Source organism: Cervus canadensis, chromosome 11, assembly GCF_019320065.1.
Source record: "Cervus canadensis isolate Bull #8, Minnesota chromosome 11, ASM1932006v1, whole genome shotgun sequence".
NCBI lineage: Eukaryota > Metazoa > Chordata > Mammalia > Artiodactyla > Cervidae > Cervus > Cervus canadensis.
The window spans coordinates 67,512,471-67,800,828 of NC_057396.1; the positions used below are offsets into that span (position 1 = coordinate 67,512,471).

The 288,358-nt window shown below is 42.5% G+C and overlaps 2 protein-coding genes, 3 long non-coding RNA genes and 1 other non-coding gene across 8 annotated transcripts; 3 read left to right on the forward strand and 3 right to left on the reverse strand.

Moving 5' to 3' along the window:
• Window positions 1-2,182: 2,182 nt before the first annotated feature.
• LOC122450103 lies at window positions 2,183-45,976 on the reverse strand. The gene is made up of 3 exons (XR_006272062.1): window positions 45,903-45,976; window positions 44,858-44,907; window positions 2,183-2,379 (listed from the first exon to the last, which is right to left on the reverse strand). It is a non-coding gene; the product is annotated as an uncharacterized LOC122450103 (long non-coding RNA).
• TRNAG-CCC lies at window positions 23,672-23,744 on the forward strand. The gene has a single exon. It is a non-coding gene; the product is annotated as a tRNA-Gly (tRNA).
• An 18,145-nt stretch (window positions 45,977-64,121) lies between the features above and the next one.
• On the forward strand, window positions 64,122-91,382 carry API5 (apoptosis inhibitor 5). 2 transcript variants are annotated; one of them, XM_043482711.1, is made up of 14 exons: window positions 64,122-64,346; window positions 73,249-73,410; window positions 74,438-74,531; window positions 74,985-75,050; window positions 75,579-75,730; window positions 77,169-77,375; window positions 78,081-78,185; window positions 79,427-79,516; window positions 80,698-80,879; window positions 81,844-81,937; window positions 82,781-82,837; window positions 84,759-84,835; window positions 85,354-85,490; window positions 89,263-91,382. In XM_043482711.1, the coding sequence occupies exons 1-14, from the start codon at window positions 64,278-64,280 to the stop codon at window positions 89,343-89,345; spliced, it is 1,575 nt and encodes a 524-aa protein (XP_043338646.1). In that variant the 5' UTR covers window positions 64,122-64,277; the 3' UTR covers window positions 89,346-91,382. The 2 variants fall into 2 exon arrangements, with proteins under 2 accessions (XP_043338646.1, XP_043338647.1); XM_043482712.1 differs by having other exon boundaries at window positions 89,268-91,382.
• Window positions 85,487-99,359, reverse strand: LOC122450391. The gene is made up of 4 exons (XR_006272110.1): window positions 99,244-99,359; window positions 97,212-97,272; window positions 88,466-88,558; window positions 85,487-86,098 (listed from the first exon to the last, which is right to left on the reverse strand). It is a non-coding gene; the product is annotated as an uncharacterized LOC122450391 (long non-coding RNA).
• A 33-nt stretch (window positions 99,360-99,392) lies between these two features.
• Window positions 99,393-211,510, forward strand: TTC17 (tetratricopeptide repeat domain 17). 2 transcript variants are annotated; one of them, XM_043482709.1, is made up of 25 exons: window positions 99,393-99,589; window positions 119,520-119,609; window positions 124,807-124,976; window positions 125,647-125,758; window positions 125,990-126,121; window positions 131,529-131,638; window positions 132,202-132,346; window positions 132,784-132,923; window positions 134,384-134,544; window positions 136,099-136,211; window positions 138,029-138,175; window positions 139,680-139,795; window positions 139,952-140,117; window positions 141,290-141,367; window positions 141,499-141,723; window positions 148,317-148,503; window positions 169,385-169,555; window positions 178,217-178,476; window positions 178,995-179,148; window positions 183,198-183,318; window positions 185,404-185,563; window positions 186,481-186,564; window positions 207,061-207,180; window positions 208,639-208,782; window positions 210,356-211,510. In XM_043482709.1, exons 1-25 carry the CDS (start codon window positions 99,431-99,433, stop codon window positions 210,485-210,487), a joined length of 3,597 nt encoding a protein of 1,198 aa, XP_043338644.1. In that variant the 5' UTR covers window positions 99,393-99,430; the 3' UTR covers window positions 210,488-211,510. The 2 variants fall into 2 exon arrangements, with proteins under 2 accessions (XP_043338644.1, XP_043338645.1); XM_043482710.1 differs by lacking the exon at window positions 169,385-169,555.
• A 37,487-nt stretch (window positions 211,511-248,997) lies between these two features.
• On the reverse strand, window positions 248,998-255,368 carry LOC122449200. The gene is made up of 3 exons (XR_006271924.1): window positions 254,916-255,368; window positions 249,701-249,788; window positions 248,998-249,104 (listed from the first exon to the last, which is right to left on the reverse strand). It is a non-coding gene; the product is annotated as an uncharacterized LOC122449200 (long non-coding RNA).
• Window positions 255,369-288,358: the final 32,990 nt, after the last annotated feature.

Here is a 288,358-nt window from a genome sequence, read left to right on the forward strand (position 1 = left end):
ATATAGATATATATTGCACTCCACAGATACTGTGTTTTGTACAAATTAAAGGTTTGTGGCAACCCTGCATTGAGCAAGTCTAGTGGTGCCATTTTTTCCAACAGTATTATTTTTAAGTATGTGTATTGCTTTCTTAGACATAATGCTATTGCACATTTAGTGGACCACAGTGTGGTATAAACATAACTTTTACATGCACTGGAAAACCAAAAAAAAAAATTTCTTGTGGCTTTCTTTATTGCGATTACTTTATTGCAGTGGTCTGGAATTGAACCTGCAATGTCTTCAGTCAGTTCAGTCACTCAGTCTTGTCCAACACTTTGCGACCCCAAGAACTGCAGCATGCTGGGCTTCCCTGTCCATCACCAACTCCCGAAGCCTGCTCAAACTCATGTCCATCGAGTTGGTGATGCCATCCAACCATCTCATCCTCTGTTGTCCCTTTCTCCTCCTGCCTTCGATCTTTCCCAGCATCAGGGTCTTTTCCAGTGAGTCAGTTCTTCACATCAGGTGGCCAAAGGATTGGAGTTTCAGCTTCAGCATCAGTCCTTCCAATGAACATTCAGGACTGATTTCCTTTAGGATTGACTGGTTTGATCTCCTTGCAGTCCAAGGGACTCTCAAGAGTCTTCTCCAACACCACAGTTCAAAATCATCAGTTATTCAGTGCTCAGGCTTGTTTATGTTCTAACTCTCACATTCATACATGACCACTAGAAAAACCATAACTTTGACTAGGTGGACCTTTGTTGGCAAAGTAACTTCTCTGCTTTTTTTTTTTTTTGTCTCTGCTTTTTAATATGCTGTCTAGGTTGGTCACAGCTTTTCCTCCAAGGAGCAAACGTCTTTTAATTTCATGGTTATAGTCGCCAACTGCAGTGATTTTGGAGCCCAAGAAAATAAAATCAGTCACTGTTTCCACTGTTTCACCATCTATTTGCCATGAGGTGATGGGACTGGATGCCATGATCAATGTCTTCAAGGTATGCCTGTATATATATACCTTATATATGTGTGTGCATGTGTATCTTATATATATATATATACACATATATATACTCTTTTGTATATAAATATAAATGCAGTATGTGTGTATGTATATATATATATATATCTTCCTGCTATTTTTCTGAGGAAAGGGACTGCTTATGAAGCAAGCTGGCCTGAAATCAGAGCCCGCAGAATTGAAATAGCTGAGCACTTGCTTAAGAAGAGCTTGTTCTTGTTCTAGATCTACTATTGTTGCCTTCTGTATGCCCCTGAATGAAGTGCTTCACCCCTGGGAACCTCAACTGTCTCGTCTAGGACATGAGAACAATAATAATCCATGTCCTACATACCACACATGTGTGCATATGTATGTATAGTTGGCTGTTGCGCAGATAAAAGGGGTGTTGTGTGGAGAAGCTTAGTGGATTATAAAATGCTATGCAATTTGAGTTATTCATTCGATTACTCTTAGAATCTTTCTTTATGTGAGTCACACCATAAAAGAATCTGAAGCAAAAGTTCGTTATGTATGCATAGTTTATTTGGAAACATTATCCCTGGGAACTGGAAGAAGTAAGGGACGGGGGAGTGAAATAGGAAAAAAGGAATGACCAATACAAGGATGTATTTTTTTTTCACAGTTTTCTGTGATTTAAGGCCACATTTGACAGTTTTTCATAGAATATAGCACAAGTGACTAATCTCTCTCATGCTTCCTGCATCTTCAACTTAAATTCCACCTCAATCTAGTTCTAATGGGTTTTTTTCCAGTAAGCTAGGAGATACCCAGAAAGATTACCCTCCCAGAAAAAAACAGGCACACAAAAAGACCTCTTTGCTCTTCTCTTTCTTCTGGCTGTAGACAGTTTTGTGGGTACATAGCTAGATGCTCTATGTGAAATTGTTGAATGAATGAATGACTTTTTTTTTTTCTGAGACACCACATTGATCAGTGGGTTGTAGGTAGTCAAGAGAAGATTCAGTCCCAAAACAATCCTTTGGTATTCTCACAAGGACGTGTTTTGAGTTGGCCACCACAATGGGCTACCGGTTACTGGCTTCCCCAGAACCTTCCTGGACACATACCGAAGTGCATATCAGAGCCATCCTCCAGGAAAGTAAAAGAGGAGTGTTTTATGTATCAGTTTCTGTCTCATCATGAGGAGCACCACGGAGTCACTGACTTCTTTGCATTTGAGGGGTGCCTCTATTCCCATAGGTGGCTGGTATCATTAAGTCAGAGGGGTCCTTGGTGAGAAGTAGGAGAGAAGAGCACTTGGGTAGGCCCTACATGAAGCTGGTCTCAGTCTGCAGAACCAGTTGCAACACAATAGCTGGGGTAAATGGCTTGAGATGATCTGAAGCAGACAAGGAATGTCCTGCAGAGCCCTGTTGAAAGATTATCAACTTTATTATCCCTCATCGGGTTAACAAAGAAATGCAAGCACAAAGTCATTACAATTTAGAGAAGGACAGGGTTCTAAATTACCTTTTTCTTATCTTGCAGGCAAACAGATGGTCACGTGATCCCATTTTCCCAACCCTCTGCCATTCGCCCCCAGCCCTTCCTCTCTCCTTGACCCATCCTTCAGTTACAAGATGTAGCTTAATGTAAAATCCACAGTTCAAAGATTCTTCAAGAGAGCTCAAGGTTGGCTGGATTTTTTTCTCTTTTTTCTTGTGGAATGAAATGAAAAAATATAATTGGAAACCTTGATGGTTGCATGAGCACAATTTCCTGTCTTCCCAACTGTAGCAGGGAGGTAATTCAGGCATTTTGAACTGCCATTCTGAGGCAGTCGTTCCTGATCCGTAATCAGTCAAGTGATGTACAAATTAGCATTTGGATGGCTTTGTTAGCCACATTTGAGCAAAAAGTCTCAATGGACACTGTTGTCCAGAGAAAAAGTGTGTCAAATACCTTGGTGTCAGACGTATAAGGATTCCTTTTCTTGCTTTGACACATGCTGCTAAGTGACATTAGCCACCATCACCCACCAAAAAAGACGCCTATATTTCCCCATCTGTAAAAAGGAACGTATATCACAGAGTGGACTTCCCTGTTGCTCTCACGGTAAAGAAATTGTCTGCAATGCAGGAGACTCAGGTTCAATCCCTGGGTCGGGAAGACGCCCTGGAGAAGGGAATGGCAACCCACTCCAGTACTCTTGTCTGGAGAATCGCAGGGGCAGAGGAGCCTGGTGGGCTACAGTCCGTGGAGGTGCAAAGAGTCAGACACGAATGAACGGCTAACACTACTACTACTATATCACAGAGTCATAGGAAAGATGAGAAATTAGAGATGATATGTGTTCTCACCTAAAACGATGCCTAGGAAATAGGAAGCATTCAATAAATCACATTATCATCATCACCACCACTGTTATTTTGGTTAACCTTTAAACTTCTGATGCTTCTTACAGAAAATCTAAGCTGATGTTCCCAGCTCCAAAGTTGAGATCAGTGACAAGCGAGAGAGGAAAGTCAGATCTACTAAACAAAGCATAGGAGCTCAGTCCATTCAAGCAACATTTATTGAGCACCTATTGTATGCCAGGCCCTGTGCTAGGTACTGCGGCGATTACAGACATGGTGAAGGCTCACCATTTGATGGACAGACACTTACTCTCCACTATTGTCCAATGTTTTTTTTCTTTAAATTTACCCTCTTTTAGTTATCTATTTCTGCTAACTTCCAAGAAATGATGATTGTGAAATTCTAAATTTGACGTGATAATTTCACATTTTTCTAACCCAGTTAATATCCTGTAAATAAACAATATTCAGCTTGTGCTATGATTTAAAAAAAAAAGTCATACAAGCCACATATTTGGAAACATTAACCCAGTACAATGCCAAGGACAGAAACATGTCAAACAGAAAAACAGGTAAATAAATGAATGAGTATATATTGATCCACCAGCCCTGAGCCCGACCCTAATAAGAACCTAGGTGGGAGACTGAGGCTCTCAGACTGACTTCTGAAATCCCTTCCTGGGCTAATAAGTTATTGTCCATTAAATGAACTCATTAATCAATCAATCCTATACCTACAGCTAGAAAGTGGAAGAAAAGGAGGGAACAGGATTCTGATAGCCCTGACTTGGTCACACAAAGTGTGTTTTTACAAAAAGACATTTCAGGAATTCCCTGACCGTCCAGTGGTCATGACTCCCCACTTCCACTGCAGGTAGAACAGGTTTGGTCTATTTTGAAGAATGAAGCTCCCACATGCTGTGTGATGTGAACGAAAATAAAATAAAATAATAGTAAAAGGCAGACATTTGTAATCGTCAGGCAGCAGTTACGAGCTCCTTCCTTGGCTGCATCTGGAGTTGTGTGAACATCCTTCTTCTCGTGGTCCATTAGCTCCCAGGAAACAAGTGAAGGGTCTGGCCACTGTCCTTTACTGGATCTTTGTGTCCCTCAAGGGAAAGTGCTTTCAGGCTGAGTGCCAATGGAATTGGAAGCCATCTTTTCTTTGGTCGTTTTCATCAACACCCCTTAACCCTCCCACGTCCAGCTGCTGCCTGGGCTCTGGGTGAGCATTCACACAGGAGGAGGGGGCTTCAGTGAGGAACAAAGAGAGCATTCAGATTTCTTTTTTCCTTCACAGCACACTCTGTGTCTGTATCAAGCAAGTCTCAGTGTTAAGTTTAAACGACTTTTTTTTTTTCTTCTTTTGCTCACAATGTGTACTTATTAGTTAGTGTCAGACCTAAAAGCTATATTCAGTTCAGTCGCTCAGTCCTGTCCGACTCTGTGCGACCCCATGAATCACAGTACGCCAGGCTTCCCTGTCCATCACCAACTCCCGGAGTTCACCCAAACCCTGTCCATCAAGTCAGTGATGCCATCCAACCATCTCATCCTCTGTCATCCCCTTCTCCTATGGCCCTCAATATTTCCCAGCATTAGGGTCTTTTCAAATGAGTCAGCCCTTCACATCAGGTGACCAAAGTATTGGAGTTTCAGCTTCAACATCAGTCCTTCCAGTGAACACCCAGGACTGATCTCCTTTAGGGTAAAAGGAGTATAAAGGCTATATACTCTGGTACAATGGAAATACCATGACTGTTAGAAAAGTCCCAATTTTTAACCCACATTTTGCTATATACTCCCTGTGGGATCTCAGGTAAACAAGGAACCAGTGAACTTCAATTTTAGTTCCATAAAAGGAATATAGCAGGAGATGATCACCCAACCTGTCTCACTATGAAAATCCAACCATGGGGACGTGCCCTCCTTTATTTTTGTTTCATTGATAGTGGTACAACCTACTCATGAGAAAAGAACCATCCACTCTGTCCCTAACTGCTCCCTATCTATTCCCTCCAGAAGGAAATAAATATTTTTCTTCTAGGGGAGAAGAGAGTAGTCTTAAGTTTGTTTTGCCTTTGTTTTGTTTTTAAGATTGAGGGTTTTTCCCCCAGGTGCTAATGGTTTGGGATGTTGACAATTGTGCATGAAATTGCAAGATAGAGGAAGTGTGTATGTTTTTCCTGTTGGGGGCATGGTGAGGACTTGAAGGGGGTGAGAGATGGAACACACTGAGTCTGGAGTGGCTTGCTGTGGCTTGATCTGACACTGGAGAGTTTTCCAGAAAGCCTCTCTGCCATTCCCACCATCCGTCTCAATATACACCCATGGGATATGGTCTGAGAGCCCAGTAGCCACATTGACTGAAGTTTTGCTGGGTGACTGGCCCACTGGTACTCAAGAGAGAACTCATAGTAGGCACCTGAGTCCTGCCATCAAAGCCAGTCTCTAAGAAAGAGGGAACTGTTCCACCTGCAGCAGCCTTGCCTGGTGGCCTCCCAGCAGAAATGATGGATGACCACGTCCACAAGGATTCACCCTGTTGTCCACATCACCTGTGCAGGTAGGTGGCTCCCTACAAAGTTCTAATGCAGTCGACTCTATTAGAAGGAAACGTGCCTGAGCATGAGATGGTTAATAAATGCTACAGTTAGATGAGAATTATGTCCCTTCACCTTTTGGGGATTTTAGGGGATTTGTTTGGGTTTTGCTTTCTGGTTTTTTTGGCCACACAGTGTGGCCTGCAGGATCCTAGCTCCCCAACCAGGGATTGAACCCCAGCCCCCAGCCGTGGAAGCACAGAGTCCCAACCACTAGGACCGCCAGGAGATTCCTACCACCTTAAAAGTATCTTTTTAGGGACTTCTCTAATGATCCAGTGGTTAAGACTCTGTGATTCCAGTGTCTTCCACTGAAGGGGGCTTGGGTTCATTCCCTGGTTAGGAAACTAAATACCACGTTCTGTGCCGTCCAGACCAAAAAAAAAAAAAAGGTGGGGGGGGGGGATTCTTTTAAGATTTGAATAAGCCAACAGAAAAAGAGAAAAAACCTGTTTGATTATTTACATCTTCTTCCTTTATCTGCACATTACCCACTCTGAGTTTTGCCATGGCCAAGGAAATGACTAAATTCAACAGCTCTGCCCCCGATATTGTGATGTCATCTCTGATTATACCAATACCTTTTTCTTTTTGAGTTGAAGAAAAGGCAACCCTGGTGATCCCAGAAGCGAAACTCAGGATAGCCTGTTCACAAACTTGAAAATATAGACTGTCCGAAGAAATGTTATTCCATTTTGGATTCCTTTTATTAGGACATACCAGCATTAACACATTAGAAACACTGTTGATGTTGGTACTAAGAACATCCTTAAGAAGGGAAAAAAGGAACTATGTACCAATACTCCCTGAAACCTTCTGACCCTACCCTTGACTCTCTTCTTTGTGAAGGGGAGAGGGGAAGTGTAGGCATTTGGGAGATGGCCCAAAGGAGGAAAATGGCACATTATATTCTGGACGTTTCTGGATTTAATATTTGCAGGTAATACAGAAGGTTCAGAATATGGAATAACTCTTAAGGCCATTCAGTCAGAATTTGAACCCTGGGTCACAAAACTGGTGTTCTGGACCAAATCATTTAATGGGTGAGTCTAATGGATCATCTGACCTCAGCCTCCCAAGGCCACTGCTTCTCCTCTGGATTCAGTAACTTTCATGGAGTTATAAAAGAAAAATACTGCTTAGTATCAAGAAAGCCAACTACTGGTGCTGCCACTGGAAATAAAGAGATCTAAGAAAGCAATGACTTCATCAGAAAACAGAACTTGTGGATAAATTAAAGAATAGGGAAAACTGGGATCAATTGCAAACCAGAAACTCGGGTATGCTAGAAATGTGATTTTAAGTTTAATTTCTATTTCAATCTCCAATTCCAGTTAGTGAAGGGCAGGGAAGTCTGGCGTGTTGCAAAGAGTCAGACATAACTTAGTGACTGAACAAGAGAGCGCCCTCAAAGTGGCTGTGCATACAGAACTGAAAAGATGGTCCCTCTTTCACAACAGGCTGATGTGGGGGCTCTCTAATTCAAAAAGAGTCCCCCTTCCCCAGGAAAAATAGGAGAGTAGACAGAGCTTAATTTGAGATGTACTAGAGGTTCTCATCACTTCAGAGATATCTTTATTTCTTGCCTATATTTGGAACCTGAAATTTCATGATTTATGCTTTAATCTTTTTGTACCTTTACTATTATATTTTTTCTTCTTCAAGAGTCTTGGGGTGATGATAATGTCTCAAGCCTTTAGCAGAGATTAATTCCCACTTGAGTACTGGAGACAGTGTCATCTGAGATCAAGAGACCCAAACCTGAGGCTGCAACTGACCTGCTGGGCAATGAAGTCAGTTTCAAATTTCCTATCTATAAAATGAAGAGTCTGGACTGCTGCTCCACGTGACTCTGAAACAGCACTGAGTCCGAGGACACTGTGACTTATAAGACAATTGACAGACAAATGCCATTGAGAGAGGAAAATGGGATAGATGGGAAAGAGGACGAGGATGGAGTGTGGAAACAAGAGAAGGCCTGATTCAAGTTCGGTTCAGCGGCTCAGTTGTGTCCGATTCTGTGACCCCATGGATTGCAGCATGCCAGGCCTCCCTGTCCATCACCAATTCCCAGAGTTTACTCAAATTCATGTCCATTAAGTCAGTGATGCCATTCAAGCATCTCATCCTCTGTCATCCCCTTCTCCTCCCGCCTTCAATCTTTCCCAGCATCAGGGTCTTTTCAAATGAGTCAGTTCTTCGCATTAGGTGACCAAAGTATTGGAATTTCAGCTTCAGCATCAGTCCTTCCAATGAATATTCAGGACTGATCTCCTTTAGGATGGACTGGTTGGAGCTCCTTGCAGTCCAAGGGACTCTCAAGCTCTTCTCCAACACCACAGTTCAAAAGTATTAATTTTTTGGCACTCAGCTTTCATTATAGTCCAACTCTCCCATCCACACACAACTACCGGAAAAACCATAGCTTTGACTAGACGGAGTTTTGTAGGCAGAGTAATGTCTCTGCTTTTTAATATGCTGTCCAGGTTGGTCATAACTTTTCTTCTAAGAAGCAAGCATCTTTTAATTTCATGGCTGCAGTCACCATCTGCAGTGATTTTGGAGCCCCCAAAAATAAAGTCTGTCACTGTTTCCATTGTTTCCCCATCTATTTGCCACGAAGTGATGGGACCAGATGCCATGATCTTAGTTTTCTGAAGGCTTTGTAAAAAGGCAGGCCAGAGGGCCTCCATATTCAAGCTTTGTCTGTTTCCCAATTGAGTCCCTAGCTGCTTCACCTCTCCCCTGCCCATCCCCTTGTCTCCATCTGCAAAGACAGGTGTGCAACCATGAAACCCAGATGGATAGGTTTACACGTGCCACCTATCCTGACAGCAGCTCCAACTTCGCCGCCCCTGCCTTTTCACCACACCCTGGCCACTCTCCATCCTCTGTGGCCTGTATATCATCTTTATAGGCTCAGGTACTAAAAACCAGGAAGTTATTAAAGCCCAGGTCTGGCAATTTCACTGAACTTGACAGATCATTAAGAAGATTCATTCTAAATACATTCAGACCAGCTCTGGCACTTTCCCCAGGCCTGAAAGATAGACTCTCATCACACAGGGCAGAGGAAAGCTAGCTTTGTTATATCAGCCGCTCCTTGCTTCTGACTGCCACAGACTCCGTTGGCACACAATTCCCAGAGCAAGAACTGGAATTGTAGATCCTGGTAGCCAGTTTTCTCATCATGGAGCAGCTCTTTCTGTAACAGGTGGCTTTGAACTACCTGTATTTGCATATGGTTTGCTTATATAGGAGACATAATTGACATTTGTTTCTTGTCAGTTTTTTGTCACTTCTCAAGCTGATGTTTTTGGGGCTATTTTTGTTTTGTGATTATGTGGCTTGATTTTATTTCTTGGTCTACATATACATGAATTGAAAGTGTTAGTCAGTCAGTCATGTCTGACTTTTTGCGACCCCATGGACTGCAGCCTGCCAAGCTCCTCTGTCCATGGAATTCTCCAGGGAAGAATACTAGAGCAGGTAGCCATTCCCTTCTCCAGGGGATCTTCCCAACCCAGGATTGAATTCACGTTTCCTACATAGCAGGCAGACCCTTTATCATCTGAGCCACCAGGAAAGCCCCTACCTATATACATAAGTGACCATAAGCCCCTTTATATCAAATGTAAAGAGCAGAAGTCAAGAAGATAAGCAAAGCCAATAGATTTTGAAAACCACCTATTCCAGTGGTGTTCTATCTGGTATGTATAGGGCACTCAATATATTTTTTAATTAATGAAGGAACAAATGAATGAATAAATCCTTACTCCAAATGAGCTCTTAATTAGATGTGTGTATCGATCAGTTGCTACTGCATTATAAACAACCACAAACATATCAGTGTCACACAATAAGTTTATTATTAACATGTGTCTGGCTATGCCTTATGTATCGCACTCTGGGGATCAGGCTAGAAGAACTGCAACTTCCTCGGGCATATTCTTCTTGTAGCTGAATCTGAAAGCTGTCAGGACGGGTGAGTAGAAAGAGCAATGCCTCTCTAAGGTCAGGTTCAGAAAAGGTAACTTGTCACATCTATTCACATTTCGTTGGCCAAAGCATATCATAAAGCCAAGTCCAACATCAATGAATATCTGCCCCCTACCAAAAAATCTAATCTATCAAATACAGAATAGGAGCTACAGCTGCCCTGGTTGATGGTTAGGACCAACCAGCCCAGAATCTTCTCTAGATATCTAGTTTCTCTCTCCTGCCTCTTACGGTGGTTCCTGAGATGCTTCATCAGAAACCAGGACCCAAGAGGACACAATTTAAAAAGAAAATCAGTGATTATATTTGCTCTGGATAGGATAACAAAGCACTTCTCAGGTGGCATTAGTGGTAAAGAACCATCCTGCCAATGCAGGAGACGTAAGTGATGCAGATTCGATCCCTGGGTTGGGAAGATCCCCCGGAGGAGGGCACGGCAACCCACTCCAGTATTCTTGTCTGGAGAATTCCAGTGACAGAGGAGCCTGGCAGGCTACTGTATATAGGGTCACACAGAGTCAGACACAACTTAAGTAACAGCACAGCATAACAGCTTGGTACCAAAGTAACAGGCTCAGGAGAGGAGAGGGAATTCTAGGCTGAGAGAACAGGATAAACAAAAGACAGTTGTTGTTGGGTTTATACATATGAAATGAAAGTGAAAGTCGCTCAGTTGTGTCCAACTCCTTGTGACCCCTTGGACTATAGAATCCATGGAATTCTCCAGGCCAGAATACTGGAGTGAGTAGTCTTTCCCTTTTTCCAGGGGCTCTTCCCAACCCAGGGATTGAACCCTGGTCTCCCACATTGCAGGTAGATGGTTTACCAGCTGAGCCATATATATATATATATATATAAAATCCCTATCACCAAGTACCATCCTTGGTACATTGTAGGTACTCCTTAATCAATGTTTCACAAAAGCAAACAAAAATCATAGTGAAAACAGGCTCCCTCACTGAACAAAACAGGGTGTAAAATTTTCAGCTAGGTTTACAATTTAAATTTAGTATCAAATACCCTTGATGTTTCATCCAAAAGGCTGTCAATGGAGCCAGTGTAATTAGGACTCTCAAGATGCAGACAATATTGTGTAAGAACCTCACACCTGGTTTGTTGGGAAGAGCAGAGCTAGTTTCCATGATCCTAAAATACCCCGAGAAATTACTAAAAAGATGTTGAGGCACAAGTGAACCAAGTAAACATACCCATTATGCAAATAATCCTTATGGAGCAAACGGAGCCAGATCCACAACCTTTGTCCAACTTTTCGGCCATTCCAGATCTTGCCTTTTGACCGCAAGATCCCTGGGTTGGATGACCCACTTTCCAAACTATTGATATTTAGCCACTGCTTGGGCAAGTGTTCATGCAGTCCAACCAAAGGGCCATAAACTTCATGACCAGCCCACTCATCCTAGGTATAATAACCAGCAGCAATGAGGCTGGCTGTATTTATTACATTGAGATGATTTCCAGGTAAGAGAATTCATTGCTGGAGAACTTCCCTCCCAGTTGCCCCAATGCAGCTTTTAAAATCTGGACTATTTCCCCTCATCCTAATGGGGCCACTTAGAGTTTATCATCCGCTGATAGGAAAAGTTATCTGCACAGCTGTGGATCCACATTAGTTATGCTCTGAGCAGGACAACACTGTAAATTATTTGCAATATGCTGGAACTCAACATGGCCTGAGTTTATAAATATGATATTAAACTCTTAAGAGGGAGTTGCAAACCTTTTATACAGCCATTAATTTTTAAAATGGTTTAGAAGTCCAAATTAGCAGCTGGAGGTGAGTGTCATCTTCCAAAAACAGATGGCATGGGCTTTTCTAAGAACAACAAGATCCCGAGATCAAATAGGAAGATTAGGACTTGGATGCCTTTTGGAAATCTACTTCAAAGCGCAGAATAATGAGTAAGATTCAAAGTGTTATTCCTAGAGGCTGCCCTGACCACCCCAGTACATGGTCTGAGATTCGCACTGAACTCCTATCACCTCGCTGCATGCTGTGCACCCTCAGTTGCTAAGTTGTGTTTGGCCCTTGCGACCCCATGGACTGTAGCCTGCCAGGCTCCCCTGTCCACGGAATTTTCCAGGCAAGAATACTGGAGTGGGTTGCCATTTCCTCCTTCAGGGGACCTTCCCGAGTCTCCTGTGTCTTCTGTACCGGCAGGCAGATTCTTTACTATGGCACACCTGGGAAGCCTTTGCTGCAAGCTGTACTCATTTGAAAACTAGCCACACACAGTTTTGCAATATATACAAAATTTCAGTTCTCTTATTTACATCCTATTGTTTTTCCTGACTAAACACTGAAACACTAAATGACTAAAATACTTTTGCTTTGTATAACACCTTCTAGAAATATATTACAGAGAAAAAGTTCCCCATAATCTGACTTCACAAGGTAACCACTATTGACCATTTAGTGCAGAGTTTTTCAGATATTATTTTTGGTCCATGGACTGATATATATGTAGTTTTAAACAACAATTATACCATTTATACTATTTTACAATTTTCTTTTTTCCTGTTTCCTCAGTGTACACAGTAAGCTCTTTAAAGGCAAGGATTTTAGCTCAATAAATTATTTACTCCACTCTTATTAAATATCTACTATTTATTGTTGCTGTTGTTTTTAATCATTAAGTCACGGCTGACTTTGTGACCCCATGGACTGTAGCCCACCAGTCTCCTCTGTCCATGGGATTTCCCAGGCAAGAAAACTGGAGTGGTTTGCTATTGCCTTCTCCAGGGGATCTTCCGAATCCAGGGATCAAACCCATGTCTCTTATGTCTCCTGCATTGCCAGGCAGGTTGTTTACCACTAGCCCAAGTTGGGAAGCCACGTTTGGTCTATCTCACAACCTATTTTGGTAACTGAGGACGATCTATCTCATTACTTCTACCAAAACTTCCAGTTTAATCCTTCTGTATTGGTAGTACATCCTTAATCTTCCTTTTGAACCAATCCCAGAGACTACAGAAAGATAGTGAGAAAACAGCTAAAGTTGGATCAGTTGTCTGTTGCTGAGATAACAAACCACCTGAATCCAGTGGCTTAAGACAATAAGACTTTATTATGGTTAAAGGGTCTATGGGTCAGCAAGTAGCTCTTTTGGTCTCAGTTGGACACACCGATACATCCATGGGCAGCTCTGTGTAGTTTGGCATGGCTTTCTCGCAGACGTGGGAGTCAGCCAACTCTCAGGACTTGTCCAGGATGGCCATAGTGATGGAGACAAAGTCCAGGAGAGCACACAGGCTCTCCTGAGGTTCAGACCTGACCGGCACACTATCACTTCTACCCTGTTCTAGTGACTAAAGCAGAGGACAATACCAGCTCAAATTCAAGGGACTGGAAAAAAAGATTCCATCATCTCTTGGTGGGAGAAGCTTCAATGTCACATTGCAAAGAGCACTAATATAGGGAGATGTGAATAATTGGGGCCACTGTGCAGTCAGTCTGCACACTGGGTGTGGTGGAGAATCTTACTGTCCATGAAAATTCACTCTCCCTTCTTCCGCAGCAATAGAACTTCAACCAGCCATGTAGATTATAATTCAGTGTCCTTGGCAGTTAGGTGTGACCACAGATGGCTATGTTCTCCTTATGAGCTAAATATTCACCAGTGGAATCTGAGTAGAAGTGATTGTACCACTTAAAGATACCTGGACATGACTTCTGGGAGGTTCTACCCACTTCCTCACCAACTAGCATCTCCATGTAGCAATAACCCAGTATCGTTTATGCTGCTGCTGACAATGTGCTGGTGGATAGAGGAGTAATGTCTTGTGAGGAACTTGGAATCCAAATGACCAAGATAAGACCTGACCTGGCCTGCTCATATCAGGAATGTTATGTAAAGAGAAATTGACTTTTTGGCTCTCTAAACTGCTCTGTGTTGGGGCCTCTTTGTTACAGCAGCTGACCATCTCCTAATCAACACATTGGTTTAAGGAGAAGTACAATCTCCAGTCATCAGAAAACTGGGTCAACAGATCCTTTACTCTGAAGTTTTGTAGAGAGAACTCGAAGTCAGTCCTAAGACACCCATGGCCCAAAGCTTAAAAGAGAGAAAAAAAGAGCAATGATCTGAGTACTCCTTAGAATATTTGGGTTAGGAAGGCAGCAGTTGCGGGAGGTGGGGGTGCAGTTGGTGGGTATCATTCTCTGTCAAGTCTTGGTAAACATATTTATTCATCTAGAAGCTGGTACTCTTCTTATCTGATGACTCCACATCATGAATCTTTAACCTTTGCCTGAAGTACTTTTGATTATGATTGCTAGGGCTGCAAAGCGCCAGAACATTGAAATTCTGACATCACAAGTAACTGATGGAGAGTCTGTCACTAACTATACTTTCTTCCCAGCTGGAATCTCTGAAAATGCTGAGGGATGGTGGAAACTGACTTGAAGAGTGATCAAAGAGATCTTCCAAATTAAGAGGGACATTATTACTGAAGTTTAAAGGAGCCTGGTGACTAATAAAGGAGAATCAGATTGCTCCTCTATTTTTAAAATCTTCAAAGAACTCCTAATTTTAAACCTTAAACAAGGGCTACAAGGCCCTGAAGGGTCTAGCCCTTTACTACTGCACAGCCTCACTTCACCTCTCTTGCTTCCTCCTTCCTTTTATCCTCCCTGAGTGGCATCCTCAACGTCTCTTTATTGCACTCAATTTCCTTTTGGCCTTCTCTCTACCTGGATGACTTTCTCTAGATTCTCTGCCCAAATTCTGTTCCTATTTCAGATCAAAGCTCTCAGTTCCTCAGGGAAATCCTTCTTGAACACTCAGCCTGCGACAGAGACCTCTTTTACATTCTCACAGAACCCTTCATAGCACTACAATAATGATAAGTAACAAATAGTTCTTTACTGTTGAATACTAGACTGGATTTCCCAGGTGGCTCACCAGTAAACAATCTACTTGAAATGCAGGAGATGCAGAAGACCTGGGTTCAATCCCTGGGTAGGGACAATCCCCTGGAGGAGGGCATGACAACCCACTCCAGTATTTCTGCCTGGAGAATACCATGGACAGAGGAGCCTGGTGGACTACAGTCCATGGGGTTGCAAAGAGTTGGACGCAGCTGAAGCAACTGAGCAAGCACACTCTAGCCTAACAGTCCCTTGAGGACAGAAACTATGTCTGCTTTCTCAACTGCTATGTCTCAGTACCTAACAGAATAGACCCTAAATAAATACATATTTTTAAAATAATTGTTCCTTCTTCATTTTTTCAGCTGCACCATGTAGCTAGTGGGATCTTAGTTCTCCAACCAGGAATCAAACCTGGGCCATCAGCAGTGGAAGCACAGGGTCCTAACCACTGGACCACCAGAGAATTTCCTAGACCCTCAATTAATATTGAATGAAGGAATACATGGGCTTCCCAGTTGGCGCTAGTGGTAAAGAACCCGCCAGTTCAGGAGACGCAAGAGACACAGGTTTGATTCCTGAGTCGGGAAGATCCCCTGGAGGAGGAAATGGCAATCCACTGCAGTATTCTTGCCTGGAGAATCCCATGGACAGAGGAGCCTGGTGGGTCGCAAAGGACCCCATGGGGTCTCAAAGAGTCTGACACGTCTGAAGCAACTTAGCTTGCTTGCTTGCTTGCTTGAAGGAATACATAAGTAGATGAATGGAGGAACAGTGTGTCAGAGACAGAAAGAAAGGGGACAGACAGACAGACATAGCAAAAGGACAGGCAGAGAGCATCAGCTTGCCTCCTGATAGAGAGATTTGCATGTCGATGAGTTCCTTGGGGCACAACCCGCCCCCCAACTCCTGATTCCCAGAAGAGACAAACAACACCTCCTCTCCATGCCCAACTAGTAATTTCAGCTGTCAGGCAACTCACTCGTTCTCCCTGGAGAGACACAGCCCTGAGGAACTGGAATACACCCCCTGCGCATTCCGTTGTAAGAGCAGACACAGTGAATTAAATCAGCAGCCTGGGCTTAGGGACAAATTGCATTTGGAAATTGTATTTATGTATCAAAAAACTAATTACTGCCAAGTTCCACCTCAGTAGTACTTGATGATTTCATTATTAGATCTAATTGCACTTCTATTCAGGATAAGAGTTTACTGTCTTTAATTGATAATGGAAATTGAAGACACAAAAATGTGAATGGTTGTAAGGCCTCTTTCCTTCACTGATTTCTGGCTCATGGAAAACAAAGTAGACTTGACCACTTTTGGGCCAAACATGTAAAGATTTCTGTTATGTTTCCCCCCATTTTGTGGCTTTTGGGGTTCTGCTGTCCTCCAAAGACAAGACGACCTAACATTTTGTACCCACTTTTAGGAATACACCAAACATCACGAGATTTCACATCTTAAGTGTTCACTTTCACAAAACCACAAACATCTTGTTCCTACACCCATCCATCCTTCCTCTGACAGAAGACGCAGAGCAGTGGAAAATGCATTTCTTCATAAGCATTTGGAGAGTGGGCTGGTGCCTTTGTCCCCAGATTCAGAGCAGCTCCATTTCCAACTGGAATGGAAGGAGCTTCCAGCTAGGGTCAAGGAGTCACCAGCAGGAGAGGTGAGGCAGGATGTCACATCCATTCACCAAACCTTGGAGCATCAGGGTCTCCCGTCCCTCCGGATCCTGCCATATTTTAATGAAGTAAAGCACTGGATTTGTTCTGTTAACATTGTTTCTGATTTGTGGTTTTGTTGCATGGTGGAAAGGGCAGCCAGTTAGTATCTGTTTTTATTTATTTATTTGGCTGGGCCAGATCTTAGCTGTGGCATGCGAGATCTAGTTCCCTGATCAGGGATAGAACCCTAGCCGCCTGCATTGTGAGCTCCAGTGTTACCCACTGGATCACCAGGGAAGTTCCCAAAGATTGATTGATCAACTGATTTTTCGCTGTGCTGGGTCTTCGTTGCTTTGCCTGGGCTCTTGGGCTCTAGGCTTGAACTTCAGTGTTAATAGTCACGGCGCAGGGGCTTAGTTGCTCCGAGGCATGTGGGATCTTCCCAGATTAGGGATCAAATACCTGTCCTCTGCATTGGTGGGTGGATTCTTTACCACCAGACCACCAGGAAGACTTCACTGGTGACTCAGATAGTAAAGAAGCTGCCTGCAATGCAAGAGACCTGGGTTCAATCCCAGGGTCAGGAAGATCCCTTGGAGAAGGAAATGGCAACACACTCCAGTATTCTTGCCTGGAGAATTCCATAAACAGAGGAACCTGGCGGGCTACAGTCCATGGGGTCACAAAGAGTCACACATGACTGAGCGACTAACATGAACAGACCTCCAGGGAAGCCCAAGAGCAGCCAGATAGTAGCTGAAGTACAAGAATTTGAACTCCCAAAAATCTAACAGGAAGAACCCAATCCCAACCTATACTCAGAAAGAAGGAACCTCTCTGCTTTGATAATGAATTTTAATTTTTTTTTAAATGGAAGAAAAAGATCAGGGCAACATCACATAGGGCTCTGAAGGCAGAAAATAAAAACAGCTGTGGAAAAATCCTGTGGCCTTTCTGCCACCTCCATGAAGGAGCAAATGCTGGCTGACTGGATGGATGGATGGATGGATGAATGGATGGATGGATGGTTGGTTGGCATCTGTGTTTCCTTGTTATGACCAAGGCCCCTGTTTCCTGGCTTCCCACACCTTGACCTCTTTTGTTTGTTTGTTTTTAATTGGAGGAAAATTGCTTTACAAGGTTGTATTGATTTCTGCCATACAACAACCCTTTACCTCTTTGAGTGCTTCTGTTGGCTTGTGGCTCTTTAACCCAAGTCTGTGCAGTCAGTCAGTTGGAGGATGACAGCAGACATCCAAGGCCAATGGGCAGCTAGAGGACAAGGACACATCCTCTGTACAGGATGACTTTGGCGGGGCTCCCACTGTTTAATCACTTCCTTAATCGGCTTCACCTCCTGGTTCCATGGCATCCTGCTCTCATCAGAACAACTGATGCTCTCTCTGAGGATCCCCATGTCTCTTTGTCTCGGTCCTTGCTGGTTTTTATTTCTTTCCGTTTAGTTTGTCCTCATCCTCTCTGTATCTCTTCCTTCCCCCCTTTCTCACTCTCCCCACTCCTCCTGTCTCTCTCTTTCTCTCTCTCATGGTCTGTGTATCTCTCTTCTTTGTGTCTCTGTCTCTCTCTATGTCTCTAATTTCTTCTGTGCCTGCTTCTCTCTGTCTCATCAGAAAGGCAAAATGCAATATAACCAGAGAAAAGCATGGTCCGAAAGGACACATGCACCCCACTGTTTGTGGGGGGGCTGTGTGTGTATGTGTATAATGGAATATTACTCAGCCATTAAAAAGAATGAAGTAATGCCATTTGCAGTGACATGGATGGAACTAGAGCTCGTCATCCTGAGTGAAGTTAAATTAAGTCAGAGAGAAATATTGTATGATATCCCTTATATGCAGAATCTAAAAAGAAATGACATAAACGAACTTGTTTACAAAACAGAAACATAATCACAGACTTAGAGAATGAACTTACGGTTACGAGGGGGGAAGGATGGGGGAAAGGAATAGTTAGGGAGTTTGGGATGGACATGTACACACTGCTATATTTAAAAAGGATAACCAAAAAAAAAAGATAACCAACAAGGTCCAACCTGTGTAGAGCACAGGGAACCCTGCTCAATGTCATGTGGCAGCCTGGATGGGAGGGGAGTTTAGGGGAGAATGGATACATGTACGTGTATGGCTGAGTCCCTTTGCCGTTCACCTGAAACTATCAAAACATTGTTAATCAGCTACACTCCAATATAAAATAAAGAGTTGTTTTTTAGAAAAAGAAAAGCCCAGACCTTGCTACCTGTTGGGGTTGGGTTGCCTTTCCATCACCCCCCTAACACCCCACAAGCTCCTGATTTCTGGCCCCCTCCGTCCTGTCCCTAGAAATGCAGAACCAGCTCCTCTCCTCCCTGGGTCCACAGCAAACTGCTCCCCAACTTTGTTCCTCTTGTTAAGCGCCACAGCTTTCCAGTGCTTGCTCCCTGCAGCCTGGATCATCTCCTCCCGACAACCCTTCTCTAGGGTCTTCTCCTTCCCCCCACCTTCCTACCCTACAGTTGCTCCAATATTTCCTTCACCTGTCTTGGAACAACCCACTGGGGCACCCAATGCTTCTCCAAGAATCCCAATTAAACCATAGAGCAACATTAAATCATCCTAGTGCAAAGCCAATATGGGCATGTCTAAAGTCCATTTTTAATAAGATTGCTTCATTGTTCCTGGCCAATTCAACTAAGGAAATACCCAAAACATGTCCATTTTGAAGATGAGAGATGTTGCTATACAATCCCTACAATGCCTATTTAAAAAATTTTCTTCCTGCAGTTTTGTAAAGAGAATGCTTCTACTCATTCTACAAATTTATACTGAAGGCCTGCTACATGCTACCACAAAGGGCCACTGATTAAAAACAGGAAGTCTTGTTTCCTGACATGCTCAACAGGCCATGATCCAACACTCATCCCTATGTAATGACTCTCATTTACTCCTGAAAATCCTGCCTCTATGGGAAAAGCCACTAAATAAAACAGTATTTTTATTAAATTTAACGGTGGCTCAGTGGGTAAAGAATCCACCTGCAGTGCAGGAGACGCAGGAGACATGAGTTTGGTCCCTGGGTCAGGAAGATCCCTTGGAGGAGGGCATGGCAACCCACTCCTGTATTCTTGCCTGGAGAATCCCATGAACAGAGGAGCCTGGTGGGCTACAGGCCATAGGGTCTCAAAGAGTCGGACACAACTGAAGCAATTGAGCATGAGCATGCATGGGAAAAGCCATTAAATAAAACAATATTTTCATTAATTTTAATGGTAAAAATTAGAACATACATCATCTTAGCCAATGATAGTCAATTTGTACAGGTAGAATAATTTATCGCTTGAAGAGTGAAGGCAAGTTTCTATATGTAATAAACAATAGTTTGAAAGTAAATGCAGTTGGCACATGAAATACAGTGAAACTGAAGTTTATTACATGTCACATGGGATGAAGAGGAGGAGGCAGATGATGGGTGAAGGGAGGTGAGTGGGAACCCAGTTGGGGAAAGGTACATTCTTCTTTCTGCACCACTGGCTCCATCAAAATGCACTTGAAATGAACTTATAGCACAGAAAAAAACATTTAGGGAAAAATGAAATCCAAACAGAAGAAGGCTTCTAAACATGGGGAAAGGATGCTCATACCTAACACACTGCAAAATCTAGTGGATGTGACCTCCTCCGCTTTCTCTTCCTAAAATGGACTGGTACAAAAAAGTGTGCAGAGTAGCATTGCTTGCAATGACACTATTTTTTTAATGATTTTTTAAAAAAAAATAACCCTGACCACCACTCAAATGACCATTGATAAGGAATGGAAGTAAATCATGATACATCCATGCACAGGTATAATTTGTAGTAATTTTTTTAATCAACAAGGTAACTCTATAGTTAATGATATAGAACAATGTCCAAGATACAAAAAACAAGCTGTGGAAATACACAAGCATGATTTATACACTCATAAATATATGTTTTTTTTAAAATGATCTTCAATGCATAACACAAGAAACTATAGGTATTCATCCTAAAGAGTGGAAAGGAAGAAGAGTCATTTATTTAAAATCCCCAATAACTGTTTGAATTTTATCATAAGCACTGATGACTTTTAGAATAAAAGGTAGGGACTTCCTTGGCAGAAGTGGTTAAGACTTAACCACTTAAGTAGTTAAGAAGTGGTTAAGACTTTGAGCTTCCACTGCAGGGGTTGCAGGTTCAACCCCTGGTTGGGGAACTAAGATCCTGCACGCCCCGTGGTGTGACCAGAAAAAAGAAAAAGGACAAAAGTAAATAAGAATTTTTTAAAATTAAGATCAAAACATAGAGGAAATTTTGCTACCTCTGAAAATTTCATGTTGTTATCTAGATATCCGATTACTCCAGGATACACAGGAGTGCTAGGAGCATCCCCATGGGAGTCACTTTTCTGCTTCGACTTTTCCTGAAATGTTCCCTCTTCCAGCCTCCAGCTCAGCCGTCCTCCTAACCTCTCCTGGTGGAAGGGTAGCACCCAACAGCTTCTTCATTTATCTGATTCGCCCACTCCGTGAAATCACTTGAGGGCTTTTCCAAAGGAACAACTCCCTCTTCTAGACATTAATTAAAAAGTCAAATTTCTGTTTTACTTACTATCCTAAGGTCCAAACAGAAAAGTCAAACTTCCCTGACTCCACAGAGGCCCACAAAAGCCTCTCTGAGGAGACTTCATATAAGCAAAGAAAATTCATTTGAAAAGGTGAAGCCCGTCATTCAGCAGGAAGCTCCCAGCCCCGCAGCAGGTACATGCCAGGCGCTGACCTCCACCGTAATAATACCTGTTTCTGTGGAGAGAGGACTAAATTCCATCAGACTGGGCTCTCAGAGCCCCGGTTCATGATGTGGTGGCCTATGCTGACGCCTCCTGAGGTGAATCTGCTTTTTAATCATCTCCTCCATTCCAGTCTCCTCATCCCTTAAACATGGGTGCTTATGCTTACCTCTGCTGCTTCGAGGGGAGAAGAAATCAATCAGGGATGACCAAAGCACTACATGCCTACAAAATACAATAAAATAATCACAGCTATTTCAGCTTAAAAACCCACCAGGGCCTCCAGATCACTTGGGAAAAGCATTTTAGTGAATAGAAATCACACCATCTGCTGTCCTTCCCTAGTTTTTAAATCAGATCAGTGCCAAATCACACATCAAAGAAAGAAGAAAATAAGACCTTTTTGAACTTCATCATAACTTCATGATGATCTGCGTCCCATAGAAGCTCAGTTTTTCCTTCTAAGACCTGGATCTTCCCCAAGGATAGTCACTCAGGTCAATTTCACAATTGACTGACTTTAAAAAAAAAAAAAAGTCTACATCATACACACATACCCCCCACTGGAAGGCACTCTCCAAATACTGAAAAGAATTGGTATCAGATCATCATGTAGGAAGGAAAGAATGGAGTTTTTTGTTTGCTTATTTGTTTATAATTCTCTCTAAGAAATGTTTAACAACCTCGGGGCTTTTTGTCTTTTTCTTAGAGCTCATTTTATCATATTTATTTTTGGCTAGGCCATGCTGCTTGCAGGATTTTATTTCCTTGACCAGGAAATAAACCTGTGCCACCTGCAGTGGAAGCTTGGAGTGTTAACCACTGGACCACAAGGGAAGTCCCGAGGAAAGAGTTCTTTTTTAGAAATCAACCAAATTAGGGATCTAAATATGAAGAAGCTGGTGAAACAGACCAGAAAGTAAAGCATCATTTTCACAGGCAAACACATATAATCTCTTCCATCTTCATTCAATAAATATTTATTAGTCACCTACTAGGAAGGAGTGGGAAGGCCTGGAAAGAGCACAGACTTTGGGAAAAGAATGAACATGGGCTCTACAACTTGCTACTTCTAAGATTTGGGGCAAGTTGCCTTACCTCTCTGATCCTAATTTTTTATTAAGGGAGGATTTTAATATCTCCTTTATAGAGCTGTTTTGAGAATTAATAACATAACATATTTAAAATACTTAGCATAGTCCTGGCATTAGGGACACCATCAAGGTTTATTATCTATTCTCATTCTCTGTCCCAAGCAACAGTGAGAAGACAGACAGAGTTCTGGCCCTCAAAGGGCCAGAGAAACCTACCAGAGAAACGTTCCTCCCAAATCCTTTCTCATTTAGGAAAACACTAAAGTCACACCTAGACTGGGGATGTTAAGATCTCATTGGCTTCCAGGTCACAAACACAGCTGAATTACACACACAAGGGAATATCAGAAGGCAAGAAACCCTTTCCTGAGGAAAACTGGGGCTAACCCTGCAATGCAAAACTGCCTCGCACCAATTACTCCGATCCAGGCGGAGGTGTCTGGGTGTAGTGGATAATTAGTGGCTGCCCCAGTCTTGGCACTGACATGACTGGTACTATTTAATGTAATTACATTACAGCAAAATGATGAGTTTTCCCATAATTGGTAGTTACAGCATAATTGAGACTACACAGAATATTAACACCCTAATTGCCAGAGCCTTCCAAAAACTGTTAGTTAAGTAAATGTTTCCCTTCTCTCTGGGCAGCAAAATGAGGGAACTGGAACTTTCTAGGACAGCCGCTCACTTTTGCCCTTCTTGTACTTCATGCACCAATCTCCTCAGATTTTTCAAGGGATGGGTCTCTGAGCTCTGCAGGACTCCATGTCATGGGCTTACTGCCTTCCTTCCTTATTAAACCTGCAGTGACAACCAGCAAAGATCCGACAGACTCATTCACAAGTACGACAGCAAGCACCAGGCTCAGAGTGAGGCAAGTTGGTTCAAACCCTGGCTTGCCCACTTTATTTCCCTGTGACTTTAGCAATCACATTAAGGAGCTTCCCTGGTGGGTCAGACGGGAGAGAATCTGCCTGCAATGAGGGAGACCTGGGTTCAATCCCTGGGTTGGGAAGATCCCATAGAGAAGAGAATGGCTACCCACTCCAGTATTCTTGCCTGGAGAATTCCATGGACAGAGGAGCCTGGCGGGCTACCGTCCATGGAGTTGCAAAGAGTTGGACATGAATGAGTAACTATCACTTTCAAGCTAACTAAGCCTTCTTTTCCTCACTAAAATGAAGATTATACCACTCACCTTATGGTACTAATTTAGCAGGTAAAACAGTTACAGTACACAGTCGGTGCTTAAGAAATATTAGTTAAATTTGAGGGTAACTTACTTAGCAAAATGAATAGGCTGGGGACTTCCCTGGTGGTCCAGTGGCTAAGACTCCACACTCCCAATGTAGGTGACCCAGGTTCAATCCCTGGTCAGGGAACTAGTTCCCACATGTCATAACTAGAGTACCCATGCCAGAACTAAAAAAATCTCTCATCCTGTAACAAAGGTCCAAGACCAGGGCAGCCAAATAAATAAATACATAAATACTTTTTAATAAAATCAACAGGATGTTGTTCCCAGGATTATTCCCATTTTTAATGGTAAAACAAACATTCTGAATTAAATCAAAGTCATAATTCAACAGGTAGTTAAAGTATTTGAGGAAGTAGAACAAGTTTTCCCAAACTCCTTAAGTGTCATAATAGTGTCTAGCCACTTAAGAGGTAGAATCGTGTGAAGGTTTAATACACATACCACAAATCCAGATGGCTCAGGTTCAAATCCCAACTCTGACACTGTCTAATTGTGGGGCCCTGGGAAAGTGGCTTAACCAATCCACATTACTACCTCCATCTACAAGGGAGGGTTATTAATTGTACCTAACTCCTGGGGTTGTTATGAGGACCAAGTAAGTTAAAACACATAAAGTTAAGAGTAACTGGCACATTGTGCACTCAATGTGTTGATGTTATCAAGATTCTTATTCTATTGACTGCTGATCTAATTGTACTTTCACTGATAAAAGGGATAAAATAATCACGAGAACCAGAAGGATGTCCATTTGCATCAGGAAAGCTACAAACTTGGAGAAGGAATGAAAGGTTTATAGTCTCATAGCAGCAATAACTTATGTTCACTTTATCATAAATGCTATAATCTAAGAGTCATTATGAAAAGTAAAATATGAACTTTCTTAGATTCCACCAGTAATACAAAGGTATTAATGTCATTTTGAGACCCCAGGGTACTCTAGGATAGACCAATGGAAGGGCTCATAACCAGAACCTGGCTCAATAAAGGCACAAATAATGAAAAACTGACCAATAAAAATATTTTGTTACTTCTAAATTCAAGGATTAGATTAATTAAACTGTAGCAGGGTATAAGTTTATGCTTCTCCTTTCCAAGTTTGACCAGTCCAATGAGATGCTTTCAACAAGCATTTTGCTTGCCTTATATTTTGCCAACTTCTATTACCTCATATTTGGAAAGGTGGTTGACAATACTAAAGAAATAGAAGTCTGTGTCTTAAACTGTGTCATCTCAGAATCTCCATAGAGATGAACATCAAGGTGAAACAGAATTCATTAAATTAAAGGAGACAGATTTATGCCCTTCGGTGAAATTGCTACCATTTTGTCTACCCAAGATCTGATCTCTGGTGGAAATGTCATTCCCTGCCCACGCTCCTCACATACAAACTCTAATCGTGAGGTCTACATAGAAGTAGTCACATTCTTAAAGATCACAACCCCAAGACCACTAATGATTTATCCTGCATTGGGCCACAGACTCAAACAGAGAAGATAATATTCTATCCAGTTGGCTGCAATTGGTCAGCTCAGGGGAAGCCATCTGACTCCTCCCATCACCCTCAGCCAATCAGATGCTTTCCAAGGACTGACTCACAGATTGTCTGATTAAGTTGTTTCCAATGGTAAGAGCTATAAGACAGAAAACTTAGAACCACTGGTAACAATGGTTCCCCTTGCTTTGTACAAAAAGGAAAAGAAAAGAAAGAAGCAGTCTCTGGTGAGAAAAAGTGTAGGGGACACAGTAACAAATGGGAGAGGACTCGTCATGCCCCAGCCCTTCTTTTAGTCTCTTCTCTTCCTGTATTTCTGGGATTTGATTAGCCAGCCTCCCTTAGATTCCATAGGCTAATCAATTCTCCTTTCTGACAAGTTATATTTCTGTCTCTTGCAACCAAAACCGCTTTCCTTAGATGTGTCCCTAAATTCTGGGAAGAAGCAAAATGTCATCTTTAAAAAAGCATAAGTAGGTGAGTTTTGATATCATCTCCCCAAACTTTCTCAGATGTTTTCACAGAAGGAAGAAAAGACAGGCTGTGTGGTTCAGTGAATAAAGAAGGAAACTTTCAGGCCTTGGACTGAAGAACTCCCCCTACCATTCTCTAGTTAGTCACTTGGGCAGGCCCTTTAGCCTATTTAGTCGTTTATAAAGGGATTATATTACAAGACTTCTTTCTAAGACTCCTTCAAGCACCCAAATCCTAATTTTCAGTTATATTTCTCTAAGTCAATTGCTTCCAGGATATTAAGATTCCCCAGTGCCTGTCTAGCAGAAGTTTTTTTTTTTTTTTTTAAACTTCTCCCCATTCTCCTTTGGATAGTCTGGAAGCCTGTGTTAGCATTTGAGTCACTAATCTTCTCACTCATCCTTTCTTCAATTAAATCCAGCACTTCTCAGAAAATGGCTGGAAGGCGACAGCTTGGATGGCAGAGAAAGAGGATTAACAGGAGCGGCTTGTGGGCAAGATAAGACTAATGAAGAAACAGTGTGCAGTGATCGCCTCTCTGGAGAGGAGTTTAACCTTGGGGAGGAACCAGTGGTGGCTGGAGACACCCGTTCCTTTGAGAGAAGGTTGCAGAAATTAGCCTACAGGGTTACACTCAGCAAGACAGAGGGCCTTAAGGAAAGGCACTTGGAATTGGTTCAGGCCCATCTGTGGGCAGCAGATGTCACCAGGAGCTCGGGGCTGGGATGTGAGCCAAGGTCGAGGAAGAAGTCAGGAAAGCCCTCGTGACAGAGCTGCGGAGCCGGCGGCCATGTCTGCCGCAGAAATGAACCGCTTGCTTCCAACGCTTGCAGCCGGCTTTGCTGTATCCGAGAAGCACCTGAAGATGGAAAATGCGCCTCCCAAGCAGGTCGCAGCCTTGCCTGGGACGTCTGAAACGGAATGTTTAATCACGGTAGCGCACTTTCTCCAGCCTCCTCAGGACAGAAGGGAATCCCTAATGAAATGATTGCTCTGCTGACTGAATTAAAGATTTCCAGTTAGGATGCTTGTAAACACACCGTGTTAACGTGTTCAAATGTTAATGGCCGCAGCTTTGTGGAGACCCTGACCCCACGGTGAACTCATTTCAGGCAACAAAGTGTTGGGAGAAAATGGAGCTTGCCAAGGGGAACCAGCTGTGGTTGCCAGAACATTCTCAGCCTGGAAAAGTGTTTCTGATTAGGAAAAGGGGAAAAAGGAGAGAAGAGGACAAGAACTGTACCTAAAGACAGAAGGGGGACTTCCCTGGTGGTCCGGTGGCTAAGACTCCCCACTCCCAATGCAGAGGGCACAGGTTTGAGCCCTGGTTGGGGAGCTCCGATCCTGCATACCACACTGCATGGCCTAAAACATGTATTTTTTAAAATTAAAGATGGGAAGGAAGGGGTCAGAGGACAGATAAAGCTGCTCCTGTCCTGATGGACAACCTCTGCCATCTTCCCCCACCCAACTTTATACCAATTCTTTTTTTTTTTACAAATTTATTTATTATTTTATTTTATTTTTGCTTGTGCTGCATCTTCATTCCGGCACACAGGCTTTCTCTAGTTGGGAGGAGGGGGTGGGGACCACTCTTCATTTCCGTACATGGGCCTCTCATTGTAGTGGCTTCTCTTGTTATGGAGCACAGAATCTAGAGCGCTGGGGCTTCAGTAGTTGTCTCACAGGAGCTTAGTTGCCCTGAGGCCTGTGGGATCTTCCCAGACCAGGGATTGAGCCTGTGTCCTCTGCATTGATGGGCTGATTCTTAACCACTAGGTAACCAGGGGAGCCCCACACCCCCTCAAACCTTCTCTTTATTATCCCAGTTTTTTAAATCACATATTCCACAGTTTGAAGCCGCACCAAGTATATCTGCCCAAGTTCCGTATAGTCAAAGCTATGGTTTTTCCAGTAGTCGTGTATGGATGTGGGAGTTGGACTATAATGAAAGCTGAGCATTGAATAATTGGTGCTTTTGAACTGTGGTGTTGGAGAAGACTCTTGAGAGAGTCCCTTAGACTGCAAGGAGATCCAACCAGTCCATCGTAAAGGAGATCAGTCCTGGGTGTTCATTGGAAGGACTGATGCTGAAGGTGAAACTCCAATATTTTGGCCATCAGATGCGAAGAACTGACTCATTTGAAAAGCCCCTGATGCTGGCAAAGACTGAAGGCAGGAGGAGAAGGGGACGACAGAGGATGAGATGGCTGGATGGCATCACTGACTCAGTGGACATGAGTTTGAGTAAACTCTGGGAGTTGGCGATGGACAAGGAGGCCTGGCATGCTGCAGTCCGTGGGGTCACAAAGAGTTGGACATGACTGAGCAACTGAACTAACAGCCTCACACACTGATCCAACACGTTGGAGAGAGAGAAATAATTTTTCCCCCAATGTATTTTTTAAAGCCACCAGAAGGGTGTGCATCTGTAGAGGTGGCCAGCTCTCCTGTGACCTCACAGGGTCTGCAGCGAGGGTGACACACACAAGCCAGCCTTAGAGGTGACAGGCGGCAGCCCACTTCCTGCGATGGCCCCGCTGCCATCTGCATCTGAGTCAGCGGGGGGACCGAGGCACAGCGGGCCACGAGGCGGCTGCCAAATTACAGAGCAGCCGCACCGAGGGCGGTGGGGGGAGGGGAGGAGGAAGCCCACTAATAGCTTGCGAGCATGTCTTCTAAAAAGCGTGTTAGCCAAACAAGCTGCCATCCCTTAATCCCTCCCACTCCTGCCTGAATGTACGCTAATTGAAAATTAAGTTTTCAATTTGAAGCCATTTTCTAATTCTGTCTCATTCAGGAGCAGTTAGAGCCCCGGTGTTTTGCTGAATTCCCAACTCGCTTTTCACAAGCTGCCTCAGGAAGCCTACAAAAGAGCCTTGTCAACACGTCCCTGACAGCAGCAGGGACGGGGCAGGGACCAGGCTAAAGATGCTACAGATCTTGAATGGAGGTGGAAGACGGTTCCTCCTTCCTTTTCACAACCCCTGGGTCAAATTTGGCAAGAGAGACCCTCTCATTCATCACTGCCCCATCCCCAGAGTGTTAGGGAAGCCTGGCCAATGAGACCATAAGCTCCCTGCGGGCAGGTACTCTGGTATCTAGATGACCCTTGATCTTCTAGGGTTTCAGACTCCAGGGCACAGACCTGCTTAAAAGAAGAGCAGAATGTCATACTAAATAATGAAAAGCAGGTTTACTGGGGGCTCTGTATGGTGGCTTCCCTTGGTGGCTCAGATGGTAAAGAATCCACCTGCAATGCATGAGACCAGGATTCAGTCCCTGGGTTGGGAAGATCCCCTGCAGAAGGGCCTGGCAACCCACTCCAGTATTCTTGCCTGGAGAATTCCATGGGCAGAGACGCATAGTGGGCTACAGTCCATGGGGTCGCAAGGACTCAGACACGACTGAGCAACTGAGCGCCTGTACTGAAACCTAAAATGAAAATTACAGAAATTGATTTATTTTTGCTTATATTTGATAAAATGTAGGTCATCATTATTCCAGAACCAAGAATAAATCGTGTATTGATTCCTTTGGCGTAATTTTTCCACACAATTGTATGACTGCACAGTCAGGCATTCTTGATTTTGTATTTAACTTTCACAGCAAGAGCAAATAAGAGAATCTTTTTTGAAAAATACTTAAAATCTTTCTCAGTTTTCCCAAGGCACTCTCTTAAGCATTGGGTATTCTAATCATTCTCTCTTGAAGAAGCTCAGACATCCTCATCCTTGTCTATGGCTTTAATTTTGAAGCCTTCTTCACAATCCAGTTTTGCCAAACAGCATACGTGCAATTCAGATGATCTTTCAACCTCAATTCCATTGACTTCATGAAATCCCATCCCTTTTGTAGTATCTCCAGTTTCACTTTGCAGTTGACTTACATTGAATTTGCTTTGCAATTATCAAATGTTCACCCTTCATAAGTCATCAAGAGCCTGACACCCACCCACAAAGACACTGGGTAACACAAGAGGATGGAAATCAGGGCAGATCAGGGAAGGATGTCTGATGGGAATTGTTGTAAGTGGTGGGTTCATTAGAGACTATTTTCATTTGCAAAACCTTTCCTGAGCAATTTCATAGGATTCCCATGATTTGCTAAGTAACTCAGAAATCTGCCACAGGTTGTTACTAGGGGGTGACTTCAAAATAATCTAATTCTAATGAATGGCTAGGCTACTAGGGAGGAGAAAGAAGGAGGCTTTGGGGGGGAATTTAATTCATGAAGTCTTCCCAAGACATCATTATAAATAAAGTATGATAAATGACATGACCACTACACCCCCCTCTTCTCAGCGTCTGTGACAAGCAAGAATCTCATGTGCTTTGACTGAAATGCAGGTCTGAAAATGCAGATTTCATGATTAATGGAGCTTGAGTGACATAAGTGTAAACTGAAATCTTGGGAACAGAAGGAAATGGGTAAATAATACGTGTGAATTTGCCTGGGGCTTGAGGAATGGGAGAGGGGAGCAGGGATGATGATGCAGAAGCTTAAAGAAGCTTCCAGGGGCAGGTAGAAGTAAAAAGACTGGAGGAAACTCAAAGCTCAAGGGGGACAGGAAAGGAAAAGAAAGATCCAGTATAAGATACACACCCACCTTGCTGGAACTGGACTAAGACACCAGCTATTAAAAGTGCAGATTCACAGAAAGAAAAGCAGTGGTTTGAGTGCTGGTCGAGAACGTAGTTCAACAAGAACTTGAGAGTTGCACTTGGTTCTCCCACATGATTGTGCTTCAAATCTGCATCAACCGTGGTATGACCACAGGTAAGTGACCTAACTTCTCTGCCCTTTTGTTCCTCATTAATAAAACAAGATGTCACTTTCCATTTCAAAGAGCCTTTGAGGATTAGAGCTAGTATCCATGTTACTGTGATATATACTGTATCCTGCCTGGTACATGTTAGTCTCTCCCTAAGTGGTAGCTATGATGATAATAATGATGATGATATGGGTGGGGCCAACACGTACCTGAGTTTCCCAGGTGGCTCAGTGGTAAAGAATCTGGCTGCCAATGCAGGAGACACAAGAGACACAGGTTTGATCCCTGGGTCGGGAAGATCCCCTGGCATAGAAAACGGCAATCCACCCCAGTATTCTTGCCTGGAAGATCCCATGGACAGAGAAGCCTGGAGGGCTTCAGTTCACGGGGCTGCAAAGAGTCTGACACAACTGAACACCCAACATGTACCCAGCCACAGTAAAACTGGATAAGCCTGAGCCAACGAGTTACTAGTCCTGACCTCACTGCAAAGCAGACCTTGTTCACTATACACGTGATGAAGGTGTGAGCACTAAAGAATAGGCCATCAGAGCCAAGTAAGAAAGAGCCTGTAGCCATCCAGCGTTGAGACAAAGTGAAGAGAAGCCTCCAGAGTCAGCACATGCTCTCAGAGGTGACCAGGAGCAGCTTCCCCTGCGTGTGGCTAGGACAGTCCCAGCCCAGAAATCAGCCAACGTGTGTGTGAAAAGTTTTGCCATCCTTGACACTGCAAGATTAACGGCAGGAAAAAGAAGACACCACTGAAGTACCAAATCATGGAAAAGGCAGGATGATTGGGAGGTTAATTCCTGGCTCCTTGAAAATGATAATAAGGACACCAATCTAAGGCTTTCATGCTGGGTACTTGGGTCAAGTTGGGTTGCCTGGCAGCAGAGCCTAAAGCCGTCACTTGGATGCATGTGACTTATTGAGGTCGTGCACTCAGGAAGGACCTGAATGGGAGTGAAGCAGCAGGAAAAAGCTGGGCAAGGATGCGGTCTCAGGTAAAGTCTAGACTTGGTCAGTAAACAGGGAGGGGAGGTCAGCCTCCCAGGCATCTCCAAAAAGGTGGCTCATGTCAGCCAAGGACAGGGCTCCATAGAAGGTCACCAGTATGGATCGGGATGGGTGCCCGACCTCGTAAAGGATCTGGGAGGGGCACCAATGGTTTCAACACTGTTCTAGGCAGGTGCTTTGGGGGCATTCATTCACGATGATCCCCCGAGATCCTCCTGATCTACAGAAGAGAAAAGTGAAGCTCAGATAGTCTAAGTAAGTTGCTCTCAGTCACCCAGCTCATGTAACAGAGCCAGGATATGAACCCTGGCACTCTGGTTCTGGAACCCATACACCTGGCCACTGTTCCACCTTATGAGACACTGTTATAGGCTGAGTTGTGTCCCCTCCAAAAAAGATGTTTGAAGTCCTAACCCTCAAAATATGACCTTACTTGGGTCTATGGTCGCTGGGGATGGAATGAGTTAAAATGAGGTGGTTGTAGAGTAGGACATACAGTAGGAAGTGTCCTCAAAAATGTCCTTAAAAGAAGACATGTGAGGAAAGAACATCATGTGAAGACAGAGGCGGGGATTAAGGGCATGCAGCAGCAAGCCAAGGACCTCGGAGGACTACTGGCAAAACACCAGAAGCTAGGAAGAAGCGAGGAAAGATTCTCCTCTACAGGTTCCAGAGGGGGCATGGCCATGCTGATGGGTTAATTGCATACTCCTAGCCTCCAGAATCGGAGAAGGCAATGGCACCCCACTCCAGTACTCTTGCCTGGAAAATCCCATGGACAGAGGAGCCTGGTAGGCTGTAGTCCACGTGTTTGCAAAGTCAGACATGACTGAGCAACTTCACTTTCACTTTTCACTTTCATGCATTGGAGAAGGAAATGGCAACCCACTCCAGTGTTCTTGCCTGGAGAATCCCAGGGACAGCGGAGCCTAGTGGGCTATGGGGTTGCACAGAGTCGGACACAACTGAAGCGACTTAGCAGCAGCAGCCTCCAGAATGGGGAGAGAATACTCTTCTGTTGTTGGTTTTTGTGTGTTTTTTTCTGGCTGCAGCGGGTCTAAGTTGCCTCACACAGGATCTTCATTGCATCATGCAGAATCTTGCCTTGCAGTTCACAGACTCTCTTGTTATGATCCAAGGGCTCAGTAGTGCAATGAGGGCTTAGTTTCTCCTCGGCATATGGGATCCCCTGACCAGGGATCGAACCTGCATCCCTTGCATTGCAAGGTGGATTCTTAACCCCTGGACCACCAGGGAAGTCCTTTTTACTGTTGTTTTAAGCCACCAGTTCATGACACTTTGTTACAGGTGCCCTCGGACCCCAATACAGGTACTAAGAGAAGGTCCTAAGTATTGGGGAAGAAGCTGTTCTAGTATAGATATTAAGTTTACGCTCAAAATAATGGTTTACTCAACTGTACATTATAATCACAGGCAAGTGTTCAAACTGATGTTTATACAAGAAATTCATACAAGCCTCAGGGAGACCTTAAGCTGCCTGTTTAAGCTCTGGGGCTTGGAGTCATACTGGCTGGTGATACAATTCCACATCAGCCCTTTGTGTAGCAGCTGTGTAGCCTTGGGTCAGTGTATTGGCCTCTCAACTCTTCCTGTTTTTTATTAATGAAACGGTGACAATAGTGGTACCCTCTTCTTAGAATTCCAAGGAGGATTAACGAAATAATACACTTAGCGTACAGCATACAGTCTGGTACAGAGTGAGTACTGAAGGTGGGATGTTATTTTATCCCTGCTTTGAAATCCAGCCACTGTGGACTTGGGAAAAGCCGAGTTCACTTCTCGGTTCTACTCTTGGATATGCCTGCACCTCTGAGCCTCCTTTCCTCGGCTATAAGTGGGGTTGAGCTAACATATGGCTGGAGAAGTAAAGCAATCAAATACATCCTCTAAGAGTACTAATGCTCTTTGTAAATGTGACACGTGATAATGATGCAAGCTTATCGTTCTCCACTAATTAAAGAGAATGAATCATGGGGCTGGCAGGAGGAATCGCTTCCTTCTGGGATCCTGTAGGTCAGAACCTCTCGACTTTAATGAGTATGTGTTTCACCTGGGTTGCTGCTTAAACTGCAGATTCTGATTCAGCGGGTCTGGGATGAAGCCTGACGTTCTGCTTCTCTAAGAAGCTCTCAGAAGCCCACATGGTGGGTCCAACATTCACTGAGCCATGTGGATGCCTGGCAAAATACCATGAGATTTACCCATCAGATGGGGTCTACATCTTGACCCTTAGGACTGCATCCCCTCTGAATTTAGCAAAATAATATAGAAGCTCTTGTGTTATAATTTTATATCTGTGCTTGAAGTATTGGGGATAAACACCGTCAGAAGAACTAAGACCCCTGGGGGTAGAGAGGACCGCCTATTTGTGCCCTGGGGGGTGCTTAAGCCTTCCCAAGGGAGCCCCCTCAATCTCAATCATTTTCACTACTCCCCCCGGCCCAAACCACAAAACAGCGAAGAGCGAATGCTGGATGAAGGAAAATGATGGGGAGTTATCACCACCTACTGGATTAGGAAAGAAAGGTAAGGGTACGCACAGTAAACTATTTCACGGATCCTAGCTCTTTAGTCTAAAAAGGGCCAACGTGTATGGCTGATTCACTTCGTGGTACAGCAGAAACTAACACAACATTTAAGTCAACTATATTCCAATTTAAAAATTAATGAAAACAAAGTTGGAAGCAGTGGTCAAGAGCAAAAAATATTCTAAAAAATCTGAGAAGGGCCAGGAAAACGAGAGGTATGAGGAATTATAAAACTGGAAAAGACCTTGGGAGACCGTTGGTTCAGCCCTCTGATCATTGAGTTCACCCCAGAATATACACCATCCAGCTGATGCCATCTCTTTCCTTAGTCTTTTTGCCCGTTCCAGAAAGAATAGCAGGCTTACTATGTGTACCCAGGGACTTGATTTGTACTATCTTATTTAATCCTCACAGCAACTCTCATGTTAAAGAGAATTGACATCACCTTTGCAGCGGAGGAAACAGAAGCTTGGAGAAGTTGAGGAGTTTGCTTAAGGTCACCAGGCAGGAGGTGCTTGCTTCAAAGACTGAACCGAACAGGTAACTACGGGCAGGCACAGGCCAACCTGCTCTCTGCTCCTCCTGGCTGTGTGGGCAAGGTGCAGTCACTAAAGTGGGGAGTCAGGATCCCCCTTTCATTCTCTGATCTGCTCCCACATCAATACCACGCTTATCCTTTAGTTTTTGGACAGATTCCAAAATTGAGGCTTCTTTGGTCAGCAAGTGACAGAATTGTATCAGGTTGGCAAAAAAGTTCGTTCTGATTTTTCCACAAGATGTTTTGGAAAAACCTGGATAAATTTTTTGTCCAACCCAATACATTCTACATCTTGGGATGTATCCACTGCACTAGCTTTCTAGGGCTGCAGTAACAAAGTGCCACAAACTGAGTGTTAAAACAGAACTTAAAAAAAATAATAAAAACAGAACTTTGTTCTCTTGTAGTTCCGGAGGCTGGAATTATGAAACCAAGGCATCAGCAAGGCCATGCCCCTTCTAAAGGCTCTAGGGGAGGATTCTCCCTTGCCTCGTCCTGGCTCCCAGCACTTGCCAGGAATCCTGGTTTGTAGACACGTCACTCCAGTGTCTGCCTCCATCATCACATGACCGTCTCCCTGTGTGTCTCTGTCTCTTGTCTTCTTATAAGATTACCAGTTACACTGGATTAAACCCCTGCTGCCCTCCTGCAGTATAACCTCAGCTTAACCAACGACATCTGCGACAACTCTTATTTCCAAAGAAGATTATATTCTGGGAAGGACTCGAATGGGGTAGAGGAGAAGCAGCATTCAACTCAGTGTACATCCAACCTAGTGGCTTTCAGAGTGACCACTGATGTTGGGTTCAAATCCTGGCACTACCCTGAGCAGCTGCATAATTTGGGACAAGCTAGCTAACTTTGTTAAGCATGTTTCCTCATCTATAAAATGGGTATGATAATAATTATCTCCATCTCATAGGTTTAAGGTGAAGATTAAATAGTTAATGTATCAACAGTAACGCTCAGAACCCAGAAGTAGGATGTAACTTATAGAGCCCCAATTACTTGAGGTTTGAATCCTGCTTTGCTGTTTATTAGCTGTATAGCCCTGGGTAGGTTACTCCACCATCTACGTCACAGGATCCTAATTTGTAAATTGAGGGATGATGACGATGGTGATTATACCTACCCATGGGGAGTAGGGTGGTTGTGAACATTTAAAGAGTTAGTACAGAGCCTGGCACATAATAAATGCTCAATAAATGGGCTTCCCTAGTGATTCATGCAGTAAAGAATCTGCCTGCAATGCAGGAGATGCAGGTTCAATCTCTGGGTCAGGAAGATCCCCTGGAGAAGGGAATGGCAACCCATTCCAGTATTCTTGCCTGGAGAATTCCAGGGACAGAGGAGCCTAGCAGGCTACAGTGCATGGTCAGACACGACTGAGCGACTAAACAACAACAAATTTTACCTAAGATCATCCATCTCAGAGCTCTGTTGAAGGATTAAATGATGAATCCATCAAGGCCATGGGTCTCAGTCCTGCTCACTAAACATGGATGATGATGAATTTACACTAGACTGATAAGAGAAAGAGAGAAACAGCTGGAGCCTTGGGCCAGAGCAACTCCATAGGCGGGAAAATTTAAAAAGTCAATATTCTGGGTTCTTCAATTTTAACTTCAGTCAGGATTATGAAGGTAGCTAAATTGAATGAGCCTCCAGATTGTTAACTCCCCAGGGCGATATCTCTGTTCCCTTCCCTCCCACACAGGCCCGAAGGCCCTGCCATCCCCCTGGCTCAGGGTCCAGCTCTGGGAGTTCCCTCAGGGCTGCTGTGATGAGTGATACAGCTCCTCCAGCTCCTTCCTTCCTTGGGGTCCTTGCCATCAAGCCCGCAGTTTCCTTCCCACATTAAAGGTTTGATTCCTAATCTCTGAAGGAGGAATAAAATACAGCAAACTGGGGGGTGGGGGGTGGGGGGAATATTACCTTAACATACTACCTTAAGGTGCTACCTTATCCCAGACATAGATCATGGTCTATGGCAGTGGTCCCCAGCCTTTATGGCATCGGGGACCAGTTTCGTGGAAGACAATTCTTCCACAGACCGGGGGGTGGAGAGGGATGGTTCAGGCCATAATGTGAGCAATGGGGAGTGAAGGACTTAGGTTCCTAGTCTGCTGCTCACCTTCCACTGTTCAGCCCAGTTCCTAAGAGGCCACAGACAGGTAATGGTCCAGTCAGCCTCCCAGGGGTTGGAGACCCCTGTCCTAGATGATGCTGCAAATCTGGTGGTCTCCTCCTCTTTCTTTCCTGAAGATGGTGGTCACCAGTCCTCTGACTATCACAGATGCCAAGCCTTCCTACCTGCACAGGAATGACTTCCTACTGGTGGAGTTTAGGAAGACTCAAAGTGAATCATCTGCATTCATTCATTTGAAAGATATTTATCCAACATTTTCCAAGGGCACATGCTATGTCAGGCTCTGTGGGTGCAGCCGTGAACCCTACACCTTCTAGAGCTTTACTGTCCATCAGGGAGCCACTAGTGACGGGGGGATATTTCTACTTAAAGTAACTGAAACCAAATAAAAGTTAAAGTAGATTTCCTCACTTTCACTAGCCACGTTTCAAATACTCAAAAGCCACTTGTGGGACTTCCCTGATGGTCCAGTGGCTAAGATTCCATGTTCCCAATGCAGGGGGCCTGGGTTCAATTCCTGGTTAGGGAACTAGATCCCACGTGCTGCAGTTAAGACCCTGTGAGCCAAATAAATAAACAAATAAAAGCCACTGTGACTCTCGCCCACCACGTTGGGCAGAGAAGGTATAGAACATGGCCATCGTGGCAGAAGGAGCTATTGGAGGCTGCTGGTGTAGAAAGGGAAAGAGGCACTGAGCAAATCCACACACAAAAAAATAAAAAACAAGAAAAGGATTAAATAATTGCTTCTCTCAGCATCTCCAGAAAGGGTGGCATCAATCTTAAAGGGCCCCTGACCCACATAGGAAAAGCTGTGCCCACGTCTCCTCCTGGGTCTCCTTACACCATGGGGGTCTGAGAGGGAGGGGAAGGGGGCACCGTTTCCTGGAAGCCCCTTCCCCACCTGGACTCTGGGCTCTGAGCACACCCCAGATACCTGTGATACCTGCACTGATACAGCTGAGGGAACAGAAGCCGAGAGAGGTTACACCGAAGGGAAGCTGAGCTGAAGTCGCGCAGAGCCAGGAGTTGAACGTGGATTTGACTCCAAGCCTGGGCAGCCTCCTGGCAGCGTTAAGAGCTCTTCCAGGAAGCAAAAGGTGCTGACAGAGAGAATCTGCAGATGGCTCCTGAATCCTATGGCCCCACTGCATTTGGGTGGACCCATATTCTCATCGTCATCCCTCAAACAGTAAGCTTTCTTGGGATTCACAGCCTAAGTTCAGTTCAGTTCAGTCGCTCAGTCGTGTCCGACTCTTTGCAGCCCCATGGACTGCAGCACGCCAGGCCTCCCTGTCCATCACCAACTCCCAGAGCTTACTCAAACTCATGTCCACTGAGTCAGTGATGCCATCCAGCCATCTCACCCTCTGTCATCCCCTTCTCCTCCTGCCTTCAGTCTTTCCCAGCATCAGGTGAGAACATCAATGAGTCAGTTCTTTGCATCAGGTGGCCAAAATATTGGAGTTTCAGCTTCAGTATCAGTCCTTCCAATGAATATTCAGAACTGATTTCCTTTAGGATGGACTGGTTGGATCTTGCAGTCCAAGGGACTCTCAAAAATTCACAGCTTAGGTGACTGCACTCCAGCCTGGGAACCACTACTGTAACTTGGCAATGATTTAGCCTTTCTGTCCCTCAACCTTCTCACTTTTAAAATGAAAGAGAACAATAGTTCTTACCTCACGGGTCTTAAGAGGTTTTATTTTTATAAGTATAATTGACAAATAAAATTATTAGATATTTAAAGTATAAAAGGTGATCATTTGTATACATATATAGTGTGAAAGTAAAGCCACACAACTCACCTCTGGGATTTGAACCCACATGGCAGGACTTGAACACAGCCCAAACCCAGACTTGGACTTCAACCACAATCTTTTAACTGGGATCATACCTCTGGTCTCAGGACTTTATGAAGCTCACGTTCTTGATGTCTCATCACAGAAAGTATTCAGTGAGAGACAAAGTGATAGGCAAGGAGTGGATTTATTTACAGAGATATACACTCCAAAGACAGACCGTGGGCCATCTAATAGGGTGAAGTGAAGTGAAGTGAAAGTCACTCAGTCGTGTCCTACTCTTTTCGACCCCATGGACTATACAGTCCATGGAATTCACCAGGCCAGAATACTAGAGTGGGTAGCCTTTCCCTTCTCCAGGGGATCTTCCCAAGCCAGGGATCAAACCCAGGTTTCCCACATTGCAGGTGGATTCTTTACCAGCTGAGCCACAAGGGAAGCCCTCTTAAAGGGTGAGAGGCCCCAAAACACAATGGGGATAGTTTTTTACTTTTAAAACGAATCATTTATTTACTGAACCTGGGGCAGATCAGATACACATTCAATTTTACATTTACATCTTCTAGCTCAATTTTGAAGTGTTTACACACACATGCAAATTGGCATGTTACAGTTGTCCTAAGGTAAAACACGGTCACCTTAAACTGTTGCAAGTATATTTCACCCAAAGTTGAAGAACTGTTCATCCTGAACATGAAAACTTGTAACAGGTTTAAATTAACTGTAGAAAACTCATTACTTGTAGTTTTTCCCTTGCAAAGTTTCAAAAAGAAAGTACAACCTGAAAAAGAATTTAGAATAATGATAATAAAAATGATCCAAAATCTTGAAAACAAAATGGAGTTACAGATAAATAGCCTGGAGACAAAGATTGAAAAGATACAAGAATTGTTTAATAAAGACCTAGAAGAAATAAAAAAGAGTCAATTAAAAATGAACAATGCAATGAATGAGATAAAAAACACTTTGGAGGGAACCAAGAGTAGAATAACGGAGGCAGAAGATAGGATAAGTGAGGTAGAAGATAAAATGGTGGAAATAAATGAAGCAGAGAGGAAAAAAGAAAAAAGGATCAAAAGAAATGAGGACAACCTCAGGGACCTCTGGGACAATGTGAAACGCCCCAACATTCGAATCATAGGAGTCCCAGAAGAAGAAGACAAAAAGAAAGGCCATGAGAAAATACTCGAGGAGATAATAGCTGAAAACTTCCCTAAAATGGGGAAGGAAATAGCCACCCAAGTCCAAGAAACCCAGAGAGTCCCAAACAGGATAAACCCAAGGCGAAACACCCCAAGACACATATTAATCAAACTAACAAAGATCAAACACAAAGAACAAATATTAAAAGCAGCAAGGGAAAAACAACAAATAACACACAAAGGGATTCCCATAAGGATAACAGCTGATCTATCAATAGAAACCCTCCAGGCCAGAAGGGAATGCAGGACGTCCTGAAAGTAATGAAAGAGAATAACCTACAACCTAGATTACTGTACCAGCAAGGATCTCATTCAGATATGAAGGAGAACTCAAAAGCTTTAGCAGACAAGCAAAAAGCTGAGAGAATTCAGCTACCACCAAAACCAGCTCTTCAACAAATGCTAAAGATCGTCTCTAGACAGGAAATGCAGAGGAAAGTTGTATAAACCGTGAACCCAAAACAACAAGAAATGCAACGGGACCACACCTATCAATAATTACCTTAAATGTAAATGGGTTGAATGCCCCAAACAAAAGACAAAGATTGGCTTAATGGATACAAAAACAAGACCCCTATATATGCTGTCTACAAGAGACCCACCTCAAAACAAGAGACACATACAGACTAAAAGTGAAGGGCTGGAAAAAAATATTTCATGCAAACGGAGACCAAAAGAAAGCAGGAGTCGCAATACCCATATCAGATAAAATAGACTTTCAAATAAAGGATGTGAAAAGAGACAAAGAAGGACACTACATAATGATCAAAGGATCAATCCAAGAAGAAGATATAACAATTATAAATATATATGCACCCAACATAGGAGCACCGCAATATGTACGGCAAACGCTAACGAGTATGAAAGAGGAAATTAATAGTAACACAATAATAGTGGGAGACTTTAATACCCCACTCACAACTATGGATAGATCAACTAAACAGAAAATTAACAAGGAAACACAAACTTTAAATGACACAATGGACCAGCTAGACCTAATTGATATCTATAGGACATTTCACCCCAAAACAATCAACTTCACCTTTTTCTCAAGTGCACACGGAACCTTCTCCAGAATAGATCACATCCTGGGCCATAAATCTAGTCTTGGTAAATTCAAAAAAATTGAAATCATTCCAGTCATCTTTTCTGACCACAGTGCAGTAAGATTAGATCTCAATTACAGGAAAAAAATTGTTAAAAATTCAAACACCTGGAGGCTAAAGAACATGCTTCTGAATAACCAACAAATCATAGAAGAAATCAAAAAAGAAATCAAAATATGTATAGAAATGAATGAAAATGAAAACACAACAACCCAAAACCTATGGGACACTGTAAAAGCAGTGCTAAGGGGAAGGTTCATAGCATTACAGGCTTACATCAAGAAACAAGAAAAAAGCCAAATAAATAACCTAACTCTACACCTAAAGCAATTAGAGAAGGAAGAAATGAAGAACCCCAGGGTTAGCAGAAGGAAAGAAATCTTAAAAATTAAGGCAGAAATAAATGCAATAGAAACTAAAGAGACCATAGCAAAAATCAACAAAGCTAAAAGCTGGTTTTTTGAAAAAATAAACAAAATTGACAAACCATTAGCAAGACTCATTAAGAAACAAAGAGAGAAGAACCAAATTAACAAAATTAGAAATGAAAATGGAGAGATCACAACAGACAACACTGAAATACAAAGGATCATAAGAGACTACTACCAGCAGCTCTATGCCAATAAAATGGACAACTTGGATGAAATGGACAACTTCTTAGAAAAGTATAACTTTCCAAAACTGAACCAGGAAGAAATAGAAGATCTTAACAGACCCATCACAAGCAAGGAAATCGAAACTATAATCAAAAATCTTCCAGCAAACAAAAGCCCAGGACCAGATGGCTTCACAGCTGAATTCTACCAAAAATTTAGAGAAGAGCTAACACCTACCTTACTCAAACTCTTCCAGAAAATTGCAGAAGAAGGTAAACTTCCAAACTCATTCTATGAGGCCACCATCACCCTAATTCCAAAACCAGACAAAGATGCCACAAAAAAAGAAAACTACAGGCCAATATCACTGATGAACAAAAATGCAAAAATCCTTAACAAAATTCTAGCAAACAGAATCCAACAACATATTAAAAAAATCATACACCACGACCAAGTGGGCTTTATCCCAGGAATGCAAGGATTCTTCAATATCCGCAAATCAATCAATGTAATACACCACATTAACAAATTGAAAGATAAAAACCATATGATTATCTCAATAGATGCAGAGAAAGCCTTTGACAAAATTCAACACTCATTTATGATTAAAACTCTCCAAAAGCAGGAATAGAAGGAACATACCTCAACATAATAAAAGCTATATATGACAAACCCACAGCAAGCATCACCCTCAATGGTGAAAAATTGAAAGCATTTCCCCTGAAATCAGGAACAAGACAAGGGTGCACACTCTCACCACTACTATTCAACATAGTGTTGGAAGTTTTGGCCACAGCAATCAGAGCAGAAAAAGAAGTAAAAGGAATCCAGATAGGAAAAGAAGAAGTAAAACTCTCACTGTTTGCGATGACATGATCCTCTATATAGAAAACCCTAAAGACTCTACCAGAAAATTACTAGAAACTAATCAATGAATATAGTAAAGTTGCATGAAGGATATAAAATTAACACACAGAAATCCCTTGCAATTCCTATATACTACAATGAAAAAACGAAAGAGAAATTAAGGAAACAATACCATTCACCATTGCAACAAAAAGAATAAAATACTTGGAGTATATCTACTAAAGAAACAAAAGACTAATACTAGGAAACTATAAAACACTGATGAAAGAAATCAAAGAGGAACAAAACAGATGGGAGAAACATACGGTGTTTCATGGATTGAAGAATCAATATTGTCAAAATGGCTATTCTACCCAAAGCAATCTATAGATTCAATGCAATCCCTATCAAGCTACCAACGGTATTTTTCACAGAAGTAGACCAAAGAATTTCACAATTTGTATGGAAATACAAAAAACCTCGAATAGCCAAAGTAATCTTGAGAAAGAAGAATTGAACTGGAGGAATCAACCTGCCTGACTTCAGACTCTACTACAAAGCCACAGTCATCAAGACAGTATGGTACTGGCACAAAGACAGAAATATAGATCAATGGAACAGAATAGAAAGCCCAGAGATAAATCCACGGACCTATGGACACCTTATCGTCGACAAAGGAGGCAAGGATATACAATGGAAAAAAGACAACCTCTTTAACAAGTGGTGCTGGGAAAACTGGTCAAACACTTGTAAAAGAATGAAACTAGAACACTTTCTAACACCATACACAAAAATAAACTCAAAATGGATTAAAGATCTAAATGTAAGGCCAGAAACTATAAAACTTCTAGAGGAGAACATAGGCAAAACACTCTCCGACATAAATCACAGCAAGATCCTCTATGACCCACCTCCCAGAATATTGGAAATAAAAGCAAAACTAAACAAATGGGACCTAATGAAACTTAAAAGCTTTTGCACAACAAAGGAAACTATAAACAAGGTGAAAAGACAGCCGTCAGACTGGGAGAAAATAATAGCAAATGAAGAAACAGACAAAGGATTAATCTCAAAAATATCAAGCAACTTCCTGCAGCTCAATTCCAGAAAAATAAATGACCAATCAAAAAATGGGCCAAAGATTTAAGCAAACATTTCTCCAAAGAAGACATACAGATGGCTAACAAACACATGAAAAGATGCTCAACATCACTCATTATCAGAGAAATGCAAATCAAAACCACAATGAGGTACCATTACACGCCAGTCAGGATGGCTGCTATCCAAAAGTCTACAAGCAATAAATGCTGGAGAGGGTGTGGAGAAAAGGGAACCTCTTACACTGTTGGTGGGAATGCAAACTAGTACAGCCGCTATGGAAAACAGTGTGGAGATTTCTTAAAAAACTGGAAATAGAACTGCCATATGACCCAGCAATCCCACTTCTGGGCATACAACACTGAGGAAACCAGATCTGAAAGAGACACGTGCACCCCAATGTTCATCGCAGCACTGTTTATAATAGCCAGGACATGGAAGCAACCTAGATGCCCATCAGCAGATGAATGGATAGGAAGCTGTGGTACATATACACCATGGAATATTACTCAGCCGTCAAAAAGAATTCATTTGAACCAGTCCTAATGAGATGGGTGAAACTGGAGCCCCTTATACAGAGTGAAGTAAGCCAGAAAGATAAAGAACATTACAGCATACTAACACATATATATGGAATTTAGAAAGATGGTAACGATACCCTATATGCAAAACAGAAAAAGAGACACAGAAATACAGAACAGACTTTTGAACTCTGTGGGAGAATGTGAGGGTGGGATATTTCAAAAGAACAGCATGTATACTATCTATGGTGAAACAGATCACCAGCCCAGGTGGGATGCATGAGACAAGTGCTCGGGCCTGGTGCACTGGGAAGACCCAGAGGAATCGGGTGGAGAGGGAGGTGGGAGGGGGGATCGGGATGGGGAATAAGTGTAAATCTATGGCTGATTCATATCAATGTATGACAAAACCCACTGAAATGTTGTGAAGTAATTAGCCTCCAACTAATAAAAAAATTAAAAAAAAAAAAAAGAAAGTACAAATAACCAATATATCCATCAGTCACAACATAATCCCAGGTCTTCCCCACACCAAAACCAGATGCTCCTTGAATTTTAAACCCATCATCAGAGACCCAGAGAAAGTCATTTTGTGAATAGTGTGAATAGTTTTTATGAGCTGGGTAATTTCATAGGCTAACAATTGGGAGGATTATTCTGACTATTTGGGGGAAGGGGTGGAGATCTGCAGGGGCTGGACCACCGCCCACATTTTTAGCTTTTCTGGTTAGCCTCAGATCAGTCGTGGTGCTGTAGGTGTGTCATTTAGCTCCTGCTAATTTATTACAATGAGCATATAATGCGGCTCAGTGGCCTACTGGAAGCCGAATCTTCCACCATCTTGGACCAAGTTGGTTCAAACTAGCTTTTGTCATGGCCTACGGCTCTATCATTCTTTCAAAGGTTGTGCCCTGCCCCCTTCCCTCCTGTTTCAAAAGGATTCCCACAACTGAGGTGTGGATTCATCCCCATTCATCATCTCATGTGTTTATCTGTGTGTGTGTGTGTGTGTGTGTGTGTGTGTGTGTGTACATTATGAGTTTCAAATGAAGCAAACTCTATGAGCCACTTACCACATTGTCTGGCACGAGGCTGGCACTCACTTGTCGTCATTATGGGATGACTGGGGAGACAGGAGAATGGGTAGAGGTTATAAGGGAACAAAACTTGCCACCCCAAAATGTGTCTCTTCGTGTTGAGAATTAATTTAGACTGAAGCAAAGGCTCAGGATGAACTTTTACCTTCTCCCCGTAGCTGTTCAAAAGACTTTAGATAAAGGGCCTGTTTCAGGAAAACCTATTCCCATAGATACAGTGTAATACAACCCAGGTGTGGTAGTCTGGGGTAGGTTAGCAAGGCTGCTGGATCAAAGTCCTCTCTGCCTCGTGGTTTCTTTATGGCCCAGCAAACATTTCTTTACCAAATGTTTGCTCTTGTTCATTTTCCTATAAATGGCCCTCCTTCCCTTGGCAGTCCTAACGTCTGCCCCCTTCTCCTCCTCTTGGATGACACATGAGCTTTAATTGGCTCACTTGTTCTTAGGACCCATATTCTTATGGAACTCCTGCATGTATGTAATTAAATTTTATTTTCCCCTGTTAACCTGTCTCATGTCAATAGACCAGCCAGAAGAACCTAGAAGGGGAAGTTTTATTCCCTCCCTGACAAGCTCAAAAGTGTAAATTGGATGACCTGCTTTAAATCCTGCTTTGACCCAGCCAGCACCAGCTTTGTTTCCTGGGCAAGTTATGTATCCTCGTTGGTAAATTAAGGATAACAAAGCCTGCCTTAAAAGAGTCCTGGTAAGGATTCAATGAGACGATTTCCATAAAGCACGAGGCATAGTAACTTACTAGGCACACAGTACCTTCTCATTAAAACCGGAGCAGGACCCTGTGGGGAAACTCCAGGGCATAAAAGTTTTTCCAGGTCTCCTGTTTTATGTTTGTAGGGAAAAAAGCCTTCAAGCACCTAGACCTTCACTGAGTTCTAAAGGACAGATTCAAACAGTTACTAATTAGGAGAGTGAGGGAAAACAGAAAGAAACAATATGCAGGATGGAGCGGGAGCAGGGCTGGTTCCTCCTCAAGGGTTGAACCTAATAATTTGATACTTACCTCTGAGTTCCTCAACAGGATGGTAACTTCAGGCTGAACAGACAGACCTCAGAATGGTTGGTGATAGAAATTCCTGGAGCACCGCCAACCCATCAGAGGAGGTTTACCAGTGCTGCAGCCTGCCCCACAAGTTTTGCCTATAAAATCTCCCTGAAACCTATTGGAGAGTTCTGTCTTTTGAGCCTGAGCCACCCGCTCTCCTTGTATGTTCTTAAGCATGCTAAGTCGCCTCTGTCATGTCCGACCCTTGCTATCCCATGGACTATAGCCTGCCAGGCTCCTCTGTCCAAGGGTTTCTCCAGGCAAGAACACTGGAGTGGGCTGACATGCCCTCTTCCAGGGGATCTTTCCTACCCAGGGATCAAACCCATGTCTCTTTACATCTCCTGCTTTGGCAGGCAAGTTCTTTATCACTAGCACCACCTGGGACGCCCTGTCCGCCTTGTAGTAATCCTTGCAATAAACCTTCCACTACTTCAAACTCCGACATTTCAGTTTGGCCACGATCTGCATTGGGCACACGAATGTCACTGTTAGCCATTGCGGTTACAGTGCGATTAGGAAGATGGTCACGGCCCTGGCAAACAGGTTTCGGGAATAGAGGGTGAGCGCCATCTAGTGGTCTATAACTGAAGGTCAAATACAACAAACAACACAGCCAAAAGCACCAGAAATGTAATTCAATATTCCCAAGAAAGAAGATCTAGCCTCCTCCTGCCCACTTCTTAATGTCAAGGCTCTAGAAGCTGATATAGAAGTGGAAGAGGAGGAAAAAAGCAAATCAGACAGGGAGTTTTCTAAAGCCTTCTTGGCTAGCCCTATTAAAATGCTCAAAACCCATGAGCTATACTATCAGGAAATGTCTCGAAAGCCCTTGAAACGTTACGAATGAAGTTAATGGAGTTCAGAGAAGTTAAGTTTCATCTGAGCTGCCTTTTCCCCCACCAGGTCATAGTCTTTCTCCTCTCTTCCAGTGTACAACTTGATGCCTGGGAAAGATCATCTCACATCTGAATTCAAGCCCCAATTCTGCCCACCACTAGCTCTGATCTTCAGGAAAGTCCTTTAATCTCATTAAGCCCCAACATCCCCATCTGTAAAATGGGTCTGTACTTCCCAGTTGGAGGAGCACCAGCTCGATGCAAGAGAGCTGGACTCACGTCTGAGAGTCAATTTGGCTTTTCTAAGCTACTTTTCTCTCTCACCAGGTGCAGCCAGTAATTCCAGCCTTGATGGATTGTTAAGAAAATAACAAGAATGAAAATTTTTAAACCACCTGGCACTTAGAAGTCATTAAACATACGATAGCTTTCTTCCTTAGTTATTCTGCAGGTTTGCTGTGAGGTTTGAATGGCACGGTGTACGTGAAAGCTCGTTGCATTTCGCCTGGTCCATAAGTAGAAGCTGTGTGTTATGGATGCTGTGGGTTGCCACCCAGATCCCCTCAAAACCATCAGCGCAGCGTGGTGATAACTGAGAGCTCACAGCTGAGTCCAGCCTTGACCAAGGTCATATTCCTCACCAGGGTGGTTCACACCCAAGGAATGCTCAGTTTGTGGATTAAAGTGGCCTTTAAAAGGCCCAACCCAATTGCCTCATGTGAGTCAACTCTGCAGGTTTATTCCAACTTCAGAGCTCCCGTGGGATGCCTGAGGCTTTGTTGCAGCTGAGTCACACCCCTCCTTCCCCCTCTGCCCGCTTCTGCTTCCTTCACTTCCCCATAGCTGTCACTCAGAGAGCACTTCCCAATGAACTTGCTTCATGCAAACCTCAGAGTCAGCTTCCTGGGGAATCGCCCTGCAACACTTCAGTGTGGGTTCTTTCTAACAGCCCCAAATCCCTGCCTCCTTCTTCCTCACCTGTAAACTGAAACAAACACGTTTGTCTCTTACCGGTTTCACTGGACAAGGATAAAGATAACTGGGGCAAAAACGAGAAAACCTAATACCTCAATCTCACTTTCCTCCCCTTTAAATTGAGACTATTACTGTGCTATACCTTTCCAGAATTTTTTAGGCAAATCAACGAGATGTGGAAGTGAGAACACTTTGGGTAAAAAGATAAGTAATCTATAAAAACTGAAGGAATTAGGAAATCCTGCAGAATTGACTGACAGGTAATAATTATAATAGCGACAATTTACTGAATATTAAGTGCCAGGCACTGTGACACTTGACATGGTCTGTGTCATTCATTTGTCACAAAAATCGTAAAGGTGAATGCTAATATTACCATCATTTTATAACTGAGGAAACTTGGGCATAGAGGATTACTCGACTTGCCCAAGGTCATGGAGGGACTGAGTAGTTGGGAGGCAGGCTTGATTCCAGAACCAACACCCTTCTCCACAGGTACACAGTCAACTAGAACTGAAATAATAACAGGGCAAGACTCTATTTCCTTGATGAGTATGCAGTCATTCTGAGTTTTGAAAGCCATTATTTAGAATTTTAGCAATTCCAGGAGAAATTCCAGGAAATCTGAAACTTCTGGGCAAAATGTGGATGGGTGGGTCAGAAGCCGCCGTTTTATGGGGACGGCTGAGCCTCTCTGACGAGGCTCAGAGCTAAGAGCCTTCCATTACATCAACTTCACTGCCCACTTAGGCAGCGGGCAGTCATCCTGCTCAGACTGCGTGGAGCCTCGGGGCCCCTGAGCAGAAGGAGAGGGTGCCCCCCTCCATTCATCAGGAACTTAGGGGTCAACAGCTTCCACTCCCACTGAAAGGAACACTTCCACGACTGTTTCTTTCTGGCCTTTCTGGAACCTTTTGATGGGAAGCTAAAAGCACGCGCCGCTGACTTCCCACTTTTCCGAGGGCCAGGTCTGAAAGGAGGGCATTCCACCCTAGGGAGCCATCTGGAATGAAGTCACATGGTGGAACGGTCTCAGGAATGGGGACACCTGGAACGAGTTGTTTCCGTTATTTACTGCAACAAAGCAAACTCTCCCAAAACTTACTGGCCTAAAACAGGACCAGGAAACCACAGCGCGTGGACCAATTCCGCTCGCCGCCTGTTTTTGAAAACAAAGTTTGTTTGGAAGACAGCCACACCTATTTTGTTTCTGTGTCATCCTCTGGCGGCTTTCACACTATAATGGCAGAGCTGAGTCCCTGTGACAGAAATTGCATGATCCCCCCAAAAACTAAAATATTTACTATGTGGCCCTTTCCAGAAGAAAAGGTTGATGACCCTGGCTTGACGATAATTTTTCATGTCTCACATGTTGTGGTTTGACTATGCTGGTTTCTCCCAAGCTCCCTCGGGCAACCACATTCAGCTGAGGGGTGAACTGGGTGAGGGGTTCAGCTAAGATTGCTGGGATCACTGAGCCTCTGCCTCCGGGGGTCTCCTTCCTCAAGGAGATTAGATCTCATCTCCCCACATGGTGTTGGCAGGAGCCCCAGCCCTCAAGTGCTTATCAGGCCTCCGCCTGCATCATACTTGATGTTCCATCAGACAAAGCAAGTCACATGAGCCAGCCCAGGCTTCAAGTGAAAGGGTATGAATACTGGGAGGGCTGGTTCACTGGGGGCCACCATGGCAACCATGTATCACATTGGCTTTCAGTATTTCTTTGGTTGAATAAATAAGTGCAAAAGATCTGGCTAGAAATAGTGTTCATTCATTCAATCATTCAGCAGAGATTTAATGAGCCCCTACCATACACTGGGCCTAATCTGAATGATTGCCTTTGTCCAAGGATTTATCTGAAAGTGAGTCAGTGATGTATATTTCACAAACGCTACATGTGCACTGATTCTCTCGCAGTGAAGACGTATTGTGCTTTGAGGTTTTACCTAGTACATAAGCATTTTAATGTAGTCTAAGAGTATTCCATTCAATGCAGATGACACACCTCCCCAAAAGGAACCCAGAGTAGTTGTATCTTTACTGTGTCCAGTTTATGAAATGAAACCACACTGTGGGAATGAAGCGGGGACCTCTCCATTTGCTGCCATGTTGTGTAGTCTGGGTGGCACTGATTTTAGTTTTGCTTCAGACATCAAGCTCTTAACAGGTATTTATTTTTCCTTATCATAGTGCTACCTCCAGAGGGAAAGATCCAACAGTGAAGAGCCAGAGTTCTAGATCCCCATCCTGGGTCTGCCAGTACCTCATTTCGTGTCAACAATGAAGCCAAGATCAATTTTTAACCAGAGATGAACATATTTTGTCAGCATCCTATTTCTCTCTCCTTTAGGGCACAAGGAAAGTTTGCACTTCTCTGCCACTTGCAGTTAAGTGTAGCCATGTAAGCTCTGGCCAATGATACATAAGCAGAAGAGACCCGGTGGATGTATGAAATCTCCAGGGCTCAGCTCTCCTCCTCACTCTTCACTTTTGACAGCACACATAGATAAAAAATGCAACACTGAATCTTACGTGCAGGATGGCTGTCGCAAAAAGTCACCCAAACCTGTAAGAAACACGGTACGCGCAAGAAATCAACCTTTTTTGTTTTAAGCCGCTGAGATTTCCGAGGTGTTTGTCATGCAGCATAACAAAACTCAACCTAACAAAAGCAGATTTCTTGGAAACAGCACCACATTTGTTTGGTAAAGATACTCTGATGTGTTCTCAGTGCAGAGAAGGAGCATTTCTGACACAGTCAAGGAGCAAAAGAAGAACTAAACGTCTATGTGTGAGATGGGAAAAGGAAGTTCAGACAGGGAGATGCAGAAACGAGAGGGAAGGGGAAACCCACGGGACGCCGGATGTATGCCTGCTAATGGGACTCCTCCGTGTGCCTGATCCAAGTCTTCCATAAACTGGACTTTAAACACATGTGAATGCTGAGTAAGAGTGGAATTGTCTTAATCATTTATCAATACACTTCTGTTTATTGTTTTGTTTGCTGTGGATTTGTGGGTTGTTTTCTTTTTTTTTTACATTTTGTTTGTTTTGGTGGAAGCTGGAAAAAGGCTGAATTTTGTTTAAGTATTTTTATTTATTTATTTAGGCCACACCACTCGGCCTGCAGGATTTTAGTTCCCTAATGAGGGGTGGAATCCATGCCCCCTGTGTTGGAAGTGTGGTGTCTTAACCACTGGACCGCCAGGGAAGTCCCAAGAGGCTGAATGTCAAGACACCAGTTAACACAGGAAGGAGCATCGACAGCCTGCGCCACCACCCAGGAGAACGGGAGGCAGAAAATGCCAGAAAGTAGAACTGCAAGTCCCTGGGGGTTCACAGAACTCACCAGCACCAACATATGACGATATCTGACACATCCAAAGTCACTACCCTGTGCCAGGCAATGATCTAAGCATTTCATACTACATGCACTTTATATAACTACTTTATAGGAGTTCTTTAAATCCTCATAACATTGCCACAACGTTCAGTCCTCTTGTTATCCTCATCTTACAGATGAAGACTCAGGCCTTGAGAAGTTAAATGTTGGCCATGCAAACAGCGCCCCCTGGTGGACCCCTCTCCAAGTGCCCGGCTCCCTCTCATCCTTCAGGTCTTAAAGCAGATGTTTCCCTGGTGGCTCAGACGGTAAAGCCTCTGCCTGCAATGCAGGACACCCGGGTTCGATCCCTGGGTCAGGAAGATCGCCTGCAGAAGGAAATGGTAACCCACTGCAGTACTCTTGCCTGGAAAATTCCATGGATGCAGGAGCCTGATGCGGTCGCAAAGAGTCAGACGCGACTTCACTTTCACTTCGTCCTCGTAGAGACTTTACCCAGGCGCTATATCCACCTGTCATCCTCTATCACACCTATCACCATACATGGCGAGATTTTATTTAATATGTTTTATCTTTGTACTGTTTTCCTCAGTTAATTTGACAGCTCCATGACCACAAAGAGCAGCGCCTGCCGTGGGTACCGTTTTATACCACCAGCACCTCACGCAGCCCGAATTGAATCAACGTGAGGACCCAGAACTGATCCGTCAGGAAGGAAATCAGAACGCTTTCAGCCGCCAGTCACAAATACCTGATTAAATGGCTTTTTAAAAATGCAACGTTTTTTTTTCTTTTCATGTAACTAAAAATACCCTGTATCTTACATAAACTAGAATTTGTATTTTTACCTATAAATAGGGGGGAAATTTTTTCAGCAAGCATACCAAAATGTTAACAGAGTATGAAACTTATTTCCTTCTTTATGCTTTGTTGTTCCGACTTTCTTCAGTGAATATCTATTATGTTTGCAATAAAAAATAAACAGGGACTTCCCTGGTGGTCCAGCGGTTAAGACTCGGAGCCGCCAATGAAGGGGGCACAGGTTCTACTCCTGGTCGGGGAAATAAGATTCTGCATTAAGTATGGCGCAGCCAAAAGAAAAAAAAAAAGAAAGAAAAGAAAAATAAACATAAAAACTGTTGGTACTTCTTTTGAATATCTCTGCCTTTGAGTTTGTGAACGAATTTTGGGGTCAATCTCTTCCACGGCTTCTCTTTCTCTGGACAAAATTAAGCCAATGCCAACCGCATCGCTTTGCACACAGTAGGCATTTCTTCCTGTTCTGATGAATGAATGGAGAACATAGAGGGAATAAAAAAAAAAAAAAAAAGAACAGAATCTGCTCATTCTCCATGAAGAGAAAGCAAACGGAGGGAAGACTTCTCAACCGGCTTCATTTGGTGGCTGCCATGGAGGATGGTGGACGTAAAGTTTCGGACCCCAAGAGTTCAGGATTTGAAGTCAGCTGGATCTGGGTTCAAATCTCACCTCTGTCTCCAAGCAAGCTGAGCAACCCCCTGGGAAGTGTAGCAACCCCCTGACATCTCGGATGTGGCACAGAATTAAGCCTTTTCTTCACAAACCAGAGGGAGAGAGGGAGAGCCCACGAGGAAAAGCAGAGAGAAAGCGATCAGTATGTGAGCTCTCACTTGTTTTTAATTGATTCGTATTGGAATAGAGTTGCTTCACAGTGCAGTGGTAGTTTCTGCTGCACAGAAAAAGGAATTGGCCGTACATATCCCTCTATCCCCTCCCTGCTTCCTTCCCGGTCAGGTAACCGCATGCATTAAGTACAGTCCCCTGGGCTATACAGTCTATGCCCATTAGTTACCTATTGTTATGTGTCAATCCAGTCTCCCAACTGCTCCCGCCCTCCTTTCCCCTTTGGTATCCATATGTTCATTCTCTACTTTTCTGCTTTCTGCTTTGCCAATAAGATCGTCTATACCATTTCTCTAGATTCCACATATATATATGTTAATATACCATATTTGTCTTTCTCTTTCTTCCTTCACTCTGGGTGACACTCTCTAGGCCCTTCCATTTCTCTACAAATGACTCAATTCCATTCCTTTTGATGGCTGAGTAATAGTCCACTGTACATCCCACCAGTGTGGGGGGATCTTCTTTATCGATTCCTCTGTCTTTGGATATGTAGGTGGCTTTCATGTCCTGGCTGGGCTTCCCAGGTGGTTCTAGTGGTAAAGAATCCATCTCCCAATGCAGGAGACTCAAGAGATGCAGGTTCAATCCCTGGGTTGGGAAGATCCCCTGGAGTAGGAAATGGCAACCTGCTCCAGTATTCTTGCCTGAAAAATCCCATGGACAGAGGAGCCCGGCAGGCTACAGTCCATGGGGTCGCAGAGAGTCAGACATGACAGCATACACGCATGTCCCGGCTATTGTAAGCAGGGCTGCTGTGAGCATTGGGGCGCATGTGTCGTTTTGAATTGTGGTTTGCTCTGGGTATATGCCCAGTAGTGGGATTGCTGGGTCATATGGTAACTCTATTTTTAGTTTTTTAAGGAACCTCTATACCGTTCTCCATAGTGGCTGTACCAATTTACACTCCCACCCACAGTGCATGAGGGCTCCTTAGCAATCACTTTTGTGACTGTCATGACCCTTATCATCAGGGGCAAATGCTGCATCGTCTCAGCTGTTCTCCCTCCCTTCCTGCCTCCCTCCTGCACTCTCCACCCACCAAAACCCTAAAAGTTATCAATCAGTGCAAGCTGGGAGGGCGCTCCAAAATCACTGCAGATGGTGACTGCAGCCATGAAATTAAAAGACGCTTACTCCTTGGGAGGAAAGTTATGACCAACCTAGACAGCATATTAAAAAGCAGAGACATTACTTTGTCAACAAAGTCTGTCTAGTCAAGGCTGTGGTTTTTCCAGTAGTCAGGTATGGATGTGGGAGTTGGACTATAAAGAAAGTTGAGCACTGAAGAATTGATGCTTTTGAACTGTGGTGTTGGAGAAGACTCTTGAGAGTCCCTTGGACAGCAAGGAGATCCAACCAGTCCATCCTGAAGGAGATCAGTCCTGGGTATTCATTGGAAGGACTGATGTTGAAGCTGAAACTCCAATACTTAGGCCACCTGATGCGAAGAGCTGACTCACTGGAAAAGACCCTGATGCTGGGAAAGCTTGAAGGAGGGAGGAAAGGGGGACAGCAGAGGATGAGATGGTTGGATGGCATCACCGACTCAATGGACATGGATTTGGGTGGACTCCGGGAGTTGGTGACGGACAGGGAGGCCTGGCATGCTGCAGTCCATGGGGTCGCAAAGAGTCAGACAGAACTGAGAGATTGAACTGGACTGAACTGGGAGGGTGGGAGCAGGTCCAGCCTCCATTGCACTTTTCTCTCTGTTATTTACAAACTCTCAAATGTCCTGATGATCATGAGCGGACTATATTTATGAAATGTTTTGCACTATATAGAGCACATGCAAAGCTTTTTGAAGAAGATGCCACCCTTCAGAAAAAATAGGCTTTCTTTAGAGAGTCATTCTCAATGATTCCTTTCAGTTTTACGAACTCTCTAGTTAGTCAAGAAATCTAGAGCAAATTTCCAGAGCTTTAAGCACTTTACAAAATGAAGTGGCTCTACACTTGTAACGCTTTTTCAAGTGGATGAAATAAGTGGTGCCGGCTGTTAATAACTTGTAAGTAAAGTCGCTCAGTTGTGTCCGACCCTTTTCTACCCCATGGACTGTAGCCCACCAGGCTCCTCCACCCATGGGATTTTCCAGGAAAGAATACTGGAGTGGGTTGCCATTTCCTTCTCCAGGAGATCTTCCTGACCTAGGGATTGAACCCAGGTCTCCCGCATTGTAGGCAGACGCTCTTACCGTCTGAGCCACAAAGCTTACACGGGCCCAAACTCCTTCTGATAAAACATGGTGATCACCCTCAGTGTGCCTTTCACTTACATCCTTTCTGTCTTCATAACACATTAATGTGTAAATTACTCTTTTCTGCAAATAGAAAAGGTGATTGTGGGGGCGTAAAATTTTGAGTGACTAGCAAAGAAGCCTGAACAATAATTGCTGCTATTAACCTCTCTTGGTCTTACTTAACCCAAGCCTCAGTTGTTTCACCTTAAACGTGGGGACCCCCAGGGGCATGTCACAGAGAAGCACTCAGATCTTGGTAGCTATTATTATTATCATCACTATTGGCTAGTCACTTCGTGATAGGCTCTGGGCAATGTGCTCTCTTTTGAACCCCACAGCAGGCCTTTGATGGGGCACTCTTGTTATTCCCATTTTGAGGAGGGATTACTGAGGTTTCGAGCAGTTCAGTAACTTGCTCAGAGTCACAAAAATTTAGCTGGTCCCTTCTGTCAGGTTTCCAATCGAGAGCTCTCCTGTAGCCGGGACAGTATTGGTCAACATCCGGGGCTACTGCGTTCCCCTGGGCAGCAGCCAATGGAAGTGTTTCCCTTAAACAGGTGGTCCACCTGGAGCTTGTTTCCAGAAAACAATTCAGCTTTCCGATGGCTCCTAGCCCACCCTTAATTAATGCTTAGGAGCCCAGTCTGGGTTATTGGGCTTTGTGATACACCCTCAACCAGAGTTTGCAGGATCAAATGGTCATACTTTAAAAAATTTCTTTCTGGCCATGCCATGTGGCTGTGGGATCTAGTTCCCTGACCAAGGATCAAACCTACATCCCCTGCACTGGAAGCTTGAAGTCCTAACCACAGGGCTTCCAGGGAAGTCGCAGGTTAAACTTTATTCTAGGCATTTCTGCAAGGATGTTTTTGAATTAGATTTACATTGTAATGGGTAGAATAAGGCAGCTTGCCCTCCATAATGTGGATGGGCCTCATCCAATCAGTTGAAGTCTTGAATAGAACAACAACAGAAAAATAATCCTAAAATATTCTCCAGGGGACTGCCTTCAACTGAAACTGCACAGTCTACTGTCTTGAGTCCCCACCTGTCAGCTCACATTTCAGATTTGGACTTGGCAGCCTCCAGATATATTTATTTTCTGTTGATACTGCTTCTCTGGAGAACCCCGGCTAATACAAGCCCATTGCAGTCTGAGGGGAAGGGGGTCAGCATCAGGCCACAGAGGAGAGGAACCACTATCCTTTGATAAACAGGAGGAAGAAGCACTTTTACAGGCCATGATCTTGACGATCTGTTACACCCTGGTTCACAGCCAGAATCAGAGCTGACTGGCTCCAAGCGTCTGTTCTTAACCCCTCATAGTGGGTCGAATGGCAATCCCCAAAATGTTACATTCACTTCCTAATCCCTAGGACCCATGAATATAACCTTATTAGAGAAAAGGATCTTTGAAGATGTAATTAAGTCAAGGACCTCTGATGAGATCATCCTGGATTTTCTTGTGCTGTGCTTAGTCACTCGGTCATGTCTGACTCTTTGCGACCCCGTGGACTGCAGCCCGTGAGCTTCCTCTGTCCCTGGGGATTCTCCAGGCAAAAATATTGGCATGGGCTGTCATGCCCTCCTCTAGGGAATCTTCCCAACCCAGGCAGGGATCAGACCCAGGTCTCCCGCACTGCAGGTGGATTCTATTACCATCTGAGCCACCAGGGAAGCCCTTGGTGGCCCCTAAATCCCATGATACGTGTCCTTACAAGAGACACATGGGAGAGATTTGATGACAAGAGAAAGTGATATAAAGACAGAGGCAGAGATTAGAATGAGGCAACCACAAGCCCAAGAATGCCAACAGCCACAAGAAACTGGAAGAGACAAGGAATAAAATCCCTGCTAGAGTCTCTGGAGGGACCACGGTTCTGCAAACACCTTGATTTTAGATTTCTGACTTCCGACCTCCAGAACAGGAGAGCAAAAATCTCTATTTTAGCCAGAAAGTTTCTGATAATTTGTTATGACAGCACCAGGGAACTAATATACCCCTATTTCCAATAACTGGGATACAACAGAGGAAGCAAACTGACATCCAGTGAGCATCTTACAGTAACCAAGACCATCCATTCTTGAAATATAAATGAGTAAGCTCTTCAAATAGTACAAGGGAAGGAAACCAATGTTGACTGAGCACTTACTGTGGTCCAGGCACCGTCCTAGGCACTTGGCTCTATTATTTCATTTAATTCTCATAACAACCTTATAAAGCAGGTACCATTAATGAGAATGTGAAGCTCCCCTGGCAAGATCTAAGTTGGGTTAGGAGGTTAAATATTCCTTGATAAAGAACTACGAGACTCCAGACATGACTTAACCCATCTAAGAAATCAATGCATAAACCAAGAGGTAATCAGGTATATCCATCAGAGCAGATTACCAGAGCAGGGTAGGAATCCCAAAACCCCCACTCACCATCTGTGTGACCCTGGGCAGGTCATTAACATCTCTGCGCCTTGGCTTCTCCATCTCTTTATATTGGAATCTGCCTTACATAAGGCCTTTGTGAGTTAAAGCATAAAAGGCATGCAGGACCAGTCCTGGCAGATAGCAGCCACTCCATAAAGGTTAGCCATCACTGTAACACCCATGCTGTCAAGCACACGGTAAACAGTCAGTGGAGAGTGACTATTACTATCATCATTAGTTCAATTCAGACCCAGGTGGACCTTCATCTTTCCCTGTTTCTTCTAGAGAGTCATGATCTTTATTCTGTTAGACTTTTAAAAAGCCCTCCTTAGAAGACAGAAATTGGATTAAAATAAAAGTTCTCAGAATGTAAGCACTCAGACTGATCCAAAGTACACAGCATATACAGTAATGGCAGGAGGGGGGCGTTTCTTTAAGCCTTTCAACACATATTTAGTAGAGAATCAAGCTTAATTTCAAAATTATAACAAAAGTAGATCCAAAGATAGTCACAGTACCTGAAATGCCACAATTTACTAGGGCAAAAGCCACTGGCTCTTGGGTGGGTGGAGAGAGGAGAGGCAAGGGAAAAACACAGAATGGTTTTCCCAAAATTAAGTTGTAAAAGTAAAAACAAAGTGAAAAATTCCTGCCAAGAAATCCTCAAGATCTTTGACCATGCTATAATAAACTGGAGACAGAAAAGTTGGACTGTTTGCTTATTCATTAGTTCATTCTTTTATTTATTTAACATTTACTGCATATTAATAAGTAGTTCCAAGTTTTATTACCTAGGGCAGTGTCTTCAAACAACTGCAGCTCAGGCTAGAAAGAACTGAGCGTTACAGACGGACAATCAGCTCAGTGCAGTCGCTCAGCCGTGTCCGACCCTGTGACCCCATGAACCGCAGCACGCCAGGCCTCCCTGTCCATCACCAACTCCTGGAATCCACCCAAACCCATGTCCACTGAGTCGGTGATGCCATCCAGCCATCTCATCCTCTGTCGTCCCCTTCTCCTCCTGCCCTCAATCTTTCCCAGCATCAGGGTCTTTTCAAATGAGTCAACCCTTCGCATGAGGTGGCCAAAGTACTGGAGTTTCAGCTTCAGCATCAGTCCTTCCAATGAACACCGAGGACTGATCTCCTTTAGGATGGACTGGTTGGATCTCCTTGCAGTCCAAGGGACTCTCAAGGGTCTTCCCCAACACCACAGTTCAAAAGCATCAATTCTTCGGTGCTCAGCTTTCTTTATAGTCCAACTCTCACATCCATACATGACCACTGGAAAAACCATAGCCTTGACTAGACGGACCTTTGTTGACAAAGTAATGTCTCTGCTATTTAATATGCTGTCTAGGTTGGTCATAACTTTCCTCCCAAGGAGTAAGCGTCTTTTAATTTCATGGCTGCAATCACCATCTGCAGTGATTTTGGAGCCCAGAAAAATAAAGTCAGCCACTGTTTCCACTGTTTGCCCATTTATTTGCCAGGAAGTGATGGGACCAGATGCCATGATCTTAGTTTTCTGAATGTTGAGCTTTAAGCCAACTTTTTCACTCTCCTCTTTCACTTTCATCAAGAGGCTCTTTAGTTCTTCTTCACTTTCTGCCAGAGGAACAATAGGAACAATAGAAGGGAAGAAATGTTCACTGCAGATTTCTGGGGAAAGTACTAAACCAGACGACTGCCCAAGTCGCTTCCTGGCCCTGTAAAGCTAACTCCAGACCACATCATCAGTCACATATCACAGTATCAGTACATACAATCTGTCTATTGGCTGAGTACACTATGTTGATGTCATCAATGTACTTTTGTAAATCAAATATATTTTACTTCTGCATTTTGCTTATTGTTTCTCTGTACCAGCATGTATGTTTCAAGCCTGGCTGTTTGCATTCTTAAACAGTGTCTGGGGACTTGCCTGGTGGTTCAGTGGCTTAAGATTCTGTGTTTCCAAAGCAGGGGGCCCGGGTTCAATCCCTGGTCAGGGAACTAGATCCCACATGCTTCAATTAAGAACTCACATGCTGCAACTAAAAACTCACATGCCGCAACTAAAAAGAGAGAGAGAGAAATCCTGCATGCCTCAACTAAGACCTGGCACAACCAAATAAATAAATAATTTTTAATAAAATAAAACAATGCCTGGCTTATAGAAGGTGTTCAATAAATACTTGCTGAGTGATGAGGCAAAACACAACCTCTATTCAAGCTCTGAGATTGACAAAACGGAATCCAGATGGCCTTTAAGCATCCCCATTGATAGAGGTGTGTGTCCTAAGTCACTTCAGTCGTGTCCAACTCTGTGCGACCCTGTGGACTGTAGCCTGCCAGGCTCTTCTATCCAAGGGGATTCTCCAGGCAAGAATACTGGAGTGGGTTGCCATGCCCTCCTCCAGGGGATCTTCCCAACCCAGGGATCAAACCCATGTCTCTTATGTCTCCTGCATTGGCAGGCGGGTTCTTTACCACTAGTCCCACCTGGGAGGCCCTGTTGATAGAGGGTGCTATAGCAACACGCTCTCACCTCTCCTTTCTCCGGGAACAGTCCCTCCTTCCTCTGAACACGTGGGCCCCTGGCAGCCATGTTTGTGCCCTGTGATATCACTTTCTTGTTCTTAACTGGCCAGACCAAACCAGGACACGTGACCTAACCTGAGCCAAACCAATTTTCTCTTTTCTGGGACTTAATTCCGCCTTTGTAAGTATGGAGGGATTTTGATAAAATGACCTGTGAACTCATACACAGATCCAGTGGCTGGGAGAGACAAAACTACAAAAATCGAAGAAAAACTAGACGATACAGAAAAGCACAGAGAAGAAAATTTAAAAAATCACCCATTTATCAGACTTTGTAGTAATAAAAACTGGGAAACAACATACCCATACAAGAGGAAATGGATAAATGAACTATGGTACATCGATACTAGTCAGCCCTGTCATGGAAAGATTTATAAAACATATTGCTGAGTAACCAAAGCAAGGCACAGAACAAAATGTGCTGTGTTACTACATATATTGGGCTGGCCAAAACATTTGTTCCGATCTTTCATACCATCTTACCGAAAAACCCGAATGAACTCTTTGACCAACACAACAGGTCCGTGTTTTCTTAAACTACATATTGCGTATAAAGGTCTATAAGACTATAAACTATACTGATAGCCAGTATAGTTACCTCTGGGGAAGACAGATGTGAAGAAGAACTTTTAGCTTTTAAGCAAAATAATTTTATAGTATTTGACTATATTAATATGATAGTATATTCCTATGCTAACTTGCTTAAAGGAAAAAAATCAAAATGATGAAAAGATCTGGGCTTTCCTGGTGGCTCAGACAGTAAAGAATCTGCCTGCAATGTAGGAGACCCAGGTCCGATCCTTGGATCAGGAAGATCCCTTGGAGAAGGGAATGTCAATCCACTCCAGTATTCTGGTCTGGAGAATTCTGTGGACAGAGGGGCCTGGCAGGCTACAGTCCTTGGGGTCGAAAAGAGTCGGACACGACTGACTAACACACACTCACTAAGAAGCAGAGTCCACTGAGATCAGAGACAAAGAAACCATTTAGGAAGCTGCGGGCCTTGCTCAAACGTGAGGATGTCGGGCCTGAATCACTGCAGAGGGGATGACCAGAAAGAGATAAACGTGTGATAGGTTTAGGGTGTAGAGTTGAGACTCGTGATTGATTGGATGGAGCAGTGAGGAGGGGGGGTGTTTGGAGGTGTTTGGGGGTGTTTACACTTTCAGAGTAAAGAGCATTGGCTTTGGAATTCATCTGCCTAGACTCAAAGCTCAACCCAGCTCTTACCTGCTAAGGGATATTAGGCAAGTTAGTTCACATCCCATCTCTGTCTGCTCATTTGTCAGTGAAGATGAAAATACCACTTCCTAGCTCACAGAGCTTTTAGGAATCAATTTGTGTAAAATGCTTAGAACTTTGTCATTGCTCTGGATATATGTTGGTTATTATTAGGACTCCTCTTATTATTACCATCACAATCACTGTCATCAAAATTATCATCATTAGGGTCAAATTTAGTCCCTGAGCCTAGATGACCAGTTGGAAATACAGGGAAAAAATATAATTTGAACTGAAGCAGGAGTAAGGGTCAGAGAAGAGTAAGGAAACCAAGAAGAGTCCACAAGACTGATTACTGTGGTTAACTAAAGGGCAGCAATGGAGAAAGAAGGGTGAGTGTTGAGGGGAACTGCCTAGCAAGTTAGTTAAGGATTAGGTTTGAAGGAAATTGTATGAGTACATATATTTTAAAACAGAAAAACACTGGTTGAGCCTTTTATCTTTTTTGAAGTTCATGCTTAAAAAATCAGGTATATAAAATTATAGAGAGCTTATGTATTATATATTATACGTGAGCTTCCCAAGGGGACTTCCTGGTAGCTCAGAGGGTAAAGCGTCTGCCTGCAATGCAGGAGACCCGGGTTCGATCCCTGGGTCAGGAAGATCCCCTGGAGAAGGAAATGGCAACCCACTCCAGGACTTTTGCCTGGAAAATCCCATGGATGTAGGAGCCTGGTAGGCTACAGTCCATGGGGTCGCAAAGAGCTGGAAACGACTGAGCGACTTCTCTTCACTTCCCAATGGGCGCTAGTGGTAAAAAACAAAAACAAAAACAAAAACCTGCCTGCCAATGCAGGAGACGTAAAAGATGAGGGTTCGATCCCTGGGTCCATAAGATCCTCTGGAGGAGAGCATGGCAAGCCACTCTGGTATTCTTGCCTAGAGAATCCCATGGACAGAGGAGCCTGGCAGGCAACAGTTCACAGGGTCAAAGAGTTAGACAGGACTGAGTGACTTAGCATGCATGCACATTATATTATATGTATATAACAATTTATTCTTACTGTAGTGAATTAAAATATTAAGCCAAAGCAACAGTCCCTTTGAAAACACAGCCTCACTTCCTGCCCCAGATCACTTCCCTATTTTTACACATACATTTAACACTATATTGAATACCTAATGTAGTGGATGTGATCAACATACATGTTTGTTATTGCCTTCCGCTATCTCTTTAAAATTTATTAAGGTAGAGGAATCTTGTTTGGACACTAGAGAAAAATTCTGGCAGAGCCATAACTTTTTTACTTGCTCTTAGTTAAAAGATAGTCCTCAATTCAGAAAATAAAATGTCCATTCCCACATGTGAACACAAACACTAAACTCGATTTTCAACCTGATCTCTGCTCCAGGTGGAACCTGCTTCCTGTCCTGCCTTTCTGCTCTTTATTCCCCACCCCATTTGGTTGTTCAGTGGCTAAGTCATGTCCAACTGTTTGCAACCCCATCGACTGGAGCCCGCCAGGCTCATCGGTCTATGGAATTTCCCAGGCGAGAACACTGGAGTGGGTTGCTGTTTCCTCCTCCAGGGGATCTTCCCGACCCAGGGATCATACCTGAGTCTATTGTGCCTCCTGCACTGGCAGCTGGATTCTTTACCACTGAGCCCCCCTGGGAAGTCCAAGATTTCTCTTTCAAAAAACCCTTACCAACTCCTCCCCTCTTACTTCCTAATCTTTTAAAATATCCTTAATCTAAACGAGCGATACGAGGTCCAAGGAGCTGTTTTGTAACCATTGCCTGTGTATGTGCTGTGCAAGTGAATCTGGGTTTGAAATTTATCATTTATTACATAACTTGATGTCTCGATCTTGACAGTTCAATATGAATACATGTAAGTTTGTCTTGTGTGCTTTTTGTAATAAAAATGTGATCATTTTATAGCTGTTTTGCAGCTTCCTTTTTTTTTTTTTTTAGTTTAAACTTGTATTTTACAGATTCTTATCAGTAAGTATATATGGTTTCAGTTATTTATTACCCTCTTGGATATTAAACACAACTAAGTGGTCCTAACTCTACTCTGGCAGCAAGCAAAGATAAATAAACCTCCCCAGCAAGCCAAATTTCACTCTAGACTTGTTTAGCTTGATGGACAATTTTTTTGTTTTGTTTTTTGGGTTTTTCTGTTTTGTTTTGTTTGAACCTAGAGTCCTTTTGTTTGTTTGTTTAAAGGACACCTGAGTGATTTTTGCTCAAACAAACAAACAAACCCAAATTAAAAAAGAATAAAAACAACACTGAATCCATTGACACAGATTTGCGTTATCTTCCTTGAGTCCGTTGTAAATAGTTCATGACTTTACATAGAAGAGCTTGCACTCTCATTCATCATTTTATTTTTCTCCTTGTAAAATCACTTTTCTGGCCAACTTGAGAGCTTTTAAGGGCAGAAACGCAGTCATCTTTTGTATTTCCCTCCAAGCCACAACCAAGAGCTCCTAGCCAGGCACAGTTCAGCTCAGTTCAGTTCAGTCGCTCAGTCTTTGCGACCCCACAGACTTCCTTTAGCATGTCAGGCTTCCCTGCCCCATCACCAACTCCCGGAGTTTACTCAAACTCATGTCCTTCGAGTCGGTGATGCCATCCAACCATCTCATCCTCTGTCGTCCCCTTCTCCTCCCGCCTTCAATCTTTCCCATCATCAGGGTCTTTTTCCAGGCACAAGCCTTCCATAAATAAAAGAAAAAATAAAAGGACGAGCTACTTTAATCGTCCTTGGGCTTTTTGCACCTCCCAGAGGTAGAGGGCGATCAAACCCCAGGCGGCTCGCTGGCCGGTAGCTAAGGCCGCTCCCGACGCGCACGGCCTTACGTAGACGTTGGGGGAGGAGCCGCCCTGTGCGCGGTGACTGGCGGCGGCACTGGCGGCAGCTGGAGGCGGAGTAGTGCGGGTCGCAGGCTTGGAGAACTTCAGAGGCGGCGGGGGCGCCGGCGACGACGACGGCGACGACGAGGACAGCAGGAGCGGGCCCCGGGCTTGTCGTTCACCATGCCGACCGTGGAGGAGCTTTACCGCAACTACGGCATCTTAGCCGATGCCACGGAGCAAGTGGGCCAAGTGAGTTAGCCCAGCGGCCTGCGGGCCCGGCGTTCCGCGGCCTCGAAAGCGCTCCCCGGGCCCGGCGGGGGCTGCTGCTTCGCCCGCCCGCGAGCTCCTGGCCGCCCGGGCTGTTTTCGTCAGAGTGGGCCCCTCCCGGGAGGGCAGACTCAGGCTTCACCAGCCAGAGTGCGGTCCCCGCGTCCCAGGCTTGTCTGCCTCCCATGGTCAGCCTTTTCTCCCCGTTTCCTAATTCAGCTTTTTCAGCACTCCTCCACCCCCCACCCCAGTTCAGTCTCTTCCCTGATCCTTGTCCTCCAGGGTCCTTTGAAGTCTTTCCCCTCCTTTTCGGTGGCGCTCAATCCCTTGGAAGATTAAATTGAGAGGTCAGAAATGCCTTTCTCTAGGCAAAAATCTGCAGTTAATTTAGGAAGAGCACTTGCGAGACAGAAGTTTGTGAAATACCGAAGGGGCCGTTACGTCTAGACTTTAATGAGGGCTTATGATTTCGTTATTTAGTCCATTAGATGAGCGCCTGCCAGGAACCAGGTTCTGCGCCGGACCCTGGAGGTACAAGAAAGACAGACCCGAGCTCTCCCAGAACGCATCTTTAGTGAGGGAGACCAGTGATAAATAAGAAAGTTAGATGCTTCGCTCCCGCCCCACCCACACACACACACACACACACACCCCGTGGAAAGTGTGAAGAAAATATAATAGGGCCGTGCGCAGGGGGGAAGGAGGGGTGCAGCTTTAAATAGAGTTGTCTGGCAAGAGTTCCCTAAAGTGTTTGCCCAGACACAACTTCAGCAGTGCTGAATCTGCCCTCCGAGCCGCTGCTGCTTTGTGAGCCTTCAAGTGCTAGAGTCCATTGAACTTGAGGAATTGATAAAGTGGTGGTGTGTTTTCTTGGTAAAAGAACCAGTCTCTCCTCGACATAATCTCCATTATTGTTAGAAATACTGTATCTTTTCAGTGCTTAAAACGTCATTTGATTCTCCTACTTACCCATCCCAAGGAGTAGGAAGTGGGAGATCCTAGAGACTGATAACATTAGCAAAGCTGTGGCTGTTCCTCTCCCATCCTTTTTTTCTGAACATGTGTAATTCAGTTCAGTTCAGTTCAGTCGCTCAGTCTTGTCTGACTTTTTGCAACCCATGGACTGCAGCAGGCCATGCTTCCTTGTCCATCATCAACTCTCAGGCCATGCTTCCTTGTCCATCATCAACTCTCAGAGCTTACTCAAACTCATGTCCATCCAGTCGGTGGTGCCATCCAACCTTCTCATCCTCTGTCATCCCCTTCTCCCGCCTTCAGTCTTTCCCAGCATCAGGGTCTTTTCCAGTGAGTCAGTTCTTCACATCAGGTGGCCAGAGTACTGGAGCTTCAACTTCAGCATCAGTCCTTCCAATGACTATTCAGGACTGATTTCCTTTAGGATTGACTGCTTGGATCTCCTTGCAGACCAAGGGACTCTCAAGGGTCTTCTCCAATACCACAGTTCAAAAGCATCAGTTCTTCTGCACTTAGCTTTCTTTATGGTCCAGCTCTCACATCCATAAATGACTACTGGAAATACCATAGCTTTGACTAGATGGACCTTTGTTGGCAAAGTAATGTCTCTGCTTTTTAAATATGCTATCTAGGTTGGTCATAGCTTTTCTTCCAGGGAGCAAGTGTCTTTTAATTTAATGGCTGCAGTGATTTTGGAGCCCAAGAAAATAAAGTCTGTCATTGTTTCCCCATCCAATTGCCATGAAGTGATGGGACCAGATGCCATGATCTTAGTTTTTTGAATGTTGAGTTTTAAACCAGCTTTTTCACTCTCCTCTTTCACTTTCATCAAGGGGTTCTTTAGTTCCTCTTCGCTTTCTGCCATAAGGGTGGTGTCCTCTGCATATTTGAGGTTTCTGATATTTCTCCTGGCAATCTTGATTTCAGCTTGTGCTTCATCCAACCCAGCATTTCACATGATATACTCTGCATATAGGTTAAATAATCAGGGTGACAGTATACAGCCTTGACATACTCCTTTCCCAATTTGGAACCAGTCCATTGTTCCATGTCCAGTTCTAACTGTTGCTTCCTGACCTGTCTCTCAGGAGGCAGGTAAGGTGGTCTGGTATTCCCATCTCTTTAAGAGAAAGAATGAAGAGATGTATGATTCAGGTTGAACTGTTTCAAGCTGAACAAAACACTTTTTTATTTTGGGACCATATTTAGCTTAATCTAGAATTGTGACTATACCAGTTTGAAGTATCAGATGATTTTTCTTTGCTACACATTTCCACTTCAGTAGAGAATTTTGATGTCATCAATGAGAAATATTTACTGATAGTCTGCTGTGGATGTCTATACGGTATGTGTGTTAAGTCAGCTATGAAAGAAACATTTTCTGCCCATTGAGGCAGGGTGGGGAAAACTTACATGGTCACTCAGTTTGAACTTTTGTTGTCCTTGTTCCTGAAGAGAACTAGTAAGTGAAGATGCTCTCATTTGTTATGACTGAGTTAGGGAAGAGTGTAGCAAATTGTTCTGCCTAAAATTGACTTCATTGCAGAGAGGTTGGGGGACAAAACAGTGATTCTCAAGTCAGTTGTATACGTTGCTCTCCCAGAGAGGCGATCCAGGAGTCTTCTGGGGAACCTCTGAAACTGTACACAGTGCTGTCCCATACCCCCAGCCTCATTTTTTGCTGGACAGTCACCTGCTTAGAGTATGTTAGAGAAAACAGAAGCCAAACTGGAGTTTTCCTATTCTATGAATTTGAGAGTTGTTCAGATTTTCCTTTTATGTCATTGTTAGTTATAAATCTCCCAGCTTAGGTTGAGAGTTCTTCCTCAAGAGGTCAGTAATGTTTCTCAGAAGAAATCTGCTTTTAATTTAGGAAGAGTGCCCAGGAGACAGAAGTTTGTGAAAAACAGGAGGGCCACCCCTCACGCAGATTTGAATGAGGACCCATGATTTCATTTATTCAGTATCTTTTTTGACTGCCTGTCATGTACCAGACACCGTTGTTGATTTAGTCACTAAGTCACATCTGACTCTTTGTGACCCTGTGGACTATAGCCCACCAGGCTCCTCTGTCTGTAGGATTTCTCAGGCAAGAATCCTGGAGTCAGTTGCCATTTCCTTCTGCAGAGGAGCCTCCTGACCCAGGGATGGAACCCACGTCTCCTGCTTGGCAGGTGATTCTTTACTGCTGAGCCCCCTGGGAAGCCCCCCAGACACTCTGCTGGACAGTAATATTTCAGTTAAGTGATGGGACATCAGTACCTTCATGACACTGTAATGCCAAGTGTCAAACAACTAAATAAGATAAAAAGACGTCTGTGTAATAAAGCGTCACGATTTGCTGGGCCCCAGACAGTGAATTCTGGTGGAACTGAAGCTGGGCCAAACTGTAATGCCAGCTAATTCTGCTCTATTGTGTAATAATTCTTGCCTTTTAGAGAAAAGTCCTAAAACTGCTCACTAAAGAAAAGTGTATTGGGCTTCAAGATACTGCTTATAAATTTTAATTGAAAGGAACAGCCAACTTAACAGAAGGGACACCTTTCATATTTTTTTAAGGAGAGGAAAAAATATTTACATTCTTAATGTACCTAAGCCAGATTTTCATGTTACCTTACACGATTTACAGTAGAGATTTTGAATTTCCTGGCAGGCACCTCTCTGGACTTCCCTGGTGGCTCAGACGGTAGAGAATCCGTCTGCAATGCAGGAGACCTGGGTTCAATCCTTGGGTCTGGAAGATCCTCTGGAGAAGGGAATGGCAACCCACTCCAGTGTTCGCCTGGAAAATTCCATGGACAGAGTATGCGGTCGCAAAAAGTCGGACACGACTGAGTAACTAACACAGACTTCTCTGGACAGTTTTGAAACCATGATTGAGTTTCTTGGTCTAGAACTTCTAAGTTTATTTTGATTTTCACCCTTTTTTAAAGAGGTGAGTTCCACAGTTGCTCATGGAGCTGCCACTAAGGGGACTGCCCAGGGTTAAATTATTTTATTTTTTTGTTTCTCTCCTTACCTTGTCCCATGCCCTTCAGGAGAACATTTGAAGAAATATATTCAAGGAAGGAACAGATACATATATACCACATCACCCTTGTTTTCAAGGAGTCTCTTTTGAATGAAGAAGGGACCTTTATACACACATACTCAGACATATTTAAACCAAGAACGTGTATGTTCTAAGGAGCAAACTGCAGGTCATAAATTCTAAGTGAAGCATTATTTAATACCTCAAAACTTCCAGTCCTTCTGTCATCTTTCCTCTTGTGACTCGTGTTACCCACCTGCTTACTCAGCCCCCCTTCCTCCCACTCTGCCCCTGCTGCTCCTTAGGCCGGCCTCCTCTGCCGTGCTCCTAGACCTCTCTCAGCCCTTGTCCTGTTCCCAGCAGGCCAGAAAAGAACACACTGTGGCCCGTCGTTAAATTTTGTCTCAACTTTTTATGAATGTACTTAATTTTAAAATGTAAATATTTAATTTTATGTTATGTAGTCAAGAAAAACTTAAGTTAAAGATAAACCGAACACCTATTAAGGGATTTTGGCAGTTAGACTGAGGTAAGATCTGCTCAATATAATACCTAAACTCTGATTCTTCTCATGTTCTCTTGCCCAAGAGTGCATTGGCTCTTAAGGGTAGAAGAGTATAAACTTTACTGACTTAGGTTTCAGGAAATAGCATTCTTTTGGTACTTTTTTCTGGTCTGCTTAAGCTAAAATCAAAGACCAACCAAGTTCATAATCCCTCAGAAATATGTAGAAGTGTTAACAGTTTAACACACAAACTAAGTTTAATGGAGTCTAAGGAAGGAAGGAAGATAGCTTAGTTTATCCATCTTCTTTTTATGTCATACTTGAGAAATTTGTTGAAACTGCCTCCTTTCTTCTCTAAAATAATGGCTTTACTTTTATTAGTTGTGATTTCACAGTCATAATTACAAGGTTTTTCTTTTAGAATGTGTCTACCGAATGTGAATGAAACTGTTAACTTTTTTACTTGAAAATATCTTAGTGATTTCTTTTGAGTTTGCCGTTTTTATTAGATATTAAAATCACAGATAACTATAGTTTTAGAAATGTATTAAAAATGTTTACAATTAAAGCCTCTAATTAGGATCATAAATCATTTATCTAGCTAAAATATACAACTGTTGGAAAAGGAAAATGTACAGTGCTGTGTAGTATTTGAAACATTTTGTTGTGTTTACGCACTTACCTGTTACTGAATCACTGTGATCACTGAAAATATTACTTATATCTAGTTTCTTCTTTGAAAACCAGAAGTAGTAACTACTTGAGGGAGATTTCTGTTCAAAAGTCTTGTCCGTATATTGCAGTTGAAAAATAAGTAATTTAAAAAGCTGGCAAAGAAGAATATAATTTTATTTTGCATTTCATGAAGGATAATTAGTTAAAGTCTGTTAATAATGTCTGTGAAATTATTTGATAAAACTGATGACTGTTAACGGTACTTTAACGATGTTAAAATGTCTTAATTTTCCAAAGGTCTTGCTGTTTAGGATAACATTCCGATTTACATGCTTGTGTGAAGCCTGTATTTAGGACTCAAATTACCTTTGACAACCCTGGATCTGGCAAGCTTTTCTTTCTCTCCTCTTTTGTTAATTAAGATCTCAGGATACTAATTTGAAAGATTCCAATTAAAGAAGCTTGGTATTAGACACAGATCGTGACTTAAAAACCCATCAGAACTATGTTTGGGTCCTGGATCTGCTCCTTAACTAACTGTGTGGCTCTGGACAAATTATGTCACTTTTCTGAGCCTTGGTGGTTTTCTCATCTGAAAAATAGGGATAGTAGTAACACCTAACTCACAGGATTATTGTGAGGCATTCCACACAATACACAAGGCATTCCACAACACCGTGTAGGCTTTCAGCAAATGTTGCTGGTGATCCCTTTTTGTTCTATTCCAGATTTTTTTTCCTTGGTAGGAAGATGGGTTGTTTCAAGCAGAAATTCTTCATTTACTTTTAGACAGTGAGTTTTAGACAACTCAAAGGTCTTTCTAAGTAAAGCTTGAAATTCAAGTTAAAGGAAATTGGACTGATAACTCTGCAAAAAGTAAGGATGTCAGATGGCTCCAGACTTTGATTTTATGACATCTTCTGAGGGCTTCCCTGGTGGGAAGCCTTTACTTTCAAACAGTAAAGAATCCGACTGCAATGCAGGAGACCTGGGTTGGATCCCTGGGTCAGGAAGATCCCCCTGGAGAAGGGAGTAGCAATCCACTCCAGTATTCTTGCTTGGGAAAGCCCATAGACAGAGGAGCCTGGCAGTCTATGCGGTGTCAAAGAGTTGGACATGACTGAGCACCTAACACTTTCACTTTCACACTGAGTGACTAACATTTTCAAGCTATGGAGCAAGCTAGAGGAGTGTAAAGTGGTACAGAAATCAGCCATGTTTTTGAACCTTTGCACTAAAAAGTGGGTAATATACTTTTGAAGTAGTAATTCCTGAAGACTGATTTCGTGTCTGCATTTCATGAGGAAGCTATCCTTATTCACAGAAATGTCTTATTTAGGGGTTGGTATTAATGTCTAAGATAGAAGTTGGCATTAATCTAGTAAATATTCAGATATTAAAATCTGTAACATTCGAAGATCTAACTGTGACCGTAGCCTTTTGATACATAGAACACTTTGTTTCTGATTATTTTTTTTTAAAAAAATAGTGTCCGTAATTGAGACTCCAGTGAACCTAAATAACTTTGCATCCTGCCTTTTTTTTTCTTTAAATCTGTAACTACTGGATGCTCTTTCATCACTCACTTACTTATCTAAAGCATTTGGAGGATTGCCTTTTACAGAGTAAATACGATGCTGTGTACATACTTGGTTTAGTAGTGTGTTTAAGGTTTTCCCGTAATTACAAGTTCTCTGTGGTGCTGATATGTATTGCTTTGTTTCCCAGTTTGATCCATCAATAAAAGGGCTAGTTTAGAGGCAGGTGTGTAGTGGGGACTGGGAATTTGCTGACTCTTCACATTATGAGTATCCGAGGGCAAGCACTTCTGAATTTTTTTTTTTTAAGGAAACAAGCTTTGTGTTATTTTAATGAAAAGTTAAATATGTGACATTGGGCATGTAAAACAAATTACCATTTTTATATCCTAAAACGTGAGGCAAAATAAAGCTTCCTAACCTTCCTCTTAATTGCTTAATTCCAGGAATATATTCTACCTTCTGCACTGTGATCATTGAAAAATAGATGTAACAAAATTATTTGTATATCTAACAAAATTATTTGAGAATTGTGTTTATTCAGTCTGTTCAGTTGCTCAGTCATGTCCGACTCTTTGCAACCCATGGACTGCAGCACGCCAGGCTTCCCTGGCCATCATGAACTCCCAGAGCTTACTCAAACTCATGTCCATCCAGTCGGTGATGCCATCCAACCATCTCATCCTGTGTTGTCCCCTTCTTCCGCCTTCAGTCTTTCCCAGCATCAGGGTCTTTTCCAGTGAGTCAGTTCTTCATATCAGGTGGCCAGAGTACTGGAGCTTCCAACTTCAGCATCAGTCCTTCCAGTGAATATTCAGGACTGATTTCCTTTAGGATGGACTGGTTAGATCTCCTTGCAGACCAAGGGACTCTCAAGGGTCTTCTCCAACACCACAGTTCAAAAGCATCAGTTCTTCTGCACTTAGCTTTCTTTATAGTCCAGCTCTAACATCCATAAATGACTACTGGAAAAACCATAGCTTTGACTAGATGGACCTTTGTTGGCAAAGTAAATGTCTCTCTTTTTTAAATATGCCATCTAGGTTGGTCATAGCTTTTCTTCCAAGGAGCAAGCCTCTTTTAATTTCATGGCTGCAGTCACCATCTGCAGTGATTTTGGAGCCCAAAAAAATAAAGTCTCTCACTGTGTGCACTGTTTCCCCATCTATTTGCCCTGAAGTGATGGGACCAGATGCCATGATCTTAGTTTTTTGAATGTTGATGGTTAAAGCCAGCTTTTTCACTCTCCTCTTCCACTTTCATCAAGGGGCCCTTTAGTTCCTCTTTGCTTTCTGCCATAAGGGTGGTGTCATCTGCCTATCTGAGGTTATTGATCTTTCTCCCGGCAGTCTTGATTCCAGCTTGTGCTTCATCCAGCCCGGCATTTCGCATGATGTCCTCTGCATATAAGTTAAATAAACAGGGTGACAGTATACAGCTTTGACATACTTCTTTCCCAGTTTGGAGCCAGTCTGTTGTTCCATGTCCAGTTCTAACTGTTGCTTCCTGACCTACATACAGATTTCTCAGGAGGCAGGTAGGGTGGTCTGGTATTCCCATCTCTTAAGGAATTTTCCACAGTTTGTTGCGATACACACAGTCAAAGGCTTTAGTGTAGTCAATGAAGCAGAGGTAGATGTTTTTCTGGAATTCTCTTGCATTTTCTATAATCGAACAGATGTCGGCAATTTGATCTCTGGTTCTTCTGCCTTTTCTAAATCCAGCTTGAACATTTGGAATTTCTCGGTTCACGTACTGTTGAAGCCTAGCTTGGAGAATTTTGAGCATTACTTTGCTAGCGTGTGAGATGAGTACAGTTGTGTTTATTCTGTTTATTACAAAATTTTAAAGCACGATACAGTTAGAAGACTAGGAACAGTTAATCACTAAATGAAGAAGTGTTAGTATATAACAAACCTGTTTTTTCCACATAAAATTAGAATCATTCTTCTCTCTTTCCAAGTCACAAAGAATAATGTGAAGGGCAGAGAGCAGATAGTAGGAAGCTAGGTGTTAAATTTAAGCAGTAAAACTCCAAAAATAAGCCCTATTTCTTAGCCTGCGTGAAATTTTACTAACTTAAAGCAAACTCAAAGAAGTTTGTTTAGCTTCCAATTCTTGAAAATTGTATTTCTTTTCTGTTTTATTCTTTTGTTTCAGCATAAAGATGCTTATCAAGTGATACTGGATGGTGTCAAAGGTGGTACCAAGGAAAAAAGATTAGCAGCTCAGTTTATTCCGAAATTCTTTAAGCATTTTCCAGAATTGGCTGATTCTGCTATCAACGCACAGCTAGACCTCTGTGAAGATGAAGATGTATCGGTACGTATATGGTTGATATTTTGAACAAGTTTTCAGATGTTGCTTTTGCCATTCGCAGACATTTTCTGTGTGTAGCTAATGTAACTGAAGTACCAGTCATTAGTGCACGATCAAATGCTGACGTTAGGTCTGGTCTGATGGGACAACATCCCAGGGCTTCAGTCTACACATGAGAAAATGTAACCACCTCTCAGTTGTGAAAAATGCATACAAAATACTTTGTTTTTCTTATTTATTATCCACTGTTGAAAACAGTTATGGCTCACATCCTTTTCATAGGTTGTCAGGCAGAGTGCATATGAAATCAGACTAGCTTTAGCTTGTCAATTTATGCTTCCTTGGATATTTAAACTAATAATAGCATTGCAGCATAAAATGGAGTTTCAACACCCCTAAATATTTTTCATAGCAGAAAAATAATTGAACTGTGAAATAATTATATGTGATTACTGGAATAAAAAGGAGTAGTTTTTCCTTGGAACAGAATTAACCATTAGCATTTCTGGCTGCTGATGATACAAGTTCCTAAGAATTTTCAACTATTAGCCCCTGGCTTTTCAAATGAAATTAGTGAATCATCAACATTTCATGCATAATTTGAATTTTTATATTAAACTAGGTAAGCCAAGATCCTGTATTTGGAATTAAGTACACAAAATATATCCACAAAGTTGAATACTGAAAATCCTAAAGTAAGTCGTTACTAGCTATGACACTGGCCACTGGAGCCATTCTTGAGGGATACTGTACGGTGTGCCCCCAGTAGGTAGTAAAAACCCAGCAGTTGTGTGTAGTCAGTATATAGTGTCCCTTTCCATCACATTTTGTTCTAGTACTTTGTGAAGCTTGAATATTAAATTGGAGTAAATTATTTCTAAAACTGCTAAAAAGTCTCGTTTTATGTTTTTGTGACTCATGTGCCCGTAATTATGATTTCTCTTGTGCTTTTTGTCCTCTCTAAAGGTTGAGGTGGTGGTTTTTATTCATGATAGTATTTGGTTAATTTTTTATTTGAAATTATGTTCAGATTCGACGGCAAGCAATTAAAGAGCTGCCTCAGTTTGCCACTGGAGAAAATCTCCCCCGAGTGGCAGATATACTAACCCAACTTTTGCAAACAGGTAAGGAATTTTATTACTACCTATTATCTAAATGTAACTTCTCTGAAATAATGATTCTTTTTTTTTTCTGAAGATTTACCTCTGATAGAAATTTAAATTCTTTTTTTCATTCAGTTAGTTTGAAGCTTAATGACTATCTTATTTCTAGTTTTGTTTTGAATTCTGTTTGTAAAGGTATGATGACTGGATTCTTTGGGGGATTTTGATGCATCATGATTCGTCACCCCGCAGTTTCCTGAGTTTCTTAACTGTACCATCTTACCATCTTAACATAAGAGCTTTCCAGGTACACTAGAGCAGGGTCTCTACCCTTACAGGAAAGATGCATTTTCTTGGTACCTGAGATAAATGCTTAGTTTATTTCTCCTCTCAGTGTAATCTGTGACAAACTGTGTTGAGTCTTAAGTTTGAAATGAAGCAGATTATACACTGTACCTCTTTCTCTCTATCCAGATGACTCTGCAGAATTTAACTTAGTGAACAACGCCCTCTTAAGTATATTTAAGATGGATGCAAAAGGTAAGGCCATTTCTTGTTCTGAATTGTTTGATGGCCTAAAAAATTGGGGAGTTTGGCATTTCTTGTTAAGGGTGAAGTCTGGGATTGACCCAGACATCTGTTTCATAAAAATTCTAAGTGTTCTCAGGAAAAAAAAAAAGGCAGCTTAGCTCAAGATGTTGAGTCAAGATGACACAAAAAACCAGCAGAAATAATTCTAAAAACAGACCAAACTTTTCCCTTAGAAATATGTTGGAAAAACTCTGTTTCCCACTTCAAAGAATTCATCCAAAAATACCTGGGCTTATTTACTGTTAATAATGATAGAAAAGGAATGTCATGCTCAAGCTGATTCTGAATCCATGAACAAAGTGTATGATCACTCTTATGGTTGGGACTGTAGAAATTTTAGACTGGTTTAACCAGTATCAGTGATATTCATGATGTATATTAATTCACTTGAAAAGAAATGCTGTAATTCAAATTAACTTGAAGGATGTCATTCCTATATAGAATTGACTTCCTGCATGCAATTATTTTGTTTTACAGGGACTTTAGGTGGCTTGTTCAGCCAAATACTTCAAGGAGAGGACATTGTTAGAGAACGAGCAATTAAATTCCTTTCTACAAAACTTAAGACTTTACCAGATGAAGTCTTAACAAAGGAAGTAGAGGAACTTATACTAACTGAATCCAAAAAGGTAAGCTTTTAGTGAACTTCTCTAATGCACAGGAACATGGTTGATGTTAGCAGTGTTCATCAGTGCTATACGTAGCTTGTTTATAAGCTCATATATCCCATAAGAAGCATTGTAAAACTTCAAGATTTTCTTATGTTGTATTTTACACTTTGGTCACTTATAGTGGCAAATGGAGAAGACAAAAGGAGAAGGGGGCGGTAGAGGATGAGATGGTTGGATAGCATCACCGATTCAATGGACATGAACTTGGGCGAACTCCGGGAGATGGTGAGGGACACAGAGGCCTGGCATGCTGCAGTCCACGGGGCTGCAAAGAGTCAGACATGACTTAGTGACTGAACAACAACAGCAACATTTGTAATGATGAATCATTGTGTTAATTTAAAGGGTTTGATCACATATAAATCCTTTGTCTGTGCTCCCAGCACTAGCAGAGTTACAGTTGCTAAGATTTGAAAGGTGTGCCACAATTAGCGTTACATTCATACAGCACCAAAGTTTGGGAATAGTTTATGTGTTCAGGAAAATTCAGCGTTTTCTCTAATGGCACCACTCGCTTGCTAATTGGTAAGATTTCTTCAGTGAGAAAGAGAGGAGCTGCATATTTCATTTTTGTATCTGGTGGGATATGTCATGATTGCTTGCTCCTTTGGTCAATGAACAGAAAGGTTTAGACCCACTGATACGGAGGACTGAAAATTTGCATGGTCTCCTGTTTTGTTTGGGCTTCCCTTGTGGCTCAGCTGGTAAAGAATCCACCTGCAATGTGGGAGACCTGGGTTCCATCCCTGGGTTGGGAAGATCCCCTAGAGAAGGGAAAGGCCTCCCACTCCAGTATTCTGGCCTGGAGAATTCCACAGACGGTAAAGTCCATGGGGTGGCAAAGAGTCGGACATGACTAAGTGACTTTCACTTTCACTTTTCCTGTTTTGTATGTAATTACCATGTTAATGTGATCAAGGCTGCTTATAAATATAAGGAACTGAATCTGATTTAACAGTTTATTGCCAGATTTTCTCACCTTTTTTTTTTTTTTTTTTTTGTCTATCAGCTCCTGAAGAGCCTTTTTAGATATTTTAGATTTAGAGAGTATCCTTAGCTACTTTCCCATGAAATTTTTAACACCGCAGATATAGTATGTATCATATGTTTACGTACTGTATGTACACCTGTGCTTTAGACGTAAAAAAGAGTAAAATTTCCCAAGAACCAAATGTTGTTCCCTTGGAAACAATATAGTGCACCACTGAGAGTGCATGGCTTACTCTGCAGCTAAGTCAACTGAAGCTTCAAGTTGTTCTCTCTTAAGTAGTTCAGAAATGTGAGCAGCAGATACGACTTCTGCGAAACCAGTTTGCTATGCAGTTTCAATATTGCTCTTTCTTTTCCATTCAAGTGATAAAGATACTACTGACTATTCTGAATGGTCTCTTTCCAGGTGCTAGAAGATGTGACCGGTGAAGAATTTGTCCTGTTCATGAAGATCCTGTCTGGGTTGAGAAGCTTGCAGACAGTGAGTGGAAGGCAGCAGCTGGTGGAGCTGGTGGCCGAGCAGGCCGACCTGGAGCAGACCTTCAACCCCTCGGACGCCGACTGTGTGGACAGGCTGCTGCAGTGCACGCGGCAGGCCGTGCCGCTCTTCTCTGTGAGCTGTGTTCTGCGCGGCTTGGGTTCTGGTCGCTCTGTCGGCTTGTAACTGTGTGGTTACACTTGACCATTCTCCTCAGAGCTCTGCGTGAAAGCATTAACACAGCGGAGCCGTCGTTTGTTTTACTCAGGCCTAGGTGAAGAGCCCAGAGGAGCAAGAAATTTCTTTAAAGTATTGCCTAGAGACTTTTGAAAAGTCTTGAGAATTTTATGTCCTACTTTGTAGTGTTCACTGAGTTTTTAAAACAGTTTAGTAACCTAACTTCTTTTTCTTAAATTTTCTAGATTGTTGTTATAGGTAAGTTTGCTGTTTTCTCTCTGGCATTGTGCCTCCTCTGGCACTGAATCTTCTGAGAGATACATAGCAAAGTTTAAAAAACACAATTTAAAGGAGCTATCCTTTTGGGGAAATGTATAGTCTAAAATTCAACAGTGAAGTTTCCCATACAATTTGACCTTAGAATCGAAGAAGAGCTCGAAGACGTATAAAAGTCCCATGCTCCAGATTACTTTGCAACTAAGTATATGCTGTCTCTTGAAGTTATTTTTGAGATGCTCTGGGATATGCTCTCCCATTGTATTTTAGCTGTAGTACTTGGTGCTTTGATACTGAGCATTTGTTGATTGACTAAATTAGACTATTATATTTGAGAGAAGAAGTATTTATTTTTCTGACAATTCAGTATTCTTTGGATTTTTACAGAAAAATGTTCATTCCACAAGGTTTGTGACTTATTTCTGTGAGCAAGTTCTCCCTAACCTCAGTTCCTTGACTACCCCAGTGGAAGGTCTTGATATACAGTTGGAGGTAAGAGAAAGTTTCTGGCCTTAGAACTGAAAAGGCATTGCCATATTTCAGCCTAAATGTAAACCACTAACTTGATCTGATTGCTAAGAGATTTAAGGCTTGGTGGTGGCTAGCTAATAACCTGTCCCAGGATTAGTTACATGGGAATGCTTTATGGATTAATTGAGAGTTTGCTGCAGTGGGAAAGCAGTGCCTGTAGTTTTCATTATAGTCATTCTCTACCTTTGTAGCCCTAGTGCTTTTAAATACATTGGTCAGTCATGACAGTTCTTATCTCTGTAACTGATAGTAGTAGTGAAAGTCACTCAGTCGTGTCTGACTCTTGCGACCCCATGGACTGTAGCCCACAAGATTCCTCTGTCCATGGGATTCTCCAGGCAAGAATACTGGAGTGGGTTGCCATTTCCTTCTCCAGGGGATCTTCCTGATTCAGGAATCAGCCAGGTTTAAATAGATTAACACAAAATATTGTTTATCCCTTCTCCAATAGAATTGACTACCCTCTCTCCCTTTTATATCTCAACTGTAATGTACATACACATTTTTTCCAAGCATATAAAAATACTTTACTTCTTTCTCCCCAATTTAACCTTATTCCTCTCTGAATCTCCCAAATCTAATGTAGAGCCTGATTCTGAAAAATCACCTGATAATGTTTGTTTAGTTGAACTGAAATATGGAAATGTGCCATTTCCCTCATAGGTCTTTAGGAGAGAGAAGAGTCTCACTGTGCACTTAAACTGTGGTTTGCTTCACATGTCCTGGGTTTGACTGATGAGAAGCAGAGATGAACCTTAAGAACAGTGGCAGTTACTGATACTCTGAGTTAGTATCCAGAGACTGAATTTGATAGCAGAGGAGGCCCAGCCTAAACGTTAAAAGGGAAGAGTTCTTGCTCATCGCCTCTCCCTTGTGCATTATCGTCCTGTAGCAGAAAGGGCCATGTGTGTCCCTTTCCTTGCTTACTCTCACAGGTATCCTGAAAGTCAGGGGACCAGGGCTTCAGGGTCCGCACCGCCTCAGACATACTGTGACTTTGCTGAGTTACTCTCTCTCCGCCCTTCAGTTTCCTCAAAGCAAAATAGAGCTGCATCTCTCATTTTTTTTTCCCAGTTCAAACATTATGATTCTGTAAAAGCCTAATTGAAAAATAAGCAATCTTAAATAGTTATGTAGAATATTATTTTACAACCCTTGCTCATTCAAAGAAAATGCTAATAACAGTAAATTGTGTGTTGTAGGTATTAAAACTCTTGGCCGAAATGAGTTCATTTTGTGGTGACATGGAAAAGCTAGAAACAAATTTAAGGAAACTATTTGATAAGTTATTGGTAAGAATTTTTTTCTTTCCTTATGGCCTAGTCAGTATAGCATCCCAAAGTTTAGTAGTATAGTATTTACAGATTATGGAGAGCCAGATTTTTAAGTGACAGGTAATAATCCTAACGAGTGTTCTTAGCTGCTCAGGCCACATGTTGTCTACTTTTTAAAAACAAATCTGTTTTAATCTTTGGCATTTCTTCTGTTGTTGATGCTTTAGACAAAATATAATACAAGATTTATATAGTAAGTTTTTCTGCTATTTATTCATCAAAATATTGTAAATGTTTGTTCCAGAGCACCATCGTGGTTACTGCCCAGGGCCAAATAGCTCTAATAACCTAGAAGTAAAGTCATTAAGTCATAATTTTTTTTTATTTTGTGGCTTACAATTTAGGTGTCATATCCAAAAAATCATTATTTCCATGACCCACGTCAAGGAGCTTTATTCCTATTCTTCTAGGAATTTCATAAGAGACATGTATCTTACATTTTTCCTTGTTTTTCTCTATCTGACAGACTTTGCTTAGTATAATAACCTCTATAATAATCATCCCTGTTGCTGCAAATGGCACTGTCTCACTGTTTTTTATGGCTGAGTAGCACTGCTGTGTGTATGTACACGTAGACGCACATCCTATCTGTTTCCCTGTTTGGGCATGAGGTTGCTTCCATATCTTGGCCATTGTAAATAGTGCTATGAACATTGGGGTGCATGTATCTTTCTGAATTAGTTTTCTCTGGATATTTGCCCAGGAGTAGAATTGCTGGATCACATGGTAACTCTTTTTTCAGTTTTTTAAGAAATTGTTTTTAGGAATACTGTTTTTTTTTTTAAGAATACTGTTTTAGGAGCATCAGCTTTTGTTGCCAAACCTACATTGAACCCTGACTCTTTAGCTTGTTTTTTACCTAAGTTCCCAGAACTTCATTTCCTTCATCTGCCTAGTGCTGGGTTGGCTACTTTTGTTGTCAGTAGTAGCAGCAGCAGCTATACTGCAGGTTAATATGGAATGTTGACAGGTTGGATCATTGATCCACAATGTAAAAGGGATATCTTACATAAATTTCTGATCTTGGTAGTTTTTAATGTTTCATATCTTAAAAGTGTGTCTTATAATTACTTGAGTATATGTTTTATAATTAGTGTCTAGAGCAGATCTCATATATCTCTTGTATTTTCATCTCTTAGGAATACATGCCTCTCCCTCCAGAAGAAGCAGAAAACGGGGAGAATGCTGGTAATGAAGAACCCAAGCTACAGTTCAGTTATGTGGAATGTTTGTTGTATAGCTTTCACCAGTTGGGCCGAAAACTTCCAGATTTCTTAACAGCCAAGCTGAATGCAGAAAAGCTCAAAGATTTCAAAATCAGGTGATATATAATTGAAGTGCCCCAGTCCTTGATAAAGGTGAAAGCTATCTTGAAGCTGCCTTGATTTTGTTTTCATTTTGCAAGAGCTTTCCCCCCACCCTTTCTTACTATAATGCAGAAGAACGCAAGACCCACAAAACAGGAATGTATACAAAGATACAACTGTGGCGGCGTGACAAATGCTTGGCAGAAGATGGCTTTTTACAAAAACGGACTCTGGCTCTCCTCACTTGCTTCAGGATATTGGGTGGATTCTCTGACCCGACACCTCAAATTGTCCTCAGCTGTTCAATTTATAGATACTAGCACCCACCTTATGGAGTTGAGAGAATTAAATGACAGTAATGAAAAGCCTTAAGCACAATGCCCGGCATAAAACAATGATGCCACATTGTTAAGCAGAATTCCTAGAAGGCGGCAAGCTGGAGTTACGGTAGCACTTTTCCACACATACTACCTGGAAACAAATTTGAAAAAAAGATTACTCAACATCCTTTGCAAAATTTACAATTTTGTCTTATTTTTAAACTGGACCCTAAGGTGCAAATGTGTCAGACACGGTCCCTTGTTAGCAGATAAATACAGAGAGATTAAGTGACTTGTGTCTGTCACTTGAGCTTCATTTGACTAGTGGAAGAGAAGAGTCCAGGCCACCTGATTCTAACCCATGGTTCCGGGTTGTTTCTAACTTAGGTTAGCCTTGCAGTTTAATGTAACAGGCTTCCTTAACCCAGTTCTAGAAGTGTTTCCATTGCCAGGTTGAGTGTGGATGTCTTCCAATTTTTGACAAAGAAAAACTGCTTTTATTTTACTTACTTGTGTATCTCTTATGATCATACATTGATAATTAAAAGAAAGTCCCCCTCAAAATTTACTCTTTATTGGTAAAGCCTGTAGTTTTCTATGAATTTAAAAACAGAGTTGAAGTGATGATTTGTTAATTAATAAATACTTCTTCATTTAGGCTGCAGTACTTTGCACGGGGCCTGCAGGTTTATATCAGACAACTTCGCTTGGCTCTCCAAGGTAAAACAGGAGAGGCATTAAAGACAGATGAGGTAAGAATACTGGGTTATATCTCGTTAGGAAATTTTTATAATAGCCACCATTCATTACAAATTCAGACTGAATTCATATATTGAAATGTACCATTCGACTTTATTTGAACTGATGATTTAAGTCTAAAAGTTGAAGATAAGTGTTAGAAGACTGCATATTTAGCTATATGCTAAGTTATATAGGAAACTTCTACCATTGTTGAAATGTCTTAAATGTTTCCAATGTTTGTGAACAGTGTTACCAAACTTTGATACATAATGATCTTTCACTGGGGTCTCATTTGCAGCACATTTTGTTTAAATATTTGATTAGCAATTGTGACTTTTTAAAATTTTACCTTTTTGAAACCCAAACATATAATTTACATTAAAACTAAAAGTATTAAACTACTAGTTCTGTACCAAACTATACCTTGTGTTTATGTTGGGATCTTTGTTTTCCCTGATCTCATCTATTTTGATCAGTCTTCATCCTACTTCATCCTAGTCCTAATGAAATATTTTAAGTTTCATTGTGTCTTTCTGTAACATAAACTGATTTCTTTTAAAACAACTGATACGTGCCAATGACCTGTCCCTTACTTGTTTTTCAAGTGAATTGTAGTTAACAGTTTAATGTTCTAGCCTGTTGAGGGAAGATAAAGATTATTTGCTGTCTTTGCCATTTCTACATTTGTTAATAATCGAGAAATAGGAATAAGCATTATCTGTAGATATAAGCCAATGAATTTCCTAACTGTAGAAATGATTCTGAAAAAGAAGTGGAATTCAAGTTTTATATGGGAAAGTAATATATCATAAGAGTTACTGGCATTTTAATTTAATGTTGTTTTCCTTTTACAGAACAAGATTAAAGTCGTTGCATTGAAAATAACAAATAATATTAATGTTTTAATCAAGGCAAGTCTTCCTTTCTTACTCAGCCGTCCCAGCTAGCTAGAAAGTTAGTGCAAAGGATATATGTCTGTAATAGTCTAGTGCAGGAGAAATGCCATTACGTTCCATACACTTGGCCTTTTAAAGCTTTATGCCTTTTATAATACCAAGTAACATTTTTGTAGCTGTTACAATTCATTGTTTTATTTATTTAAACGTTACTGCAGAAGATACACCAAACAAAGAGAGGCATGCACAGCTCTGACCAACAGCATTGGAGCAGATACATTAGACTCAGAAATTTCACTGTCTTAAGTTCTTGTAGTTTTAACGCTATTGGTTCCTTTTGAATGACCAATAAAACCCTGCTTCACTACAGTCTTATGTGATGCATGACATGTTGCCCTGTGCTCTTTTCTGTTAATTTGTCTGTGTAATAAATTGAGTTTTCTATACTGTAGGCTAAGGTGTACCTTACCATTAAGCCATAAACACGCTTCAGTTCTGTTTACCCTCCTCAAGTATCTGTTAGCCTAAACAAAAACTAATAACCTGAAAGAACAAAAGAGGAATCACAACAACCCATCATTTGAATATCGTAAGTTAACGGTATTGTCACAAGTTAATAGTATTGTAGCCAGGGGGGAGAAAGAAATATTTGTCACAAAGCCTGACAGTAACAAAATCAGGGCGAGTGGCATGTCTTAAAAGTAGTCTGGTAAAAATCCCATTTAATACTTAACTTTTTATCAGAAGAGAAAGGGAAGCTTTTCAGAGAAAACAGTGAGACATTAAAGGATGAATTATCAGTGCCAAAAGGAAAAGGGAAAGGGCATTAAAAGGGAAGAAAACTGACTCACACCTCGAAGAAAATTTTTATAATAGGCACCATTTATTTCAAATCTTAAATATAAATCATAGTTTGAAATGGTGAATTAGTACATTAAAATGTGAGATTTTACTTTATTTGAACTGATACCATAAATCAAAGTTGAAGATACACTATGTTTAGAATACTTTAAGCAAATACTCGGAGAAGGCAATGGCACCCCATTCCAGTACTCTTGCCTGGAAAATCCCATGGACGGAGGAGCCTGGTAGGCTGCAGTCCATGGGGTCTCGAAGAGTCAGACGTGACTGAGCGACTTCACTTTCACTTTTCACTTTTATGCATTGGAGAAGGAAGTGGCAACCCACTCCAGTGTTCTAGCCTGGAGAATCCCAGAAGATGGAGTCGCACAGAGTCGGACACAACTGAAGTGACTTAGCAGAAGCAGTAGCAAGCAAATACTAACTGTGAAAGAAACTCAGTTTACTTTTATCAGATTTTACCTAAATAGAAAAATTAGGGTAAAATGATAGATATAAATTCATCATAGTTGTGAGGGTATAATGAGGGTTACATTATTTCACTTCTGAATTATTTCAGTATTTAAATTTAATGTGGATTTTTTCATTATTGGTAATATATAGATATTTGAGGGAAGAAAAACATGATTACCCAGACTGTTAGTTTTGTTCTAGTATTGAACCACTTAAAAATCTGCAATAGCAAATACAGATTGCACCATTATATTTTCCTTAAAGCACATTAATGACTGCATCTGTACAAAAGAAATCACTTGGAGATTTGACTGAAGTTGATTGATATTTTGTCCTGTAACCTGAAATGACATTTGAAAAAAATTAGCTGCAGTTTCTTAAATGATGTGCATAAAATAACATTAATTAGGTAATATATGTCATTTGTAAACATAATTGTCCTTGTTTACTTTTCTCTTGCAGTTTTTTCCCTAGGTTATTATTTTAGTCACTAGCACAAAAGCAAATGGGATAAGTTACTTTCCTTTTCTAAGATTAAAGATGTGGTCTTCCTGTTTCCTATCTTTACTACCACTTCCCATACCACCAAATACATTAGAGATCTCTAATTTTGTTTCTTCAGGATCTCTTCCATATTCCTCCTTCTTATAAGAGCACAGTAACATTATCCTGGAAGCCTGTACAGAAGGTTGAACTTGGGTAAGGAATATATTTAAAAGGGATTAACGTGTTCTAATATTTGATTTATAAATATGAAAAGTCTGAATTCAGATTATTATATTTCCTGTACAAAATGGTACATTATTAAATGATTCTTGATAAGATGTTAAAATATAGCTATTAGAAGTGTGACTTAAGTAGAAAATCTAATCTAGTATTTATAAAATAAACTGGTGGAATACAACTCTGGAATTTTCAAACCATTGTTTGTATTGCAGTGGCATAAGAAGACTTTCTGATATGTTCTATGAAATGAGTCACTTGAGTATAATCTGTGAAGCTACATATTTCAGATTGTTTTAAAACCCTGTAAATGCCCTTCTGACAATGTCTGCGTAACTGAAGCAGAGTTCATTTGATGACGTCAGATGTTATTTCCTTTTTTCTGATGTGACTATCATCTTTAGGATGTCTTTTGTAACTAATATAATAAATATATTGCTAGCCTCTGATATAAAAGAGTTTTTTTTGCATTGCTGTTCTTCCTACCATTATAGGCAAAAGAGAACCAGTGAAGATACAACTTCAGGTTCACCTCCCAAGAAATCTTCAGCAGGACCAAAAAGGGATGCCAGGCAGATTTATAATCCTCCTAGTGGGAAATACAGCAGCAATTTGAGCAACTTTAATTATGGTGAGCGTTTCCGTTTGGGTACAAGAAATATGAGAGATTAGGCAGAAACTGTGTTGTACTTGATTTTAATTAGTAACTGAAGAGTATTGGAAGAGTAACTCTTTGAGGTTGCTTTTTTTGAGTTAGCTTGGCGAACTTGAACTGCTGGGAAAACAGTTTATCCTGCTCTTTTCTAACTCACCCTTGTGGGTTCACTGAGCTGAGCATGTAACACCAGAACCTGAAAAATATGCCTGTTGTATTCAGAGACGCCAACAGAAAAAAAGGAAGGAAGGAAGATGACATGAACCATCCATTCCTGATTTTCCCTGTTTTTAGCTTCAAAGCAAGACCTTTTGTCCATTCTGCCTCAGGAACAGATATAACCTCTGGCAGGTGTGGTATTAATGATCCTTTCTTGGACCTCGTCATTGCTTGTCCTCCCATTTTCTGTTATGACTTCAGAAGGAGAAGTCCTGGAAGGTAGAGTCGATGTTAAAGCATCGTCTAGCGAAGATGTGTCCTCTGGCAGTCTCCTCCACTGCCCAGAGTGCAGTCCTCCTGTCAACTTCCCACTAGTCCAGTCTCTCCCAGGGCTGTTGAATCAGAAGTGAAGTTTGTCTCATTGGCTTATAAAGAAGAATGGACATAAATATCACTGACTCAGATCCTTAATCTTGCTTAAGAAGACAAAGTTTAATATCCAGAACCAAACATACTTGTGATTGGTCTTGATTACCAATCAGAATTAATTCTGCAAAAAAAATTCTGGAGAATTAATCCCCCAAAAAAGTACATTCTGAAGCATATACTCCCTATAATTGTTTCCAGGATGAGATGATTTGACATTAAGTAAATGCCTTCTATGATAGCAAAATTCCTCCAATATCTGAGCCAAAAGATTATGAAAAGGCAATTTCAGATTGTGAAATGAAACCTTAAACTCCAATCAGACTCTTTGAGGCAACTTTAGAAAAGATCACTGAACTCTTTTACTTTATAATAATAGGTAAACATGCCTCTCTCGGCTTCTTGTCTTATCTGAAAAATAGGGATAGCAGAGAGCTTAAAAACGTCAAAAAATATTTATGATAGCATTTTGTAAATGGAAAAGATTCATTACTCCATTGCACTAAATATTGTCTGTCCTCTGTCACTTGTATGATTTAATGTGGTATTTATCAAAACCTTTCTTAACATCAGCTGTTCTCTCAGATACCATCGATTTAGATGAATATGATCAACTATGGCAATACATAGAGAATTGTATTTGTTTTCACTTAGGCAAGTCAATTACTCTGAATTTCCATGAGTGTTCTGCCCTGTGACATTCATTGCCTGCCTTAGAATCAGATGATGTAATGCATGTGGAAAAGAGATGTGAAAAATGCAAAGCCTTAGGTTGTATGTGATTTTTTTAATTATCAAAGGGTGGGGGGTGGGGTGGGAAGCAGTTTTACCGAAGACAAAAATCGGGGAATTTCCTGGTCATCCTGTGGGTCATCCTGTGCAGGGAACTAAGATCCCATAAGCCATACGGCAAGGCCAAGGAAAAAATACAGGAGTCACTTACAACTTTAGTTGTTCCTTAGTCAGCAAAGTAACAAGAACGACAAACATGCCCGTTAACTGTCTTTTGTGTCTGGTATTCCTGTACTTTAATATTCCTATAGGAGCAACCTTGTAATTGGAGTGCTTGTCATAAATTGAACTACAAAGCAAACTAAACTCTGATTGTTCTTATTGGAAAGTAGGAACAAAATTTCTGCTAGTATTTTTATTTGGGGGAGTTGAGATGTGTCAGGTTGTAAGTATTCTCATAGAAACAATTTGAAGAGTTTTCTTGGATTTCTTTCACCCATTCAGCTGAAAACAGTTCTCAGTATTACAGATGAAAATTAGTTGACCTATCTATCTCAAATTTTTCTACCTTTTTAATGTCCTTTCCTTAGGGCACTGACAGTGGGTTAGGAGGAAAGAGAAACAGTGTTGGATTTTTTTTCCTGGGATGTCAGTATTGCCTCAGGACAGAGGGAGAAGAATATTTTTTTAAGTCTTTAATACTTAGACTTTATTACCCATATTTAATCATTGAAATTCTACTTTTCTATGTCAGCCAAACTCAATTTTATTATATCACTGTCTTACTACAGTGAACAAGTCTACCGCAAAGAAAATAGATTGTGCCAGTGTCATGGGCCTGAACTAGTTCTATGCAGAGAAGGAGCCAGAATTTGTAATTCATCTTTGAGTCCATATAGGCATAGTTAGACTTTTTCCTTATCAAAGTTTTTCACTTTACTAACCAATGTCTCTTATTATTTGCTTTATCTAAAGGTGTGTGTTCCCATAACTTAGTTCAGCTTCCTGGTGCATTTTCAATCAAAGTATTTGCACATACCCATGTTCAGTTTTCCTTCCTGTAGAACAGAGTTGCCCGGAAACCCACAAGTACTAATTCTATATTTTGTGACTTGTGTCCTTCAACTTTTACGTTTTTTGAATATTAAAATAATTTTTTAAAGTATAATTTTAACTAGTAGCAGTATTAGATTAAGCTTGAAACCATTAAAAAGATCATTCTAGTGATTTTTTGAATGTGATAGCTCATGATGGTTTTATTTAAATAGTTGGCATACCAATCATTTTAGAAAAATGTATCATGACATGAGAGGTGACTTTGAATCAGATTCCATTCTGTTGACAGGTAAATGTTGGTTAAACTAGGGAAAGGTCTAGTTAAGTTTTCTAACTCAGTTTCTGGAGGGATAAAAATAAAGCATCACCCCAAAACAGTAATATAATTCTAGCAATAATGGCAAAAAATGGATTGCAGTACTAACTGGATAGGAATTTTTCAAGCCTCCAACATTATGGAACAAAAATGGCAACACCAGGTTCTTTTTATTGCTCCTAACAAGATTCCTGCAATGAGGAAGTTTGAAGGTTCCAATGAGGAGATTGGATCTCTGGAATTAGAAGTTTGAGACTCTTACTCATTTGTGTATGATGAAAGGTCCAGCCTTGCTGATAACGTCAGTCAGTTTTTCTTCACTGGAAAGACTCCTTTGAGGAATATTTCTCTGGACCTGTAAAACAGACTGACAAGTAAATCAAGGACTCATTCTACCATATGATCCAAGTGACTGATTTTTCAGCAAGAGATATGCTTAATTTACATCAGTAACCCAAACACTGTAATATATACAAACAGCCTTTTTGGCAGCACTCTGAGCAGCTCATATGTAGCTGACAAAGCAGTGAGAAAAGCTGTCAGAATTTGTAACATGATTTTTCAATGTGGTGACCCAAACAGATTACCTTTTCATTGCATTTGAAAGGTACATTTTTCATTCTAGCCTAACTTTTCAGAATTGATCACTGGTAGTTTAAGATATTTTACATATATGACACTAACTTTTGAAGGCCTATAGCTTTAATCCATATTAAATATAGAAACGTTTATAGTTTCATTAGTCATCTTTGTGATAGGCACCAAAATAAAGAACTAAATGTAGTTATCGTTAACATTGTCACCTTGAAATATCTTTAATGGGATACATTTAATTGAGTACATACTATGAATATATTTGGTACCTTGAGATAATGTGCTTTGGCATAAATGATGCCCTGGTTTTATGTAGAGATTTGAACTTGCAGATGTACTCGCAGAATACCATGCTGTTTTTATAGAGCTTACTGCTACATTCAGAGCTTCCAGCTACATTTCTTCTGTGTGTGCTGTCCCACGACGTCCTGAACAAGACCTAAACCCTTGTTCGCTTTTTCGTAGAGCAGAGAGGAGCCTTCAGGGGAAGTAGAGGTGGCCGAGGTTGGGGAGCACGAGGAAATCGCAGTCGGGGACGACTCTACTGAAGGAGAAGTCACCTTCTTCAGCGTCGCCATGAGCTTAATATACTTAATTCTACTACTCATTGGATTACCGGGGGTGTCCCTTTAAAAAGACTGCTGCCTTCAGCTAAAAACTTACTGTTCTTTATACCTTTGTATGTATGATCTACTTTTGTAACAAACCATGGTTGTGTCCAAGGTAAAAACCACAGCGATATTTTTGGATGCTTTGTCTGCAATCTTGACTTGTTTTTGCAATATCGTCATTATTCAGACTTCACATTGTGAATCTTTTAAACATCTTGATAATTTGTTATTGAGAGCTATTCAGATCTAAAGTGTAATAAAATTCAGTCCATTTCTGATAACTGGTAAAGATCATCAGTGCTGAAAGGTTCCTGATTTTCCTGTCCCCCCGTCTCCCCCGCGCCAACATATGGAGAAGAGTAATGGTCAGACTTAACATTTGTTTAATAAAGCTGCTACGCAATGGTACAGTATTCCTGCGTGTCAGAAAAACAAAAATACTTCATCAGCTTTCTTAAAATGTAGAAATGACATGACATTTTTAGGAAGAAGTAAGTTGCTTTGCACTGCTTACTTAACTCTTCTCCATATGTTGTGATATAAACTTTTGAATATGGGATCTTACTATTTGCATAGAAATGTGTATGTATAATATACATACATACATGAGCATATATCTGTGTGTGTGTGTGTATATATATATATGCATGCTGTGAAACTTGACTATACAACATAAGTCATTTTTTTTTTAATTCCAGGAACGGGTAGTCTTTGACACGGTGATTATCCTCTTGAGGCTGAATCCATTACTAACTTGTTATTTAGGTTTTCCTCCCAGTAGTGAGGTCTTTTGAGTCAGTTGCACTTACGTGATGATTGTTATTTAAAACTAAAAATAAACAAAGGCTGCATTTTCAAAGGTAAATTTGAGACCCCTGTTGGAGAAATACAGCCAGAATACTGAATCTGATGTACATACAGGTTTCTGCAGGATCAAACAGAGTAATTTAGAATTCGGGGATTTGATAACCAGGGCAGCCCAGGAAAAGTGACTTGATAATATGATACACCAGTAAGTAAGGGATGCTCTCAGTTTGCTTTTGCCACTTTCAAGATTTTAACTTCTCAGGTTATTAATCAAAATTATTGTATAAGTTAGTCAATAGAATCTTTAGGTTAAAACAACAGATGGGGGGTTTGTGGAGTGTTTAATTGTCATGGGCATTTTTAGTAGCATAGGCCCTTTGCTCTGCATTTGAATGTTTCATATATTTTTGTTCCACAATTAATCTTCCCTCCCCAGGTTTGTTATTCAAATCTAATGCCTGAGTGACATTTTCTGGTAGTTTGACCTATTTTTTGAGGAGTAGTTTGTGATTACAATGCAGGTGTCTTCATTACTGTTACCTCTATATCGGGGGAATAGACAAAAAAAAACCCTTTGTTAGAATTACTGCACATGTTTCTGGAGAAAATGTTTTTTGAAGACTAGAATGATACAAGTGAGCAAAAGAAGTTGGTCAGCTTGACTATGGAGTGGTGGCAATAATCTCTAAACATTCCAAAAGACTATGAGCTGAACTTAAGCTCCCTTGGAATCTGAACAGATATAGGAACATGGAATTGCCATTTGACAACTGTGACCAGGTAGCCTGGACCTCAGAGTCAGATCAGCCAGTGGCCTAAAGCCATTTCAAGTACAGAAGCTGTTTTGGGACTACATTTATATAAATTTGAACATTAAGTATAATTTTTCCTCTTTTTCTTTTTAATATTTGTAAACTCAGAGCTAAAAAGTGACTTTACTTTCTAAAGTTTGATATTAAGTTGACTGTGTTCCTTCCCTTACCGCCTCATTGTTCCCCTTCCCTTTCCTAAAGCAATAGTGCACAACTTAGGTTATTTTTGCTTAAAAATTTTGAATGAAAAACTTCATGCCATGGATTTTTTTCTTTTGCAAGACACCTGTTTATCACTTTGTTCAAATGTAAATGTTCCCTTATGCTTTTGAAATAAATTTCCTTTTGTAATTTTGTTTTGTGTCTTGTGTTATCATTACGGCATCTTCAGTTTCTTGGATGTTCATTAACATTTCTTGCTTCTCATGTGCCAAACAGTCTGTCAGACCATGAAAATACAAAGATGGACAAAATACTGCTCTTCATTCAAAGAATTCCGTATTGCCAGTTATCTTTAATCTTCAGCCTTTTGGATTTATTTTTAGAAGCTAATAACCTTCTGAAAAAAGAGTTGGGTTGTTTCTATCAAAGCAAAACATCAGGTACTTGACAGATCATAATGGAATAAGTTCTTCCCTCAGTATGTAAAGCAACTTCTTGATTTGACTACCAGCCTTTACTAAAGATTTCCTTTATTAAAAAGATTTTCCAGCCTTTATTAAAAAGCACCAAGGAGGGATCAGTACAAGCTACCTAAATTCACTTAGTGATCACATCCATTCCTGTGGCTTTAATACCATCTACGTGCTGAGGGCTGCCAAATGTCTATGTCCATCCTTTCTTGCCTGGAGTTCCATGATAGCGTCCTGATTGATTTCCAAGCTATTACACTTGACTCTATAGCTTGTTCTAAACACAGCAGCAAAGAAACATCCACTCCTCTACTTGAAGATGTTCCCTGACTCCTTCCTCATTTTAGAATAAAAATCAAAAATTTCTGACCTCAGCTGCTACTCTTATCCTCCACCACTCTGTCCAGTCAGCTTCATGCAGGCTAGGCAAAGACACACGCCTACCTTACAGTCTGCACTAGCTGTTCCTCCTAGGCACATATCTGCAACTCACCGCTTCAACTCCTCAAAGGTCGTCTTCTCAAGGAATCCTGTTTAATACCACAATGCCCCCTTTCTTCCCTGCCAAGACTCCAGAATCCATTTACCTACTCTACGTGCTTTGGAGCATTTGCCAACTTCTAACATAATTTAAAATATACTATAAAATATACTGTATTTTTAGTGTTTCCCCCTGGTAAAATATAATGTAGCTAGAATGCCACAAAGGTTAGGGTTTTTGCGTTCTGTTAACTGATAATCAAAAGCATTGAAAACAATGTTTGGTACATAGTAAGCGTTCAGTAAGTAGTACCTCGAAGGCGGTGTTTTCTGCTGAGGATATAGTGGTGAACAAGATAATCAAGCTCATGGAGTCTACATCCTGTTACACAGAGCCCGATAAGCTGATTTCAGAGAGAAGCGTCATGAGGACACTGAAGCATTGACGGTGAATGTCTCTTAAGAGCATAGAAATGGTTAGAAAAAGTTGGTGGAATTCATTTAAACTGAGTCCTAGATGATGATTTGGAGCCAGCCTAATGGAGATTTCAAGGAAAGGCATTTGAAATAGAGGCAATAAAACCTTAAATATACCAGTGCTTAGCTTCATAATCCAAGAATTCCTAAACTCCATCTGGGGTGAACTACTTTCATTAACTCAAGGAGCTCTTTCTGATACTGGGCAGGCACCTCTGTCTGGAAAATCTTTGTTCCCTGATTCTCCCTCCTACACTCACCAGGCTAACATTCCTTTTTCAGGTCAGACTAGATTTCACTCCCCACAGGAAGCCTTTCTGCCCACCTGTGTGCTCCCTCAGCTCACTATCCTTCCTCCCCATTTTCTGTTCTGATGTGTAGAAAACAGCAAGTGGGATTTAATTCTAGCAAGTGTGATGGAAGCTAAAACTTAGACAAATGAAATCTATCAAAATCCTAAGAAACTAGATTTATTCCTAGAAGTTGTATATTTAATACAGCCACAAATAAAGTCAAGTAAAATTCTGGTCATCATAAAACAAGATGACACAAAACCAAGATAGACTGCTACATACAGTTCCAATTTGGGTTTGTCAAAAAATAACGTTAAGTAGAATTGGAACCAAGAAAAGCAAATAAAAGATGAGGGAATGGTATTTCTAGAAGAAAAAACTAAAACTTAGTATGCTATAGTGATAAGATCAGAAGGCACAAACTCACTAAATAGTTTGAATAGAATTAACTTGAATTTAATCATGTGCTTAGTCGCTCAGTTATATCCGACTCTACGACCCCATGAACTATACAGCCCACCAGGCTCCTCTCCATGGCGATTCTCCAGGCAAAAATACTAGAGTGGGTTGCTATGCCCTTCTCCAGGGGATCTTCCCAACCCAGGGATTGAACCCAGGTCTCCCTCATTGCAGGCGGATTCTTTACCAGCTGAGCCACCAAGGAAGCCCAAGAATACTGGAGTGGGTATCCTACCCCTTGTCCAGGGGACCTTCCCAACCCAGGAATTGAACCTGGGTCTCCTGCATTGCAGGCGGGTTCTTAACCAGCTGAGCTACCAGGGAAGCCCAGATTCAATCATAAAGTCAGGACACTGAAAGTTGGGTCTATGTGAGGGAGTAAAAACGGGGTGGGGAGTGGATATGACCTTTAGTTATTTAACAGACTAAACAGTCACAATACAATTATTCCACAGAAACTGTCATTCCCAAACGTATTAACAGAAGCAAGGATTTGGATAAATTAATGGCTGGTAAGTCTGTATCAAGAAAATTCTTTATTTTAAATTATAGTTGATTTACAATGTTGTGCCTATCTCTGCTATACAGTAAGTGACTCGTGTGTGTGTGTGTGTGTGTATACACACACACTCTTTATATTCTTTTCCATTATGGTTTACCACAGGCTACTGAGTATAGTTCTCTGTGCTATGCATTAGGACCGTATTGTTTACCCATTCTAAATGTAAAGGTGTGCATCTACCAAACTCCCAGTCCATCCCTCTCCCTCCCTGCCACTCCTCTGGCAATTGCAAGTCTGTTCTCTGTGTCTCTGAGTTTGTTTCTGTTTTGCATATAAGTTCTTTTATGCCATATTTTAGATTCCATATGTAAGTAATATTGCATGGCATTTATCTTTCTCCTACTGACAACTACACCTAGTATGACAATCTCTAGTTGCATCCATGTTACTACTGCAAATGCCATTGTTTTGTTCTTTTCATGGCTGAGTAGTATCCCACTGTGTGTGTGTGTGTGTGTATATATATATATATATACACCACATCTTCTTTATCCACTCATATGTTGATGGACATTTAGGTTGTTGCCATGTTTTGCCTATTGTGAACAGTGCTGCCATGGGTGGGGAGACATGTATCTTTTTGAATTATAGTTTTGTCCAGGTATATTCCCAGGAGTGGGATTGCTGGATCATATCATTAAAAAAATCCTATTTTTAGTTATCTGAGGAACCCCATACTGTTTTCCCTAGTGGCTGTACCAACTTATATCCCCACCAATAGTGTAGGAGGGTTCCCTTTTCTCCCATTTGTTATTTGTAGGCATTTTAATGACAGCCATTCTGTTGGTGTGAAGCGGTACCCCACTGTAGTTTTGATTTGCATTTCTCTGATAATTAGTGTTGTAGAGCATCTTTTCACATGCCTACTGGCCAACCACATGTCTTCTTTGGAGAAATGTCAGTTAAGGTCTTCTGCCCATTTTTTTGATTGGGTTGTTTGTTTTTTTGTTGAGTTGTATGGGTTGTTTATATATTTTGGAGATTAAGCCCTTGTCTGTCCCATCATTGTCACATCATTTGCAAATATTTTCTTCTATTCCATACACTGTCTTTTTGGCATTTGAGGGTTTTTTGTGAGATTTTTTATGTTTGCATCAGGAAAATTCTTTTGAGGCTGACCATCATGATAAGCTCAGAGCAGCCCCGGTGTCACTGGGAGTTAGAATCTGGGGCTGATTTGACACTTGGTCTCATCCAAAGTAGTCCTTGTGCTTCAGACTCCCTGACAAACTACTGACAAACTATTTCTAAATGAAATTACTGTATTTCATAATTTCTAATGAAATTACTACTTAGGTATCCTCTGTCTTCCTGCTGAAACTCCTCTTCACTTTGCATACAGCTGTTGGGAGATAAACCTATATAGCCCTTCCTCTGTGACTAGCTTCCCTTCCTAGTACAGAGATTCACCCTTTCAACCCCCACCAATTCAAAATCACCAAAGGAATTAACTACACGTAGTAAGCTGCCAATAGTTCCTTCTATTCCTAACCAAACATGCTGTTTCACTTATCAAGATAAGTCTATTTCCATTTCCCCTTAAATCTGGGCTAGCCTTGTTACCTTCTTTGATCAACAGAATGCAGAAGTGACCCTTTGCCAGTTCTGGGCCTGGCCCTCAAGGAGCTTCTATTTTCACTCTTTGGGAGCCTTGAGCCACCATGTAAGAAACCTTTGTCACTACTGGGACTGAGAGACAGAGGCCTGGACAACCCTAGCCATTTCAGTCATTCCAGGTGAGCACTAGACATGATTGGAGGCATTTGGGAACATTCCAGGCCCAGCCGAGGTCCCAGGTGAATTCAGCCTTGTGAGTGACCCCCAACTAACAGCAGGAGGAGCAGAACTACCAGCTGAGTCCAGCCAAAAAACTATAAGATATAATAAATCATGGTCTAAAGCTTAAAATTTATGCCACAAAGATTTGCGCTGGTTCACCATGAAGCAAAAGATAATCAGAATTTAAACCAGGGTGTTATAATAACTCTCTCAGGAATATTTATATCTTAAGTATTTTCTCTAAGAAATAAAAAAGTACAGATCCTTTGCAAAATTCAGATAAAGCAGCCCCAGGAAGGAAATGAATAATACAGCAAGACCATTTTACCATTGTCCAAGTCTCAGCTTAAAAAGGTCTATAATTTATGATAATGATAAATTAAAGGGCATATTTGCTAAAATATTTTATGTTGAAAGGCCAAATTACATGCAGTTATGAGCTTTCCTAGCATTTGTTAAACTAAGAATTGAATCACAATTTAGAGATTATTAGCAGTACTCTTGTCTGGAAAATCCCATGGACGGAGGAGCCTGGTAGGCTGCAGTCCATGGGGTCGCAAGAGTCAGGCATGACTGAGCGACTTCACTTTCACTTTTCACTTTTATGCACTGGAGAAGGAAATGGCAACCCACTCCAGTGTTCTAGCCTGGAGAATCCCAGGGATGTGGTCGCACAGAGTCGGACACGACTGAAGTGACTTAGCAACAGCAATTTTCATAACTACCATCTTATAGTTCCAAAGGTTTTATCTAACCATAAAGAACAAATATGTACTTAAAATGGAAAAAGAAATATCAGGTCTTAGAATAAAAAGAAAGGTTAACAAGTGATCTGGGCTTCCCAGGCGGCACTAGTGGTAAAGAATCCACCTGCCAGTGCAGGAGACATAAAAGAGGAGGGTTCAATCCCTGGGTTGGGAAGATCCCCTGAAGGCAGGCATGGCAACCCACTCTAGTATTCTTGCCTAGAGAGTCCCACGGACAGAGGTGCCTGGTGGGCTACAGTTCATGGGGTCCCAAGAGTTGGATATGACTGGAGCGACTGAGCACACACACAACAAGTGATCTATTTGGATGTCAAAAATTGGCAGCAACAGTTTTATTTGGGTTAGAATTTTTCATTGTTTTATGCACATAAAATCGGAAAGCTACCTTTTGGGGAGTATAAAAATGAAATAAACTAACCACTTAAGCATCAAGCTTTATGGAAGATAAAAATAAAAATACATTTCCTATACTGCCTTCAGATACTTCCAGTCTAGCTGGATGAAGGAAGAACTACTCAGGAGTTTAGCTGTTCAAAGTGTACAAAGTAATATCATAAAGAAACCCAATATTGTCACATTAGTGTCACAGAATTCAGAGGAAGCAAATAGCAGTTGACAGATTTTTTTTTACAATCCAGGATTTAAGCTGTACCTTAAATAATATATATATATACATATATATATATGTATGTATATATATATTTTTAAGAGCAAGGAAAGATGCTTTTTGCTCACCTTGTGTTGGAGAAGACTCTTGAGAGTCCCTTGGACTGCAAGGAGATCCAACCACACCATCCTAAAGGAGGTCAGTCCTGGGTGTTCATTGGAAGACTGATGTTGAAGCTGAAACTCCAACACTATGGCCACCTGATTCGAAGAGCTGACTCACTGGCAAAGACCCTGATGCTGGGAAAGATTGAGAGCAGGAGGAGAAGAGGATGACAGAGGATGAGATGGCTGGATGGCATCACTGACTCAATGGACATGGGTTTGGGTGGCCTCCGGGAGTTGGTGATGGACAGGGAGGCCTGGTGTCCTGCGGGTCATGGGGTTCATGGGGTCGCAAAGAGTTGGACATGACTGAACGACTGAACTGAAGATGAGCAAAAGCACTTCTAAGGGTTACTGTGACGCTCAAAACATAGTTCAGTAAGACTAGAGAAGTGGGACTTGGCAGTCGGAACCTGCGACAGGCAGAATTCTAAGATGACTCCCCAATGATCCTTCTTCTTGTTGTTCAGTCGCTAAATTGTGTCTGACTCTGTGACCCCATGGACTGTAGTCCGCCAGGCTCCTCTGTCCACATGGAATTCTCCAGGCAAGAATACTGTAATCAGGGTAGTCCGCTTGGCCCACAGGTTGGTTCACTAGAAGGAAGTGCTTCTCAAACTTTTATGTACATACCAGTCATGTGGGGTTCATGTTAAAGGGTAAAACCTGCTGGAGACATAGATAAGAGCCAAGAATGTGTTTTTTTAATAAGCTCCCAGGTGATGCCAGTGCTGCCAGCCTCCAGATCTACACCCATGATGTAAGGTAGCCACTAGACACGTGGGGCTATGAAGCTCCCGAAATCTAACCAGTCTGAATTTAGATGAGCTGACAGGTGTCATTCAGAAAACTAAGATCATGGCATCCGGTCCCATCACTTCATGGCAAATAGATGGGCAAACAGTGGAAACAGAGGCTGATGTTATTTTTGGTGGGCTCCAAAATCACTGCAGATGGTGACTGCAGCCATGAAATTAAAAGACGCGTGTTCCTTGGAAGAAAAGCTGTGACCAACCTAGACAGCATATTAAAAAGCAGAGACATTACTTTGTGAACAAAGGTCCGTCTAGTCAAGGCTATGGTTTTTCCAGTAGTCATGTATGGATGTGAGAGTTGGACTGTAAAGAAAGTTGAGCACGGAAGAATTGATGCTTTTGAACTGTGGTGTTGGAGAAGACTCTTGAGAGTCTCTTGGACTGCAAGGAGATCCAACCAGTTCATCCTAAAGGAGATCAGTCCTGGGTGTTCACTGGAAGGACTGATGTTAAGGCTGAAATTCCAATACTTTGGCCACCTGATGGGAAAATCTGACTCCTTTGAAAAGACCCTGATGCTGGAAAAGATTGAGGGCAGGAGAAGCAGGGGACGACAGAGGATGAGAAGGTTGGATGGCATCACCGACTCAATGGACATGAGTTTGAATAAACTCCGGGAGTTGGTGATGGACAGGGAGGCCTGGCGTGCTGCAGCCCATGGGGTCAAAAAGAGTCGGACAACACTGAGCGACTGAACTGAACTGATAGGTGTAAAATACATACCGACTTCAAAGACATGGTACAAAAATAAATACTTCAGTAGTTTCTATAGATTTCACAATGAACTAATAATATACTGCATATAGTGGGTTAAATAAGATGTTGGTTTTCTCAAATTTTTTTTTTTTTAATTATGTTGTGGCTCATGGCTCGCGTTATGTTTTTACGTTTCTACTGGACAGCACTGTCCTAGACTAACAAGCCTCCCAATTGTGAAGCTCCCCCATTGTGAAATTTTCAGAACAAAACAGAACCTATCCCTTCCCTTAGGTGTTTCGAAAGCATACTTTGTATTACCCAACCATTCGAAACAAAAATAATTTTTTTTTAAAAGTATTAATACATATATGCTCTGAGTCCTCTCATTTCTGCTGAGGCTCCAACTGGAATACTACTTTTCTCTCTCTCTCTCTCTGGTTCCCACTCTACAAGAAAACAATAATAAAAAAGCAGTCTCCGACCTCAAGCCAAACGGACAGCGCCTGAGACAGCGCTTCCGCGTCGCCCAAACAGAAGCGGAGGAAGCCGCTTGTCAGCCGGCGGCACCCTCTCGGCTCCTCCTCCTCTAGCGTCGACCTCCCCAAGATGGCGAACGGCGGGGGCCCACTTCCGCTTCCGGTGCGAGTCGCCGGGCCGGGGGGGGGCAAGATGGCGGTGGCAGTAGGGGTCCGCGGCCGGTGCGAGCTGCCGCCGTGCTCCAGTCCAGGCTGGTTCCTCAGCCTTTCCGCCTTGCTGAGTGTGGCAGCTCGAGGGGCCTTCGCCACCACGCACTGGGTCGTCACGGAGGACGGGAAGATCCAGCAGCAGGTAGCGGCCAGGGTGCCCCTCTCCGGCCGCCCGCGCCCGCCCTCGCCCGGGTGGGAAAGATTCCCCAGACCGGCCTGGCCCCTGGCTATTTGGCTCCGCCCCCAGCTTACCTTCCCGCGGTCCCGGTGTCGGGGTTCGGGCGACCCCCGCGCTCTGGCCCACCCATTCCCCGCTAGTGGACTGACTCTGGCCTCTGCCGTCTGCAAGTTCTCAGGCTTCCTTCCATCCCTGGGGTCGCGCGCCGCTCGGGGAGAGTTGCCCAGTGGTGAAGGGATCGGGCCCTGGGGACCTTTTCTGGTGCCCTGGCTTTAGAAACCGGATTCATTATTTCTTCCCTGGTGCCTCTCGGGCCCACGCATCACCAACCCTCCCCAAGGAAGTAGAAAGCAGGTGGCAGCGCCCGGCTGTGCGCGAGTCCCAAGGAGGTGACAGCTTCGGCCCCCCAGGCATTGTGTCAGCTAATGCTGCCTCCCCCAGTCTCCTCTTCCCACATGCTGGCGTTCGTGTCAGGCTGGGGTGGTTTCAGCTGGGACCGTTACCCAGGTCAGCAGGGGCTCATTACAAACCGCACGCACCCTCTGTTTGCAAAGGAATGCTTGAGGATGCCTCTGGTGGCGTTGCGTGCATCTTTGCAGCCGTAAACCGCCCTGGTTTCCCAGTGTTCTTCGCCCAGTTTCTTTCCTAGTACCTTTGACCCGGCCCCACAAGGAGGATATGTGATTTCTTGGAAGGTTGAATGAATTACTCAGAGGAGAGGCTGCTTTTCTTACGTAACTTTCTGATGGCCTGTATTTTGTGGATGCTGCTGATGTTTGAAGAATGCATGAGTGTGTATTCTGCTGCAGAAACTCGGTACATTTAATGACTTCCAGCACTTGAGCGCAGTCCTGTAAAGTCCAGGGAACATTTACAGAGTGACGTGTGTGCCCCATGCAATTTCATTTGGTCCGCTGGTGCGAAATGTATTAACCATTGTCCTGTGAAAGTCGCGGGTTGTATGTAATGCTTGGTGATAGGAGCACAATGCCAGGCTTGCGTTTGTATAAACTGAGGTTCACATTTAGAGCCACCGTGTGATGGCAAATTTTGTCTTAAATATAATGAATGAATAAAGCAGTTTAAAAGTCAGTGTTGGTTCTGGTGAGTGGCTTTGAGTGTATATCCGAGAAAAGACTGACTTCTTTATACTGGGTGGCAGGTTCTCTATACCCAAGTTATTGCATTAGAAAAAATTTCCTTTTCATGGCATACCAGGTGAGATTTAAAATACGTATGTGTGTTTCAGACACCCTAGACAACACTTACAAATTAATTTCTGACAGAAGATTGGAAATTTTTTCTGCGAGTTCTGGTTGCTTCTGTCCTTCTGTCTCCTAGTAATGGTTTTCCCTGAGGCCCTGGTGAAGAGGGACGTGGAATTAAGTCACTCCTGCTGCTTTTGCGGGAGCCCTCTCCTATTGGCTCTTTTGCAGTATTGTTTTTGGCCACAGCTATTTATACCCCCTGACACCGACTTCTCCTTCCCGTTTTGATGTCTTGCAGTTCAGCTGAGAAACTGGTCCGTCAGAAAAGTGAAAGCTGGTAAAAATGTAATATATGCTGAACATTGCAGTGGGAAAGTTGATTCTGATTTGGTTTTTGTTTGTTCAACACAGCCTTTCTTTTTGCATGTCAGGTACATATGTTTTAGTGGGGAAAGGTGGGAGTTACTAGAAACTTGCTTGAGAAAGGGGTTACTAGAAACTTGCTTGAGAAATCTACAGAATCGTCTGGGTCTCTTCCAAGTCACCCCTACAGTTGGTAGTTAGGCCTAAAGTTAGGAAAGCAAGATTTCTTTACTATATACACCTTTTTTTAGTGATCCTTTTCAGTGAATTGTCCAGTACTTTGTTAAGTTCAGACAACTGAAAAATTTTATACCAGAAGTAGGTGACTACAGTGTAACAGTAAGAGGCTAGGGAAGGGAAGTTGGATTTAATCTGAGGGGAAAGCCCATGTAAATAAAGTGAGAGAGTTGAACATCAGGGTCAGCCTCTGAGTTCCACTCTGATAGTTATGCATGCATTACCCATGCTGTCTTTTCTGGCCGTAATTTGAATGCTGTAGAATCAAAACCTCAATTTAGATTTTGGTTAATTATCACATTTGGATATATTTATCAAAGAATTGAAAGATTTCTTTAGTACATTAATTTGCATATATTGCAGATGTGGGAGACCTTGGTTCCATTCCTGGGTTGGGAAGATCCCCTGGAGAAGGGAACGGCTTACCCACTCCAGTATTCTGGCCTGGAGAATTCCATGGACTAGTCCATGGGATCGCAAAGAGTTGGGACATGACTGAGCAACTTTCACTTTTTCAGGTCTGTTCATACTTTCAGTGACATAACTAATTTAGTATATATGTTGTGTCTTACCGGAAATGCCAAGCTCCTTGCTATTTGGTATTGGTTTTATTTTCTGAGAGCAGTGGTATGATTTCATTTTTATTTGTTTATTTTGGCTGTGCTGCGCAGCTTCCTGGATCTCAGTTCCCTGACCAGGGACTGAACCCCGGCCACAGCAATGAAAGCTCAAAATCCTAAGCGCAAGGCCACCAGGTAACCCCGTGATTTCATTTTTAAAGTTGCCTAATGTTAGGGAAAGGGTTAAGGGCAAACTGAAATAGCAGACCTTTGCAAATACCTTTTGAAATTCTTCACCCAATATTTAAACCTATCCAAATTAGGTATAATAGGTCACTGTTTTAAGAGTGAGTGTGAAGTGCTTATCAATTAAAAATCTGAACTGCCCAAAATACAGACTTAGATAAGAACATTTTCCATCATTATAGTTAGTTTTAAGTACAGTAAACAGTATTGCCCAGAAGAAGATAACATTTATTTTGGCTTTTCTGTTTCAAGCCTTAGATGATAAAGATAGACACCCATAAGTTGCAGACTTGTAAACCTGCCGTATATATTGGAAGGCCTGGATCTGTAGAGGGATTGAAATGGGTCTTTCAGTCGGGGCAAGGAAGCGAACATTAGACTTCCTAACAGTCAAAGCTGGGACTGCTTCTGGCGCTAGCGGGTGTCTAGTACTTAGCATGGCAACTCAGGGAATTGTTCCTTTCCACAGTCCCCACTCTGTCTGGGAAGCACACCACCCATGTTTTCAGGCTCTGTGTTTGCTGAGCCACTGAACTCCGAGGAGCATTGTCCCGGGGATACTGGAGCTGGGATGTGGAGAGAATGCTCCAGTACTAAGTCCATTTCCCGCTGCAGTCAGAGGACTTCTAAGAAAAGGCCCCTCCTCTCCAATTCTGTGTTTTTCTCCAAGCTCTGGGCTTTGGCATACTTCTGATCTCCTAATGTCCCTGTCCCTGAAAACTAGTAAGATCCTCTCACTTTTTTTAAGCAGGAGTCCTTAACTTGTGATCTATGGGCTTGAGGTGTGAGATTTTATTATCTAGTTACTAGGAGGATCTCCAGTGTAATCAGGCCAGTGGATCTTTTATATGACTTCAAGATAAATTTTTTGTTTGTTTCATTTTGACAATTATTTTTGTTTAATTACTAGTATGGAGACACCTATTTTCTTTTTTAATCAAAAGTGTCTAGCAATTCACCAGCATTGAAGGTGAAATAAACTTTTATGAATTAGCCTAAGAACCTCTGGGGTTCAACCCCTGGATCAGGAAGATCCCCTGGAGTAGGAAGTGGCAATCTACTCCAGTATTCTTGCCTGGAAGATTCGATGGACAGAGGAGCCTGGCAGGCTACTGTCCATGGGGTTGCAAAGAGTCGGACACAACTGAGTGTGCACACACACACCCACACCTGTCATGTCACTTCTTTGGAAAAATTTTTGCTTTATTTTCCAAATTAGCAGCTTAGAGATCAGCTTTTGAAATGTTTCCAGTTGTGGACTTACTGAATCAAGAATTTGAACTTCTAGCACAGGGTTTATTACCTCTGATAGCGTCTTTGTAAATAGAAGTCTAAAAACTTCAAAATTCAGAGTATCAACCCTTGGCATTTTAAATTTGGAAAAAATTCTTAAGCAGTGTATGGTACAACTCCTAGGAAAGTCACCCAAAGACATTGTTGAATGGCATTTAGGGGTAGCAAGAAGTAAAGATGTATTTATTTGTGGTAACGTGAAAGTGAGCAGTTTATGCAGTTTGAAGTGGTTTGGTTTCTCTTAACCTTTGTAAGGAAAAGGCAATGGCACCCCACTCCAGTACTCTTGCCTAGAAAATCCCATGGATGGAGCAGCCTGGTAGGCTGTCTTCAGAGTTCAGATCATTTTAACTGCTCAGAACAAATAAGGCTTCCTACAAAATGAATGCTCTGAAGCTTAGCAAACTTGGTAAAACACAGCTGATGAGCAACTATTTCAGCAACTATAATATAACTTAAGGAAGAGCTATTATATTTAGTTGGACAAGCTGGCTAAATATTTACTGATCTTTACTAGCTTGTAAGTGAAGGAGTGGTTTAATTTTGGTCTCATGTTAAGTGATTTGGTTAATCTGGGAGAGAGCATCCGTATGGTACTGTGGAGCTAACAACTTCATTTCAGTGCTTTTCCAAATGGAACCCATCTTTTTGACGTAGAGCACTGTTTCTGTGTTTTTACATTTCAGGGGTTTACTTAGACCTAGAGGTCATGCTGGTTAGTTACTAACTAGCCAGGCACCTGCCAAACCTTCGGAATTTATCCTTGATATTGACATCAAAGTGATTCTTATTCAATCCATTTTTTAAAGCTATTTCCCACTATTATTTTTCTTCTTATAAATTACCCAGGTGTTAACTGTGTTTATACAGGACAGTAGTTATAGCTTGGAAATATACAGAGATAAATTACAGCTCTTAAGTTCAGTTCAGTCGCTCAGTCGTGTCCGACTCTTTGCGACCCCATGGGCTGCAGCACGCCAGGCTTCCCTGTCCATCACCAACTCCCAGAGCTTACTTAAACTCATGTCCATCTAGTCGGTGAAGCCATCCGACCATCTCATCCTCTGTCGTCCCCTTCTCCTCCTGCCTTAATCTTTCCCAGCATCAGAATCTTTTACAATGAGTCAGTTCTTGGCATCAGGTGGCCAAAGTATTGGAGCTTCAGCTTCAGCATCGATCCTTCCAATGAATATTCAGGACTGATTTCCTTTAGGATTGACTGGTTAGATCTTCTTGCAGTCCAAGGGGCTCTCAAGAGTCTTCTCTAACACCACAGTTCAAAAGCATCAATTCTTTGGCGCTCAGCTTTTCTTTACAGTCCAACTCTCACATCCATACATGACTACTGGAAAAACCATAGCCTTGACTGGATGGACCTTTGTTGGCAAACTAATGTCTCTGCTTTTTAATATGCTGTCTAGGTTGGTCATAGCTTTAAGTACTTCTCCCAATTATTTACTGAACAAATATTTATTGACGCTTCCTTTTTTCATCAGCCCACAGTGCTTTGAAGGGTATGTCCTTTTCCACTGGCTACAATTCTCGTTTTTTCTTCGGAGGTGAGCAGAGCACACCTCCTTCTTGAGCCATTTTTGGGGGGCAGGGGGCTCTTCCACCTCTGCTTATCTTCTAGATCCATGGCTTTCAAACTTGACTATGCCCAGAAATAATCCGAGGTGCCTGCTTAGGATGCTGACTCCCGGGTTGCCGAGAGTGTCTGATTCAGTAGGTCGATGGTGAAGCCAAGATCTTTACATTTTAATCAAACTTCTCAGGAGGTTATGGTGCAGATGGGTCACCGAACATTATGAGAAATTCAGTTTTAGATCTTGCTCTTCCCTTGCCTTTTTTTGCAGGCTTCTCTTTTACTCTTTGCATATACCTGGGCAATCTCATCCTTTCCCAGTACTTCAGTTGCCATATATATGCTGGGGATATCTACATTTCTTTCTACAACTCAGATTTTCTTCTCCAGAGTTATAAATTCAGGACTTCTGTGTTAACTCCATGTTGAATGTCCTCTATGCACTTCAAGGTTATTGTCCCCAAATCTTAACTGTTTTAGACCTACACCTCTGTGATGCTCTGTTTTCCCAAACTTAATGAAAGATGCCGCATTCGCCATCTACCACTACCACTTCTACCATCGGACAAATAAGTAGTATTTGTCTAGTCGTCCTTTTCAATTTCTCCCTCTTTCTTACCAGCATTTTTCAGTTCTATTTTCTAATTATATCCTGCTTCTTTCCATAGCCACTACCGTTGCTCTAATTCTCACTGCCTGATTAATTGCTGTAACTTCCTAACTGTTCTCCCTGCTTCTAGGCCTGTCCTGCTTCCAGTCCATTTTCTCCGCGATGCAATTAGAATAATCTTTTAAAACCTTGGACTTCCCTGGTGGCTCAGATGGTAAAGCGTCTGCCTACAACGTGGGAGACCCGGTTTGATCCCTGAGTCGGAAAGATCCCCTGGAGAAGGAACTGGCAACCCACTCCAACCTTCTTTGTGTTTTTTTGTTTGTTTGTTTGTTTGTTTAAAAATTCGAGTTACAAAGTTGATGTGTGGCATTGTAAAAATAAATGCCCAACACTATGGGAGTATATAAAGTCACAAAATGAAGCCCTCCTACCTCTACTTATTATTACTCCCCAAGAAAAAACACCTTTAAAACAGATGAGTACATACCCCAGAATATGGTTCAGCTTCGTGAACGTGTCTTGAGGTCTGGCCTTTCCTTCTCTCTGGCCTGTCTCTGCTCATCCTTGAGGGCCCCACTCTCACTTCCAAAGGTACACGCATAACACACTTAGCCGTACTTAACTTTTTTGTCAGTATCCCCAAATGTGCTCTGCTCTCACTTGCTTCTGGGTCTTTATACATGGTCTTCCCCGCAAATGTCTCAATCCCCCTAACTCACACTCTTCATAACTTAAACATCAATTTCTCAGGGATGCTTCTGTGATGTGCAGATTGGAGTAAGCTGTTCTCTCAAGGTGTTTTCAGAGCATCCTGCATTCCCTTGTGAAAGCATCTGCCCTGCCGTGTTTTGTCTGTTCACTTTTGTAACTGTCCTTCTAGACTACTGTATGCTCCATGAAGGGAGTAGCTGTATTCATCTTCTCTGCAACTCCAGTATCTCTCACACTGTGTCATCACAGAGGCTGCAGCAGTATCTGTTAAATGGATGATGTAAGGAAGCATGAGAAGTGGCTCCTACTTTTTAGATATTTACCATTGTATGAATGAAGCCTCACAGTACTCACTAGTGTGGTAATCATCTGGGGACTAGCCTAAAGGAAGCCTCACACCTCCCAGGAGAGCTTTAAATCTGAGTAACCCATCAGCGCGTCAGCCCCGAGGCCTTCAGAGACCTGCTGTACACAGGTGAGATCCATATTTCAGAGATTGCTCTTGGCTCTCTGTTGGGGTCAGGCTGTGTGTGCAAGAGAAGTCATCCACTCATCGCTGACATGACATCTGAAAGGTCAGCACTTGCTCAGTCATTAAAAGTAGGAAGAAGCGACAGGAAACTTGATAAACAAGAAAAGCAGAAAAAGAATTGGAAAGGGCTGAGGCGAAGTAGATGGGAACTGGCAGCTGCAGTGTTGAGGACGGGTTAGATCAGCCGTGGGGGTCAGCAGTTGTTGCAGTTGAGAAGCAGCGCTGGTGGAAGTGAAGAGAAGGCACTCTGACAGCCAGAAATAAGAGGACTTGCCAGCAGGTCAGGGCAAAAATTAGAACAGCTTTGCACTCCACGGTGTGGGGAGCCGGGTGTGGGCGGGGCCTGCATCTCTGCTGTGCTCCACGGTGGCAAGAGCAAGGGGAACCCCTCTGGCAGCAGACTCGTCCCCCCCTCTTCATATGGGTCTCCTTTAAGCCCCTTCCAATGGGTCCTCCATCCCCACCACTCTTGTCAAAACTCCCAGGGCCTTCCATATTGCCACTCAGTGCTCAGTTCAAAGGCGTCTTTCTCAGCCTCTTAGCAGCCCAGCAGTTGTCCTCAGACTTGATCAAACTTTTTTTTTACATGACTTTCAGAGCGTATATTCCTGGTTTTCTAAATCCCCGCCACAAGCGCTTATTCTTTTCTGCTGAATCCCTTTTTGGTTTGCTAGTCTTAAATATTGGGGTGCCCCATTTCTTCCCTCTGCGCGTGTGCCCACCAGATGATCTGATGCCGTCCCATGACATCCAGTGTTACATCTGCAGTCCCTGGACTCTATCTGCAGTCTCTCCCTGAACTCCAGGTTCGTGCAGCCAACTGCCTATTCAGCCTCTCCACCTGACGGGCGAATAGACACCACGCGTGTACCCAGTCCTGAATTGAGCTCTTGATTTCCTGCCCCACCACACCTGTTACCAGATGGTTCATGCTCCCAAATCTTGGTATTGTCCTTAACTCTCTTCTCTCACATCTCATACCCAGTCTGTCGGCAACCTCTCAGCTCCTGAAATGCATTCTGAATCCTGCCGGGTGGTCCCACCTCTGCTTTCACAGGCCTGTGCAGACCATTGTCTTCTCTGCTGAACCTCTGCAGTAACTGCCTAATGGGTCTCCTTTCTCTGTTCGCTCCATAGAGTCTGTTCTCCCCAGAGCAACCAAAGTGATCTTTTAAAAAGCAAGTTTTGGTCATGCCACTCCTTGAGGGGTCTTGGGGGAAGGGAAGCAAAGAGTCTCCGAAAATATTCAGTGGTTTTCTGTCACACTTAAACAATAAAACCTAGTTCGCAGCAGGGCCTGCAGGCCCGCAGGACCTGGGCCCTGGCTCCTGGCCGCCTCTCTGCCCTGATGCTGCTCTCCTTGTGCGCCGTGTTTCGGTCATACTGGACTTCAGGTGGTTCTCAGAGTACCAAGTTCACTTGTTTCGGGTTGGCCAAGGCCTTTGCCTCTGCTCCTTCTTCTACCTGAAACACTTTTCTACAGACATCGGCATGGCTCATCCTTTCTCTTCTTTCAGGCCTCTGTTCTCATGTCACCCATTTCTGACCAAACTGTCTAAAACAGCATCTCTTTCCATCACTCTGTCTTCTTTACGTTTCTTCATAGTATTTATCACTGGCACTGTATTGTAACAACATATACTTTATTGCTTGTCTTCAACAAGAACATAATAAGCTCTATGAAGGTAACAGCTTTGTTCAGTAAAGTAACCCAGTGCTTAAAACAGGGCCCTGACTCGTGATGCACGCTCAGGAAACACTGAAGAAGTGAAACAGAGAGTATATGCATGTCTGTGTGTGCAAGCAGTAATTACTCCTATGTTAGCTCTCGCATCTCATATTGACATACTGAAGGGCCACCATTGCTTTAATAGTCTGGAGGAGGGAGGTGTGTTTATTTTAACAGAGACAAGCTAATTCACTCATTCTCCCCATTACTTGTGAAAGGTCTGGACAGCCTAAGAATTTTTTAAGCACATGGTATCTCTAACCCAGAATTGTAAAATGATGCCTCAGATAATCTACTTTCCTATTGGCTATTTTGGATATTTTACTTCTCCAACCTTATGATACACTGAAAGAACTCATATTTGAGATTGTGACATTTGTGTGTGTGCATAGTTGCTCAGTCGTGTCCAGCCTCTTGCAGCTCTGCAGAATGTAGCCTGCCAAGCTCCTCTGTTCATGGGATTTTTCAGGCAAGAATACTGAACTGGGTTGCTAGCTCCTCCTCCAGAGGATCTTCCCAGCTCAGGGGTCAAACCTGGGTCTCCTGCATTGCAGGCAGATTCTTTACTGTGCCCTGAGCCACTGGGGAAGCCCCTGCGACATTATTTAAGTTAATTGAATATTATATAAGTTTAGGTAAGTCACTTTATATTTTGCTTTCAAGACATACTATTAGGAATTCACACTGTTGTGCTTCCCATGTTTGTTTAGTCAGTAGTAACTACTTCATGAGTCTAACTTTTGAAAAGAACTCACTTACATATTTACTAACATTTTCAGCCTTCATTTTCTCTGAGGAACTTAGTTATTTCAGTTAAAATCAGGTGACTGGCAAGAGGCCCTGCCCCCAAAGGTCAAGCCTTTCCACCTTCAGTCTGATTGCTTGGTGGGGATTTGAGATGGGTAGTTAATCTTTAGTAGAATCCAAGAGAGTAGTCCATGACAAAAGTGGTCAGTTGGAGTCAGGAAAGTTTTTGTTGGAGCAAGTATTTGCCGAGTGCTTCTTGTGTGTCCATTCCTGCTTTTGGCACGTTTGGGTCACCCATTCAACACGTGCTTGGGTGCTTTTTGTGTTAGGAACTTGAAATGTAGCTGTGAGGGAGATAAAGTCCCTGCCTTAACGGAGTTTGCGTTTTATACAGTCATACATGGAAGTGACTCTTAATTTAGGATATCAACAGGTAACTTTCATTGTAAGAAAAACCATTTAATGTCTGTAATTTACGGAACCCTTTACCAAATGTTTTCATGCTCATTATCTCATTTTATCATAATACAGACTCAGGAAAATGTGGTACTGTTCTTCTGTTAAAGAAATTTAGACAGAATGTGGTTAAATTATTTGCCTGAGGCCATGCAGGTAGGAAGTGGCAGAGTGTGAACTCAAGCTCAGATCAGATTCTAAACCCTCTTCTCTTTTCTATAGCGCTAAACATTGCTACTAACATAAAGAAAAATATTTCTGTAGTTTTATTTGTAAAACAAATGCTCATCAAAATTTTAAATTTTGTTTAAATTTTTTTAGTTTTAAAATTGAATTAAAGACTATAAAATATGTGATAATTTATTAAAGTTTTTCGCACTATATGTTATAAAGTGAAAAGTTAAAATTTCATAACTACCCATAGTCTCTCTTCTGGAAACAACTAGAATTGTTTGTGTATTCTTCCCTAAAGTTTCTGTGCATTTGCAAACACAATTTTTTTTTAAAAAATATGAGACTAGAAACATTTGGTCTCACTGTTAGCTTTTATTCGCTTCGTAAGACTTAAACAGCTGTCCATATCAGAAATAGAAGGCTACCCTTTTCTCTCTTAAGCATGGGTAGTATTGGGTTGTATGGATGTTCTGTAATTTATTTAAGCAGTTCCCTCATGATGGACGCTTAGATCGTTTCCACATTTTTACTACTACAGACATTCTTGCAGAAGGTGAACATGCAAATACATTCATCTCTGCATGATTCCCTGCATATATTGAGTGTATCTGTAAGATAAACTCTATGAAGTGGAGTCTCCTGGTTCTAAAAATGCATATATTTAATTTTCTTAGATTTGCTAAATTGTTCTAGTGGACTGTGTCAACAGTGTCAAAAAAATTTCATAATCCAGTTCTAGTGAAAGACCTCTAATCTGTCCATTGCCTTTAGCTAAACAGTGTTGTGACCATCAGTGGAAATAAGAACAGAAAGGGACCTTCAGTTAAATTTTTTTTATCTTCATAGACAAAATTAAACCTTTGTCATTAATGTTTATTTCACAGTTGCTGGGACTGCAATAAAAGAGATTAGTCAAGCTGACTTATTTTCCCCCACAGTTAATACTACCACTATTTTGATGAATAATCAAGATGAATTTTTTTCAATTGTCTCTTGTAGACTATCGTTTTCTAGTACGAAATAGAGTAATTTCCTGGCCATTGAGTTTGCCATCATCTGAATAATGATAAAGTTACTAAGGTTTCCTTTCTGGCCCTGATATTAGTTTTCCAATATTTGATTGGCAAATCTGTCTTAGCTTTTTGTTGTTCAGTCACTAAGTCGTGTCAGACTCTCTGGGACCCCATGGACTGCGGCACGCCAGGCTTCCCTGCCCTTCGCTATCTCCCAGAGCTTGCTCAAACTCATGTCGGTTGAGTCGGTGATGCTGCCTAACCTTCTTGTCCTCTCTTGCCGCCTTCTCCTCCTGTGCTCGGTCTTTTCCCAGCTTGTGTTAGCTTGGGCTACCATAACAAAATGCCGGAACTGGTGGCTTAAACAGCCAAGGTTTATTTTCTCACAGTTCTGAAGGCTGAAATCCAAGATCAGGGAGCCAGCATGGTTGGGTTCTAGTGAGAACTCTCTTTCTGGCTTGCAAACAGCTACATCTTCCTCCTCCCTCTGATGGCAGAGAAAAAGAGAAAGCAAACTCTCTGGTATCTCCTCAAGCTTACAGGAGCACCACTGCCATCATGAGGACCCCAGCCTCAGTTGTCGAGTTGTTCAGTGGTGTTCGATTCTTTTGCAACCCCATGGACTGTAGCCTGCCGAGCTCCTCTGTCCGTGGGATTTCCCAGCCAAGAATACTGGAGTGAGTGGCCATTTCCTTCTCCAGGGAATTTTCCCAACCCAGGGATTGAACCTGAATCTCCTGCATTGACAGGTGAATCCTTTACCGCTGAGCCATCAGGGAAGGCCCCCAGCCTCATGACCCGCCATCTAAATCCAATTACCTCCCAAAGGTCCAGTCTCCGGTTACCACTTTATTGGGAGTTAGGGCTTCTCCCTGTGAATTTATGAGCGGGGACACAGTTCAGTCCATAGCTACCCTCTGGTGCACATGTGTTTTTCATCACCATAGTGCCTGGTGTTATGTCTGGTACTTAGTGGGTTCTTGTGTGAGTTTTCTATTGCTGTCATTAAAAATTACCACAAATTGAGTGGCTTAAAATGGCACAGATTTATTATCTCACAGTCCTGTAGGTGTTTCACTGGGCTAAAATCAAAGGGACAGCAGCACTGCCTGTCTTTGTGGAGTATAGTTATAGGGGAAAGTTCATTTCCTTGCTTTTTCCAGTTTCTGGAAACCACCTGTAGTCCTCAGCTTTCAATCCCATTTTATTGCATCTTCAAAGCCAGCAACCTTGCATCCCTCTCTGTGACCTTCCTCTTCCACTTTTAAGGACCCTGTAATTACATTGGGCCCACCTGTTGCATAATCCAGGTGACACTCTCTGTCTTGCTCAATTAAAGTTATCTGACTGGCAGCCTTCACTCAATCAGCGACCTTAATTCCCTTTGCCTTGTGTCCTGACATGTTCACATATTCTGGGGATTAGCACATGGACGTCTTTGTTGAATCATTCTGTGTTTGGTATTTTCTGCCGGAAAGAAAAACCACTTCTGAGTTAGGTATGCATCCACTCTAACTGTGCAGCTACATTCTTTCTGTATGTGTTTACAAGAATAAGTAAACAAGTAAATATTCATGATTCTGCTGTCCTGATCCAGTGTTTCATTTCCTCTCTTGTAAGGTTATAAGCTGTCTAGTTTATTCATTATGTTGTTTGTTTATTCTTTGGTGAAGTAAAGCAGGAAATGTAGACTGATGGTTATAAGAAGTTGTTCTTAGTTGCTCACATTAAAAATGGTTACTTGCTAATCAATTGAGAAAATGGTGATTGACATGAATGCTCTAACGAGATGTTCAGATCTAGATTACAGCTGTATATTTAATACCTCAGATACCTAGATTATTTTATGTGAGTTTAAGTATTTACAACTATGTCTTCCAAGAACTGAAAATGATAAAGTAAAATCTAATTGAGGGTAACTTCAAAAAATAGGGATATCAGGCCATAAAAATTCATGTAATGGTCAGGATTCAACATTTTTAGTTATTTAAGTTGAATTTTAGTTTGGTAACTTGGTGTTCTATAAAATTGAGGCTGGTTTTTAATTTTTTATTAAAATACTCTACAAGTACTCTGAGAGTGGGAAAAAAGTCATCTTTAATAAAAATTTATTTTTGAATCTTGACAGTTCATAACAGTAGCATTTTATTGATCTGATACAATTACATTTTTGCAGTAAGAGGTCTAGAAAATGTTACATTTTTTGGCAATTATTACAGCCAAAGTTGTGTAAGTCTCTCTTAAGAGTCCAGGCTAAACTGATATTTTGTGAACTTAAACTTCTCTAGACCTGAAAGTCCACGATAGTTAGACTTGAATTCTGAAGAGAGAATTGCATGCAAAGTCCAGTAACAGGCTTTTCTGCCTCTCATTGCATCCTTCCAGAACTCTTCGTGCTTGCAACTGCGTGAACCTGACACGGGTCACAAAGGTGAGGGCTCCTCAGGCCATCATTTGAAAATGGCAGTGAACTAGATTTGAGATAAGAATAAAAATTTGAGGGGAGAAAGGAATAAGAAAATACAGTAGATACTGTCTTTTTGAGTGTTTGGTCCCATGTCTATTAGAGGAATTTTTTTCTCTGAGAATATATAAGGAAAAGCTAAAGATTATTTTTCAGATCTGAACTTATACTTGTCATTACAGTTTTTTTTTTAATACAAGAAGACATGTTGCATAGCACTATATAAAGTTTCATTTTAACAAGATGACCTGTTCATAGCTCTTTAAAGAAAAGAAATACTTTATAAATTTAAGTATACATGTTCACTGTAGAAAAGCTCAGAAAACACAAACCAGAAGAGAATAATCATCCAGCTAGAAACCACCATTCATAAAATGTGATGTATAACCTGTCAGATGGATTTTAAAAAAGAAAGATTTTTTATAAGTGTATAAAAGGCAAAAATACATATGCCAACAAAGAAATTAAAATATATTCATGCTTTTCTTGTGTTTCTGAGTGTGTAGAAACTCGGTTACTATTGTTATAAATTTCAGCTGATTCAACTATTCTGGAGAAAAGCTAGTAAAAAATACAACTTTTAGAAGCCAATCCCTGTAACTTAACAATCCCCATTCTGGGAAGAAAACAATTTAATAGCTATTCGAAAAATTTAGGGGCTTCCCTGGTAGCTCAGTTAGGAAAGAATCCACCTGCAATGCAGAAGACCCCGGTTGATTCCTGGGTCGGAAAGATCTGCTGGTGAAGGGATAGGCTGCCCACTCCAGTATTCTTGGGCTTCCCTGGTGTTTCAGCTGGTAAAGAATCCACCTGCAATGTGGGAGAACTGGGTTCAATCCCTGCGTTGGGAAGATCTCCTGGAGAAGGGAAAGGCTACCCACTCCAGTATTCTGGCCTGGAGAATTCCATGGACCATATAATCCATGGGTTTGCAAAGAGTCAGACATGACTGAGTGACTTTCACTTTCAAAAAACTTAGGTGTAAGGATACTCATCCCAGTATTGTTAAAAGGAGAGCATAAATTTTAGTAGCAACCTGGGTAAATGACTTTTAATATAATTGTTGTTGCCCAGGTTGCAGTTGTTATTGTTTAACATAATTGTCATCTACTAAATATGATAATGTAAATCTGTATTTACTGGGAAAGAAGCCTGATAAAATTTAGAGAAGAACAGAGGGGGAAAGGCTATAATATAGTAGATGTATTATCTGATTTTTTTAACAGTATATGCATAGCTATATATGTATATAAATGCTGAGAAGTTACCCTGATAAATATATTTGGCAACTTCAGAGAACTGAAGTTGAAAGTTCAAGTAATTCTAACTTTCTCCTTTAGATTGTCTATAATGTGTCTGTTTTTATAGAACCATATATATTTAGCTTATAAATCAGAAAAAAGATTATTTTGTTATTAAGTTTTAAATTGGAACTTTGTTAGAATTAAGCAGCATGAGGACAGAGGACTGACTGTGTCTGTGATACAGTGAGCAACTTAACGGCTCAGAAACAGGCACTGCTCACTGGAGCCTTGGGGTCATTTGACAAATTGACGGTTAAAAAGAAGCTCTTAACTTTGTCTTTGGAAATAGTCCCTGCCTAAAGAAAGTACATATTTGTATGAGCAAACTGAAAGAATGACAACTTCACTCATTTGAATATCACATTACTTCAGTGGTTTAGGCTGTTTAAAAGTGATACTTTAATGATAGTGTTCAATCTTTTATAGAGGTAGAATTTGGAAAATGTCAGGAATTTTTAGAAGTCATTAGGTTGGGCTCCCTCAGTTTATAGAGAAAGAAACGGGAGCCCTGACAGAAAAGGTGATTTGCTTACCCGTCACAGAGCTGGTCATGGTCGGGTCAAAGACTTATTTTTTCCTGATTCCTGATGGCTTAGCCACTTTACCTTTTTTCCAGATGGTCATCAGTGAGCCATGATGCCTTAGGAGATAGAGAATCTAACAAGGTGATATCAGATACTTTGCATCCAACAATCAACAGTGTATCATGTACCTAAGTAAGTAGGTGTTAGTTGTTCAGTCCTGTCTTTGTGACCCCATGAACTGTAGCCCGCCAGGCTCCTCTGTCCATGGGATTTTCCGGACAAGAATACTGGAGTGGGTTGCTGACCCAGGGGTCAAACCCAGGGTCCCTGCAGTAAGAATGCTGAGTCCAGTCCCTGGACTGCCAGGGAATGCCTCGAAAGTGATTGGTTTTGTAGAACTCAAAAGTGTTTATATCCTTAGGTTGGTTATTTTGAGTTTACAGTGTTCATCTTTTATCTCACTTGGGGGTGAAGTCATTACCTTTATAGAATGACATTACCATGTGATTTTATTGAATTCACAGAGACAGGATTCCAAATTAGAGATATAGAAATTAACAATATCTTAAAGATGTCAGCAAATGAAATATATGAAAATGAACCTGACAATAAGATATTTACTGCTGTTCTATATAACTGGATACATGTAGCTATAAAATATATTAAAAGGAAAATAAAATTGGATTGTTATATATAGGTTGCCATTTTCTTTATTAAAATAAATTGCTGTGGTAACAGTGAAACTGTGTTTACCTGGAAGTCCTGAGAGAATGAATCATTTTGAACAGAATTCCATGATAGCTAATTTCCAAACACATGGTCAGTTTTTCCCTGCATTTTAAATTTTTCCCTAAAATGTATTTCATACTTTCTCACCTTCTTATTTATAACAAATTGAAAATAATTTCAGTTTTTCTTTTTAATTCAGGTCATTATAAGCATCATTTATTATGCTGTGGAAGTTTTAGGGTTGTTTGTCCTTTTGTGAAAAAACCATAAAGTGCTCTGAGGTCTAGTGGATGCATTGTGTCATGTTTAATCTATTAATACCTCTCTGTAATTTGTCACTCTTTTTGCTCTTGGGCTTATAGCAGCCACTTCTAAATGCTGAAGGTTTTGAAGGGATATTACCACTCCTTAAACTGTATATAAAATAGGAGTGCACAGGCTCCACATGTTGACTCATAGTGGGCCTGGTTGATAGAGGCTTAATATAACTTTTGTTAGTTGAATGGATGTTGTGGCATGTACAAAGTTGTAATCTTTCCTAATCTTCTAAGGAGGAGAGAGATTCAAAAGGAGAGAAATTCAAGCTGACTGGCATTTGCCAAAGATAGTTAGCATAACGTCTTAAAATGTAAGAACGTGAAGGTACCTCAGTTAGAATATGCGTCAGGCTGTAAATCTTCTGTAATCAACCCTACTCTGGCAGAGAGCCACGCCGTTTGCTGCCACGTCAAAAGGAGAAGCTCAGCTGCCAAGCTGTCAGCGGGCTCCCTTCTGCTAATAATTTTATCTTGTGCCTTCTCTAGCTACCGTATCTTTGTTGCACTCAGTGCTTCAAGGAAATGAAATGTTCACAGTTGAATGTTGGTCAAACCCATTCTATTCAAATACGATAAAGCCCTGGTTCTCTTGTGTCTTTTTAATCTAAAGCTAAAATTATACTCTATTCATCTGTCTTCTTCTTTCATGCTGCTTGTAGTTCTTCAAATTATCAGATAAATAGACTGGTTCGGTGTTTTGGAATGGGATTGCCACACTCCCACATTCCTTCTCCCACCCCCTGATTTTTTTTTTTTTTTTTTCCTAAAAACCTCATTTAAATACACTTGCAGAGAGGTATGTTAAATCAGTTCCTCTCAAGGTCTGGATAGTTCCAAAGTAAAGACTTCCTTTGACCTCCTATTAAAGTTCTTTTGATTCTGACCACTGCCTATCACTTTTACATTTTCTCCTGTAAAAATTTTGATGTGCTGTAATATATTACAAACACTATATTACATTGTTGTATAAGAGATTGATGGACTTTGGAGTTAGATCAGGTCATATTCAAAATGGTCGCTTTCCCTGCCCTTCTGGCATTTGACTGTTGAATATGTAAGAGAAGCAAAAACTTCCACCCCTCATTGAGAAACACCTAGTGTTTTGCTTGTAGGCCTTTGCTAGGTTTCATTGTTTGATAGAGATTAACAGCTCAAGTGGTCAAGTATAGGCCTTGCTATTATATTTTTAGTGCCTTTTAAATTCAGAGTACAGTTTTAATGTAAATTCCAATGTAGTAGGAAAGCCAAGGGAAGCAGTGAAGGGATTTAGTTATAAAAGAGAGACCCTGGGAGATGATAATTATCCATAACTACATAATGGTGATTATATAGTTCAGATAATTGCTATGAAAATATGAGTGGAAGTTACTCCAGACTAGAGCATCTCTTTTTCTTCTGGCATCTCTGAGACGGTAGAATGAAGAAAGGTGGGTGAATTTTATATGCAGTCACCTAGCATCACCCAGTACTATTGTGCATGTTATTAAAGCAACCATTGAACTTATTCCATGTTATTTTTGTTCCTTCTTATTATTTTTTTGTTGGCCATACTTCGCGGTTTGTAGGATCTTAATTCCCCAATCAGGGATTGAACCTGTGCCCGCGGCAGTGAAAGCACTGATTCCTAACCACTGGACCACCAGAGAATTCTCATTCCCTCTCTTTGATTTTTTTTTTTTTTAATAGGCTTGCATTTACCAAAGCCTAAGCAAGGCTATCTTTTGCTCTTAAAAAACTAGCTCTAAAATAAATTAATTGAGCTGCTGTCAAGTTCTTAGAGATTACACGAATGTAGTTTCTTCTCAAAGTAGAACTTCTGAAGAGCTAGTACATAATTTGACGATCTAACCCTAAGGGATACCAGGAACTTCATTTATCTGTTAGGTTCCAAGGCCACTGTCTTAGATTTTCCTGAAATTCAAAAAGGCCCATGTGTATATGTGTTGTTTTTTCCTTGTGATAAACATATGTAGACAATTGAAAAATATACAAGTGTAAAAAGTAAAAGATATAAATGTACCTTTCTTTTTAATCCCACTTCCCAAAAGTAAACCAGCTTATTTTTTGGCATATCAGACATGTATACATCTAAATCTATAAAAATGTAATTTCTTTAAAAAAATACTTATTCTTTATCACTTTTTTAGTTAATTATGCATTGTGAATGTCTTTCCATGATAGTAGATCTAATTTTTCTGTATCCCATTCCATTGGACAATTGATTTCCCTGTTCCCTCACAGAAGGACTTAGGTTTGTTTTTGTTGTTTGGTTAGTTTTTTTGTTTGTTTTCAGTTAAAGGTAATATAGTGAACATATTTGTATGTATCTTTGCCCACTTGATGGACAGGGAGGCCTGGCGTGCTGCGATTCATGGGGTCGCAGAGAGTCGGACATGACTGAGCGACTGAACTGAACTGAACTGATAGTTTCCTAGTTTATATTCCTAAATCAAGGGTATGTAATTTTAAAGTTTTGATACATGTTGTCAAATGAGCCTCCAAATAATAAGTTTATAAGCCTGCTGCCAACATATAAGGATTCATTCTTCCTACATCTTCAACAACATAGTTGCTTGTTTATGATTCAGAAACTTGAATTGTAAACTCTTAAGTCCCGAGTTTATTTTATATAATCTCTGATTTATGGCTTTCACAAATAGCCTATAAAAATAGATGCTTTTCGTATTTTTCCTTTTATTCCTGCCATACTTGTTTAGATATAGAATGTGTTATCAAGACAAGGCGATCTTTTTTTTGTTAGTATAGGTGTAACATACATTTTAAGGAATTTATCAGTCATTTCCAAATTCTTCTCTTCTTGAATATTTCTTATATTATTAGTCAAGTCAGGATATTAATTTCAAAACCTTGCTCTTTTGAGTTGGAGTTCAAGGGACAGCTACTGAACCTCTCATTCTCTTTGCTGAAATTTACACATGATCACTTTTGAAATACCTCTTAAATTTACTGAGCACCTCACACTGACTGTAATAGTGATTGAACAATAATTTAAGGCATATTAAAGAAAACTTTATTAATCCAAACAGATTTTAATGAAATCTGAGTTTTATCTGTTTGCTTGCTTGCAGGTGGATTCACCTATGAACTTGAAGCATCCCCATGACTTAGTCATATTAATGAGACAAGAAACAACAGTTAACTACCTCAAAGAACTGGAGGTGAGACAACTGGGCAAGCGGTATGCAGCTGATACTTGGTGCATTTCACAGGCGCTCCTGTGGTCAAAGAAGAATTAAAACGTATTATTTCTTAATTCTTCTGACTTTTACAGGAATATTCTATTGTTAGATCATGCTTTTTTTTTTTTTAAATCAGAATGCCATTTGAGCACTAGTAAGAGAAATAGACTACTGGAACCTTGGTTTTATGCCTCATTCTTGACTCATATATCCTTGAACAATATTTCCATGTATAAATATTTCCATCAAATATGAAGAGGAATTATCTCAAGATAATCTTGGAAGGAGAGTTTGGGTAAAGATTTTGTTAGTTCTCAGATAGTAAAAACTAGGACCTTAGTAGTTTGTGTTCTTATGATTGAGGTGAAAAGCATTCATCACTTTGCATCTTGAAAACTCTTCCTTCATTTTTATTTTATATTGAAGTATAGTTGATTAACAATATTGAGTTAGTTTCAAGTGTACAGCATAGTGGTCCAGTTATACATGTATTTATTCTTTTTCAGATTCTTTTCCACACTTTGAAAACCTGATATTTATTAGCTCTAATAATACCTGACCTTTTGGTTTCTATCATTGATTTTCATAAACTGATTTTTCTTAGTAGCAGATAGTGTTAACTATTTGAAAAATAGTTTCTTTTTTCTTTCATAAAACTTCCTTTTAAAAGTTACAGTGTAAATGGAATTCAAATTTTAATGAAACTTTTTTAAGTTGTAGAAAAAAAACCCATTTTGCAAAATGAGATTTAGAAAATTATTGGGAATAGTAAGAGTAGAATCAGAGTCTTAGAAAGTTAGAAGGAATCATAAAGATCATCCTCATTTCAGAGGTAAGGAAATAATTAGACCTAAAGACTGTGAATTGCCTGATTTCATGAAACAAGTTACGGCAGAACCAGAGGCAGACGGTTTATCTCCTAGCTGTTTCTGGAGATGAAACCAGGTAGCCATTCATCTTCTAGATATATAAAAGTTACAAACTTCACTTATATAAATTTAAACTAGTACATCTATTAACAGTAATAGTTATATATTTTTTAAACTTCTGTCAATTAAGAAGGAAGAACTTTTAGCACATACTAATCAATCATGTAGGCAGTAAACTTTTTAGGAATACTTATAAAACTTAAGCACCTCACCATTTTAAAAATAGTGTCTCACCTTGTTCTTACCAGTTTTGTCACTTATAAATTTGGAAATGTTGATTTTTATGAATACTAAGAAAGACAGTAGACATAATTTATAGAGCTCCATGCTTGCAAGCTTAAAACACATTGTTCAGAAAGATGCAGTGGTGCAGAAAATAGTTTTTAAGAACCGTAGACAACACTATATATGTTTATGATTATCCATCTTTTTAAGTGGCAGTATTATTTAATATAAAGAGAAAGAGACTTCGAGTATGTGTAATGGGAAAATGCCATTTACCAAGTCATTGAAAATGCAAATGAAAAATAATGACTCCACCAGTATTTGGTTAAGGTAATATAATGAGTTTATACATAGTACTTAGTTCTGCTTCATATGCACAATGACAGTTGAAAGACAAAATAGAAATCAAAGTAAAATGTAGTCAGGTCTGAACACAACATAAACAGTCTCCGTAGACTTGAAATGGAATAGAAAACACCAAGTTGAGAATGTAGCTAAAACTATAAACCTGCTGGTCTCCAAAACCAGGAATAGGTTCTGCTGTCTGATGTTCATTTCATCTCTGTGGAGTAAAGGGAACAACAGTGTTCTGTGCAAGATAAAGGAAGATAACCAGATTTACTACTGCTGGAAGACTGGGATGGAGCATGAAAAGAGTCTGGTGGGAAGAATTTTAAAAAAGGCAGGAAGACAAAACAAAACCTAATGACCAAAAAATGAACCAAACCATCTAGTGGTTCAGTAATTGCATCGTCAGTTTCCTGAACACCATTTCAGGGTTGAGTATCATTTTGGGTTAGAAACTCTAAAATTATATGATCTGGTTTTGGACGTTGGATCTAGATAGAACATGGAAGCAGCTACAAAACTGTTAGACCCAGGAGGTGGTCATGGAGTGGTTGGGAAGAGACAGAGATGGAGATGGGGTGAAGGAGGATTCCAGGATTTTTGACCCAAGCAATTGATGTTGGATGGAGTTGGCTTTAGCTGAGATGAGAAGACTGAAGGAGGGATAGACTGGGGAGGAAGTTGGTATATTAAGAAGATACCTATTAGGAATCTGAGTGGAGACATTGAGTGAAGAGTTGGTTCTTCTGGTGTGGACTCCTGGGTAAAGGCTTGAGCTAGAGATTTAAGTTTATTTATCCTTCTTAATCACTGACATAGGATTAAATCCATGAGACTAGGTAATACAGTTTACCTATAAAGTAGTGACAACTAGGTGTACTTAGATACCAGAATCAATACCAGAAGACAATAGCATCAAAGTGTTAAGTACAGAATTTATATTCTTTTAAATATAATATTTTATATTCTCTTAAACCATCATTCAGGAGTGAGGACAAAGCAATTTTCTGACGTACACAGTTTACTAACCACAGACCTTCACTGTACTGACCAATGTAGATAAATCTCAAAAGCATTAAGTTTTAAAAAAGAAAGTTGTAAAATAATCTCACAATTTGTATGGAAATACAAAAAACCTCAAATAGCCAAAGCAATCTTGAGAAAGAAGAATGGAACTGGAGGAATCAACCTGCCTGACTTCAGACTCTACTACAAAGCTGCAGTCATCAAGACAGTATGGTACTGGCACAAAGACAGAAATATAGATCAATGGAACAAAATAGAAAGCCCAGAGATAAATCCACGAACCTATGGACACCTTATCTTTGACAAAGGAGGCAAGAATACACAATGGAAAAAAGACAACCTCTTTAACAACTGGTGCTGGGAAAACTGGTCAACCACTTGTAAAAGAATGAAACTATAACACTTTCTAACACCATACACAAAAATAAACTCAAAATGGATTAAAGATCTAAATGTAAGACCAGAGACTATAAAACTCCTAGAGGAGAACATAGGCAAAACACTCTCCGACATAAATCACAGCAAGATCCTCTATGACCCACCTCCCAGAATATTGGAAATAAAAGCAAAAATAAACAAATGGGACCTAATGAAACCTAAAAGCTTTTGCACAACAAAGGAAACTATAGTAAGGTGAAAAGACAGCCTTCAGAATGGGAGAAAATAATAGCAAATGAAGAAACAGACAAAGGATTAATCTCAAAAATATACAAGCAACTCCTGCAGCTCAATTCCAGAAAAATAAATGACCCAATCAAAAAATGGGCCAAAGAACTAAACAGACATTTCTCCAGAGAAGACATACAGATGGCTAACAAACACATGAAAAGATGCTCAACATCACTCATTATCAGAGAAATGCAAAGCAAAACCTCAATGAGGTACCGTTACACGCCAGTCAGAATGGCTGCTATCCAAAAGTCTACAAGCAATAAATGCTGGAGAGGGTGTGGAGAAAAGGGAACCCTCTTACACTGTTGGTGGGAATGCAAACTAGTACAGCCACTATGGAGAACAGTGTGGAGATTCTTAAAAAACTGGAAATAACTGCCATATGACCCAGCAATCCCACTTCTGGGCATACACACTGAGGAAACCAGATCTGAAAGAGACACGTGCACCCCAATGTTCATTGCAGCACTGTTTATAATAGCCAGGACATGGAAGCAACCTAGATGCCCATCAGCAAACGAATGGATAAGGAAGCTGTGGTACATATACACCATGGAATATTACTCAGCCATTAAAAAGAATTCATTTGAATCAGTTCTAATGAAATGGATGAAACTGGAGCCCATTATACAGAGTGAAGTAAGCCAGAAAGATAAAGACCAATACAGTATACTAACGCATATATATGGAATTTAAAAAGATGGTAATGATAACCCTATATGCAAAACAGAAAAAGAGACACAGATATACAGAACAGACTTTTAGATTCTGTGGGAGAAGGCGAGGGTGGGATGTTCTGAGAGAATAGCATTGAAACAAGTATACTATCAGGGGTGAAACAGATCACCAGCCCAGGTTGGATGCATGAGACAAGTGCTCAGGGCTGGTGCACTGGGAAGACCCAGAGGGATGGGATGGAGAGGGAGGCGGGAGGGGGGATCGGGATGGGGAACACATGTAAATCCATGGCTGATTCATGTCAATGTATGGCAAAAATCACTACAATATTGTAAAGTAATTAGCCCCCAACCAATAAAAATAAATGGGGGGTAAAAAAAAGAGAGAGAGAAAAATAAATAAATAAAAAAGAAAGTTGTAGAATATACAGTATGATACTATTTATATAAAATTTTAAAACTTGCAAAACAATGCTATGTGTTGATTTTAGATATATATATATAGTAATATTTAAGAGAGTATGGGCAATATAGTAATATTTTGTAAAAATATACATGAAAATGATGTATAAAACATTCAGGATAGTGGTAACTTCTGTTTACTTGCTTATTTATTTATAGTATTTATTTTTTTCCCTTGGTCATGCCATGCGGCTTGATGGATCTTAGTTCTCCAACCAGAGACTGAACTTGGGCTCTTGACAGTGAGAGTGCCAAGTCCTAACCACGGGATTCCCAGGGTAGTGGTAACTTTTGAAAGGGAGAGAGGGGTTTCAAAGACTGTAAGAGGAGCTTCAACTATTTTTTTTCCTTCTAGAAAAATCTAGAGTATGGCAAAATGTTAAGATTGAGTAGTAGAAATATAGCTGTTATGTAATTCCTCTATACATTTGGAAAAAAAATACGAGTGGCAGAAATTTCTCTCGAATCTAGTGATTCCAGCTAGCACTATCAATGTGCTGGTTGTCTTGAAGGACTGAAATATGACATGTTTGGACAATTCAAGGTAGTTTTAATTGCTGAGCCATCCTGTGCCTAGAAAGTTGTTAAATATAGCTTTATAGATAGTTAGAGATCATTTTATAAGGCACTCATGTGCCAGTATTATACATGTCATGTTCTGTTACTTTCTGTATATGGACACTTGTTTTGAGAAGCTTGTTCATGTCAACTAAGGTAACCGAGGGCATATTTAGAATTCTCTGACTTGGTCAACATGTTAAATTCTCCTTTCTCTTACATGGTATGTAGATTGAAATATGAGAAAAATCCAACAAGTTCTTATTTTCTTCTCAACAGAAGCAATTAGTTGCTCAAAAAATTCACATAGAAGAGAATGAGGACAGAGATACAGGACTGGAACAGAGACATAATAAAGAGGATCCAGACTGCATCAAAGCCAAGGTGCCCTTAGGGGACCTAGACCTATATGATGGCACATACATAACTTTGGAGAGCAAAGATATCAGGTAAAAAAAATTCTCTTTCCAAAAATAAAAGTACTTCTTCCTGAACAGACATTTCTCAATTCAAAATTATTTTTCTAATTAGAAAAAGCTTCAGTAACTGATGACTTTATTGAAATCTGAAAGTTCAAAATATATACTATGTATGGAATTCTTACAAATCAATTATTTACCATCACAGTAGAAAATTGAACAGTTTATGGTAAAAAGTACAAATGGCCCATAAACACGTGGAAAAAATTATTTCTCAGTAACGATCAAGTAAGTGCATGCTAAAACATTTTTCATCAAATTGGAAAAAAATATTTAAAAATCAGTAACATAAAATATGGGAAGACTGTATACAAAAGTGTAAATTGGTTTAACATTTCTAGAAAGAGTTTAGCAGTGTCTTACTAGCTGAAAAGTCTGCAGTCTTTTTTTTTTTTTTTTAAAGTCTGCAGTCTTTAACAGTCTGTGACTTACCTGTTATTTTCTCTTTAACTCTTGATTTATCTCCTTTAAGTTGAACTCTCAAACTAATTTATTCCAACAGCGACTATATGAAAAAGGTATGCATGTTGACTAATATTGATTGTAAAGTGAGATGCTTTGAGAATATGATTTAATTAGAGAAAAATTTGGCATTTCTTCACTTTTCATTCATTCGTTACTCCTTGCCTCTTGATTGTAGCCCTGAAGATTATATAGACACAGAATCTCCTGTCCCTCCAGACCCTGAGCAACCTGATTGTACTAAAATTCTAGAGCTTCCATATAGTATACATGCTTTTCAGCACTTGCGAGTAAGTAGAGAAATTTGGGGGGGGGCCTCGTTTTCATTTTTTTCTTTAATCTCTTGCTTAGGCATGCTCTTTTTTTCTTTCTTCTCTCCTTACAAATAGCTTTTTGTTTTAACAGACATCTCCTACTTTTAAAATTCCTTCAGAATAAACATTCTTAAGATACTGAATTGTAATCTTTTATGTTTTCTATTCTCCTTTTTCTTTTTTTCAATCTTTTCTTCTTCTCTTCAGGGTGTACAAGAGAGAGTTAATCTTTCCGCACCTCTACTACCTAAAGAAGATCCAATCTTCACGTATTTATCTAAACGATTAGGAAGGAGTATAGATGACATAGGTCACCTCATTCATGAAGGCCTGCAGAAGGTAAGTCATCAGTGACTAAAGAGCCCAGAGACTGTGAACAGAAGATACTTTTCTCTCAGAAAATACCTCCCTGGCTTGTTTTTGTCTAGAGAGTGATTTTAAATCCTGATTACAGTAGTATAAACCATATAGTTTAAAGTTAGGCAGAAGCATTGACAATCCAGTCCCCTTTATCAGGGTGAGATGCTGAAAAGTTTTGTTTGAACTAATTCTTGAAAAAACAAATTATAAACTAATATAAGCAACTGGGCTTATAGGCTAGATTATATATTTTGAGTGTGAAGGAAAATTTAACATTAGCATCTTTGATATATAACTATACACAGTAAATACATAGATTATCACTGTTCTCTGAACAGGAAAAGAATCACCACAAATAAAATCTTCTTGTAATTTTCTTTTAAAGAAACACCTACTTTAAAAAAAATGGAATGCGGGATTATGTAACAGGACCCAAAAATTTAAATGTATCATTGAGGATAACATGTGGGAATTTAGAAATAGTTTTTGCTCTTCTCTGTGCCTAAGGAGATTCATAAAATCCAGGCTATTTTCTATGCAGTGGTATTAGGTAAAATGTGTAGTTGTAATATTTATATACAGTTTACTCAAATATATATATTTTTATACTGTTACCCAAATATATGTTTATTCAAATACTTGATATAAGATTATTTTTGTAGCTAAGTTACCTTCTTCATCTTGTTTTTCTGAAGGTAATGTAAAATACCGCATCCCCAGAATTGATGAATAATAAGGGAAAACTGGCCTAGGATTTAAAATATCCTTCAGAGAATTGTTAGTTGAAAGTAGATCATAGTGGTAAGTGCTCTATAAAAAATTAAAATAGAGGGTTTATTGGGTGGCTACTTTAGATTAAGCAGGTGGGGTTATCCTCTCTGGAAATATGAAATTTAAGCTGATACTTGAATGACAAGAAGAAACCAAAAGTCATAAATCAAGGAAGAGCATTCTAGGCTGAGGCAAGAGCCCCGAAGCCTTACTTAGCTTGACAGTGTATCAGTCAGCTCAGGCCGCCGCCACAGAATACCGCAGGCTGGGTGGCTTCAGCAGCTGAACTCGCGCAGTTCTGGAGGCTGGAAAGCCCACGATGGTGTTGCTGGCTGATTCAGTCCCTGCTGAGGACTGTCTTCCTGGCCTGTAGATGGCCGCTTGCTGGCTGTGTCGTCACCTGGCTTCTCTGTGTGTACGTCGGGGAGGAGTGGGTGGGCGGGGAGAGAGAGAAAAAGCCTCCTCTTATAAGGGGACTGGCCCTGTTGGATTTTTAACCTTATTACTTCTTCAGAGGCCTTATCTTCAGTATAGTCACATTGGGGGTTAGAGCATCCATATGTGAATGGTGAGAGACACATTCAGTCTGTAACAGGTGTTATATGATTAAATTCAGGTCAGTATGGCTGGAGCCTGGTGAGCGAAGGGGAGGGTGATAGGGAATGAAGCCAGAGAAGGTGGCCAGGGCCAGATTATCTCGAGCTCTGAAAGCCAAGGTTGCTGCTGCTACTGCTAAGTCACTTCAGTTGTGTCTGACTCTGTGTGATCCCATAGACAGCAGCCCACCAGGCTCCCCTGTCCCTGGGATTTTCCAGGCAAGAACACTGGAGTGGGTTGCCATTTCCTTCTCCAATGCATGAAAGTGAAAAGTGAAGTGAAGTCGCTCAGTCGTGTCCGACTCTTAGCGACCCCATGGACCACAGCCTACCAGGCTCCTCCATCCATGGGATTTTCCAGGCAAGAGTACTAGAGTGGGGTGCCAAAAGCCAAGGTTAGGACTTTGAATTTTATTCCAGGTGTGATGAGAAGCTGAAGCAGAGAAGGGACATAATTTAATTAGTATTTTTAAAAGTACACTCAAACTTGTATGGAGAAATGACTCAAGGAGGCCAGAACTGGAAATAGACCAGTTAGAGGGTTAGTGCCATAATTCAAGAGAGGCATGAAGATGGTTTGGACTGGAGTGGTTAGTAGTGGAAATGAAAGGACTTAAACTATTTCAGAAGATGTTTAGAAGCTGCTTAGTTAGATGTGGGGAATGAGAGGAAAAGGAATCAAGGATAATTCCTTAATTTTTGACTTGAGCAACCTGAAGGAGAAGCTTGTTTGGGGTGGAGGAAGATTAAGATAGAGTTCTGTATGGGTCAGGTTAAACTGAAATACCTTTATGAGTCTGGAACTCCAGTTGAGGTCACAGCTGGGTTTATAAATAGAGAATAATTGTTAAACAGGGAGAATTTGTAGCCGTGGGATTGGATAAGGTCACTTGGAGAAGAGTTCCTGGGTCCTCCTACGTTGCCTGTCCAGCAGAGGGGGAGGAGGGGCCAGTAGAAGAGGCCCAATGTGGTGTCTAAGAGCCAGGCAGAAAAAAGTGTTCAAAAGAGAAAGAATAATTAATAGTGACATTTCAGCATTTATAGCTCTGGCAGGAGATTTTATAAGAAATCTTAATGAAAGATTTTTCTTCAAAGATTTCTTTTTCTCTTCCAGTATGATGTGTAGAATACTCTGTTTATCATGATGTTTTTAGTAGTTCATGTTGAATTTTTAATTTATCATTTTGTCCCAATTCACAATGCAAGTTTTAAAAACAGATTAAAAACCATTTGTTGATTTAAAAAGAAACTTTCTCAAAAGGCTACTAAAAGAGAGACTGAAGCCTAAGTCATAAATCAGTTGTGAAAGAATATAGCATCTGCTCTTTCTAGAACCTATCAGTTCAGTTCAGTTCAGTTGCTCAGTCGTGTCCGACTCTTTGCAACCCTGTGGACTGCAGCACGCCAGGCCTCCCTGTCCATCACCAACTCCCAGGGTTTACTCAAACTCATGTCCATTGAGTTGGTGGTGCCATCCAACCATCTCATCCTCTGGTGTTCCCTTCTCCCGCCTTCAATCTTTCCCAGCATCAGGGTCTTTTCAAATGAGTCAGCTCTTTGCATCAGGTTGCCAAAGTATTGGAGTTTCAGCTTTAGCATCAGTCCTTCCAGTGAATATTCAGGACTGATTTCCTTTAGGATGGACTGGTTGGATCTCCTTGTAGTCCAAGGAACTCTCAAGAGTCTTCTCCAACACCACAGTTCAAAAGCATCAATTCTTCGGCACTCAGCCTTCACCTTTCAGGCTGACGTGGTTAAGAGGGGAGGAAGCAGTCCGGGATGGCCCCAAAAGGCAAAAGTGGGACCAGCCAGGTATAGACCTCAGTTCATCACAACAGGAGACTTTGTCCTAATAGTCAGAGCTGTGTTGGGATGGAGTAGAGACAGCACCGAGCACTCTTAAGTACAGTGAGACCACAGAAGGCCGGCAGGAGCACAGAGTTTGGTATTACAAGACCCAGGTTCACGTCCTAATGTTGCCCTTTATGGGCTGTGGGATCTCGGGAGCCTCCGTTTCCTCACCTGCAAAATGGGAGGAGTACTAATGGAACAAGGGTTCCATTAAATGAATTCAGCCCTTATCACAACCTTTGCTATTTTGTTTATTTGCTTGTTTATTGTCCACGGGGCTTCCCAGATGGCGCAGCAGTAAAGAATCTGCCTGTGATACAGGAAATGCAAGAGATGTGAGTTCAAACCGTGGGTTGGGAAGATATCCTAGAGGAGGAAATGGCAACCCACTCCAGTATTCTTGACTGAAAAACCCCAGAGACGGAGGAGCCTGGTGGGCCGCAGCCCGAAGGGTCACGGAAAGTTGGGTGCAGCTGAGCGCTCAGCACAGCGCTCCTTACCCAACTGCTTCGTGCTAAAGCCTTTCATTGCGCTACTCAAAAACCGTGATTCTTCCTTGAAGCTAGAATACTTAATGGATGATTAATGCAGAATTATACTGCTTTTAATCTTAAAAATAGCTTTCAAAAATAAAATAACTGGTCCTTTTGTAAAAACAGACTATATAAAAATCTATAAAAGAGAAAGTAAAACTTGTAATTTAAAGTCAGAGATAATAACTGTTTTATAATATTTTGGAGATTTTTTTTTTTAGTTTAACATATTTTTATAGTTAAACCCTTTTCTTTTTTTATGGTTGTGCTAAGTCTTTGCTCCTGCACGTGAGCTTTGTCTCTTTGTGGTGGGCGGGGGCTGCTCTCTGGTCACAATATGGGCTTCTCATTGCGGTGGCTTCCCTTTTTGCAGAGCATGGGCTCTAGGACATGGCAGGCTCAGTAGTTGTGGCTCACTGGCTTAGTTGCCCCACGTGTGGAATCTTCCCAGACCAGAGATTGAGCCCACGTCCCCTGCATTGGCAGGTGGATTCTTATCCACTAGACCACGAGGGAAGTTCTTTAGTTAAAAATTGTTCTCAAGGATAAATTTTTAATCATGAAATTTGGGGGTAAAAGAGTAATCACATTTTTTAAGGTTTTATAACTACAGGTTGTTAAATTGTTCCCCCTTCCCCCCCTAGGAAATGCTCTACTAACCTACAGTTAATATCTGCAATTAATATACACTGTAGCCAATAGTGAATACTGGCATTCTTTTTAATCTTTGCCAATTTTTAAAAGAAAAACTTGCATCTTTTAGATTATTTTTTGTTGTTTTTTATTTTCTTCACCTGCTAAGTAGCCATTGTTTCATATTTTTGAATTGTCCATGTTTTGTCCCATATTCTCTTGGCTTTTTGTCTCTCTGTTTAGATTTTTAATGAGCTATCTTGTTTATTAAAGGTATTAAACGTTGGCTGTCATATGTTTTTTCTGTTTTATCTTAAATTTTATGACTTTTTTCATTCTGAATTTGAAATTTCTTACTTGGGTTTAAACTTACATTGAGTTTTTGACACAGTTCAGTTTAGTGTTTTGACCTCTCTGTAGTTGAAATCAGTGTATGTTCAGGGATTAAAAATCCAAACCACAAAAGGAGAAAACCTGTCTGCTATCTGAACTTCTGCTTAACTTGACTAAATAATACGTTATTAATGTATAGTAGACATTTTTAGCAATGTGAAGATCTGAATGAGTTTCTGAACACACTGAGAAAATGACAACTAAAAATATATCTTTGCAGGATGTTAATTTCAGGAATTTCATGTTAGAACAACTAGCATTTCTAAGTAGGCTAGGTTCTAACTTCTGAAGTTCTGAAGTAGGGCCCAAGTTGTGGCCGCTTGGTGAGATTTTCGGCTTTGTTTCCCTCTTGGAATGATAGCCTAGGGTTGGACAGTCTGCCTGTTTAGACCGCGCGTTAGTACACTTGCTCAGCTAATGATCAGAGGCCTCTTTTGCTACAGACGGTTTATTTGTGCTTTCTCCTCTGCTTTGTCACTACTGTGTAAGTCTTGATCTTTACCAGTTTCAGACGAGATAGAGTGGTAAAGGTGCTCATTTTGAACATTCTGAGCTGAAGAAACTATCTTGAGTTATATTTGGTTGTCATTTTATTTGTTTAATTTCTAGAACTCTTCCTCGTGGGTACTATATAACATGGCTTCATTTTACTGGAGAATAAAGAATGAGCCATATCAAGTAGTGGAATGTGCCATGAGAGCTCTTCACTTCTCATCCAGGTAGGATTCCTGTCCTTCTGGACCTGTTATTTTCCACATAATTCAGGACTGTTTAAATATATATTAAAAAAAAAAACAAGGAGAAGCATTTTATGTACTTACTTTCTCCTCAGTCCCTGTTCCAAGAAATTAGTGCAGTCAAAAATGGTAGATGTCAAAGAGTTCAAAGTGATAATGGCATAACATACTTCTGATTTCTGTTAAGGAAAATATGCGATATAGATGCCCTCTGACTTGCTTGGGACTTGGAAGTAAGGACCTAGGCTGGAGAAGTTATCAAAAGTTAAATTTTTCTCAAAGCAAACATCAGCCGTAAATACATTTTAAAATCATAAAATGTCTGCCAGCCTTGATTTTTGTGGCAAAATTTGTAGCCATCAGATTGAATGAGCACCATAAATGATGTAAAATGAAACATTAGGATTTTTTAAAATTATTTTCCCCATCTGTAAGCAAACTCAAAATTGTTTTCCAAAGCCCAACAGCTCTGAATGTAGTCACAGATAATTGTGGAGCACAAGCTTCTTTCCTGACGTCTAATTACATCTCTCCTCCTCTTGAAGGCACAATAAAGACATTGCCCTGGTCAACCTGGCGAACGTTCTGCACAGAGCGCACTTCTCTGCCGACGCTGCTGTCGTGGTCCATGCAGCTCTGGACGACAGTGACTTCTTCACTAGCTACTACACTTTAGGAAACATATATGCAGTAAATACAACTTTTTTTACATGAACCAATCCAGTTGTTCTTTCTTTTTTTTTTTTTCTCGTTAAAAAATACCCTCTTCCCTTCTTCTGTTCTAGACAAGAGAAAGGGGATAGAAATGAAGAAACTTAAGAGAAAAAAAAACTCAAACAGTAATGAATCATAAGTGTCCTAGCCTCTTGACAAAAAAAAAAATAAATCAATAGGAATATTAAATTTCTTTACAGTAGTCCTCTTAAGACAGCAGTTGTTTGAACTAAGCCATCCTGTGCAGCATCGCTTCATGTTATGGAGGTTTGGCCACTGATTGAGATGATGTTCACTGTATGAAATTTGGTGTGATCTCATAAATCATAAGGACATTTGGACAGATACAACCAGGCTGACATTTTTCCCTCCTCTGTTTGTGTATGTGTGTGTGTGTGTTTTTGTCTCTTTAGATGCTTGGGGAGTATAACCACTCAGTGCTCTGTTACGACCATGCTTTACAGGCCAAACCTGGGTTTGAGCAAGCCATAAAGAGGAAGCATGCTGTCCTGTGTCAGCAAAAACTTGAGCAGAAATTGGAAGCGCAACATAGGTAACTCGGAGGAAAAAATTTTACTGAAGCAAAAAAAATTTTACTAAAGCACTATTTTACTGAAGCACAATAGATCATAGGTTAGACCTGTATAGGGTGAAATCAGCGTTAATTTGTTCATTAGAATTAAGAAAAACACCTTTTCACTACTACTAGTCCTGTCCTTTTTCTTCAGATCCAGGAGGCTTAGCACAAGTCAGTGGTTGTGTACATGATTCTAGGTACTAGAGAATGTTTACAGTACATGCCATCATTTAAATCTTTACAATCTTGATCATCAGTTACTGGTATGAAGTCTGATGAAGGAGTGGGATACTGCCAGATGCTTAGTAACTCTATTGATCGCATTTTTATTTCCATGAATTAGACTGTCAGTGAAGTCACTTGCACATGCTGTGTTCGATCTTTCTCCCCTTTGACTCCTAGGGTTGGGCTATTGTTATATTGGTTAAGTGATGTTGAGAGAGATTATTTGGCCCATGTTTTAATCAGGTTTGTATAAGCTGCACAGTAATGGAATTCCATTGTACTTGGTCCTTGTACTTAATAAAAAATGTACTGTGTTTAATTCTATAAATAATAAGACCAGTAAAGGAACTTCACATAATTCAGAAATGAATTGTTCATCACTTACAGAATTTTGAGTCTGATTATTAGAGAATTCAGTGATTAGGATTTCATTGAATTTTCCATTTAATGAATAAATTTTCCATTTTCCAATCTGTTTAAAAGCCTGATGTAGTAAAAAAGGATAGAATGATAGCTTGTTTTTGCCTGGCTTCTGTTATACCTGCTCAGAACTTGCCCTTGCTGAGCTTCTTCCAATATTATGTTCTTCTTACACAATCTGTTCAGCTCCTAAACCTCCATATGTCAAGTGTAATAAGTAATAAGATTTTTGTGACTAAATATAATGAAGCCACTGATTTATTGATATCAGCTGGTAGAGAATATTCCTTTCCAAGCAGTTTCTGTGGTTTTTACCCAAATCTGTAAACCAAAGAGCTCCAATGCAAGAGCCTGGTATTGTGGCCTTTTTTCCTTAACCTTTTGTTTAGATAGAATCAAAAGAAAAGGAAGATTCTAGAAAGGCTTTGAATGTCAGTGGAACTAATATAATCTTTGTGGAGGAAAACAGAGTTGTTAAATCTGTAGAGCTTTATAGTATATCGCTTTGTATCTTTTTTGGCCCCTGCAAAGTCCACCACACCATTTAATGTCATTAATTGTTGTATTTATGAGAAGAATTTCACATCTGTCTTTTTACCACCCAAATATTAATAAACTGGTAGCATGTATTTAGCCCCATGGTTCTTGAGATGGTGGTACAGTGGTTGTTTGTTAAAAGTCAAAATCTTGCAATTTCTGCTGAGAACCAGAAAATCTGTGTATTTAAGTGGGCTTAAACATTTACAGTTTTAAAGCTCTGTAACTTTTTCCTGGCATTAAAAAATGTTAAGATCCCTCCAGCGAACACTGAATGAGTTGAAGGAGTATCAAAAGCAACATGACCACTACCTGAGACAGCAGGAAATCCTAGAAAAACATAAGCTGATTCAGGAAGAGCAGATCCTAAGAAATATCATCCATGAGACACAGATGGCAAAAGAGGCACAATTAGGTAAGTCCTGATTCCAAGTAATTTTAAAGGCAGATCAGGAAGCTCATGTCTAGGGTGTTTCACTTCATAACTTTCAGGTAGCCACAAAGCAGTGTAAAATTGTGCTTATGATTTCCCTGGATCTTAAAATGAAGTTATCACTGCAAGTGGACCAGCAGGCCTGGGAGCCAGTTTGATCCTCCTAGCTTTTTTATAATTCACATTTTAAAGTGAAAGCCAAATCTTTTGTATCCTAGGAGTCCTAACAGTTTTTTGCCCTCTGTGGCCAACACTGGTACTTCTCTGACTTTAATATGCACGTCAGTGTCTTGGAAATCTTGTCAAAATGCAGATTCTGATTCAGTAGGTCTGAGGTGGGGCCTGAGATTCTTGTTTTTCTAACAAACTCCTATTTGCTGCTGCTGATCTGAAAGCTCACTGTGAGTAACATAGCACTACAGCGAGTTAATGCAAGCCAGACACACCCTGGAAACAAAAAATTCACACTTTTCAGCCAACACTGGCAGTAGGACTAAATGTTCTTTTTTTCTTCCATTAAAAACAAATGTTTTATTTTAGAAGAGTTTAGACTAGACTTTGTCTTAAGCAAAAAAAGTCATCAGTGGATTACTTTCAGGGGATTCTGAAATCCTCCCCCAAATGACACACAATATTGTGTATATGCACAACTTCTTTTCTGGGAAGACGATATATAGCTCTTTGTGGGGGCGTGGGGGAGGCACACCGTGTAGATATGCAGATTCTTAGTTTCCTGACCGGGGATTGAACATGTGCCCTGTGCAGATGAAACATGGAGTCTTAACCACTCGACCGCTGGGGACATCCCGTTATGAACATCTCTTACAGCCTGTGACCCCAAAACAGAACCACTCGTCTAAAGGAACTGGCGTTAACAGCATACCAGTGATTTGGTTGTTCCCAGAATGTTTCATTTACGATCAAACCCTGTGGGAGCAGATATGACAACTTGACACCAAAGAGTAAATGAATAGAATCCCTTATATTATATCCTCTTGCTTGATAAATAGAGTCTGTTACAGCCTCTTGGCGTTACAAAGAATTGGACGTGACTGAGTGACTGGACAACATGACCATTTCTAGTCCCATTTTACAATTCACCTGTCAAATTTTCTTTGCTATTTTGAGTGTAAAGAGTATGTTTGGTCCTTGGGATTACTTACTGCTCGGTCTGTACTAAAATGCAACCAGAGCTCTTATATATACATTTGAAAAAGTTATGAAGCATATAAAGCAAATTGTCTCCAGAGAGATTGGCAGTCTTAAAACCATTAATCAGTAGATTTTACAGTCATAGAATTGCCAGAAGACACCTCAGTGATTATTTAGTGGCGCCTTTGTTTTATAGATGGAGAAATTGAGGCTTTGGAATGATTTAATTAACCATTAAGGAGTTTTCCCCTGGATGAGTACCCCTCCATAAGTACTCTGCCAGGCTCTGAAGAATACAGGGTTGATACTACATGACTTAGACTAAGAAAATTGTGTTGGCATTGTTGATCTTTTCATCAGTTTTAATTTCCTTTTGTATCCCAGGAAATCATCAGATATGCCGTCTGGTCAACCAGCAGCATAGTTTACATTGCCAGTGGGACCAACCTGTGCGCTACCATCGTGGTGATATCTTTGAAAATGTGGACTATGTCCAGGTCTTTTCCTTGGTCTCTTCTAGTTCTTATAAACTTTTGCATATCAAGAGTAACATTGCTCTCCCACCCCCAATTCCTTGTATATTTGATCTCTAAAATGTGTGATTGTCATTTTAAGATTTTGAGTATCTGTTATGTTTTTGAAGTCAGATTTATAGAGAGTACTCAGTTACTTCATGAATGATATTTCTGTTTCCTAAAGCACTAGCTGTATTTGTGTTTTCATATGTGTTTAATTCCTGTCTTTACCATGAGAGCTAGAATTGGTCTATGAGTCAAAGCCTTTACCTTTCCTTATAACTTATTTTAGTAAGACCTCTAATTTACAATTTGGGAAAGAGTAGCCATGCTCTTTGCGAAAGTCAGCAGTCCGGTTATGTTGCTTCAACCAAAAACATTAACAAAATGATCATTATCAACAAGAAACGTTTATTAAGTGCCATTGCTGTTTGCATGTTTTCTCTTTCCTTCTGTCTCTGTGTATGTCCACATAGGTACATACACATACACATACAGTCACACATGCACATAACATCCCAGCCTGTCTAGTTGGGAAGAAATAGTACATAATGATACCAAATGGCATGTAACTGATGCTGATATAGATAGTAAGTACAACCAGAGTCCAGTTTTCATTCAAAAGGATACTGGAAATAAAATAACATTTATTATATCCTATAGAAAACCCATCATGTCCTTAATCATAGATACAGAAACTTCTAGTGAGAAGCAGTTAAAGTAATTAAGAGATCAGGACAGCATCTATAGAAAGACAGACCATGAAAAATTAGAACACTTTAATCTGGGGGGGAAAAAAAAAAAACCCCAGACATTGGGAAAGAGTAAGAAGCAAAAATTAAGAGGTCATTTAGGAAGAGAAATAGTAATAGAGGCCAAAAGCTTACTATGATTATTGTGAGCCAGCTTCTAGCAATATCCCATATTTAGTTTTCAGCAGTAGTAAAGGAAGAACAGGCTCATACCCACTAAGATTGTAGCTCCCTGTCTTAAATCCAAGCATTTTAAGCAGAAAAGGGGAATATTTAGAAATGAAATAGACTGAAACACAGTGTAACTTTTAGAAATCATAATGGTCTCAAGACAGACCATTTGGAAGACTGCCATGTACCAGTGTAGCTTCCAGTATTAGGTATCCATGAATTTCATCACCTCTATATAGTGAAAGACTATATTCCTATTCATCAAGGCATAGAGCTATAAATTCATCATATTCATTCCTTTTACTCATGTTTTTCCTACTCCATCCCATCTTAGTCCTACTCTCTTTTCTAACAAGGTTCCAGAAATACATAGGAAATATGGTATCTTGTAAGAATATCAGATATTGTTCTTTGGTTTGTGGGGAGGCTATACATATTTGAAATTGATTGTGCAATAGTATTTAATGCCTAAGTGATAGGTATATTAAGCACAATAATTTTATAGAGTAGTTATCACTTTAGTCCAGACAGGGGAGAAGAATGAACCAAACCTCTGAATCAGCCATTTAAATCAGTTAAACCTGTGAGAGACTAAATCATAGAAAGGAAATGGACAGAGAAGAAAACAGCCCACACTAGTTTTCTCACGCATCCGCAGCATAGTTGATTGAAAGTTGCTAGCTATGCATTATCTGTGAGAGAATACTATTGGGGCATGGTTCTGAAAACTAAAGATCTGATTGCTTTTTAGCTGACCTACTTTCTGATTTCCTTCTAATTTTGATTTATTCACTAACATTTTGGGTTTAAGTTAAATCTGAGTCACAACTGCTTTTCTGCTTTCAATTTGATTGAACTTTTCTTTTCATTTTCTAGTTTGGTGAAGATTCCTCAACCTCCAGTATGATGTCTGTGAACTTTGATGTTCAAACAAATCAGAGTGATATCAGTGATTTGGTCCAGTCTTCTCCTGTAGCCCATTCTGTTCTCTGGATCTGGGGCAGGGACTCTAATGCATATAGGGTAAGTTAGTTAGTAGAGGATGATGAAAGAGTTTTCTCAGGTAAGATTTCTTAAAGGAGTGGCCCTCAACTCCACTGATTAATATGGCTGCAGTCACTGTTGAGCAAGAAGTTGTTAAGCTGAGATTAAATGGAAGGCCTTCTGCTAGGTGGTGGATAAGTAGGACATAGGATCTGTCTTGATTTCTTGCCAGCCACATGGGACAGATAGACACCCTGATGTCAAATCAAAGCTCTAAGTAAAATTACCAGCCCCCACAATTTTCTAAACTTGGCCTAAGTGTGTGTTTGTATATATTTCATGTATTCAGTCAGCATTCTTTTACTGAGCTCACAACTATATACCAGGTTCCTTGCTCTGCTGGAGCTCCCCTTGTTGCAGAAGGTACAGAAAATAAACAAGTATATGAATATGTATTTCTAAGCTAGCTAAGAGATAATTATATGTTAGCCAGTGGAGATATCAAGATATGAAGACAGAAACATTGTTTTGTTTTTTTTTAAGTGTTAGTCACTCAGTCATGTCCAATTCTTTGTGACTCCATAGACTGTAGCCTGCCAGGATCCTCTCTGCCCGTGGGGTTTTCCAGGCAAGAATAGTGGAGTGGGTAGCCATGCCCTTCTCCAGGAAATCTTCCCAACCCAGGGATTGAACCTGGGTCTCCTGCATTACAGGCAGATTCTTTACCATCTGAGCCACCAGGGAAGTCCTCACTACTAAATTTTCAGAAATTTAACAGAATTAATACAGCCACTTATATTTAATTATATGAAATGTAAACTCCCAAGTTTGAAAGCTTCAGGCTATAAGTTTAGTAAATGTCTGGTACTAATTATTTATATTTAGAAAAATGGAATTTTACAAATAAAATAACTGTTAAACTTTGGCATTGGCAAAGAAAAGGTCTTAATTAAGGGGAAAATAGTTTTCTGGGCCAGCTTCTTATGTGTCTGTGTGCTTCCCAGTATATGTCACAAACTTTACCTCAAATTGACTTAAAAGAAAATTCACCTCGTATTATAGGAAATCCAAAGATAGAGCAAACTTTGGTTGATCAGTGGCCCAGTAACCCATTGTTTTCCTCTTCTTTAATTTGGTATCCACTGTATTGGTTCCATCCAAAATCTCTTCTTCCTCATGGTAATGAGGCGACAGCCAGCAGCAGCTGGAACAATGTGGATTTTGCTTCTGTGGCTTAAGAGACTAAGACTGGTATTTCTTTCCTGGAATCCCGAAGCAAACCTCTCCCTGTGTCTTACTGGCTCAGCTGAGTTAAGCCTGCCCAACCCTGAGCCAGTCTGTGGTAGAGCAGGTAGAATTACTGACTTAGACTAACAGTCCACAGTAGAAAAAATATTCTAGAGTCTACCTCAGTCTCTAGATCCTAAAATACTAAATTGTTGTTTGGTTTTCCTGCTAACATTTATGTTCTTTTAAAAGTTCATTTAGCATGTTGAAGTATTGACTCTGAAGAAATTTATGAGAAACTTTTTTTCTCTGTTAGGACAAGCAGCATATTCTGTGGCCTAAAAGAGCTGATTGTGCAGAAAGCTATCCTAGAGTCCCTGTTGGTGGGGAATTGCCAACGTATTTTCTGCCTCCGGAAAACAAAGGACTCAGGCAAGTGCTTATGGATATGGCAAAGCACTTGATTCTGCATGATTATCATCTGGCGGTTCTTTGAGAGCACCAGCCTTGGACCTGAAAGGTTAAGTCTTTATTTTGAAGTCACCCAAACTTTGAAAATATGAATTTTGTTCCTTTTTCTTGTGCCAGGATCCACGAACTCAACAGTGATGATTATTCTTCAGAAGAAGAGGCCCAAACCCCTGACTGTTCCATAACTGACATCAGAAAAAGCCAGACCCTGTCCTACTTAGTCAAAGAATTAGAGGTCCGCATGGATCTGAAAGCCAAAATGCCAGATGACCATGCACGAAAAGTAAGGCTCACTTAGGCTTGGCGTTTATTGCCGTCCATTCTGGGTGATTTCACAAGCCTCATCGGTGGAGCAAAAATTGAATAGAGGGCAGTTGTTGAGCTCTAAGTTTATAAAACCGGAGGACTGAGTTAAAGAATTAGTGAAATTATTAAGAAGTCAGTCATACTGTTGAAGGGCTGCCAGCAAAGTGTTCCTTGGGGTTGCTGTTTACACAGACCACCTAAGCACTGTTCCTCTAAGAGGGCCACAAAAATGAGTCATGTAGAACTCTGTTTACCTAGTGAAGGCCATTCTGACCACTGCAGTTTAGCTTTGCATCCTCCAAGCCACCAGAAGTTTGTATAATTGAAATTGAAAGCTTGAGGATTCTCTTTCCTTGGCCTTATCAGCCCTGCTTTGGACTCATATGAGGTCCTTAGGAATTTGTATGAATTTGATAACCTCTTGGCAAACATTATAAATATTTTCTGTTAGGCTGTCTTCCATAGTTCCTATAAGCTATGTGTAACTAGGAATCTTATTACTGAATATAAATCCTAGGGTAAACACCATTCCATGGATACAAATGAAAAAATTTCCTTTTTACAGAGAAAGCAAACCATCACAATGACCTTTGTTAAATTTAATTTTGAAACTATGAGTAGTTACTGCTTTCATTCAACATTTACTGAAGCAAAAAAACATTATGTTCCAGGCAGTGTTTGGAGTTCTAGGAATACAAAGATAAACAGACCATGATCCCTTTCTTAGAGTTGTTCACAGTTACATAAATGCTTCAGGAATATAAAGTGATTAACTGAGGATCTGGTGCTTTTCCAGCTAGGAAGGATAGCAGATAATTGCATCAGGTATTGCATGCTTTGTTTTCTGAATAATTTCTCATTTGGTTCTGGACACTTAGGTTGACTTTAATGGGGAAATGATAGATCATCTTAATAATGTATGTGCTGTATATGTCTTTTGATTATTTTTTTTTAGTTGAAACTAAGGCATACATGTGAGTAAGGTAACACCTGCTGGTATGTCAGTGACCTCATGTTATATATATAAATTATAAATGTCTATTCAAATTAGCTGTTCCTGAAGAGTTCAAGTAAGGATCTGTAGAAATTCTTTTCAAATGTCTTCCCTGTTATTTTCAATTGATTCAGTCTTCCTTTTAATGTTTTCAGATTTTGCTTTCCCGTATTAATAACTATACTATCCCAGAAGAAGAAATTGGGTCTTTCTTATTTCATGCTATTAACAAGGTGAGCCGCCTACTTCAGACATCTGAAATTTAAATGCTGGGTAATTGTAATTAAAAGTTACAATGCATGTATTAAAAATTCTTTTTAGCATGAGTTCTGTCTTGTTGAATTAAGTGTTTGGGCTTTTTCAGCCTAATGCTCCTGTCTGGCTGATCCTCAATGAAGCTGGACTCTACTGGAGAGCAGTAGGAAATAGCACTTTTGCTATTGCTTGTCTTCAGAGGGCTTTGAATTTGGCCCCCCTTCAATACCAGGACGTTCCTCTTGTTAACTTGGCCAACCTTTTGATTCACTATGGCCTTCATCTTGACGCCACCAAACTGCTACTTCAAGCTTTGGCCATCAATAGCTCTGAGGTGAGGTTTCATGTTCCTTTGTAGCAATATGTACTAAGTAGTGGTAACTCAAATTCAGAGTATTTGTTGTATTTTTGTAGAGAGGGCATAAAGAAATCTCATGTTTTATTTTTCAGAGTAGAATGTGCATATTGTAAGAGGGCTTTTGTTATATTTTTGATGTGTTTATCTCTGTTTTAAATGAAGTTTATAAATTATGTAGTTTATTTTTAGAAACATATTTAAATAAGAATGACATGGCTGCTAAAAATACACTTGCCACCTTTTTATGTCGGAAACATCTGCTTCTCATTTTATCTTACTCATTACAGCATGCACATCCTTTAGTATTATATTGTTTTACAACTTAAAATCTTTATACCAACCAAGCCAGAGCACAGTTTAAAGGTTGTTTTGATAAGGATAGATAGGTTCGTACCTTGAACCTTCCACATGAAGTCCATGGAATTACATCTCTGCTTTGTAGTTTATTACTTTATTTCATAGTTTCTAAAATACCACTTCCTTTTTTTTTCATATATTAACATCTCTGAAATAAGGATGCATGTTATAATTGATGACATTTTAGGTTTGATGAAATGCAGTTATAATAAATATATAATTAAATTGCTTTTATACTTAGTGTCTAAATGTTTCCAAGTTTTATACCCAAAGAAACTTTTAGAAGAACTGTGCATGAATGGCTTAGGTTTATTTGAGGTGTCCCCAAACTAATTTCTTTCAGTATTAGAAGGAAATGTTGCCTATTACAAGTTTCCTTTGAAATAAATTCACAACTGGATTTTTTCTACTTTAAAATTTTTTACACAACTGGATTTTAAGTAGAAGTTTACAACCACTGTGTTATACACAAAGACCAGCTTGCCAGAGAAGTACATCAAATATTTATCAAATGTTTACAGTGTCAGGTGTGGGTATAGTAGAACAGATGCTCTATATGGGATATGATAAAGAGAACACCCAAATAGAAGGCTCAACACAGCTGTACTCCCTTCATGCTTGTAAGGGTTCACTTTTTTTGCACCGTCACCCAAGGCAATTAGGCAGTATTCTTCCGAAGAAAAAAGAGCTACTTTAGAGATTAGTTGCCTTTATATATTTGAAAATTCTACTAAAATTTCAGTTAAATACTGTGGTGCTGTAACAAGAATAAAAAGATAAATCAGTGAATCAGGGTAGATACCCCTGAATATACCTTCATCAGACCCTACCCCCAACTGTCAACATTTGGAAATATTTCCTTGTAAGCTTTCCCTCTACATAAATATTTTGTACGTTGTAACTTTACTGTTACTTTGCTAAGTCACTTCAGTTGTCTCCAACTCTTTGTGACCTTATGCACTGTAGCCCGCCAGGCTCCTCTGTCCATGGGATTCTCTAGGCAAGAACACTGGAGTGGGTTGCCATGCTCTCCTCCAGGGCATCTTTCCAACCCAGGGATCGAACCCATGTCTTGTGCGGTCCTGCATTGCAGGAGGATTCTTTACCACTGAACCACCAAGGAAGCCCCTTACTGTAACTTTGGTGACCTTTAAACCTTATTATATAAAAAAATTATTACTATATAGTTTTTACAGCCATCAATTTAAATGATTGTGTAAAGAAAATTTTCTTAGGAAAGATTGCTGGTAGAATGAATATTTTGATGCCTTTGATACAGACTACTAAACAATTCAGAAAAAGATTTGAGCAAATATATGTTGCCATAATCAAGATCTGTGGATATTCATTTCTCTAGTATTATCACCAGATAATACATTATCAAGCAATTGAAATAACTGCTAACTTTTATTGTTTTCTAGTGCACCATACGAAGCACTTTACATGTAATAACTCATTTAATCCACACAACCCTCTGAGATAAGATTTACCCATTTGATAGAAAAAGAAAACTGAAGGGATTTATAGAAAATCAAAGAGCTTGGATTTGAAGTCAGGAGATTGGCCTCAGAGTTCACACTCTTTATAGTCAAGTCACACCGCTTCTGTATTAGCGTTTGTAAAACAAATTTACTTAAAAAAATTTTCACTTCTCTGTTGTAACAAATTTCTTTATCCTATTTTAAGGATATTGTATTTCAGCTGTATTTTTAAAGTAAAAGTTTATGTGGGAATTTTGTCCATTTTGTTAGAATCTTTAAAATTTTACATGAATTCTTTATACAGTAAAGTCTTTTAAACTCCATCTGTCATATGTTAAAAATACTTTCTCTCCTTGCCTTTTTATCTTAGCTTTTAAAAATTCCCTTAATTTACTATCTTCTTCCTTTTGCTTTCTATTCTTAGATTTAAGATGTCTTCATAAGAAGGTTGAAAAAAAATAGTCCTGTTTTGGTTTTGTTTTCTATGGTTTGTCTTTAAATAGTTGACTCTTGGATATACACAGATCTTTTCCTGTGCTGTCTTCTAGATGTTTTATAGTTTCAGGTTTTACATCTAGACCTATGATCCATTTCAGGTTAAATTTTCTTTGTGATGTTAGGTAGAAATCAAAGTTCATATCCACATGGATATCCAGTTGTTCCAGAACCACATCTCAAGAACACTATGCTTTCCTTATTGACTCATGTATCAACTTTGCTCTGAACTCCAGACTCCTTTATTCAGCAGTTTATCTGACATCTCCACTTGAATATCTGAAACATATTGAATGTCTGAAACACTAAAACTGCAGGCCAAAACTAAGCTCCTTAACATTGTTCCAATTTGGTCTTGGTCTTCCCCATTTCTGTAAACGGTGAAGCCAGTAGTTTAAGATAGAAACTTAGAGTTATCCTTCGAACCTTTCTCCTCTAAGAGCAGATATGATCTATTAATTAAGCTTGCTGATTCTGTTTTTAAAATATACCCAGAATTTCACTATTTATCTTCATCTCCACTGCTGTCTCCCCTGGTGGCCCAGATGGTAAAGAATCGGCCTGCAATGCAGGAGACCTGGGTTCAGTTCCTGGGTTGGGAAGATCTGCTGGAGAAGGGAACCCACTCCAGTATTCTGGCCTGAAGAATTCCATGGACACAGGAGCCTGGCAGGCTACAGTCTAGGGGTCTCAAAGAGTTGGACATGACTGAGTGACTTTCACTTCACTTCCACTGCTATCTTACCCAAACCATCATTAATTATCTTTTATCCAAACCATCATTATCTTTTATCTAGATTATTTCAGTAGCCTCCTAACTAGTTTCTAAGTTTTTTGCTTTTATCACCCTATAGTCTATTCATATTACAGCAAACAATGAGATTATTATTAAAAATCAGATGTTGTCATTTGTCTATTCAAATCTCTTCAGTGTCCCTCCATGTAACTCACAATAAGAGACAAGAATTTATAATGGGGTAGAAAGTCCTACGTGACCTTGTTACTTTTCCTGTCTCATGTCTGTGAGATCATTCCGTTGATCATTCTGTTCTGGCCTCACTTGCCTCCATGCAGTTCCTTGAACATGCTCGCTCTGGTCCCTCCTCAGGACCTTTGCATTTTCTGTTCTTTCTGCTTGGAATGTTTCATCCCACTAAGATTCTTCCTAGTTTGTGCCTCATCTCCTTAAAATCTTTTACAAATACTAACTTTGCAGTGAGTCTTTCCATTGCTACTATATTGGAAATGCCACTCTCTTCCCAACTCTCAGTACTACTTATGTCTCTTCCCTGCTGTTCTTTCCTTTATCCCATTTTACTCACGATTGTATAACATCCCCACGGTTATGTGACACGAGACTCTAAGACCCACTGAGGCAGAGGTTTGTCTTTCATGTTTTCTGCTGTATCCCCAGTAAGAAAACAGTATTTGAAACACAGTGAAAACAATCACTCAGTAATTATTTTCTGACTGAATTCATGAAAATTACTTTTTTTTTTAAAACACTGAACAGTTCATCTGAATACAAGATATTTGCCCAACTATCATTGTAGTTGTAGGGATAATCATGATACTTTGTTTCCTAATGGGAAATATAAAGACACTTAATTTAAGTATGGAATTTAATTTTACATCTTGTAAACCTCTAAGTAATACTTTAAGTGTAACTTGAGAACTACTTACAGTAGACCTCTTTAATCTGGAATATTTTGTAAACCTTGGCTTGGTTATAGTGAGATATTTCTGATGACCTAACAGCCTGAATCAGAAGCAGTAGCTGATAAATTATAGGTGTTGCATGTTCTAATATCTCCTGGTTTATAGTCTATGAGAACTTAAGTAGAATTTGTATCCTGCTGTTGTGTGAAAATTGTATAAATCTTAATTATGTTGAATTGGTTCATAGTTCTTTTCAGATCTGCTGTATCCTCCTACTTTTCTGACTATTCATTCTTTCAATTTTGAGAGTTTGATATTAAAACTCCAACTAAAAATCTTAATTTAACTACTTAAAAAAATAATTGTAATATATAGTGGAACTGTGTGTAACTTTGTTCTGTATTTTCCAAGTCTTCTGTAAATGTATCATCATACTTTCATGATTTAAAAAAGAAATTATAAGTATTGCTTTCATGGAGATAGACTGTGCAGTTTGGGAATACAACATTCTTAAATCTTTTAAAATATTTTTAATGATAAAATAAGTGTAGAATAAATGGTTTGTACACAGCAAATACTAAGCATAGGCATATTTCCACTAAAATGACGTCAGCTGAATACTTTGGGCTGCTTATAAAAACAAAGTCTCAAAAAAAAATTGGAAAATAGAATTTTAAGACTATTTACAATAGCATCAAAAAAGCAGATATCTAGAAATAAATCTAAAGGAAGGTGCACAAGATTTCTATCCTGATTACAAAACATTGCTAGGAGAAAACGTAAATAAATGGTGGTATATTGATATATCATGTACATGGATTGGAAGATTCAGTATTGTTAAGGTGTAAGTTCTCTTTAAGTTGATGTATAGATTCAATTTCATCCCAAACTCCCAGCAATTGCATGTATTTGTGTGTGTGAATTGATGAGTAGTTTCAAAAATCTACATAAAAATGGATCTTAGAATAGCACAAAGATTTGGGGGTTAGAGAAATAAAAACAGAGTTGGAAGACTTTCATTATCAGATTTCAAGACTTACTGTAATTAAATCAGTGGAATTGGCACAAAGATACTCAAATACACAAGTGGAACAAAATAGAGACATTAAAAATAAGCTGATTGATGACGAAGGCGCACCTGTAGTTTAGTGTCTGGGGGAGCTCTGGGTTTTCAGTAAGTAGTAGTGGAGTATTTGGATATCCTCTATGGAAAAAGAAATGAACCTTGACCCCTACCTCACATTGTATACAAAATTAATTTGAGGTGGATCATGTACCATAATGTGAAAGAGAAAACAATAAAACTTCTTGATGAAAACATAGGAGAAAGTCTTCATTACCTTATAGCTGGCAAAGATTTCATAAAGCACTAACTACAAAAGAAAAAAATATGTAAACTGAACTTCATTAAAATTAAGAATTTCTGTTTATCAAAAGATGCCATTAAGAAAATAAAAAGGCAAATGATAGCCTGGGAAAGATATTTGCAATAAATATGTCCAACAAAGACTTCATGTATAGTATATATATATAAAGAACTCCTTCAAATCAGTAAGAAAAAAACAACAACCCATTTTTTTTAATGAGGAAAACAACAGCCCTTCAGAAATAAGTGTACCAAAATGGCCACTAAGTGTATAAAAAATGTTTCAATATTATTACTGATCAAGGAAATGCAAATTAAAATCACAGTGAGGTGCCACTTAAGCATCTCACTTAAACAGCTAAATTTTAAAAACTGACAATACCAAGTCAGTGAATTCTCACACTTCCTTGTAGGAGTATTAAGTCTGTATGTCCATTTTGGAAAACTATTTGCTTGGATCTCTTAAAACTAAATGTATGCCTATCTTAAGAACCACTTCTAAATGTATACCCAAGGAAAATGAGTAATATGTGTATCAGAAGACATTTACAACAATGTTCACTTCATAGTAAATTTATCTGTGGTAGATCAAAAACCAAAAACAATCCTGTAACTGCCTATCAGTAGGAGAATGGATGAACAATGTGGTGTATTCACATGTGGATATATCATACATCAATTTTTTTAAAAAAGAGTGAACATATAGTATACCCAAAAAAAGTCTTACAGGTTTGGTTGAGTAAAAGAAGCTACAGAAGGGTACATGTTATATGCACAAGGGAACATGCTGTTTGATTCTGTTTATGTGACGTTCAAGAACAGGTGGCAGTAATCTGTGGTGATAGAAGTCACAGCATCATATCATTGGTTACATCTGGAGTTGGGGGTGGGGTTGCCCAAGGGAGCCTTTCAGGGTACTAGACATGTTCTAAATGTTGTATATCTTTAGATGAGCGGTGTTTACAGCTGTACAGTTAAGACTAATGTACATTACACAGTTGATGTAATTTTTATCTTAGTAAAAAGGTAAAAAATAAATTTATGTTAAACAGTTTAGAATTAGCTGATGTGAATAAAATGGACAGCTGGGGTAACTTTTATAGAATAACCCTAAAAAAAAGCCAAAAGACATACAACTGTAAAGGTTTTATATTGCTTAGAAAATATTAATTCATTAACATTTTGCTGATTTTTCTTTTTTTTCTTTTCAGCCCCTGACCTTTTTGAGCCTGGGAAATGCTTACCTTGCTCTGAAGAATATCAGTGGGGCACTTGAGGCGTTTAGACAGGCTTTGAAATTAACTACCAAATGCCCCGAGTGTGAGAACAGCCTGAAGCTGATCCGCTGTATGCAGTTTTATCCCTTTCTGTACAACATCACCTCTTCTGTCTGCAGTGGTAAGCAGCTGTTCATCCCGGCCAGATAACGAGTTCAGTTGGGATTCCTGTTTTGATCAACAGAACACAGAAAATCATTTTCTTAATTTTCCCAAGGATTTTACTTAACTAGCATAATTCTCGATACATAGAAAAGAAATTAATTCATTGCTTTCTATATAAATACTCTGGAGCATTTGGCTTTAGTTCTCTCCCAGAACCCTAGTTTGAGAAAGGCTGATTAAAGTATATTATTCAGTTGGGATTGATTAGCCGTGAGGTTTTTTTTCCCTCTCAAAATCTCTGATGTTTTACAATAACTGATACCTATGGCAAAGGAAGTTTTTTTTCTGCCATGAATTCAAACTGTGTCATGAGATTTGAAGCAGTGTTTCTATCCTCATTCACTGCGATACAGCCCCTTGGCTTTGAGTGAAGCTGATGGCGGACCTTTACTGCACCTTTAAAATAGTTGCCTGACGTGAAGTGGTATCCGCTATGCATTCCTCTACTTTCTCCCTCCACCACCACGCCTATAAACGTACATGCGTGTGCAGAAGTGTATCTACCTGGGTCAGAAGTATTTGAGTTAGTATCTCAGTTATTGTAGGTTTATCAATTAGAACTCCCTAAGAGTTCCATGGTATTTTTTTTCTTCAATATTTTTTATTGAAGTATAGCTAATTTACAATGGTATATTAATTTTTTCTGTATAGCAAAGTGATTCAATTTTACATATATATATTCTTTTTTATATTCTTTTCTATTTGTGGCTTATCATAGGATATTGAATATAGTAGTTCCACAATATTTGATTATTTACTTGCTGAACCTTCACTGGGAAGGAAAAAAAATGAGTTTAACTTGAATTACGAGTGGTGCAGTTTATGTACATATGGATCCTCAGTACCTTGCTTTTGTAGAGCACACAGTAGTTGCTCTGTTAATGTTCAAATTAGATCCAGTATTTGACCAGAGGACTAGTCCAGCTCCTTCTATCAGATTATTTTTTTTAAGTGACACACACTTCATTAAGTGACTTGTCTAAAAGACATCAATAATTACCAGATTTGGCATTCAAATTCATTTTCTTGATTCACTTTACTACACTGCTTTAGGATTTTAATGGAAGGCAGTTAGTCATTTTAAATATCAGAGCCCAGTTTTCTTGTGAAGAAACAAAAAAAATCTCTCAGCAGCATAACACCATAGCTCACTTGCAGATCAGTGTTGAGCACTATCTAAACTACAATAGAATTTGTATGTGACTGTTGAAGGCGTGAGGCACTGTTTTAGCAGGCAGTACAGTGCAGTGGCTAGTGCTAGAGTCATACAGATTCACGTTGGAGCCCTGCTTCTGCCATTACTGTCTTTCTATTCTCAGTAAAGTGTGTCCTAATCTATAAAACGAAAGAGTAGAATCTCATATACTTTGGGGGAGAACTAAATGAGATTATTTTCACAGAGTAGGTCTTAAGTAAAAGTAAGCCATTAGAAATTCATGATGAATGCAAAATATGACTCAAAAGGTTAAGAATCTTCTTGCGTCATACTAGAAAATAAGTTGTGATTTTTAAAATTTTGTGGTCATGCAAGGACTGCCTTATAAACAAATTTTCACTTTTTTCAATGAGCTGCTTATATTAATAGATTATTTCCTGTTTTCTTTACTTACTCTCATCTCCCTCACCTCTCTTGATTCTTTTCTGTTACTGGGGAGAAGGGTTTTATATGTATATAGTGATAACTTTCCTAAAAGCCTTTTCTTTTCTTAGTATTTTAGTTTCTTTCTTTTTTTTTTTTTTTTTTGCCACCTTGAACAAACAGTATGTAGATCTTTCCCAACCGGGGATCGAACCCATGCTCCCTGAAGTGGAAGCATGGAGGCTCAACCACTGGACCACAGGAAAGTCCAGTATTTTAGTTTTTTGAGATTCATTATTATTTTATGTCACTGATGTCAAGAGAGGAAATTGAGTTGTCTTGAGCATTTTCCCCCAGAACATGGTCTCAACTAGTTCAGGAAACTGTTAACTTGAAACAGATCTTTCTCAGAATTGTAGTATATGATAGTCCAGTTTAGTCCAAGAATATTATTGGATCCAATACAATAACAATAAAATAGAATAATTTGACTTGGGAAGAGAGAATACCGTTTTTAATTCTTTCAGAGAGAGCCCGTTTAAAAAAATTTTCTAATTAAAAAAAATAGACCTTTTTACATTGCAGTTAATTGGTTTAGAAAAGAATCCAGTGTCTGCTAACTCCTAAAAAAATACTGTTACCCTTAATGAAAATGTATGCTGTAGCATTTTCTAAGTTTAAAAACTCATTAATAATACTGATCTAATTTCAGTGTTAAATTTTTCTTTGACAGTGTTTTTGTATTACTTGTTTCCACAGTAATCCTATTTATTGATGGTTGCTTTGCCAAGTTCCATTGAAAAGCTGAAATTTGAAAGGTGCAAACACCTCTAATCAAAATGATAAACTTCTTATGTTTTAAAACCTAACAGTTGCATTTACTCCAGTCATCTCTGAGCTTTACTAAATGCTTGATGAAAAAGAAGGCAAAATCTCTGAGTAATGATTAGCATTTCTTTACCTTCAAATGATTCTGTCTATCCTTTACTTTTTCATTTTTGCAGTATTGAAAGAATCTTAAGTTATCTTACTTGTTTGACATATTATCTGTCCAAAGGTTTTACTATGACTATACCAAGGTCTCCTGAGACAGCAAGACTTGTGATTCTATTTCCATATAATAACGAAGGAATTTGTATTGTAATTGGGTTTTTTGGGATAAGAATTTAAGCTGCCCTTTTTCACCCTTTCCCAACCTAAAAAATTCTCTTATGAAAGTCTATTTGAAAAGCTACCAATCTGAAAGCTTTTCAGATAAGTTTTTCAAGATCAAAAATAGTTAAGTACTCTTGGAAAACATTTAAAAAACTGTTTTTCTGACCACTATTATTAATTTTCCACAAATCATTTTCTTTAAAGATCCACATGAGACACTTTTTCTGGCAAGTGTAATGTAGTGTATAATGTCTTGGGTAGTATGAACTAAATGGTAAAATTATCAGCAGTCTTTCAATATCAGCAAGTATTTTATTGCTTTTCATATATAATCATGGACATTTTTCACACAGATTTTCAGCGTGTATATTTTGTAATATGTGCACAGGTAATATATTTAGCTTTGAATATTGATTCATTCTGCTTAAAAGTACATTATCATTATGTTCACACAGTTTTCCTGCTTCTAAAGACTTTATAGCTAACAGTGTGACATTTAGTGAAGAATCACTTATCTGACAGTTTTCCCAAACTTTGATTAATCTAGAAGTCATCTTATTTGCTGCCATTTATTAGTTGCATGTGTTCTTATATTAACTGCTTATCATCGTCGTGTCTCTTTCCTTTGAATACCATTTAGTAAAGCCTTGTCTTTTATAGGTATTTTATATTAGCATTACAGTTTCAAGGATCCTGGAAAGGAAAACATATAGATTGGTTTTTTTAATTGTCCACCCTCAAGTTGACCGTGATACAGAAGCTAGTGCCTCCAGCTTTGATTAAGCAATTTATTTTGCCAGTTTAGAAATACATACTTTTTTCCCACATTTATTGGTTTGTTATTTTATAGTTTAACTTAACTAGAACTGAATTGGCCACTTGAACAAACTCTTTTCAATAACAGCATGAAGTGAAGTGAAGTGAAATGAGGTCCTCAGTCGTGTCCAACTCTTTGCGACCCCATGGACTATAGCCCACCATGCTCCTCCATCCATGGGATTTTCCAGGCAAAAGTACTAGACTGGATTTCCATGTCCTTCTCCAGGAGGTCTTCCCGACCCAGGGATCGAACTCGGGTCTCCCGCACTGTAGGCAGACGCTTTACCGTCCGAGCCACCAGGGAAGTCCAGTAACAGCATGCTTGGCCTTTTTAAAAGTAAAATGGAATCTGTCAAACTTATCATGCTTTTGAATATAAGGAAGTTCTCTTGAGTGCTCAACCCTATAAAAGGACTTTTGTAAAAAAAAGTGAAAATAACAGTGTCTCACAGAAAATGAACTTTCATGAAGCAGTAATTATTATCTTCTCTAAAGATGAAAGATGGAAAATAATTTTAATAGCAGTATAAGCAAAATGTGAATATTGTATCTGTAATATTTATGATAGTGGATTTTCCACATATTTATTATTCCAAACTTCTAAATACTTTCATTCTTCAGCTTCACTAATTTGAAAATTAAAAAGTTATATCTAACAAAGATGTTTTCTACTACTTAAGCAATATATATTTTTCTGTTATTATATCTCTGATATGCATAATTTTACTTTATTTTTAGTATTCTTCATTCAGTATTGTTTTTCTTACACTAGAAAACATAAGACCAATGGTTCAGTTCAGTTCAGTTAAGTTCAGTTGCTCAGTCGTGTCCGACTCTGCAACCCCATGAATTGCAGCACGCTGGGCTTCCCTGTCCATCACAAACTCGCCGAGTTTACTCAAACACATGTCCATCGAGTCAGTGATGCCTTCCAACCATCTCATCCTCTGTCATCCCCTTCTCCTCCTGCCCCCAATCCCTCCCAGCATCAGGGTCTTTTCCAGTGAGTCAGCTCTTCGCATGAGGTGGCCAAAGTATTGGAATTTCAGCTTCAGCATCAGGCCTTCCAGTGAACACCCAGGACTGATCTCCTTTAGGATGGACTGGTTGGATCTCCTTGCAGTCCAAGGGACTCTCAAGAGTCTTCTCCAACACCACAGTTCAAAAGCATCAGTTCTTCTGCACTCAGCTTTCTTTATTGTTCAACTCTCACATCCATACATGACCACTGAAAAAACCATAGCCTTGACTAGACGGACCTTTGTTGGCAAAGTAATATCTCTGCTTTTTAATATGCTATCTAGGTTGGTCATAACTTTCTTTCCAAGAGCAAGTGTCTTTTAATTTCATGGCTGCAGTCACCATCTGCAGTGATTTTGGAGCCCAAAAAAATAAAATCTGACACTGTTTCCACTGTTTGCCCATCTATTTCCCATGAAGTGATGGGAACAGATGCCATGATCTTAGTTTTCTGAATGTTGAGCTTTAAGCCAATTTTTTCACTCTCCTCTTTCACTTTCACCAAGAGGCTTTTTAGTGCCTCTTCACTTTCTGCCATAAGGGTGGTGTCATCTGCATATCTGAGATTATTGATATTTCTCCCGGCAATCTTGATTCCAGGTTGTGCTTCATCTAGCCCAGCGTTTCTCATGATGTACTCTGCATATAAGTTAAATAAGCAGGGTGACAATATACAGCCTTGACATACTCCTTTTCCTATTTGGAACCAGTCTGTTGTTCCATGTCCAATTCTGTTGCTTCGTCCTGCATATAGGTTTCTCAAGAGGCAGGTCAGATGGTCTGGTATTCCCATCTCTTTCAGAATTTTCCACAGTAGGTTATGTTTATTAGACTTCATTACATACTTATAAGTATGCCACTAACAATGGCATTGTTATTAGCTGAATATAATGTAAACATCAGCCCCTAATTTCTGAGTGTTCATCTTTTCTTAATTTACTGAGACACATGCCTACTTAAAATTGTTGGCCTGGATCTTCAGAAAAAGGAATAAATATTATACAGAACTCAGACTTTAGTATTTAACTAAGTATACTTAGAATTTTTATATATGTTTCTCTATAATATGTATTTGAAAGCATGTTCCATTATAGAAAAAAAAATAGAATTTCCAAATCATGTACATGATTTTTTTTTAAGCTTTTTATTTTTTGATGTAGACCATTTTAAATCTTTATTGAATTTGTTACAATATTGCTTCTGTTTTATGTTTTGGCTTTTTGGTGGTGAGGCATGTGGGCTCTTAGCTGCCCCACCAGGGATCAGCACCCCCTGCATTGGAAGGCGAAGTCTTAACCCCTGGACCACCAGGGACGTCCCTACATGAGCTGTAATACCTTTTCCAGTGTGTGAAAGAATTATCCTGTGTTGTCTTTACAGTGTTTCTGTATTTTAGCATCTCTTTACTATTTACCTAAATCTTATCTCCTTTGATAACTTGTTCCATTGCCTGCTAGTTTTAGCCTGTGTTCTACCTAAATTTCTATAGATTTATGTATCTTGTAGCTTAAAGCAATTTTACATAGAGTTCAGAATTTGAAGAAAAAGAAATCCTGCATTTTGCTGCCCTCCTGTGGACTATCCGAGATATGCTATCAGCAATTAAGGACCTTTGCTTTATCACATTCTTGATGAGAGTTAGTGAAGATATATGCTCTAAAAAAGAAAGAAAGATACAGTCTGAAACACAAAGTTTTTAATGTATCTAAATTTTTATATTTCTTTACTTAAAAGGCTTTAATTATTTGGTTACCAAACAGTCCTTTGTATCTATGTGATGGTGCCAGGGAGGATAAGAAAGTCCCCTTCTTATGAATTGAGAAGCAAAGCTGATGATTTAGTCAAGTCAGAGAGCCAGTCATTGGTAGCACAGAGACTGAAATCTGAGTCCTCTGCCGTCCAAGGCCTCATGCATAATTCTTTTATCCCCAGGTCATAAACTAGTGCACTTCTAAGACTGAAAGAATTCATATTTGTAGATTCTTGAGTCATTTTATGCAAGTAGTATAATCACTGCACTTCTTGTATCACCCGTCAGAAGAGATACATACATCCCTATATAAAACATGGATCTGAGCTGTATTATGGGGGACAGTCATAATGAGCCCTAAAAACACACCTAAAATGGCCCCTTTCAGTTTAGCATGTCACTTTGTTCGCTTCTGAATTTTGCATCCCTAGATTGCTGTGTAACCTTGGGTTTCGCACAGAAGATGTGGTAGCTGTGCTTGGGGTACTTTTTAATGAGACCGTCAAGTCTGAGGGAGGAGCCGGCTTAGGCAGAAAAAGAAGTTTGGTCTTAAACACGTTAAGTCTCAGCTGCCTACTGAATGTTTAAGCGATGGTGTTGGACAGGCAGTTGGGTGTATAGCTACCGCTTCTCCGTTGCTATACACAGCTGTCGTTGTGGCCAAGGAAGAGCCCAGGCGAGAGAGGAAAGTTTGTGAGCCATGGACCTATGAATGTTGTTAAAATCACAGAATTGGATGAAGTTACCTCAGTGATTAGTATAAAAAGGAAAGCATATCGATGATTCATTACTAGGCATTCCAGCTAACATTTAGTGATCAGGAAGAGGAAGAACAGTATAGGAGTAGCCAGTAAGATAAGAAAACCAGGCAAGTATTCTGTTCAGAAGCCAAGTGAAGAAAGTGTTTCAGGGTGTGGTTAATTATATTATCATCATTCTTATGTTACGTGGGCGTATCCTAAGAGCTTGAGTTGGATTAAGACAGAGTAAAGTGTTGGATTTTGGAACACAGAGGTCACTGGCAGTCTTCTAAAAGTTTTTGTTTAATGGTTTGTGGAGGAGATGAGGAAGTGAAGATGGCTAGCACCCTTTCCAAGCAGTTTTGCTGTGGGGAGGAGCAGAAAAATGGGGTGGTTGCTGGACGGAGATGTAGGGTCGAAGATACTTGGTTTTGGTTTTGTTGTTCTGAAAATAAGAGGTACTGCATTGTGTTCCTGCAGGAGTGATCCAGTAAAGAGGAAGTAATTGAAGATGCAGAAAAAATTATAAAAGCAAAGCTCTTGAATAAACAGAAGGGGATGGGATCCAAGGCACAAAGGTAGCATAGAGGTGGTCCTTAGATAGGAGAAGGTACAATGTATAGGTAGAGATGTCAGTATAGTGAGACCTTTGATTACTTCTCAGTGGAATAAGAGGCCAGTTGTCAGATGAGTATGAAGAGGGGCAGAGGAAATTGGAGATAACATTGAGAGAGGAATGGCTGAAAACAGTAGACTAAAAAATGTGAATTGACTTTAGAGGTTTCTAATTGAATTTAGAGAATTTTTGACAACTGGATAATTGTCAGTGTCATTAATTAAGAGGAGGAATGTGGAAAAGAAATTATCCATGCATTGATGTAGGGCTGAAAAATAAGTTCAGTGGTAGATGTGTTCATTCCGAGATGCCACTGGTTCCGTCAGGAGGTTCATGGTGAGAAGAAAAGTCCAAGAATAGAGTCTTAGAAAATACTAACATTTAAGGAGCAGAGCCAGGGAAAGAGGGAGTAAAGAGAGGGGCCTGGGAGAACCAAGAGGGAGCTGGGTCTTGAAGGTCAGAGGAACAGAGGGTTTGAGAAGGAAAAAGAAATTAACAGTATGCTCTGTATTGGTTCCTAAAATATGGTACAGATACCACCAGAGTGCACAAGCTATTAGGTGGCATTGAGTAACATTTTTTAATTTTAGTATTCGTGACTTATTCTAATTGGTATTGGAAGAATTATATAACCAGCACATCAAACCTGTCATTCCTGAAAAGTGATACTTATTTTCCCTTTTAACATAAATTATTGTAAGATTAAACAGTGAGTCTATTTAAAGAAAAACATTGCATAAATAAAGGTACTGGTACCTATGGAAAAATTACAGCAGTAATGGATGAGTGAATAGTGTGAGAACCTCTGAGTTTAACAGTTTAGAAAATCATTTGGTGATCTCAGTTTATCAAAAAGTATTTTCTGTACAATAGCAAGATATCTATACTAAAACAAGAATAAATTCTAGGATAATAGAAATATTAAAGTGAGCCTTCTGTATACAGTTGGATTAATTTTGGAGTTAATGGCATGATTCTAAACTATGTAACTTGTGTTTCGTCCTGTCACTGTGTAACTAAAATAACTTTAAAGCAAATAGTTAATGATACCAAGAATCATTCTTTAGATAACATGTAAATAGTAGTGGTGACTGCAGCCATGAAATAAAAACATGCTTACTCCTTGGAAGAAAAGTTATGACCAACCTAGACAGCATATTAAAAAGCAGAGACATTACTTTGCCAACAAAGGTCCGTCTAGTCAACGCTATGATTTTTCTAGTAGTCATGTATGGATGTGAGAGTTGGACTATAAAGAAAGTTGAGTGCCAAAGAATTGATGCTTTTGAACTGTGGTGTTGGAGAAGACTCTGGAGAGTCCCTTGGACTGCGAGGAGATCCAACCAGTCCATCCTAAAGGAAATCAATCCTGAATGTTCATTGGAAGGACTGATGTTGAAGCTGATAACTCCAATACTCTGGCCACCTGATGCAAAGAGCTGACTCATTTGAAAAGACCGTGATGCTGGGAAAGCTTGAAGGCGGGAGGAGAAGGGGATGACAGAGGATGAGAAGGTTGGATGGCATCACCGACTCAATGGACATGAGTTTGAATAAACTCTGGGAGTTGGTGAGGGACAGGGAGGCCTGGCGTGCTGCGGTTCATGGGGCCACAAAGACTGAGTGACTGAACTGAACTGAAGAAAGACTTTTAAAAAATTCACTTGCTATAGAAACATGAGAAAGTAAGTGAAAAAAATCAAAAAATTTGGCGGGTTCATGAAGAAGTAAGGCATTTGTCAGGAGGGTATTCTAAGCCCCTGTATGTAATAAACACAGGGAAAGTGGTTTTATTCTGTCTCTGGGACTGTGGGAGCTGAGTCACTGCAGCTTGGCTGTGTTGCTCCAGAGAGCAGCAACTACGCGGTTACTTTAGACACTGCAGGAGCACTTACTGAGGTCAGCTTCGCACTGCAGCTTGTCACTCAGTTATAGAATGCTTCTCTTTAAAGATAAGAAGTTACAAATTTATTAAGATAATCTCTCTGAGTTACAGAGTTTGTAACAACTTCAGGTGTGCAAATGGTCTTTGCCAGCATTAGGGTGACTATCTTGCATGTCCAAAAGAAAGTGAGTTATATTTTTGAGTTTGTGAATTAAGTCTAGATCATGTAAATTAAGTCTTCCTCCTTTCTGCTGTGTATGTAGTGTGGAAATAACCCATTGGAAGACATTGTTCTTCATATTTTGTGATCGCTTCTCTGCAGATAAGGTTGGAAAGTTCTACTGAGACATCACTCTTTGTGTTTAGGCCCCGTTCTGCATCAGGAACTTTTTCCAACACTCACATCACTGATGTCACAGTGATGGTACACACCAGCAAGAAGAATGGCTGAGCAGGATGGGGTCTGTTGTATCCAGCCCTCGTTAATTACTGAACGAGATGTGTTTGATGTGGTTTGTTACTGCAGTTGTACGTGTCTCCTGATAGGAGCCAAAGGGGGCTAACATCTAGTTATGAATACTTTGTGTGAAGGAAGTTAGGCACGTTCACTGGATGCTATCTTTCTTTTTACATCTTCAGTATCCATGCATGGTAGCAGATGTTTTTGGAGCTATTTCGGTTTGTGACATTAAGCTTTGCTATCTCATATAGCAAGCATTTGCATGACTCTTCCCCATTCAAAAAATTATTCTAGTTGGCAGAACTTTCTCTCCCTCTCTGTCTCTCTCACACATACTACAAATCCACGCTACGTTAGAGTGGGCTTTTTTTTTTTTTTTTTTTAGTGACCGATACCCCAGAAAATTCTTTCTGTACATTGTGAACCAACTAGTTGAAATGAATTACTCTGGTGGCTCAGCTGGTAAAGAATCCGCCCACAATGTGGGAGACCTGGGTTCAATCCCTGGGTTGGGAAGATCCCCTCGAGAAGTGAAAGGCTACCCACTCCAGTATTCTGACCTGGCAAATTCCATGGACTATTCCATGGGGTCGCAGAGTCGGACATGACTGAGCAACTTTCACTTTTCACCCGTTTTGGAGTTCTTGTTTAAAACAGTGAGTACCACATACTTAAACCCCTTTACAAATATAATCATTGAATGATTTTTTTTTTAACTCAGTTCCATGGCCTAATGGAAATACAGTGGTTGGGCCTGATAATCACTAGCAAAGAGCACTGGTGAGATTTAAAATTCTCATGACTGAGGAAACCTGGCATGTACATGTATGTGGTCATACATGTGCTGGTTTGGGTTTTTCCTCCCTTTTTTTCTTTCATTGTTAGTTATTACTAGTAGTTGAGTTTGTTTCATACTAAACTGTTGTGCTCTTTGACCAAGAAAATCTCAGTAATCTGTTACTTTTTCTTAACCATCAAAGTTTATTTAATTATGACATTTAAAATACAGGAGAAATTTAAATCAGAATTCTTAGCTGTTGAAAATAACAGCTTTGGATTTCTCTTCTCACTTAGTTGATTTTTATAACAACAAATCTAAATTTGACATTCAAAATTTGCTACTCTCAAAGCAGTTTAAACCGCTTTAGCTGTCAGGCATTACTTAATAACCCAGTCAGATCACAAATATCCAAAGTGATGATTATTTTTAAAAAAAAGAAAGCATATCACATTTTAGGAGAAGGAGTAGTAGCAGCTGACGGGGTGTGTGGTGTTAATCAAGTCTTCTGATTCCTAATACACTTGTGATAATACAGCCAGTTTCTCTTGATGACATGAAATACCACTATAGGAAAATGTAACCAAACAAGTCACCATCTTTCACTGTACACTGCCTAAAAACCATAAATGTTAAAAAATTGGGAAAGAGCAGAGTCCTGGAAACTATGTTATTATGTGCAAAGTGGCAACTGAGGTGAATGCCTCCAGGCCAATTTCATTTGGTGACATAAAGCAAAAGCAAACAGTATCATTTATTTTTCTAATGCTTTACACTTGATTTATAGTGAGTGCATTTGGCCATATGGAAGCAACAAGGGCTTCTAATGGTAGGTCCCTTTCCCATTTTGCCTATCTCTGTGCCTCCATTTGTATTATGAGGAAGAGGACCAGAGTTAAGATCTGTTGATTTTTTTACTAGATTTTTTCCCTTGACACCAGCAGGTAACTAAACACTTTCAGCATGAGAAAGGAGAAGTAAATATAAACCACAAAGGTGGTGAGTAGCTGGGAAATTTCCTAAGCCCTCCCCTGTTCCCTCATCCCTACCCTCTGTGTATAGGCCTTATTCTAGGCATTAAGAATTGAATGAAGCCAACTTACTACAAGAGTCTGTGGTTGACTCAAATAGGGGTGCTTAACTTAAGCTGACAACAGAGAGACTTTAATATCATTCTCTCTTTTGCAGCGTCAGAAGAAGTTGTACCACACCGTGACACGTGACATGCGATGGCACTGTCATGGACAGCCTGTGTGTTCTGCCACATACAGCCTGCTCTGCGGGTTCCGTGTGTTTGCGCGTATCGTTCTCAGTAGTTTTCCCCATGACTTTCCCTCCTGCACGCTTTCCCTCCCTGAATAAAAATCCTAATCTTGCCCATCCTTCAAGGCCCACTTCTGCCATGTGCCTTGCCTAACCCCTTAATCACAAGCAGTGATGAGCAGTCATTCCACCTGTGTCTCTCCTTCAGCTCCTGTGACTTGCCATTACAGTTATTTGTGTACCAGACAGAAGTCTCCTACAGAACTTTTTAACTCCTTGAGAGCAGGGACCATTCCTTTGTTCACCTCCATATGCTGACCCATGCATTCCACACCCTCCTCCCAATGTTTAGCCCTTAGAATGTGTTCATATGGCAAATTATCTAATGGCATTTCAAGTTTGAGCTACTGAGAATACCTGGTAATAGAGGGTAATTAGCTGTATCCACAGAATGCTTTAAACCACACACATACAGGTCTTTTAAGGTCTGCAGCTCCCATGTGGTAGGAGGGGGCAGAGAAAAGGAATTACATTGTTTCACTTGTCCACTAGAAGATGACACATCTAATAGGTCCCTGTATTTCCCCACCTCCTGTCTGCACTGTTTTTAATGAAAATTACAAACAAATGTCCTTGTTGACCCTCATTGAAAAAACTAGCATTCATAGATAAATTAGTAAATGTGAGAAATCTGTTGGATTTGTTTCCCCAACATTCTTGCTCAAAACCCATTTCCTTGGGCTGAAGTAAAACAGATTTTTAAATTTAACAGTAATAATAATAATAATAATGGCACCTATGACAGTTAACTTTTTTATATAGTTGCTGCATGGGAAAATCTTTCCTAGTAAACTTAATGTTTAAATTCTCTTGTTTAGGGATCTAACCTAATCTTTTCCATTTCTGGAGGAAGTTATAGCATTGGAGAGCTTAGATTCCATCTCTGGAGTCGTTTCTTTCACAGCCTACATGTCGTGGTGTCTGTGTCTCAGCTGATGCTGACTTTGCACCCTATACTTTAGCCACTTAGGGAATGCCACATGGCAGGACAAGGAGGCCAGATTTATAGTTCATTCTTCTCCTCTAAAAGGAAGCAGGGCGTATAGGTCTATAGAAACCAGCACAAATCAGATTCCCCCACCATGTGTGGACAGTGTTCCCCAGGATAGAATTTAACTCTAGAATACATAGTAGAAAAGAATTTCTCTCTTATCTCTCCCACCCCTGCTCTCATTTCTTTTTGAGGTCACATACTTTTCTTTGAGAGTTTTTCTTCTTTAAACTCACTTCTGACTCATTCACCTCACCATGAGGGAATGCCTATATAATCCTGAAGTTGCTGATTTCAAGTCTTTAATATGATCTGTTTTCTCTCTGGCAGTTAAGGTCAGCCAGTACATAGCCATTACTTTTAAACCTCCTGCAAGAATGTCATTCAGCAGTAACTGCTGAATGAGAACAAGTCTGAGCCATTACGACTGTTGAGATGATTTTGCTCATCTTTCTAAGTGGAGGACAGCCCAGGATAGAGGAGGTGAGGCAGATTCTCTTGTCTCAGGTTCACTTAAATTCAAGGAGTTCTGTGTACTTATGTTCACCGTGGTTTCAGCAGTGGTGTTTACTGAGACTCCTCTTATTGTTGGACAGTAGCTTATCTATTTCAGGTAAAGAACCTAGATGCAGAGACCAGAGTTGATTTGTGCAAGTTCACATGGTAAGGCTGTATCTAGGCAGGATTTGAGTTCATACCATGGAATGCTTCTTTTAGAACAAGGTCTGTAAGACTTTGAGGTAGAAATCATAAAGGAATCCGTTTGCAGTAAGGCTTCTTACTTCTTCACTATTACCTGTTAGTGTGGTCCCAAGCCCCACAGTTAAATTTTCCTGGTGATATTTTAAAGTAATCTTTGTAAAGCAACTGTACTCCAATAAAGTTTAATTTTAAAAAAATAATCTTGCTTAGCAATGGTGAGTAACTCAAAGATACACTTTTGTCCACTTCACAATTTATCTTACCATATTTCCTAAAAGATAGATTTCTTACTAGAGAAATAAATAGAAAATTAGTTACTTGCTCTTACAAAATTTTGATGCCTCAATTTTGTAGCGTTTCTTTATTATAACAAACCCCAAAGAATCCTAAAGAACCCTAAAGGATTCCTAATCCACCCAGGAATCTCTTTACCAACTTATGAGATTCAGAACAGAAGAATTCTTTTTAATAAGTAAATGGTTCCCCAACTCCAGTTGAAAAACAATCTTCTAAGACCTTTGTAAACAGAATTAATAAGAGAAAATAGGATATTTCTTTAACCCTAGTCATGATAGGAGTTTCCAAGAACTTAGTTTACTCTGAAAATCTGTTTAGCCACTGAATAAATTGTGCCTTTCTCCCTTAGGAGGCTTAGGCTTAGACATGGTATATTAAATATTTAGTTGTTTTCCAGAATACCCTTGTAGGGGAGGTTAATATTAATAACCCAATTTATGCAAGCAGTAGTCTAACTGCAAAAAAAGGATGTTGATAAATTTAAGATCTCGTAGTTGTTCCAGAGTCAGAAATACCCTCTTTGGAGTTTCATGCTTAGTTCAGTTATTTCAGTTCAGGTGCTCAGTTGTGTCTGACTCTTTGCAACCCCATGGACTGCAGCATGCCAGGCCTCCCTGTCCATCACCAACTCCTGGAGCTTACTCAAACTCAGTTCTGTTGAGTCAGTGATGCCATGCAACCATCTCATCCTCTGTCGTCCCCTTCTCCTCCTGCCTTCAGTCTTTCCCAGCACAGGCTCTTTTCCAGTGAGTCAGTTCTTCACATCAGGTGCCCAAAGTATTGGAGTTTCAGCTTTAGCATCAGTCCTTCCAATGAATATTCAGGACTGATTTCCTTTAGGATGGACTGGTTGGATCTCCTTGTTGTCCAAGGGACTTTCAAGAGCCTTCTCCAACATCACAGTTCAAAAGCAGTTGAATTCTTTGGTACTCAGCTTGCTTTATAGTCCAACTCTCACATCCATACGTGACTACTGGTGAAACCGTAGGTTTGTAATGTCTCTGCTTTTTAATATGCTGTCTAGGTTGGTCATAACTTTTCTTCCAAGGAGCAAGCGTCTTTTAATTTCATGGCTGCAATCACCATCTGCAGTGATTTTGGAGCCCCCAAAAATAAAACCTGTCACTGTTTCCATTGCTTCCCCATCTATTTTTGCCATGAAGTGATGGGACCAGATGACATGATCTTAGTTTTCTGAATGCTTAGTTGGTATTGCCTTATCCTCTCTTGCTTGTGTGCATGCTAAGTCGCTTCAGTTGTGTCCAACTCTTTGCAACCCTATGGACTATAACCCGCCAGGCTCCTTTGTCCCTGGGATTCTCCAGGCAAGAGTACTAGAGTGAGTTTGCATGCCCTCCTCCAGGGAGTCTTCCCCACCCAGGAATTGAACCCACATCTCTTATATCTCCTGCATATCCTCTCAATTCTAAGAAAAACCAGAGTGCCAGGATTTGAATTGGATGCTAAAGTCTTTGCAAGCAGATATAGAACATTAAGCAGAGGAAAGTGTTTCCATTTTCATCTGGGACCTTGTTATCTAAAGCATTTCATTTAAATCATGAAGTCCCTCCACCCCCCCCGAGAAAAAAAGCCTATCAAGGTTAGTCTGAGCCTCAGAATCTCCTCATTTTTGCATCAACAAGAAATAATAGCCATATGCACAGAAGATACTTGTTACTTTTTAGGTCTCTTTCCATTTTTCCTTCTTCAACATTTCATTGTATTTCTTTAATGAGAACATTATCTCTACCTTTGCTGAGAAGACAAGCAATATTTTTCTATATAGGCAACTTTTTTTAGTTCCTCTTTAGCTGGAGTAGACCTATACTATAGTCCAAAGAATCGATATATTTATTTTTTCTGAAGTTCATTAATTCCCCCTCTGGCAACTGGAAGGAGTCATTCAAGAATTAGGCAATATGACTTTCTGTGATTAGACTAGTTAATCATGGAAATCGCACCAGAATACTAAACCAGTCTGTTTTTAACCATCAACCTAAGAAAATTCATATCAACAGTTCTAACTTTAAAACATGTAGTTTTTACTTAAGCATTTTGATTTTTCCTACTTCCGGGAAATAGCTTAAAATAAACTTCTTATTCCTTTAATTCCCCTATTTCTCCCTGATCCCCTTTTATACCCTCTCCCTCATAGGTGTTGGCCCTGATTTCCTGAGTTGGAGGGCAGGACATTCTTAGAATTCATGAGGCTTGCTTCAAGAGGGTGTCTGCTTTGAGGTCATGCAGAAGGACTAATTTTAGCTTCAGGATCTTATGCATATCATATCTTATAAATGACCTATAAAGCATTTTTAAATATTGCAGACATTTTAAAAGATGAAACCAATTAAATTTTTATAATAGAGGGTGGGATAGAAAAATAAGATGCAAAGGTTGGAGGACGAAATCAACTACAGGAAGCACAGCTCGGATTTCACCGGGTTCCAGTGTTAAATGGTTTGTCCTTTTGCTTTACCCAGCTTGTGTCAAGGTGAATAATGCTTTTTTTTTTTTCTTTAATAATGCTTTAGAGGCAAATTCTCCAAAGTTAAAGGCAGAGAACATTCACTAGGAACAGTGTATTTTTTAAATTATCAGTATCATTGTCATCATTTTCTTTCCTCTCTGCTTTTAATAGTCATGCTTATTTATATCCTAATTAAGAATTGCCTCTAAGAAACACGCTATTCTTCATAGTAAAGTTCAGACAGTTGGGTATATGGAGTTGTTGTCATTGCTTTGTTTTATTTCAATGCTCGTGTGCCTGGTTTTCCATATTTACCTACACGGGCTAGGTGGTGAAGACAGAAGTGGAGGCAACTCAGCAACCTCTGGCCTCTCAGGAGAATCTGGAGAAAGAAAGCAGCTACCATTGCTCATGCCTTCTTTCCTGGTAGCCCTCCAGGACCCACACACACTCCACCCTTTCCATCTCTTTCAAATTGTACTTCTCATGGCCTTCCAACCACAAATGAGAATCCCTATTCCTGTTGCTTTGCTCAGTACATTATTCCTCCCTACCTAGAATGCCAACTTCTCCACCTTTTTTTTTTTTTTTTTTGCTTAAAGAGGTAGTGTTGACTAGGGGGAAGCCAAGAAGCTTTGTAGTAAAATGGAACTGATTCAAATCCCAGATCTACCACTTACTTAAATTTGACCTCAGACAAGTTGCTTAATCTCATGGAGAATCAGTTTCTTTGTCTGTAAAATTAATAATATTTCATAGGGTGTTTTTGAGGCGTAAGTGGGGGAAAAAATTCGAAAGTACTGAAGAAATACTGGTCCCCTTCCTTGTAATTCCCCCTTTTTAAAGTTGTGTTTTTAAGTCCTACGTATTCTTCACACTTCAAGATCTTCCCACTCAAAGCTCATTCTCTGAAGCACCTACTGGGCACAGTAGACCAGTTCATTAGTGTTTGTTGTCTTTATTTACTGTCTCCCCAAGTTGCTTGTTAAATTTCTTGAGAGCTAAAGCTCTCTTGAAAGAGTCTTCAGTTTCTGACGTAGCCTTGTTGAAAATAGCCTCAGATGTATGATAGTGTAGAATTGGAAAATGGAAAGTGACTCCCAAAGTGTGCAGTTCCCCTCTCTCTAAACTAGTAAGTTGGGAAAGGCTTTGAGTCCTTTATGTTTTATTGGTACAATGAGGGAAATGACTGAGGAGCACTTTCCGAAATTACAGAATCTGAAGGGGAGTCATCAGATCCAGAAAGACTTCCTGTATTCCCATTGCTACAAAGACAGCTTGATTGGGTACATACATCTCTTTGAGGCAACACTCTCTTTTAAAAGAAAAAAAAAAACTGTTAGAACATGTTTGGATGTTCTGATAAAGGAGAAAAGTTACTTATACACTCTGTTATCAGAGAAGTGTCCTATAATAGGAATGTAGGCTTCTGTTGAATATACATCTTCCGCAACAACGCACGTGGAACATGAGGAGACCTGTTCAGCCAGCCAGGTCTCCACCAGAGAAGACGCAGCAGCCTAGGAATACATTCCTCTTCCCAGAGAATGACTGTCAAGTGGAGCTAGATAGTGGCTGTTTATCTGTATTAACACATGTCTCCCTAATAAGTTCAAGGCCCTTTGACTCCTGGGCAATGTTGTGTCAAGAGGTCATGCTCACTGTGCACGTCAGAAAGTATTAGGTTGGTACAAAAGTAATTGTGGTATCGGGCCATGAATTTTAAATCGTTACAGCTAGGTGCCAACAGATCTTTATTAATCAAAATAGGAACCATTACAATCAACACATTTTTGCCAATGAGAATCAAGTTTGTTTATTCCTGTAGCATAAAAATCCATGCTTTGGGATTTGAGAAGCTCTTGGAAAGCGTTTTCTGCCTCCTGCTGGTTGTGGAAGTGTTTTCCCTGCAAAAAGTTGCTGAGATACTTGAAGAAGTGGTAGTTGGCTGGCTACTGGAAGTTGACAACAGCCAACTGAAAGCAATCACTGAAGCTGATTCTCTTAGAACTATACGAGAAGTAGTCAAAGAACTCAACTTCAACCATTCTACAACATTTGGCATTTGAAGCAAAGTGGAAAGATGAAAAGCTAGATAAATGGGTGCCTCATGAGCTGACTGAAAATCAGCTAAATTCAGAGGTCAGATAAATGGGTGCCTCATGAGCTGACTGAAAATCAGCTAAAATCAGAGGTCAGGTAAATATGGCAGATGAGATAAAATTTTGTAGGCCAGTTCACTCAACCTTTGAAGCACTGGTTGTGCAGTTGGGCGTTATGACAAAGATTGGGCCCATTCTGTTGACCAATACCAGCTGCAGGCGTTGCAGTTTTCAATGCATCTCATCGATTTGCTGAGCATACTTCTCAGATGTAATGGTTTCACCAAGATTCAGAAAGCTATATTAGATCAGATGGGCAGCAGACCACCAAACAGTGACCATGATTTTTAGTGCAAGTTTGGCTTCGGGAAGCGCTTTGGAGCTGCTTCTCTGTCCAACCAGTGAGCTGTTCATTGCTACTCAGTGGTTAGAGCAATCACTCTGAAAATCCACTTTTCATCACATGTCACAATCCGATTGAGAAATTGTTGGTTCACTGTTGTTGCATAGAATAAGAGAAGACAGCACTTCAAAACTCTGATTTTTTTTATTTTCAGTCAGCTCATGAGGCACCCATTTAGCTAGCTTTTCACCTTTCCAGTTTGCTTCAAATGCCAAATGTTGTAGAATGGTTGAAGTTGAGTTCTTCGACTACTTCTCATATAGTTCTAAGAGAATCAGCTTCAGTGATTGCTTTCAGTTGGCCGTTGTCAACTTCCAGAGGCCAGTCACTGCGCTCCTCATCTTCAAGGCTTTCGTCTCCTTTACAAAACTTCTTGAACCACCACTGCACCGTGCGTTTGTTAACAGTTCCTGGGTCAAATGCATTGTTGATGTTGTAAGTTGTCTTCACTGCTTTACAACCCATTTTGAACTTGAACGAAAAAATTGGTTGAATTTGCTTTTTTGTCTAACATTTCTGTAGTCTAAAATAAATATAAAATAAACAGTAACTAGTAAGTCATTAGCCAAAAATAAAAAAACATAAAGTGAGAAATTCATATAAAAATGATGAATAAATAAATACGTTTATTTAAGAATGTATTGTAGTATCAACTGGCAGAGTTCAGCAGTGCAAAACCGCAGTTACTTTTGTACCAGCCTAGTATCACACAGTGCTATGATTACATTCAAATGTGACATTTTATGCTTAGATAAATCGTTACTGGGCTTCCCAGGGGGTGCTAGTGGTAAAGAACCTGCCTGCCAACACGGAAGACATACAAGAGGTGTGGGTTCAGTCCCTGAGTCCGGAAGATCCCTTGGAGTAGGAAATAGCAACCCCACTCTGGTATCTTTGCCTGGAAAATTCCCCGCCATGGGCAGAATAGCCTAGCGGGCTGCAGTCCGTGGGACTGCAAAGAGTCAGACACACTCATGCTTCCTTTGTGGCTCATACGGTGCAGAATCCACCTGCAAGGTGGAAGACCAGGTTCACTCCCTGGGTCGGATGATCCCCTGGAGAAGGAAATGGCACCCCACTCCAGTATTCTTGCCTGGAGAATCCCCATGGACAGAGGGGCCTGGCGGGCTACAGTCCATGGGGTTGCAGAGTCAGACACACGACTGAGCGACTGACACTTTCACACATGATCAAAATTTGTTTTCCAAAAGAAAAACAGGCACCTGTGTGATCTGACAGTCACAAATGTGGCTTCTCTGCCACCCTATCCCCCTCCAGGTCCTTGGTTTTTAATTTCTAATCCTTTACCTTTTAGTCTTTCACTTTAAGCTATAATGCAAGATTGGTATACTCTTCTGCTATAATTCATCTATCTCCAGACTTATTCAGATACTCATCTGTCATTTCTCACGTTCAAAAGGCAAATAGAAGGAAAACCACTTTTTTAATGATGTTTCTGACTTTCAGAGAAGTGTTTCACAATCATTCATTAAGAATGGAGGGAGATCTTGGGACTTCGTTCTTAGAGCTTTTTCCCCAAATACTTAACAGTAGCCTAACAGGTGAAACTTGAACTTAAGTGCAAAATCGTGAATCACAATTATGACCTGGCTTTAAAGGGCACTTTTCTCCTGCTGAAGAAAAACGCAACGGTCCCCTTTTTGCTCTTCCTGATACTTGGGGACCTTGAGCTGTGGGACTACACAAGAGAGGTTTCTAATATGCTCTGTCTGTGTCTCTTGTCATTGAGGTAATTGTCATGTGAAAACCCTGGACAACAGCCATGACAAACAGAAGTATTTTGACAACTCACAGTCACTGGATGCTGCCGAAGAAGAGCCCTCTGAGGCAGGGACAGAGGAAGACCCTGTGCTCTCTGTTGAGAATTCAGGGAGGGACTCAGATGTCCTTAGACTTGAAAGTAAGTTGCTTTGACCTGAGCTGTGTTCCTGGGGTAGAATCAGCTCTCAGGCTTGGAGCTTAACTTAGGCTTCTCTTTCCTCTCAAGCATTTGTTTCTTTAACAGTCACTTACTATACTATAGAATCATGAGGGTGACCCCAGATTGGGAGGCAGAAGACAAGCTATGATGTGAAATTGCTCTTCACACTTCTTCTCTCTCCACCTCAACGTCTTCGTTTACTAGAGCCAATTTGATTTATGTACCAGTCTTAATGTCATTAGTTTATTGAGTAAATCATCAAAAAAAGAAAGTACGTTGTATTTACACTAACCCAGTAAAATTTAAAGATTTGAAATAACGGGCGTACCTACTAGGCCCTCCTCTAAACTTCCATTTTATGATCACATTTTGAGCTGTGCTGTGCTGAAAAGTTCTTAAGATGTATCAGTCTGTTTATAATTACCAAAATCAGTGACTTCCTTTTAGTACTTATCCTACTGTAACCTCTTCACTGCCTTTGGAACTGTGCACAACTCCCCACTGGGAGCTCCTTCCTCTTCCTCTTGGCTTCTGGGGTATCGCTTGATCTTGGTTCTCTTCCTGTCCTCCGAATATCTTTTTTCAATTTCATTCACTTATTCTTTACTTTGTCCTTTATTTATTTATTTTTTTACCCAGGGTCTTAACCTTGGTCTCCTTTTCTTAGTTCCCTCTTTGTAATCTCTTGGCCTTTGAGATGCATTGGAGTACACCAGTGTCTCTAAATCCGCACTTTCAGCTAAGACACTCTGTGACCCCAGATCTCACTTCTGTCTTTTTAGCGTTCTATCTGGATGTGCCACAGGCACTTCACATGTAACATATCTAAAATTGAACTAGTCCTCATTTTGTCCTATTTCCTGAACTGCTTCTGATTGCTATATTCTGCTTCCTGAATGGCACAGCTCACCCAGTCACCACTATATCCAGTCAATCCCTAGGACCTGTTAAACTTCCCGTCTCTCTATCTGTTCCTTCTGTCACTATCTGCATTCCGACTCTCTCCATTTGGGTCTGGGCTGTTAAGAGTAGCATCATGATTGGCCCCCTATATCTAGTCCTTTACTTCATTCATGTATGGAGCGAGTGGGAGAGGTGGGTATGTGGGTATGTGAGAGGGAGAGGATACATATAATTGGTATACAATTTAAAAAGCAGAAGTAACCTGTTACCAACTTCTTGTGTGTCCATGGCGTGGTTTTTAAAATCAGACCTGATCTGGTAAGTTGCCTATGCTTAAAATTTTCTATGCTTCTCTATTATCTATAGTTCTGTTCAGTCACTCAGTCGTGTCTGACTCTTTGCGACCCCATGGACTGTAGCCTGCCAGGCTCCTCTGTCCATGGAATGCAGGGGCTCTGTAGTGGGTAGCCGTTCCCTTCTCGGATCGAACCCACGTCTCCCACATTGCAGGCAGATTCTTTACCATCTGGGCCGCCAGGGGAGCCCACCTGTTACCTGTAGGAAGAATCCAAATGTCTTCATGTGGGATGTGAGGCAGTTTGGCCCTGGATTCTGTCTCCAGCTGTACTGTCCACTGGCGCTGTATGCAGCGGGGAATGCAGACCTTTCCCTGTCTCCCTCACACGCCGTGCTGCTCTGAGCCCCCGTTCCTTTGCAGAGGCTGGGAAGAGCCCCGTACACACTGCTTTTTAGACAACCCCTGTGCATCTCCAAGTTCAGCTCAAATGTTGTCTTCTCTGTGAAGCATTCACAAAGGTCGCCAAGAGTTCAGTTGCTTCATTTGCTGTCTTGTTCCTCCTTTTTGTCAAGGCACATTTTATATCGTATTAAATGCTTGTGTAACTGACGTTCCATCAGACAATGAGCTTCTTATATATTGTGTCCTATGTAACTTTATATTCCTGTGTGCAGTAAATGTTTTTTAGAGAAGTGAAATGTGGCCTTTGCCTTCGTGCATAGATTGGATGAACATATCTAGCAATTACAAAATCTTACGTTTCCTTCTAAGTGGTATATTATATATAAAAAAATGATGTCTAAGAGAGGACACCTCAAAGGGGGATGTTGTGACTTTCACTTCTGTAGGTTTAGAAAATTAGTTTCATCTCTTCTACCAGGAATCGTGAGGCTTTAAGGAAATTAATTTCCCATTTACCTACTCAGAAGAGACTGACTTAAACCAGATGGCCACTTTGTTCATTCACAGTGGGGCTGCTCCTCTCTGGTGCCCAGGGGCCTCGTGTCTCTCTGGTATCAGGTACCCACACAACCACATGAACATCATGAGATTGTTTGATAAACTCAGAATCAACAAAAAATGAAACTGAGTAGTGATAAAGGGGTATTTTTTCCAGCTTACAGAAACTGACCCCATTCCAGTATGACTCCTTAATGACTGGAATACTCATGACTACCAAATTAGAATCTTTTACTAGGACAATTCAGAATAAAACCCAACCAGAATCTTAACTGTGTGTCACTTCATTTTCTGAATACATCATTGCTTGAGGCAGATAACCTAGTATTTAAGTTTCTTTAGATCCATGTTTCCCCCATAGTTCCATTCCCTCCGCCGTCCTGCGGACCCTGTGTGGTTGCCCTGACTCGAGCTAGGTGTTTGCCAGGTCCCTTTAGCACTCTGCACACTGTCTCTTAGGGTGCGTTGCTAATGTAATTACAGTATGTTGATGATTCTTACTAGTTTTACTCTTAGTACTCACGTTTTTTGTTTTTTTTAAAAAAACCATGTCTGAATTCTGGGAGTACATTCTTCTTTTCTCCAGATACTGACAAGTCCACAGGGACCACGGTCATGGTATAAGTTACCATGTTTATACCAGCAAGCTTCCTATAGTGTGATTAGGAGAGAGACTTTATATTTTAATTTAAGTAGTGTGGTATATATAATAAAAGTCAAGCATAGACTTTTAAAAGTTTTTTTAAAACTCTGTTTTTGGAGGAAAATAAATACAAATAGTTAAGCCGTTTCCAGTAACCATAAATTATTATGATAGTTACTACCTTTTTGTGGTACTTTATAATTTACGGAGTGTTATATGTTATGTATTAATTTTGTGGAATATTTATTATTAGCCCATCTTGTGGGTGAGAAAATTGAGACTCAGAAGCTAGGTGCCTGGCCTCACATCTTCAGTAGGGGGTATAGAACTAAAGCTTATCCTTGGGCCTTCTGCTTTCACACCTGTGTCATTGCCTGTGGTTCTCAGACACAGGGGTTTGATAGATTATAATAGATAGATAATAAAAAAACTTTATTTTTTAATTTGTAAGGTCATTTTTGAGGCAAACTAGCATTTGCTGTTACCATTATTTTATATATATATATAAAAACATTTTAATGTCAAAAAAGTACAAAGACAATGTTAGAATAAAGTCTTCCTCAAAAATGGACAGTTGGCAACTTGACACCAACAAATGTGTATCTGGACCTAAGTGTGTATATGTATGTGCTATAACTTTAGTGTATGCTCTTTTTTTGTTTTTATTGATTGATTGATTCTTTTTTATCTAACCATGCCGCAGAGCATGTGGGGTCTTGGTTTTCCGACCAGGCCTCGAACCTGCACCCCCTGCCGTGGAGGTGTAAAGTCCTAACCACTGGACCGCCAGGGAAGTCCCATACATGTTCTTTTTTGTTTCTCATTTTGCTAAGGATTGGTGAAAACTGTGTCACTGATTAACCTTTGAAAAACCATTGCTTTAATAGCTCATTATCTAGTCCCAAACCCCTCCCCTGGAAACCTTAATCTGTAGGTTTTATAGTCAGAGATTTTATTATGTCTGCCACCTACTAACTGGTAAATCTTGGGCAAATTACTTAATCTTGCTGAGCCTTCCTTATCTTTAAAAATAAACCAGAAGGGAGGGGGAAAAGAAAAAAGGCAAGCTTCAGAGTGCTCATGAATATTTAAATGAAATAACTTTGGGGGAGACGTTTGTACCAGGTACTCGTACACACATGGAACTCAGTAAATGTTCATTTCTGGAAACACAGGCATTCCTGTGTTTCTACTGCTTCCTGACTTAGAGGCTGGCTGTGAGCCAAAGTCCTCACAAGTACGTACGGTATCTGCTCAATGTTAACATCAGGCAAGGGGGCCCTGACATATTTGCACAAGAGTTATTAACAGGAACAGTTCCCTACTTGATTTTCTAGATTGTCTTCTCCAAAGTCTCTGTCTTCTCTTTACTCTCCTAACCCAGCTAAAAGGAGGAAGAGGACCACTTGTGCAAATGAAGACTCATTATTGCTGTCTTCTCAGAAGTGAATCATTCCCTCCCTGTCTTAGTCTTAGTGATTTAATCTAAGCCTTTTGTGCTTTCTGATTGCTAGTTTGAAATTTTATGCTGTTGTTTATGCATTAAGTCTTAAGTCCACAGCTTTATCCTCTGACTTCAAAAAAGAGATCACTGCCTTTTTAAAATTGAAGTATAGTTGCTTGCAATATCATGTTACAGATGTATGATATACTGATTCACAATTTTTAAAGGATTTCCTCCATTTGTAGTTGTTATAAAATACCGGTTACATTCTCCATATTGTACAGTGTATCTTTGTAGCTTATTTTATACTTGTGGCTCAGTAGTCCAGCATAGGTGACGTGGGTTCAATTCCTGGCTCGGGAAGATCCCCTGGAGAAGGAAGTGGCAACCAACTCCAGTATTCTTGCCTGGAGAATCCCATGGACAGAGGAGCCTGGCAGACTACAGTCCATGGAGTCACAAAAAAATCAACACAACTTAGTGACTAAACAGCATAACAACTAATAGTTTGTACCTTTTAATCCCCTGCTCCTATATTGCCCCTTCCTTCTTTTTTTTTTTTTTTTTTTGTTATATTCACTAGTTACATATTTTAGATTCCACATGTAAGTGATACCATACAGTATTTGCCTTTTCTGTCTGACATATCTCACTAAGCATAATGCCCTCCAAGTGTATCCATGTTGTGCAGAGAAGACACTGAAACGCAAGACAGAATTGCCCGAGGTCCTGTGGTGGTGGAGTCCTAATTTGAAACCAACTTTGTCTAATTCCAGAGTGTACTGTCTATTTTGTGAGACAAAGAAACATATTCTGAAAGGTAGAATGTGCCTGCTTGCCTTGAGAAGCCACAGTCTTACAGTAAAAGCTATGGATATTAATCACGTAAGACCTTCTGGACACATTTTGATCCAAACTTTGAAGGAAGGACTTTGTCTTGCTGGTCCCTATGCCCTCGGCTTTGCAAATAGCCTTACCTTTACATACTCACAGACTCTTAAGACTTCACACAGTGTACAGAAAGCTCCCTGTTCCACATCGGACTTTACAATCGTGACGTCATCTTTGGATATTCTGTTTCCCATTATATTCACATAACTACCAGATTCCTTTAATTTTTCTTCACTGAAATTTCCCCATACCTCTTTCCCTTCCCTTTTAAAGACTTCCCCTTTATCCTCAGCCTAAGTCAGTTTCTCTCTATGTGCCACTTTTAGAGATTGTTGAAACCCCTTTCTGTTTGTCCTCTGTCTCCACGCCCTAATTCCTAACACACCAGCTGATTTACTAATCTAACCTCTGTAACTGTCGTGGCTGTCACTTTGTCATTCTTTGCTTAACAAACTAGAGGCTCCCTTTACAATGAGTCTCCTTCCAGACTTTCCCAGGCACTCAGTGTCACCCACCTCCCCGAGTATCTTATTTGCTGATGTACTCTATATAAATTTTTTTTCTAGTTAATTTGAAACGAGTAGTGCCTTCAGAACATACACGTTCGTTACGCCTGTTTCTGTATGTGTGTAAATGGGTATATCCATACCTGCTTTTTTAGTTTCATCACTCTGGGAGTGCCCTCCCTGGACTTCTATTCTATCTAAATCCTGCCTAAGGTAGTCTGCTTTCCTGTAAAAAAGCGTTTCGTGACTACCTTCAGTTATGTTTTTCCTTTAGGAAAAAATATTTAAATGTAATTGTTCTCTCATTGTTTAGTGTATAGTTTTATGTCTCCAAATTGATTATATTTAATTCCTTAGGATCAGGTTCTTTTTGCTCCCAAATATATAGCACAGAGACAGGCACGTAGTAGGGCCTAAATAGATAAAGGTTGGTCTGTGTTTTTCTAAGGCATAGCACCTTTAATATCTCCCCATTTCTCACCTTTATTTAGTGTTGTTCTTTAGGAACTGCCCTCACCTCAACCCCAGCAGCCTTTGAAACGGCCGGGTGGCTGCCAGCAGCAGTGGCCCTCAGCTAGTGTTCAGTTGAATACTGGTTTCCATCAGTGAAAGGCCTTTTCCCTAGGAACTTTTTAATGATATATATTACCATATGGTAAGGGCATAGGGAAGTACTAATCTTTGGGACCTGGGCTTGCAGAACTTTTTGCAACTAAACAACATGAATGCTTTCTAAATAGTAGTAGTTTTTAAATGGAAATAAGGCTTCCATATACAGCATCCATTTGCAGCTCTAACTATGCACTGCGGACTTACTTATGTGCTGTCTTCCTTTGACCAAAAGCCACTTTTCTTTAAACCTGTATTCTTGGTCATGGGCAAATGTATCAAAAGTTCTTTTCTGTCCCAGGACCAGATGCAGGGAGTCCCATGGTAGCCAGAGAAGGAAGGAGAGGAAGCTAAAATAACATGAGGAGGACTTGGAGACAACGCTGTTGCTACAAGTCAGCTGCTGGGCAATTCTAATTAAGTTCCTGTTGGAATCCCTATAGCAGTCCTTTTCTGCTGCTTTCCTGGCTTAGGTACTGAGAAGTTTGTGAATCATATAGCGTATCAGACGGCTATGCTAAACACGTGGTGCCTGCCTTTCCATTGCTTGCCTATCATCTCGGTGGGCAGTACTTGAACACATGACAAATTTCCAGCAGGACAAGGCAAAAGCAGGAACAACAGATCCTCAAGGAACCCACAAAACAAAGTATTCCTGAGTTCCCATTAATTGTTGCTGTAGCTATCTGCACCTGCTCCATGCCAGGAGCAGTGGTGGACGTTTGGAATATAGTAGCAAACAAGGTAGAAACTAAAAATTAGAACTCTTTGTCAACCCCACATTTATACTACTGACTGCATAATTTTGGCAAGTAACCATTTTTATCTAAATATCCTAACGGAAAAGACTTTGCCAACCCCTGTTTGACTTTATGCTTGTTGCAGAATGTTAATGATAATATTAAACAACAGAAACCATCATATTGGTTCAGAAAACTTAAAAGAAAGTTACTTGAAAGGGCAGCAATAGATTTTGTAGTCACTTGTTAACAAAGGGAAGAGCCGTATAGCTTTTCAAAGAAAGAAATGACAGAGATTTCTAGTGGTGCTCCTCAGCTTGGCAACAGCCCCGCCCACCGTCCACTTTCTGTTCCGGAAGGTGGGATGGGAGACAGATGCCACTGGGGAGCCGAGAGCGACACTGCAGACCTTCTGTGGGAGGGGCTCAAAGCTTTAGGTTGTTTCTAGTCACGGGAATCAGCCTGCTTTCTCAGCCTTCTCAGAGGCCGAAACTGCATTTCTGAGGCGGGCTACTCACTGTGGTTATAGGTCTGCTGAAACCGTTGAGACTCCTGACCTTGGCCTTATGGATGCCATGTTCTAAATTACTGACAAGCCGGATGACCAGTTGCAGATTTTTGCGGTACTGGCATAGCATAGACTGCTGTGAGCCATCAACCCCTAGCTCTCAGGTTGTCCACTGGGCGCACATCATAGTAGGAAGCATTCCATTTTGTTATTTGTTTTTGTACCCTGTATACTTCTTAGAAGGAGCAGAAAGAACTGTCACAGAGCACAGTGTAAGACTCAGCCATTTATTCAAAATGGCAAAAGTTAAGTAGTAAAGAATTTGTTTTTTAAAAAAAGGAAAGCAAAAAAAAATTTAAAAAGGAAAGCATTCTGTAAAGAAACTCAGACTAATTTCGCCCTAAGCTTTCTTTCTAGTTAGGCATAGAGGAGAGCTTGTAAGGTTGTGTAACCCTACAGTGTATAATAATGGAAACACACTGCTCAGGAGAGAGAATTTTTACTAGGCCATTGCACTGAGAAACGTCCATGGGAGTCTTCACATAAGAAATGTTAGCAATATAATAAATATCTTGATAACCATTTTAGGAAAAAATTACACTAGCAAATTGTTATATCTTATTAGCCATTAGTGAAAATGAAAGCCTTCATGTGGAATTAGGATAATTTTCCACTAAACAAATCATTGTTCAGTTAAGGTAATTAGGTTGTATGGTCTTAAGAACTATATTTCAATTTGAATAAAGCTTGAAGAATCCTATATATTAAATAATATATCATAATAAACTTCATCTTTGCCATCTATATCTTATATCTAGAGCAAGCTGGTCCTTCCCCGCCCCCCCACCCCCGCCAAAAATACACATAAAATAGCCATCTTCATGCTCACTAGTGACAGTATATGACTGCCTACCATCTAGCTTCTGCCGTTCTTCTCAATCCAGTTTTTTATAAAAGCTGGATGACAAAAATGATTATATTATGAATTCTGAAGATGTTGAATGGCATTTTTATGAAAATGGACTACAGAAGTGCCTCTAAGCAGAGCCAAAACTTTTCTCAGAAAGCAAGGTTGGAGTCACTCAAGTACTTGAATGTCTGCGTAACTTTTAATAACGTGCTGGCACTTGAATTTCAGGTACAGTGGTTGAGGAAAGCAATGGTTCTGATGAGATGGAGAATTCAGATGAAACAAAAATGTCAGAAGAGATATTGGCCTTGGTGGATGAATTTCAACAGGCATGGCCCCTGGAAGGCTTTGGAGGAGCCCTGGAGATGAAGGGACGGCGTCTGGACTTGCAGGGCATACGAGTGCTGAAGAAAGGCCCCCAGGATGGAGTGGCCAGAAGTTCTTGCTATGGAGACTGCAGAAGTGAAGATGATGAAGCAACAGAATGGGTAAGAGTTTGCCAACTCAGTTCTTACCCATTTGTGGCCCAGGTGCTTGAGAGTGGGTAGGGGGCGGTGCTCCTTCTTTGCCGAGTGTAATCTGCTGGGTGTGTGGCGCTCGACTCCGTGCCCTAGTCAGCCTTCACATGGGAACTGTACTGCTGGAAGCTTTTCACGTGCCTTAGGTGTTGCTGGCTTTTAGAGGAAAGGGTGTGAAGCCAGGCTCAAAGCCTGCAGGGTTGGAGCAGCCCAGTTCAAACATCTTAAGTTTTAGTTTCCTCTGTATCCTTTAAGGCTAGGTTATTTTATTTCACTAAACATTTTTCATCTGGACCTTTAAGAATTAAACTGAAGAGAAGAACTTAACTCTTACACGGGACTGGTTGTTATTTTTGTTTTTTAATTGGAGGATAATTGCTTTACAGTGTTGCATTGGGACTGGTTATTCTTAAAGCCACCAATACACACAGCCACAGGCAGACATGAAAATTGATCTCATTTGTCCCTAACATGTTTTCATTTCCCAGATCACATTCCAGGTCAAACGTGTAAAGAAACCCAAAGGAGATCATAAGAAAACTTCTGGGAAAAAGGTAGAATCAAGTCAGGCAGAAAATGTACATCGTAACCAAGGAAACCTGGAGATCACTGGCCCAAAGGTGGCATCTCCTGGGCCACAAGGTAGATTGGAATGTTTAATATGCCAGTTTCTTCTTTCAGATTTCACTGTTTCAGTTCTCACAAAGGGTGTGTTCGTGACTACAAGTAGATCACATGAAAAGGTAATTGAGCCAAGTGAACAGGAAGCCAGTCATTGGTATAAAAAGTTTGTAAATTTAAACATTAATTTGGCTTACGTTCTTACCATCTTGAACTTAAATACTCTATTAATTCTTAACTTGACAGCTTAGTTTAATATATAAACAAAACTTGGGGTTTGAGATAGACTCCCTGGGTTCAGACACCAGTTTTGCTATTTAGTTCCTTTGCCTCATTTTTCTTATCTATAAAATGGGGATAATTGCATCTGTCTTATAGAGTGGTTGTGTGTATTCTGTAAGGTTATACATATAAAGTGCTTTAAATGAACTGAACACATAGGGCTCGATATATACTAACTATCTAGTAATTTTTTATGTGTTAGATAGCCCTTTAAGTATTAGATAATGCTTTGGAACTACTCCCCAGGGAAAAAAATGCATTTACATCAAAATTTGGCATGTACTTTTAGGGTTCATAGTTATCCCAAAGTGTGTCTTTGGACTCCAGGTTCAGGGCCATTGCCATGAGTCCAGTTGACTTTCTTTTCCAGCAGTGAAACAGTGGTGATAGAATTTCTTTTTAAAAAAAAAAGAAAAAAATTCTCTTTAATTTTTTTTTATCCTTTTTTTAAAAGGATATTTTCACAGTGTTACATTTGACAATTCAAGATAACTTCATGAAAATGTGTCTAATTTAAATTGTATTTACTAAAGCTGAAAGCAGAGAACACATAATAAAATATAAGGAATGAGGTAATCTTAGCTAAATCTCAGAATGATCTGAGACTTGACAAAAAATACTAAAGAGGAAAATTTAAATGGATAGTTATATACTTTAAGGTGAAAGCACAGAGAAAAAGAAAAAAGTAATTCTGGCATCAGAAGACACTACAAAATAGACAAAGAGTTGAAACAGTATTTTTTTTGCAGAATATTTATATATTTTTACAGAATACTTGATAAGCAAAGGATATCAGTGTCATTTAAAGAGAGCCTCCAAATCGATAGAAAAAATACAGCATTTCAGTAAAATATGTGCACAAAACATAGGCATTTCACCACATACACATAACACACACACACACACACACACACACACACACGGCCGCTCAGCATGGTAAAATGTTTAGCCTCTCGAGCAACGAAATGCAGACATAAAATGTAACATGCCATTTCTCCTTGTCAGATTGTCTTTGTGTAATACACAGTGAGATTTAATAAAATGAATTTTGGGATAGTTTGACTAGATATATCAGAAAAATTTTAAATATACCAACAGCTCTACTTCTAGTAATTTACCCTAAATAATCTTATAAGTGCAACAGATAGACGTATAAAGATACTGATCATCATGCTGCTTATAATAAAAATTTTAAAAGTACCTAAATGATGACAGTTGCCTAAATAAACTACAGCATATTCTTGCCCTGTACTGTGCAACTAAGATGTCTGTAATTTAGTAAGTGAACAAAAGCACTTTATAAAGTAGCATATATAGAAGATACCTCAGTTTTACACTAAAACGTCATAAATGATCATCCCTGGGTGCTAATGGGGCTACAGGTGATTTTCATTTTTTATGTTTTTTCCATTTTTTAAATTTCTTAAAATAAGCCAATATTACTTTTACAAACAAAAACTAAAAATTTCTTATAAAAGTGACAATTAAAACTCAGTGTGGTTGAGAGGATAGGCGAGCACTTAGGCAATTTTAAGTGGATTCAAATAGGTGGGGTGGGTAGGGCACTGAATATACTCGCAAATAAGATCATAAAACTACTCACTTTCACTCATGTCCAAAGTTCTATAGCGTGGAAGAGGTAAGAGAAGACTGGAGAGGTTCAGTATCCCAGTTTTCAACCAAGTATAGATTCTGTCCACTGCCAAGTGATAAGATTTGTGATAAATCCTGACATAGTGGTAAAGCAAATTATTAAACCAGTCCTTGGTGAGCCCATGGGGGAAGAGTCTCAGAGATCATTAAGGGTCATTGTAGATTTTCTAAGAATTAATAAAACTAATAATGTATAATTTACTTCATTTCCCACTTTGGTGAGGTCTACTAGACTAGAAGACCAGGGAAGTGCCATATATATAACATAACTGGATTTAAGCAAAGCACTTAACAGAGTGTCTTATGATATCCTTGTGAACAGTGTGGCGAGAGATGGGCTCAAAGGCTCCCCAGTGCCTGCAGCATAAAGACCACACCTTCCAGGCTGGCACGCAGGGCATTTACAACCCAGCCTCTGTGTCCCCTGCAGCACCACCCCTGAACCAGTCATGCTCGTTCTACCTCCTCGTCTTTGCACGTGCTCTTCCCCCCACCTAGGATGCACTCCGCCACCGCAGCGGCGCTGACACGTCACTCAGCCTCCAGCTCCAGTGCCATCACTTCCTCGGTACCTTCCGGCAGCATCCGTCTCTCTCTCCTCTGTACAGCTGTCCTCTGCCTTCACTGTGGCTCTCATCCTGTTGTGTTCTAATAATTCATGTCTACCTTCCTCACTAGACTGAGCTCAAAGGCAGGCCCTTTTATTATTCCTCTCTGAATCCCTAGTGTCTTAATACAGTTCCCAGTCCCCTATAATAGCTGCTCAATAAATATGGCCTCACTAACTCAATGGACATGAGTTTGATCAAACTCTGGGAGATGGTGAAGGACAGGGAAACCTGGCATGCTGCAGTCCATGGGGCTGCAAAGAGCCAAACATGACTGAACGACAATAAAATACTTTCCAAGCGAATTTCTTACACAGAAAGAAAAAGTAAGTTTTATTGTGAAATTTATGGTTTAATTTTGTTATTTATTTAAACAGGGTTCATTTGAAACTCTTCCAAACTTTTTTTTCTCTTTTATTAAAATCTAAGTCTAAAGCCCTGCCTCTATCTTAAAAGTTTTCTATTATTGGTAAATTCCTACAGTATAGAAAGAGTTAATACATTACCAAAATCTCCTTCCTGTCCATTCCATTGGAATTTCTTCAGAAGAATCCTTCCCAGATAAGACTGAGTTCTGCTCTTTTCTTAGGGGCTTTATCCAAGTAAAGAGCCTACACCCAAAAGGTGGTACCTTTGAAGGGTATCAGTAAGCAGAGCCTTCAAAGCCCAGGAAAGCTTTAAACAGCATGACTGGCCGCGCGCACGTTGTAGTGAAACAGACCTGGATCTGACTCACAGTGCTGCCCTAGTAGCCAGGTGACCCTGGGCAGGTCACTTGATTTCTCTGAGCCTCCATGTTCTCATTGGAGAAACAAGGATTAAGACCTGCCTCCCGAGGTTACAGATGAAAAGCATTTAGCACAGGACCTGAACGTACAACACAGTAAGCGCACTGGAAATAAATGATAACCTTTCGTTGTCATCATCATTCTGTATCCTACTGCTTTTCTTTACAACAGGGGCTCTCTCCCAGGAGTGACTTTGTCCTCCCAGGGAACACTCACCGATATCTGGGGACGCTTTTGGTTGTCCTGTCTCAGGGAAGGTCCTGCTGACATCTGTGGTGTAGAGGCTGGGGATGCTGTGAGACATCCTCCAGGGCACAGGACAACGCTCACAGTGTTGGTGGTGCCCGGTTAAGAAACCTGCTTTAGAGACCTATGCTTCTCCTGACTTAGAGTTGTCTTTATAGAATCAAAATGTAGAAAGGTGAAAATTAAGTTTGGTAAAATGTTAACACTGAAGAGTTTTCTAACCCTCATCTCAGTCTTAAATCCAGTGAAGGACTCGTTCATTTTTACTTCATCATCTTTGAAAACAAGGCTTTCCTCAACGATGATAGTTATTCTTGTTGCTGTGAATGACAAGACTTTTGTTAGTTCTCTAAGTGGTAGAAATTCTAGACTAGAAGGATGACTGGCACCTCCAATACACCATTCTGAGTGAAGTAATCACCAGGGCATAAGACACTATATGTGTCTTTGGGTCTTTGCCATTGTGCTAACAGATGATGTACTTTCCTTCCAGGAAAAAAGCGTGACTACCAGAGTCTGGGGTGGCCCAGCCCGGACGAGTGCCTCAAGCTCCGCTGGGTGGAGCTGACAGCCATCGTGAGTACCTGGCTTGCAGTTTCTTCAAAAAACATTGAGTGAGTATCTTAAAGCTCTCCTTCTTTCATGGCATTTGTGTACCAGTGATCACACTGGGCCCCAGCTGACTTTAGGGATGCCCTTTGTCAGCAGCTACCGAAGAGTCATCCTTCCTGGGGTTGGTGGTTCAGAGGATACCATGGATGGACTCAGCTCACGGTCCTGATACAGTTGTGTACCCTCTTCTCTCTGCCTTCTCCCATACTTTGTAAGCTATCTATCTAGTCACAGATGACTTGGTTTAAATTAAAGACTGGATCTCTCTCCATTAAAGCACAAAACCTCACTGACATCGTGTGCTTGAAAAGGGAGCCAGAGCAAATCCAGATCTGTGAGCACCTACCAAGACACAAGCAGGCAAGGTTGCCTCTATGGTAACTGCTTTTTCCTCCCTGGTTGCTCTTTCTCTTTTGTTGCCCCCTCCCTCCTTTGTTTTTTTTTTTTTTTACCTTGTAAGCATTGCAGTTCCTCAAGCTTTACCACTAAACCTTATTTTAAAAATCACTCCTAGGTAGAGTGCTCTATCCCCAAAACTTCTGTCACTGATATGTTGACAACTCCCTGATCTGAATCTCCAGACCAGACCTTTCTTCAAATCCCTCAAGTTGTCTCTCCAGCTGGCCTCTCTGCCTAGATCTCTCTCCAGCACCTCAAGCTCAGAAAAACTAAACTCATCATTTTCTTGTCCATTCTCCATGCCCCCTAAAATCTTTGTTCTGTTTGTTTTCTATTTCTTGTTCTTAGTAAATAGCTCCCGGAAGTGCGTAGGCCAGAAATCTAGGAGTTACCCTTACCCTCCAGTCCAGTCCGTTAGTGGTTCTTGTCACTTTTACCCTTTGAGTATTTTTCAAAACTACTTGCTTTTCTTCATCCCTGTTGCTGCTTTATTCATTCTTGCATCTCCTCAATCCATTCTCTCCATAGTATTCAGAATTGTTCCTCAGATGGAAGTCAAATAATTCTTAAAATGCTCTAACAACATGTAAATATTGCTGTTCACAGTGGCCCACAGAGCCCTTCATGATCTGCTCCCCACGTGTCCTTCCATCTTCAGCTCTGCGCTCCCTCCTGCCAGGCCTTCACACGTGGTGCTGCCTTTGCCTGTGGTGGTGTTCTCAGCATCTTCTCCCGACCTGCTTAATTCCTATTCCTCCTTCTGGTCTTAACACCTTTCCTCCTCAGGAAATCCTTCATTAGCTGCCTCCTTCCTCTCTCGGCACAGAGGAAATGTACACCCCCTCTAGGAAACTGACACTGTACTATGTTTTTATCTTTTATAACTCATCACATCTGTAGTAACTGACTAACACAAGACAGTGAGCATCATAACAGTGGGAACTGGGTATGTTTTGTTAATTATTATAACTCTGATATCTGACATGTGATAGGCTCTGAATAAATAATGAGTGTTTGCATATTAATATATGGTCAACTCCTAAGTAGCTAGAAGCAAAATTTGCCAGTGTCAAATTGCCACATCAGTATATATGATAGTGTAAAACATTTGGCCAGTATATAGCAGGAAAATGACCACTTTGGAACCGTGAAGGGAAGTGCTTCACGGATATGTGTAACGTTTACGGTCTAAACTTTAGGGAGCTTTTCCTGTGGGGACAAGTATGCCTCTGTGCACAGAGGGAAAATGAAAGACAGGAACCACTTCTGGTTGTTTATCACTGTCTGTACCCTGGAAAAGAAACCCTAGAAGAAAACCTACCTGGTTTAAAACCTCCCCAGTGAGAAAAAGTGGCCAACAGCAGTGAGGAAATCAGACGCCTGTTGCGTAGAGAGAAGGCAGCTTGAGAAAAGACTGAGTTCAGGACTCAGATCCCACACTGCTGCTCTGACCTAGGGGACAACCTCTACTCACACATTCAACTAACCGTCATTACCAGGCTCTGGAGTCCTTGTACCTATCAAGTGAGAGACCAGACTAAATATCTCCTGAAATCTCTTGCATTTTGAGATTCTGTGGTTCCAGACAGTTCTGTTTATATATGGCAGTTATGGTCAGCAAATGATTACGACTTTGTCCCCACCCACTTAACTTTTGTATGGCTAAGGTGGTCCTTTCTAATTTGCAGCATCACAGAACACATAGACTTTGCCACTCCAATTCAGCAGCCAGCGATGGAACCTGTTTGCAATGGCAATCTCCCCACGAGCATGCACACCCTGGACCACTTGCAGGGGGTTTCCAACCGAGCCAGCCTCCACTACACGGGGGAGAGCCAGCTAACAGAGGTGAGCGTCAGCTGTATTCAGCGGGTCTGTAGTTTTTGCCGTACAGTTATGATGCAGCTGATAGCGAAAGCGCAAGTGACCAGGCCAGGGTTTTTTTGCCTTTTTCAGATGACTGTTGTCTAGATGGCTTTAGGAAAAGCCTGATTTCTTTCAGGCCCTGTGACTGAACGTATGCTTTTTTAATGACCAGGAAATTATAATTCTGATTCATTCTTCCAGATGGGTAGCATTCTGCTTGTCACTGGACAGAGGCTCTTTGTGAGAAATATTTGGGACAGTTAATTCTCCTGCTGACATTCTTAAGGGAGGGGAGGAGGGCAGGCCCAGCATATATCTAGCAAAGAGTGTACCCAGAAGAATAATGAGAAAACATGCCCCACATATCCAACAGTAGAGGATGTGTTAAATAAGTTTTGGTGTAGATATAAGCTAGTATACAATAAGAGCCATTAAGAAAGATGCATGAGAAATATATTTATTGACATGAAGAAATTTTTTGACTGTATTGTGCGAAAATGTAGGTGATAGTTTACAGTGTGATCTCATAGTATACAGTCTGTGAGAATAACGATATATGTGTACATAGAAAAGTATCTGAAAGATACATAAGAGATACCAACAGTGGTTGTGTCTGGGTGACACGATTACAAGCGCTTTTGTTTTCTTCATGTACTCTACTTTTTGTAATGCTGTAATGAATGTGTTTTCTTGCCTATAACCTTTGTTAAGTGAGAGAGGGCTGAGGGGATGTGATAGCCTTCAGTGTGTGTTCCACAAAATGCCTTACCAAGGCCCAGAGCGGGCGCCCCCAGAGATCAGTCTGCACCCACGGCGCAGGGCCCAGCCCCATGTCAGCAGCGTCGGCAGACCTCCCTCATTTTCATTCCTCTAATCTGTCATCTCCCTCCCTGTACCAGGTATTGCAAAATCTTGGCAAAGACCAATATCCACAACAGTCACTTGAACAAATTGGCACCCGAATTGCCAAAGTTTTGGAAAAGGTAAGTCGCTCTATAGGAAAGCTATAAACTGTTGCCCACTTTGTAATTTTTCCCAATTATTTGCCATTAAGTGGCCCTAACCTCTTCAGTTAGTTATTTAGCACTTGGTAACTAAAAGGATAACATGAAACAACCCCACACAGAATATTTTAATCATTTTTCTGTGACTTTTTCCATTACGTGGTTACTATCCTTTTTTGCTGCTTTGTTTACTTTCTGTGCTTAAATTTATGTGGTCAGTTTTCTCATTTTTAGGCTACCATGAATAGATTCAGGTGATGCTACTAAGAACTTCGGAATCCAGGTATAAGAAATAAGTCAAAGGTTCATCTTCTGGTGATAAAGAATATTTGGTAGTTTGGATCATGGGTGGGAACCATATCTTGAAATATCTTTTCTCTGAAGTCATGAAACAGAATATTTGCAAAACTTTGTTTTCTTACTTTATGGTTAAGAATCTATCCACTTATCATTATATGATATTGAAGAGGTGATATAACAGTGATTAAAAGAGTCTACTCAGCCTCCAGTGTGACCGTGGCAGTATGGTAGGGAAGGGCAGTCACGTCCGTTTAAAGGAGAGGACGTGCAGACAGCCGTCACTGCTCCGTGGCGGCTCTGAAATTCACATGGCCAGTTGTCACCAGTTCCCCCAATTCCAGGGTAGGAAATACTCCTTGAGTAGGGCCTGTTTTGGTCCCGTGGGGGTGGTTTCCTGTTCCTTCTCTCAGCTCTTCTCTCTAGGCTGCCGTTCCTTCTCCTTAGAGGTGTCCTGTATCTGCAGCTGAAGAGCTTCCTCAGCCTGCTGCCTGTGTATCCTTGGCACAACTTTGTAAAACTCTGTGGACTTTCAGATTACAAGCCACTGGAAGAGGCAAAAGCCACGCCCACAGATCTCTTCAAGAAGGCCCCTGTCTGCTTCAAACATGAGTCCAGGACAATACCTTTAAGATTCTTAGATGCCTTTTGTCTGACCGTCCGAGAGACTTAAATCAAGATGCAGATCTTTCTGAGGTGGTAGTAACAGAGGGTCTTAGTGCTGTGTTTTTGATGTGATCTTGATCCTGAGGCCATAGTTTTACTGGTAGCATCTGGATTTGATTTCTTTTTTGTCAAAACTTTGTGCTGACTGGAGAAGCTAGTAATTGAGACGAGGAAGTTTCATTTTCTAACCCTGCAAGTCCCAGTTTGGAAGCATTTTCTCTAAATTCTGCTTGAAAACTGTGCAGTTCCTTGTTTACTTCTCTTCTTTTAATGCTTTTTTATGGGTGATGTTTAAAAAACCATTTGTCACTTCCAGCCTTCTTCCTCAAAGCCTCCCTAGCCAGATCCACAACATCGTTAGGTATTTTCCTATATTCCAGATAGAGCCTCACTGTTTGTTTTGCCAGTAGATGATGACGCCTCTCCTCCAGCCTCCAGGAGCAGTTTCCTCAATGCTCTTCCAACCTGCATTAATGTTCTTATTGCTGCTTCTTCAACAATAGCCTCAACCCATTCCCCAGACTGCTGTCAGCATGCTCTAAGTTTCTGTTATGGCAGCACTCTATTCTTGATACCAGATATTGTTTTCAGTTATCTTTTTCGCTTAATTAGGCCAGAATTGAGTGGCTTAAAACAAAACTATTACTTGCTCAAGACCCTGCAACCTGAGCTGGACCTCCTTCTGATCTGACTTGGAATCATCCATGCAACGACAGACATACGGAGACTCACCTGGGGCTGGCCACCAAAGAAATGTGGAGTGACGGGAATAGATGGGGCACAGCTATATGTTGTCTCTCTCCAAGCAGACTCTCCAGCAGAGAAGCTGGACCTTTCTGCCTGGTGTCTCAGGGCTCCAAGAGACTGAGAGCAAAAGCATCCAGGCCTTTTAGCGTCCATGCAGAGAGCTGGGCAGCAGCGCTTTCACGAGTTCCACCCGTCAGAGCAAGCCCAGGGCAAGGGAGATGTCCCTCACCTGCTGGCAGTGCAGAGACTGGGGCCTGTCTTTAATCCACCACAGTGCCTTTCAAAAGGAGCAGCAATAAAACTGACAGCTTCTCAGTGGAAATGATGAAACCAGAAGCCAATGTAATGACATCTTTAAGGTACTAAAAAAGAAAACTGCAAACCTAGAATTCTTTTCCAGCAAAAATATTCTTTAGAAATTAAAATGAAATAGATATGTGTTCAATAAAAATTCAGAGACCTTGGCACCAGTAGGCTTGCACTGAAGTAAAATTAAAGGGAGTTCTTCAGAAAAATGATCCCAGACAGAAATATGGACATGCCAGAGGGAAAGAACAACACTGGAAAGAAAATATAAATGAAGACTAATTGTACAAAAGGATAACTGCACTCCCCTGAGGAGCTTCACCTTTATATGTAACTAAAATTCATGGTAACAGTAACAAACGACGGCAGAGAAATAAATGGAGTTTAAAAGTTCTGAGTTTTAATTGGTATCGGCCAAGTCATAAAAGAAAGTTTGCAGTGGACTGTAGTCAGAAAGAATGTGTGTTTTAAGTTCCAGGCTAACTATTAAAAATGGTTTTAAAATGTAATTCAGTGGAAGGAAAATGAAATAATGTAAAACATTTGATTAATCCAAAGAAAATTGAGACAGGTAAAAAGTACATAAAAATAGACCACAGATAGTAAAATAGTAGATAAGTATATCATTAATTAGCTTCAGAAAAGATTTATAATTAAAGCGTTTTGTATGGAATGGATTTTTTTAAAATCTAGAACTATATGCTGCTTATAAGAGAAACTCTTCAAATATTAGGACACAGAAAGGTTGAAAATACAAAGATGAAAAATACATCATACAAACAAGAAAAAAGGAAAGCAGATACAGCTACACTCTTTATTTAAAAAAAAAAAAAATTGAAGCAAGAAACAGTTAGAAGGGCTGAAATGGAAAAGGTTGATAATACAGATTTTCAAGGTGATGTGGAGCAACCTGAACGCTGATACGTCGCTAGTGAGAATGTAAAACGGTACAGTTATTTGGAAGACAGTCTGATAGCTTATTAAAAAGCTAAGCATATATGATCCAGTAATTTTACTGCCAGGTACTTAATCAAAAGTGAAAGTGTTAGTCACTCAGTCATGTCTAACTCTTTGCAAGTCCATGCTCCTCTGATTCTCCAGGCAGGAATACCGGAGTGAGTAGCCATTCCATTCTCCAGGGGATCTTCCTGACCCAGAGATTGAACCCAGGTCTCCTGCATTGCAGGCGGATTCTTTACTGTCTGAGCCACCAGAGAAACACCATGAAAACTATGTCCAAAGATACTTGTTTAAAAATGTTCACGGCAGCTGTATTTGTAACAGCCAAAAACCTGGAATCAGATACCCATCAATAGGAGAATTGATAATCAGTGTTATATTTGTACAGTGGATACTATTCTATAAGACCCTATATCCATATTGATGAATCTCAGAAACATTGTGCTATTACGTCACTGGACACAAAAAAATGTATGGTGTATGATCCCAACTATACGAAATTCTACAACAGGCAAAATTAACCTCTGGTGGTAGAAATCAGAAGAGTGATTGCTTTGTCAGGGGAAGGGAAGCAGCTTGAAAGGACTTTCTGGAGTGTTGGAAGTTTTCTGAGTCTTTAAGTAATAGTCAAAACTGAATGCTATTCCTAAGGTCTGAGCATTTCTATTATACCTGGATTTTTAAAAATGAAGTTTAGATAAAGGTTTTAGACCACCAGAAACTGAAAGATACATGTTATCAACAGACTTGCATTAAAAATCACTGAAGGGATTTTTTCAGGCAGAAGGAAAACTATTCCAGGTAGAAACTCAGAGAAACAGAAAAAAGCAAAGAAAACACAGCAAGAGTAAATATTACAGTATATGTAAGTAAGTGTGTTGGTAGTAAAGAACAGCAAGTACTGTCTTCTGAGGTTATAGCTCATGGCAAAAGCAATACGAAAGGCAGAAAGGAATTACACTGACCGCTGTAGATGGTCTTAGATCCAGTTAGACGTTTTATACTCATGTAATTGGCCTCACTTGGCGTGGGCTTCACTCAGAAGGATAAGGGGCCAGGACACCACAGCAGCAGCCGGCTCGTACCTCCAGAACAAGCACTTACTTAGGCCAGGGCCATTCTCTGCCCACCTTCTCTCCTGCCAAGTGACTGTTGAGGTGCGAGGGAGCAAGTCAGATGCTTAGAAGTGAGGACTGCCCTGACGTAATGCTCTGAGTCCAATGTGAGAACCAGTGTCTTCTGGAATAGCCCCACATGCACAGAGCAGGGACACAATCAGCCACAAGAACCATGGTACGTACCTAGAGGCTCCCGGCTGTGGCTTTCCACAGGTGCTTAGAGTTTTTCCCAGTCTTTCTTTTTTCTAATGGAAAAGTGTCTGTAGGCTATACATTTTACCAACTATACTGAATTACAACTTTATTTTAAAATTTTATAATTATAAAATTTTAGCAGTAGACTTGCAGTGAAACATGTCACAAGTGGTTAAGATAATTCATAATTCTCTGTGACGACTTCACTTGAGAATTTTCTTACCATCCTAAACATTAAGGGCAACAGTATCGTTAGAAGTAAAACAATAACTTTCAATGTTGATAGACACACATTTGGTAAACAGTTCAATTAAATTAGTGGGGTTGATCTTACAGGTCCAGATGGTTGGGTCAGCTGCCTACCATTGCTGTTGTCTTCTCATCCTAGTGTGGGTCTACGTTTTGGGGTCAGCAGTCCTTACTCTAGACCAGTTCAAAGCAGAGGCTGTTCTTAAGTGAGAAACAAGAATTCAAGAGACAAGTCGCTTTAGTTTCACTGTGCATGAGCTAGTTAAGAGCACCTGGTAATGGTCCTTTTATCTGGGATAGATACAGCCCTGGTAATGGTCCTTTTATCTGGGATAGATACAGCCCTTTAAAGGATGCCTTTTCCAGTATGCATAATCTGGCTGAAGGTCATGGGGCATTTGATCTTCATCCAAAAGTTAGAACCTCGTGATAAGCTGATAAGGCTGTTGGGAACGTGCTTGCATATGCCTGCAGTGTCCCTCCGTTGTGTCTGACTCTTTGTGAGCCCATGGACTGTAACGCACCAGGCTCCTCTGTCCATGGGATTTCCCAGGCAAGAATACTGGAGTGGGTTGCCATTTCTGCCTCCAATCTTTTCCAGTCTCACCAGTCCAGTTACAGTTTACCAAGGTCATTTGTACTGTAAGCTGTCTTGCCTGGTGACAGCTAACGTTTCTCCTTTATTAGGTCTTCAGAGAAATAGGGCTAGAAGGCAAATCCAACATGAGATTTCATTATAGGCTCACAGACCATCCATGACCTTATTAACTTTTTAGCACAGTAGATCTCAGACTTCAGGGTACACCGCAGTCACCTGGAGGACTTGTTAAAACCTATTGCTAGGCTTCTATGACTTCACTTACTGATGTAGTAAGTCTAGGGTTGGGCTTGATAACTTAACATTTCTCAAAAGTTCCCAGGTGATTCTGGGTGATGTTGCTGATCAGAGGATCACACTTAGAAAATAGCAGTGATAACAAACCAAAAGCACACTTTTCCCATTTACCTTTCACAAAAAAACAAGGATCTCCATGTCCTCTCTGCTTCAACTTTTAAAATACTTAGTCATATCCTCTGTTATTTCTTGAAAAGCCAATCTGTAGTTGTCTCTTTAGAGAGGTTTTAGTTTGCATTACCATAATTACCAGTAAGTGTCAGCAGATGACATTGGTCAGACTCCATTTTAGGGTTCAGTCATCATGCACTTTCAGACCCCTCAGAAAGCTGCCCAGCTTGCAGCCGAGGTTACTCCCAATGTGGTAGCCTCTGCCGAGGTCTCGCCTCAGGTGCCAGATGCCCAGCACGCTGCTGCCATTGCCACTGCAGCCAGTTTGTTTGCCAGGTTGCCACGTCGTCCTGTTTGACATGGTGGGCTAGTGCAGAAGTCGTTCTCCCACTTTTGTCCCCCTGTTCTTTAGGTGGTGGCTTGTGAGCACTACTTTGTGCTGGTTGGATCCCCGGCCAACCCAACTTGGGTCAGAGCCAAGCTGCTCCATCGCCTTGTCTGATCCAGACCTCGTCACAAGCATGGAGTCTTGAGTCTATGTGCTTGTCTCCTGCCCACCCTTGTCAGGCATCAATGCCTTCTTTGGCTCAAATGCATCAGCTACACCACGGGAATATCATTCTTGCCAGTCAGCCCATTTTCAACCAGGTTTCTGGTCAGCTCCCATTTCATGGAAAGTGGGACGTTTTCTCTTAGCATAAGTTTGTCTCCAGCTTTCATCCTTTCCTACAAGGGGAAGATTTATCCCCTGTCACACAGTATCAAGCCTTTGCCATCAGACTCTGAGAAAGTTAGCCCCCACTGAGGCTTCAGTCTTACCAGCATCTTCCTCCCCATTCCATTTGTATCATGGTGCTTTGGCCATATTGAACCAAGGATTGAAAGTCTGTTTCATTGATGCTACCACACTGCAACGCACACTGCCTCTGGTTTGAAGCCCAGCTCGACAGATATTTCATATTTTGCACAGCCCAGTAGAGCAGTTGTCTTGCTTTCACTCTGGAGACTACAGAACACAAAGCAAGCCAGCAGGGCAGCTTTTCATGTATTGCTCCAAGAGTTCCCATAGCTGTCTGACAGCAGTCCTGGGGACTGTTCTCTACTCCAACCCCCCAGTTGACAGCTCAGGACCACGTGGGTGAGTGTGGGAACCACCCTAGCCTGGAAGTCTCAAGTTCCACGTAAGAACCAATGCCTCTTATAACAGTCCTGTGGCCTAGAGTCCAAGAGTTCTAACAAGGGACAGGAAACGTCACACAGAGAAAACTCAGAGCTGGGGCTCTCTACCAGGTCATCACAGTCCACTGGCAGTTTAGGGTCAGGTCATCTTTACCATAAGCGGTGTTTCTAGTAACATGGGTGACATACTACCCTGATCAGGTTTCCAGGGGAACACAGCTGAAAAGTTAACATGAGATTCATTTCCCACGGATACACATGGACAAAATACTAGGCTTTAGCATTACAGGAAAGTAATAAAATTGAAGTAATAATTTATATTTTTAGTCTGTAATAAATCAAAGATGCATGTTGTACTTTTAGCTAATCACTAAAAGAACAGTTAAAGAATGTATAATTAAGGGAAAATGGAATAATAAAAAGCATTTGATTAATTCATAAAGGAGGCAAGGAAGACAAAGGAATATAAAACAGGTGGGTGAAATAGAATGCAAATAGTAAGATGATAGCATAAACCCAGTTTATCAGTGATCACAGTAATAACATAAAAGGATTACGTACCTCAATTAGAGTGCTCGACATCAGACTAGGTTAAAATGTTGAACCCAATTATGTGCTGTTTACAGATAACACACCTGTAATAAGATACAAAACAGCTGAAGTTAAACAGATGGAAAAAAGATAACATCAAATAAATACTAATCAAAAGAACGCTGGTGTAACTATGCTATTAACAGACAATGTGGAATTTAAGGCAGGAAGCATTACTCTATAGATAAAGACAATTCATAATGATAAAGTGGTCAGACACCAGAATATTGAAAATTGTGTATCTATACAGAACCAGTATCATAGTTTCACATTATATAGACAGACATTAAAATTGACAGATGTAAAAGGAGCAACGAATCCATGACCAAAACAGACTTTAACATACCTCTTAATAGGTGATAGAACTAAACAGACAAAAAATATGATGTGGAACATCTGCTAATATACGCACTTAACATAACTGATATTTATATCATGCCACATGCAACTGTAACAAAATTCTTATTTTAAAAATGCATATGGAACATTTACCATACTGATCACAAGCTGAATCATAAATTAAGCCTCAATTAAATATTAAACCATTGAAATAACTTAGAGTTTATTTTCTATTCATAATGGAATTAACCTAGAGAAAAAAGATCAGAATAAAAAATAAGGATAGAAAATTCCCAGTGATTTTGGGGAAATTAGTAGTGTACCTCTCCCTGGTGGCTCAAGATGGTGAAGAATCTGCCAGCAGTGCCGGAAACCCAGGTTCAATCCTTGGGTCAAGAAGATCCCCCTGGAGAAGGGAATGGCTACCCAGTCCAATATTCTTGCTTAGAGAATTCCAGGGACAGAGGAGACTGGTGGGCTGCAGTCCATGGGGTCACAAAGAGTTGGCTGGTCACAGCTGAGCAACTAACACTTTGACTTTCTGAATAAATCACAATTTGGAGAAGAAAGCAAAATTAGAAAATATTTTTAAATGAATGACAATAAAGATTTGGTATATCAAAACTTGTGGGATGCAGCTAAAAGCAATGCTTGAGGAACGTTTGTAGCCCTATAAATTATTGGATATATTAATTTTAAAAAAAAACAGGCTGAAATTAGTGATTTCAAAAAGCTTCTATCCCAAGAAGCTTAGAAAAAGAACAAAATTAGACTGAGATATTTCTTGCTTCTATCTTTGGCAAAAATTCAGAAGTTTGATAGGATACCCTTGGTGTGACCTTGGGGAAACTGGCACTGTCATACACTATTAGGAGAAATGCAAAATAGAATAACCTCTCTGAGAGGAAAGAGATATCTAGCAAACTATCTATCTAGCAAAATGATACATTCATCCAGCAATTCTACTTTGAGGAATATTTCCTTAAAATACAGTGGCAAAAAAATTACCTGACAAAAATACCTATGAGTAAGACTATTGATTGCAGTCTGACTTGTATTAGTAAGCAAAAAACAATCCAAATGCCCAGTAGTAGGGGGTTGATTGAATAAACAGTCCACTGTGGTTTTTCATTGTGTGTGAAATCCACACAGTGGAGGCTTCTGCAGCTGTCAAAATGAATGAGGACAATCTCTATAAACTTATATGGAATAATCTCCAGAATACAGCAAGTGAAAAAAAGAACAATAGAAAAAAATTATACCTCAGATTACTACTTATATCTTTTTAAAATAGCAAGTTGTAGGGAGGGAGAATATTTGTAGAAAGAAACATATTTTAAAATGAAAAGACTAACTTTGAAAAAAAAATTTTAAATGCTGTCCCATGGAAGGAAGATAGAAATAGGCTAGAAAAGACAGGAAATAAGGCTAGTTTTCCTTGAATCAACGTTTTTTTTTTGTTTTTTTTTTTACTTTGAAACCAAATATTTTGCATAATTATAAAAAATTTTTAAATAAGGTAATTCCTAATTAAAAGTAAAGTTAATTGAGCCTAACTGTGCATTCCATTGGTAGTATAACCACGTCAAGAGGAACTATTCCAAGTGACTTTAAAACACAGTTATTTGGCTGCACATCCCTAATGAAATTGACCCTAAGAGCAAAAGAAAACCTTATACTGTTTTCAGTAGTACTGTTGTTAATAATGTTAGTGTTATTCTTTTGGGATTGTAGGTGTATGTACTGCAAAGTAAACGAGTAATTTTGTTGATGATTTGGAAACTGGAATTTTGAGTATGGGTGAAAGGACATGGAGATGTGAGAACAATGACGTAAACATCTTTAGTCTTAAACTGAAAGTATTAGTCAGAATTCCTGATATATTTAATTGATATCTTTACACATATGCTGGCTTCATTTTGCTGAAAGACTAGAATCTATGACTAGCCCAGTGTTAGTAAGCACCCTCCGTACCCAGATTGTGATCTTTAGATAATTTTCCACTTTAAAACAAAGTCTATAATAAAAGACAAAGAAGGGCCTTATATAATGATAAAGGGATCAATACAAGAAGAGGATATAACATTCATAAACATAAATGCACCCAATACAGGAGCACTTAAATATATAAAGCAAATATTAAAAGACCTAAAGATTGACAGTAATACAATAATAATGGGGGACTTTAATACCTGACTTATATCAGTGGACAAATTAATCATCCAGACAGAAAATCCATAAGGAAACAGTGGCCTTAAATGACGTTAGACTACTTGGCCTTAACAGATATCTATAGGACATTCCAGGCTTCCCTGGTGGCTTAGACGGTAAAGAATCTGCCTGAATTACAGGAGACCCAGGTTCAATCCCTGGATCGAGAAAATCCTCTGGAGAAGGAAATGGCTACCCACTCCAGGATTCTTGCCTGGAGAATTCCATAGACAGAGGGCCCTGATGGTCTCTGATCTCTGGGGTTGCAGGAGTTGGACACAGCTGAGCAACTCACACACACACACACACACACATTCCATACACATACACACACACACACACGTTCCATCCCCAAACAACAGAATACACATTGTTTTCAAGTGCACATGGTCTATTCTCCCAAATGGATTGCATGCTAGGACACAAAACTAGTCCCAGTAAGTTTAGGTGCATAGAAATTATACCAACCATCTTATCTGACCACAACAGTATGAAAACTAGAGATCAATTACAAAACAAAAATGGGGAAAACAGAAACACATGGAGACTAAACAATTTGATACTTAAAAACCAACAGATCAGTGAAGAAGTCAAAGAGATCAGAAAATACCTTGAGACAAATGAAAATAAACAACTTTCCAAAATCTATGGGACACAGCAATAACGATCACAAGAGGGAATTTTGTAGCAATGCAGGCATACCTCAAGCAACAACAAAAAAATCTTAAACAACATAACCTACCATCTAAAGGAATTAGAAAAAGAGACAGAGCTTCCCTCGTGGCTCAGTGGTAAAGAATCTGCCTGCCAATGCAGGAGACACAGGTTCCACCCCTGGGTCAGGAAGATCCCCTGGAGAAGCATATGGCAACCTATTCCAATATTCTTGCCTGGGAAAGAAAAAGAAAAACCAAGCTTAAGAAGAAGTTAGGAAAGTAAAGATAGGAGAAGAAGTAGAGACCAAACAAAACAATAGAAAAGATCAGAGAAACCAATAGCTTTTTTTTTTTTTTTTTGGAAAGATAAAAGTGATAAAACTTTAGCCAGGCTCATCAAGGATAAAAGAGAACGGATCCAAATAATATAAAAAATGAAAGAAGAGAAATTAAAACATATCATAGAAATACAGTCAGAATACTATGGGGAAAAAAAAGAAAAACAGAGAATACTATGAACAGTTACATGTCAAGAAATTGGATAGCCTAGAAGAAGAAATGGATAAATTTCTAGAAACATACAATCTTCCACGACTCAATCAGGAAGAAATAAATAATCTGAACAGACCAACTACTAGTATTAAAATTGAATCAGTAATCAAGAAACTACAAAAAGAAAAGTCCAGGACTAGATGGCTTCACAGGGCAATTCTGTCAAACATACAAAGAAAAGTTAATACTTACTCCTCTCAAAGTATTCCAAAAAACTGAAGAGAAGGCAGTGCTCCCGCATTCATTCCACGGGACAACTATTAACTCGAGGACATGAGTATGGCCGTGAGTTGTTGATAAATGTTGAATCTAGGTGGTGAGCACATGGAGTTCATTATACTGTTTCCTTTATTTGTATATGCATTTGAAAATTTTCATTATAAAACACCTAAAAGGTGTAGTCACAAAGGTGAGCAAAGAAATGGCATGTCAAAAAATGAGTAGGCAAATTTCTAAAAATTACATACATCTTAAACTAAAAATGTATTTGTGTAAGTAATTAAGTCAAATACCCAGTGGATGAGTTAGATAGATTTAGCCACAATTAAATAATCAGTGAATTGCAAGCTTTGTGTAAAAAAATAAATTACCTGGAGTATTATAAAAGTAAGGAAATAAGCAAATCAACAGATTGAGGAAGCACCAGGTGTCCCAAGCTGGGTAAATAAAAAGAAATCCACGCCAAGATGCATTATGGCAAAGACAAAAGATATCTTAAGAGCGTCTGTTTCAGTCAGGATCCTGTCAGGAAAACAGAAACAACATTACGTGTTTCAAAAACCAAATTTAATTTAGAGAACTGATTACAGGCAGGCCTTGTTTTATTGCACTTCGCTTTATTGTGCTTGGCAGATGCTGCATTTTTTTGCAAATTGAAGGTTTGTGGCAACCCTGTCTTGAGCAAATCTATTGGTACGATTTTCACTTTCTCTGTGTCACATTTTGGTAATTCTCACAATACTTTGAACTTTTTCATTACTACTTCTGTTATGGTGACCCGTGACCAGTGATTTTTGATGTTACTATTACCACTCACTAAGGTTCAGCTGATTGTTACCATTTTTTAGCAAGGAAGTATTTTTAATGAAGGTATGTACATAGGTTTGTTTTTTTTTTTCTTTTTTTTTTTTTAGGGCTTCCTGGGTAGCTCAAACAATTAAGAATCTGCCTGCAATGCAGGAGACCTGGGTTCAATCCCTGGGTCGGGAAGATCCCCTGGGGAAGGGCATGGCAACCCACTCCAGTATTCTTGCCTGGAGAATCCCATGGACAGAGGAGCCTGGCGGGCTACAGTCCACGGGGTCACAAACGACTGAACGGCTAACACAACAACATACAGTTTTTTAGACACAATGCTACTGCACACATAATAGACTACAGTATTAAATGTAAACATAACTTCTGTATGTACTGGGAAACCACAAAGTTTGTGTGACTCCCTTTTGCAATATTCTCCCCATCGTGAGGTCTGTAACCAACAGCAGTGTCTCCAAGACATGACCGTACATTGTGGTGGAGGGCTGAACAAGAGAACAGGAAGCGCGTAGGAAAATCAGAGATGTGCACTTAGGGAGTGGGAAGGCACACCCTCGGGGCTTCTGAAATCTAGAGTTCACAGGCAAGAGCTCCGGGTGAGCTAGAGTTCCTGCTTCTGAGGAGGGAGCATGGGCTGGTCACTGGGTCTGGAAGGGCTGGTCACTGGGTCTGGAAGTGCTGCCCCCAAAGTGCTGCCAGAATGACCAACTGGAACAGCATGCCAACTGAGAGAAAAAGTCCCACTCCTTCTCGCCTTGCAATTGCCTAGCACACATGTTTGCGGAACTTAACAAGAAGCCTGCTAGCAAAGGAGAAATGTGGTTTGCAGTGTTCAGCCACAACTTCACAAAGCAGATTGTACAACTTTGGATTTGCATCTGAGAGAAAAGAGCTTAAGAAACGTCATAGCAGCATATTCAACAACTATGTGGCAGGCGCCTGCTTTGTGCAAAATACTTTTCAAGGGCTCGGCATAAATCAGTGAAGAAAAATTAAGACAAAGATCTCTGTCCTCATGGAGACAGAAAGGTCAGATTACCTATAGAGGAGTGTGTCTAAATGTTTCCATAACAACTGGCTAATCCAGTTTTGAAGGATACTGGGCCCCCTAGAATTGTGCCCCCTACAATGTTGGAAGAATAAAGGCACTTAAAGACAAAGAACTGGAAAAAGTTTACCAAGAGCCCCACCCTAAAGGAACTTTTCTGTATGATAACTAAAGAAAAACTATCTGAAGCAAAGGAAGATTGACTAAGCAAATAAAATTACGCAGGTATACAAACCCAAACAAACACTGTGGAAAACAGTTTGAGATTTCTTTTTTAATGACTAAATAAATTCTGGACAAATGTACATTTGAGAGTGGGGTGAACAGAGTTAAGGTATTTAAAGCCCATTTTTGTGTTCAGGAGGAGTGAGTGAGAATGTTGCTTGGATTTTAAATTAAAAATTGAGTAGAAATTTAAGGGTAACCTTTTGAAAAATGTGCAAATCCCAAACCTGTGAGGATAAAATAATGGAGTAAGAAGAGAAGGGGAAAAAAAAAAAATCCAAGAACTGCTCAAAAAAAGGAAAAAAAAAATTCAAGAATCTGGATAAAAGAAACCAAGAACTTAAAGGAGCTATTTTTTTTAAGTCATATCTAAAACATAATAGAAATGTTGAAAATAACAGGAAAATACTAATCAAAAATGAATATACTATCAAAAGGTAGTAAAGACAGTTACATTAATTACCTAAAAGATATATTTCAGAGCTGAAAAATTATTAAGATCAGAGAGAATGACCATGTAATGATAAAAGCTTTAATTCACCAGAAATATATACCAGAAAAAGAAGTGCAAAAAGGCAAAATGGTTGTCTCAGGAGGCCTTACAAATAGCTGAGGAAAGAAGAGAAGCTAAAGGCAAAGGAGAAAAGGAAGAATATATCCATCTGAATGCAGACTTCCAAAGAGTAGCAAAGAGAGATAAGAAAGCCTTCCTGAGTGATCAATGCAAAGAAATAGAGGAAAACAATAGAATGGGAAAGACTAGAGATCTCTCCAAGAAAATTAGAGATAGCAAGGGAACATTTCATGCAAAGATGGGCTCAATAAAGGACAGAAATGGTATGGACCTAACAGAAGCGGAAGATATTAAGAAGAGGTGACAAGAATACACAGAAGAACTATACAAAAAAGATCTTAGTGACCCAGATAACCACGATGGTGTGATCACTCACCTGGACCCAGACATCATGGAGTGCAGAGTCAAGTGGGCCTTAGGAAGCATCATTACAGAGCTAGTGGAGGTGAAGGAATTCCAGCTGAGCTATTTCGAATCCTAAAAGATGATGCTGTGAAAGTGCTGCATTCAGTATACCAGCAAATTTGGAAAACTCAGCAGTGACCACAGGACTGGAAAACATCAGTTTTCATTCCAATCCCAAAGGAGGGCAATGCCAAAGAGTATTCAAACTACCGTACAATTGCAGTCGTCTCACACGCTAGCAAAGTAATGCTCAAAATTCTCCAAGCTAGGCTTCAACAGTACATGAACCGAGAACTCCAGATGTTCAAGCTGGATTTAGAAAAGGCAGAGGAACCAGAGATTAATTGCCAACATCTGTTGGATCATCTAAAAAGCAAGCGAGTTCCAGAAAAATGCCTATTTCTATTTCATTGACTATGCTAAAACCTTTGTGTGGATCACAACAAACTGTGGAAAATTCTTCAAGAGATGGGAATAGCAGACCACCTTACCTGCCTCCTGAGAAATCTGTATGCAGGTCAAGAAGCAACCATTAGAACCAGACGTGGAACAACGGACTTGTTCCAAGTTGGGAAAGGAATACAGCAAGGCTGTATGTATATTGTCACCCTGTTCATTTAACTTATATGCAGAGTACATCATGTGAAACATGAGGCTGGATGAAGCACAAGCTGGAATCAAGATTAAAGGGAGAAATAACCTCAGATATGCGGATGACACCACCCTTATGGCAGAAAGTGAAGAGGAACTAAAGAGTCTCTTGATGACAGTAAAAGAAGAGAGTGAAAAAGTTGGCTTAAAACTTAGCATTCAAAACTCTAAGTTCATGGCATCCAGTCCCATCAATTCATAGCAAATAGATGAGAAAACAATGGAAATAGTGACAGACTTTATTTTCTTGGGCTCCACAATCACTGCAGCTGTGAAATTAAGACACTTGCTCCTTGGAAGAAAAGTTATAGTAAACCTAGACAGCATATTAAAAAGCAGAAACGTTACTTTGCCAACAAAGGTCCTTATAGTCAAAGCTATGGTTTTTCCAGTAGTCATGTATGGATGTGAGAGCTGGACCATAAAGAAAACTGAGCACCAAAGAATTGATGCTTTTGAACTGTGGTGATGGAGAAGACTCTTGAGAGTCCCGTGGACTGCAAAGAAGATCCAACCAGTCAACCCTAAAGGAAATCAGTCCTGAATATTCATTGGAAGGACTGATGCTGAAGCTAAAGCTCCAGTACTTTGGCCACTTGATGCAAAGAACTGAGTCATCAGAAAAGACCTGGATGCTCGGAAAGATTGAAGGCAGCAGGAGAAGGGGACAACAGAGAATGAGATGGTTGATGGCATCACCGACTTGATGGACCTGAGTTTGAGCAAACTCTGGGAGTTGGTGATGGACAGGGAAGCCTGGCATGCTGCAGTCCCTGGGGTCACAAAGAGTCAGACACTACTGAGTGACTGAACTGATTGATAACCTTATGCATACCCAGTAAGATAACCTCAAAATATATAAAGCAGAAAATTATTTAATGAAACAAACTGACAAACCAACACATACACACCTTTTTCTGCTGCTGCTAAGCCAGTCAGTCTATTTGAATTTATATTCATAAATATATTAGTCTGTGGTCTAGCTTTAGGAAAAGCTAAAATTTCATCACCCAAATTAAAGGAGAAAAATTATGAAATCGTTTCAATAGATTGCATTTGATAAAATTCAGTACATTCATGAACTAAAGGTAATGCAAATTAAGACTAGAGAAGAATTTCTTTAATCTGATGAAAAGAATCCACAAAACATTTTTATCAAAGATAATTCTTAATGGGAGAAGTATTTTAAATAATTCTTTGAAGTCAGGAAAAAGAATGCCCACCATTACCCCTTCTTCTCAGCATTGTACTGAAAGTTCTAGCATAAGTATTAGGAAGAAAAAAACATGTTATTCAGAAATGATGTGATTATCTGCATAGCAAACCTAAAAGAATCTACACACAAATTTTTAGAAGTAACAATGTGTTATCAAGGTAGTTGCCTGTAAAGTCAATAAATAAAAATACGTTACATTTTTATATAGCAGCAATAAATATTAGAAAACATAATTTTAACACATATTTACTTTGTTACAAAAATATTAAGTTCCCCCCAAAAAAAAATTTCTATAAAATTCCCAGTACTAAATCTAACCAGAAAGTCATAAGACCTATGTGCAGAAAGTGATAAAACTTTACTGAAAGACATTTTAAAAGACCTAAATAAACAGAAGGGTGTGTAATGTTCATGGATAACAAGATACATACCATAAACATATCACTTTTCTACAAGTTGATTTATAGAGTCAATACTGTTAGACTCAAAATAACAGGGTTTTTTTTTTTTTTTTATGGCTCTTGAATAGCAGATCTTTACATTTATATGGAAGGGTAAAAAATAGATAGGACATTCATGAAAAGAAGAATAAGGTTGTGAGAATTGCCTTTTGTGAAAAGTTGTAAAATAAAACATGCCATTTGCTCAAGGAATAAACAAAAGTAACAAAAATGAATAAAAGCCTGTAGCCTATACAATCTCTAGCTTACAAGAGCTATGCAAGATCAATGGGGAGGTGAGGGCTATTCAGGAAGCTTTCTAGGGCAGTTCCTTAATTTCAGTTGGCCCCTCACATCCTACACAAAAAAATGAATTCCACATGAATTAAGGACTCAAGCATCAAAAACAAAACTTTAAAAATTAAAATATGAGAGATGATCTTTCTGGCCTTGAAGTACAAAAAGGTTTCTTGAAGAAGATTATAAAAGCACAGTCCAGAGAAGAGAATTGTTAATAAGTTCAACTACATTAAAGTTTGAAATGTTTTAATTAAAGACATTTTTTTAAATTAAAAAGAAGCCAGAGTAAGGAAAATTCATGTAAAACACTTAGCTTATAAGGATTAATATGCAGAGCATGGAAATAAAGTGATGGGAAAGATAAATAAGATAGAAAAAAGGTATAGAAAAGATATTAACAGACATTTGACAGAAAACAATTAAGACCAATGTGTTTATGACCAATAAAGAAGAAACAGTTCTCAATCTCACTAATAGTCAAGAAATACAAATTAAGGCTACAGTAAGATACCGTTTCACCCCCACTGATACTACTAAGAGTTAGAAAGGCTAGACACCAGGAGGCACTTTTAAACATTGCTGGTAGGACTGTAACTTGCAGTAACACCTTTAGGAAGCAATTTGGCTTTCTCTGGACATTTGCATATCCTGTGATGTAGCAGTTCCACTCCCATGTATATAGACTAGAGAAACTCTTTGCACATTTATTGACAACAGGAAGTAACTCAACCCCCTCCCCCCATTTACAGAAAATGGATAAACACATTATGGTATATTCACTTAATGGACATTTAATTGTGTAAAAGGGAATTGAATGAACTAAGAACTACATTCAGCAACATGGCATGCTTGAGTATTGAGTAAAAACCCCCAAGTCCCAGAAGACTGCTTACAGTAGGATACCATTTTTATAATGCACAGGAAGTAAATTAAGCATTGTATTGTTGGGGTAAATAGGTGTGTGTGTGTGTGATAGAACAGTGTTTAAAAGGAGCAGTGGGATAATAAACAGAACACTTGGGATAATGTGTGCCTCTGGAGCAAAGACAGGAGGACAGCACAGTGAAAAGAACACACAGGTAGATGCAAGGTAACTCACCACCCCCACCACCATTTACAGAAAATAAACACATTATAGTATATTCACCTAGTGGACATTTAATTGTGCAGAAAGGAAACTGAATGAACTAAAAACCACATTCAGCCTCATGGGTGAATCTTAGGATATTTATTATTTTATGCTTTACAGCATAAGTGTACATTTTATATAATTACATATTATCCATGTATATATATATATATATTTATAACACACAGATATAAGGTGCATCAGACATTGGCAGTAAGTGTGTTAGTCACCCAGTCGTGTCTGACTCTTTGTGACTCCATGGACTGTAGCCCGCCAGGCTCCTCTGTCCATGGAATTTTTCAGGCAGGAATACTGGAGTGGGTTGCCATCTCCTACTCCAGGTATGTTCTTTGGAATGTGTCAGATATTGGCAGTAAAGAAAGGTAATTTTATTTTCTTTAAACAAAAAAAGAAAAAAAGAATCCTTTTGATAAGCCAGTCAGAAGGATCAAGTCATGAAGAAGGAGGGATACATCCGGCTAGCTTCAGAGTTCTGTGCAGCCCCACTCACACCAAGAAGCAATGCCAGCAGATTATTCAAGGAAAGAATGGGCCGTGGTTATATCCAGTCAGCTGTGTTTCAGGCATAAAGGCTACAGACAGAAAGTTCTGAACGTATACGATTGTATTAGTTTGTTAGGGCTTCCATGACAGTACTGCCGGCAGGATGACTTAAGCAACAGAAATGTATTCTCTCAGTGCTGGAGGCTACAAGTTGAGGATCCGGGTACCAGCAGGGTTGTTTTCCTCTGAGGCCTCTCTCCTTGGCTTGCAGCTGGCTACCCTCTAGGCAGCTGTTCAAGGGGTCAGCGTCTGCACAGAGGACACTGATGTATCTCTTTCTCTTCTATAAATCCACTTACATTAGATTTTGTTGTTTAGTCACTAAGTCGTGTCTGACTCTTTTGCTACCCCATGGACTGTAGTCCACCAGCCTCCCTGTGCATGGGATTTCCCAGGCGAGAATACTGGAGTGGGTCGCCATTTCCTCCTCCAGGGGATCTTCCCGACCCAGGGATCGAACACACATCTCCTGCATTGCAGGTGAATTCTTTACTGCTGAGCTGCCTGGAAAGCCGGTTATATTAGATTAGGGCCCCACAATAATGACCTTATTTTTAACTTAGTCTGCCCTCTAAAGACTTTATTTCTAAATACAGTTACATTCTGAGATACTAGGGATTGAGACTTTAACATATGACTCTGGGGAGACACAATTCACCCCATGACAACAATCTCAGAGAATAATTTTCCTATCAACCCTTCTTAAGAAAACTATTAGAAGATAAACTTTAGCCAACCAAGAGATGACTAGGGCAGCCACACAGAACTAATGTCAGTGATCAAGGAATATATTTACATGTAGAACCAACAGAAAAACAAGGCAGGAAATAGTATTCATATCACCCTATGTGCCCCGCCAATGAAAAATGATAGAATTACAAAAAAAAAAAAAAAGATTGAAAGGACAAAGTAAGGAGGAGGCAGAGTAAGTTTTCCAGTTGCCTCAACCAGAATGGCTGGGAGTTAGAAACATCCATCAAAAGGGGTAGTGAAACAGGGAAATTAAAAATTAGATGTGATTAACCCAATATCGGGCCTACATTACGGGCTTCCCAGGTGGCGCAGTGGTAAAGAGTCCACCTGCCAATGCAAGAGATGCAAGAGACACAGGTTCGATCCCTGGGTCGGGAAGATCCTCCGGAGGAAGAGATGGCAACCCACTCCAGGACTCACGCCTGAAAAATTCCACAGACAAAGGAGCCTCATGGGCCACAGTTTGCAAAGAGTTAGACACGACTGAGCACACAGACCTGAATTAAGTAACAAAGATTTTGTATATAACAAAGGTAGCTTCACAGTGAGGGAGAGATGGATTATTCATTAAGTAACATTAAGGTGACTTAATGGCCATCTGGGAAAAAAAAGTAAATTGGAGCCTTATCTTTTACTTTACACCAAGTTAAATTCTAAGTGGATCAAATATTTAAATGTGAAAAGGGAAACTACAAAAGTTCTGGGGAAAACATATGGTAAAAATTCTTGATAACCTTGGAGTAAACCAGACTTTTCCTAACTACAGTTGAAAATCCAGAAGCCATTGGAAATAGATTAATAAACTGAACTATGTAGAAATTTAAGATTTGAAAACTATGATTCAGAGAGGTTAAATATTTATTTAAAAAGGCTATACTAGTAGAATCAAGCTTGTGGGATGGTTACTAGGGTCAGTGAGAGGGTGAACGTAAGGTGCGAGGCAGACCACCAGCGCCAGGTAAATAGTTAAATGGTCATGAACTTGTGTTGCGACTCCCAATCTTGGTGGTAAGTTAGTGTGTTATTTAAGAGACACCCGCTTTAACCGACCTTTCCTTTGCAGAACCAGACGTCCTGGGTCCTTTCCAGCATGGCAGCTCTCTACTGGAGAGTCAAAGGCCAGGGGAAGAAGGCGATCGACTGCCTGCGCCAGGCCCTCCACCACGCGCCACACCAGATGAAGGTGCGTGGGGCTCCCAGGTGGGAGCTTCCATCCCTCAGTTGCTTCCCGCGCCCGCTGGTTTGTCCTGAGGTTTTGTCAGCCTTCCTCTTGCTCAGCCCGTAAGGAAGCAGCAAGAGGCTAAGGGTGGGAAACCTCAACGACCCACCCGTGCTGCCACAGGCCTGAGTTACACTCACCGTCGTGGCCTCCCCACCTCAGCAAGTGGGGCCGTCGGGGAAGGGCTTCAGGATCCCGGAAGAACCCCATCAGGAACAGGCATGGCTGAGTCGTAAATGCAGCTCTAAGTGGGGCTCTGCCTCTCACCACCTTTGTGATTACTTTGTGACCTTAGGCAAGTTCTTAAACCTCTGTGACCTCATATAACGATGTGTCTCTGTGGGTGTCCAGCAAGGACAAACATGGGTCTTTTTTTTCTGTTCTTCTATGTCTCCTGTAGAAGAACCCAGTGATATAGAGAAATGCAATATAGAGACCAGTTTCTCAGGTTACACATCTAAAGGGGGCTTCCCAGGTGGCACTAGTGGTAAAAACCTGCCTGCCGATGCAGGAGACACAGGAGACTTGGGTTCTATCCCTGGGCTGGGAAGATCCCCTGGAGGAGGGCATGACAGCCCACTCCAGTGTTCTTGCCTGGAGAATCCCACAAACAGAGGAGCCTGGCGGCCTACAGTCCATAGGGTTGCAAAGAGTCGGACAGGGCTGAAGCGACTGAGCACACATCTAAAGGGAATAAATATTTGTGATATTAGTAAATATTTGTGATAATAATACTGCAACTTTTTCAGCCCCTCATCCTGTGCTCCATGCTTCTACGCTACCACTAGGCTCCCCAACAGGAAGGGCCAAGACCCTGGATCAGGGGTCAGGGAATTTTTCTGTGAAGGGCCAAATAATACACATTTAGGCTCTGAGACCAGCCTGCTTCTTGCAGCCACTCAGTTCTGCCATGATAGCATGAACACAGCCCCAGAAGTACCTCGGGGAGTGGGAATGATGAGGTCCAATAAAAAGGTACAGAGTTGGGCAGCAGGCTGGCCGTGTGGCCTGTGGCCACAGCGCACCAGCCCTGCCTCAGGGTGCCGTGGTCCTTGCAGAGAAGAGCTCGGCTCTGTGACAGTGAGCCTCAGCGTGGACCGTGGACAGCGTCGGGCCCCCGGCTGCTCCTCACAAGCTGCCGTGTGACCCGGAGCTGGCGCCACGATGGACAGCAGCTGCCTCACTCAGCAGGAGGTTCACCCAGCTAGCATTTTTGTTTGTGTTTTGAGACAAGACTCTCCCAGAGAGAGAAGTGCACAGCTGGGCTGGCACACGCTCCTCCCCCTCACAGACCCGCAGCAGACAAGCCCCCACATCGAGCTGCACGACTCTCCTTCGCCAGGGAACACTGACCACATTGCCTACGGCCACCACAGCCGAGAGTGAGAGCCCAGAAACCAACCTTCTTCCCTTCTCTCCCAGGACGTGCCCCTCATCAGCCTGGCCAACATCCTGCACAACGCCAAGCTCTGGAACGACGCCGTCATCGTGGCCACCATGGCGGTGGAGATCGCGCCACACTTCGCCGTCAACCACTTCACGCTGGGCAACGTATACGTGGCGATGGTGAGGCTGGCCTGGGAGCGGGGCGAACCCCCTCTGCTGCCTTCTGTCAGGGCCACGTCTCTAGTTCCAGACCCCCTGACTCTGTCAGTGTCCCCTGGTTTCCTGGAAGCTTTGTGTCTAAAGTTGTAGCTCTCCACCACAGGTATAATTCATGGTAGGGGGTTTGTAAGTCTTTAAAATAACACAGTAAACTCACCCAGGTATCTGCAACTGTGTAGTTCCTCACCATGAATTTAACACTCACAGGCCCATTTACCTGCCCTCTTCTGCAGACTGCACCCTCCCTAACACTCCAAGCGGACACACACTCGGGCTCACTTACTGCCAGGCCGGGCCAGGTCCCCAGGATTGCTCTCACGGTGCCCTGTGCGGATTTCTCTTGTTGTCTTTTCACCTTGTTTTATAATTTTTGTGTTGAGCAGTAGTCTCTCCCACCAGACCAGGAGCTCCTTAGGAAAGAGACTCCTCTTCATCTCCCTGTTCCTGGCACTTCACGGGGTTTGGCACATAGTAGGTGCTCACCAAAGGTTTAATGAATGGTGGAATGCCACTAGTTCCCTGGAATACCATTTATAGCCAAAATGGCAAAGCCATCATCCAGAATCCTGTTGGGTCAGGAGGAGGACCAGTTTCAGAACTCAAAGTCCCAGGGATCCCCCAGAAGCTGTCATAGCTGAATCTAGAACATGAGAGTCATGCCATCCACTTTCATGCAAAGTTTAGTGCCCACATGAGGCTCTTTCCAAGGTGCTCTTGATAAAGGCTCATGTAACGAGCAACTTCAGGCTCCAAGTTGTGTGTGTCATCCTTGACTTCAAAGGCAAGAAATTTAATTTGGCCTATTGGTCTTGCTGAATGTGCAGATTTCCCTCTCTGCTTCTTAAAATTGAAGAATCTATTTTCGTCCCCAGTAAATGCAAAATTTGCTGCTATGAATGAGAAATTCTGCCTCTCATTTGACTAGAAGGAGTCATTTAAGCGGTAGATTCGGGCTCTTCTTCGGGAGTATTAGTCTAAGTAAAAGATGAACGCCTTCCACGTGTGGCAGTGATCATTCCAAACCGAGTTCATATTTTCAAGTGTTAGGGAGAATAAGAAACTGCTTCAAAATTTACAAGTCTAATTGAGATACCTGACTTGACTTCCTTCTTTCTAGTTACAGTAGAAAATTCAAGCAGATGCAAAATCAGCTTTTGCCAGACATAGTTCTAGTGGTTTCCGTGAGGATTACAGGAAGGGATTCCACGCAGCGCCTGGCTCTGCGCCTGGCACGCGGCAGGGCTCAATGACGGCGGTTCTTACTGCCACTCTGTCGTTGGACCAGGCCTCTGTAGAGCTGGTCTGCCCTCTCTCTGCCTCCGGCTCTTGGTCGGCCATGGTTTTCTTTGTGGTCTGTGACCTCGGGGACAGGGACGGAGGTGGCTGTCCCCTCCGCCTCAGGGATTTAGACGCACTGAGAGAACACTGCAGGCCCGTCCCTGCCGCAGATGCGCTCTCCAGGAAGAGAGACGCCACCACCCCTGTTGAGCCTGGTGGTCACACCCCTCTCACTGTGTCCCTCTGCCCCTCACAGGAAGAGTTCGAGAAAGCACTGGTGTGGTACGAGTCTACCCTGAAGCTGCAGCCCGAGTTTGTCCCCGCCAAGAACCGAATCCAGACCATCCAGTGTCACTTGATGCTGAAGAAGGGCCGGCGCTCTCCTTAGCTCATCCCTCCCCTCTCTCCTGTCTCTCTTCTCATGCTCTTCAAAAAATGAATAAGAAACCAATCATTGTCAGTATCTGCTTTTAATGATGTGTGTGAAAATAACTGAATAAGACATATAACAGGACTTTTACATATGTGGGAATTGTTTTGTTTTTGTTTTTAAGTTCCTTCTTTCCCCCAGCCAACCTCAGAAACGTAAATTTGTTAAAAGGAAAATGCAGCTTAAAGATACCATGTAAATACTGAGCCAAGACATTTCTGGAGCGTGCTCTGTCTCCAAGACCTCAATGCCTTTAGGGCTTTTCTCAGTGGTCCAGCCAGCTTCCTCCGCTCCGGCGGAGGACGAAGCCACGTGGCACCTTCTCTGCTTCTCGTCACAGCCTCTGTTGTCCATGGAAATGCAGAAGCCCGTCCGGCGCCAGTCAGCAAGAAGCACTGTTCCGCACTCTTCCCACTAGCTCTCCACGCTGCCCCCCGGCCTTGTCCGTTCCATGCTGCTACGTTACAAACTCTCAGAGGTAGTTTGCGGGGGAGGGGGGAGGAAGGGGAAATGATTTTAAAAACAAAATATTTACAACAACAGAAACCCTTAGGATCACCTGACCTTTGTGCTGTTATTTATGTTGGGGAGGGAGGGGGGCTGAGAAGGGGAAATCAGCAGTGTTCAACATCGCTGCCATTTGTACTTTAAATTGCAGATCACAAGGAAACCAATACGTTGACATCCTGTATAACAGGTTTATATATATAGAATATGTATATTTGAAGCCCTCAGCAGACTGAGTCTGTGTTTTACTAATTCTTTGTTCACTGTGTTACCCATCTTGGAATGAGGCGTGAATGTCGGCTCCCTCTCTCTGAGGCCTTCAGACTGAGCCCCTCAGGAGAGTGAGGAGCCAAGGTTGAGTGTTTCCTTACAATGCTTATACCTCTGGTCCCAGGAGAGTCAGAAACTCCAGGCATTTGGGAATCTTCAAGGGCACATACTGAGGACAAAAATAAAAGTCGTTTATGAACAAAATAGGTCTGTGGCATGGTTTTTCTTTAGAATCAGGCTCATCCAGGCAGCTCTGAAGCCTCACTGTAACCCTGGGTTGGATCTTCTCACATCCTAGGTTGTCTTTTTCTCTTTTTCCACAACATAAAGCGAGCGGAGAAATAGTCCATCACTAGGTTTTATGGTTGATGATCTTACATGATACATTTGACCACGAAAGACGCACAATCAGATGTTCAGAGTTGGTAATTGACCTTCCAGGGAAAAGAAGAAGAATCTAAACCACAAAGTCACATCCCCTGCGGTGAGCACTGATCCTAAAGTTCTTCCAGGTAAGCTTGATGGAGAAACTTGGTGAGAGTCATACCAGTGTGAAATTGAGCATTCCTTTTGGGACAGGACTCTGCCGAACACGGGGTTCCCTAGAACAGCTATCAGACACCAATCATCTCAAATACTGGGTCACTGAACCCAGAGCATTTGGTTCTAGCACAGACTGTAATTTCTTAGAAGCAGGTGAGCAATCAGACATGCCTGTCCACTCTGTCTTGTCTTTTGTGCAGCTAGAGTCCAGCTGATTTCAAGCAGTTTTATCAGATGTATTTTGAGAAGCGGCTCACTTTGTTGCTAGATAAAGTGAAGCTCTTTTCCCTCAGAGTATCTTTGCCTGTGTCTGAATACATCCCCTGCTTCCCCAACTCTCGGCAATGTGGCATTTAGTTTTTCCTGAAACTTGCAACTATTGGTTTTGTTTTTGTTTTTTTTTAGTTTACATATATACAGTGAAATTCATTCTGTGGTGTACAGTACTTGACCTTTTTTTAATTTGTTTTTTTTTTTTTTCCCCTGGCACCATGCAGCATCTGGGATCTTAGTTCCTTGACCAGTGATTGAACCCGCGCCTCCTTGCATTGGAAGCACGGAGTCTTAACCACTGAACTGCCAGGGAAGCCCCTTTGTGAGTTTTGACAGATGTGTAGAGTCATGCAGCCACCACAATGATCAGGATACAAAACTGTGATCAGCTCCAAAAGACTCTCACTCTGCCCCTTTGTCGTCAAACACCATCCTACACCCTCGGCAACCGCTGATCCATTGTTTCTGTAGTTTTTCATTTTCTCCCACATGGTAAACGAAGTCAGACTCCAAAGGCTATGTACTGTATAATTCTGTGTACGTGACATTATGGAACAGCAAAGGTAGATGACTTGAGGCCGAAGTATGCTTTTCAAGTTTTAAAACAGAGGAGACTAGTGTGGCTGAAGAGGTGTGAGCAAGAGGGAAAATAATAGGAGATGAAGCCAGAGAAGTGAGACAGATGTATAGTTTTTTGTGGGCTTGGTTTATTTCTGTTGCAGGGCTTTATATGTCATTGCAGAGTCACTGGTTTTAAGCGAGGAATAAAACGATCTGACCTGTTTTAACAGGAGTCAGGATTATTCTAGGATTTTTTTTTTGGCCTGAGTAATTAGAAGGAGGAAGCTATTGTTAACTCAGATGGGAAGATCAAAGTTAGGAATTTGGGGGAGAAGATAAGGAATTCAGTTTGGTACAGATCATGCGAAGATAACTGCGTAGCTCGTTGGATAAACTAGGGTTAATAGAGGATATCCATGCTGGAGATGTAAATTTGGAGGTCACAGCCATGGGAGCAGTATTTGAAACCATGGGACTGAGGTCACAAAGGACATGAGGGAATGCAGATGGGAGCACAGAGGAGAATGCAGAACAACTGGGGGGTTCCGGTGTTACGGGGTCACACAGTTCACATGCCCAACAATTTATTCCTGATGTACAAGAAACAACAGAGCGATTTGAAAAGGATGCTGAACATGTTCAAGTAGTTAAAAGACCACCTTCCACATAACATAAAGTATGAGCAGGCTGTGTGTCTGTCTGACTCTGCGGCCCCATGGACTGTATGTAGCCTGCCAGACTCCTCTGTCAAAAAGAGCCACAGAACAATCCTTTAAGTGAAAAATACTATTGAAATAAACATCTAAATGAATGGGTTAAACAGACTAGGCACAGCTGAAGAGAAAGTCAATGAATTGTAGGACAGAAGGAAAGGAAATCTACCAAGGTGAAAAACGGGAATAGAATTTTCCTCAGGTGTTTGTATTAAATGCTCTCATAGGGCAAACTCCTCACTTCTCAGCCTAGGGCTCACTTTCTTAAGCAGTCAAGCTTTTGAATCAGGGTCCAGAAACAGAATACAACTCTTAATTTATTTCTAGAATTTAGTGGCAGGATTGAAGACCTCTGCTGATAAGGACTAATGTCTGTCGTGTACTGTGTTCTGTCCTCCTTCATAGTACTTTACGTGGATCAGGAGCAGTGGGTGGCCGGGAAGGACTGAGAGGCCAGACCGTAACCTCTCCAGGTTAAGTGAGAACAGCTTCACTTGGCTCCTGGAGCTGTCTGATTTACTCTTCCTTCTCCCTTTTGATTTCCAGTGTCCTCTCCTTGATACTGCTGTTGCTTCTCTAGGGGTATTGCTGGGTTTGTCCACCATTATTAATTCGGTAGTTTATGAACTTCTTTAAAATTAACCAACTGTTTGGTGTCAGGCCCATGTGTTACGAGAGTCAGGAGTATAGAGATTTTATTAGACAGAGCTGAGCATCTGACTGGAGACAAACTACATAGTCAATAGACCCAAAAGTTCCAAAGCAATCCTAAGGGGAAAGAACAAGGCTGGAAGCATAACCCTCGATACTACAAAGCTACAGCAATCAAAACAGCGTGGTACTGGCACGGAAACAGACGGATCAATGGAACAGAAAAGAGAGCCCAGAAGTAACCCTCCACACCTCCAGTCAATTAATCTTCAGCAAAGGAGGCAAGAATACAGAACGGAGAAAAGACGGTCTCTTTAGCGAGTGGTGTTGGGAAGGCTGGCCAGCCACATGTGAATCAGTGAAGTCAGAACACAGCTGCTCACCATACACAAAAAGCCTCAAAACGCTTAAATATAAGACATGACACCATTAAACTGGAAGAGAGCCTAGACAAAACATCCTCTGACATAAATTGTAGCTATGTTTTCTTAGGTCAGTCTCCCAAGACAATAGAAATATAAGCAAAAATAAGCAAATGGGACCTAATCAAAAAACCTACAAGTTTTGCATGCCAAAGGAAACCATAAATGAAATGAAAATCTAGGGGCCAGGAGAGAGTATCTGCAAATGATGTGACCAAGAACTGCTGAATTTGGAGAGAGTATCTGCAAATGATGTGACCAACAACTGCTGAATTTCCAAAACATACAAACCGCTCATAGAACTTAACAACAAAACCTCAATCAAAAAATGGACAGAAGACATAAATAACCAGTTCCCTAAAGAAGATATACAGATGGCCAATAGGCAGATGAAAAGATGCTCAAAATCACTAATTATTAGAGAAATGCAAGTTAAAACTACAATGAGGTATCACTTCACACTGGTCAGAATGGTCATCATTACAAAGTTTACCAATAATAAATGAGAGGGTGTTGAGAAAAGGGAACCCTCCTACACTGTCAGTGGGAATGTAAATTGGTACAGCCACTACGGAAGACAGTCTGGAGGTTCCTTAAAAAACTAAAAATCGAGTTACCATATGATCCAGCAATTCCACTCCTGGGCATGTATCCAGAGAAAACCATAATTTGGAAAGATAGATGTGCCCCAGTGTTCATGACAGCATTATTTACAATAACAAAGACATGGAAGAAATCTAAATGTCCATCAACAGATGAAGGGATAAAGAAGTGATACATATATACAGTGGAATATTACTCAGCCCCCCAAAATGAGAAAAATAATGCCATTTGCAGCCATATGAATGGACATAGAGATTATCATACTAAGTAAAGTTAGAGAAAGATAAATATCATATGATATTGCTAATATGTGGAATTTTTTAAAAGGTACAAATGAACTTCTTTTACAAAACAAACAGATTCACAGACATAGGAAGCAAACTTATGGTTACCAAAAGGGAAAGAGGGGGAAGGGATAAGTAAGGAGTTGAGATTAGTAGATATAAACTACTATATATAAAATAGATTAAAAAGCCATCCTATATAGCACAGGAAACTATATTCAGTATCTTGTAATAATGCATAATGGTAAAGAATCTGAAATAGTGTATACATATATATATATATATTCAGCTATATATAAAATACATATATAATTTATATATATATAACACGTGAATATGTATAAAACTGAATCACTTTACACCAGAAACAAATACAACATTGTAAATCAACTCTACTTCAATTTTTTTTTAAAAGACACATGGTTAGCTCATTTCCATGCAAGTGATGAGTGACACCAAAGGGGTAATTGCAGCGCTTGCTATAGGCACGTGGCTTCGTGAGACACATGGACATTGCCTCTGAAAAACAGTGGCATTAAATACGTGAAGAAAGGGGAGAAGTAGGAGGCGTTGGCATGCAGACAGTGGCAGTGGCGTGACCCCAGCAAGGCGGGGTGGAAGCTTGGTGCATGGGAGAAGCAACTGTAGCTTCGAGTACCAGCTGGAGGCACGGGGGGTGGGGAGTCTTCATTTCTCGAGGGACAAAGCCCAAAGCTCTCGGCTCTGCCCATGCTGACTCTAACAACCTGGCCCAGCCTCGTCTCACACTGTCCCCTCACACTCTATTCTCCCACCATTTAGGGTCACTTGTAGTGACCAGCATGGTGCCTGGCACGTGGCAAGTGTTCAGTACATATTCGGGGAATGAAATACGAGTTGAAGAAAAAAAAATGTATAGAAAGGCAGGCCGGGGGCTCTGCTCGAGTGTCCCAGCTGAGGTTTCTGCCCCTGGAGGAGGCTGCACCGCCCCAGGGGACTCAGATAGTGAGTCCATCAGAGAGCACTGTTCCTGGGTCTTCAGCATTCAGGAGTAGACCGCGTCCTCCAGTTCTCTCAGCCTTGTCTCTCCAACTAGATCGTCCCTCCTTGAGGGTGGAAGCCACGTCTGATGTCTCACTTACAGTGTTGGACATCAATACGTGCTGAATTAAATGTCTGCTAGTGGAGTGGACTTGCCTGTTTGCACCTCAGCAGAAAAGGAAAGCATGGGATGAGATCTGACCATTAGGAGAACCACAAAAGCTGAAGTTAGAAGCCCACCTCCCCTGTTGCTGGGTCATCCGCTGCTCTGGAGACAGGCAGGCCCAGACTTCAGAGTAGAGCCCCTGGATCCAGGAGAGGGGGGTTATCCGCACAAAGCGGGTCCCACCAGACGCCCCATTCTCCTTAACTAGGGCCCTGGGACAGTGGAATAGACTGGGTTTCCTCTATCAGCCAGATCAATAGTAGAGAGCGTGGGTGTGCGTGTGTCTGTGTGTCTGTGTGTATCTGTGTGTGTGTCTGTGTGTGTGTGTGTGTGTGTATCTGTGTCTGTGTGTGTCTGTGTGTCTGTCTGTGTCTGTCTGTCTGTGTGTCTGTCTGTGTGTGTTTGTCTGTGTGTATCTGTGTCTGTGTGTTGCAAGTACCACTGCCGAGAAGCAGAGAAGCAAGATACCTGCCTTGGATTGTTTTCCTAAAAAACCGTGAGGTGCGAGTGGAAAGCCCTCAGATCTCCCGCAGCAGTAAGGACAGGGTCACGTGGGTTGCACTGCCATTCACCAGCATTCACTAAGTGCTCACACACCGGGTGCTCCATGCAGTGCTAGGAGACACACACGTGTGACATGAGGGAGAACACGTGGCAGACAAGACCCACACCCCTGAGAGCAGCTAGCGCGCAGCTGAGAAGGAAGTAGGTGGACGGCCAAGAAACACGTGAGAGGAAGAAGGATGCAAGTCAAAACTACAGTGAGGCTCTTCTCACGCCAGTCAGGATGGCCATCATCAAAAAACCTACAGACAATAAATGCTGGAGAGGATGCGGAGAAAACCCTCCTGCACTGTTGGTGGGAATGTAAATTAATACAGACACTATGGAGAAAAGTGTGGAGATTCTTTAAAAAACTAGGAATAAAACTATCACACTGACCAGAAATCACACTACACTTTGCATGTGCCAAGAGTCTGGCTGGGCCTTCCTTTCAATACGGGTCTGGGCTTGAATTCAGGTTATAAAAGCAGCCGGGCATGTTCAGAGAGGCTGAGCTCCTTGTGACAGGCCTCTGCAGAGATTTGGGGTTGGAGAGAATGGCCTAACAACGGAGGAGGTGAACTCTAGAAAAAACGGGAGTCTGCTCTGAACCCAAGTGTGTCTGGACACCCGACACCCTTTTCTATTTCATACAATATGAAATATTCTCTGGCGGTCCAGTGGTTAAGACTCTAAGCTTCCAGTGCAGGGGGTATGGGTTCAATCCCTGGTCAAAGAATTGAGGTCCCACCACGCTGCTCAGCATGGCTGAAATACAAATTAAAAAAATCATACTGTATGAAGGATGTAACTCATGTCTTGCAGTAGTAATGCTTCTCACACAGGAGTTCATCTCCCCAGGGAAAATTTCCAGATTTTTTTGAGGAAAGGTCGTGTATAGTGTAGAATTGGCCTCGCCAAATGTCCAGTCAAGGCCGAGCACTGAGGAACTGATGCTTCAAACTGTGGTGCTGGAGGAGACTCCTGAGAGTCCCTTGGACTGCAAGGAGATCAAACTAGTTGGTCCTCAAGGAAATCAACCCTGAACATTCATTGAAAGGACTGATGCTGAAGCTCCAATACTTTGGCCACCTGATGTGAAGGGCTGACTCATTAGAAAAGATCCCGATGCTGGGAAAGATTGAGGGCAAGAAGAAAAGGCGGCGACAGAGGATGAGATGGTTGGATGGCATCACCGACTCAATGGACATGAATCTGAGCAAACTCCGGGAGATGGTGAAGGACAAGGAAGCCTGGCGAGATGCCGTCCATGGGGTCACAAAGAGTAGGACATGACTTAGAGATTGAACAATGACAAAATGTCCAGTCACGTTGGCCCATGGAACACACACACTGGAATCCCACACCTCCAACTCCAACACACACGAAGGCAGGATATGATACTTCAAAATATGAACGTATTCAAAATCAAGAGATTATTATGCCAGGTGCCAGGGATGGCGTGGGAAGTGGTGCTGAGAACTCCTACAGGCCTGAGGAACTGTGGTCTTGGGTCCCCTGCCAGGATCGGGATTAGGCCTCATGGACAGTTGGTTGATGGAGCTGGACTCTGTCTAAGGCCTGGAGGGGGACACGAGCCAGAGAAGACAGCCCCTTTTCAGGTAAAACCATTGGGATCTTGAGCCCCTAAGAAAACCATAATTCAAAAAGACACATGTACCCCCGAAATGGTATGAATGAACTTATTTACGAAATAGAAACAGACTCACGGACATCGAAAACAAACTCACAGTTACTGAAAGGAAAAGGTGCGGGGGACACATGCTAACTTCATACAATTGGCGGACGGGAGCCTGGAGCTTCCCAGGGGGCCCAGGGATGAGGGACCAGGCCAACTTCTGCCCACTGCTCTCCAAATCCTGCCAGTGGGAGCTGGACACAGGGCTGAGCGTCTGAGGACCAGAGGAAGCGGGGACCACGTGGCGTTCCAGACCCGGGGATGCTCACCATCAGCGCAGCTCAGAGTCCTGCCTGCGGAGGACGGTAGAACAACAGGGAGAAGGAGGCGCCCACAGACCCCGCTGTCCACAGCGGCAGCCACGAACCAGTCTGCCTACTGACATTAACATTTAAACTCATCAAAATGCGATAAAACTAAAGATTCAGTTCCCTCGGTTGCACCAGTCACGTTTCAAGTGCTCAATAGCCACATGGGGCTGCTTTATTGGACAGCACAGATAGGAGACGTCTCCATCAGCAGAGTGTCCCACGCGGGGACCACTGCCCCGAACAGTGAGCTCCGTCCTGCCCCCAAGGGCATGAACACCCAGGCACCAGATGAGTCTGCATCAACCCTAGAGAAGGGGTCCATTCAGAAGGTTCCAAGAGTGGGCCCCGGGATCCAGACCCCTCCTCACCTCCTTCTCTTATTCCTTTCCAGTTTTATGGAGATATAATTGACATGCAGCCCTGTAAGAGTCTAAAGCATACCGCTTAACGACTTGACTTACATAGTTTGTGAAATGATGACCACAGTAAGTTTCGTGAACATCCATCATCTCATATATTGGGATGACCAAAAAGTTCATTTGGGTTTATCATAACATCTGATGGAAAAAACTCAAATGAACTTTTTGGCCAGCCCAATAGAAACAAAAAGGAAAAAACGTTTTTGTTCTTTTTTTTTTCCTGTGATAAGACCTCTTAAGATCTACTCTCTTAACAAGTTTCAAATACACCATGGAGCGGTGTTAACTATAGCCTTCAAGTAGTATATTACATCCTCAGTACTTTTTAATCTTAAGACTGGAAGTTGGTACCTTTCAACTGCCTTCATCCATTTCCTCCTCCCCTTCTTCTTCTTAGGAAATAATCATTACTTCTCGAAGGCCCTGAGGCCTCAAGGAGCCTGGATGGTTTAGGCTCCTTGAGGCCTCGGGGCCTTTGAACCTGCTGTCCCCACTTCCAGGGATGCCAGGATGCTCTCTCGAACCTACATACCAAACATGCCATGCCGGGGCTGTTGGTACCTGCCCATCCCCTCAGCACCGCGTCAACATGCCCACAGCGGCCGCCCGGGGACTGTGCCAGCTGTGGGGGCCGTCTGGCCCTGGCACGGGCAGGCCGTGCTGGGGAGTTAACGCCCCGACAGATGGGGTGCTGGTGGACAGACACCTCTTGAGTAAGATCCCTCTGAGAGCTATTCTACGCATGCTGCAGAGGCCCGAGTGTCGGTGGTCCCCAGGGGCAACTGGCCTGAAGAGACAGACGCCCTTTACCGGCTTCCTCCCACCCCATTCGACCTCTCACCCCCAACTGGCGTCTCCTAGGATCACTTCCTAAATGACTGGAGTGACTGGGCAGGAGATGTAGTCATTCACAGAGAAAAGAAATTCAAAGGAAAACTCAGGTTTGGGGTGATAGGTGAGGAGTTCTGTGTTGGAGAGTGATGGATTTAGAAATCTATCACTATCATTATCGATTTCTAAATTGAAGGGTGTATGTAAAAATATACACTATTTTTATATTCTTAAGAATAACTTACTGTAGCGCTTTGAACATGATGGGTGGCAACCGCATCGAAGGGGTGGTTGAAGGCTTGGCTGAGGCTGGGCGATGCCGGGATGACGGTAAACAAAGGCAGAAGGAACAATGGCCAGGGACAGCACCCTCAAGAACACCAGTGACTCCTCACCCTGGGCCCTCACCTGGAATCTGGTAGAAAATTCCCCGATGATCCAGGGGTTAAGAATCCACCTGCCAACGCAGGGGGTGTGGGTTCAATCCCGAGTCTGGGAAGATTCCACGTACCGTGGGGCAACTAAGCCCATACACCACGACTACCGCACCCACACGCTCTTGAGAAGCCCATGGTCCGTGACAAGAGAAGCCACTGCAATGAGAAGCCCCTGGGCTGCAACTAGAGAGAGCCCACACACAGTGATGAAGAGTCAGAGCAGCCGCAAATCAATCAGTCAGTCAATAAGCAAGCTTTAAGAAAACGCCTCTCTGTCCATGAAGACAGACAGCCTCTGCTTCTGCGGCACCTTCTCTGGGAGGCCTCCCGCCAAGCACAGAGATCTGGTGCGGCGGCGGTCACGCTGCAGCCCTAAGCTGCTCACTGTACATCTCCCCTCACCCCCGTGTCCCAAGGTCAGGGCTGGTTCAATCATGTTTGAGTCCCTGGTGCTTGGTGCAGTGTTCAGCGAAGGTTCACGGGTGAATGAATGACTGAAGGAACCCATTCTCTGAGGTCTGCGACATACTCCACACTTCCTGTCTTTCTGGAAAGAGACTTTCCTGCCTGGGAGGATACCGTCTCTGGAAGGAGCCCTTCGGCCAGTCAAGTACCAGTGACTTATCTGAGGAATGTGGCCCCAACCCCATAGCCTGGCTCTCAAAGCCGTCCATGTGGGCAGGTCCATCCTTTTCTCCACTGCCTGTCAAAATCCTAGACTTTCTTTGAGATTCATAGTTTTCCTGATCACCTCCTCCCAGTTATTTGGAAGTAACTGTTCTAATTCTCTTAATGTCTTATCTGATCTCTTTTGTGGTACTTTGATCATGTTCTACCTTTTCTGTGTTTATTCAGTTCAGTTCAGTCGCTCAGTTGTGTCCGACTGTTTGTGACCCCATGGTCTGCAGCACGCCAGTCTTCCCTGTCCATCACCAACTCCTGGAGTTTGCTCAAACTCATGTCCATCAAGTCGGTGATGCCATCCAACCATCTCATCCTCTGTCGTCCCCTTCTCCTCTGGCCTTCAACCTTTCCCAGGATCAGGGTCTTTTCCAATGAGTCAGCTCTTCACATCAGGTGGCCAAAGTATTGGAGTTTCAGCTTCAGCATCAGTCCTTCCAATGAATATTCAGGACTCGTTTCCTTTAGGGTGGACTAGTTGGATCTCCTTGCAGTCCAAGGGACTCTCAAGAGTCTTCTCCAGGACCATAGTTCAAAAACATCAATTCTTCAGAGCTCAGCTTTCTTTACAGTCCAACTCTCACATCCATTCATGACTACTGGAAAAATCATAGCTTTGATAAGACGAACCTTTGTTGGCAAAGTAATGTCTCTGCTTTTTAATATGCTGTCTAGGTTTGTTATAGCTTTTCTTCCAAGGAGTAAGCATCTTTTAATGTCATGGCTGCAGTCACCATCTGTAGTGATTTTGGAGCCAAAAAAATAGTTTTTCACTGTTTCCCCATCCATTTGCCTTGAAGTGATGGGACCAGATGCCATGATCTTAGTTTTCTGAATGTTGAGTTTTAAGCCAACTTTTTCACTCTCTTCTTTCACTTTCATCAAGAGGCTCTTTAGTTCTTCTTTGCTTTCTGCCATAAGGGTGGTGTCATCTGCATATCTGAGGCTATTGATATTTCTCCCAGCAATCTTGATTCCAGATTGTGCTTCATCCAGCCTGGCATTTTGCATGATGTACCCTGCATATAATTTAAATAAGCAGGGTGACAATATACAGCCTTGATGTACTCTTTTCCAGATTTGGAACCAGTCTGTTATTCCATGTCCAGTATTTATTATATATACACTATTGTTATATTCTTAAGAATATTTTACTTGCTGTACCACTGTGAACATGATAGATGGCAGATATTCAGGATTATTTACTGAATTCCAAATGAATTTCCTTTAAGATATCTAGCCAAGAGGAAATCTACAGAATCTACAGAAATCTCTGATAAAGGGGCCTTTGTATCAGTCAGCTATCACTGCATAACAAGCTATCCCACACTCAGTGGCCTGAAATAACACTTATTATTATTATACCTTATCTGTCTTTAGGTTGACTTGTGAGTAGGCTAATCAAGGCTAGGCTCAAATGGGGCTCAGGGGTCTGCTGACTTTACTGGGGTCATTTCTGTATCTCGAGGTTGGTTTGGGGATAGTCCTTTAGGCAGGGCTTGACTAGACAGCTTCATTGGGGCACACATCTCTCACCCTCTCCCTAGGATCAGCTAGCCCAGAATATTCTCGTGCAATGGCAGAAGCACCAGGGAACACGCCGTCAGGCGAGCATGTTTAAATACCCTGTTTGTGCCACATTGGCCAAAATCCACTGTCCAGGGTGGGGGAATTACAACTTGCCCTCAGAGTCACAGGGCAATGGGCATGGATATAAGGACTGAAAAACTGGTACCATTAACACAATTTGCCACAGCCTTCTTCCAAGTTTTGCTGTCAGGAAGCCAGGGAGACAGAACATTTGCTTTGTGTTTTGTCCAACCCACAGCCCTAGAGGAAGGGTCACTTTGGGGTGAGCTTAGCGCGACTTTGGGTGAACTTTTAGGGTCTCACTTCCCCAGTAGCCCCTCTGTTGTAACACACCCCACATGGCGCTATGGTTGGTTCTGAGACGGTTGAAGCCTACAGCCCTTTTGAGGAGGAGGTGAATAAGGTCTCTCCTGCTTTCCTTGAGTCTTGTGCAACAAGGTATCTTGCCCAAGAACTGGTCTTTCTTTAGGAGCTATAATCACACAGCACAATGTCTCGCTTATGCAAATGTTTGACTTGTACCCCTGACTACACAGCAACAGTAGATCTTGCCCGGAACCTGTTCTCCCTGGCTAATCTTGTGCCAGTTATCTCAGAATGTATGCCCTGGGAAAGAATCTGGTGGAACCCTAACAACCTTGAGGTATTCTTTTTATCTATTCTCAGCAGCCAGTTGAGAAGCATATAAGGCCCTGCTTAAACCAGTGAGGGTGGGTACTCTTTCGACCCCCTTTCGATGTCTATGTCAGAAGCTTCCTCTGTCCAGTCGGTTTAAATAAAAATCTTGGCTGCACGAAGCTCTGAGTGACTGAGACTGTGTCTTTGGTCCCAGAGTTAAATCTTCTCCTTTGGAGGCCATGAACGCGGCACCGAACACCGTTCACTGTGAGCTATCAGTTTTGGGGTGTCTCTCTCTGTTTCACTGGGTGCCCCTGTCTTACTCATCTAGAGTGCAGAGTGGATGTCCATAAACACATTTTTTTTTTTGGCTGTGCTGGGTCTTCACTGCTACGTGTGAGCTTTCTCTAGCTGTGGCGCACAGGCTTCTCGGTGAGGTGGCTTTTCCTGTCACAGAGCTCGGGCTTTAGGGCGTGCAGGCCCAGAAGTTGCGCTGAGCAGGCTTAGTGGCCCTGAGGCAATGTCGAATCTGCCTGGATCGGGATCGAACCTGTGTCCCTGGCACTGGTAGGTGGGTTCTTCTCCACTGGGCCACCAGGAAAGTCCCCCATAAACTCCTCCTGAACGCTGAGTACACTTCTGACCACCATGACCTCTCCCTTCCCTGTCTGCCCCTTTTTTGACCTTTTATCTTGTTTTCCAGGTATTGCTGGTTAATCTGTTGTGCTTAGAATTCATCATTAGAGTCATATGGCTGACTCTTTACTCACAGAATATTCAAGGCAGTCACCTCAGAAGACTACAATTTTCTACACTCTTTCCCCACTCTGAGTTCTGAAGGAAGTTTCCAGAACTCCCACAGTAAGCCTGTCATGTTCACCGGAATACTCCTGAGGGTGACAAATCTTTGCCTTGTTAAGGCGGATGGAGTTTTTGGAAAAGGCTGACAGTCATTTGGATCCAAAGCTGGTGACTAAGGTGGGTGATCAAGCTGGGTCACTCTGGGGACAGAAACGAGCTGTGGTCAGAGAGAAATGAGCCTGAGCTTTCCCCGTGGTTTTAACGCTATGTCAAAGGAGCCGCAGCTGAAGAGAAAGCAGAATCGTCTGAGCACGTCAGCCCCCTCCCAAGGCGACTATTGCGCAGGGGCCCCTACGCTACGGAGGAGAAGGTTTTCACCCCATTTACTTTAGCCCTGAGAATCTGATGAAAGCTCTAGACCTCCTCTCCAGACAAACGCCCATCTCGTGCATATGATTTCAGGAGGCCCGTGGGCCCCCGCCGAGGTCGAGCCAAGGCCCCAGTGAGAGCTTCTGTTTGGAGTGCACACACTTACAGTGTGAAGGCCGCAGACAGCAACAGGTCAGCTTTCCTCCCTTCCTTAGTTTCTGCCCACACACCTCACCCCGAGCCCAGCCCAGGTCCTTGACGTAACAGATTCTCCAGGAGGCCCACGTGAGCCCCTGGTCCGCTCGCCGTCAGCCCGAGACCGTCTCTGTGGACGTCTGGCAGGCGGCCGGTGCCCTCCGAGCATGCTGAGCCTTCTCGGGATGGCTGGGCTTCAGCCTCCGCGAGGTTCCTGCTTGGGAAGGAGCGGGAAGGAGCCTCGCTGCTCCAGTTGGACTCGGGGCGCCTTAGGGGTCAGGGCCGGGAATGACCTTTACTTTGGATGCCGGAGGGCCACGACAGACCAGCTCCCGCGTCCTTGGCGCCCCTCCCTTCAGGCACCTGGCAGGATGCTCTGAACCTCCGCCAAGGGCGCAGGGGTGGGAAACGCTTGCCATGAGCCCTAGCGGCCACAAGAGGGCGCCATTTGTCCTGAAAGCCCGGGCGTCTGGCTGGAGTCGTGACTCCCACCTTCACCCCCCTACCCCCACCCCCCGTCACCCCCCACACCCACGCAGGCTCGCGGTCTTGTTAGGTGCTGACGGCGGGCGGGGACAGAGCCTGGGGTGCAGGTGGCCGCCAGCTGAGACAGACTGTCCCCCAGCGACCTGCTTCTTACCCAGGCGGGTGCGATGGCCACAGCCACCCCCGAAGCCTCTGAGCTCTCAGACCTTTTATAAAGGTGCTCCCTCATCTAACTTTCTCTTTTCTTTCTGGCAAAAGCAACCCACGTTCAAAGGGGGAAATGAGAATATTAAGATGTGCAAAGGACACCTTGCAACCAGCCCTTACTCAAAGACCAGTCTGGTCACCACGGCAGGAGGGTGTTCGGCCTGGGACCCTCAGGAAGGTAACCAGAGTAGGGGAGCCTCTCGGGGAGAATGGGGGTGGCTTTGTGTTGAGGGGTATCTCAGCAGCGTGCACAGAGTCGGTGATGCTGCCTGGGTTCCAAGCCACAGGTGCCCAGAGGGAGAAGTGTGTGGCTGGGGAGAGGACCGAAGGAAGCTGGTCCCCAGCAAGCAAGCCGTGCCCGCCCGTGTATCACACGCACATGCTCACGGCTGCTGGTGTAAGCGAGAGAATCTGAGACCCAGAGGGGCTCACTCCCTCTGGGTCGCGCAGCCAGTGAAGCGCCGGAGCCCCCGCTCTGAAGTCAGGATGTCTCGCTCCAGAAGCTGCCGCCTTTACTAACACTGATGCTGGGCCTTCCGGGGCAAGGGTCTGTCCTCAGGCTCAGAGAACGGGGGCCCAGCTCCGCACCCCCACCTGCACCCACAGCATCGCCCACATCCCGAGTTGGCAGGACAGCCGCAAGCTGGGAGGGACCCTCGGGCCATTGACCTCTGGGCCTGACTTCATGGCCCCTGCCCTAAACCTAGCTGTCAGGAGGCCTCAGAGGGGGAGAGCTGCGCGTTCGGGCAGGTCCTCAGGATGCCCACAGCTTGCTCAGTCAAGGGTCTCCCATGTGGCCTGGCGAAAACCGTTCTCTCTTGTCTCCCCTCTGAGGCTCTGCAGAATGGGTCCACAGAGACTGGACTCTTCTTCTCCAGAAAGAAGCCCCTGCAGCCCTTCCTGGGGGTGGGGGTGGGGGGGACAGGCTGCTCCGAGATCAGCCCCCGCCGCGCCCCGCTCCCAACCTCCCTTTCTTAGGACACCTCCCCCCAGTTTCAGCCTGGAGGCCCCGGGAGAGGCCGCCCCTGGTTGCCAGGGCAACCGCTCCATTGTTTCCTGCCGCCGGAGTGGAGCCTGCAGCCCCCACCCCCCCACCGGACTCTCTCCCCCACCCAGTCCCTAGACCCCCACTCTCCCTACGGTTCTTGAGCCGGTGGAGCCCGCAGGGCCCCACTCTACTCCTCCGGGCCTCTTTGTCACAGCAGGATGCTGAGGAGGGGGAGACAGGCAGACTGGTCACCATGCCAACATCACTTTGCCCACATCTTCGGAGGGCGGGGAGGGGCTGGGGCGGCCGCTCATCCAGCCAGCTGGGGAAGGGTTTGTCTCTCCCCTGGGTCACCTGCCAAGGGCCCCCCGGCTGCCGGCCCAGCCACAGGCCTCGGCGTCCACGGCTGGAGGGGATTTCGCTGGCTCTCTGCCTTTCACCCAGTTTGCTCCGTTTTCCCTCAGTGAAGCGCAGCTCTGAGCTCAGGCTTCACACCCATCCTGAAGTTTCACCAGCAGATGGGGCCTGGGCTATGGGAGAGGAGCCAGGCTGTGCCCCGGCCACCCAGCCAGGAGCCCCAGGCCACGGTCCCTCCCACATTCACTCCACTCACTCATTCATTCAACAACATAACCCCCGGGCTGACTCAGGACCACTTCAATATTATTAAAACCACTTTACAGAAGGAGAACTCCTACTGCAAGAGGTAAATGGCCCAAAGTGCCCCAAATATTAAGTGTCAGAGGCAGGATTTCATCTCAGGTCTGGCTGCCTCTAGTATCGCTGCCTGTAAGTCAAGACTACATTCTCCCCATGCTGACAGTATCTGGACTACCTCGGGCACCATACGTAGATTGATTATTGACTAGAAAAATAAAGTCTTTACAAGGAAGTTAAGGGCAAGGTGTTTTGCACATAGTAGCTGCTTAATAAGTATAGAGTGGATGCAGGATGGATGGATGAACCGATTCACGTAGAGTATTAAGGGCAACTGTTCATTCACTCCTTCATTCATTTGTACATTCATTCAGTGAATAAGTACTGAGGACTTCTGTGTGCCAGGCATTGTGCTGGGCACTGTGGACATGGGGAAACAGTACATCTCTGGTCCCAAGTCTGGGGAGAGCGGCAGACAGGTAACCTGCCCATTACAGTGCAGTGGCGTGAGAGCTACAATGGGGGAAGCCAGGCTGACCTCAACGACATCGCTCATCTTCTGAATCACTGAGTCACAGACCCTCTGGGCTGAAACAGATCATAAAATTCTTCTAGTTCCACTTTTATGCTTCAGTCATTTCATGTACCTCCATCACCATTTTTGCCTATCTACCTAGCACTCACTGTTAATCTAATAATAATGTTATTATATTATATAAATATCAGTAATATTTTTCTTTAAACTGACTCACTTATTAAGCTCTAAAATGATTACGTAAGATGGAAACTTCATATCACTACCAGACGTGGAAGACCATGGAAAATCCATTCACTGTAAACAAAACAATGTGATTAAATTCAAGGGACATATAGTTGCTGCCAGTGGACCCTGATTCTAAGACCCACTCTCTTAAAAGGGAAATTCATAAGGGTCAGTGAGGGTGTTAGAAACACGGGCACCAAGTTGATTCCTTCTCTTTGACTTCAAAAGGCTTAGAAGAGAATTATAGTGGGAGGAACCTTCTTAGTGGGTGATTTAATGTTATTTAGGGGCTGGCAGGCGGCGAACCACTGAACTTCATGTAAGGAGCCATAGGTTGTGGCCACACTTGACAAGCACTGGTGGGTCTTGCCCATCCCTGCACTGGTTACTATGTCCCCATGGAGGGGCCGCATGGATGAAAGGACACGCTGGGGCTTCTGGATGACTTCCCTGTGAAGCCCACTGGGAGCTCCACGATAATACCCCCTCTCTCCACCCCACCTGCCACCTCCAGATCGGCACCAACTGGTCTCCCCCTCAAGAGGGGTGCCCTAGAGGCAGAGAGTCACCCCTCCCCAGCCCTTTGTACGATGCTCAGCAGGGTCCCGACCACTGACGTGATTCATGGGCCTCCTCCTGGATTCTGTAGGTGGTTGACTTCTGACATTTTCCCTCCCAAGCATAAGAGGAAAAACAAACAGGCTAGATTTGTGCACAGAGGAAGGAGGATCTGAGTCTCCAAATCCTATCCCCTCCCTAAAACACACACGCGCCCCTGTTGCTAATACCTGAAAGTCCACTGTTACTGCTTCATTCCTTCGCACTTATAATAAAAAGGCATTCGAGAAGAGAATTTGTTTATTGTACACTCTGATCAATTTACATGAAATGTCCGAAACAGGCAGATCATAGAGACAGAAGATGAGGGGTTTCCCAGGGCCAGAAGTGATGGGGGGGTTGGGGGGTACTAAAGGATATGGGTGTTGAGGTGATTAAAATGTTCTATAATTGATTGTAGTGATGGTTGTACAACTTATATGTGAATATAGGAAAAATTAAAGTGAGAAATTTAAATGGGTGAATTGTACAGTATATGGGTGGTATCTTGATGAAGCTGCTATGGGGGGAGAGAGAAAGAATGAGGAGGAGGAGGAAGTGAAGGGGTTCTTTAGGAACCTGGTGATGGAAGATGGCGCTGTCAGTACTATTCCTTCCTGTCCCCTTTTACTGTCAGATCTAACCTGTCTATTGGTCCCCTCAGTCCATCTTCTATTTCTTGTACTTGTCCCTGACTTAGTAATATTAGAGCCAATATATCTGAGTGCTGACTATGTGCCTGGTATTATCATCCTAAGCGATCTTCATTTAATCCCTCCCTGAGGTCACTTGCTCTCAGAGCACACTTACTAAGGCCCACTTTTGTGCAGGTTAGACGGGCTGGGGTGTTTCTCGGTTTCCTAGGGTTACTTCCAGACCACCACACCCCCCCCCCCGCCTGTCCTCCTTAAAAAACCAGGTCGTCTGCTTGTAGCATCACCACCGCCTCACTTCTGTGTTATCTACCAGCCTACAGGGTCTCCTCCAGCCCTGACCTCCCCCCAGAAAGTGCACACCTGGCTCATTCATGGGGTTCATCCCCACACTGTTCTCACCTTCACCGATTTCCACAACCAGGCTGAGGACTTCTCAGCTTGCACCAGCTCAGCTCCAGTTGATGCCTCATCCATGCTGCACTTGAGTCAGCAAGGCTGCGTGTGGGCCTCACTCACAATCTTTCACAACTGCTCCGTCCCGAGTCTCAGGCTCTGGACACCCCTCTCTTATATGATGTCCTGGCCTTTCATGGCCCTCTCCCATCCACTCTATCTCAACTTGTGCTTCGGTTTCATGAGGTCTTCCATCCCCAGACCATTCACCAGGATCACTCCTTCACTTGGGCTCTTCTTCCTACTCAAAGTCCGTCCACCTCTGAGAACTTGCTCCTTCCATCACGTGCCATATTCTTTGCATCTTCCATCTCTCCCATTCCATCATGCTGCTTTCTTGGCCTGCAAATATCTCTATTCTGAAAGTCCTCCATGAATCCTGGTATCTCCTAACTCTTATTTCCTTTATCACCAAATGTCCTGCTGGAGTTCTGTCCTCACTCTCTCTTCACAGAGCAGCTCTATTCTTATTTATCATCAAGGATCAGAAAGTGAATTTTTAAAGATGTGGCTTTGACAGAACAAAGGGGAAAGGCCAACCCCAGTTTGATAGTCAGGAGGACTAGAAGGACTATGGGGTGGGCTGATTGCTTCTCCCCATTCAAGAGAGAATAAACAGAATAATAAGCCCAGGGCATTAAATCCATGGCTCAACAGTCAGAGAATCAAGGGCTTCCTATAACTGTCTTAAGAGAATATCTGATGAATGCCCTAAAATCATATCTTATCTCTCACAGCTAGTGAGTAGCCAAAAGCCAAATATAGGTTCTTATCCTGTAAGTTGCTGATTTACAAAATAGACTGGATTCACAGCTCATCATATTTCTAATGGGAAATTTTAGGGCAATGATTAGGGGCTTCCTGAGTAGCTCAAATTGTAAAGAACCTGACTGCAATGCAGGAGACCAGGGTTCAATCCCTGAGTTGGGAAGATTCCCCTGGAGAAGGGCGTGGCTATCCACTCCAGTATTCTGGCCTGGAGAATTCCATAGACAGAGGAGCGTGGTGGGCTATAATCCATGGACTCACAAAGAGTCGGACACAACCTAGCAACTAACACACACACATTAGGAAAGACCAGAGTCCCAAAATATTAGAACGGTGGTACTTAGGAGAGGCAGTTAAATCTGAAGACCCGAGACCACGAAACTGCACCAGGCTTCGCTCACCAGCAGAAACAACCCCTCTGACCCTGCCTCAGGAGACTGGTCTTACCTTATCTGATGATTCCGTGACTGTCCCCCACCCCAGAGCCTCACATGTCCCCAGATCCATGGCCAAAGGCAATCTCCATGTGACCAGGGAGCCAATTATAAAAGTGTGTCCAGTAGACACTCTGATGTTAAAATGTGTGAATTTATGTATCAATGAAGACCTGGAGAATATTCATAGGAATATGTTCAAACCATGCTGGAGTATAAAGAGAGTATAAAGAGTGTAAAGGAGAGAATGTAGTTTTAAATCTGGCTGAATTTTTCAGTATGTTTGCGTGGCTTACCAGAGATTCTGAAGCTGAGGCACCAGCTCAAGAATCTGATCAAAGTTTTATTGTTACTTCAGTTGGCAAACTGAAGCCTGGACTCGGTGATAATCAAATGAAACTGACATGCCATAAAGCTCCTGGGTATAATGTAGGAGAAATCCAAAGACTTGGGGAACTAGGTCTGATGAAGTGGATTTCTCACTTCTGACTGGTCTATCCAAGCTTTAACTACAGATCTTCCTCGACTTACCATGCGGTTGTGTAAGCTCATGGTAAGTTGACAATATCAAACACTGAAAATGCTTTTAAGACATCTGACCTACCACATGTCATAGCTGACCCTAACCTATCTTAAACACGCGCAGAACACTTACGTTAGCCTACAATTGGGCAAAATCATCTAATATAAAGTCTACAATAACGTGTTTAATATCTCATGTAATTTACTGAATGCGAAAGAATGGTTCTAAGTGCTCCAATGGTTTACCCTCGTGATTGTGCTGACTGGGGGCTGTGACTTGCCACCCATGCCCAGCATCACAAGAGAGTACCATATACATGTTGCTTGCCCAGAAAAAAAAAAAGCCAAACTCAGAATCGGAGGTGCAGTTTCTACTGAACACATACTGCTTTTGCACCATCATAAAGAGGAAAAATTGTTAACCATCAGAAGTCAGGGACTGCTTGTACATCCCCTGAGAGAGACCAGAGGACTCCCCTTCACCAAGGCGTCAAGAAATTCCTTGAGAACACTAGCTTCCTCTAAAAGTGCTGGAGCTGCAGTTCTCTATATGTTGGGGGTGATGACGGGAGACACTGCCACTGAAATACGTTCCTGGGTACTAACGGGGATAATGAGATCCAGTACTGGCTCTGTAGTGACACTAAGTGACCACATCAAGCTGGACGAAAAGGGAGCAGGGCCAGGGTGACGGTGAGAAGAGAGTGACTCACAGGGGACTTCAGTGGTGGCTCAGTGATCATGCAGACCAGCAGCTAGACCACATGGAGCACTGCATTAACATCCTGCTGGATCTGCAGAATTAAAACCAAGCCAGAGCTCTAGAGATCCGAGACAAAGTCTCGGGACGTCAGAGGGTCACAGGTTGTCACTGAATTCCCACACTTAAGTCAGGTGAATAGAGAAACTGTGTACTCTGTACCATATGACATTACAATTTTATATCGTACATCTTCCCCCCAACTTTTCCCCAAGGGGACTGTGGCTATTTAGTAGAGTGAGTGTAACACTGGGAAAAGAGGAAAAGACTTTTCAGGGGTTATTGCTGGCACTGAGTTAGTACTAATCCCAGGTCAGGGGTTGAGTGGAAATTAATGAAGGCCAGGAGATAAATGATTTGGGGGTCCAAATCTTTACACAGTGGCTCCATCCTGCGGTTGTTTCTCCAGGTTCTGAATCTATAGGTGGAATATGTATACTCAGTGACAGGCAGAATTTCCTATGGGTTCTGCCTGACCTATGGGTTAAGGGCCATCATGATAGGAAGGACCAAGTGATAATGCCCGATGAGGCCCTCCTTAACAAAACAGTAAACAAAAACCAATTCTACATTTCTAGAAGAATCACAGAGGTTAGCATCACTAAGACGTGAAGAACGCAGGACTGATGACCCAGTGGCGTGCAGGAATCAGCTCATACAGCTCCATGAGAATTGATATTATTTATTCATAGGAATTGTTATGAGACTGTCAACCTTACCTTGAAACTTCATCTTTGGTAGCTTTAAATTGGTCATGATGAGACTATTTAAGCCATGAAATTGGCAAACACTAAAATCAGGGCTTTTTTTTATCCTTTCAGAGCCAGTCTGCCAGCAAACTAGAGGTGATCCCCATCGTATCCTTATTTAACCTACCTGTTTGGCTTTGACCGGATATATCTTGGAATTGGAGAATGATGGCAGATTATGTAAGATCAGACTGTGATTTCCACTGCGGTTGCTGTTCTACACCTGGCCAACTCATGCACCATATAAACACAGCAGCTTCTGATGCCTACTGTGGTTGGATGGATGATGAATGCATGGATGGATGATGGAAAGTGAATGCATGCTACTCACGATAGCTAAGATACAACCTAAACAAGATGATGACTGAATGACTAAAGAGAATGTGGTACACACAATGAAATATTATCATTCAGCCATAAAACAAGAAGGAAATCCTGGCATTTGATGATATGGATAAACCTGGAGGGCATCACAGTGAAATAAGCCAGACACAGAAGGACAAATATGGATAATCTCACTGATATGTGGAATTTGAAGTAGCCAAACTCATATAATCAGAGAGTGGAAGGGCAGTTGCTGGGGTAGGTTTGGGGAAAGAGGGAGGTGTTGTTCAAGGTGTCCAAAGCTTCAGCTGTGCAAGATGAGTAAGTTCTAGAGATCTAAGGTACAACATGCAATGTGATAGCTACTGTTAACAATACATTATTTACTTGAGATATGGAAAGGAGGGAAAGGAAGGGAGGAAATGGCAGCTCTGTAAAGTGATGGCTACGATAATGAGCTTGATAGTGGTGAGCATTTCACAATGCATGCTTGTATCAAAGCATCATTACAGGGACGTCCCTGGCAGTCCAGTAGTGAAGACGCCATGCTTCCCCTCCAGGGGATGGAACCAGCTCCATCCCTGGTTGCGGAGTGAAGACCCTGCATGCCACAGGGTCCAGTCAAAGAAACATCAAATTACATGGCTTAAATATATATCATTCCTATTTGTCAGTGATAGCTCAATAAAGCTGAAAAAAGAGAAAATTATGAACAAGACTATGGTAATTGCTTCCAGTATCATATAGACAGATTGGCACATTGTCCAATGAGACTGAATTGACCTATAACCTGTATGGTTCATCAAGTATTATTATTGAATATACTGCACAATCTGTTCTCTTTGATGGCCTGGAAATATGTTTGGTAAAGAATCCACCTGCCAAGTAGAAGACGCAGGTTCAATCCCTAGGTTAGGAAGATCCTCTGGGGAAGGAAATGGCAACCCACTCCAGTTTTCTTGCCTGGAAAATCCCATGGACAGAGGAGCCTGGTGGGCTACAGTCCATGGGGTCACAAAAAAGGCAAACAGGACTTGGCGACTGAGCAACAACTGCAAAATACATTTGGATGATAAAGTCCTTTGCAATACTATACCAAGGCAGACCTTACGTCAGCTGTAAAATGAAGAGAGTAACCCCTATGAATGTCCAGTTCACAAAATACGATAATAAGTGAAATCAGATTTGAGAAAGAACACTGTAAACTTCAGTGCCCTACCTTAAAAGATGGAAGAGACTCAACACTAGGTGGGTTTTATACCCAAGACTGAAGTGGAGAATCTTTCAGTTCAGTTCAGTCCCTCAGTCGTGTCCGACTCTTTGCAACCCCATGGACTGCAGTCCACCAGGCTTCCCTGTCCATCACCAACTCCCTGGCAATTATTTACATTATTCAAGGATGAAATTCTACTGCTATTAATCAGCTTTATCAAATCCTTTAATTGTATATTAGGCTTATATCTGATTTTAGCTGAAATTAAAGATGGATGGATGGATGGCAGTTTGTATGAAGGGATAGTTAAGTCAGGTAGGAGCATGCTACTGTTGTTGATTAGAATTTAAGTGTGGGGATAAAGGTATGTATCCCTGTATGGCAGAGAATGAAAAACTAAAAACTTCCCAAACTCCTTTATAGCTAGAATTTAGATTGTGACTTAGGTTTTGCCAATAAGAAACACCTCATGAGGCTTGAATTTGAACCCTTGGCCCTGTACCCAAAGTTACTGTCCCAACTTCCTGGTCCCTGCATGATAACTAAGTGTCCCAAGTCAACAGTGTGGGCTTTCAGACTCCCCAATTTCTCTTTTTTTTGGCTATGCTGCGCAGCATGCAGGATCTTAGTTCCCTGACCAGGGATCAAACCCATGCTCCCTGCAGTGAAAGCAGAAGTCTTAACCACTGCACCACCAGGGAAGTCCCTCCCCAACTTCTTGACTGTGATAGAATGGGTAGGTCCCCTGGGAGATGAGTGATCATCTGGGTTCATTCCTGGAAGCTCAGTTTAGAGTTTCCAGTGATTTTTGTAAGCAGCCAATTGACTGAATTAAGTCCTTCTCCTCTTAAAATAGCTACAAAGGGTTGTTAACTGCAACTGAACTCTGACTAATACAGCCTTTTCAAGTTCTTCTTCCCCTCATCATTTCTACTATCTAGCCACCTTCCATCACACTCCCCAGAGATGAATCATCTCTCACATTTTAGGGGAAAAAAATAGACAACATCATTGAGGAATTTCTCTAATTCCTGCTGATCCATCTAAGGTTTCTGGACCTCCACTGCATCGTTCCTACATGGACAACCCAACCATCTTTGCTCTGGATCCCACCCTATTCATCTCCGGAAGTCTTCTCTTTCTTCACTGCATATTTGACCTCTTCCTCCTGCTGTTCTGCATATTCACTATAGAAACACCGTCAAATCTTTCTCATAGTGGGGAAAAAAAAACAACCTCCAAATCGTCTGTACCCTTCTAGCGACAGTCTCTTTCTTCTTCCCTCCACTACCAAGCTTTCTAAGAGAAGCACCCACACTTCCTCCCCTTTCAGTTCATTCCTCGTCTATGCAACTTAACCTTTGCTGCATTCACTCCACTAAAACTGACCCACTGAAGGAGCCAGTGACCACCAAATAGCCAATCCAAAGATTCCCTTTGCTCCTTTTTCACCCTCAGTCTCCGAGGGGCATCTGACGGTGTTAACTCCCTCCTCCTGATGTCCACCAGGCTTTCTCCGGGGTCACCTCATTGACCTTTCTCCATCTCATTTGGAGGCTTCTCATCCCACACATGGAATGACCTTCTCTTCAAGGCTTTGTCCCTGAGCCCTACATTTTCTTTTTTCACTCTAAAGTTTCACTCTAGGGACTTCCCTGGCAGTCCAGCGTTTACAACTCCATGCTTCCACTGCAGGGGGTGGCGCAAGTTCCACCCCTCGTTGGGGAACTAAGATCCCACGTGCCGAGAGATGAGAGAAAAAAATAAATAAATAGGTTCATCCTAGGTAACTTCGGACTTCCCTGGTGGCTCAGATGGTAAAGAATCTGCCTGCAATGCGGGAGACCCAGGTTTGATCCCTGGGTCAGAAAAATCTCCTGGAGAAGGGAATGACTACCCACACCAGTATTCTTGCCTGTAGAATCCCATGGACAGAGGAGCCGCTAAGAGTTGGACACAACTGAGCAACTCACACTTTAGGTAACTTCATCTAAGTCTATCACTTCAACTACTGAGAGCTTCCAGATATATATCTCAAACCCAAACCTCTTCCCTCACTTCCAGACTGTATTTACAATAACTTTCTACTCTATATATCCACCTGACTGCCCCCACAAGCATCTCAACACGTCCAAGAGAGATCTAAGGTTCCCCCAACATCCTCTCTGCCTCCTGAAGTCCCTGTCTTGTAAATATCCCCTTGTCTGGTAGGACATTCACACCAGATATCTAGGGATCAGTCTAAAACCCCACTCTCTTATCTCTCATGACTAAGTCATCACTAACAGACGTCAACTCTCCCCCCAGGACTCTGCATCACGGTTTCTCCCCTCTGCATCCCTAGTACTTTGGTCCAGCCTTCTGTTCTCTTTCTCTCTCATTCCTGCCTCTGCCCGCTCACTAGTCTCCCTGGCTCCCCTCACAAGCCCCTCAATCCATCCTTCCCACAAAAGCCAAATCTAATCATAGCACTCTGTCCTTCAATCTCCCGGATGATATCCCACGTACACCCTGAAAACTTTGTCAAGTATACGTGTAAGGTCACATTCCTTATCTTGGACCCAAGGCCCTTCATGATCTGGCATCCCTAATCTCATCTTCCGCCACTGGCGCTAAAGCCATACTCTTACACAAACCTGCTGCCCTCACTCGCTCTATGGACCTCCCTCCGCACGGAAGCCCCTTCCACTTCTTCTCCCCCTGGGCCACTCCTCTGTTATCCTTGGAGACTCAGGTCGTGTTACCTCCTCCAAGAAGCCTTCCCTGACCTCCTTGAGTAGCACTGACCATCCTGCTCTTTTTACTTTTTCATTAATTTTTTGGCTGCCCTGGCTCTTTGTCCCTGCATGCAGGCTTTCTCTACTTGCAGTGAGCAGAACTACTCCTGGTGATGGTGGGTTTCTCACTGTGGTGCCTTCTCTCGTTGCAGAGCACAGGCTGTAAGCATGTGGCCTTCAGCAGCTGTGGTGCACAGGCCCAGTTGCCCTACAGCATGTGGGATCTCCCCAGACCAGGGGTTGAACCCGTGTCCCCCGCACTGGCAGGCAGATTCTTATCCACTGGACCGCCAGGAAGTCCCCACACTGCTCTTTGTGCTGCCACCATGCTCTGTACTATTCTCTGCTTCCCCGTAATGTTACATTAAACTGTATCATACAACAAGTGTGTTCTAGAGGTAAACATCAATCTATTTGTCATAGCACTTATTAACCTGTGAAAGTGAAAGTCGCTCAGTCACGCCAATTCTTTGCAACCCCATGGACTGTAGCCCACCAAGCTCCTCTCCATGGGATTTCCCAGGCAAGAATACTGTAATGGGTTGCCATTTCCTTCTCCAGGGGATCTTCCTGACCTAGGGATCAAATCCAGGTCTCCTGCATTGCAGGCAGATTTTTCAACATCTGAGCCACCAGGGAAGCCCTTTAGTACATATTTTTACATATCTGTAAAAATACGTATCAGACCAAGTGTACCTTTGGGGCCAAGACGCCTCTTAGCATTGTCCCTGGTACAGAGTCAGCATCTGGTGTGTATTCAATAGAAGAATTGGTAAGTTCTCCTTGAATTTCATTTGGTAGTTGTGATGGGTCCATTGAATTTCCGTAAGCAGGCATGTTGGAGTCCTAACCCCTAGTACTTCAGAATGTGACCTTATTTGGAGGCAGAGTCTTTACAGATGTAATCAAGGAAAAGTGAGGTCACGGGGGTGGACCCTAATCCAGTAGGACTAATGTCCTTATAAAAAGGGGAAATTTGGACATGCAGACAGACAAGGATCAAGAAAAGACAATATGAAGACAGGCAGGCAGATGATGGCTGTCTATGTGCCAAGGAGAGAGGCCGAGGGAAGCTCCAACCTCACAATCTCAGAGGGGACCAACTTTGCCGACACTCTTCGAGTTCAGACTTCTGGCCTCAAGAACTGTGAGATGATACACTTCTGTTGTTTAAGCCACCCAGTCTGTGGCACTTTGCTATGACAGCCCAAAGCAAGTAAATACAGTAGGATTTCCTGTGCCTATTAATCCACTTTCTTTCTCTGACTCTCTAGCCATAAGCTAGTAACTTGTCTTCTATCTGGAGTCTGACAGATTTGTTTTTCTAACATCTCTCTCCTATCTCTGTTACCCTCTCTCTCTCTCTCTCACACACACACACACACACACACAAGCACACCTCACATGGTCACATGTCCTCTTCTCCCCAGAACTTCCCATTTTCCTTCAGACACTTCCATTTTACCAGCAAGTTCTTCCTTGCTGGTCAAGATTAGATCCCAGGTCACAGCTCCCCTCACTGCTTTCTCATCTTTCTGAGAGTATCAGGTCAAGAATCTAATTCACCGCAATGTTCATGACGGAACAGGGCACCCGAGGGCTGTGCCCATGAACCCAGTTCACTGTCTCCAAGTCAGGCCTTCCTGGGCCAGAAAAGCATCACTACACCGCCAGACCAGCGGTTAGGAGCTCCCATAGCAACATCACTTGTTTCTCCTTGCATCCCCACCCGTGTTCCCCATGGCACCATCACCAGCTTTTATGACATCAAATCATGCCATTATCCTGTTCAAAACTCTGTAATGTCTCCCCACTGCACGTAAAGCTAAACCTCAACTTGCTCCAGAGGCCCTTCCCACGTTCACTGAACACCTGTCAGACCCGTCCAGCCTCAGAATCTTTGAGCATGCCCTTCCCTCTGCTTCCCATGCTCCCTCCCCCGCTCCCTTGCCCTTTCCCTGGCTAAGTTTAGTATCATTTCCTCCAAGAAATTTTCTCTGAAGCTCCACCCAGTATCAGCCTCCTATTAGCTGCTCTCAGAGAAAGGTATAGTTATCTTGCTCCAAGGATTTATCACAGTTTCTACCTATATATATTTATGGCTATGTGATTAATCTCCTCCTTTCCCACTAGATTGAAAACGCCATGAGAGCTGGACGTTTATTTTCCCCTCACTGACTCCCCAGCCCCCACCGTAGGGCATGGCATACAGTAGATACTCAATTCAGTTCAGTTCAGTCGTTCAGTCGTGTCCGACTCTTTGTAACCCCATGAACCACAGCACGCCAGGCCTCCCTGTCCATCAGCAATTCCCGGAGTCCACCCAAACCCTGTCCATTGAGTCAATGATGCCATCCAACCATCTCATCCTCTGTCATCCCCTTCTCCTCCTGCCCCCAATCCCTCCCAGCATCAGGGTCTTTTCCAATGAGTCAGCTCTTCGCATCAGGTGGCCAAACTATTGGAGTTTCAGCTTCAGCATCAGTCCTTCCAAAGAACACCTAGGACTGATCTCCTTTAGGGTTAGATACTCAATAAATATTCACTTAAATAACTAAGTGAACCGAGTTCTTCTCCTTAGCCCATTGCCATGTGGGTGAACAGAATCCCTACTGACAGAATTCACATAAGCCTCATCCAACCAAGTGCTGGTGATGACACTGAGCTTATACTACTAACCTCACATTACAGTTTCCACTTGATGTTATTTATTAGATTATTGTATTAGGTGGGGTCCCAGCAGGAAGTGGCTGGTAATATCAGATGTGATAAATGGGAGTTTAATAAAGGGGCTGGTTAAATTCTGTGGGTATGGTAAAGGGAACCAGCAAGGAATGAAGCTGGCAACAGTGGGGGCTGTTACCATTCCAAGCTCTGGAGGCCCAAGGGGAAAGGTAGGTACTTCAATCTGGAGAGAGCTGCTGTCCCAGGTTACCACCTGACAAGGTCTTCTGAGGAGGGATACAGCCAGCACGTGGAGACTCTGCTGGGAGGGAGCCAGAAAATAAACAGCCCAACTTCACTTTCCGCCCATCTCCCAGTCTCCGCTAAGTAAGCAAGGAAGTGAAGTTGCTCAGTCGCGTCCGACTCTTTGTGATCCCATGAACTGTTGCCCACCAGGCTTCTCCGTACATGGAATTTTCCAGGCAAGAGTACTGAAGTGGGTTGCCATTTCCTTCTCCAGGGGATCTTCCTGACCCAGGGATTGAACCCAGGTCTCCCGCATTGCAGGCAGTAAAACTGGCTGAGCACCAGGGTGGTTAGATCTCCCTCTGTAGCATCACTTATTGGTTGAACCCAACAGAAGAGAAGCCAGAGGGCCTGAGAACCCACTGACACGTCCATTAAGATAGGCTTCCAGGTCTCAGGGCAGGATGTTGAAGAGAGAACGGAGAGGAGAAAGTCAAGATCTCCATCCCAAATCGGAGACCACACAAACATTGTTACTTAACAGAGAACATTTTTGCTTCTATTTTTCCACTGATTCCATGCTTATTTTCCACAATACATTTTCCAGTTTTTACTGTAGATGGATACTTTCCCCCTCTCTCTTTCTTGCAAAAATTCAGTTTAAGTGACTTGGATTGGGTGGGAGATTTTCCCGCCAACCACCATTGTCATGACCCCAGGTAGAGGTACTCTTGTCCTTGGTAGAAAGCCCACTTTTATAATGTTAAGTCTTAGTTCTGAAAACCTCATTCTGATCTTTAACACTAGATGACCATCTCCCACAGCTTGTTTTCTCTGTCAAGTGAACATAAGAATGGGTAAGAGACAAATGTTATTTGGTCTTGCCCTTGGAGGTCCCACTTCTCCCCCTGCAATTCCTGCAGCTTCACAGGGCTACCAAGTGACCAAGTTCCATTGAGAAGCAGCTACTCCCATTCCCTGGTTATCTCCCCAGGGCCCAGTGTGTGCAAGTCCACGAGATGCTTCCGTCTCAGGGATGTGGGCCAACACCATTCTTGCTCTGGGGAGCAGGGCCCCCGGATGTGCTCAGGCCTCCTTTCCACTCTTGGGATCCTGGGACTCAATGGCTGTGTTTCCACATCTCTGTCCCAACATCTGGCTTCACGGTGCCACACCCAGGCCACCTCACCCTCCTCTCACCAAGCTCTGTGCTCAGAACCTCATGCCTCAGACCAACAACTCTGTCATGAAGCCCGCAGGCTATGAAAAATGCTGACTCCTCTGGGTATCCGCTGAATATGACCTCCCTGAGTTTTAATATTTCCTTTTAGAAGTATCTTACAGACATCTAAGTGCTTCCCTGGGGGCTCAGATGGTAAAGAACCTGCCTGCAGTGCAGGAGACCCAGGTTTGATCCCTGGGTCGGGAAGATCCCCTGGAGAAGGGGTAGGCTACCCACTCCAGTATTCTTGCCTGGAGAATCCCATGGACAGAGGAGCCTGGCAGGCTGTCCAGTCCACAGGGTCACAAAGATTCTGACATGACCGAGTGATAAAATAGACACCTAAGAAGCTCTTAGTTGTGTTAGGTAACGCACGCCACTTCTTTCCTTGTTTCTAGAACCTACCTCTCTCTTCTCCCCTCACTTTCAGAAAGATTGTGTCCTTCTCCATGCCCTTCCCCACAGGGTCAGCAGAGGGAAAGTCTGCTGCAGAGTCTGTGGCATCTCCTCACCTCCCAGCCCAACACAGGCTCAGACTGCTGGGCGGGAGGACCGCGTGTCCAGGAGGACCTCGCCTGGGGCGGTGGTCCCCGTTAGTAGCGGCTGGTCTCATAGCTGACTTGTGTAGGAATAGGGCTCCAAAGCAGGACGTCCCTTTGTCCAGGCTGAGGTTTGGGGGGCTTCAAGGGAACGTAGGGATGGAAGGGGGCCACGTAACCTTGGCTGCCCTGCTTTTGATCTAAAACCAGGGACTCCCAATGACCCCAGCCTCCAGCCTGCTGTCTTCCTATCCTTTTCACTGGGATGAATTTTTTTTTCTCCCCTTCCAAATATTTTCAGCTTCAAAAAAAAAAAAAAAAAAAATATATATATATATATATATAAAGCCAAATCCTGAAATCCTAACACAATAAAAAGCCAAGACAGGAGGAAAAATAACAAGGGATAAAAGCTCTCAGTCCCAGCCGCAGACAAGAACCCACTCTGACGTCCTTGGGCGCCGGTTAACCCTCTGCTGCCCGCGGGGAAGCCGCTGGCTCCCCGCCTCCCCTCGGCCCCGCCCACTTTCAGCGGAGGCCCGGGGGGTTGTTTGCCTTCCGTCCGGCTATAGATAGACGGAGTTAGTTCTCCGTCTTTTGCCAAACCCTACAGGAGCTCATCTCCACCCTCCCCTGCTACTCCCACCCCCACCACCAAAGCTTTTGTCTCAGCGCCTCCTTCCTACGCCAGACAGTCAAAGAAATTTCCCCGGTGAAACGGCACCATCCGCCTGACTGCTCTGAGGACACTCACTGCCTGTGAGTGCTTCTCACCATCACTTGCCTTCTTCCTCACACACCCTCTCCCCAGGAGCGCGAGACAGGCACGTGCCCTCTCCGGCCCACCTTTGTGCCATTAGTGACAGCTTCTGTTGTCCTGTGGGCAGAAAGCAAGTGGACAAAGGACCCCAGAGGATGTAAGCCACACCCCTTGATCGCCTCTGACAGCCCCCCCACCCCCACCCCAAGCCAGGCTCCTCCAAGGAGAACAGAGCAGGGAATCCTTTTAGAGCCACTCTTTTCTTAAGCAAATGCCAAGTTGACAGTACAGCTTACCGAGAGATGCGTTTTCACCACCCCATTAAAATTACACTTGTCTCCATTTTTAAACAAAAGGGAACTGGGGTTGAGGTTCCCCAAACCCCAGGACAGCTTGGTGAGATAAGAGGACCTGCAACCACGCAGCAGGTTAGAGAGATTCTCTGACAAAGTATGACTAGAAGGCATTCAGACCCGCCCTCCCCCTCCCCCATGCCAGAGGATCCCCCAGTGGGTCTCACATGCCAGCCAGAACCAGCTGCTCAGGAATTACAGTGAACTGGGGTGAAGCTCCCATGAAGCTCACACCCAGACTGGACAGAACACTTGGGAAAGCAACCTCTCAGGCCCGAGGCTGCAGTTGTTTTGACTTTAGGGCATGGATCAGCACCAGCTGGTTTGTTCAAGTCCCTTGTTAGGGGTGGGGTGGGGGTGTCTACGAGATGGAGAGGGAGACTTAAGAGAGGAAGAAGTATTACAGACATTGGGAGCTTTTTGAGAGCTTCTGTCAAAGTGCCAGCACCAGGCTTCCCTGGTGGCTCAGTGGTAAAGAATCCACCGGCCAATGCAGGAGACGCGGGTTTCATCCCTGGACCGGGAAGATCCCACATGCCTCAGAGCAACTAAACCTGTGCACCGCAACTATTAAGTCTGTGCTCAAGAACCTGAGAGTGGCAATTACTGAGCCCACGTGTCACAACTACTGAAACCCCTGCACCCTAGAGTCCGTGCTCTGCAACAAGAGAAGCCACTACAGTGAGAAGCCTGCACACCGCATCTAGACAGTAGCCCCTACTCACGACAACTAGAGAAGGGCCCACGAGGAACGAAGACCCAGCACAGCCAAAAATAAACAAATTATGGGGGAAAAAAAGTGTCAGCACAAAAAATGTTCATTCATTCTTTTCACACCATGTGGACTGCATCCTGGCCACTTGTCCTGAGGATGCAAATCTGTGATAACTCAGACACAACCCTTGTCCTCAGGACAAGATGTTGTCTAGTGTCGATGACTCCACACCAAGGATCTAGTTTCCAGTTTCCAACCTTAATTTCCTGCTCAGTTTCTACATCTGTAAAATGGATGTACCAGGTTCTTTATTACATTATGGAGCAGTGAGAGGAAGAGCTGAAAGTTTATTGTTCAGCTTGAATTAAAATATAACGGGACCAGAAATACCCAAAAGAACTGAAAGCAGAAACTCCAACAGATATTGTATCCCAGTGCTCATAGCAGCATTATTTACAATAACCAAGAGGTGGAAGTAACCTAAGTGTCCATGAACAGATGAGTGGATCAACAAAATGTATATGCATACAATGGAATATTCTCTTGGCCATAGAAAGGAAGGAAATTCTGATGCACGTTTTAACATGGATGAACCTTGAAAACATCATGCTAAATTAAATAAATCAGACACACAAGAAACAAATTTTGTATGATTTCTCATAAGACATCTCTAGAATAGCAAATTCTTAAAAACAGAAAGTAGAATGGAGTTACTAGGGGATGAGGAGGAGGAAATGCGGAATTATTTTTTAATAGGTACAGAGTTTGTTTGTGGTGAAGAAGTTTTGGAAATGGATAGTGGTGATGGTTGTACAACTTTATAAATGTTCTTAGGAGAAGGCAATGACATCCCACCCCAGTGCTCTTGCCTGGAGAATCCCATGGATGGAGGAGCCTGGTAGGCTGCAGTCCATGGGGCCGCAAAGAGTCAGACACGACTGAGCGACTTCACTTTCACTTTTCACTTTCATGCCTTGGAGAAGGAAATGGCAACCCACTCCAGTGTTCTTGCCTGGAGAATCCCAGGGATGGGGGAGTCTGGTGGGCTGCCATCTATGGGGACGCACAGAGTCGGACACGACTGAAGCGTCTTAGCAGCAGCAGCAGCAGCATGAATGTTCTTAATGCTGATAAATTGTTAAAATAGTAAACATAGTTAAAATAATAAATTTATGTATCTTTTACTATAAAATTTCAAATATGTACATATGATATTGTGATTTATAGTAAGAAATAAATAGTTGGTCTTCTGACACATAGCTCCTAAAACATTTGGAATTCCCTAAAAGAGTACTAACGGAGAAGGCAATGGCAACCCACTCCAGTACTCTTGCCTGGGGGATCCCATGGACGGAGGAGCCTGGTGGGCTGCAGTCCATGGGGTCACACAGAGTCAGACACGACTGAAGCGACTTAGCAGCAGCAGCAAAAGAGGATTAAAGGGGAAAGGACCATCTTTTTATTCACTAGCCCCTATAAACCATACCTGAGTTTGTTAATGAGGTGACTATTGGAAAACCCCTTAGGATGGCAGCTGGTTGCCAGGGGAACCAACGTTTTAGAGGGCTGGAACTTTCAGCCTCTGACCTGACCTCCAGGGAAGGGGGGAACTGGAGGCTGAGTTAACATGAACGGCCAATGATTGGATCAACCATGCCTACGTAATGAAGGCTCCATGCATAAGTGATAGTTTGGGGTCCTGGGTGCCTCCAGGTGGCAGAATATGTAGAAGTGCTGGGAGGGTGGTGGCCCAGGGGAACTGTTGGGCTGCACCCCAGGCTGCACCTGCACTTGCCCAACCTCAAGTCCAAACAACCAAGCCTGGAGTCAGTGACAGAGACATCAATGATCTAATGGATGAGGGATTTTACACGTCTGAAGCAAGGTCCTAGAGCAACGCCCCACTGTGCAGAGAGGCAGTTTTCACTCCTGGCCGGAAAGGGGGCGTATGTAGGTTGCCAGTTAATAGGGTGAATGACATCAGGCTGGCACATTCACCTGCCTCACCTTCAGAAAAACACGGAGGTGGGCTCAATCAGAACAACTAGGACCCTTTGATAAAGGTCAAAACCAGAAAGAGAGAATAGGACTTGCATTCATGGACAAGGTACTTGCACACACCCAAGATAAAAGCCAACCCAAAGACAAAAGTCTCACTTTGATACCATGCCAGAGACTTTACTCTCTCGGCGCCCCATTCCCCCAAGGACAGCCACCACAGGACCCCCCTTCCTAGGGGATGGCTACCCCGGGATCGTTCGGCCCCACCAACTTCCCCGTCCTTGTTTCCCAGCATCTCGGCGCTCTCGGGTGTTTCCTCTGTCTCCTGGCTGCTCTGCCGGTTGTTGGGCTGCACCCCACAGGTCTACAAGGCCTGGACTTGCCCAGCTTCATGACCAAAGAGCCCAGAGTCAGCAACAGAGATGTCAACAGCTTAAGGAATGGGGGAGCCTACCTGTCTGAAGCAATGTCCTGGAACAACACCCCACCATGCGTGGAAAACATCGATAGGCAGGCCAGGTCAGCAGTCTTCACTCCCCGGAGGGAGGGGGCATAAGCAGTTATGGGGGGAGTGATGTCAGGTGGGCTCAATCTATGATGTCAGGTTTGAACAATCACTAGCTGGAGTGGGGGTGGGGCAAATACATAGGAAGGTCAGTCATGTAAATAGGATATAGATGAAGCAGGCACTGGTCGGGCAGGGGATGTACAGAGGGCAAGAGAACAGCCATCTTGGATGGCCTGATCATACAGAAAGGCTTGGAAGCTCCATATCCCCCTCCCCACCCCCACACACATACTTTGCCCTTTGCATCTCTTTGATCTGGCTGTTCCAAGCTATATCCTTTTATAATAAACCAATTCTCTAGTAAGTAAAGGCTTCTCTGGTAGCTCATACAGTAAAGAATTTGCCTGCAATGCAGGAGACCTGGGTTCCGTTCCTGGGTCAGGAAGATCCCCTGGAGAAGGAAACGGCAACCCACTCTACTATTCTTGCCTGGAGAATCCCATGGACAGAGGAGCCCGGCAGGCTACAGTCCATGGGGTCGCAAAGAGTCGGACACCACTGAGAGACTAACACACACACGCTAGTAAGTAAGCTGTTTTCCTGAACTCTGTGAGATGTTCTCACAAACGATCAAACACACGGAAGGGTCACGGGAGCCTCTGATCTAGAGCCAGAAGCTGAGAAACACAGGTGACAACCTGGACTGGTGCCTTGCACCGAAGCGGGGAGCGGTCCTGCAGGACTGAGGGGCCTGTGGGCCTATGTTAACCACAGGCGGTTACTGTCAGAATTGTGTTCGAATTGTAGGGCACCCAGCTGATGTCTGAAGAGTTGAAGAACTGCTTGGTGGGGAAAAGCCCACACACTTCTGGTGTAAGAGGTATTCAGTGAACAGTGAATAAAGAAAACAAGTGTTCTCCTTTCCATATTTAAAATAGGACCCATTGAAGGCCAGTTTAGCATGCTAGTATGAATCATAGGGCTAAGCAAGCAGTAGGTGTGCAGGGCACGCTTAATGGATGGTGCTGTGCCAGGGGGGTCAGATGTGCATCCAGAACAAAGGCTCTCAGAATTCGGAGGGAGTTCACCTGGGGTCAGGTCAGCCTAAAGGTGATCTCCTCCGATCTAACCCACCCACGCACGAGGCAGACCTCCTCCAACACGTGTTGTAAATTCAAAACCACACAGGAGTCAGGTGCGTCCCATAAATGAGAGAGGAGGCCCGAGAAGAGGGCATAAGACATACTTACATATCTTAAGGGAGCAGCCACAGCTCAGCTCCGTTACTGATCTCCAAGACTGTCAACTAAATGTTGCCGGATCTTCCAACTCTGCAAAAATCAAGCAAGCAAACAAGCTGAAAATCTAGATTTTTAAACAAAAAAAATCTCCCAATCCACTGTGGATTCAGTGAAATTAAAAAAAAATAAAAACTAAAAACAACATCACAGCCCAAACAATACACCTTGGGAGTTAAGATCTGTCCAGCCCAATGTACTACCCATTTGAAAAGTCTGTTCTTTCAATTCTAGGAGAATTTCACATACCATCTAACTGGATGGCTATTCAGGATTTTCCTGAATGCCTCTGATGACAGGGGAGCTCATTACTTAATTTATTGGCCAATTCTAATTGTTAGGAAAATCTTATCTTCTTTTTTTTTTTTGGCCCTGAAGTATGTGGGATCTTATCTCCCTGACCAGGGGTCAAACCTGCAGCCCCCTGCATTGGAAGGTGGAGTCTTAACCACTGGATTGCCAGGCAAGTCCCAGGAAGATCTTTTCTTAAATAGAAATTTACCTCCTTGCAACTTTCTCTCACTGTGTTCCGACAACCACCCATGTTCCCTCCCCACCTTAACTAGGAGAACAGCGACCTACCAGGGTCATCAGTGCCAGTTCCCTCCAGAAACTAAATCTTACATCTCAAGATGAGGATAATGACAGTCAACATTTATTGAGCACATATATGTCAGACACTATTCTAAGCACTCCACATCTATTAATTATCTTATCCCTCATGAGAACCCTGTGAGAGATACTATTACAGACACATCTTACAGACAGGGAAACTGTGGACAAATGATGCTAAATAACGTGTCCAAGTCACACAGCTAGTAAGTGGCAGAGCCAGGACTGGAACACAGACAGCCTGACTCCAAAGGGGATGCTCTTAACATTGCAGCACTTTTACAGGGACAATCACACTCATTCAATAATTGTCTGTTGATGTGAAATAAAACAATACCAACTCTTTCTTCTGGAACATGAACATCACAAACAGGTCTCCATAACACCAACATTAGAGATGGGCTCCACCATATGCAAAGATGTGAAAGATGAGAAGGGAGAAATAATGGGCTTCAACCATGGAGAATCAAGTTAGACACTATGCAGAACTTCCTGATGTGAGGACTTTGCACCACTGGAATACAGAATGAAAAGTTGTGCTTGCCTGCTCGCTTTCTTGGGGATACATTTTAAAAGGAAAGGAAGGAAGGAGGGAACTAATGTTTCTGGATGGCTCTTTTGTCTGAAGCTATCCAGAAGCAAAGACAAGTTTTATCAAGAAATATGACTGCTGAGAAACTTGCCTTCTTCCAGGTTCTCTTCCTCATGGGTTCCCCTGTGGGAGGCAGAATGATTATTGTCTGGGTATTTGAGGTTACTGTGGTCTCAGGCCCTGATGGATCCCACACTGAGGACACTGGAAGCAAAGAGATCAAAGATTCACAGATCAAACCCCATATCCTAAAATATAACTACATGGGTCAAAAATTGACACAGTGTATGGTTATGCCAATCAAGACGGCTGTTTTCTTGCTCTCTGCACATCCCCTGCTCAACCAGCCCTGCTTCTCTCACATGAGGATGCAATCCTCTTTAATTATAGGACTTAATTAGTCCACAGTAATTCACAAGCCCACCTGATGTCAATTCCCCCTATAAATGGTAGCCTCCTTCTCCCCCAAGTAGGGAAGATTGCTGCTGGGTCCTGCCCACTGTCCTCCACACACGCTTCAATGTCACTCCAGGAGCTTTTGTGAACAATCCCCCTGTCTAATAAACCACTGATGTCTTGGTCACTGTCTCTGGGCTCTTCCTTCCGTCTTGAGGTTCAGCAACCACAAGGCTTGCAGGCCTATGGGGTGCAGCCCACACACAGAATACCCAGAGTCAGAGTATCTTAGTGTGGGAAATGGCTGAAGAAGCAACCTCTTCTCATCCAATCTCCCACTCACAGCAAGAATTCTTTCCACTGTGTTCCAGACAGATGGGCACTCACCTGTCATTGACACTCACCCATCATAGCTCCTGGATCAGTCCTCACACCCTCAAAAACAGGTGAATTGAATCACAGGTAGTTGGTGCAGGAAAATCTAGAGTCAGACTGAAGGCGAAGGTGTTGGGAAAGGAAAGTTAGGGAGACAAAGAATCCGATATGGGAATTTCTCAGCAGGGACTTTTCATGCATGTCCATGCGAACATGGGACAATTATGAATAAAGCTAGATGGATGCAGTTTGGGAAATTTGGAGCAGCCCGTTCTAATCCTATTGCTGAGCTCATTTTTTCCAACACTGTGATAAACTGGATTATATTTCTCTGTTCCACTGATGTTGGACTCGGCCTCCCCATTTGTTTTGGTGAAAGAACACGGGTAGAGTCAATAGCACACCAGTTCTGAGTCAAGGTCCTTAAAAGGCATGGGGCGGGGGTTGCTTCTGCCCATCCCATGAGCTCCTGGCATTCACCATGAGAATACACCCTGAGGGACTCCTGTTTCCAGGCGGTGGTGGTGGTTTAGTCATTAAGTCATGTCCAGATCTTGCGACCCCAAGACTATAGCCCATCAGGCTCCTCTGGGATAGTCCATGGGATTCTCCAGGAAAGAATACTGGAGTGGGTTGCCATTCCCTTCTCCAGGGGATCTTCCCGACCCAGGGATCAAACCCAGGTCTCCCGCATGGCAGGCGGATACTTTACCACCTGAGCCACCAGGGAAGCCCTTGTTCCCAGGAAGATGAGACAAAATAGACCGGACCTGAACCCAGTCCACATCCTGGGGCCAAACTTCGTCAACCTGACTTGTGTGTGTGTGTGTGTGTGCGCGCGTGTGTGTGTGCGCGCGCGCTCAGTTGTGTCTGACTCTTCGCGACCCCATGGGCTGTAGCCCACCAGACTCCTCTGTCCATGGGATTTCTCAGGCAAGATTAGCGGAGTGGGTTGCCATTTCCTTCTCCAGGGCATCTTCCCGATCCAGGGATTGAATCCAGGTCTCCTGCATTTCAAACACCCCACAAACCCATGAGTGAGAAAAAACTTAATGCTAAATAGCGTAAGCCACTGAGTTTAGGGATGTTTGTTATACAACATTATTGTAACAATAACTGACAGATATAGACTACCGTTCGTGAACTGAATAGCTGCTGTTTTTGTCACCCAGCCGCTATTCGTGTTTCCTCCCGTCACCACCTTTTCTTGCCTCCTGTAAGCCATCTCCTCTCCATCCCTCAGTCCTGTGCATTGAGTGGGGAAACTCACCCACAATATACATGCCTTTGGCCTTTGATCAATGGAGCATCACAGTCCCCAGACCACAATTTGTTCAGGAAATACCTGTTCCAGGATTGCTGGGAAAGGGACAGATGTGCTTTCCCGGTGGGCTTGGATCCAGGCAGGTGCAAGATCGGAAAGTCTGGAGCTGTCTCACAACTAGACTGAAGGAGCCTAGATGGGAGAGGAGCCAGCCATGAAGAAAGCAGAACCTAGACGTGGGGAGGGCTTCCCAGGTGGCATAAGCTGTAAAGAACCCGCCTGCCAAGGCAGGAGATGTAAGAGACACGGGTTCTATTCCTGGGTGGGGAAGATCCCCTGGAGGAGGGCACGGCAACCCATTCTAGTATCCTTGCTTGGAGAATCCCATGGACAGAAGAGACCAGTGGGTCTCAGACTTTCCTGCTAAATGAACTAAAAAAAAAAAATCCTTTTTAGATCAAGCCAGTTAGGCTGAATTTTCAGTTACTTGCAACTGAAATATTCCTGATTCGGTTCAGAAGACTTGCCTTCCAACCTACCAACCCAGGTACAAATCTCCCTTGGGTGACTCTGGTCCTCAGGAAAATACTGCTCTAGGGGATACAGGGGGGTGGGAATACAGGCCATGAGCACTGCCCTTCAGGCATTTACCGCACCAGGAAGGAAAAGCCAAACCACTACAAAAGGTTTAACTAATTGTTCCACACATCAACAACATGCATTTGCCACCTAGGCATCTTGGTTTACAGTTTCCTTCTTTTAACACCTAAATCAGAAGAAAAAAATGAAAGAAGTGGGTGGGAATGAGGCTTTTTATTGATCAGGCTTACCAAGAAACACAGCAAGGGTGGCAGAGACTCGGATGACTATCAGAACCATCTAGAGACATCCCCTGAAACTCCTCCATGAACAAAGACTGAACTTTTACAAGATTTGACATGTGCAGGGGTCACTCTGATAGACCCTGCCCCTAGGCACAGCTGCCCAGATCCATCACTATCCGGCCTTCAAGGCATCAAGAATCTCATGGCAATTTGCTGATTTGTTGATGCTGTTGTTTTCTTTTACAGTGTTTATAAAAGACTTTTCAAAGTACTTTCCCAGTACTTAAAAAAGAGTCTTTGGGGGGTAACCTGGGTCCATTTCCTCCAGGAAGACATGTAACAACTAATCAGCACCCTTCCCCTAGTGACAGCCCTTTGAAACAGGGCTGGAGGTGAGCCCCTAAAAAGAGATCCATACATGTGAAGGGTCAGTGGAAAAAGGATACCGCACCACACTACGCAGACTTAGAAGGCAAAGTTGTCGGACCAAGCAGTTTCTCGTCTCCATGACTGTGGCCAATGGGGTTCTCTCTACAGGAATACCATCTGCTTTATCTGCTTACCTGCCCAAGTTTTAGTCTACTTTTGCAATCAGCCCAAGCATCACCACCTCCAGAAAGCCATGGTAGATTATATTATTGGTCCATATATTCCCCACCCCTCCCAACTGGCCTGACCTTGTAGAAAGATTATACTTTCTGCTCTATTTATGGCCAACTTCCTCACATGTCTTGCTTCGGTCAATGCCGTGTTAGTGAGAGTGTTATATACTACTCTAGAGCAGAAGCCACTGCATGGCTCTGCCATTTCTCTTTTCTCTCTGCCAAAATCACTGCAGATGGGGACTGTAGCCATGAAATTAAAAGATGCTTGCTCCTTGGAATCGGAGAAGGCAATGGCACCCCACTCCACTACTCTTGCCTGGAAAATCCCATGGATGGAAGAGCATGGTGGGCTGCAGTCCATGGGGCTGCTAAGTGTCAGACACGACTGAGCAACTTCACTTTCACGCCTTGGAGAAGGAAATGGCAACCCACTCCAGTGTTCTTGCCTGGAGAATCCCAGGGACGGGGAAGCCTGGTGGGCTGCCATCTATGGGGTCGCACAGAGTTGGACACCACCGAAGCGACGCAGCAGCAGCAGCAGCAGCATGAATGTTCTTAATGCTGATAAATTGTTAAAATATTAAACATAGTTAAATAAATGTATGTATCTTTTACTATAAAATTTCAAATATGTACATGTGACATTGTGATTTATAGTAAGAAATAAATAGTTGGTCTTCTGACACATAGCTCCTAAAACATTTGGAATTCGCTAAAAGAGGATTAGTGGAGAAGGCAATGGCAACCCTTGGAAGAAAAGCTATGACAAACCTAGACAGCATATTAAAAAGCAGAGACATTACTTTGCTAACAAAGGTCCATCTAATTAAAGCTATGGTTTTTCCAGTAGTCAGGTATGGATGTGAGAGTTGAACTATAAAGAAAGCTGAGCACCGAAGAATTGATGCTTTTGAACTAAGGTGCTGTAAAAGACTCTTGAGTCCCTTGGACTGCAAGGAGATCCAACCAGTTCATCCTAAAGGAGATCAGTCCTGAATATTCATTGGAAGGACTGATGATGAAGTGGAAGCTCCAATACTTTGGCCACCTGATGGGAAGAACTGACTCATTTGAAATAAGACGCTGATGCTGGGAAAGACAGCAGGAGAAGGGGATGACAGAGGATGAGATGGTTGGATGGCATCACGGACTCGATGGAATGAGTTTGGGCAAGCTCTGGGTGCTGATGATGGACAGGAAAGCCAGGCGGTCTGCAGCCCATGGGGTCGCAAAGAGTCGGACACGACTGAGTGACTGAACTGAACTGAGAGCAGAAGCCATTGCACGCCTCTGCGATCTCTCTTTTCTCTCTGCCATTAAGACCAGCCAGACCCACGAAGGGACAGCACTTTGACCTTTGGCTCCAGAATGAAGGGAACATGAAGCAGAACCACAGGCGACCTCTGATGGAGAGGCATGCAAGTAAATAATACCTCGTTTGTTTTTAGCTACTTGAGTCACTGGAGCCATTCGTTACTGCAGCTCAATGTAGCCCAAGCTGACAGATACATTTCCCAGGGCAAATTTCAGCAGCCCCTATGTTATCATTGCATCTCATAAGCAATCCAGTTATATCAATTATTTCACTGTAATAAAATCATTTACTGTCTTCTCAAAGGACACATGGACAGAGGCCATGTCATTCTCACTAGGTTTCCCCAGTGCCTTGCACAAGGCGTGGAACACAGTAAGTCACCAAGAAACATGAATAAATAAATGGTCAAAGGATCCTAAAGCTCTGTACTGCCCTTTCCTCCTCCAGGAATGAAGCCCTCTCCTGAGGCCTTTTGCATGTTTGCACATAAATCCCCGTTTTCAAGGTGATACCAGGTGACAAAATTAAATCAAAGAACAAGCTGCAGCTGAACTGTACGAAACTACCATCCTGAATAACAGGAATTCGGAGAAGCATGACCGGGAGGACAGAGGGCCTTCTGAAAGACGTTCTCAAGTTTCTGATGTCCAAGGCAACCAGATTCAACAACCCCAGTAGGCTGGAGCAGAGGAGGGCCCAGTGGACGCTGAGCCTTCCACTCAGGCTTCTCTTTCGGGGCTGATAGAGCTTGTCGGCAAGGCAGTTTTCAAGAACCTATCCAGGTCAAGTTTTCAGCAGCTATGGCTGAAACCTTGAATCTCAACCCCAGCCCTGCGGCCTCTCTCCTGGTGAAACTTCAACCCCACGCAACTGCGACCTGGAAGAGAGGGCCCCATGAGTATCTTTTAAGACAGCATACAGAATCTACCTCTGGCTAGGGGAGGGGCAAAAACACCTCCCACACAGTCCCGCCCTCTGAATGAGCCCACATCTTCCAGTGCAGGGCATTCCCAACTGAGAGAGCACAGGGTCTGATTTCTGAGAATCTCTTGCTTTTCATAATATTTATTTCTCACCCTACCTGTGTGTCCAACACACACCATCTTATCTCAGCTCCTGCGTCAGACGCACACTAACCCAGAGGAGACAGACCTGGGCCAGGCCTTGCTGCCCAGTTACCAGGGGCAGCGAATACGTCTTCTTGGGGGATGAATGGAAGCAAACCACAATATTTACCCCGGGGGCGGACACGTGCTTGGGTGATCAACAAGGGGCCGGTGAAACGAGCTGGTGTTTAGACTCCATCTCCTCCTGCGAAGCTGTTTGTTTTTCCACTGCCCTGTTCCAAGCGGGGTGTACACCGAAGGGGCCCTGTATACAGTCTGCGTGTCACCCTGCTCCCGTCCGCTGCCCGCACTCATACGGACTCTAGAGATGGGGGCGGGGGCGCCCAGAGGAAAAGATGGGAGATTTCAATGCTATTGAGGGCAAGCAGGTGCAGGACGGAGTGTCCTGCAGGATGGCTGGGGACACGGGGGGCTGGGCCTGGGAATGACCTAGTGTGGGAGGGGGCAGGTAAGTGGAGTACCTGGCAGTCGGGGAGGCCCGAAGGTGGCCAGCTCTAGGGGTTAAGGCTGGCAGCCAACCTTCCCGCCCCCACCCCCACCCCCAAGTGCACGCTGCGGAATTTTGCCAGCACGAAGCAGAGTCACGAGCTGAGCCAGAGCAGCGGAGCGGGCAGGACATCATCAGCGCCGGGAGAGCACGCGCGCGTGGGTGGATGGGGGGGAAAGGGCTGGGAAGTGGGGGTGGGGGGGTCCTCGCATCCAACTGCCTCCCTCGCCGCCACCAGCCCGCTCGCCGCTGTAATTCCGCATCCCAGCTTCTCCTCGCCCCAACCCTAGAGAAAAAAATCTAGAGTCCGGGAGAGACTCTGGGGGAAGTGGGGGACGGGGCTTGCCCAGAGGGAGACTGTCGTTCAGCCCCGAGCGCCAGCCCTCCGCCCGCACTTTCTTCCCCGTCCCCCTGCCTCTCCCCCGCCCCCGCCCCCGGCTCCTCGTCGCCTGGCGCCCGCTCCCCGGGCTCCGCCGCCCGCCCCCGCGCGGGAGCTCTCGGGGCGGAGGCGGCGCGCGCAGCGGCGCGGGGGCGGTGGCGCCGCGCTACTACGCAAGCAGCCGCGAGAGGGGATCCTGGGCGCAGGCCCCGCCCCCTCACGTGCCCGCGGCGCAGCGCCGCGTGCGGCCCGCGTGACCGGATGGCTCCGCCCCGCCGCAGCCGCAGCTCGGCGCCCAGGCGTGGGAGGGAGGCCGCGGCGGCGGGGGCGGTCGCGCGGGAGAAAGTCGCCTCCTGCAGCCGCACCCTAGCCCCTGGCCCCCGCACCCGCGCGCCCCTCTCCGTCCTGAACTTGGAGGCCAGGGTTGCTGACCTCCCAGCTAGCTTGGATTTGGGGGAGGAGGGTGGAACTCTGTGAAAGGAGGTCTCCCATCCCTACTCTCCAAATCCCTGAGTTTCAGAAATGTAAGAGGAGGCAGAGTAGGGGGGGCTCTTAGTGAAGAGATGGTTCCCCGATTTAAACCTAAGCTTGCCTTGGGAAGGGCAGGGAGACGAGATTTTGAAATGAGCGGGCGCGCACTGCCGTGTTAGACCTCCATCACTGCGCCGACGCGGAGGCATCACCGCCTAGTTTGGTCTCGACCACCAGACTCGGCTCGGTTGGGTCAGGGGTGCCCTGGCATGCTGGATACAGTGCCGAGCATCGAGCTCAGTGCACAGGACAAGAGTCTGGTTATCTTTTTCCTTCCCGCGTCGGTGACCTTGCTGACTCCCCGGGGCCCCATGCCCCTCCCAGAAGTGGCAGGGGAAGCATCTAGAAAGAGCCAGGGAGCCGTGGAGGCCAAGGACAGGCTAAGCACCGAATCGAGTGTCCACAGCAACAGAGAAGGAGACCCATCATCTGTGCCTTTGCCTGTGTCCTTAAGTGACCCATGTTCCTGCCGGGTGTCAGGTGTTGAGAGTCCACGCAGCCTTGTTGCCGTCTTGAAACTTGTGTCTTGCTGCTTGCTGGTTCTAAGGGCCGGTGAAACGGGGTGGGAGAGTGGCTCCGAGTGGAAGCCGCTCGAGTAAGTACACAATCTCGGGGAAACCAATGGATGATGTGGTCCATAGCTTGGGAGCGAGATGCAGGAAGCCAGCAAGCGCCGGAGTGGAGTGGGCATCTGACCCGGATCCACTTCCGTTTCCCCGTGGAAAACCGTGGTTTGGTGTGTTCTCTTGAAGGTGGATAATATTGTCTAGAGCAAGGGTAATTCCCCAGGATGGTTCTTTTATAGAAGGCGAAACCTAGGTGTGTCCAGTTCGTAGTGGTTTCGTTTCTGAATGGCCGGGGAATGGAAGACATTTGGAGACAAGAAGAGCGGTCCCCTTGGGCTATGTGTTTAGGTGTCAGTGTATCTGGACTATTGCCTTTCTACTCATGGCTCTTGAGAAGGCCCATTGGCTCTCAGCACTCACTGTATTAGGTATGAGGGTGGTCAATATAATTGAATGGCTACTGAGTGCCAAGCAGTGTGGAAGAAACAAAGGGAATGGCAGCTAATTCCTTCCTTGACCGAAAGGAGTTTACATCTCATAGGGAAAGTCCTTCTTGAAATGCATACTTAAGGAATGCGCGTGTATGAAGTTAAGAACCAACATGAGTGCTGTAGACAAGTGCTTTGACAGAAGGGAGGGAACAATAGAGGCCAAGGAACCAGAAAAGAATGGGGGAGGTTTTGAATAAATGGATAGGAGCTAGGCAAGGTGGCCTTGGTGCTGAGAACTACCTAAATAAAGGCAAGGAGGAGGGCATGGTTGTAGGCAGCCCACTGGTCAAGTAGAAGGCTGGTCTGGCTGGAACAAAAGATTTAGGATTAAAGAAAGTTGAAGATGGCCTCAATGAATGAAGCTACAGAGGCCCAAAGCAGAAACTTCCAGGTTCCCCTGCAGCCTCTAATTACCCAATAGGCTCTAAAGCTCAGCTCTGATCCCATAAAACCCTCCCTAGGAACATGCTGTGATTCTCCATTGCCCAAATTCTCTCATGGCCCTGCAGGCTCCCTGTGATTTATCCTAAACATACCTGTTCAATCTTAACATCCTAGCCCCCTCTTTGAAGCGCATTATAATCCGCAGCATGGAGAAGGAAATGGCAACCCACTCCAGTATTCTTGCGTGGGGAATTCCATGGACGGAGGAGCCTGGCGGGCTACAATCCATGGGCTCGGAAAGAGTCAGACACGACTGAGCAACTGTCACTGACACTCACTCACGTGATCCACAGAACTGCTGCTGGGCCCCAAGCATGCCTTCTGCTTTCTCTCTTTTGTGCCTTTACTCATCTGCTTTTCCCTTTCTTTGGAATGTCCTCTCCTCCCTCGCCATCTCTACCCACTCATCCTTGAAGACACAGCTCGAGTGCCAGCTCATCCCACAGCCAGATGTAATTTTCGTCTGAGTTCCCACAACACAGTGTACTCTATCTTGGCACCTCACGTTCTACGCCGTATTATGCATATGGAAAGGCAGCAGCTTTCAAATGAGGTACCTCTGATCCGGTCACTCCTCCCCGCTCTGTGAATGTCAGTCTCATCCAAGCCACGGTCATCTCTTGTCTCACTGCCATGATAGCCTGACCAGTGCCATGGCTTTCCCCTTGCCTTCTTCAATCAGCTTTCTACGCAGCAGCAAGTGTGAGTTTTTAAAATGTAAACCGGTTCGTGTTACTCTTCTGCCTCAAACCCTGCAATGGCCTCCCATCACATTTAGATGTAATTGAAAATTAACATGGCCTTCAGGACCCTATGTCATCTGGCCCCATCTGTCTTTCACAGTCTCATGATCTCTAGCTACCTTGGTCTTCCTACTTCTGGAATATTCCATTTCTGCTTCAGAGCCTTTCTGAAGGTTCTGGTTGACCCCTCTCTTTTTTTCTTACTTAAGTTTATTGAAGTATATTTGATTTACAATGTTGTTAATTCCTGTTATCCAGCAAAGTGCTTCAGTTATATACTTCCTTCTTTAGTATTCTGTTCCATTATGGTTTATCATAGAATGTTTTTCTTTTAATTGGAAGATAATTGCTTTACAATGTTGTTTTAGTTTCTGGAATACAACAGTGTGAATCAGCTATAAATATACATATATCTGCTCCCTCTTGAGCGTCCCTCCTGAACTGCTCCCCTTCTCCTTGGTCTCTCTTAATGAAGTGTGTTTCTTTTGGAATGTACAGGGTTTGCGCTGAAATTTCATATCTGTGGTCAAATACCTTCTCCTTAGAGGTTTTCCCTGACTACCCTATCTGAAACAGGCCTTCATATCAGTCACTCTCCATTTCCTTACTTTTTCTTTCTTTCGATGTTTATTTCTTTACTTTTGGCTGTGCTGGGTCTTTGTTGCTGTGCGCGGGCTTTCTCTAGTTGCCGCAAGTGGGAGCCACTCTCCAGTTGCAGTCCACAACCTTCTTGTTGTCGTGGCTTCTCCTGTCGTGGAGCCCCGGCTCTAGGGCACGTGGGCTTCAGTAGTTGTGGCTCCTAGGCTTAGTTGCCCTGCAGGCGTGTGGAATCTTCCCAGACTAAGGGTTGAATCCATGTCCCCTGCATTGGCAGGCAGATTCTTAACCATTGGCTCTCCAGGGAAGTCCCCTCGCCTTTTCTTAAGAGCCGTTACCACTGTCCGCACTATATTATGCTTCTTCAGTTATTTATTCATTTATTATGTGTCACTCTCATGAGAAGATAAGCTTGGTGAGGTCAGGAACTTGTTCACTGATGCAGAACAGTGCTTCCTAGCACATAGTAGGTGCTTGATTTGTTAAATGAATAAATGAGTGGGTGAATCTTGTTACTCAGCTATAAGCTCCTTGAAGGCAAGCACCATGTTTTATACACTTGGCTCCCTTTCCCCAACACCTGGTTTCTGTACATGTAGGTCCACTCAGATACTCATTGTGGGAATTTCAGATTCTATAAAGAGTATCTCTAATTGACTTTTTCTGCATTAATGTGACTACACCTATTTAGAAGACATGAAGATATGGTCTCTACTTAGTCCGTCACCTTCAAAGAACTTTCATCCCTGGAAGATACACCCAATCAATGTCTCTCCATTGATGAGTTGGGACCCAGATTGTGTGTGTGTGTGTGTGTGTGTGTGTGTGTGTGTGTGTGTGTGATGAAACAGAACAAAAGAAGGAATATCAGAGTGCCTTGAAAGTTTTAAGGCTAGGCATTATGTTTTAGCTTTGTGTGTGTTATCTTCAGGTCATGATATAAAATTGATATCTTACTGTTGGCCAGGGACCCAAAACTTTGAAAGTACTAGATCCTCCATAGATGGTCATCTGTAGAGTGCATGCTTATAGTCTGAATAGTTAAATACCTAGGAGGTGACTGTTGGCATAAGTCCTCTTGGTGGTCACCATTAGCCCTACCATTGAGCCTTTAGACTCCAGGATGAGTCACCTCAGGCCAAACAACTAACAGGGAAGGAGTACAGCCTATCCATCAGCAGCTGATTGGACTAAAGATTTACTGATCATGGTCCTGCCAGTGGAGCAAGACCCAGTTTTCTGCACAACCAGTCCCTCCCATCAGGAAGCTTGCATAAGCCTCTTATCCTTAGCCATCAGAGGGCAGACAGAAGAAGCAAGAACTACAATCCCATAGCTTCCAGAATGAAAACCACAACTCCTGAAAGCTTGCAAAAATCATCACATGGATCACAGCCTTGTGTAATGCAATAAAGCTATGAACCACACCATGCAGGGCCACCCAAGACAGATGGGTCATGGTGGAAAGTTCTGACAAAATGTGGGCCACTGGAGAAGGTAATGGCAAACTACTCCAGTATGCTTGCCTTGAGAACCTTAGAACAGTATGAAAAGGAAAAAAGATATGACAACGGAAGATGAGTACCCTGGATCAGTTCAGTTCAGTCACGGTCGTGTCCAACTATTTGCAACCCCATGGAATGCAGCATGCCAGGCTTCCCTGTCCATCACCAACTCCAGGAGCTTGCTCAAACTCAGGTTCATTGAGTCAGTGATGCCACCCCACCATCTCATCGTCTGTTGTCCCCTTCTCCTCCTGCCTTCAGTCTTTCCCAGCATCAGGGTCTTTTCCAGTGAGTTGGCTCTTCTCATCAGGTGGCCAAAGTATTGGGAGTTTCTGCTTCAGTATCAGTCCTTCCAATGAATATCAGGACTGATTTCCTTTAGGATTGACTGGTTTGATGTAGATGTCAAATATGCCCCTGGGGAAGAGCAGAGAAATAGCTCCAGAAAGAATGAAGGGACTGGGCCAAAGCAGAAATGACACTCAGTTGTGGATGTGTCTGGTGGTGAAAGTAAAGTCTGATGCTGTAAAGAGCAGTATTGCCAAAGAACCTGCAATGTTAGGTCCATGAATCAAGGCAAATTGGAAGTGGTCAAACAGGAGATGGCAAGAGTGAACATCAACATTTTAGGAATCAGTGAACTAAAATGATGGGAATGGGTGAAAATAATTCAGATGACCATTATATCTACTACTGTGGGCAAGAATCCCTTAGAAAAAGTGGAGTAGCCCTCACAGTCAGTAAGAGTCCAAAATGCAGTACTTGGGTGCAATCTCAAAAACAACAGAATGATCTAGGTTCATTTCCAACGCAAACCATTCAATATCACAGTAATCCAAGTCTGTGCCCCAACCACAGCTGCTGAAGAAGATGAAGTTGAGTGATTCTGTGAAGACCTACAAGACTTTCTAGAACTAACACCTAAAAAAGAAATAAAGTCCTTTTCATCATAGGGATTGGAACGCAAAAGTAGGAAGTCAGGAGATACCTGGAGTAATTGGCAAGCTTGGCCTTGGAGTACAAAATGAAGCAGGGCAAAGGCTAACAGAGTTTTCAAGAGAACGCACTAGTCATAGCAAACACACTCTTCCAACAACGCATGAGATGATACTACACACGGACACCACCAGATGGTCAATACCAAAATCAGATTGATTATATTCTTTGCAGCTGAAGATGGAGAAGCTCTATACAGTCAGCAAAAACAAGATCAGGAGCTGACTGTGGCTCAGATCATCAGCTCCTTATTGCAAAATTCAGGCTTAACTGGAAGAAAGTAGGGAAAACCACTGGACCATTCAGGTATGATCTAAATCAAATCCCTTATGATTATATAGTGGAAGTGACAAATAGGTTCAAGTGATTAGATCTGATAGAGTGTTTGAAGAACTATGGATGGAGGTTTGTAACACTGTACAGGAGATGGTGACCAAAACCACCCCCAAGAAAAAGAAGCGTAAGAAGCCAAAGTGGGTTGTCTAAAGAGGTCTTGCAAATAGCTGAGAAAATAAGAGGATTCTTTACCGCTGAGCCACTGGGAAAGCCCCGAAGAGATATCTAGCCTTTGCCATTCTATTGTTTTCCTTTATTTCTTTGCATTGTTCATTTAAGAAGGCCTTCTTATCTTTCCTTGCTGTTCTCTGAAACTCTGCATTCAGTTGGGTATATCTATGTAAGTTCTGACAGACAGCATTTTACTGACAAAAGTCCATATAGTCAAAGCTATGTTTTTTTCAGTAGTTATGTACAGATGTGAGGATTGGGGCATAAAGAAAGCTGAGCACCAAAGAATTGATACTTTTGAATTGTGGTGCTGGAGAAGACCCTTGAGAGTCCCTTGGACTGCAAGGAGATCAGACCAGCCAATCCTAAAGGAGATCAGCCCTGAGTGTTCATTGGAAGGACTGATGCTGAAGCTGAAGCTCCACTACTTTGGCCACCTGATACAAAGGGCTGACTCACTGGAAAAGATCCTGATGCTGGGAAAAATGAAGGGCGGGAGGAGAAGGGAGTGACAGAGGATGGGGTGGTTGGATGGCATCACTAACTCAATGGACATAAGTTTGCGCAAACTCTGGGAGATAGTGAAGGGCAGGGAAACCTGGCGTGCTGCAGACCATGGGGTCGCAAAGAGTCAGACACAAGTTAGTGACTGAACAACAACAACCACCGAAGATTTACTATGGGTTAACTCTGTGCCAGGCAGTGGGTTACACATTTTCACATACGTTACCTTTAACAGTCATTATGACAATTCTAAGAGCAGGGTGCTGTTATCAGTACTATTCTTGTTTTACAGGGGAGGAAACTGAGGCTTAGAGAAATTAAGTAACTTGCCCATGATCACAAGGCAGCTAAACAGCTAAGCTAATGGTCCACTTCCAGAACCCTCCTTAACTGCTTTGCTGCAATATCTCCTGAAACATCGGTCCTTTAATGAACTTAACTGAAAAAGCTCACCTTGTCCTATGTGCATAAAACAAATGCTATTTACCTAGCATTCTGATGGGAGACGTTTTACAGTAGCCAATAGGAACCATGAGGAACATGGATCCAGGGACTTCTGCCCTACGGAAGAGGAACACAACCACAGACAACCCATAGCTTGGCCCAGAGGAAGATGATGCTACTCTCCAGTCTTCAGACTTCCCTGGCAGGGGCCCCCCATTGGTTGAACCGTACATCCAGAGTTCATGGAGGTCAACCTCCAGAGACACAGAAGAGAATGAAGGAATTCCCAAGCAACTCTGGAGGGGCAAATGGAGAATCCCCATCTCCCCAACCTCAGTGTCCAGACCCACGCGGATTCCCAGGGCCTGGGAATGCCAAGTCTTGGCTCCTGCAGGACTTGACAGCTCTCCACAACTCTCACCTCTTCCCGAAGGACACGCTCTGAACAGGCCAAGTGGGGCACTGTGCAATCTTGGGCCACACTGCAAGCCCCTCCCTTGGCCCTCTCTTTGTCCACCAGGCTGCCAAGGGAGGAAAACCAGGCCAGGAAAAGAATTGGCCTCCCCTCATCCACCTAGACATCTGCGCCTCTGCCAGCCCTTGGGCATCTCGTCCATGATCTAATCATGGGCGAGGTCAGTAGGTCTTTATACAGGCTGGGGATTCAACTGTCTGTATGGCAGATGGCTCAGAGGGTAAAGTGTCTGCCTGCAGTGAGGGAAACCCAGGTTTGATCCCTGGGTTGGGAAGATCCCCTGGAGAAGGAAGAAAACCCACTCCAGTATTCAGGGTTCTGAAGAATCCTATGGACGGAGGGGCCTGGTGGGCTACAGTCCACGGGGTCGCAAAGAGTCAGACAAGACTGAGTGACTTCGCTTTCACTTTCTGTGGCAGAAATCTGTTCTTTTCAAGGGGAAGGAAGCAGGGCGAACAGTGAGGATGTGTGTCAGTGTGTGTGTGTCTGTGCTCAAGAAGGGAGGGGTGGAATGCAACCTTCTAAAAACGTGTTTCTGTGTGCACACTTGCTCAGACTTTGCAGGCAAATGTGTGGCTGCAGCTGTGGCTAAAATATGAATGAATGTCGCTCTGTGCAGGTGCATGAATGGCTGTAGATTTCTGTGAATGAATGCATTTGTGATGAAGGGTGTCTGGGAGCCCTTGCAAGCCGGGGTAGTGGTTTGCAGGTGCCTGGTAGGCTGGAAGCATCCACTGATCAGTGTCTTTACCACAGTCTACAGACTCTGCTGGGTTGGGGGCAGAGAGAAACACTGGGTTTTCTCACAGCATCTCCCTGTTGCTGCTGCCCCTGTGGCAGTACACACCATAGGCGCTTGCCTTGCCCTCCCTGAACCGTCAGAGAGGAAACAGGGGGAGAGACAAGGAAAACCATGTGGTCAGTCTGTCACCAGCTGAAGGTTCCTCCAAACACCGGAAACTGTCCTTAGATAAACTCTGCCCCTACTAGCCCTCAGGGCTTCTCCTTGGGTCTGACAAGGACCAGATGGGGTTTGGTTTCCTCTGCCCTCCACTCCCCTGACCTACTAGCCTGGCATAATAGAATTATGCATTTTCTGTCCTTGTCTGAAAATTTTGAGGATGACAGTGTTTTACCCCTGTCTCTCTCTCTCTCAACTAGATTTCAGGGAGTGAAGGGAAGGGCCTCCTTCTTTTAGGAAATAGTGATAAGCACAAATGATTGGGTGATGAGGGATAGGAAGCCTGACTTTGTGGGTGTATCCAAAAAATTAAAGGTCCTCATAATTTTAAGTCTTAATTTCAATACATTATGGACGCTTGTCCTCCACCCAAGACCCCCCACAACACTTGTCATCCAAATGCTTCCCAAGAGGGCCCCTGTACACAATGGGCCTAATTAGCCCCCTCATTAACAGTCTCAGCAGAGGCTAAAGACTGAATGGATCAGAGGCACAAGCGCAAGGAGAAAGGGTTAGGGGGAGAGGATTGGGGAGCAAGAAATGTGGGCAATGGCCTCCGTAAATTGCCTTCTCTGAAAATAGAGAAATCCAATATCCCCCCTCCCCAAAGTTGTGAGAGTGACACCTGTCACCCAACTTGCTTCTATGGGGGAGATACTCTCTATATTCCCGTATATAATTCATAGGTATGTAGAAAAATGTACGGTTTTAAAATAGTCCAGTTAGAACTGCACTGTGAACTATGTGAAGAGGGTGGTGCCCCCCCCCCACAAAAAAAGCAGATTTTTAATACATGCAGATTTTAATAACATAATCTAATTACCAGGTTGAATATTTAAGTCCCCCCAATTAAACTGAAACCTGTGTTGGTGGGCTGCTATGCCTTTTCTGCCAAGCAACCAGGAGAGGAAGGAAGATCCCAGAGCCTTTGCTTATGAATGTACTGTGTCTGCTAAGTGTGAATGCCCTGGTGCTTTGTGTTTGTATGAATGGGGGTTGCATGTGCTGGTCACAGGCCACGTGAGACACGTGGGGTGGGAATTATAGCTTTAAAAGATGAATTGGGAAAAAAAAGGAAACGATAAAGTGTGAATGGCATACATCTTCCCAGGGCGCCCCCTCTTCTCTATTACCCACCACCACAATGAGTTGCAACTGTTTTTATTAAAATTAATTCCTGGCTTTGCAAATATCAATAGATCGATATCTGCACTGTGTTCCACCCTTCACCAGGACCACACTGCTAAAAGCAGAGAGCTGCAACACAAAAGATACCGCAGTCAGCTCAAGCAAGGGGTTATTTTTAGATCAGAAAAAAAGAGAGGAAAGAAAAAAAAGCAGTTCTGGGTTTTTGCAATCTAATTTGGTCCCTTTTCTTAAGGGGAAAAAAAATCCCATCAATGGCATTTTCCATACAATCTGATTTCTATTTGGCTCCTAGAAAAAGAAGAGATCTGGGGCTGAAAATTCTGGAGTTTTATGGCTGATTCCAGCTAGTAGCCTTTCTTCACCAGGCTCCAACTGAATTAATTTGATACTATTTTTGAAAGTCAGTGTTTCTAAGGGAGACCTAATGACGCACTGACGTCAATGCAGGTCAATAGCACACACTGCTGGAACTGGGCGTGCTACACCGAGCCAGAGCTGGAGCCTTTTCAAACAGCCCCAACTCTGCAAATATCCCAGCTTTGCAGGGGGAAGAGAGCCAGGGCTTGGTAGGCGTTGAGACCCCCCACCATTCTTCCCGAACACCCTCAAAATTGATGCATGTTTTCCTGATGCAAAAAATAAAAGGGAAAAAGAAAATCCAAACATATAATCAGACGCACTGCAGTGCAAAAAAAAGAGAGAGAGAGAAAGAAAAAAAAAATTAAAAAATCATACCTGTCAAAGGAACCGTATGTAATCCGCACACACACATCTACGCTCAGAATGCAATGCATATCATTAGGGTCTGTCTATATATAGCCCCCGAGTGTGTGTGCATCGGGACTTAGTCCCCAAACGGGGTTTTCAAACGTGGGTGATGAGTTCTTGCTCTGATCAGTTACTCAGGAGGTGCCTGAATGTGTGGGGGTGGGAGCGTGGGAGGGGGGCTGCCTCCTCTCTCTCCTCCGGCTCCCCCTCCTTTCTTCTCTCTCTCTCCCCCTCCCTCCTCGCTTACCTCGCCTCTCCTCTCCCTCTATCTCTCCCTCATTTCCTTTCTTTCTCTTCTTCTCCCTCTCCTCCAGTCTCCCCCACCCTCTTCCTTGCTCTCCCCTCCCTCTCTCCTCTCCTTCTCTCCCCCTCCCTCTCTCTTCTCCCTCTCCCTCCAAGTCTGGCACTGAACGCGAACTGTTTTGCTTTGCTCCGGGAAGAGTGCAGACACAGAACGTGAAATCCCGAGCTTTTTTTTTTTTTTTTTTTTTTTGCGTGGTGCATTTAAAACGCTTCCTTATTTATATTACCCTCATTCCCTCACCTCTCCCACCCCCTCACCAGCCTTTCCAAATTTCCCTAGAAATCTCCATAAAGCGTGCGGAGGGGAAAACATTTGCACAAAAAGTGAAGCAGCTCGCCAAGGTAGGTTATACCATGCACCGTCTTGGGTTTGGCTTTTGCAAAGTTTATGATGTCAGTTGCTGGATGTTTGGAGGAGTAGAGCTGTGTGACGGGCCATGATTACTGTCTGTTTCATTGAACCATTATGTTCCTACAAATCGACTGGACTTCTTGAGCAGGCTTTCCCGGGGTTGGGTGTGTGTGTGTGTGTGTGTGTGTGTGTGTGTGTGTGTGTGTGTGTGTGTGTGTGTGTGGTTTTTGCAGGAGGCGTGCCAGTTGGAGGACAGTTCTGTGGTGTCAAACTGGGGAGGGGATGCTGTCTCCTTCCCCCCCCTCGATGTTTTTTTTTGGGGGGGTGCGGCATGCAGGGGGATTCTGTAGTGGGCAGTTTCTCCACTTTGTCAGATTTGGGGTTGATTCTCATTCACTAAGTGGCTTCATTCTTGTCATTATTTTGCACATGCAATTTTAGTTCAGAAAAGGCTTCATGAAGTCAGAGCAAAGTGGGGGAGAGCGAGGAGATGGAGTCAGGGCACGGTGGTGGTGATGGTAGTAGTAACATTTCTTGCCTAGAGAATTTACTCTCTCATCCCATTATTTGGAGAAATGCTGCGTCTTTAGTGGGGGCCGGCCAAATAATTTTTTAAAAAATCCTGAATAGCAGGTAAAATAAAATTAAAGAAAAACACCCCAAACCACCACATTTCTATGGCAAGAGCAAAAACTGCTACAGCTCACAACCACCTGTAGAGGGAAATCTCTGTGCAGGATTTCTTAGGGCCGGTTGTGTGGAGGAAAACCGCCGGAAAAAAGCGCCTGGCAAACTTTGCAGCCTGAAGCCCGGAGAGGCTGAACTCCGCAGGGCGGAGGGTTAAACCGCGGGGGCGGCGGCGGCGGCGGCTGGCGCGCGGCCAGGGCCTCTCCCCGCCTGGGAAGCCGCGGCGCTGGCCTCCGGGCTCTGGGGGGCTGGTGCTGGGATGGGCCCAGCTTGGAGTGGAGAAGGTAAATAAACGGGCTTGCAGGGTGTGGGCGGTGGTGCTGCGGGGGTGTGTGGGGGGGGCGTCCCGTGAGATGAGGGGGCGCGCCCTGCCCGGTGCCCTGTGCAGATGGGGGGTCAGAGGCCGGTGTCCCCCGCGGAGCCCTGGTTTCCCCGCGGCCGCACAAAGCAAGGTGGTGACCAACAAGTGTTTCTCTTGAGAAGATTAATTCTGACAGAGACTTCAAGGGGTTCTCTAATCTGGGTAAATCCACGGGGCTTCATTGTGTTGTGGCAGAGAGCGCCCTTCTTTGTGAGGAGGGAGAGCTTGGGCAAGGGAAGTGGAGGGACAGACAGAGGGGACTTTTTGCACATCAGTCGTTTGACCTTGGGGGGTGGTGGGCAGAGTTCAGATCCTCCAGAGGGCTGAAAAGGCCAAATCGGACCCCTTCTCCCACTCCCACGTCTTTCAGCCTGAGCTTTAAGTTTAATGCGAAAAATTCAGCGCCTGGTGTTGGTCAGACCTCGTCAATGGGAATTCCATGTGTCTGAGAGCAGGGTTTTTTTTGGTGTTTTTTTTTTTTTTTTTAATCTCTGGAAGCAGGCAGCACTCTGAGCAGTAGTACTGTATTTTCCCCTGCAAACGATCTTCTAGGAAAGCTGAATCACCTCCACTCTGATGAGCAGCCACTTCTGGGAGGTGGAACACAGGTCTCTTCTGAGGGGCGTGGGGGCGGGGAGTCCCCCCACCACAGCCTTTAAATATAGACGTGGGGGTGTCCCCTGAATGTCTGGTTAAAATGCACTGGGAAATACGGAAACAATGAAAGGCAATGATTCTTTGGTGGGCTGGTGGTGGTCAGGACCACCCAGCGGGGGGGATGTGCTTCTAAAGAAGTGAGTGAGTGACTTTTTCCTCCTGGGGGTACTGGCGGGCTCACCAGATTCCCATGAGAAGTGAACCTCTTTCAGCAGAGGAGATGGGGCTGGGGAAGGTGCGCCTCGAAGTTAGAATCAGCAGTGCCCTTGCCACCTCTTGGCTCCAGAGCTAGCAGAAGCGAAGGTAGAGATGGGGTGGGACGTGAGATCGGGACACGGACTCGCGCTAAGCCTGCCATGGGGAAGCAGCAGCAGCTAAAGAGGGCGAGTAGATGGCCACCCCGTGCTTCCGGACTCGCTGGTGCCGAGTCGAAGAGGTCAGCGGGCCTGACATCCGCTCTCCACGTCACTCAGGGGCCTCGCTCATGAGACTGTCTCCTCGTTTTTCTGTCCAGTGGTGGAAGGGAAGAGTCTTTCACAGCCTCGGAGGCGGTAGGGTTGCTTGTGTTACTCCTTTCGGAAGGAAGTCGAAAATCCTTCTGTTAAGTCAACAGGTGTTTGTCTTCTTGTGATATAAAGGGAGAGGAGAGTGGTTATAGGAAAAACTGCTCCTGGAAATAGAGCCATGTGTCCCCCGCCAGCCCCCCAAACCCACCAGGATAGCTCTCCACCCTCAGCCGTGGTCTCCGGAGGCCCGAGGTCCGGAAGGACCGTGTCCACCCCAGCCTTAAAGGTGTTCTGTCAATCAGCCGGTCCTCGACACCCCCCAACCCCGCCCCCGAGAGCCACGTAAACCCGCCTCTCTTAGGTGATGAGGGGCCCAAGCCCACATCACAGGCAAACACTTACATGCAGTGTACACGTACACTGGGTGTCAAGACCAACCACAGCGTGTGTGTGTGCGCACATGCAGAGTCCTCTCCACCTATGAGCTCATGGACAGCACACAACAGAGCGGACTCGCTTCACCTCCGTCGCGTGTGAAGACGCCAGCGGAGAAATAGCACTTCTGGTTTGGGGGTGGATCTGACGTCCCTGAGTATATGTGGTGAACCTGAATTTGCCTGGGGTTTCCTCATATTCATTCAGGAGTGTCAGTTCTACCTGCGCTCGACGTTGGAGACCACTGTTACCGCGAACGGGTGCCCACCTGCTTAGGAGAAGAATCAAGTCCAAGTTTTCTGTTCATCGCCTTGAATTAGCTCTGGTGCTTTGCCTCTGTTTCTCGTAAGAAAAATAAGGATAGGAGCAGGGCCAGCGACATAATTCATGAGGCCCAGTAAAAAAAAAAAAAAATGTAGGGTCCCTCACTCAAAAACGCAGGAAAAAAGTGTTATTAAAGGTACTAAAATATAAAGCTTTTTTCCTTGAGTCTCTCTCTTGTCATGTTTTTTTATTTGCTAGTTTCTTGTCATGCTAAATAAAAATAAAAATTTTCATTAGCATGAATTTTACCATCTATCTTTATACTGTGCAATGCTAGTTTTAAATGCAAATATAAGAGCATTTAATTCATTTGCAGAATCACTGAAATCACACAACTTGTATTTCATAGGTCATACCTTCATATGTGTTTGGTTCTTACCAGAACACTGGACACATTGAACAAAATGAACTCAACTGCTTTCATCTGACTTCTAATATGTGAATGTTCTACCAGCATCTCTGACTTCAGCTTAATGATGAGGAAGGAAGGACTGGAAGGAGAAGCAACTGTGGACTGCCCTAGTCTCCGCTTTCCTTCCATGCCATCCTTTTCTGCATAGGTGGTTGGCAAATAGAGGGAAGGAACACGAGTAAGAAATGATAAAGTAGGGGTCCTTGGTTATTAGTGTTTCGTAGAACCCCACTGCCTTATTTCTACATTTAAGCAAGTTCTGGTTCCAACATCAGAACCTCTTGATGTTGTCCATGGTCCCCCCTTTCTCATAGACACACCTTTGACTTACTTTGCATCTCACTGGGCTCCCACTGGAATTCTGTGCTCTTGGGGGAACTGCCAACCTCGTGGGGGTAGTGAGGAATGGTAAACACATGTATGGTACGTGCCTTCTCTACTCATGCATTCTCCATCGTCTCACAGCAGACTCTGCTTACAAAACACAAGCTCAAAGATACGGTTATTAAGAATTTCAGGACAATGACCGCAGAGGATTAAACCAAGCACATGGCCCTTCTGAGCACAGGGCCATGTGTGTCTGCACAAGTTGCACACCCATGAAGCCAGCCTAGGCAAGAAGTCACCCAGATCCTAGACTGAGAGCACTGTTGCTTATTTTCCCTCCTCAAGCAAAGAATCCATCTGCAGCAAAAACAACCGAAAAAACTTCACTAGCCTCCATTTTTCCTCCATTGGGGTTTCCTCCTTCTCTACCCAAGTCTCACTCTGCGAAAAACCCACAACTTGCTGGTGAGGGTGTCACAGCTTTGAAGACAGAATTCATCTGTTGATAGCTCCCTAATCTGCTGAATCCTTGGGTTAGAGCCCAGGCCTTGGAAATGAAGCATCTATCCAATCCCCACCCACCACTTTCGAGCTTGGCTCCACCAAGCAGATCTTCTGCCTGATATGTACTTAGGTTTCACCATCTACAATCAAATGAAAAAATACTTAGCTTGCTTCATGAGAAATTTTGCTATTATTTAGTACTTGATCAATTATTACTTACCTCCCCACTGCTCCAAAGTCTCCTCAGGGATCTCTTGGGCTAGTGTGACAGGTTCTCAGCAATGACTTTGGTAATACATTCAATTGTTGTTGACATGGAAGAATTAAGAGTTCGAGGCTCAAAGGGTCAAGAGGAAGACAGACCTATAGTCCTGATGGACTCTAGAAGCAAGGGAATTTTTCCTTCCTTCCATCATCAACTGCCTCCCTACTTCTCTACCTTGAAGGAGCAAAGCTAGAGGGCACCTCAGAAATCTGGGGTGGACTAGAATGGAAATAGGATAGCATTAGAAATGCATCCAGCAAAGAGAACAAAGACACTACTGACCCTCCATCATTGGATCGGGGACTTTGAGACTTGAGTTTTTCAACCTTAATCTGGTTTTTCTTTTTTCCTTGGTCCTTCAGGTGACAACAGCACCCTTTTGTGAAATATTTAGATTGACTTAGCTACTGAGAATACCTAGAGAAAAGAAGAAAAGGGATTACTCTGATTTATTCTTTTATATAACCTTGACTAGGAGGCTGCTGCAGCTACAGCCCAACTTAGTGAACTGGAAGACCAGTCGATGAATAACTATTTACTGTTTGTGAAAGAGCCTAGCACAGTGCTTAACCTGTGGTGGGTGTGTAGTAAATGCTAGCTGACTCTGATTATTGTGACAATATGTTATAGTGAAAGAGCCATGGATTTGGCATCAAACCACATAGATTCAAGAAATCGAGTGGATATACGATCTTGGACAAATTGTTTAGCTTCTTTGTGACCTGCTTACTTCACCTAAAAAGTGGGAGTGGATGCCTTCTCAGTCGTGTTCAGCTGTCTGCAACCCCATGGACTCCAGCCCACCAGGCTCCTCTGTCCATGGAATTTTTCCAGGCAAGAATACTGGAGTGGGTTGCCATTTCCTTTTCCAGGGCATCTTCCCGACCCGGGGATAGAACCTGCATCTCCTCCATTGGCAGGTGGATTGTTTACCACTGCACCACCTGGGAAGCCCCCAAAAGTGGGAGTGTTCACATTATAATGTCTAATGTATGGAGAATTAAAGGAGAAGTAACTTATCTAAACACACTCTCTTCTACATACATGATACATGAATCTGCACATATGCGTGTGCACAGAGGAAGATGTTAACTTTTTTTTTTAAACCGTGCCTTCCTCTCTGTCTCACCTCACTCAGCTGTAGAGGTAGACAGAGGGCTCTGCTTAGGCTAGACTCTCAGTGTCCCGAGTGTAACAGCGAATAGTTCAGGGTTTGCAGCCAAACAGACCTGGGTTCAAACATATCTTGGCACCTGAATTTCATTGATTATATGACTTTTCATAAGCTTTTTAAACGTTCTAACTTTTGGTTTCTTGATACTTCAGTTCAGTCACTCAGTCATGTCCAACTCTTTGTGACCCCATGGACTGCAGCACGCCAGGCTTCCCTGGCCATCACCGACTCCCAGAGCTTACTCAAACTCATGTCTATCGAGTCAGTGATGCCATCCAACCATTGCATCCTCTGTCATCCCCTTCTCCTCCTGCCTTCAGTCTTTCCCAGCATCAGGGTCTTTTCCTATGAGTCAGTTCTTCCCATCAGGTGGCCAAAGTATTGGAGTTTCAGCTTCAGCATCAGTCCTTCCAATGAACACCCAGGACTGATCCCCTTTAGGATGGACTGGCTGGATCTCCTTGCAGTCCAAGGGACTCTCAAGAGTCTTCTCCAACACCACAGTGCAAAAGCATCAATTCTTCAGTGCTCAGCTTTCTTTATAGTCCAAATCTCATATCCATACCTGACTACTGGAAAAACCATAGCTTTGACTAGATGGACCTTTGTTGGCAAAGTAATGTCTCTGCTTTTTAATATGCTGTCTTGGTTGGTCACGACTTTTCTTCCAAGGAGCAAGCCTCTTTTAATTTCATGGCTGCAGTCACCATCTGCAGTGATTTTGGAGCCCAAGAAAATAAAGTCTCTTACTGTTTCTATTGTTTCCCCATCTATTTGCCATGAAGTGATAGGACCGGATGAGAGGAATAATAGTATTCACCACAAAGAGTTATCATAATTTATTGAGTTATTTGCAAAGGTTTTGGCACATGGCAAAGGATCTATTACTGTTATTTTTATTATCTTTATTATTATACCTCTGGCCACTGATGGGCCCACAGAAGCATCAGAAAAGTGACTTGGGAAGTATCTTCTCATGGCCCAGTGTGGGATGGCATCTCCATCATATGAGTTTCTTTCCTGGGTAGATTCTTCTTGTTCTGAAGCTAGTGGAGTTGTTCTTAGACCTTTTCACATATATACTTAGGTACTCCTCTTGAGAGATGCTGGTAAAATCTACCTTCCCTCTTCTTCCCCTAGTGAAATTCAACAGAACTATTCTCATTGACCCTGCCAAGCAAGGGACAGGCCTGGGATCTTCCCTGGACCTTTCCCTTCAGTTCAAAGCCCATAAACCCTTTTTTCCCAGCTCCCAGTCCTAAAAGTGGAGGTATCCAGGTAAGGAGAAAGGGTCCCAGTCAATACTTAGCACAAGTCTGGACCTCAAGAGTCTGGGTAGACCTCAAGAAGATCATCTGCATTTGACTCACAGGAGACTCACAAGTCTCCTCCTTTCCACTGGCCAGATATTCAGAGTTCTCCTTGGACATTGTGAGAGTCCCTCAGTGATTCCTTGGGGGCAAGTATGACCATCTACTCCTCATTCAGGTCTTGATTTTCAAGGACCTCATTCTCTAATAGAAAACAGAAGAAAGTTATAAATTACCCAGTCCCCATGGCCTTATCAACATCGTGGAGGGTCTGGTAGGACATATACTTTGTTCTTTAGTCACTCAATCATGTCTGACTCTTTGGGATCCCATGGACCGTAGCATGCCAGGCTTCCCCATCCTTCACTATCACCTGGCTCAAACTCATGCCCACTGAGTTGGTGATGCCATTCAACCATCTCATCCTCTGTTGTCCCCTTCTCCTCTTGCCTTCAATCTTTCCCAGCATCAGGGTCTTGTCCAATGAGTTGGCTCTTCACATCAGGTGGCCAAAGTATTGAAGCTTCAGCATCTGTCCTTCCAATGAATACTCAGGGTTGATGTCCTTTAGGATTGACTGGTTTGATCTCCTTGCAGTCCAAGGGACTCTCAAGAGTCTTCTCCATACCACAGCTCAAAAGCATCAATTCTTTGGCACTCAGCCTTCTTTATGGTCCAACTCTCACATCCATACATGACTACTGGAAAAACCATATTCTAGGCTCAGCAGATTCAGAGATCTGGATCCTGCTTGCCACCATGGCACTCACAGTTCAAAAGGTGAAAGAGGCCTTTAGCAGCCCACATTCTTCTCTCAGTAAGACTTACACCCACCCTGAGTTCTTATGAACTTATATAGCCCTTGCCTGATCAACAAGCCTATGGTGATAGGCTTCCTTTCCCTGTTGCAGACCTCTATGTCTTGTGTCCCACTATATCAGGAACACTTTCATCCATGAGTTTATATGAGCATGTCAGTGGATGTGGATGTATCAGCTGAAAAGAAAAAAGCTCATCTGTTAAGATCCAGGTTTTAGATCCAAGGACTTGGTAATGTTTGGGGACAAGGCCAGGTTTTTATGGGCAGTTCATACTCTTAGAAGCCCTCAGGCTGACTCTGTTTGGGTTGTCAGGTCCCAGATTTATAGGCCTTATCCAGACCACCATATCTTCGCTATTAGGAACGACCAAGTCTGAGAAGGGAGTGGCTTTGCGGGGAGTGGCTTCACCTACCCTCACTCTGGGGCAGCAGTTAGGATCCCAATTCACTACGAGGGTGATTTGCTTTTACTTAGTTTTCTGTCTTGAATTCACTTAGATTTAGGAAACAAAAATGGTTCAGAGAGGTGATGTAAGAGAAAAGGAAAGAGCAAATTAGCCACTATCCCTCCCTGAAAACATTTCTTTGACCACTTCCACCAAGGCAAGAGAAGTTCTCCTGCTCTTTGTTAGCCTACGGATGTCTGAGCTCTCAGACTTTTATAAGCTAACCACCCCCTCCACCTGTGTATCTGGTGATCTGGATATTTGGGGACAGAGATCAATGAGCTCATTCCCTAACTTGGCCTGTGAAGTGAAGTCGCTCAGTTGTGTCCGACTCGTTGCAACCCCGTAAACTGTAGCCTACCAGGCTCCTCCATCCATGGGGTTTTCCAGGCAAGAATACTGGAGTGGGTTGCCATTTCCTTCTCCAGGGGATCTTCCAGACCCAGGGATCGAATCCGGGTCTCCTGCATTGTAGACAGAGGCTAATATCGTCTGAGCTACCAGGGAAGTCAACCTGGCCTGTGAGCTGGTGTAAACTGACTCTCCATCCAGGCTCTAGTTCCTGACACAAATTAGAAAAACATCTCCCTTTCTTTTCTAGAAGGTGAGGTCTTGAGTACTAGTAGCCTCCCTTAGCAGTAAGCACTGTACTCTCTTATCTGACCCCCCAGCCTTCGACATCCCATGATCGGACAGCCTGACTGAACCAGGAGGCAGTTGGGTTCCCGTCCAGGCTCTGCTGCCCTAACCTCGTGGACTTCATGGTTCACTTGGCCTCTTTCGACCTCATCTCTAAAACGAAGGGTCAGAGTCTGTGCACCCTGTAATTTATGCAATCTCATGACTGTTGCTCAGAGAAAGTTGAATAATTCTTGCCCTTTAGGAGTCACTCCAGTATTCTCGCCTGGAGAATCCCATGGACAGAGGAGCCTGGCAGGCTGCGGTTCATGGGGTTGCAAAGAATTGGCCACGACTGAAGCGACTTAGCATAGTGCAGGAGTTCCTAGGGTGTGTTAAAGCTACTGTTATCACAGTCTTCTTCTATGGCACTGGGTCGAGTGGTCAGGGGATCCCCAGGCCTCAGACAACAGGTTTCTATGGGCCCATTAGTCCCTGTGGTATCTGGTCTTCCGCACACTGTCCACGGCAAATACAACACCAGACTGAATATGAATCCCTTTTCATTTGAGACCATACATGCCCAGACCGTCCCCCACTGACCCCACCGGAGATCCTTCCATGAGGAGGAGAGAATCTAGCACCGGGCTCAGAGCATAAGCCAAAGAGCCTGGATGAGCACCCTGCCTACTTAAATAGCCCTGAGACCTCGGACAAGTTCAGTCACCTCCCTCTTTTCTCATCTGTAAGATAGGAATAATACTGGTACCTGCCTCCTAGGGTTACTTTGAGTAAATGGAGCTATGTGAAGTGCTTTTGGACACTGCCTGGTGTATAACAGGTGCTCAATCAATTCTTAGTAGTATTATTAGTGTTTCCCCCATTCTTAAGGCATCTCTGTCCCTAATCCCCCATCCCTTTAGGTCCCTTGGAAGACTTGACTGCTAGGCGTTTGAAGGCGATTTCAGGGAAAACATAAATATTCTGTAACCAGTTTGGCCCCAGAAGGCTCCAAGCAGGATGCAGATGAAGCAAGTTGCAAGTTGCAGCCTGATGAAGGCTGGTCCCTGCTGAGGGCTTGGTGCCTCTTGTTTAAGTGAACTGGGCCCCAAATCCCTAATCAGAATGAACTCGTCCTGTGCATGAGCTCCAGATATAATCAAAACATTAGTAATTCTCCTGTTATTTACAATCCAGGCCAAAGTTTTCTTTTGATTTGTAACTGAACATATTTCAAACCAATTGGAACAAATTTGCTTATACTGGTGACCCAGAACAGCAAGTTATTCCATGAGTCAAAACATTAGAGACGAGAACATGAGAAGACAAGTTAGGAGGGACCTGGAACAGACCTGAGCCTCCTTCCTGCAGCCAGTGGTTCTCGGGCTCTACAAGACAGTATCATTTTTTTTTCTCTTATCATCAGAAACCCACCTTCTCACTGGACAGCTTCCCCCTGTTGACTTCAGGAGAAGAGGGTAGTAGGAAGAATCAAGCTCATGGGGTAATTGAAAGCAGGGCCTTTGTCATCCCGGATTAAAGAGAAGTGCCTCCTATGATGTTAGCTATACAGCCTCTGTTTTCTCTACCTGGTCCAAACCTCTGTGTCAAAAGAGCCAACGCTGACCCTTAACCAGAGTTGGGCATGCAGAGCCCAGCAAAGTTACAACTCAGGGTAGGTGGAGTCATGGCTTGAGAGCTGCTGATAAAATCCATTACCTACTCCTACCCCCGCTATAGATTATTCTTAATGGCAGGGCCCAAACAGTCTTTTCTTTTTTGGCATAAGGCTTAAATAATTCTACTCTTGAACTAGGTCTCCGGCTGTCAGTCTTCCAGCTCATCCCCAATTCTAAAAATCGAATGAAATTTCCGAAGATGTAATGAGTCCTGTTTGTTCTCTGCAGCTTGGCCAGGTGTCAGATGGATTATCTTAGAGAGAGAAAAAGAAGGCAAAAGCTTCATCCTGGTGTAATTGTTTCCTCCCAAGACAGGGAGCACTTACCCCATGGAAATGAGGCAATACAATGAAAAGGAACATCAGATGCTTCCATTGGGCCTGAGGGGAACTTAACAAGGTGTGTCCCACTGCCCAGGCTGCCCTTACCCTTGGAAAAGTCCCCTGATGCTGAAGGGAACTGTTGTCTATTCTGGAGAACACAGCTAGGGCTCAAAGAGGGGTTCACTGTATTTCAGAATACAGCTAATACACTCAAACAGCTCTTTGGCTCAGGGCAAGTCATTTTGGGGCTCTCCAAGCCCCAGCTTTTCAACTTCAAAATGGACACTGTAAAGGTACTGTTTCACTGCTGCTGAGTCATGTCAGTCATGTCTGACTCTGTGCGACCCCCTAGATGCCAGCCCACCAGGCTCCCGTCCCTGGGATTCTCCAGGCAAGAATACTGGAGTGGGTTGCCATTTCCTTCTCCAATGCATGAAAGTGAAAAGAGAAAGTGAAGTCGCTCAGTCGTGTCCGACTCTTCACGACCCCATGCACTGTAGCCTACCAGGCTCCTCCGCCCATGGGATTCCCCAGGCAAGAGTACTGGAGTGGGGTGCCATTGCCTTCTCTGACTGTTTCACTAAGATGCTGCTAAGGATTGAATGGGATAATGTATACATACCTCTTAGCACAGCACCTGAGGCTTGTCAATATTCAGTAAATATCAGCTGTTGTTATTCTTGATAGTGATCCAGCCAGGAGAGGAGCACTCAGATGTTCTTAAGCTTCCTGATGGCAAGTCTTCATCTTGTTCCGGGTTCCTCCTGAGCACTGTATCATTCTGTAAGTAGGTGAGGCGCACAGCCCCTTGGGCACCCTTTCACAAAGGAGGCCACTGCTGATCAAAACCACACTGAGCAAATGTTAATTGTAAGAAAGACTGGCAAGATTTCCCGCCGTCTCGTGGGGCTCCTACTATTACACGGATTAACTATGAGCCAGAAAGTAAGTGTGGGGAACAAACAAGGTTTGTCCCTTTATAGTGGGCCTCCTGGTTGATCTGAAGGGTCTGAGCAGAGAAGGAACTATGGAAAAGCTTGTCTCAGAGGCTCCGCAGAGTCCATCTTGCTACCTCTTGGCAGCATTTTAGGTCTTTTATCTGAGAAGGTGTTCATGTCCATCACTGAGTTCTCAGGTACCTACATGTAAAGGCTCCTCAGAGTGGGCAAGGCCTGTTCCCTTCAGCCTGCTGCTTTACAGCATCCAGGCTCCATGACTGCCTTCTAACAAGCTTTTAATAAGGACTTTTGGGGCTTCCCAGGTGGCTCAGTGGTAGAGACTTGGCCTGCAGATGCTGGAGACACAGATTCGACCCCTGAGTTAGGAAGATCCTGTGGAGGAGGTGATGGCACCCTGCCCCAGCATCCTTGCCTAAGGAGTCCCATAGACAGAGAAGCGTGGTGGGCTGCACAGTCCATGAGGTTGCAGAGTCAGACATGACTTAGGGCGTGAGCAAAAAGGTCTTTTAGGGACTGTGATCTTTTAGATTTGATAGACCAAGTGCCTGAAGAACTATGGATGGAGGTTCATAACATTGTACTGGAGGCAGTGATCAAAACCATCCCCAAGAAAAAGAAAGGCAAAATGGTTGCCTGAGGAGGCCTTACCAATAGCTGAGAAAAGAAGACAAACCAAAGGTAAAGGAGAAAAGGAAAGCTACATCCATCTGGATACATATTTCCAAAGAATAGCAAGGAGAGTTTAAGAAAGGCTTCCTAAGTGAACAATGAAAAAAAAAAATACAGGAAAACAATAGAATGAGAAAGACTAGAGATCTCTTCAAGAAAATTAGAGATACCAAGGGAACATTTCATGCAAAGGTGGGCACATTAAAGAACAGAAACAGTATGGACCTAACAGAAGCAGAAGATATGAAGAAGAGGTAGCACGAATATGCAGAAAAACTGCACTAAAAAGATCTTAATGACCCAGATAACCACGATGGTGTGATCATTCACCTAAAGCCAGACATCCTAGAGTGCGAAGTCAAGTGGGCCTTAGGAAGCATCATTACAAACAAAGCTAGTGGAGGTGATGGAATTCCAGGTGAGCTATTTCAAATCCTAAAAGATGATGCTGTGAAAGTGCTGCACTCAGTATGCCAGCAAATTTGGAAAACTCAGCAGCAGCCACAGGACTAGAAAAGGTTACTTTTCATTCCAATCCCAAAGAAGGGCAATGGCATAGAATGTTCAAACTACTGCACAGTTGCACTCATTTCATATAGCTAGCAAAGTAATGCTCAAAATTCTCCAAGCTAGGCTTCAACAATACATAAACCGAGAACTTCCAGATGTTCAAACTGGATTTAGAAAAGGCAGAGGAACCAGAGATCAAATTGCCAACATCCATTGGATTATAGAAAAACCAAAAGAATTCCAGAAAAACATCTACTTCTGCTTCATTGGCTATGAGGAAACCTTTGACGTGGGGATCACAACGAACTGTGGAAAATTCTTCAAGAGATGGGAATACCAGACCGCCTTACCTGCCTCCTGAGAAATCTGTATGCAGGTCAAGAAGCAATAGAACCGGACATGGAACAATGGACTGGTTCCAAATTGGGAAAGGAGTATGCCAAGGCCGTATATTGTCACCCTGCTTATTTAACTTATGTGCAGAGTACATCATGCGAAATGTGGGGCTGGATGAAGCACAAGCTGGAATCAAGATTGCTGGGAGAAACATCAATAACCTCAGATATGCAGATGACACCACCCTTATGGCAGAAAGCAAAGAGGAACTGAAGAGCCTCTTGATGAAAGTGAAAGAGGAGAGTGAAAAAACTGCTTAAAACTCATTCAAAAAATGAAGATCATGGCATCTCATCCCATCACTTCATGGCAAATAGATGGGGAAACAATGGAAACAGTGAGAGACTTTATTTTCTTGAGCTCCAAAATCACTGCAGATGGTGAGTGCAGCCATAAAATTAAGACACTTGCTCCTTGGAAGAAAAGCTATGACCAACCTAGATGGCATATTAAAAAGCAGAGACATTACTTTGCTGACAAAGGTCTGTATAGTCAAAGCTGTGGTTTTTTCCAGTAGTTATGAATGGATATGAGAGTTGAACCATAAAGAAGGCTGAGCACCAAAGAATTGATGCTTTTGAACTGCGGTGTTGGAGAAGACTCTTGAGAGTCTCTTGGACAGCAAGGCAGTCCAACCAGTCCATCCTAAAGGAGATCAGTCCTGAATATTCATTGGAAGGACTGATAATGAAGCCGAAGCTCCAGTACTTTGGCCACCTGATGGGAAGAGCCGACTCATTGGAAAAGACCCTGATGCTGGGAAAGATTGAAGCCAGGAGGAGAAGATGAAATGGTTGGATGGCATCACCAACTCAATGGACATGAATTTGAGCAAGTTCTGGGAGATGGTGAAGGACAGGGAAGCCGGGTGTGCTGCAGCCCATGGGGTCGCAAAAAGTTGGACACGACTGAGTGACTGAACAACAAGGGACTATGAATTTCAATCTTTGTAGGGAGAGGATGATTAGAAAACTAGAGAATATTCAAAATTCCAAGGGCTGGAAAAGTGTTAGCTTCAAAAGTCTCAGCCCCGCATCTCCCGGGATCAGCCCTAATAGGAACTTTCTATTTTGGGTAGCCCAGAGCCCAATCTTGGCATGGGCCTCAAGTTGTTTCTAAAGTACAATAACCCCTCCCTGGCTACTCTGAAAACAGGACTGGGTCCAGGTCTTTTGATGAGGGCTCCAGTTTTCTCTAAGTAAAAGATTTCTGGTAGAGAAAAAGTCCCTGGCCTCTGGGCAGAGATTTGTTTTATAGAGAAATGAGGCAGACCAGGGAACTTTTACTCGGGAGCTCCCTCTACTGGCTCTTCGATAGAAATTCCATAGCAGTCATTTTGCCCTGCCCTGCGGGTAGCAATTTGAGGCATCAGAGCTTCTCGGTGCCTTGAACCAAGGAGAAAAGAAGATATCCTGAGCCACCAAGGAGGATGAAATTCCAGAGGCTGGTTTCTTCTTCCTCTTTCATAATTTCATTTAACATTTACTGGGTGCCAACTCAGTGCTAAGCATCTTAGTTGCATGATCTTACTAAATACCGCAATTGCGTGAGGCAGCCAAGACCTGGGGAGATGTAAATAACTTGCTGGCATCACCAGAGATTAGGAGACCCTCAGTGACATTCATGGTTGTTGGAATTTCCTGAGAAGCAACGACCAAAGGACAATGTGAAACTGGAAGTGAAACTTGTTCTTATTACCTAATATGAATAGCTCATACCTGGTTCCAAGATTGTTCCATAAACTTCCTGGAGCTAGAGCATTTTGAGCCTGTTTTTTTTTTTTTAAAAAGATTCAGTCCATAAGGCAATTACTTACATAGCAATGCTTGTCCAATCTGTGCTCTCTGAAGCTCAGACAGAAAAAAGAGGAACTGCCACAATGACTAAGAAGAATTTCCATGACAGAGGTGAGGCCTTTTAAAATTGTGGAGCATGTTCACACCTGTGTTTTTAAAAATAAAATCCTGTGAGGTAGGGCAGGTAGCAGCACACACATTTTCTAAGTTGGGAATTTAAGGTACTGAGTGCCGTGTTCTAGATTTCAATTAGGAGCAAATGGCAGAGTCAAGACCAGAATCTTCACTCGAAGCTCAAGTTCTGACTTTCTGGTTGGTGTTAGCTGAAACCAAGGTTCTCGATCAGGCTTTTTAACTGCAGGTAATGAAGCCACCTCCTTGATTTACACACACATCCTGTCCTGAGTCACTCCTTTCCCTGTTTCAGGTTGGTTCGTGATTGAGCTCCCTTGATACAGAGTCATTTGGGAATTGGGAAATACACAAGCCACTTACCTTTTTAAAGCTGGTCACTCACCAGCCCACATTTTCAAGGTATCTAGGTCCCTGGGAGAATCCCACATATTATTTCAACTTTCTTGTACCATGCAAAGGTGTAATCCTTTTCACTTCACGCAGAACCTTAACGCATTTTCCCACATTGATTCTTCCTGGACATTTGAGATACAGGTAAGTCATAGGATGGGGTTTCCCCAATGGCTCAACAGGTAAAGAATCTACCTGCAGTGCAGGAGATGCAGGAGATGTGGGTTCAGTCCCTGGGTTGGGAAGATCCCCTGGAGGAGCAAACAACCTACTTCAGTATTCTTGCCTGAAAAACCCCATGGACAGACTATATGCAGGATATAGTCCAAAGGATTGCAAAGAGTTGGACATTACTGGGCGCACACACAAGTCATAGGATCCCCATTCCTCTATGGATTGAGTGATGCTTTCCAGTTTCACTTCTGTGTCTCTAAATCTACACAGTGGGACAGCAGTCACACCAGATATTACCTACTTCCCCTACCCCTGTCTCAAGACCTCCGATTAGCTGCCCCATTCCAAGTAAGCAGAGTGATGTCATAATGGGGTCAGAATGGTACCAGCTGATAATAACACAGCAGATGCAAGAGCAGGCTTGCCGCAGCACCTCCTGAACAATTGGGCTGTCATCTTAACGGAGTGGTTAGGTTAAACATATTTGTCTATGATGTAACCTCCTGGCCCTCAGCTACCAGTGGAAGCAACTCTTTCTGGCTTGACCTGGTTGATATCACAAGCTGTACTTTGTCAGAAATGTGATTTCTTGATGAATAGTTGGTCCAGATCTACCAGTTTGGAGTGAACTCATATTTGGCCACCTGCTGGTAAGGCTGAGCATCCCTTTACCTAACTGTAGCCGTGAGCATCTGGCCCTCGTGTCTCTGCTATGTCCAGAGAAACCAAAATGATACTGCTGAAGGAGAGGATGGGAGAACTTGGAACTGAGTGCTCACAGGGAGCTCTGAGTGATGGAATGTAGATTGCTGACACCCTTTCCCTTTCATTCTTGCTATTGTAGGAGCGCCAGCGACCAAGAGGAGACCAGATGAGTTTTCAAAGCAGTCCTCAGACACCCAGGACACACCTCATCCTTTGCCTCGCGCTTTCCGCAATGTTGCTGCTCACATTCATCTTCCTATTAACCCTTGCCATCATCACCCCCTCTTGATCACCATCCTTCCTCCATTCACTGTCTACCCAGCTCTTTCTCTGAGGTGCCCCTCCTAGGGGCAGTGGCTTTGCCCTTTCTTTGGCAAGTTCCCCTCTGAGTTATATCCAGATGGCTGATAATAGTTTCCCTGTCTCCTCTCCCTGCCTCATGCCAGAATCAGCCCAGTACTCAGCCCCCCAGGTCAGGAAAACCACGGCAAATCCTACCTCTTCCAAAATGAAGTTTCAAGACGCTCTGGCAGAGCAGTCTCACTCAGTAAAGGTACCCCAGGTATCTGAGAGTGATGTAACTGAAACCAGATGGAGGCACCCTCAATCCGTTAATCCTAGTCATATAGAGTGAAAGACCTTACTTAGGGCGGATTGAGAATATGGGGGGTAACAAAGAAAGAGCCCCAGAATTGGACTGCCCCTGAATACAGGATGGAATCATCTTGATTTTTTTTTTCTCCAATTAAATTTGCATTTCATTCTACCATATTGTGATGGCTTCACTCTAGACATTTTCATTTGAGATCCAAGGCTTTTCTTCATGGGTTTTGAGCCACAGGTTCCTGGATGGTGAGGTAAGTGACATTTGCCAGCACTGTCTAGGATGATTGGTAATGATCTCAGAAACCCAGCGCTCGTGAGACAGGTCCGCCTGATTAGGCTGTAAGATTTGTCACTTATTGGTTTCTTTTGACCTGAATGCCCCTTGGGGATTCCCCAGCCCTGACACAGACATTGGTCCAGCCTCACAATATTAATCTAGACCACAAATAAAACAGACCCCCTCCACCCGCTACTGCCACCACCAGGATTAACCAAATCAGAATTTGTTGAGGTCAGAGTACTCTCTCACAATCACTACAAAAAGTGTGGTTCTCGGAAAACCCACTATACTTAGAAAACATATTTTCTCTCCCCCAGTTTTATTTCCACTTCTAGGGGTAAGTTAAAACCATTTGCAGATGCCAGATTTTCACGTGTGAGATGAACTATCTCTTCTCATGAAAAGATTCAGACTCAGCTTGTTAACTCATAGCCTTGCCAATAAGTAAACAACAACAACAACAACAAAAAAGACAAAACTGGCCAATTGAGTGGATATGTTAGGCCTTTCTTCTACTGCTCCATGACTTGTATTTATTAGACTAGGACTTAAAGAGATGCAATGCCCATTTTTCACTGTTGGACTATCAGATATAGCAATCCAAGTCTCACAGAGCAGCAGCTAATTTCAAGACTGCTTTAATAGTGAAAGGATAAAAAGTTCAGCTAATTTGGATCCACTAGATCACCCCCTCCCAATGAATTTGTGGTTGAGGTCTCTCTGCCCTCAGAGGTAGACAATTGTCCATCAACGACAAGGTCAAGGCCAAACTCACATAGCTATCTTGAAGCACCCCTTTTATTATTATGCTTCTCTCCCCATGACCCAAAGTTCTGATTCTTTTCTATGTAGCTTCTGCTAAACTAAAGCACGCTGGTGTCCTGAGTCCCACCCCACCCTACTGCTTCAGCCTCAGCCCCTAACATGTGCTTGCTCTGGCTTCCTTGTCTTTGCTTAGATCCTTACCATGAAGCCCACTCAAGACACTCCTGAGTGACCCTCTAGGTCCCGATTCTCCCAAATGTGCCTTTCATCTGGCCAGGCATAGGAAAGTCTATTATCTGGTTCTCCAGGCATTTCGAGTGGCATAGGGTGGGGAAGAAGGCATTTGAAAGAGCTTGCTCCTTGATGATGAAGGTGTGCAAAGAGCAGATATTGTCTTAACTGTTCTGATACTGAACACTGTCATTGCTTTCAGGTGGATGGAGAGTTGAGACTTTTTTGAGTGCTGATGCCAACAAAAGGAAAGGGAGGGGGTAGAATTCTAGTTACTTTCCTTCAGCATGCAAGTGGTCCTTAAAAACATCTCCCTTAAACCTCCAAATATGCTGGCTTCTAAGAAGTGTTTTCCAAGACTGAATGTACCTCTTGATCAGGGTAAGTGATGAAACGTGTACTTAACAGAGGAAGGGGATGGTGGCATAGCTTGTATTATGCATGCTGTGGCTCATCTCCCCCACCGTGCTAATGCTTGGCCTCTGAAGTTTTCAGAATCAGGAAAGGGATCAGGGATTGGAGTTTCTAAAAGCATGAAGGAGGACTAGCCAACCCAAATGCAGATTTGCTGCTGTTCTCACCTTCAAAGAGCCTTCTAGGGAGACTGGACTGGGGAGTTCCTAACTCCTCCCTGGCACCCCCTACAGGACTTCCTTAATGGAGGGGGCAACATGGTTGGCTGTAGCAGCCTGAATGGACAGAAAGTTCACTGCAACTTCACTTCACACTGGCTGGCTTCAGACAGATCCCTTGAGTTTTGGCTGAAGCTGAACCAGCTGGAACTTTCCGGTAGAGAGGTTTGGAGAGGGAGGTCTCTTCTCATAGGCAGATAGCCTTGTGGTGAGGTGGGGGTGGGGGGGGGGGAGTGGTGGTGTGTATACTGGCTCACAGGACTCTTAGGAGAAAAAAATCAATTTCATTGTTCAGGTTACTGCTGAAAATGTCCCAGATATCTCTAATTCCTAATGATGGAGCTAGAACTAGAACATAGAAAACTGGGTATTGAAATCGAAGCAATATGATAGAGAGATGTGAGCATGAGTATGGGAACCGCACAAATATAAATATGATCAGATCCTTAGTTTTACAACTTCAAGCTCCAAGACTGTGCACAAAAGTCTCTGCCTGCTCTCCATTTTCTTATCTTTAAACTCTTTAGTCCATGGAATTTAGTGCAACTCTTTAGTCCATGGACTTCTCCTGGCCAGAATACTGGAGTGGGTAGCCGTCCCCTTCTCCAGGGGATCTTCCCTGGAGAACCGGGGTCTCCTCCATTGCAGATGGATGCTTTACCAGCTGAGCTACCAGAGAAACCCTTGAAAATAGAAAAACTAAGTAATATTTTGGGATTGATTTATGTTCAACCTAATGGGGTGGGCAACATCATTATAGTGATACCCATAAAATGGCCATAAGCATAAGATCATTTATGTACAAGCACCCAGCACAGTGTCTGGCACATAATAGGTTCTCAAAAACTATTGGTTTATTCTCCCCCTACCCTGGCCCTTATTTAGGCCAAAATAGTTCTGCTCCATGATGGAGACATCTTTAGGCCAAGAGGAATCTCTTTCCTGGATTTCTTCCCTGATAGACTCCCCTTGGTTAATTTCCTGAGCTGGATTTTTTTTTTCCCCCTCTTCCAAACACAGTACTTTACCTACTGGCATTTTTCTTGGTGCTTGGAGAGCAGACAAGAGACACGGGCGGGACATTTCTGGGCTTCATTGACCCTGAAAGAGAGGAGACTCCGTTCTTTTCAAGGGCTTCGTGACAGCAGCCTACCCCCCAGGCCCTCTGGGGCAGCATTAGGGGAAATGAGTCCTCTTCATGCTTGGGATGCCCAGGGATGGGTCGGCAGTGCAGAAGGCGGTTTTCATCTTGGACAGATTCCATGTCAGTCTATTAATTCTCTGGGTCCTTAGCTTGACTGCTCAGACAGGAATTGGGCACCACAGCCCTTAGCAAAGAATGGCAGGACAGCTTGGAAAGCCAAGGTCACCAGCTCCAGTCCAGGCATGTACCAAAGGATCTGACTGTTGATGCATAGGGCAACCAGAGATGCTGTCTGTGAAGGACAAACCTTCAGCAAATGTTTCTGCTGAGTTTCCTAGGTACCCCCAGCCCCCAGTGTAACCACTCAGCTTGATTAGAGTAGCAAGACAGAGAAGAGAGGCATTATCTTGTGGGGGATGAGGGTTGTGAGGAGAAGCAAAGATACTGAGCCCATCAGACTGCTACAGGTAGTGTAACTTTGGTTGCTACCCTCAGAAGTTCTCAGCATGTTTCTTCTATTTCCAACTCAGCCTTATTTGTTAGGGTTACATACGGGGTTTGCTGAAAGCTGTTAGGGGGCGCCCAAAGTGATCTTGAATGAAGCTGCTTTGGTTTCAACATCAGATACAATAGCACCCAACCACCATAGAAAGCCTAGAAACAGAAAGCAGGTCACATGATTCCGAAGTGTCTCTTCTCTACGTAGTTCATGTAGTCTATTTAGAAATGGTGTGGTCACATGAGTTTATGCTGACACATAGCTCATCTCATATCTCTAAAAACATACCTACTCTGTGCCTTTAAAAACATAGTCAGCCTAACACTCCCATTAATCCAGTAAGACTTCCCTGAGACACATGATGGGAACACTTTCTCTGTCCAATGGGCCACATCTAATGATCCCATGTGATAAGCCATTTTCAGTGCAAGAACCCAGGCGGACTCTGTCTCACTGATCCTTCTGGCTGCCCGCCTCCCCCACGGTAGCGGCATTCTCACATGCATACATACATGCATTCACGGAGCTAAAAATAAACAGCTGCTGATGGGCTGCCAGAGGGTGTCCTCCGTGCTCAGCAGGCGTCCTCTGCCTTCCTACAGTAGGCGAGG

Coding starts and splice junctions, on each gene's coding strand:
- API5 (XM_043482711.1), top strand. CDS start 64,278: ATGCCGACCGTGGAGGAGCTTTACCGCAACTACGGCATCTTAGCCGAT. Junction 73,411..74,437: donor GTGAAGATGAAGATGTATCG/GTACGTATATGG, acceptor AATTATGTTCAG/ATTCGACGGCAAGCAATTAA. Junction 81,938..82,780: donor AGGCATTAAAGACAGATGAG/GTAAGAATACTG, acceptor TTCCTTTTACAG/AACAAGATTAAAGTCGTTGC.
- TTC17 (XM_043482709.1), top strand. CDS start 99,431: ATGGCGGTGGCAGTAGGGGTCCGCGGCCGGTGCGAGCTGCCGCCGTGC. Junction 134,545..136,098: donor GGCAAAAGAGGCACAATTAG/GTAAGTCCTGAT, acceptor TTTGTATCCCAG/GAAATCATCAGATATGCCGT. Junction 185,564..186,480: donor GGGAGAGCCAGCTAACAGAG/GTGAGCGTCAGC, acceptor TCCCTGTACCAG/GTATTGCAAAATCTTGGCAA.